General features: G+C 44.3%; 10 protein-coding genes and 2 long non-coding RNA genes across 24 annotated transcripts; 8 read left to right on the top strand and 4 right to left on the bottom strand.

The window, feature by feature from the left end:
• Nucleotides 1-20,716: 20,716 nt before the first annotated feature.
• Nucleotides 20,717-32,620, top strand: ccdc80 (coiled-coil domain containing 80). The gene is made up of 10 exons (XM_026295583.1): nt 20,717-21,404; nt 21,581-21,778; nt 22,236-22,717; nt 23,099-23,425; nt 24,222-24,378; nt 26,721-26,857; nt 27,863-28,014; nt 28,973-29,076; nt 30,998-31,081; nt 31,705-32,620. Exons 1-10 carry the CDS (start codon nt 20,717-20,719, stop codon nt 32,025-32,027), a joined length of 2,652 nt encoding a protein of 883 aa, XP_026151368.1. The 3' UTR covers nt 32,028-32,620.
• Nucleotides 32,621-33,222: 602 nt separating this feature from the next.
• On the bottom strand, nt 33,223-37,929 carry slc35a5 (solute carrier family 35 member A5). The gene is made up of 10 exons (XM_026295584.1): nt 37,819-37,929; nt 37,390-37,540; nt 37,204-37,302; nt 36,974-37,107; nt 36,808-36,875; nt 36,407-36,595; nt 35,651-35,851; nt 35,446-35,573; nt 34,430-34,698; nt 33,223-33,858 (listed from the first exon to the last, which is right to left on the bottom strand). Exons 2-10 carry the CDS (start codon nt 37,514-37,516, stop codon nt 33,790-33,792), a joined length of 1,284 nt encoding a protein of 427 aa, XP_026151369.1. The 5' UTR covers nt 37,517-37,540; nt 37,819-37,929; the 3' UTR covers nt 33,223-33,789.
• Nucleotides 37,930-38,718: 789 nt separating this feature from the next.
• On the top strand, nt 38,719-52,807 carry f5 (coagulation factor V). 2 transcript variants are annotated; one of them, XM_026296111.1, is made up of 26 exons: nt 38,719-38,981; nt 39,401-39,483; nt 40,442-40,564; nt 41,088-41,300; nt 41,393-41,554; nt 42,420-42,641; nt 42,725-42,890; nt 43,081-43,261; nt 43,893-43,989; nt 44,085-44,290; nt 44,634-44,781; nt 44,902-45,114; nt 45,288-46,280; nt 46,353-47,304; nt 47,833-48,001; nt 48,386-48,622; nt 49,280-49,496; nt 49,629-49,808; nt 49,934-50,050; nt 50,139-50,210; nt 50,330-50,415; nt 50,497-50,652; nt 50,747-50,891; nt 51,594-51,745; nt 51,826-52,008; nt 52,121-52,267. In XM_026296111.1, the coding sequence occupies exons 1-26, from the start codon at nt 38,821-38,823 to the stop codon at nt 52,265-52,267; spliced, it is 5,781 nt and encodes a 1,926-aa protein (XP_026151896.1). In that variant the 5' UTR covers nt 38,719-38,820. The 2 variants fall into 2 exon arrangements, with proteins under 2 accessions (XP_026151896.1, XP_026151895.1); XM_026296110.2 differs by having other exon boundaries at nt 38,720-38,981; nt 45,288-47,304; nt 52,121-52,807.
• A 1,863-nt stretch (nt 52,808-54,670) lies between these two features.
• rgcc (regulator of cell cycle) lies at nt 54,671-58,694 on the top strand. The gene is made up of 5 exons (XM_026296419.1): nt 54,671-54,770; nt 54,937-55,110; nt 56,795-56,902; nt 57,063-57,125; nt 57,952-58,694. The coding sequence occupies exons 1-5, from the start codon at nt 54,743-54,745 to the stop codon at nt 57,957-57,959; spliced, it is 381 nt and encodes a 126-aa protein (XP_026152204.1). The 5' UTR covers nt 54,671-54,742; the 3' UTR covers nt 57,960-58,694.
• A 16,507-nt stretch (nt 58,695-75,201) lies between these two features.
• Nucleotides 75,202-129,155, bottom strand: vwa8 (von Willebrand factor A domain containing 8). The gene is made up of 45 exons (XM_026294874.2): nt 128,910-129,155; nt 127,386-127,463; nt 127,151-127,281; nt 126,565-126,675; nt 119,829-119,996; nt 119,264-119,428; nt 119,006-119,055; nt 118,803-118,911; nt 118,601-118,705; nt 118,393-118,515; nt 117,653-117,787; nt 117,487-117,564; nt 114,399-114,559; nt 114,171-114,284; nt 111,964-112,159; nt 111,758-111,835; nt 111,552-111,667; nt 111,350-111,450; nt 109,747-109,853; nt 108,280-108,351; nt 107,575-107,651; nt 105,739-105,814; nt 104,919-105,054; nt 104,304-104,423; nt 103,824-104,029; nt 99,892-100,043; nt 97,233-97,341; nt 96,775-96,913; nt 96,016-96,203; nt 92,902-93,021; nt 92,691-92,755; nt 92,484-92,609; nt 92,314-92,405; nt 92,036-92,187; nt 91,485-91,689; nt 91,301-91,382; nt 90,573-90,777; nt 85,615-85,723; nt 85,286-85,442; nt 82,637-82,745; nt 80,249-80,374; nt 79,603-79,761; nt 78,395-78,493; nt 77,748-77,986; nt 75,202-76,822 (listed from the first exon to the last, which is right to left on the bottom strand). Exons 1-45 carry the CDS (start codon nt 129,037-129,039, stop codon nt 76,714-76,716), a joined length of 5,685 nt encoding a protein of 1,894 aa, XP_026150659.1. The 5' UTR covers nt 129,040-129,155; the 3' UTR covers nt 75,202-76,713.
• Nucleotides 86,546-91,631, top strand: LOC113123092 (uncharacterized). The gene is made up of 5 exons (XR_003294936.2): nt 86,546-86,631; nt 87,155-87,247; nt 89,573-89,687; nt 90,624-90,840; nt 91,496-91,631. It is a non-coding gene; the product is annotated as an uncharacterized LOC113123092 (long non-coding RNA).
• Nucleotides 96,093-127,097, top strand: LOC113123091 (uncharacterized). Of its 2 annotated transcripts, XR_003294934.1 has the most exons (6): nt 96,093-96,225; nt 96,428-96,483; nt 96,573-96,677; nt 111,598-111,719; nt 123,600-123,831; nt 126,616-127,097. It is a non-coding gene; the product is annotated as an uncharacterized LOC113123091 (long non-coding RNA). The 2 variants fall into 2 exon arrangements; XR_003294935.1 differs by lacking the exons at nt 96,093-96,225; nt 96,428-96,483; nt 96,573-96,677; nt 111,598-111,719 and adding exons at nt 114,465-114,578; nt 114,748-115,015; nt 115,161-115,648.
• Nucleotides 129,156-130,717: 1,562 nt separating the features above from the next.
• Nucleotides 130,718-174,340, top strand: dgkh (diacylglycerol kinase, eta). Of its 5 annotated transcripts, XM_026295207.1 has the most exons (30): nt 130,718-130,884; nt 131,846-132,010; nt 140,339-140,449; nt 145,274-145,354; nt 150,063-150,167; nt 151,453-151,585; nt 154,629-154,735; nt 155,058-155,183; nt 155,609-155,711; nt 157,537-157,699; nt 157,843-157,951; nt 158,255-158,476; nt 158,755-158,846; nt 158,920-159,019; nt 159,166-159,478; nt 159,604-159,735; nt 161,518-161,652; nt 161,880-161,997; nt 162,166-162,276; nt 162,415-162,511; nt 163,270-163,377; nt 164,556-164,669; nt 165,168-165,302; nt 165,449-165,609; nt 165,727-165,832; nt 166,128-166,220; nt 166,392-166,511; nt 167,233-167,338; nt 168,361-168,491; nt 170,784-174,340. In XM_026295207.1, exons 1-30 carry the CDS (start codon nt 130,837-130,839, stop codon nt 170,868-170,870), a joined length of 3,732 nt encoding a protein of 1,243 aa, XP_026150992.1. In that variant the 5' UTR covers nt 130,718-130,836; the 3' UTR covers nt 170,871-174,340. The 5 variants fall into 5 exon arrangements, with proteins under 5 accessions (XP_026150992.1, XP_026150990.1, XP_026150989.1 ...); XM_026295205.1 differs by lacking the exon at nt 130,718-130,884 and having other exon boundaries at nt 131,396-132,010; nt 166,395-166,511; XM_026295204.1 differs by lacking the exon at nt 130,718-130,884 and having other exon boundaries at nt 131,399-132,010.
• Nucleotides 174,341-177,393: 3,053 nt separating this feature from the next.
• On the top strand, nt 177,394-196,810 carry akap11 (A kinase (PRKA) anchor protein 11). 3 transcript variants are annotated; one of them, XM_026295202.1, is made up of 12 exons: nt 177,394-177,522; nt 180,686-180,790; nt 181,309-181,419; nt 181,510-181,563; nt 181,748-181,879; nt 182,741-183,005; nt 183,315-187,716; nt 187,917-188,057; nt 190,529-190,615; nt 192,299-192,345; nt 192,891-193,090; nt 193,544-196,810. In XM_026295202.1, exons 2-12 carry the CDS (start codon nt 180,728-180,730, stop codon nt 193,715-193,717), a joined length of 5,676 nt encoding a protein of 1,891 aa, XP_026150987.1. In that variant the 5' UTR covers nt 177,394-177,522; nt 180,686-180,727; the 3' UTR covers nt 193,718-196,810. The 3 variants fall into 3 exon arrangements, with proteins under 3 accessions (XP_026150987.1, XP_026150988.1, XP_026150986.1); XM_026295203.1 differs by having other exon boundaries at nt 177,408-177,815; nt 190,532-190,615; XM_026295201.1 differs by having other exon boundaries at nt 177,408-177,815.
• Nucleotides 196,811-208,186: 11,376 nt separating this feature from the next.
• On the top strand, nt 208,187-216,678 carry tnfsf11 (TNF superfamily member 11). The gene is made up of 4 exons (XM_026295209.1): nt 208,187-208,638; nt 210,533-210,568; nt 213,192-213,318; nt 214,876-216,678. The coding sequence occupies exons 1-4, from the start codon at nt 208,438-208,440 to the stop codon at nt 215,313-215,315; spliced, it is 804 nt and encodes a 267-aa protein (XP_026150994.1). The 5' UTR covers nt 208,187-208,437; the 3' UTR covers nt 215,316-216,678.
• Nucleotides 216,679-242,680: 26,002 nt separating this feature from the next.
• epsti1 (epithelial stromal interaction 1) lies at nt 242,681-257,955 on the bottom strand. 4 transcript variants are annotated; one of them, XM_026296116.2, is made up of 11 exons: nt 257,687-257,955; nt 256,321-256,379; nt 256,152-256,235; nt 255,944-256,017; nt 255,744-255,827; nt 253,884-253,957; nt 252,783-252,870; nt 248,555-248,619; nt 247,993-248,192; nt 246,584-246,654; nt 246,316-246,455 (listed from the first exon to the last, which is right to left on the bottom strand). In XM_026296116.2, the coding sequence occupies exons 1-10, from the start codon at nt 257,848-257,850 to the stop codon at nt 246,632-246,634; spliced, it is 915 nt and encodes a 304-aa protein (XP_026151901.1). In that variant the 5' UTR covers nt 257,851-257,955; the 3' UTR covers nt 246,316-246,455; nt 246,584-246,631. The 4 variants fall into 4 exon arrangements, with proteins under 4 accessions (XP_026151900.1, XP_026151899.1, XP_026151902.1 ...); XM_026296115.2 differs by lacking the exons at nt 246,316-246,455; nt 246,584-246,654 and adding an exon at nt 242,681-243,098; XM_026296114.2 differs by lacking the exon at nt 246,584-246,654 and having other exon boundaries at nt 244,601-246,455; nt 257,687-257,953.
• A 1,252-nt stretch (nt 257,956-259,207) lies between these two features.
• Nucleotides 259,208-266,328, bottom strand: idh1 (isocitrate dehydrogenase (NADP(+)) 1). Of its 2 annotated transcripts, XM_026296113.2 has the most exons (9): nt 266,159-266,328; nt 265,240-265,370; nt 262,886-263,177; nt 262,074-262,176; nt 261,620-261,797; nt 261,369-261,520; nt 261,145-261,285; nt 260,903-261,065; nt 259,208-260,139 (listed from the first exon to the last, which is right to left on the bottom strand). In XM_026296113.2, the coding sequence occupies exons 2-9, from the start codon at nt 265,359-265,361 to the stop codon at nt 260,046-260,048; spliced, it is 1,245 nt and encodes a 414-aa protein (XP_026151898.1). In that variant the 5' UTR covers nt 265,362-265,370; nt 266,159-266,328; the 3' UTR covers nt 259,208-260,045. The 2 variants fall into 2 exon arrangements, with proteins under 2 accessions (XP_026151898.1, XP_033180883.1); XM_033324992.1 differs by lacking the exon at nt 266,159-266,328 and having other exon boundaries at nt 265,240-265,423.
• Between the last annotated feature and the right edge of the window lie 2,682 nt (nt 266,329-269,010).

Raw genomic sequence — 269,010 nt, 5'->3', positions numbered from 1 at the left:
AACAAGGCTGCAATCATGTTTCTCTGAAAAGGCTGTCTGCCCTTTGGCCCCAGATATCTCTTATAGTCAGGAAAGGGAAGGAAATAAGAGGGAACAAATGAGAAAAAGCATACTGACAACCTTTTCCTCACTTCTTTTTCTGCACCTCACCTTTTCTTTCTCATGTGGAATCACTAGCTTTCTGTGCTGCTTCTCCTTTTCAGGTCATGTCAACGTTTGTTGGCGTATCCATCCATTATCCGTCGAGCCATCCCTCCATCTCGCATATTTGAACAGGAATTAGCAGGTAATGCCAAAGCATTGTTTCCCACGCCGAACATTGATGGGTTAACACTCCGCGTAGGAGTAGTTTCGATCCGTCAGGTAGGTCAGGTTTCTCTTAACATGACCGCATACCTGTGTGAAACTCTGTGTGTGTGTGTGTGTGTGTGTGTGTGTGTGTGTGTGTGTGTGTGTGCGTGTGTGTGTGTGTGTGTGTGTGTGTGTGTGTGTGCGTGTGTGTTCTTGCTCGTATTTAGACACGTAAAAAAGAAGTAAGGAATCCTATCATTCTTCATATGACCAGCCCAGACAGCAAACACAGCCGCACAGCCAATCAGACGTCTGCATTAGCTGCAACAGATTCAGCCCATGCTGGAGGCTGCAGGGCTTCAGTGACCCTCAGGGAAACAAACACGTGGCCAAAAGACTCACACGTGTGCTTTGGTGAAGATCAGACCAGGCAAACGTTTTGATTAAGCAGGGGAATTAATTTTTGAACTTGTTGGCTTCAAGTGCCTCTCAGGGCCTGCATTAACAGAGAGCAGACGCTGCTGCAAGACCTGCAGAAAGTTATCACAAACAAAGCTTTAGAAAAGCAACAGACATCGACCTTATTGTAAATTACAGCATATACTCCACATGGTCAAAACTATAGGGACAGTCCTGATCACAGAATGAGCTGTGTTTGGAGACTGCTTATTTCCAATGAAATGAAATCTTAATGCTACAACAAACATTGGTGTTTAAGATAGCAGCACGCTTCCAGCTTTGTGCCAACAGGATGGAGAAGACTCTTTTCTTTTTCAACACGACCTCTGTGCTGTGCATAAAACAAGATCCAAGAACTGGGATGCACAAAACCACAGGCTGAACACCAGCAGGATCACACTGAAGAGTAGAGCAAATCTAAACGACACGTGAAAGTCAGTCACCAAGTGTGGAGGCTGTTACAGCACCATATTAAATGCATTAAATGTGTGTGTGTGTGTGCAATATTTCTACGTCCACATACGTACGTTTGTGTGTGCAGTGGCCTCGAGTAGTTAAAAGCATCCCAATTAGGTCAGATTGAGCTGCACACAAAGAAGCTAAGCAGCGGAACAGGCAGCACGACCGGTGTAGATACATGTGGGAGAAAGAGACAAACTTTGACAGGTGCTCACACACAATGAGCCATATTTTGTTTTTGCTTCTGGTACTCGGGAGAAAATGTAACAGACTGCAAGCTCTGAAAGGAACCATGTGGTATGAAGCATCCCTGCTCTGTCGCCATGCTTTGTGCAAGGACAGTTGGAGTACCTGCAATCAGCAGACACACTCAGCCTCTGTTCAGCTCTCTCTTTGTCTCCCACTCTCTCACACACACACACACACACTGAAAAACATGTTAGCTAGAAAGTGGTGTCCTGGTATCTTTAAAAGCAGCTTCAAACATCACATTTCTAAAGGCAACTTTCCTTTTTCCCTGCAGCTTAAATTTTTACCGGATTTATCTTTTTAAACATTTGCCAGTTTATTGAGAAGATCAATAATCCACCATGCAGATCAAACGGAGCATCACTGCATTCCTCAAATTCCTGAATGCTCAATTGTTTTAGAAGCAGATCAAATCAAGAGGTCACCTTAGAGGTGTTGCAACTCAATAATGGATTGAATTAGTTATTAACATGGACAATTTTAGCAGTGCACGTACACGTATAAACACACACACACACACACACACCTTGTTTAATCCCTTTCATGGCGGGTGGCTGTGCAGACGGATGCTGTTTAAACAGAGCGGGCCCTTGATGTGGGGTCTCCAGGGGCCAGGGTTTGTGTGTGTGTGTCTTTCACCCTGGATGTGTATGTGTGCCTCTTCGAGTTTTCTGGCCATGGGAACAATGGTCCTTTAGAATGTGAGGTTACTGGTGCACTGACCCCTGGCAAATAAGAGCCATGTTCTGGCATTCCAGGCCTGATTGGCACTTTGAGCCTGCAGAGAGCTCAAAGGAGACACAGGAAATGTGACCAGTGTAATTGGTTATATATTAGCGGAGCATTCTCCCCCGTTTAAATGATGGAACATTCCTCAGTGACACTTAGGTGGATGGGGCTGGGATTCCACCAGCTACAGGGAGAGAGGGGGAAAGGACAAACTAGGGGGTAGACAGAGGGGGGAGAAGGAAAGAAAGGTAAGATGAGGCAGTAAAGCTGGCAGGAGGAAGACGGAAAGATTTAAAGATTTGTTCCTAGAAGTGAGGCTTTTCATGGAGGAGAGTGACCATGGAGAAAACACTGAGCTGGGGTCATGTCTCGTGCACCTTGTTGTGTGGCGGATATCTGGGCTGTCACTCTCCCTCTGAAGCGTGGCGAGTGGGCCGGGCTCCATGTGTGGGGAGAGGGGGCAGAGAAGGCCAAATCAGTAGCTTGACCTTTGACCTGGGGTGCTTGGTCACAGTTCATGAAGGCTTCATTTTACACTCCCACGTCTGTATGATCCATTTGTGAAAGCATTCGTGTCCTGCGTGCTGTTGTGCTTTGACTCTGAGTATCCAGCTCCACAGAAAACCCATTTGTGCATCACAGGTATCTGTCAAAATAAAAGCACCGGTATCAGCCTGTGAAAGTATCTTGAAAGCGCGTGCACAGATCTGTTGCCCCCTGTCAGAGGAATGAGTTATTATCCCCTGAGGCTCGGTCAGGGGAAGCTCCAGAGGCTGCAGACCCACAGCACCACCCTGCATTCCTTCTTTATACAATGACCTTAAGGATGGGATGGGTACCGTGGGTGCTATGTGTTCACTAAGGCGATGTTATCTGGGCCCTACCCATTCAAAACTAAATGCTTGTTGGGGTAGTTTAGATAACATTTGTCTGGCAGTAACCCCCACAGCTCATAGGCATACTGCATGCACCCACACACACATCAACACACACTCCTTGGTATGTGGCTTTAGGGTAAATGCAAAACACACATATCTTCTTGTAAACTAACTAGTGGTTGTCAGTTTCAGTCTGTCAGGCCATTAAATCCTATGGGAACCATGAGAATCTTGTCAAAATGGACCACCCACTCCCATCAACACAGAGAGAATCTTTGGTTTGCTGTAGTTCACATGAAGCCAGTGATAGCCTCACAACACTGAGTGAAAAAGGAGACGTGGGGATGATTCAGATTCACCTTTATACAGTTTTGAAAATCAGAAAAGCCTGTAAAATTAGCTGAGATCCATTTATTAACAGATCCTTTATTTCAGTTTTTGTGGCATTTCCAGAACTTAGTTTTAAGCTTTTAGTTGACTTTAATTGGTTTTTGAGCCGTATTCTACTATAAAACTAAATTTTAGTAATTTACATGATTTAGTGGCCCTTAGTAGAGACAGACTTTTATGAAATGATAATTCTGCTGAAAGTCTTTATTGTGAATTATGGCCACTGACACCCGCCCTACAGAGTTTCAGCTGGATTTCATCACCAGCTTTAGGTCAAATCCCCTCCCTGAACCGATGATCTGAGGAGCTATGTTGTCAGGGGTTATATGCCCCTAGCAGGGTCTCCCAAGGCAAACAGGTCCTAGGTGATGGACCAGACTAAGAGCGGTTCAACACCCCCTTATGAAGAAGGAAACAACAAGGACGAAGCCGGTGCCCCACCCTGAACAGTACCCCTGGACTGGCAGACCAGGGTGGTGATCTCAAACTATAGGGGGATCACACTTCTCGGCCTACTGGGGAAGGACTATGCCAGGGTGCTGGAGAGGAGGATCCGGCCGATGGTAGAACCTCGGATCCAGGAGGAACAATATGGTTTCCGTCCTGGTCGTGGAACACTGGACCAGCTCTATACCCTCTCCAGGGTGCTTGAGGGTTCATGGGAGTTTGCCTAACCAGTTCACATGTGCTTTGTGGACTTGGAGAAGGCATTCGACCACGTCCCTGGCGACATTCTGTGGGAGGTGCTCTGGGAGTATGGGGTCCGGGGCTCTTTGTTACAGGCTATCTGGTCTCTGTACAATTGGAGCAGGAGCTTGGTTTGCATTGCCGGCAGTAAGTCAGACTTGTTCCCAGTGCATGTTAGATCCAGCAGGGCTGCCCTTTGTCACCGGTTGTGTTTACTATTTTTATGGACAGAATTTCTAGGCGCAGTCAGGGGCCGGAGGCAGTCCAGTTCGGGGACCACAGGATCTCATCTCTGCTTTTTGCAGATGATGTTGTTGATGTCTCCATCGAGCCAGGACCTTCAGCAGAAGAAGATGAATGGATGGATGGATAGTTGAAATAGATGTTTAAACCAGTGTAGGGTGGAAAGTTTTTGCCACAAAGACCATTAACATGCAGCTATTAAGATGTGAAACAGCATCTCAAATTCAATCCTCCATCCTCCATTTCAGTTTATGGTCCTACTGTGCACAGTATGCATGCACCTCTATCTAACCGCCTGCACAAACAGGCTTATTTTAACTGTTCCACCACATATTTCCTCTATACGATAAACACTGTCCTCATTCAAACCAGGACTCCTACCCCAACCATTTTCTATATCTCTTCAACAGTGTGTACACATGCACACACTTTCCCCATCCTCTTATGTGTAAATGCCAGGAGGGCGAGTTGATTCATATCCTGCCATGAGAACCGACCAGCGTTCCTTTGCATTCCATGCTGAGGTGAGCACCAGGGCTGGAGGAAGCGACAGGCATGTCTGTGGATGTCAGTGACTCACCGTCAGACCACACTGGATCATCTGTCTTCATTCAAAGGGGCCGCCACTGCTGGCACAACTAGAAGTTTGGACTGGGTAGATCATTTTCATAGTTTTTTTATCCTCCTGTAAAGCCCTCAGGAGGCTATGGTGGAAATTTAAAAAACAGCGACTGGTGAGATTTGTTGAGAGTATTGATCTGGCTAAAGGAAGCTGCCCTCTGGCTTTAGGAAGAGCTTGTTGGTGAGTGAGTTAAAGCTTTAGGCTGTGTGATCAATCAGGCTGATCTGATGGGCCAAGACAAGATGTCTCCTGAGCGAGCGACCTGAGGATAACACACATGCAGAACAGAGACAAGGCACCCGCAAAAAGCAATGAATAAAAACACACTCGGGCACGCAGACACAGGGATTACACAGGCATTTAACAAGCTCTTTGTGCAGGTCAAAGTTGACTGCAGGCCCCTCAGGAAAAAGGAGGGGTGGAGGGCGACTGGAGAGGCAACAGAGAAAAGCTGGGGAATGCAGGGGTACAGGGAGGACAGAGACACTGAGAGAAACAAATAAATCAGAGATGATGGATGAATCTTACCCTACCTTTCCTAACACTGTTTGGTTACTTCACTGTCACTCACACCTCCCCTTAATCTTGAAAATACCCAAAGGACTGCTGCGTGCCTACAGTTTATTTTTAAAGATGAAACAGAACATTTCTAGTGATTTCAAGGGGCCGAAATTCTGTTTGCTCGTCCGACAGGGATCAGGTAAAAATGCAGCAGTGGGATCTATCACGTTTCATCCTGTCAAAGCAGCTTTAAAGAGGTGGAGACGAGATCCATTTAATGCTCCTGAAATGTGTAATAGATTGAAGAGCGGTGCAGAGGTTGGGACCACCCATGCACCCTAACCCCACAAAGGGTTAGCAGAGATGATTTTCGGATGACGCCAGAAAGATTAAATTGACAGGGACGATGCAAATCTGCTCTGAAATAAATTGTGATGCATTTGCTTGAATTTGTGCTTTTCATTTCTTTTGATCAGTTTTCAGGTTTTCTCTGATCAAATGAAATAAACTGAAAAGGAAATTATCATGTAGCTGGTCTGACATAACTTTAATTTTACAACATGAATAGCTGAGAACTACCATCAGAGTACCTCTACGTGGTATTTTTCCAGTGACATCCATTTTCCTCCTGCTGATTTATTAGTACCTGACAAAGGCTGAAGTGCTCGCTCAAGGACATGGAAAATTATAAACTATAGTCCACTGAACTGCTGAACAACTGAATAACAGATCTTTGAACCATGACTAATTTATTTCTGCCACTGTACAGATTCTCCTGGAGCTGTACTCAAAACCTGCCTGCTCTTTGGAGCAGACATGCACCGACAAAGAACAGGTAATTTGTGGATTCTGAAAGAATGATCTGCGCTTGTTTTAAAATGCTTTGCTGGCCTCGTCACAACCGCAAAGCAGCCTCAGTGAAATACACCATCAATTTAGTGAATGATTACTTATTAGAGTGAAGTGTAGCTTCCAGAAATGTCCCTCACAAGATGCACTCTATATGATTATTACCCAGGTTTAGATTGAAAGAGGACTTTCTTCTTTGCAGCTACTTCACAGGTCACCCTAGGTCAGGGAGAAATTATTGGACTAATAGCTCCCTCTTGTGTCTGCATGTTATTGAAGGCAATCCTAACACCGGAGTCTCAGTATCACCAAGAGGCGGCAGGCTACTCCCAGGACCAAATGAAGGGGCTCAAGGAGTTTTTGTGGCCAAGGACAAACTGAAACTTCAACCAGAATGACTGCAGGCAAAGCCCAGCAGGAGCTACATGTGATTGCTAATGGTGGCCCAAAGATGGTGGTGTTGCATATTTTACTTACAATAATGCTTCTGCCTTTAAACTCTAAATCTAGACTGAGCAGATTAAAAGCACAGTTTAAATACTGATATGCAGTGTTGAGTCTACTTCTGTTTCTGGATCAGTTGTGTATAGTGTTAATTATGCAAACATTTGCAGCACCCCTGTGTGTTTATCTTACCTTACGCAGTATGTGTGCATATTTGTTCACATTTATACCACAGGAGCTACTTTTCTCTCTCTGTGGCTCTTTACAGCTTTATTTTGAACACATTCTGACCTCTGCGTCTCAGCGGTGCATTCCTGTGGTGATTGTTTCTGTGAAAAAAAAACAATCTTCAAAAACCTGGTGCTCCGTGTCTGTGCTTGTGCTGAAACTTTGACATTTCAGCAGAAGTTCAGGTGTGTGGGTGTTATGCTTGCTTAACTATTTCAAGAAAACAAACAGCTGAGCAGATATTCTGCTAGGAAAACGTGAAAGGCTTTAATTATGCTCTATCTTATTATGCAGTATGAAGCAGGTTAAAGGGTTAGTAAATACAACTATGTGCTAGTTTACCAAGAGCTGAATGAGAAAAGCAAGTGCCAGTTTCATTTCTCTGGTGTAATGTGAATTTGGACACAGGCCCAAATACATTAATACCTTTGTATAATACAATTACAATACAATTTCAGTAAAATGGAAATAGATTTTACATTTTAACTTCATAATAATGGTAGATTAATTTTTCAGTATATTTGTTTTCAGATGTTTTTTAAAATAAAATATTTTTTATAATTTGAGCTGCTGTTATTAAAGATGGAAATTATCAATAAAATCTGATGAAAACAGTTGAAAAACGAGTGGCTGGCAGATTGATTTTCATTTTGATGAAAATAATTAACTGAATAAGTGAAACATGAAACAAAATTTATTATTGTTACAATTTATGTTAATAAGTTTATTATTATTATTATTGTTGTTGTTGTTGTGCCTAAGATCTAAGATTTTCGTTTCTAGTTTTATTTTTTTAACTCGAAATCTTTGCTGAATACGTCACTAAGCTGTAACAGCCAATCAAAAGTGTGGAATATCAGAGTGGGCGGGGTTGACCTTTGACATGTGCTGTGACAGTTAGCGTTAGCAGCCGCTCGGAAATGTTCCGGTTTTGTGGTGAAACTACAAAAAGTGTCAGATTCAGGGTTATAAAGTAAATATGTCAAAGCAAATATCTACAGCCAGACGTTTGAAGAAAACACGTTTAGAGGAGGAGGAGCTTCACAAAACAACTAACGCTAACCATGATGCTAGCTAGCTAGCCACATGAGGACTCTTGGTTAAAGTCGGTTTCGAGTCGGAACATCTGGACTCCAGTGTCACTGGATCGTTGCTGCAAAGTTATACTGAGTCGACATTAAACTACAAAATTCACTGGTTTATGCTGAAATTGATTTAACTACGAGCCTCAGACCAGGTAAGCTGAAATGCTAACTTGGTGTTCTGGTGCTTGTTAGCATTGTTGTTGGCACTGAGAGTTAATGAAAGATTTGCCTGGTTAACTTAACTAGTTAACTGGTTAATTTGTTAATGTCCCTGGTTAAATTATTAATGTTTCTGCTTAAAGTAACTGGTTAGATCATTAATGCACCTGGTGAAATTAACTGGTTAAAGGAGCCTACTGATTTATGCTTTGCTATAACCTAAATAAACCTGACAACAGGCACATTCCAGCCAGGCCTCAGCAGGTGAGGCCAGTGCTTTACCAGTGTTGTGCCATGAAGTCCAGGTGAAGTCCAGGTGAAGTCCAGGTGTGCTGTTTGCAATGCCCTCTCTTCCCCTTTGCACTTTCATTAAGCTTTAATGTTGTGACCTGTCTGGCTTGAATGCGTGTGTTGCTGAGGTTCCAATATTTTATTTTGCACCACTAAAAGAACATAACTGTTTAAAGCATGACAACACATTTAAGGCTATTCTATATGAATAAGACTACAGGTGTGCCTTAAGGTTTTACCTTGTCCTTTGCTGTGCCCTAGGAATTGTAGGCTATTGACCTGAAGTGTCTTAGCAACAAGGAGCTGCTCTGACTCTGTTAACATTTGAACTTCCGGTCTTCACCTACAACGCGAATGTGTTGTGTTGTGCTCTTGGACATCTGACCAGTTTTATAATGTACACTGTAAAGGAAGAGGATGAGGATTTCTTCTACAACAGTCTGACCAACATCAACCAGTGTTTAGTCAGATCAGATACTGATCTCACAGCATCACAATCAACAGTTATTCTTCTGTTTCAGTTGTCATGGTAACTGGTTATATAATGTGTTGTTCATATCATGTTTTGTGTGAGTAGCAAAATGTATGTTGTACATTTCCTCACCCAAACACAGTTAAAACGGAGACTCAGTCCACAGGTTTGGTGATTGTCTGTGGCAAATTCAAACAATATTAACTTGAGTTTTTAGCAATAACTTGTTTCATGCATCATCGTACTGATAGGTATGCATTACTGCTATGTTTTAGCCAAGTTAAACTAAGGTAGCTGTGAGCTGGTTAATACTGAAGCAACATTTTGGTCTGATGAATCACCTTTTAGCTCAGACAAGCATGGAAGAAAAACACACCAGCAATGTTAGTGGTTCTCTGATAAGGATTTACTGAGCACAGTAACTGCTTCAATGCCGTCACACCCCCTGCTGACTTAGATAAGACAAGCAGGACGCATGTACACTTCAAATGTTAATCATTCCTTTTTAAAAGTCTTCGTTGCTTGTTTTTAAGCACCTGACTGTGGAGTGATTCTGTCTGTTGGCGTCGCACATCTCTCTTTGCAGTAAGGATAACTTTCCACTCATTCCCCTGTCACTGCAGCAGTTTGTTTCTTTTCACCAAGCCTGAATGTGGTGTACTCACCACAACCTGGTTCAGCTTATTGGTCTGCGCCGTAGACCTCTATTGTTGTCCAAAAACTATTAAACACAGCAGGGAGCCACACCGCTGACCGGCTCACATCGTTCTTCCTCACAAAAAAACAGCTCCAGAGGCCGAGAACTGCCGTCACTTTTTACAGTGTCTAAAAAAGAAAGTCGACTAATCTCTGCTCTGTCTGTTGATGTTCTTATGTGCAAGCTAGCAGAGTAGTGTAAACAGAGCAGTAAACTCAGCAATGTCTCATTTATCAAAGAAAATTGCATTGGCTCTTGGAAACTACTTGGCCTATCATACTGTAGATGCAGCATCAGGTCTGTGACTCCTGATCCTGTGCAAGCTGCTGGGGATCCAGGAAAACAAATGGTACCTGTCATGAGTGTGCAGTAGCACTTCATAGCTCAAGGATTCTGTAATACTTAACTTCATTCCCCCACCAAGTCTGTCTGTCTGTGAATCCGGTATCTAAGGTGACGTCAGTGGAAACACTGGGAGGGAGGTGGCTGTCGACCGATTCGGCTCTGTCTCAGCTGGGGGTCGAGGGTCTGTCTCATGGGACTGCGCTGAGACTCCTCGGGTTCCAGGATGTCGGCTTTGACAATATCTGTACAGTGTGTTGTTAGTTTGCAAGTGTTTAATCATAGAGCTGAATAAAACTTGACATTATGGTGATACTAAGTGTGAGTTGTGGCAACCCATCCAACAAGCAGTTGTTGTCCTAATGTCACTATTCTTAAACACGAGAAATTGATGAGGCAGGACGTACTTTCAGACCAGTTTTGAGATGATCTTCATGTCTCGTCCTTCAGTGTCAGCAGGCGATCATGGCCATCTGTGACATTTAGGAGCAGAAAGCAGCAGATTCAGCCAGGGCCTTTCTCTGCCTACCCTCAATCTGTCACTTCACAACACACAGTCCCGTTACTGAACGGCCCCCATGGCTCTCATTTGCCAAAACAGCTGTGGAGCTGGAGCTTCACCAAGAGTCGAGTCAGATGCAGATGTCCCTGGAAACAGACCCGGTGCTGAGTGGACAACTGCACTTTTTTGACACTTTATTGGAGCTGATTTAAAAGCTGTTTGATTTTTGAGCCTCGATTGTGGCGGAACACATTTTCTAAATAAGTCATCCAGACATTGATTAGGTTAATTTGTCTAAATGTACCCTGATTTTCATGATTTTGTAGTCCACCATCCACATGTGGTGAATTTTGGCCATTACTGAAAACCCAAAGAAATATGAGCTCACAGACATTCACTGTCCAAAGTTACAGTCGGTCTGTCATATGACAAAGAGCTGCAGCAACAAATATGATTTTCATCCAGAATCACAGATTGTGTTGCCTGGTCTTTGGGTTGTGATTCCTAGTTTTTCTTCTGTGCTTCTCACTTTTTCATGCATTTCTCAATTTTTTTTATCAGAATCAGAATCAGAATCAGAATGAGCTTTATTGCCAAGTGAGTGTGCACACACACACACACACAAGGAATTTGTTTTGGTACAGGGGGGGGGGTACTCCAGTGCAAACAGACATAAATACAAATGCTACAAAGGGTCAAACAGTAAACATAAATGCTACAGAAATGCTACAAAAAACTAAAAGACTAAGAGAAAAATGCACAGATAACCTGAGAAACAGGATGAAAGGGGAACTAATTGCTGTGCAAAGAGCAAGAAGGTGCAAGTGTCATAGTGCAGGTGGTGGAAGGGAATGGTGGAGAGCTACGAGTTTAAGAGTTGGATGGCCTGAGGGAAGAAGCTTCCTTTGTGCCGGGCTGTCTTGATGTTTGGAGCTCTGAAGCGCCGGCCAGACGGTAAGAGCTGGAAGAGGTGGTGACTCGGGTGGGTGGCATCCAGAGTGATTTTCCGAGCTCTTTTTCTCACTCTGGAGGTGAACAGGACTTGGAGGGTGGGTAGGGTAACACCGATGATCTTCTCAGCGGTCCGGACTGTCCTCTGAAGTCTTCGGATGTCTGATTTAGAGGCAGAACTAAACCAGACAGTGATGGAGGAGCACAGGACCGACTCGATGACCGCTGAGTAGAACTGGGTCAGCAGCGTCTGTGGAAGGTTGAACTTCTTCAGCTGGCGCAGGAAGTACAACCTCTGCTGGGCCTTCTTCGTGATGGAGTCGATGTGGAAGTTCCACTTCAGGTCCTGAGAGATGGTGGTGCCCAGGAACCTGAATGACTCCACTAGTGCCACAGTGCTGTTCATAATGGTGAGAGGGGGGTGGGTGGGGGCATTTCTCCTGAAGTCCACAACCATCTCCACTGTTTTGAGCGTGTTTAGCTCCAAGTTGTTGTGACACTTGCACTCTGCTTTTTCTTTGTGCTTTTTTTATGTAATACACTAATTGCGTAAGAGCTCTCTGGTCACTTTCCAGGATTTCTGGCAGGAGAGGACTAATAGTTGATCCAACCAATAGTATAGCAACAGAACCACACCACACTGAACCCGCCTGAACCCTAGGACAGTTGTACACTTATTTTAACCACTAAGCTCAGGCAGCTATAACTTCTGGTTACAACCTGGGACTAAGAATAAGTTTCTGCTATTGAATAACTTTAAAATCAGTGGGAGGTGGATTTCAGGGACTTTGTCTCAAAGAGAAAAAGGAGTAAATGATGATGTGTAACATTATAACAGTGTAAATGATGATGAACACAAAGACATGTACTCTACCTCTATTCATTCGTTAGTGTACCTTATACAGCAAACTCCCCTTTATGGTCTGGAAACACTTGTTCAGGCTTTAAGAGAGAGTGTTAATCTGATAATTTGCTGTTGTGGTTAAAGCAAAAAGATTGAAATTTACTCATTGCTGCTTGAGGGGAGAAAAACATGGTCACCTTGAGGTTCTAGCACGTTCCTGCCTGTGTCCTAAATATTACAAAGCTTTTTAACATGACCACCTTCTCTGTGGCTTGAATATCTAGAGTTGACTGCTCACTTATTTTGTCCATGTGCATGTGTGTTCAGACGTTTTTACGAGTGCGTCTGCAGGTCTGTGTGCGTTAGCGCGGCATTAGCCAGTTTCTGTGTGTCTGTGAGTCTGCTCTTCACCCTGGTATTAGGGGTCTATTCAGCCTACTCCACACAGCAGAGATGTTTTGGTGTCCAGTCAGAGCCGTTAGCTGCAGGGGCAGTTGGCACTGGGAGACGCTGGCTGGGGTGAGTGGAGACGCTGCAGGACACCAGCCTTGCTTAGTCAGACAGCAAACATTCTCATCGCTAATCCTCCCCAGTGTAAACCCGACCACCACATTTGTGCAGGCCTCAGGATACCGCACCAGACATGATGTTAAAACCTCCTTGTATTTCCTCAGATAAGTTCATGTGCTCTAATATCTAACTGCACATTTAACAGCTGAAAACAGACCTGGAGTGGATTTAGATTGTTTTTCAGCAGTGGAAAAGTCACAAAGTAATGTTTCATGCTCAGACCAGATGTGTTGGCTCACTGTGAGTGGGAGCCTGCACCTTACAAATGGTACACCCCTAGCATGAATAGGCTCGTTAGGTGGACTGTGTAAATGGGGGCGAGTCTTTAGACCCACTACATAAATAAATATCATGTACATAACACTTTTACCCAGTGAACAGTGCACCTGTCCCAGAGAATTTACCTTGTTGTGTTTGCATGCTCAGATCTATATGCTGTGTATATAGACAGGACACAAATGAGGTAATTACTCTGCAGGATAAGGCTGGTACAGGTACAGTGGTCTGTAGGCCTGGATCCTTAGCTGAAGGGGCACTTTGAGTTATTTGTACCAGTAGCTGTTCATAAAGGGAATGTTATTCTAAAGCCTGACCGTGGAATGCACTGTTCAAACACTACAGACCTGCCCACACGGTCTACTAAGTCCCCTTCACATGCAGAGTGAAATCATCAGAGTGGCACCAGACAGTCATATCCTTCCTCCTCCGTGTTTGCTCTCATGTTACCTCCCTGGTCAGTACAGTAGATGACCAAACCACAGACGTGTGGGAAGGTGTGGCCATACAGACTCATGCACTGTAACAGACAGGTTTATTAGCACAGTCTGCTGCACCCTCCAATCCCTGAAAGTCTCCACATGACGGAGGCTTGTGGCGTCACAGCAGCCGTCTTAGCAGCACTCAGGACTTTTGAATTTTAGTTTATTTTGATCGAACATTTACACTCTCATGGAGACATTTTGGAAAATTACAGAGCTTCCTGCTTTAACTTAGACCTGCCATTCAGCTTATCAATGCAGATGTCAGAGTATTTCCGTTGTATGCTTTCTGTATTTCTGTTTCTACCTCATTACAATTCAGGGGGAAGTGCTGTGTACGTCTACCTGGACAAGACAGATCATTGTCCTGCATATGCTGCCCTGCATTGCACAGATTTAAACTTAAAAACATACAATGAGCTTGTAGCTCCTTAGAAAACATGACAGTAAGTTACTCTTTGTTTATGGATCCAGGGAAAATGTAAGTTATTGAGAACATACGGTCACAATTTTCTGCCAGAGCTGGAACAGTTTATTGCAGGTGAGAGATTTCATGTCTGTGCTACTCTCACTGGTTTTTAAGGAAACAGATGCAGATGCAGAGAAGGGATGTCTTCTTATGTTGTCATGAATACTCCATATATAAGATATATTGCAGATATAGTATTATTAATAATATTTGAATAAAATAAGTGATTCAAACCTGTTTATATGATGAGCTGTGCAGCCATGCACTAATGTGAATCAGGTATTTTAGGGTCGTAAGTGACAGCGTTCTGTGAGGCCTGAAAACTTTGGAAATCTAACAGAGACAAACAAGATTAGACAGCATGGTAATTTATCTAAACAATGAGGAAATATTAAATCAGGTTTAAGGAGAGGGACATTTCCGTCTAAACAATGCAAAGACCCCTACAAGCTTTGAGGCCTAACACATTTACAGGCTTATTAAAGATACTTATCAAGCATGATCAAGCTTAAAATCCAAGAAAAGCATCCGCTGTCCAGCCTGGATGTGATTGTCGTCTCTGGCTCTCTCTACCCTGCAGTGCAGCTAGATTTCATTATCACCCTCATCTGTGCTCCATTATATATCTGTTTCCTTCCTCAAGGCATGGGATTTCTATTTTGATGTGCGTTTGGATTGCGAGTGAATGTGTGTATGCATGTATGTGTGGCTTGTATTCAAGGTTAATAGTCCCTGCGCTCTCCCAACATGGACGTCTGCAAGTCATTATCCAATCTGTGCTGCAGTGTAGCTAAAACCAAGTGAGTCCAGAAAGTCTCCAGAGCCCTTCACTCTTTACTTGTGTTGCAGATTTAATTTTCAAATTGAAAAAATTAAAACCTTGAATCGAAACCCAGTAAGCTATAAAGATGAGGTGGAAATACGTTTGACAGCCTGACCTGACTGGGCGCAGTTTACAATGACACACACCTGTGTATATCATTTCTTCTCACAACCAGGGGATAAAACCATTTCTAAAGTGTTCCCATGAGTGCGGTGGCCTCGGTCAGTGAAGAATACAAGAAGTCTGGAACCATCAGGACTCTTTCTACAGTTAGTGGACACAGTTTTCTTTGTGCACTCCCAGGGTCTCTGCACTTTTAGCAACAACAGTTCCCATGGAAGTGGTTTGTGCCTTCAGTGCATTGCACCTACACCCAAGGAAAACCAGCAGCATTTAGTTTCCCATCTTCTTTCAAAACTAACTGCAGGAATGTGCTTTGTCCTGTTGAATTTTGGGATGTGGATTATTGCAATTGGTTCTGCTGAAGTGACCACAGCTCCACCCACATCACACACTGCTTAACTAAATTACAGTAGATCTCCATCTGCTGTGAGTTTGTCTTTCTCTCTGCTTTCTCAGAGTTTTTCAGAGGATATGTTCTGCTGTACTGGACTTAATGACCACTTTTAGGTAGTTGGGTTTTACTTGGATATTTCACGACATTGGGATGCACCAGGCACAATGCATCCTTTAAGGAACCAGTCATATGGTATTACTCACTTATTTTCATTTTGACCACATAAAGGACTGAGTTGCGTTAAATTGCCATCTGTGGAGCCGTGAACTATTCCTTTAACTGGGGGATCTTTAATCACCTGTTGCCTCTGTGCTGTCATTGATTTACATCTTCACCAAGCCACTGCCTTCCCTGCAGCAGTTATATTATATATGTACACACTACATATACATCTCCTTTTCATGTCTGGAGTCAAGTGTTAAAACCTCTTCTTAAATTGTTAACCTATGTTGTAAGCGGAAATTAGATGAACAGAAATGGAAAAAGTAGGACTCTTAAGGCCCATGTGTTAGGGTCATTATCAGGGAAGGCATGGTCTGTGCAGCACCATGTGGGGACTGACTCACAGTCTGTCCTCTGTGATGTGTCATGCTGTGAAAGGCTCATATTGACATGATGAATGGCCTCTGCCTCACGGTGCTGCAGCCAGGGGAAATCCAGTCACAGCCAGGAGGTTATCGGTCCAAGCCTGGTTTACACAGTCCTCCAAATAAAGGCCCGTCAGTGCGTTAACACACTTAGAGCAAACTGTACTGAACAATCTATTCACATGTGTCAATGAGCAGGCTGTCTGCCATGGTGGCTGACTGAACTAAAGGCTTTAGTGTTGAAGATCGTGTCCATGAGAATGAGTCTGATTCATTGTTCTCTGAATCATTCTCTGGGAGAACAGTGGCCCATCAATAAAACGCTCAGATTCTCTATCACTTCTTCCTAAAGTCATTTTAAGATAAGATCAACTTTACTCATCCCCTGAGGGAATTTCAGGAATTTCTTTTGCACGTTGGACAACATTGGTTTTTTAAAACCAAATAATGACTTTATCCTTTTTAAAAATGGCATCAGAGGCAAAGTCGGGCATGTGAAGGTTTGTGTGTTTGCTGTTCGTTCCCAGAAAATGATGATTATTTAACAAGCTAAAATCATATATGCAAACTGGTGGTGCTGCTTCAGCTCATTTCTTTTTTTAGAATAATTGCAAAATATCAGTAATAAATCAGCCCTGAGCTGTGCTGTTACATTTTGACCTTCGAGATATTTCTCCTGGCTTCATCTACAGTACATCATGCTTTTATAAAGGGGAATATAATGAAGTGGTCCTTTACCCTCTGCTGGGTTTTCATTTTTCACTGTTTGTTCAAGGTGTGCACTGCAGGAGTGGATGGAGTCTCTGGTCTCAGCAAAAACACTGGTGGTTGGACTTAAGGTCCCACACCCAGCAGCCAACAGCACACACACACACATAGGTCCACGTGCATGTACGCACTCACGCCTCCACAGCTGCTCTGTGCTTTCACATGTGAAGTAAAAAGAAAAACAGCAGCACACAGTAAAACAGGCGACACAGCCCTGGAGAGACCGATGCAGAGAACGTGGAAAATAAAGGGGGTGTTACGAAGCGACAACAGATCAGGAATATGAGTTAGAATGAAAAACCTGCTCTGCTCTGCTGAGCTGCAGTGAATTATGACATACGAGAATCATTAGGTTATTTCAGTCGTCTCTAAGCGCTGCCCTTATATGTACAGGTCGTCACTTTCAAGTGCTTCCAGGCTGAAAACTTTGTGGGTGGATGTGGTTAGGGAGGCTGCTGCTGAGGCATGCTGGGAGACCTGGGGAAGACAGCAATTAAAGGCTGTTTCTTTTGCTCTGCAATTAGCATTTGATGATTTTCTCATGTAGAGTATTTTTGATCTGCCACGTGTTCTTTCTACACACCTGACAGGAGAATCTCATCTGTGTCTGAATATCTGTTACTCTGTAACACCAAGTATTTGTGACTGTGTTGTTGATGCTGCTGTCTCATCTGCCAGGTCTCACCTGTAAATGAAGAGTGGAACCTCACCTGGGTGGATTATGAGGAAGAGGATGCACATGGGTTCGTCTGTGTGCACCTACAATATGGGTCACGTACACGTGTTTCCCTCTCAATGACCTGCCAGGGGCTGTAAAACAATGAGAGTTCACAGGTCAAGGTGCAAGGTCAGAGGTCATTGTGTTTATGAACGCAGCCATCCAATGCTCATGCTGTGTCAGCAAAACTTCACTAGAGTCAGGATGTCGGTGCGCGGCGGGACGCGTCTCACATTTCCACCAGGCCGGGCTCCGGTTGAGGATCAGCTGATGTGCAGGTTTTTCTGGGCTGAGACCTCAAACAGGCGGAAACCAATCGTTCTATCAGTATGTCAGGTTGATGACAAGTAGATATTCTGGGATGAAAGATTTAGCCACTTCCACTGTACCCTGGCTTTCTTAAAATGAAGGATCTAACAGGCTGCTACTGTTTTATGGGTCATATGAGGATTTTCTGGACCTTTTTGAGCTTTAAATCTCAGGAAGAACTCAAGATGTCAGTGAACTTTGAGACATTTTACACTCACCCAGAAAGCTTTGAACGAAACATGTGAGACACAGATGCTACCAACTTTGTGTGGGGTGTCAGGATCTGTGAAGAGTGGGATTTTAACAGGACAAGGATGGTGCAGGAAAACTGTAAACTAAAACTTAGTTTCCTCACGTTTTCCTGAAGACTCAGCCCTGGGCTGTGACTATTGTTCAGCGCTCTGTACCAGCAGCACACAGCTGAAAGAGGCCTGGAGTTAAATAAATAAACGGTAATTTAACAAGGAAATAACACAACATATGTGCTGATGAATGTCAGGAACTGTAAACTTAACTAAGAGACATTAAATCGTTTTTGCACTTTGTTTCTTTTCCAAGATCTTTATGAAGCTGTTTTTTGTTTTGTTTTTTTTTCTATTCTCAGTTGCTTTGAATTTTTACCAGCTGTTTCCACCGTCTCCTCTGTGTTGTGGCTCCAGCATCCACCAAACGTTCTGTTTTCCACTCTGCCCAGTTTGACCAGCACCACAGCTACCAAACTGTGGGACCCGTCGAGTCGAAGAAGTCATGTTGTCAACTTCAGAAGATTCAGCTCTTACCATTTGTCAGATCAGCTGGTTGATGGACGTCGAGGTCAGTGGCTCAGTGGCTCAGTGGCTGTTGCACGTCACGTGAACCGTGTGTGTTTCACTGCATCTTAAGCCTCTGGCCTGTGAATGTGCTGTCCTCCTGCACCCTGTGTGTTTACTGGTTTGTGTGAATGTCAGACAGGCCTCTAATAAAGAACCATCCGGGTGGAAGTAAAATACACGTTTCAGCTGGCAGCCCTGGGAATGATTTGCACTGCGGCTCGGCCCGAGTCAACGGCCCGTGTCATAGACAGAGGACTGCAGTGATTTTGCAAACTAAGTGTAATTACAGAGTAAATGGTCGAGATTTCTTTGGAGTTTGTACATTCAGAACAGGATGCGTGCGGCAGGCGGTAATGCTGACAGCACCACAAGGTTCCAGCGAGAGACTGGGTCCATGTGGCATCAGGAGGAGCAGGCGATGCCGTCATCATCCACAAACATTTCCTTTTCGCCGGAGAGTCATAAATATCCAGCTGACTTTGTTTGGGTCAAGTGATTAGTTGTTTTGGTGAAATATGTTTGGTTTGAAGTGGAGACGTCTTAATTATTTTAGCATTGTTTTTTGGCATCGCTCTGCCTGAGGCAGGTCAGGAATGTCAATGACTCCCAGCTGCTCCTGATCCAGGGCTGTGTATCACCACTGACACTAATTTAACTGCACTGTGGGAGAAAACCAAGAGAAAACAGGAAAAGACAAATGTAGTGTTGCATCACATAATATATTTAGTCCAGGCCAGGATAAGTGGAATTTATTCCGTCGTGAGCAGCTGTACATTTTGCTGAGGCTGCAGCAGATCCTGCAGTGTTTGGCCTTTGCAGTGAGAGTGGATGTGGTTCAGACCCAGTAGTTTACTTTACTCAGGCCGTCATTACAAGTCAAACTGGGAACTTTGTTAGAGGAAATGGAAAGAGTCAGATCTGAGCTAAAAAAGTAAAGACAGTCGTTGCAATTATGTTATTTTGGCAACAAACATATAAAGTTTTGCTGTTTCTCAGAGTTAATCCTTCGCCTGCACAGTCTGCTTCTCTTTCTGCACCACTGACACAGCCCTCTGGAGGTAGGAAAATCTGGCCCCCTTGGAGAATCTCATGGGTGGATGTGGTCTGGGGGCGTTCCTCTGCTGGAACTTGACACTGAGTCTGATTATGGTCATTTCTCTTCCCGGTGATCTGTCCAGCAGGGAGGCAAAGTGTTTTAGCTTTCATACGTGTTAGTGAGGTTTTCAACATGCTCTACTACAGGGCGACCTAAACGCAGCGCAGTGCGGGGATACAGGGTGTGCTCCAGAGGCATTTCTGGTGAAAAGAGGGGTTATAGGCTGAACTGGCAACCGGCCGTCCCGGGGTAGGTCCTGACAGTACCTCGCCAAGAGTCCGGAGGCTGCGGTTCGTCTGGGCATTTCTGTGAAAGCCTCCAAAGCCCAGTTTTGCCAAGAAGAGCTTGAGAAAAAGCGCGTCCGCGTTTTCCTGTGTGCAAGTTTTTAGAGAGCTCCTTCCTGTGCCCACAAAACCTCCTCAGTCCGCTGGAAACAAACAACGCCCGAGGATTAATCGGACAAATGAGAAGTTACCAGAGTGAAAACGTTTCAGCTTGAGCGTGTTTCCCAAAACTTTTCACGGAATGACTTGATGGATTCTGTCCCGGCTCGCAGGAACTACTTGGATGTTTTGGATGTTTGTGGAACAGAGATGATCTATGCTCCGGATCTGGGATTATACTTGACTACGGAAGCTCTGCTGAGATGAAGGTGTGGATGTGAGTGTTTACGCACTGCAGACTCTTCTCTTCTTCGACGTGTCTGTCAGATAAAGAGATAAAGTGGGTTTTCTCAGCAGGAGGAATGTTCTAAGAGAAGGACTGGGAGTTTATTATGTGCTGACCCTACACGTCTGGAATTAACTGGTTAACAGCTTCAAATGCGCTAAGGACGCGCCAGGATCACGGGTCCGCCGCTGGATCTTTATTCTACCCTCAGTGAGAGCTCAGTACATTTGACCTACTATCTCGTCAGAATGAGGGCGTTTGTCCTCAGTGTCGGTCTGATATGTCTGCTGACCTGGACAGGCGACGCTGACAAACAGACTCATCTAAAGCGGGCACCGCTGCGCCGACGCGCAGAACTGAGAAGTGCCCACCTGAGCGCGGCGGACAAGGGGCGCGTCGACGGACATAGGACCCCCAGGGTCAGTTCACGAAACTGGGCGCGCTACCTCAGGAAAGCGGAAGATGTACAGGCTGATGAGGGTGTTCCAGTTTCCGCCAGGACGCGGACCGTGCAGGGCAACAGAGCAGTCCAGGGTCTGGTATCAAGGAGAGGGGTGGCCGGACAGATCGGCTTGCCCGGTCAGCCGGACACGCAACAAAATGAAGGCGCTCCAGGAGCGAGAGCCAGAGTCACCCGGATGCCCAGCAGTGCCGGGTCGCCGAATCTGTTGGGCAGCTTTGCAGGGAAGAACCGCGTCCTGGTGATCTCGGCGCCTCATGATTCAGACGGATACTACCGGCTGATGATGTCCCTCCTGAAACCAGATGTGTACTGCGAGCTCGCCGAGCGACACGTCCACCAGATTGTCATGTTTCATCAGGAGGGAGAGATGGGGGGCAAGGTGAGGAGGATCACCACGGAGGGGAAGGTGATGGAGGAGCCGCTGGACACCGCGCTCATCCCCAGACTCATGAGCTTCCTCAAACTGGAGAAAGGTAAGGCAGGGCTTTGGTGCTGCAGGGTGGGATGGCACTTTCTGGCACTTAGAGCAGGTTTGAGTTGGTTTTATTTCAGCCTACACTAAGTTAGACAACATCATGTGTGAATGTTTTGGACACACACCTCACACTTGGCTCATCTGGGTAAAATCATGACATGTGGTGACCTGCAGGTAAGTTTGGGATGGTGCTGCTGAAGAAGACCCTGCAGGTTCAGGAGAGGTACCCCTACCCTGTGAGGCTGGAGGCCATGTACGAGGTGATCGACCAGTCGCCCATGAGGAAGCTGGAGAAGCTTCGGCAGAAAGGCTTTGTTCAGAAGTGTAAAGGAGCAGGTGTGGAGGGCCAAGTGGAGCAGGGCACGCTCACAGGTGAGCTGTGGATTTTATATATCGCTGCTTTCGATTTAAAGTATCAGTTGACACAAAAATATATTTTGTGTAGCATCGAAACATGCAGATAGTTTGGGTTTTATTTAACCAGGTTGAGACTTCCTGTACTGCAGATATTTTATATGTGACTGGGAACATTTTAACTGTGTGTCTGATTCTTGGATAAAAGATGCAAAACTAATTTCAGTGCAGTAGCTGACGGTTTGCAGCGTGAACATGTTTACAAAGCAAATATCCTGAAGGATGAGCAGATGAAACCAGAATGATTGGTATGTCTGGTTGCCTAGCAAAGTGGGAAAATGTGCTTTTTGTGATTTGGGTGAACTGACACATTAACGTCACATTTTGAGGCTTTTCAAACAGCAGGAAAATGTTTGTTTGGTTTTTTTACACAAAATATGATTTAATGGAAACTTTGTGTTTGTTTGTGGACCAGTCGACACACCTGCAGAAAGAAAACCAATGAAGAAGATCCCAAGAAAACTCACAACAACCACAGCTGCTACAACCACCACAACTACACGTCCGACCACAACTACACCCACCACCACCACCACCACCACAACTACACGACCGACCACAACCACCACCACAACTACAACCACCACTACCACCAGAGCAACAACAACCACAACCAAAGCTACCACCACCACCACCACAAGGAGACCCACCACTACCACCACCCAGAGACCAACCAGAGCCCAGACCACAGCCGTGTGGTTCCCGGTCCCCAGAACCACCGCTGATCCTTTCTACGGCAGCCGCAAAGAGAGGGAGCGGTACCCGGCTAAAACCACCCCAGCCGGAGATAACCGCACAGACAAGGTCAGCAGAGACCCACACAGCCGCAAGCTGGTGCCTGCCACACACAAACCCTCCAAGACCAAACCCACCAAGAAGAAGATCGGAGGAGAGAAGGTGACTTGGTGACAGATTTTCTAAACACTTGTGTTGCATTGCCGTCTTTTTATTATTTATTATTTTAATACAAAGAAATGTATTTTTTGTTGTTTTTATCTATTGCACATGGGAATTAAACTCCAGTGGAGTTGAGAGTGGAGACTATTTTGGCATGGGTAACTTACATTGAACTAACTCTGATCATAACTACTGGGGCCTCACTTTTTTATCTTTCCCAGAAAAGATTTATGAGACTCCAGGTTGTGAAACTCAAAACGTAGCAGAACTGAGCAGACCTGGGTAAAGGATAAAGCATTGTCATGTTGTTTTTATCTGTAATAGAAAGGGAAATGTTGTAAAATGTTAATGACAATTACTCCTGTTGTTTGTTGTTTGCAGGTGTTGACTAACGAGTACGAAGACAAGTATGTGCTCAGCAGGCCGACAGTGAGTGATCCTGAGGAGACAGAAACCTTCACCAACGCCAGTCCCACAAAGAAGGTCAAGGGCAAGCATGACAAGAAGAAGAAGAAGAACGACAAGGCTGGGAGGAGAGGAGGAAAAGCAGGGAAGGAGGGGAAGATCGGAGGAAAGAAAAATGGAAAGAAGCTGCCGAAGTACCCTGAGAAAGAAGACTACCCAAAGCCCACTAAGAAGCCAACAGCCCCTCCGAAAGGATCCCTGGCCTCATTCCTGGACTACTTTGAGAACAGGAGGCGGCTGCTGGTGAGAGCATGACATAACACTCAGCTCATAAAAGGCTCGCTTACTCTCTTCGCTGGCAAACCTCCTCTTTGTCCTCAGCCAGGCGAAATATACAGTAGCATTATTAAACTACACAGGCAGAACACTCACATTTGACGTTTGAGGTTGTACTGCTTATATCCTTCCTTGCACAGAAGTAGAAGAGGAGTTTGACACAACACTTATGTCTGTGAGTTCAGTATGGGTCTATACACAGCAGCCAGTTGGCCTGGCTTAGCATAAAAACTGTAAACAGGGGGAAATGTGCAGTGTGTAAAGCTTATTAATCAACACTTGCAGTAAGTGACCTGTACAGTCAGGTTTAACATTATTAACCTAACTGTGTTTTCACAGCAAGAGACACTAAGCTGAGAGGTCAACTAGCTACTTACGGCAGTGAAATGTCATAAACACTAAGACAAAGCTAGTTTGTCTTCAGCTCTAGTTTGGAGTAACATGTTCCCCGTGTTTATTTCCTCTAGGATCAGAGTGTGATATTAATAATAATAATATTAGAGTGACAGTGCAGTGGCATATTGCAGGAATAGGTATACACTATGTGGAGCAGCTATCCAGTGGCCCCCTGACAGGCTGCACAGCTGTGTGCTAACAGACCGTGTGTCTGTGTTTTGCAGCCAGCTTAGATTCTTATCGCAGCAGCGCTGAGAGCAGGATGGGAAAATATGCCCCATCCTCCACCACCTGCAGCTTAATGCAAACACCAGCTCTGCAGCACACTGTGCATGTGTGTTTTTCACTCTCACCTCTCTGCCCTCAGCTCATTACGTCCCCCAGCGAGGAGAACAGTATGTATGTTCAGCAGAGGGACGAGTACCTGGAGTCTGTGTGTGAAATGGCCATCAGGAAAGTCTCCATTATCACCATCTTCGGCTCCCTGACCAACTCCACTATGAAAATTGACCACTACCAGCTGGGTGAGTATTGTTTGGAGTCAGATCCTCCAGAGCAACATGCCCAACCCATGTTCCTCGAAGACCGCTGTCACCATCTCAGATGCAGGTGGAAGCTGGGGAAGACAAAATGAATTGGTGTCTTCCGGTTTCTGATTGGCTGACCACACCTGATCCATGTAATCAGCAGTGGGTAGGGCAGGGATAGTGGCCCTGAGGACTGGAGTTAGACAGCCCCGGTCTAGATGCTGGGGAGACGTGAGGTAGAGCAGTTTTAACTTGTGTCATCGTGATAAGAGAAGGCTCAAGATGCGTTTGTGTGTAACAGACTGCCACTTCCCTCAGACCTCAGTGTTAATCCTTCCAACTCTTCCATCTGGTTGGGCAAATGCCGGGCTGTCTGTGGGCCTGGCAGTTGCTGAGTCAGATGCCGTCTTTGAATAATTGTTTATGAAAGTCCAAAGTCTCAGGGGGTGTTTTCACATTTTAATTTTGCAATGAAGAGGAGGCTTTTGTGAAAACTTAATTTTATTCTGCTCTACTCCATCTGCCTACATATTGTAAACTAGAGACTGAAAAAGCATCAGCTTGTCTTGCAGCAGCTGACCACTCATAAAATGGCCACTCTGTGAGTGTTAGGATAGAGACACTGCACAGGTCTCCATGTCCCTCAACATTAATGCATTTTTGTCCTGTGTTTAATGTCCAGTGATCCTATTGGAGCTTTTATTGCTACACGTACTTGGCAAATAAGTTGAAGTATTTGCAGATACTTTTATTAATATCCAGGTAGAAGTCAGGAGCTGCTACATTTGACAGATGTGAAATTGGCTGCGTTTAACTTCTAGTTTTTCTTTTTTCCCCCCACATTCCTGTCCAGTGTGCTGCTGTCCTGTATGGAAATAAACACTGATCTTCTTTCAATCTGAAATACCTGTTTAACTTCAGTAAATCAATAGAAGCAGTTGGAACTGACCACATAAATACGTTAGATGTTATTGCACTCTACATTTTCACTATATGCTGCCACTATTGTTATATCATGGAAAATTACATTGTATGAAAGTTCACAATAGGCCACGTCTGCTGTTTGTCCTGGTTTTACCCTCCTTGCGTGATGTCAAAGTAGTGATCTCTGCTCCAACATGCAGAATATACACTGACCCTGCCAAAGCCACAGTGTTGTGTCCTTCTCTGTGCAGGTGACACAGAAAAAGTGCTGGCGTTTGATTCCCGCCCTGTGTGTCTTTATTGTGCATGTGATCCTGTGATGTTTCCTCTCTCAGTAGCTGCACTTTGATATTATTTTATATTGAAGTGTCTGGTATTTCCCTGTAAGATGTGAGATGAACTCAGCAGCTGTTAAAGTACAGGGTCTGTGTCATATGTACCAGGGGAGGAGGGGAAACATACCTTCCTTGTGCATCATCCTAGCCAAGGGGGGTGTGTAAACTGGAGACAGTTAATTCGTCACACCCACACATATATGGTCCGTGAACTATTGCAGCTTTTGAAAATCCTCCTTTTGTTAAACTGCTTCCAGCTGCTTTTATGAGATGTGCCGTGTCACTCGTGCTTGGCAGCCCCTCCTACTTCAGAGGCTTCGGTTGCTGTGTGTTAACGTCGGGCCCGCTTTGTAAAACTTTGAGTCGGTCACGTGACAATGAGGTTTTATCCAGAAGGGATGCTGGAAAAAGTGCAGATGTGACATCACCCACCCCCACCCATGGCAGGACTCGGTGACACTTTTGTTCCACTTACCGGCCAGAGGGTCAGTGTTGGTTTCACAGCTGCCCCTCCCTCAGTTATACGTGACTTCGTGGTGTTTGAGTTGGTCGGTCCACAGCACCTCTTCTGTGTGGAACATATTTAAGTGTTTGTTGTGTGTCTCTGTGTCTCCTGTCTCCACCGTGGACTGGGGTTTTCCTGATTTCATTGCCCATGCACATTACACAGCACAGAGTGGGTGAAACAGCCACCAGAAACACTGTTCTGTGTGTGTGTGTGTGTGTGTGTGTGTGTGTGTGGTGCACATATGCATGGAGGGAGTGGTGATTAAAGGATTTTGCTTTGGCCTGTATAAACTGCAGCTACAGTAAATTTCTAAGGCATCTGAGTCTGCCAGGTCTGAGTGAATAAAGGCTTTTCTTTGTGGAGTTTGTCCCTGCTTCACTCAGTGCAGAGTCTACTTCACTGTCTTGTCAAACACGTGACTTGTTTCAGGCTGGAATGAAAAGCTCACTTTGCTCCTCATGTTTGAGAGCTGAATACTCAAGAGTACCAGATCAAAAAAGAAATAAGTAGTAGTAGTACACAAAGTACTTTATTATTTGCAGTACCTGACCCGTGAATCTTCCTTTCTCCAGAGAACGACAAACCTATGAAGGGTCTTCGACAGGAGGACCTGGTAAACCAGGATCTGATCACAGAGCTGAGGAAGGATTTCAGCATGATATACGATGACTTCTACATGGTCCTGACAGACACCGACATGAGAGTTAAGGTAGGGACTCCCTTTCTGTCCCTGAAATCCTCAGACACAGGCTGGATCCTCTGAACAGTTTCCCAGAGCTTGTGAAAGTGGACAGGCTCTGGGAAATTGTGTTGATGTTTCTTGTCATATATAGTGAACATGAATAAAATCCCCCAATGAATCATATTTGAACTCCTCATATTTGAAATCTCATAATTAAAAATAATTATGCCACAGTAGAAAAAAGCACAAAAATAGGTATGTTCCCATCTTTATGAGCATGTCTGAGCCAAAGAGGCTGTGGCCTATTTTTAATCAAACGCACCCTCCAAGTTAAAATACTTGCTCTGTTCCATGTTGTGCTGCCTAATCCTGCTAAATTCGCAGCTTTCTGCTCTGTTCATGGGTGGGTCATTTGGTCTTAACCCTGTGTTTACAAACCCACCGCCCATCTGCTCAGCACTTTCAGCGCCTCCTCCGTTTTGAAGGTGGACCGGCCTGTCCTCATACCGCGGGCAGCCTGCCTTGACTAAAACACTGTTTTAATTCACATAACATGACATTTTCACAGCACCTGTGCTTGTGTGTGTTAGTGTGTGTGTGTGCCAGTGTAAATCGACAGGCTGTTTTTGGGCAGATTCATCAAAGAGGCCAGTGTTCACGTCTCTGCTGACAGAGGCAGGAACGGCTGGGAAAGTGTGAGAGGGTGTGAGACAGCGAGGCGAGAGGTGTGAAAGAGGAGGCTGTGGGAGCATGTGGGCGTGTTAGATATTCATCCTTCGCTTTTCCTAAATTAAATAGGACACTGTGTTACGTTTAAACAATGTGCCGTGTCCTCTTTCCCAGACGAAGAAAGCTTGGGATGTGATAAAGATCAGACCACATCTACAAACACGTTCAGCACTTTCATTCATCATCGTTTTAACCCTGGAACTCATGTCCTCTGAGATTTTCTCCTTCTCTGGTTTCAGACCAGCATTTGGGAGGTGATGATTGCATCTTGTTTTGTTTTTTTTGTTTTTTTTTTTTTGTCAGCAATCCTATGAGGTTCCCATCGCCATGAAGGCCGTTTTTGATTACATCGACACCTTCTCCTCCCGCATCCAAGAGATGGAACAGCAGAAGAGAGATGGGGTCACCTGTAAGAAAGAGGACAAGCCCAGATCACTGGAGAACTTCCTGTCTAGGTAAGGTTGAAAATATGTGGGCACATTAAAACATGACAGCCCTGGGTATGAATATGTTGCTCTGCCACTGCTTAAAACATAATTTTACCATTAAATGTTTGTTTTGGTAGCATTAGCCACCTAGCATGGTCATGATTGGACCTTTGTATTTTAAAAACTTGATTTGAATTTGGGAGGAATTGGAGCTTTCTGTAACATTAGTGTTCTTCTGGACTGACACATTTACTCATTAGTCAGCTAACGCTAGCTTTGCATTGGGGGCTGTCTTTTGTACAGTTTATCCCAACCAGGCATCTGTAGTTTGCATCGTAGCTGGATGGGATGGGAGGGGCAAAGAACGGGAAGGAGGGGCCTATGGTTAGAGTTTGTTTAGAGGCTCATTAGACCCTCTAGGGACTAGAAAGACATTCAGTACTGTAGTTTTTAATATGCAAAAACAACAGTGTGCATAAATCTTTTTTCATCACTATTTGCTTTAATAAAACTGTTCGACTGAAAAGTATCTCGTTGACTTGCAGACTCTGCCTGAATCCAGTGTTCAGAGCTGTTGTTTGCTCCCAACAGGCTGTTTCTGCTTCCATCAAACGTCTGTTGCTTTGCTCAATAATCAGCTGAACAACAATTTATAGCTTTGGCATTTTGCAGCTGCCTGTTTGTGTGTGTTCCATGGATAATAAAACGAACAGAGACTCCTACCGTTCCTCATGGCTGAATCACATATTTTCCTGAGATGTCCAAACTAGACAGGCTGTCTTTTGTTACCATGGAGACCTGAATTCCTGCTCCACATCTCAGGTCTGAGATCTGACAGGTTTTTGACCATAATTCAGGGTTGTCACCCTCTGCCAGTAATAGTATGTGAATATGTTAGTGTACAAACCCCTTGTCTTAGTGCAGAGCTTTCACTGCTGCACCAAAGTGCCACTTAAACCCAGGCTAAAATTTACGATGATTGTAGGTTCCGCTGGAGACGTCGCCTGTTCATCATCTCCGCCCCCAGCGATGAGGAGTGGGCCTATCAACAGCAGCTCTACACCCTGAACAGCCAGGCCTGCAACCTGGGTGAGTCACCTGCTGTCAGTCAGCAGTGCAGAAACTTTACAACTTACCTGAGACTGGGGAATTACGTCATTTTGGGTCAAGTTACCAAAATAACGTAAAATACGTATTTTTTTTTAAAGGTGCATTAACTAGACTGATAAATCCAGTGAAGATCAAATAGGACGTGGCGACTCGGCTTCTAAATTGAAATTATTGCTTTAATTTAAATGATTAATATGGCAAATTAGTTTCTAAACAGTTGTACACTCAGTGTTTGAGCTCTGGGTTTGGTCTCCACCACCTCCTGAGGGAAGTCTCTGGCTCTTTAGCTGCTAAATGCTCCACTATGTTCTGGCCCAGCTGGTCTCTGACTGTGTCTCTCTGGTGTTTGCTGCTGAGGAGGAGCTGCAGCAAAAAAAACTCTACTTCCTGGGAATAACCTACCTGAAAAAGCAAATATAAATCTATAACCTGCTGAAAATGTCTTAAATTATTATTTCAGTATACCTGTTTCACCTGTAGATGCATATTTTGAGTGACTGAGTCCAGTCCACCATCTGATTTTTTTTTTTTTTTCTTTTCTTTTCTGTGCGTGATATTTTATGGTGACCCTAACTTTACCCAGTGTGCTGTCACTTCCTGCCAAAATATACTTTAACCAGACGGCCTGTGAACCTGTACGCCATGTGAAGAAGTTGATTACATGGAATGTTTTTGTTTACTGCAACCCTCCAGATATTATTAGCATCTGTGTGTGCACAGAGGGATTCCAGATGACAGAACTGGCAAAGGTATGTTCTGTTCATTCTGGACCTCAAAAGCTCTTTTCCTCCCCTAACAACAGTCCTCTCAGGCTGCCTGTTAGTCAACTTTTCCACAGTTACTCGAATTTTCTACTATTTATCTCGAAAAGAGACTTTTATCTAAACTTTGCAAATCTCAACAGCCTGACATGTCTGACAGGTTTACGTCTGATACGTGTAAACTTTAATTGGCTCACGTTGAACTTCACCTCCCAGTAAAACTAAATAAATGCTGTCATCAAGGGTTTCTCGTCCACTTAAGCCTCAGGTTCCAGTCTTGTTTATAGAAATGAAGATTTCTGACATTTGTCCGTGGCTCTTTCCCTGTCAGCCCATATTCAGCTGCTCAATCCTCTGAATAAGAGTTAGTGAGCTAAATGCTAACAGCAGCATTTGATAGCAGCAATTAGTAGATAATGACTGTGCTTTGTTGCACCTGTAATCATGGGAGTACACCTGTGCATCACTGTGGTAAGGTGAGAGGCTAAACCACTTTCTTCATGCATCTGCAGATTTGTGACACCTGCCTTTAATATACTATGCTTTAGATTGTGCCTCACATTTTTTCAGGTGCATTAAACTAGAAAGAGACAGGTATAGGTATATTCCCAACCTGGCAACCCATGAAGTTAATGGCTTTGCTGGATCTCTAACTATGATCTGAGTGTGTCTGTGCACACATGTGGCAGAGAGGACGGGGAGCTTGCTTTGCTTATCAGCAGACCCAGACCTGGGTCGGTGAGGACGTTTCCCCCTGATGTGTTGGTGTTGGCTGGGTTGGCAGCCAGGGCTGCTCCCTCCCTCCCTGCCTGCCCAGACAAAGGCCCGTCCTGCTGACTGTGCTGAAGGCCTGAGAGGTTCGATCCTAGTATTCAACTCTTGGCTCACACCAAGTGAAGCCAGCATTCTCCTGTGTTTGATGTGGGCTTTCTTGCTTCAGAGGAAACAGCTTTTTGGCAGGACTTCCCAGACCACCACAGTCTCCTCCTTTTACCTAGAAACCAGTGCTCAGGACAGTTCCAGTAACAAAGAACCACAGTGAAACCAGCTTGTTGGTCAGCAACTAACAGACCTTTACTGCTATCTGTCAAACATGTGTGTGTCTGTCTCATGTGGTTGCTGTTCCCATAATAACACAGGTCTGAGGCACATCGCCATCCTCAAGTTGGTCGGTGCTGAGCTGTCGGACATGGGCGGAGTCTTGGATCTCTATCCAATCAATGGTAAGACCTCTCTGATATGAAATAATGAATAGGACTGTGGTTCAAGCTGCTAAGAGCATGCCCACAGACTGACACACCAAGTCAAAACCTTTACCCCAGATCTGGTATGCAACACCAGAATCCCAGTCATTCCAGAAATCCCCTGGACCTCCAGCGTTTCTGTATCCTCATCCTGTTCTTCTCATCAGTTACCACCATATGGTAAAGACAAAATCTGTGCTCCATTTACTAGTCCTCCATGTTCCCAGAGGAACCTCAAAGGTCTGTTATTAATAGGGACAGTCTCCATTCGGGCGCACAGCCGCATAACCATGTGTGCTGCCGCTGTGATTAGAGACCAACATCATTTCTTTAATTTCATATGACCTGCAAAGATGTTGCTCAAGAGAACTCTTTATCAAACAAGGCGTTAGCTCGTCTGGGGGAAAAAGAAATGAGAGACAGACCTTGTGCAAGACTGTAGAAGCTGGAGCCAGTGGGTGAGGTTTGCACTTTTGGCTTCTGAGCTCAGCATGTGGATGGGCAGTAAATGCCAAACTAGTCTGCAAAGGAAAACATGGCTGTAAAAGTACAACTTGTGCCTTAAATATTTCAACTTTCCCCTGACCGTCTGCTCCATCCAGGGAGTGCTACCGTGGAGCGTGAGGGGCTGTCGGCCACCCTGGTGAAGGACATGAGGAACTACTTCCAGATCAGCCCGGAGTACTTCTCCATGCTGCTGGTCGGGAAGGACGGCAACGTCAAATCCTGGTACCCGTCACCCATGTGGTCCATGGCGACCATCTACGACCTGGTCGACTCCATGCAGCTCCGCAGACAGGAGATGGCCATCCAGCAGTCACTGGGCATGCGCTGCCCCGAGGACGAGTACGGTGGCTACGGCTACCATCAACACGGATACGAACACGGTTACCAGGACGGTTATCACCAGGGTTACGGTTACTAACTGGTGTGTGCTAGCCAAGGATGCGCAACCTAAACGCCCCCCGTGCAGCTGGTGGAGCTGCTTTTGAACCATAACCTTTTTAATCATTCTGTCCCACCAGGTAGTTACATAGATGGAGTGAGGACGGTGAATGTTTCGTAGCACTTAGTGGAGGCCTGTCCAGTATATAGCATCGTTTGCTGCAAGTGACGGGGTAATTCAGAGGCTTTGACCAGAGCTGGTTAGTCAGTACATGTGTAGCTGAGCCTGGAGGTTCAGGGACCTGTTGAATACGTTACCCTTTGTTTTTACATTTCTGATTTCAAACAACTCATTTTGCACGTTATAACACAATTTGTCGCTTTCACCCGAGTCCCAGATCACATTTACACATTCATGTTATCAGCACAGACCTTTATTTTGTAGATAACGGGCTAAAATAAGACATGTATGTATTTATTAGACATCTGTTGCATTTGAGGTGCAGTTATCGAGTATTTTATAAAAACAAAACAGTCAAATTACTTCTCTTTTGTAAAGTTTCTGATGCTCAATCTTAATATTTATACTCTATTGTCCTATATGACTAATAAACGTTTGTGTACTACCAGTAATAGCCTGCACACAGTGGATCAGTACCCACAGAAAAAGCCTGTGCAAACATCATTTGTGCTACATCTCCTCCTAGTGGCCTAATGATGATATTCCTTTTTTAATGAAGTCAGTCTTTTTATGTATTTAAAAATGTCTCCTAATTCAGGGTAGGGATAAATATTAGAAAATATAAGGATGATATAACCTTGCTAAATGCTAAACCATGCTAAATTCAGATTAAATGTGTACAGTTATGCACAGGACAGCTACAGTTCTTCAGCTGATTCAGGGTATTAATGTTTTAATGTGTCCCTCAACATGAAGCTGGTGAGGAGGTGGTGTCACCCTGTCACCTCACAGGAGAAGGTTTGAAACATGGTTGACCCACGCTGGAGTTTTAAGGGTTTTCTCCTTCCACAAGCCAAACATGCAGGTTGACTCTAAAATGACCTGATCACCAGTTGGATTCTCTCTCTCTCTCTTTTCTTTTCCTTCCAGTTTTCATCCACAGTCACTCTTCTTTCTCCACTTCTCTGTATTGTTTTACCATTTGTCCCATCCACTTCTCGTCCACGGGTACATCAGCTTATCATCTTTTCAGTTCCATTACCTTCACTACAACTTAGAATTAAAACTGATTACCTGCACTTTATTTTAAGAATAAATTTCTTACAATTTTATGGCACAAATAAACATCTTAAGAAGTATATTTTATAGTATCTCACAGTTAAAATACATCAGCGTCACACGTTAGAGAACCAGGTGTGCTTTCAGACTCAGTTAATGCTGATGTTCAGACATAAAGGAAATACAAAGCCTTGTACACTGTAATGAAGTAATCACTGAGTCGCTGCACATTGTTTAGCCTCAGAGATGACTGCAGAGTTGAATAAACATTTTTTGCACAGTACAACATTTAGAAGCTGCTTATTAAACCCATCCATCACCTTCTGACAGACTGTGTTATTCTCCAGCACACACACCTTCCTGGTGTTTCTCTCATCACATAAAGGACAGTAGTCACACACATTTAAAAACATATACAACCGTGGTCCAGAGTTCATCACACAGCCAGTTAACAGTCATTCACTGTCAGTCTGCTGAGCGTGAGCAGTTCCTTTCTGCACTGTGTCCACGTCTTTCATGCAGCTGAGTGTCAGCAGAGATGAATGCTGTCTGTCCTGTGGTGCTACAGAGACTCCTCCTCAGATTCACTGTCTGTGTTGGCCTTCGTCAGCAGCTGCAGCTCCTCGCCGTCCTACGACAGAAAACACACACATACTCAGAACGGAGGAAAACGTGCTGGAATCTAGAGGACGGACCTGCAGACGCCCAGGTATTTCTCACATTACCATCTCAGTATCGTCACCAAACAGCAGCCTCTAAAGATGTTTTCAGAAAGTGGAGGGGAGGAAAACACAGAGGAAATACTTTGCATTTTAAAGCCACAGCTGCTTTTTGTTAGAGTTCGACCAATGAAACAAGAAAAACTGGTAAAGTGGTGTTTCACATACAGCAGAGGTTTTCCTCAGTGTTAGATGGGGCACTTGACATGGAAATAATCCAGAGTCCTGCTAAGATCTGCTGTTACACAGCTTCCTCTTTCACAGTCCCACAGACTACACTGACCTACTGAGGTTTTCTGAGTCGGCCCCAACGTGAGTCTGTTTTCAGAGCAGCTGCACTGCAGAACTCAAATTAGAGAGGACCAAGAGGCAGGGTTCCTACAGGGGACCTGGTATGTGAGTGGGAGCAGAGGAGGGGGCTTCACATGGGGGTTAGGTGAGTGACTGTGTGTGTTGGTTTGACAAGTGTGTTTTGCTCCCTACCCCTCTGGATCTCTCAAACACCTCGCCATTGATGACCCTCAGTTTTTCCTGCTGCAGGCTGTACTCCGGGTCCCGCAGCCGGCTGGCGTTGTAGATAAAGATGGCCAGCAGGACCATGGGAGCCTGGAGGAAGAAGTCTAGCGAAGGGTGGAATTCGAAGAGGAAGAGGGAGAGGGCGGTAACCAGAACAGTGGTGATCTGGCCTGTCAGCACATGGAACATGTTGTCTCTGAACTTCAAGATAAAGGCCACAGATAAACCCAGGGCAGCTGAGGGGAGGACACAGGAGAATGAGGAGACCCATCGAAGCAGATTATTTTAACATAAAAATATATTTTCCTTATAAATAAGAAACACAGTGTTTCCACTCTTTCTCCTACAAACGCTTGATGTTCGTTTATTGTAATGAACACAACCATTATCCTAACCTTAAAGGAATATTTCACCATTTAGGGATTGTAGTATTGATATAGTCCCATCAGTTCAATTAATATGAAGCTACAGCTGCTTAGCTTAGTTTAACATAAAGACTGGAAGCAGGAGGGAACAGCCAGCCTGGCTCTGACATAGGGTTAAGAAACGCCCACAAGATCCTCAGCTGATGGAACAGATTGTATTTAGTTTGTTGATGCTGTAGGCAAGAGGAGATTTCTAGCAGAACACAGCCTCCTATAGGACATATACTTTATACTGCAGTATTTGTATGAATTAGATAAGACACAATCCTGCAGCACTGGTAGAAGGATTTTGTTACCTTTGGACCAGACAAGATATTCCCCTCACTACCAGTCTTTATGCTAAGCTAACTGCCTCCTGGCTGTAGAGAACATGAGAACTTCGCTCTTCTCGTCTGCCTCTCAGCAAGAAAACAAACACCTTTCCCAACCTTTTGTACTATTCCTTAACCACAGAGGCAGAACAGAAGAACAGAAATCTCAGGCACCTTGGAAGAAAACGATAAATCACCTACTTAGTCATTTAGGTGTGAGGATTTGTTGTTGTCCACCGCTACTCACCAGTGACCACCACCAGACCCAGGGAGTAAACGTTGTGTCCGTGGAGGAGGCCACAGTGCACAATCAGGCCTCGCGCCTCACTGCCCAGCCCAAGGGTCAGGCCGTTAAACACCACACCAAAGGCGTACCTGCAACAGCACGTAGCCAGGTTAGAGCCAGACCTTTGTCTGCTGCCTCTTTGCTTCATGCACAAGTTGCTACTCACAGTTTACTGTTCTGGATGAAGATGCTCTCAGTGAGCTGCTCTCCTTCTTTCAGGATCTTCTCATTGTAGATGTTGGCCAAGGCGGAGATGAAGCACTGCAGGAGGAGCAGGATGTGACCCACACCCAGAGACCGGAGCCTCTCCACAATCCGGTCCCTCCAGGCCTGCCCAGGCAGGGAGGCCGTCCACGACTCGCTGCCACTGCAGAGACATCAAGAACACAACGAACTTGAGTGACACTGGATGAAGACCACCAACAGTATGAACGTGTACAGATCAGCTGCAGCACCGTGCCACCGGTCACTTACTGGCTTGTGTTTTGTATGAACAACTAATGGAAAGTTTATTAGAGTTCCCAGAGCCCATGGTGACAGACTCACTGCTGGCTCTGTCCAAACCTCAGTGATACACTATCATAAACCGAATAAAACATCTTTCACTCGCTGGAACTGATGCATTCATGGCACTTTGCCTGAAAAATGAACAATCAGTTTTCAGAACTGCTGCTGGTTTATTTCTATAATCCTGAAACTGACCTGTAATAAATGCACCTGTCTCAAAACAGCATGAGCCAGAAACATTCCTGCAAAAGAGATTTTTAACCTCAGTGAGGTTCCACCTGCTAAAATAAAGGAACAATGAATAAATAAAATGAGTAGCCTGTGTAAAGCAGAAGTCAAATAGACGACTGATAAGCTGATGATAGGAAACACCCACCGTGATCAATATACTGTGGTAAATAAATGCTCCGTTTACCTGCTGTTCCTCATCTGCTCCAGCAGCTGTGTGTACAGCAGGCAGGAGTTGGAGGGGCTGGACAGGGGGTTGGAGTGGAGACCTGGCACAGCCATGGAGCTTTGGCTGCCTCCCGATCCCGTCGTCAAGGAAACGATGGACAGGAAAAGGATAATCAACGCCGCCCACTGCACCCAGGACAGGTGCCTCCTGAAGGAACAGGAGGTTTTAGTTATGCAGAATTACACAGGAATGAGCACAGATCAAAAACTACATCATTTCTCAAATGTCTCATCTACACAAAGAGCAAGACAGAACAGCTGTACACACATCCACTTTCATCTGCAGCCAAACACAAGAAAACATGCACACTGTCCCTACGAAGAACAGAACACTGCAGAGTTGTTGTCTGAGCTGCTTACTTCAGAACTATTCTGAAGAGCACAGCTGTGGTCAGGATGACGAAGTTGGAGAACAGCACTGCCATGGCCTGGGGACCAGAGGACAGATATGAGAACACAGCAGAACACAGAACGTCAGACACCAAGGTTGTTTCCACACGTGTGGCATGTTTCCGTCTTAACTAACAGGCTGCAGGTAGGTCATCACATAGAAGATGATGAGGTTGTCGAGGAAGTAGAGGAACGCGGGGACGGCCCACTTCAGGGAGCTGAGGAAGGAGGAGCTGGAGGAACAGCCCAGCTCTCTGCATGATCGTCCCTCTGAGCAAAGACACACACAGAGCCCATAATAAACAAACCTCACCCGCAGAGACACACATCTAAACACAGACACACAGCTGCCTCCTCCAGCTTTACCTCGCACTACCACTCTGACTGACATCAGCAAACAGAAGAGCAGCTTGAGCGCCTCGGCCAGCAGGTTGACAGTTGCAGGGAGGAAGTCATACTTGTTCTCTGCAGGAAGAGAAGATGATGGTTTGAAACTGGGAGCTGACTCCAATCATGTCTGAGCAAAACAGGAACAAGCACAATCTGTGTCACCGGCATTGGCGGAGAACTTGAGCAACAGGATGCGACTGGTCCCCAGGGTGACAAAGCCCAGGCCGAGGGCCAGAGTGTAGGCCGAGGAGCGGGAGCACAGCCTGGGGCAGGAGGTGCAGCTCAGCATGGCTGGGGCTGGAGGTGGTCAACCCTGGGGGGGACACATGGAAAACACACACACTAATGTCAGCCCTGAAGAGACCATCATAGTCTCAAACTGGCGGGGTCTACAGCTGGATCAGGGATCAGGTGACTGACAGCACCTGAGGGAACAGGTGAACAGAGGAGGGACCTTATTTCTGAGTGTCCCCACTTCACTGTTCATCCGAAATAAACAACAACACGAGTATTTATTGAGACATTAAGCCGTGACCTCCTGAACTCACCGCAGACACACCCGGAAAACGACTTTATTTTAAAACCACCTACTTGTTTTGCTCCTGTTTTCCGACACATCGCTGAAGCGCCGTATTTACTCGTCGCGCTTCCTGGTCCAACGGCGCGTGCGCAGAAGACGCGGGCGGCGCGCTGACGTCATCACACACGCATTGTACGTACGTGTGGTCTCCGCGCCGAAGAAGAAGAAGCATTAAAACCACCAAATAAAACACTGATAATAAATAAAAATATAAACTATATGATTAATAATAATGTAAATAAATAATATTAAAATAAATAAATAAAACAACATAAAATACTCCAAAATAAAAACGTGTTAGGGCCTGTTTCAGTAACGTCCAGGAGAAAATTCCAGAAACAAACAAGAAGAGAATGAAAACAAAACCCCAAAAAACAATTAAAAAAAAACTTTTTAATCTTCATTTCTAAATTTGACTTTTCCTTATTGAATTCAAATTGTTATGTGTATTAGCTTTAATGTGGTCTGTAAAACACTGGACTAGTACAAACAGTGGTTTATTAATAAGATGATGTGAAGTATCTAAAAGTGGTTTCACATCAGGAAACATGTCAAAGCTGTTTATGCTTATACTTCACCCACACAGCCTGACTCCCCCGTGGAGTAGCCGCACTGTGGTGTCCACACTCGAGGTATGACTGAATTTTAGTTCTGAGATTTCAAAATATTTAAATCACAGTTTAAAAAACAGAGCTGTTCAGTATTTACATTAAAATGTTTCCACTTATCCAATTATCTACACTGAGAGATGATGGGAACACACACACCCCTTAGGGCTGACTCACAGCAAGACACATGAGGTTTTCATTACAAAAGAGAAAACACACAGCGACAGAGTTCATTGCCCTGGGACATAATGTTTAAACACGTCGTGTGTGTGTGTGTTTGTGTGCGTGTGTGTGTGTGTGTGTGTGTGTCAGTGACAGATAAAGTACAGCTCAGCCCTCTCTGGCAGATCACAGCTTCTTGACTTGCAGAACAGACCAGTCTCACCTGGAGGACTGATCTCAGATATGAGGCTCTGTTCCTGGGCTGCAGCTCGGTGTCTCCTGCCCGTCCTGCTTCTCCCGACCGTCCTTCAGGTCAGGGCAGACCAGCCTCGACCCCAGGAGAGACACTACTACATCGCTGCTGTCGAGATAGACTGGAAATACTCTGACGATGCCTTAGACAGGTAGGACACTGGTTGGAGGATCTGTGAGATTAGACAAGAATGAGACCCATTATTATGAGGTTGCTGGTTAAATTTTATTTATTAGTTCTTCAATATGTGGAGGTGTTATTATTTTATATTCTTATCTCATTCTTATTTGTTTGAGTTCTCTCTCTCTTATCTTAGTGTTTGCTTTGTTACCGACTGTTTTTCAGTCCAGTCTGTCCTTTAATTTCTTATGTAGTCTCTTACTCATCTATGATAATGTTACTATCACACACACACACACACACACATTCTACACATTATAGTTGCAACATGTGGATGGAAACATGTGCCTTCACATCTTAAAGTCCACTTCTTGTTGATTTGCTTTGTATTTGAACATTGGTTTTCATTCCCTGCTGATTCCTGCTGTGTGTCTGTCCACCACCCTTTAGGTTCGGTGCCACCTATAAGAAAGTGGTCTTTCGGGAGTATGACAAAGACTTCAGACAGGCTAAGACTCATCCCTCCTGGTTAGGTAAATGTTGTGTTGGGTTTAGATGAATACACAGTCTGTCTGGCTCTAGTTACTAAGAAACTGTTTTCCTGTCTCCAAATTCATTGTCCCCGATGGAGAAAGATTTAGTCATTTTCCACACAGGAATTGTTTTGTAAGTCTGTTCTTTCACAGCAGGGTTCCTAGAAGGAGCTGACTAATTTGGTTTTATTAGATGAAACGAGTCTCATCTCATTTATTTCAGTTTGGGGGGGGGGGGTTGGATGGTTGACATAAAGAAACAAATAGTGGTCCTCTGAATAACAACAAGAGTATGGTCTGAGGATGGCCTTCAAATTGAACACCGATTAAACACCTCCATCATCATCATCACAGCACCAGATGATGATGGTGTTCATCCCTGCAGGAGAAAGACTGAGGAGCAGCTGTGTGTCCTGATTTCTGCTCTGGAGACTCATGTTGACCCCAAACGTTAGTAAGACAGAAAGAAAATGGTCATCTGAGGTGGAACCTTTATTTAATGAGCTACACTGGTTTAAATCAGCAACCGATGAAGACCTCACAGGATCTTCATCAGAAAACTGCATCTCATTAAATCTGATGGCTGAAGTTTCCTTTAATGTGTCACTGATCTGTAGATTTACAGTTAGTGAAGCACACAAGCATCTGTCATTTTGAGGAACAAGTTGAAAAGTTCATAACTGCATTATTTCTTGGTTAATTATTCACAAACTCAAATAAATCATCAGCTACTAGACCGAACATTTTCTTTCTGGTGAATATATGTTTTATTCCTGAGACATAGTCGTGATAGTTCCTCTCTAGAGAAGTTTTAGGAAACTAAGAAACAAGGAATAAATCACAACATGACAGGATGTGCATTCCCTTCATGTGCCATGAAATATGTGCACCACTGGTTTATATATGCTGGAAAAAACACAGGAATGTAGTGGATCCCTATGAGTCTGTGTCTCTGCAGGTCTGCTGGGACCCACACTGAGGGCCGAGGAGGGGGAGACTATTGTCGTCACATTCAGAAACCTGGCGAGTGGAGCGTACAGCATCCACGCACACGGGGTCGCTTACGGGAAACAGTCGGAGGGTGAGTGCCTGTAAACGCAGCTGCAGATGGACCTGACAGCTGTGGAGAAACCTGAAGACTAACAATCTGTAGTGCAGAGTTGGGGTCGATGAGAGTGCTCATGATGTTACTCATTCTAATAATTACACAAGATTGGCCAACAAAACAAACAACTTTGTTTATCTTCACTAAAATATTAACCAGGACCGGGAGATTATCAGAGCAGATGGTACTGAAGTCCACCAGGAGCCTTAGGAAACCACTGTCTGCGTCCAAACGTATAGAAAGGAATAGAAGACATTAGTGTGGATTTAAGTGTCTAAGTGCAGCTTAATTACTTAGCTTCCACATAAATAATGCAAAAGTCAGAGTGCAGAGGAAATTCAAAATGAAAGAACAGCATACAGGAAACTCTTTAAGTCTTAATTATACTGAGGAATTTCATTTCACAAATCTAATTAATGAAGTCAATAATCTCAGACAGTGGCTGTGGAGTTTCATTCAGTTTTTCCTCTGATTCAAACAGACTTTCTTTTATCTGCAGGAGCCAACTACTTTGACAACACATCTCAGAAAGAGAAAGAGGATGATGTAGTGCAGCCCAACTCTGAGCACATTTATTACTGGGAGGTAACATCAGAGGTCTCCCCCCAGCCCGACGACCCCTCCTGTCTCACCTACACCTACATATCCCACCAAAATGTTGTGGAGGACTACAACTCAGGCCTCATCGGCGCTTTGCTCATCTGCAAACCCGGTAGGCGTTAAAACGTAGGACGACAGGATCAGGTACTGCAGATCTGTGGTTCACTGGCTGGTGGTTGTGATTTTGTGTCCGTGTCTTTGCAGGAAGTCTGGATGAGTCTGGGAAGCAGACTGATGTCCACCAGGAGTATGTGTTCCTCTTTGGGGTTTTTGATGAGAAAGAGAGCAAGTACAAACCAACTGGCCCCGCCTCAGACGACCACGTTAAATACACCATCAATGGATACACAAAGGGATCACTGCCAGGTGAGTGTGTGACAGGCAGCTGACGTTTTCACTTTCATTCATTCTTTCACTGCAAGTTTTCTTTTAGTTTCTATTCGTTACGAGGCACGCCACAGATTTCATAGAGGAGCTCTTCAAGGCACTGTACTAGAGTCTAAGACATTTAAAAAGCATTAAATCACAGCAAAAGAAAGTGTCCATCAGGACCCTCCAGGTTTTGTTTGGTTAATAGTCAAACCTCAGTTCCAACTCAGCGCACAAAGTTTATTAAACTGCAAGGAACCATAACATTGATGACTTAAAAAGTTATTCAATGATGATGACGTTAAGAAAGAATGAATATTTTCCTTATCAGTTACCTCTTGATTGTTTTTGGATTCATCTTTTAATAACAAGTCAGAAAACAATGAGACTCTGACCAACAGTCCACATCTATTCAGTTCTTCACTCTCTTTAAAGCGAAGCAGGTTTTTTGTACTTCAGAAGCTGGAACTGCTGCGTTTTGGTTTGGAAACAATTAATTTTTACGTTGATTAACTAATTGGATATTTGTTTCAGTGCTCGATAAGTGTGAACTACTGATAATCTTTGCCTCCAGCTTGTGCAGTATTTTGGATGGATGGATGGGTGACCTAGCCCACTGGGCATGTCTCTTGTTGTAAAGTCAATTAAATTAGTGCAGGTGTGTGATCGGGGCACACCTGACTGTGTAGCCTACTTCATCATCTATTAAAGGATTAAACTCTGCTCTTATTCATATTTTATTAATAAAACTTTCTGACTTTTACTTTGAAACACAGCAGCTTTACCAGTCTTGCATTATTTGTTTGCTACTCACACACAGTGAGATAAAACACAGAGCATGACCAAGAGTTCTTCTTCCCAGACGTCAGCGTGTGTGCCTACACCTCCGTGAGCCTGCACCTGCTGGGGATGAGCTCCGAGCCGGAGGTCTTCTCGGTGCATATGAACGGCCATGTGCTGCAGCAGACCGGCCATAAAGTGTCGTCGGTGGGTCTGATCAGCGGCTCCTCCGTCACCGCCAGCACGATGTCTCTGCACACGGGCCGCTGGCTGCTCTCCTCACACACCATCAAGCACATGGAGGGTGAGTGTGTCCTGCACTGATGAGAAGCTCCATCCTCACATCACGGCAGGGTGCCACTAACCTAAAATGTTCTGCCGCTGCAGCTGGCATGCATGGCTTCGTCAATGTGATGAAGTGCGATGGCTTTGAGGCACCCCGCCGACGGATGACCATTGCACAACAAAGACAAAGCAGGGAGTGGAAGTACTACATAGCTGCAGAGGAGATCGTCTGGGACTATGCTCCTAACATGCACGAGCATGTTGATGAGTGAGCAGCACTTTATACATGTTTTAAACATCTACATGCAAACTCGTCAGACACCCCTACAAGGGTCGGAACATTTTAATTAAACATTGGTCTCAGGATTTATCACTCCAGTGTTCAATCACACTGCTTTGTTTACAGGAGTTAGACCAACGTCTGGAAATGATATTTAACATCTCCCCTTTTTGTGTAGGGACTTCAAGTTCCAGTACCTGAGACAGTCATCAACACGCATCGGTCGAAGGTACAAGAAGGCCGTGTACACTCTGTACAACAACGAGTCATTTAGTGAGAGGCTGGAGAGCAAACAGAGGAAAGATGAGCTGGGAATCCTGGGCCCAGTGATCAGAGCTCAAATCAGAGACGTTATCAAGGTGAGGTCTAGAAAGCATTACGTAGCATCTAAAGAGCAGAATTAGTGCAAGTATTAAAGTACTTCGTATAACACAAGAACTGATAAGTAGGCAGTGTTACAGGATACTGAATGATTAAACAGGTGGCTGATGAAGAGATCTTCAGATCTCCTTCATGATTTTCAACCAAAAGAAAAACAATATTAGTGTCTCTTTGGGAGAATTATCTGACAATAAAAACAACAGCCTCCACAGAGACAGCAGCATGGCCCGTAGGTAGCCTGAGAGACAAAGTCCGGGGCAGAAACATACCTAAATCCCTCGCTCCTGCCTGTAAAGCTGAATAATACTACGATAATAACTGGCTCCAGTGTGCAGCATCAAACTGAAGTGGTCAGACTGATTATCCCTCTGCATGTTGAAAGTCGTTCAAAATGTTTGTGTTGATGTTGATGTCCGTCTCCTAAAACTGAAGAACCAGGTATAAAAGTCTCCAGCTCCTACACTGTTCATCTGCTGAAGATCTAAAGTCAGCACAGTATTTCTTATCACTGACTACACTGTGAAGATATGTGTCCAGACTGGAATAGTTTGATCATTTAATGCTGTCTATGGACTGTCTGTCCTCTCACATCCTCCTGTCCCGTTACAGATTGTTTTTAAGAACTTGGCCTCCAGGCCCTACAGTATCTACCCACATGGTCTGACAATAGAGAAGTCAGAAGAAGGCGTCAACTACCCAGAAGGAGGTACAGAGTCTGTCTTCACTGTGAAGCTGTTTGATTAGACGCTTGGTAAAACAATTACAGTAAAGTAACTGGCGTATTTCTGAACGGGCTGCCAGGAAACCAGACTCGTGGCGTTCAGCCGGGCGAGACCTACACCTACGTGTGGAGAGTGGTCGAAGAGGACGAGCCTTTAGAAGGAGACTCCCGCTGTCTGACACGGATGTACCACAGTGCAGTGGACACGCCACGAGACATCGCCTCAGGACTGATAGGACCGATGCTCATTTGCAAGAGTCAGTCCCTCAATGTCAGGAACGTGCAGGTACAAACAGGCGTTAGCTCAGTGCTCCAGCAGCCCACACTGAAATACCTCAGTACATTTGTACAGACACTCATGGTCACAGAGGATCAGTCCTACTGACACTGACGATCCCCTGATTTTACTGTTAAAATCTGTGGTTTGGAGCCACAGTCAGATAGATGGAGGGTTATTTACAGAGTTAATCAGCTCTCAGACAGACTGTGGGACAGAAACACTGAAAATGTGTGGAAGAGGAGGCTTTTACTTTACACTTTTATTATTACTGCTATTATTTATTAATGTACCTATCAGTCAGAATGTAATAGGCTTTAAAATCAGTAGAGGTTTTGGTTTGTGTCTACAGCTGAAAGCAGACAAGGAGCAACATGCCATGTTTGCTGTGTTTGATGAAAACAAGAGCTGGTACCTGGATTCCAACATTCGTCAGTACTGTGATCGATCCAGAGTCAACAAGGCAGACCCAGAGTTTTATAAGTCCAATGTCATGCACAGTAGGTTTTGCCATAATTGGACTGAAGCTAATAGAAGCTGATCCTAAATGTTTGTATATCAAACTGCATTTCCTTCAGCTGCCTGTCTGATGACTGATGTTCATGTACACACCTTTACAGCGATAAACGGTTATGCCTTTGAGAGCGGCCCACTGTTGGGCTTCTGCAATGGGGAAATTGCAACCTGGCATGTGTCAAGCATCGGAGCACAGGACTACGTCCAGACAGCTACGTTTTATGGTCATACATTCGAGCTGAACAGGCGGACAGAGGACTTTCTCAGCCTCTACCCAATGACAGGAGAAACCATCACCATGAGCATGGACAACATCGGTCAGTCAGGGGTCACAGTGTCTTTCTCATGTCAGATTGTGTTGTGTGTGTCCAGTCATTCAAACTGTACAAATACTTTAAACCTGAGACTGTACAAAGTGAAACTACTATATATGAGACGGAGTAATTTCATTTCAAAGGCCTTTTTCATTGATGTTTGTATCTCAAACCAGGTGTCTGGCTCCTGTCAACTCTAAATTCCCATGAGACAACCAAAGGAATGCGTGTTAAGTTTCAAGACGTCGAGTGCTATCGCGACTTCCAGTATGAGTACAATGACTATGACGATCCAACACCAAAGAAAGAATTTACTGAGTGGAAGCCTCTACCCTTGGACCATATCAAGAAGGAAGAGGAGATCCTGAAACATGTGCTGGAAAAGGTAGCGGAGACAGACGAATACACAGATCTGTTTGCAGATGAATTAGGTCTCAGGTCACTGAAGAACCAGTCTGTGGCCTCTGATATGGAGAAGCTGGACCTCTCCTTCCTCGACTATGATGTTGTCGATGTGCTGCAGGGAGATGTGAATGTCACAGGGTTAAAGAGTAAAATTGAGACGTCTTCTCCAAACCCAAATACACCGAACGGGACGTCATTGTCAAGCAGCACAGACACTGATGACGTAAACCACACTGTGGTGAATCTGCTGAACCAGAGCTCCAGTGGGAACACAACACACATGCAGAACAGCAGTGCTCCATCGGGTTTTGACAGTTCTCCTGTGCATACACCAGAGAACCTAACAGTTTTTTCTGTATTGCTGCAGATTGACAATATAACCACCAATAACAGCACAGGTGAGATTGTCTCACCTCTAGATGATATTTCAGCGTCTGACACTAAGAACACAACAGTTCCCAATGCCACGGGATTATCAGTGCTCGGGAGTGTATTTATAGAGATGATCAATCGTATTAGAGCAACATTACTGGAAACTGCTGATCTTATAATAACAACACTTGGAAATTTGAGTTCCACTGTGGAGGCTGCAAGAGTGAATGTAACGCTGACTGGTGATAACCAAACCTCTGTGGGCTCAGAAGAGAAATTTAACAGAGGGGATGTGTTTTCTTACTCTGTGCCTCTTTCTGATCCCAGCAGCGACAGCCTGCACAGTCCACCAGAGGGCAATGTGTCTGCCACCACCCTGTCACACAGGGAAGGTGAGAATAACACAGCAATTAAGCACGTTAACATGTCAGCAGATGCAACAAACCATTCGTTTTCTATCCTAGAGGCTGATGTTGGAGAGGGTAACATCAGCAGCACAGACAGACTCATCCTCGAGTTGGAGTTGGGTAAACTGTTCAACAAAAGCGACGCCAATGACTCTCTAGTGGACGGAGCAGAGCTGGAAAATGGACCTCAAATTGATTCCTCTTCCAGCAGAGACAATGTGACACATATTTTGCTTCTTCACGAGCTGAACCGCACGTCGGCCATGGAGACTTTCTCCAATGAGACTGAGTTTTTAGGTAACCTGTCCCTCTCCAGCGAGGCAGTAAGAACCAATGGTTCTGAGGAGCACAGTGAAGAGGTGTTTATCTACCTGAAAGAAAATAATACACAGGTTATTAAAACCACCTCTGTCAAAACACAGGGCCACAACTGGACCTATGAGGGAGTTCACGAAATGGTACCCATGGAGACTCCTGACCACATGATAAAATATTTTGAGAAGGAGACCCCTCAAATAACACCAACTCCAAAAAAGATAAAGAAGGTGACCCTCCGACAGCGGCCCCACAAGGGTCAAGGCATGAAAACCAAGAAGAGGAAGGAATACAAGCCTCAAGCGAGGAGTGGTTTACCGTTTTCACCTCGTGGATTCAATCCAGGTATGACCCCACGTGGGTCCCGACCCCTTTCTCCAGAACCTTTCTCAAATGAGGAGCAGCTAATTAACATGCCAGTGGTCATTGGTGTGCCTCGGCCCGATTTCAGCGACTACGAGCTGTACGTTCCTGGGGACGAACCGACTCGCCTAGGGCTGGATGAGCATGATGTGAAAGCAGATGAATATGAGTATGTGACCTACAAAGACCCCTATAGTGGACATGAGAACATCAAGCATCTCAACCTGGATGAAACCACCAAGTACTACCTGAAGTTTTCAGGGCCAAATGTGAAGACTTACTTCATTGCTGCAGAGGAGGTTGAGTGGGACTATGGCGGCTATGGGCAGAGGTAAGGAGTTACAGTAGGAAATATTGTCTGACAGCAGAAACTAACAGCAGTTAAGTTAAAGAAAAAACTATGTGGTTAGTTGGTTAGGGTTAACCCTGCAGACCCAGCCAAATGTTCCTGTGACAGTCAGCTCTCAGATGATGCCAGGTGGTTGGTGAGAGTCTGTCGTGCTGGTCTTGCACTGTGTCCTGCACCATTTGCACTAGTCTGACCGTTGGCAGCTCTTCCTCCTCGATCCTCGATCCTCTTCGGATGTTTGGGGACACCCTTCACCGTTGTGGACTGAGAACCGAGGAGCAAAAAAAAAAAAAGAAACTGAGATTCAACTGTTCATTGCCTTTGACTTGGTGTGTCCCTGAAATGTCTGCTTGATACGTAAAAGGTACTTCAGAAAACATCAGTATGTGACCTGGAAATGACAGTGTGCTGCTAATACTCATGACATTAGAAAAGGTTGGACTGTTTGGATACACTGATAAACTGCACACATCCATGTACCTGCAACACTAAGTCTATTTATCGCCACAGGAGACAAGACAAGTCGGAACACAACAGTCGAGAGACTACGTTCACCAAGGTGGTTTTCCGCGGCTACTTGGATAGTAGCTTCACCACACCTGATGTCCGTGGGGAGATAGATGAGCATTTAGGCATCCTGGGGCCTGTCATTAAGGCGGAGGTTGAACAAAGCATCATGGTAAGGCCGCTGGCGTCAGCTGCAAATCGATGATATGGATTTATTTTCTGTCACTGTCAACATTTTTGTGTTTTGTAAAATGTTTTATGGAAGAATTGTTTCTGGCCAGGTATTAAAAGTGTAACGTGAAGATGTGAAGTGACATCTAGTGGTCAGTTTGCAAAATGTCAAAGTGGAATAATTAAATGATGTGTGTTTTATTTGTAGTTATGTCACAGGGTAGCTGATTCCCTGTTTCCAGTCTTTGTGCCAGTTAACCTAACTTCAGTTTGACTCTACAGACATGAGAGCATCAGTCTCCTCTCAGCAAGAAAATCAGTATTTGGAAAATGTCTAACCTTTAAAGCCGTTCCAGCTCAGTGAATGGGTCTTTCTGTCTTGCAGGTGGTGTTCAGGAACAATGCCAACCGTCCCTACTCCTTGCATCCAAATGGAGTTTCCTACACCAAACAGACAGAAGGTCTGTCATATGAAGATGGCTCCACATACTGGTATAAATATGACAATGAGGTTCAACCCAACACCACCTTCACATATCTGTGGAAAGTCAGTCCTATGGTTGGGCCATCGCCTGAGGAGTCCAACTGTCGGACCTGGGCCTACTATTCAGGTGTAAATCCTGTGAGTACAGTCAACTCAGTTAACTAAAGAAATCACTAATCACACATACAAGTTAAAGCCACTGTAAGTAGAGTTTGAATTTCTGACTCTGGTGCCCCCAAACGGCAGCAACAATCAAGACGAATAGGCTCAGGGTAAAAGACACAGTACACTAATCTTCACCAGGATTGGTGGTTCCTTATTCTGCAAACACAACTTTAAAGATTAGGAACACAATTAATTCCTCACTCCACAGTGACTATTTATTGTGTGAACGTGCCTCCTTGACCATTGAGCTGCTGTGTTGTAGGACACAATATCAACAAGAACCCAGAGTTACATTTTTACAACGTGCTGAAAAAAGAAGACTAAAGTGGAAACTGTGGGATCCTGACCTTACGTTCAGTCAGTTTAAGCTGCTGTAGTTCTGTAAGTTGAACTACAGCATGTTGACAGTATGCAGCTCGTCATGAATCAGGAAACTGTGCAGTAACATGTTTACAAGGCCCTGGCTCGGACTGTGCTGCTGATTGTTTCCTCCCAGTGGGGACTGGGATCAAACTGAGATTAAGATTAAACTGGACACATTCAAATACATGTAAGAAAAATGAAACTAATAAGATCAGATATAACTATTTATATGATAATATTAACCCGAGTGTTTGCTCTGTCTCTTAGGAAAGAGACATCCACTCTGGCCTGATTGGGCCCTTGCTGGTGTGCCGACAGGGCACCCTGGACAGGGACCTAACGGACATGAGGGACTTCATGCTGCTCTTCATGACCTTTGATGAGTCGCAGAGCTGGTACTATGAGAAGAACCGTGAGATGACACAGAGGAAAAACCGAAGGAGACTTATGGATCCCAACTTCAAGGAGCACCTCAAGTTCCACAGTAATGTGTTGTGTGGTTTCAATTAGTCTGGTTGAGATGATCAAATGCTTGGTCTGACAGCAACTAGTTATATTATGTGCTAATTTAAACACACGTGTGTAAAAACGTGACCAAAAGTGTTGATTTCTCCAGCCATCAACGGCATCATATACAACCTCAAGGGCCTGAGGATGTACACCAACCAGCTCGTGTGTTGGCACCTCATCAGCATGGGTTCTCCCAAAGACTTCCAGAGCGTCCACTTCCACGGGCAGACATTCCTGCAGAAGAAGACCACCAGCTACAGACAGGCTGTGTACCCGCTGCTGCCTGGTTAGCGCCGTTAGCTGCATTCATTCATTTGCTTTGTGCTCTCAGATCCTGAATACATGATAGTAATGCAGAGAACAGCTACTTGGAATATTTGATGGGGTCCCTGCTCCAAACTGTCTCCGCAGGAGGCTTTGCCACTCTGGAGATGTATCCATCCAAGCCGGGCCTGTGGCAGCTGGAGACAGAAGTTGGTTTTAACCAGCAGAAGGGCATGCAGACCCTCTTCCTGGTTCTGGATAATGGTACGATTAAAAACACTGCAGCCTTCAGAGTGTGATTATCTAATCATACTGACATGTGGTCGTGTTGTGCTTGTATGTCTCCTGTAAGACTGCTACCGTCCTCTGGGACTAGAATCAGGCAGCGTGAAAGACGACCAGATAACAGCAGTCAACGTCAGAGGTAGGTATGGCCCCTGTTTGTGTTTTGGTCCCACCACATTCTCGACGACTCGTGAGGTAAAGCTCTGTAATCCAATACTGGAAGTAACTAGAGGAGTGACAGTGTTTCCATGTTCGAAGGATACTGGGTGCCTCATCTTGCCAGACTGAACAATCAGGGTAAATACAACGCATGGAGCACAGAACAGAACAACAGCTGGATTCAGGTTTGTGTCGTAGGCCTAATAAATTTGGGGATGTGCACTTGATTTCTATGTGAATGAGCTGTTACCTGTGGGCTCATGCAGGTGGACTTCCAGAGACCGGTTGTGATCAGCCAGGTGGCCACGCAGGGCGCCAAGCAGCTGTTTCACTCCCACTACGTGACCAAGTACTCCATCTCTTACAGCACCGACCGCCGGAAGTGGATCTTCTACAAGGGCGACAGCAGGGACCTCAGGAAGGTGGAGAACGTTTGCTGACCTGCTTCATCAACACACTTAGAGAGACACGATCTCCTCTTCACTCCTCTTCACTCATCTTTGTCTGTTTTACCAGGTATTCACTGGGAACCAGGACGCCTACGGGACAAAGAGAAACACCTTCTATCCTCCCGTGGTTGGACGGTTCATCAGGCTTCACCCTGTCGACTGGTACAGCAAAGCCACGGTCCGCATGGAGTTCTACGGCTGTGAGCTCGACGGTAAGACGTGACTGCAAACCAGAACTTTATAACCTTACATGGTGATTTAGCTCACACTCATTTCTGCCTAAATGAAAAATGAAATTAGAGCAAACAGCTTTTAGTTATTCCACAGAACAAATCAGTTCATGACAGATACAGAGACACTGCTAAAGGTTCCTACAATAGTTTAGTTTAGATCAGTCAGTGTTTGAGCTACAACTTGTAGGTTAATAAATTAATTACAGTAGAATTATTCATAGTAGGAAACTACAAACTATAACTATATGTGTAAACAAAGGCACTTTCAGCATTTCTTTAGTGGGTTTGTGGGATTTATGGAATAATTTGGGAATAATTATGTGTAAAAAGACATAAAAGACAAAAGAGGAACAACATTTTTTTCAGTTTGTTGTCTGGCCCCAAAACTTTAAACCCATTTTTTTTTCTCAGCATCACAGCATCTCTGTTTACTTCACTGTGTAGAGCAGATATATTTGCTTTAGATGTTCAGTACCAGGCATGTCCACTAGGAGCTGAAGACCTGATCAAATTTTATTTTGTCAAATCTCAGTGTTTGACACACCCAATGATAAATTTGTTTCAGTCTGGCTGTAAGTGATATTGTGACTTTTTCATTTTCTAATGAATGAATATTTAATAACACATGGAGTATGTACTTCAGTACTGCAGTAGAGTGAATGTGATACTTTCTTGGCTCAGGCTGCTCGGTGCCTCTGGGGGTGGAGAGCGGACTGATAGAGGACCATCGCATCACGGCCAGCTCCATGGCCTCCAGCTGGTACGGCGGACCCTGGAAACCCAGCCTCGCACGCCTCAACAGGCCGGGCACCATCAACGCATGGCAGGCTAAGGTGCTAATGCTAATAGTAGGGTGTAGACTGTGCTCACAGCAACTACAGGTCAAACCTACTCTCTGCTCTCTCCTCCACAGTATAATGACATGAACCAGTGGCTTCAAGTAGAGCTGCCCCACATTAAGAAGATCACAGGTATCATAACGCAGGGAGCCAAGGCTCTGGGGAAAGAGATGTACGTCATGTCCTACATTCTGCAGTACAGCGACAATGGGGTTCACTGGAACCAGTACACAGATGATGAGAACCTCCCATTCAAGGTGAGCTGCAGCCAAATCCACACAGACATTAGAGCAACACAAACAGAGGTTTTCTTTGACAGCACTGGGGAAGGGATTCTAAAGTCTCTCGCTCTGTCTTACCAAAAACCAGATTTTTTCTGGAAATAAAAATAACAGCGACCATGTGAAGAACTACATTTACCCTCCCATCTTCTCCCGCTTCATCCGAATCATCCCCAAAACCTGGACGATCTCCATCACCCTGAGGATAGAACTGCTGGGCTGCGAGTTTGAGTGAGACACAGACACGAACAGGTCCATGCTCGTGCTCATCTACCTGCATATGAACACACATCCACTGTCTCTGCACATCCACCCCCACACACACACTCTACTACATTAATCAAAGAGAATCAGCCGCTGTGTGCAGGCGTGAATCTACATAAATGACTCCGACAGCTGCGAAATCTCACTTTCTTCTAACATCATGATGTTGCGATCAAGTAAGAGGCAAAAATGTGTAATGTGGCCTTTCACAACTTCATGCAGTGCAGAGTCTTATTCAAATAGTTTGATCTAGTTTTATATTGTATTTTAATGATCCATCTAGAAACAGGCACTGCAATTATCATAGGCTGTACATGTTATATACCTGTCCCATTACAAATAAACACTCAAATAAATAAATATTCACTATAAATGTGTTTTTATCCTTATGTATTTTTATTTTATGTGCTTTTACAACCAGATGTAATAGTTTGTCTGAAATGAATAGAAATCAATGTAAATAAAGAGAAATAATGTAATTTATTGTTCAATAAATATAATTACTGGTCAGTTTCCAGCTCAGTGATGTGTGAGTATGTCAACTATAAGCATGTGAACACAGAAATATTCTCATGGGGTCCGGAGGGTGTCATTTTCAGCACCTCTGCTGAGGCCAGGCCCCATGTGAAGTAGCACCTATGGGTCCAGAGTCAACAAACACGTGCAGCTGCAAACACACGGTGTGTTTGTCCATCTGGTCCTGTTAAACCGGGCACTGAAGGTGTGAAAGTCTCCACATGGCTGTCCTGCATGCTGCCGCTCTCTGAAGACAAACTCAGACAGTTTTATTGGACATCTAGGTGTCTGGAGCTCGGGAACACTGATGTGAACCATCTGCTTGTCTCTGTGGAAGCACCTTACGTAACTCTGTCAGATTCTCCTGTTGCAGATGTTAGAGCTGGTTAGATGTTTCGTGTCTTGCTCCACTCTCTTACAGCAGAAAAACAGGTGACGTCAGTGATTATCACCTGTCACAGCTACAGGTAAGGTCTGCTACACATGTGCAAATTCCATAACACAGTATAGAAATACTCTGCATTCAAAGTGTTACCTGAGTAAAAGTACTATCAACAAGTATTATCAGCAAAATGATCCAAAGTACTCATGCTAAAAGATTGATTGTTGACAATATTGCCTCCCATTGTTGGTGAGGAAGAACCATGTGAGCCAGGTCAGAGCTGTGGCTCCCTGCTGTGAAGTCTACTTCACAGACCGATAAGCTGAACCAGGTTCTGGGTCCACACACGTTAGATTACGCTCCTGAAAACAGATAAGTGACCTTGAGTTAAAACTGCAGAGACATGAGCTGCAGCTGTGACACTGGACCAGCAGGTGTCACTTTAAGTCCACCTGTGCTGAACACTGGGCCCAGACAGAAGCCTGCGGGTCTGATAAGGGTTTTTGTTTGACAGACGTCTGCTGATAACATCACTGGAGCTCATGTGCAACAAATACAGGTGACTTTCAAGGTCCTGTCTGAGTGGGGAGTGCTCTGTATGTTAAATATGACGAACTAATCCTGCGCTTTTTAAAAACATCCTCTTTCCTCTTTTTATTTGCATCTGGACGCAAAACATGCTGATATTTGTGTTTTCTCTAGGGATTGTTGGGACCTTAGTTGGATTGTTGGGACCTTAGTTGGATTGTTGGGACCTTAGTTGGATTGTTGGGACCTTAGTTGGATTGTTGGGACCTTAGTTGGATTCTCGGGATTTTTGTTGGATTGTCGGGACCTTTGTTGGATTGTCGGGACCTTTGTGTATCACCGGAGAACACAGGTGATGTATAGTACACACAGTGAGGTACATCTTTATTTGACGGATATATGTAATGTGGAACTATATCCTCCACACTGACATGTAAGCAGAGTTTAATGGCTGCAGCTGCACATTGGACAGCTATTAATTAACTATTCATTGAACTGTTTTTATATTTTATAAACTGATCACATGTTTGATCTTCAATCAATTAGTTTGGAACTAGTGGAAATTAGTAAATGAACTAATGACAGACTGAAGCAGATGTAGAGTAAGAGTTATAGTCCTGCTCAAAGGGCTTTAAAATGACACTTGAGTTCAGTATTTGAGTCCAGAGACGTTTGGCCTAATTGAGTCTGATCCAGCAGGTGATAAAATAAGAAAAAGCTCCGGGTCCGGATCATTAATATCAGTGTAACACGGCAAGTTGTTTACAAACAGACTTTTATGAGGGAGACGTCATGGAGGGAAACTTCAGCCAGGAGCTTTATTGGTCACTACACACACACACACACACACACACACACACACACACACACACACACACACACCTCCCACCCCCGGTCACCGCCCCCACCACGCAGTCCAGTTAAAAAGCAGCGGCCCCGGAGCTGCGGGCTCAGTCCGGGACCTGCAGCAGTGAGGGCGCAGACATAAGACAGTTCTCAGATCATCTCACAGCTGGAACCATGAAGTCTCCAAAGCTTAAGGCTCAAGGTGACTGTTAGTTTAGTTTCTCCCACCCTGTGTCTGTTTGTTAGTTAGTATCTGTGAATATGCTCCTGTCACTGAAGCTTCTTCATTCCGATCATATTGCAGTATTTAAATATGTTCTCATAATGTTTTAGTCACATGTTTGTCTGTTTTCTGCTCCTTCCTGCAGCCAAGTTCGTCAACGAGGAGGATCTGAACGACGTGCTGTGCGAGTTCGACGCCGTCATCGAGGACTTCACGTCGCCGGTGGAGAAGCGTCACTTCAGGTACGACGAACACCTGAAGACCATGAAGAGGAGGAGCAGCGCCAGTGTGAGCGACAGCGGCATCAGCGACTCCGAGAGTGAGTCTGCGTATGTTTGTGGCTCTTTATGCAGCGAGCAGCACTTTCTGATGTGTGTCATGGAGCAGATATAGAACATATAGATCAGCTGTAGACAGCTGAGACATCAGGCTCTAGATATTTTATTCTATAATACTCTGGTGATTATTTAATAAGCTGCTCCCCTGCAGGGGTCACCGGGTCAGTGTTGCTCCTCTCAGCCGCACTTCAAAACCTTTTTGTGCATTGTCTTATCATGTGCGATCAAGGTGGGGGGTAGCTGGACCACTGGGGAACTGTTTCACATGCATGTGTTCTCAGACACACAAATACACAGAGATAAGGAGAAAAGGAGCAGTCATGGAGCAGAGATGCTGGGGTCAGATTAAGCTCCTGCTGCATATTTTGCCCCCGCGTTGTGGTGTGTCTCTAAAGTCATTACTATATTACACTACCTGACAGTTTTTGAAAAGTCTGCCTCTCCAGCTGCAGAGCTGGCCTCAGGCTGGATAACCTCATCTGCTGACACACTGGGAAAAATATGCTTCAGGTCCCCATGAGCAAACACATGTGAGCGGGCTGGGACTTCAGAGAGAAGATGTGGAAGGCTGTCTGTGGAACCGTTTAAGTGTGGAACGAGGACCTGAAGTCAGCTGCAGACTAGACCCTCCTCCAGTCACGCACAGACTCCAGGAAGCGAATCTTGTGCTTTTATATGCTCAGGATAAAAATAGGATGTTTTATGCACATTTTTCCTGTGAGGAAGTGATTTGGTTCCAGTGGTTTTGTGAGGGTATCATCAGTGTCCACAGTGTTTACCAGTCCAGCTAGAACTTATGTAATTACCACATTACACTGGGGACTTTGCAATAACCAACATCAGTGATGAACACAAGAGGAAGGTGCTTCAACCAGCATCTCTGGTGCTAATGAGCTTGTTGGGATCAGATTCCTGCATGAGCTCTGTCTTCTCCATGGCAGTCCAGCGAAGAGGGACCTGTCCCACGTGGGGACGACCTATTGTGCTGTAGCCTGATGGATGGATAGACTGTTGAAGGCACTGATAAATCTGTGCGGTCTTCCATATGTACCCTACAGAGTGAGGGGGAGAGATGCAGCGACAGGGAGGGAGGAAGGAGGTGGAATAGGGAGAGTTTGACAGCACAAGGGCACAAATGAAAAATGAGAAATAAAATGGTTTTATAAGGCTGTAGCTCTGTGTGTGTGTGTGTGTGTGTGTGTGTGTGTGTGCCTTGGTGCTTCCCATTGTCTGTGGCGTCTCCAGTCTCAAGCTGTGTGTTGAGTGCTAAGTGGTGGGAGTAGCACAGGTCAGAGAGGGGGGAGTCAGTAAGTGCTTCATGTCTCAGGCGTTGTTAAGGTCTTGCAGAGGCTTCAAGTGCCAGATAATCTTCTTTTCGTCACACACACCTCATACCGACACAGATAATAAAGTAATAAAGCCCGACAGACAAACTGTGTGGGAAACGTGTGCTGTGACGATACCCGTAGACTTTATTTGTGTCTGTGTGTGCAAATACAAGTGTGTGTGTGTGTGACAGTGTGTCAGTAGAGGAGAATGTGTGTTTACACACTGAAGGTGCTCCACTGACACACATCAGAAATGGACTGCCCTAATCTAACCTGCACTGCTGTGGCTTCTCTGTGTGTGTGTGTGTGTGTGTGTGTGTGTGTGTGTGTGTGACAGGTGCCGAGCCACTCAACAGAAACAGCTTGAGCTTCAGCGATGAGAGGCTGAACTCTCCCACTGTGTTCTCCCCTGCCACCACCTCACCCCCTCTTACGTCACCAAAACGTGAGCTACGCTACTCATGCATCAACACACACACACACACACACACTATTCCTCGGCCACAGACAGATTCAGAAGCCATCCGTCTGTTTGCTGCGATTAAAGATGTTTATAATAGAACTATCCTCGCTCTGATGTCTGAATCTCTCTGTGTCTCCTGCAGCCAAACTCGGCGACACAAAAGAACTGGAGGATTTCATCGCCGACCTGGACAGGACATTAGAGAGTGAGTGCTGATGCAACCTAGCTGTCAGGCTGATGAATTAGCCCGAGTGCTGGCGCCACCCGCTCCTCGGGATTAACAGGAGTGTTTGTTCCCGTGTCAGCTATGCTAACAACCACTCATAAAGTGACATAAGGAGTCACTCCCCCTAGGTTTCTGTGAAGGAGCTGGGGCAGGAGGCTCACCCTATAAATGGGAGGGCTCACCCTGGAGAGAAAAGCAGTGTCTCCCTTTTCACCTCACCATTCAGCTTTGCTGCTGCTCACAACACACTGTTTTCTATTTCACCTCATCCTTCTCTCCTCTGGTCCCTCCTTCATGTATAATAGAACAGCCATGTGTATGTACGTGCATGAAGGTGTAACCTGAGAGGACAGCAGCTCACAGAATGTCACACGTGGTGATATGTGCTGGTCCTCTTCTTTACTACGGGGCTTGTGAGTGTTGAAACTTGCATCAGAGCAGGAGGAATGTGTGCTGGTGCAAATCTGGGCTGAAATTCCAACTTTAAAAGTCAGGAATGAAATCAGACAGAAGCGGGAGTTGAAATGTTTTTCATTATTTCCAAGTTTTTCCTTCCGTCGCTTCACTCTCCTCTGTCTTTTGGCCACTGAATGTCCGTCTTTCACAGGCGTCCTGTGAATCTGAACATTCAGTCAGTCAGCCAGTCAGGCAGTCAGCCAGACCGCCTGTTAGCCCCGCAGAATGGGGCGTTCATTAGGGCCACCGGTGTTACCAGGGCCCAGCCTGTAAAACTCTGAGAATAGAGCTGGTGACCGAGGAGCCAGGGGGTCCTGTTCTAATCAGGTCTGTCTCTGTCTGTTCTTAGGCATGTGACACAGAGGCGCTCAGTCGTCTTGGAGCGTTGCCCTGAGGGAGTGGATGTCTGGACCCGCCTTGAGCAACTAACATGCACCCACCACCCACACACATGGAAAACCACCCAACAGGATACAGCTGGATGGCACAGCAGCTGCCAGAGTGGCTCCACTGTGGCATCAGGTCCAGCCAGCACTCTCCTAAAGTTATCCTCCGCTTACTCCAGGCCACCTGGCCTCTGGCTGTAAGGACCGGAGGAAGACTCAAAATGATCTCTGTAGGGAAGCCGAGGACCAGAATACTCAGCAGCCATGAGATAATGGACTCCAGGAAAAGTTGTGAAAGACGTGAAAATATATGACAGAGAGTCAGTGGAAGATTGACTGTCAGTATCACCAACCACCCCACCACACAGAGCAGGTCCCACTCCCTCATCCAAAACTTGAGCTGGAAGAGTAGTTAAAAATGGCTTTTTGTAATGGAAATATATTTGTAATTTTATCAAGCTTCCTATTGTAAATTTATCAGTCTTTTTTGTGGAATATATTTTTGTATCATGTGTAAATAATTGCTTCAAATTCTATTAACATGACAGTCAGATTAAGATTTGACACTCGTTGACTGGACTAAAGTTAGTGCTTAAATGTGAAATTTAATCCTTTTGGGAAGAAACTGGAACGTACGTGTATGTGTATTTAATACAGCTAATGCCTGCCAGAGATAATATTAAAGTATGAAATATTGTTCTTTTAATGACTCCAGTGTTCTCGCCTCAGACCTGAGTTTAATGTGCACTTCTGTTTAAATGCTCAGTGGTTCTGTCGCTTTCTTTACAGCGTACCCATGAAATGTCTTTCTACTGTTTCCATAACACAACATGTTCAATCATGACGTACTTCAGTAAAATCAAATCACACAAGTAGGTAGTGTTTTCTTCCAGAGGCCGTGGGTGTAGAGCTGCTGACCGGCTGAGCTCGAGCATTGACACAGGGGGGATCTTTGAACTGACAGCTGCCTCCTCACCACCTCAGCGTCTTATTAACCCTCCAACACCCCCATCTCCCCGTAAACACAGACAGGCAGAGGTCCACATGACACTCACTTTTTTAGACTTTGCGTAATTGTTTTCATGAAGTGTGAATGGAGTTATAATCAACTCATCAAAACAGGAGGAAGAGGTGGGACATTCACTTCCTCCCAAGAATGTGAGAGACACATGCAGACACACTGGAATAGATGTTACAAGTCTGTGCTCATTAATCACCCACTCAAGAAACCAGGGCCTTATGTAACTTCTGTAGCAACAGGGTCTATTTCCAGAGGTGGAGGGAGACAGAAGGGTGCGACCCTTCCTGGCCTGGCAGCAGGTGCGGCTGAAGTAATCACATGTCAGAGGCACCCATCCGTCTGCTGCCCATCAGGGGTTAAAGGTCACTGACTATGTGCAGATACACTTCCATATTGGTCCTGTAGTGGCAGGTGCATACAATAAAATGTTTGTTTCATATACTTAAATATGTACTAAATATGTACCAAATATGTACCAAATATGTACTAAATATGTACCAAATATGTACTAAATATGTACACCAGCGATATAGTGTAACAGATTCATACAGTTTGGTAACTTCTAATTACTCAGAATTCTAATTATTATTGATGATTATTGTGTTGATCACTTTAATGTTGGAGCTGGTAAAGGTGGAGCTGACGTTAACTACCTTATGTACTTCTTATTTGAAGTACTTTATATACTGCTGGGTAGCTGACGTTAACTACCTTATGTACTTCTTATTTGAAGTACTTTATATACTGCTGGGTAGCTGACGTTAACTACCTTATGTACTTCTGATTTGAAGTACTTTATATACCGCTGGGTAGCTGACGTTAACTACCTTATGTACTTCTGATTTGAAGTACTTTATATACCGCTGGGTAGCTGACGTTAACTACCTTATGTACTTCTGATTTGAAGTACTTTACATACCGCCGGGTAGCTGACGTTAACTACCTTATGTACTTCTGATTTGAAGTACTTTACATACCGCCGGGTAGCTGACGTTAACTACCTTATGTACTTCTGATTTGAAGTACTTTACATACCGCCGGGTAGCTGACGTTAACTACCTTATGTACTTCTGATTTGAAGTACTTTACATACCGCCGGGTAGCTGACGTTAACTACCTTATGTACTTCTGATTTGAAGTACTTTACATACCGCCGGGTAGCTGACGTTAACTACCTTATGTACTTCTGATTTGAAGTACTTTACATACCGCCGGGTAGCTGACGTTAACTACCTTATGTACTTCTGATTTGAAGTACTTTACATACCGCCGGGTAGCTGACGTTAACTACCTTATGTACTTCTGATTTGAAGTACTTTACATACCGCCGGGTAGCTGACGTTAACTACCTTATGTACTTCTGATTTGAAGTACTTTACATACCGCCGGGTAGCTGACGTTAACTACCTTATATACTTCTGATTTGAAGTACTTTACATACCGCCGGGTAGCTGACGTTAACTACCTTATATACTTCTGATTTGAAGTACTTTACATACCGCCGGGTAGCTGACGTTAACTACCTTATATACTTCTAATTTGAAGTACTTTACATACCGCCGGGTAGCTGACGTTAACTACCTTATATACTTCTAATTTGAAGTACTTTACATACCGCCGGGTAGCTGACGTTAACTACCTTATATACTTCTAATTTGAAGTACTTTACATACCGCCGGGTAGCTGACGTTAACTACCTTATATACTTCTAATTTGAAGTACTTTACATACCGCCGGGTAGCTGACGTTAACTACCTTATATACTTCTAATTTGAAGTACTTTACATACCGCCGGGTAGCTGACGTTAACTACCTTATATACTTCTAATTTGAAGTACTTTCCATACTGCTGGGTATCTTGGGAATCAGACTGTATTTTGTTGGATCCATCTGATTCTGAAAAGGAACTAAAGTTATCAGATAAATGTAGAGCAGGAAAAAGTCCAAAGTTTGACTCTGACATGTAGTGAAGTCCAAGGATGAAGTAGCACAAAGTGGAAATACTCAAGTAAAGTACAAATATATCAAAACTGCATTTAGACACAGTACTTGAAAATATGTTCTTAGTTACTTTTTACCACTGAAGCTTTTCATAACCTTAGTGTTACTTCCCCTATGACTAGTGAAATGATTTTCATGTTTAAAACAAATAAATTGCCCCTTTAAACTGTGTTGACTAATACGGCTCAGTGTCCACACTTGGAGGAAGACACTATGCCCCTCCTTTCCTTCCACCACTTTCTGATTGCGTCTGTGCTGCAGCCTTTGATTTATTACATCCAAGTCTCATGTTTTGACATGTTTAAGTGAGACCTAATGCAGCTAACTGAGAACCCCTCACAGCTGTGAGCTGGTGTTCCCAGTCCGTGGACCCGCCCAGTCTACTATCACTGTGTGCCAGGGCACTAATCTGATGGCAGGAAGCTGGCATGGAGATCTGTCTCTGTGCTGTTTCTTCAGTACTGTTGGGACAGTGGTGCTATGGGCCCTGTCCCAATGTGAATACAGCTACGCTGCTCTGCACCATGCTGTGGTGTTTGGAGGGTTACTGCCCCCGGGCTGCGAAGCTGGTATTGATCTGAAGATCATGTTGACACAACACATGATTCCCTGAGGACGAGGTGGCCGCCCTTTCTTCTAAAACAACCGCCCCTCTGGCAGCAGCAGGCATCCTTTTGGCACCACAGTCATTCCTGTAGAAGTGTTGGCATTGGCAGAGGGCAGCCTTTATACCCACAGAGCCTGGAGTGTGGGAAAGTATGAGATTCAGGCAAGGAGAACACAGTAAAGTGGAGGGATGGATAGAGGAATAAAATGGCATCAGGGGCACTGAGGAGCAGAAAGCTACAGCGTCACCATAGACTATAAACTGAAAGACAAACACCAAATATTACAACCATGTGTCAGATGGACTCCTGCAGGATGTCCCCCAAGACTGCTGAAGTGGCCGTTCTATGAATAGGCTGGGCACAGACACAGATGTGTTTCCACATCACAAAGACACAAATACACCGAGCCAAATACCAGGTTCAGCTTTCCACTGGGTCTTCACATCACTGGTGTCCAGATGTCCCTGCTGGCAGTGCAAGGAGGGGCGCTTACAAACAAGTACCATGGTATTATGGTGGTATTTTGGTATAAGTAATGTACGTTATATTGTCCATGGTAAAAATGGTACTAGAAATTGTAAAATGATTATTGTTATTGTACTGTTTGTGCCACAATGTACACCTTGGTACTGACCAGGTGGTAAACAATTCATTCACGTCTGAAAGGCCCTGATCCTCTTTAGTTGGTCTAGTTTCAGACAAAAACGCCACTAAAGCGGGTCAGTTCCAGATGTTGTCGTTAATCAGACTGCGCATGCTCAGAAGCGATCTCCCGGAATGAAGGATGACGAGAACAAGAGTCATAAATGGCGCCGACTGGAAACCATCAGGCTTCATCCAAGGAAACGTATGTTATTGAGACATTTTGTGAAATGTGGTGTGTTGAACTGTGGTTGAAGTGATACTGCTGTGAGTGGACATGAATCACGGGTCATTTGTGATGTTAGCTACGGATGTAGCTAACTGGCTAACTAGCGAACGCGGTAGCTTAGTTAGCCAGTTAGCTAGCAGTACAACATTAGAGAAGTAATCTGCTGTTATAGATCTCAGTGTGTTTATTCGACATTGTTTGACTGCGGTTAATAATCATGTCTTGTTCTAAGAGTTTTAGTAGATTAAAGTCTAACTAAAGTCGGTCTTATATAATGTCAACCCTGTGGTTCCACACATGAGGCTGTTCAAGGCCAAGGGTAACGCGGATGCTAACTAGCTAGCTAACTAGTGACCTTGATGAAACTGGTTAAGTTTAAGGTTTGTGTTTGTTTTTGCATGGGCCTGTTAGTTTTAGTTACTAAAAATATGATTTGTGTTTAAACCCGTCTTCTAAAACTATTCAGAATCAATGTTAAACATTTTTAGCTTTTGGATTAGGGCTGGATACTGTTATTGATTTAATGAATCGATTTGGTTCTAATTCAGTATTGACTCATCTAATGATATTTCCATTTCATTCTCATGCATACAGCTTAAACACATACATTTAGATGTATTAAAAACATTTTATAGTGTAAAATGACAAATTACTGCTAGAAAACATATTTTAAAGGCAAAGCTCATTATGTTTTTTGTTTTAAGCATCTCAAACCTGCCATGTTTTGGTTCTCCCTCACAGGCGGACTAATTGGACTATTTTCTTTGATTAGCCTAGTATTTCTGCAGTCCTGTCCGCATCATGAAGTTGTCAGGTGGCCAAGCAGTCAAGTACAACCATCATGTGCCAAATGAGAGAAGGTTCCCCAAATACCTGTAGCGATGGCTCCCATCATATAGGAAAATGTTTGTTTTTCTGTGTGTGGTATATGCTTTTATAGTTTTTGTTTTGTTGTTAAGGATGTTGAGAACAACCACTTGAGCACAGAGCAGACATCCCTTGGTCTTTGCCATTGGAGCTGAACCCAGTCATGACATGGAGGACGTTCTGGATGCTGGACTCATCATCCAAGGTGTGTAAGTGTTTCACTAGCTTGGTAATGTTTCAGTGCACTGTCTGTGTTGCTTTGCCTCATGTACTCATTGGCCTTGAGCTACTCACCCAACCCACCAACGAGGTGCATATTTATGAGGTTCTGTGAAATCCTGTTTTCTGGTTAATAAGTAATTTTTCATTTAACAGTGTTAAAGTTCATTTACATGGTAAAGGGGAACATAAGTGTCCTTGCTAACTTCCATCCCTGTTATGATGGCAGTACTAAATCTTATGTGGTTTTACCGAGGTACTTTTTTGTACGGAGGGGAGCAATAATGAGTGTTCTCATGTTCTCATGTTGGTCTGTACATATATATATGTCCATTTGATGGTCATTTCATTTGTCCATATGAGTGAAAAAGAGCCTTAATCTCTAATTTAAAAATATAGTGTATATCTGCAGTACATTGGTTAGAGCTTTGTCAGTGCTGTGAAGTTGTTGAAAGCCTTGAAACAGAGTTAAAAAAGATTAGTAGAGACAGTGCTCTCTGTCAGCTCCTAAATGTTAAAGGATTGGCAGCTTATTCATGTTTGCAGAAAAGAGTGCAACTCTTACAGAATGTATATATTCTTCATACACAGACTTATCCTCCGGCAATGACGAGCTTTAAGCATTAAGACAGACTCACTCAGATGAGCACTGACAGGAGGATTGCCTGTACTGGAGATAATTATTATTGCTCCTGACCTTCTGCACATCCACTATGACCTCGACCATCACTATCTGACTGACTTATCTGTGACCTGACTGACTGTATTTGTAACCTCTACAAGCTGATGCTGGACTGCAGCAGCTCTATTATCTTGAGTCAGTAAACTATCTCTTACAATGTCAAAAGTCAAACACTATTGTAATGTTAGGTTACACCTGCACTGTTTAATGTGTATAGTATAAACCGAAAGATTAAGATTTCAAAATGGGACAAAGCACATCACAGGGTGTTATGACAACAGAATATGTCCCGTCTGTTCTCTCATTTGCAGTTTAGACCATGTTTTTCACATCTGGGCAGTTTTGGCCCATACCCATTCAGACTAATATAAGGACAGACAACCCCAGTGTCATATCTCACTGACTGAAAATACCAGTTACAGATGCTAACATATTTGACCAATTGCTGAAGAAAAGCATGGGCTAGCTGTGAATTATTGCATCATAAATTGTTTGGTGTTTTGTGTCCATGTGGCTACATCTGAGATGTGAAAATGTTGACGTTGGCTCAGGGGAGGTGGTGATATCATTGGGCTTTTGGCCTGCAGATTCCCCAGCCAGCGTTTAGACACAGCTGCCTCCTTTGGCTACTCTAAGCTCAGCAGGCACTTCCTCTGAACTTAGAGGATGGGTTTATACAAAACGAAATTAGGACGCCAGTTAGATTTTCTTGTGAATTTAATCTGACCTTAAAAGAAATTCCTGCTGGGGACATGAAGTATACTCACTATATTGCATTATTTAAAGTAGACTAATGTTTGATCATAGATAAAGACATGAGCGTAACTACTTTCTGGTTTACACAAGGAGCGTTCAGAGCAGGGACAATCCCAGTATGACCTTTGGTAGATGAATACCAGACCATTCTTATGAATCATACTTGACATCGACGTGGCTGAGTGTTCAGGTCGCAGACGTGCTCTGAGTCAGAGCGCCGGGCCCATCAGCATGAAGTAAGTGTACTCCTGTATTTCTGAATTGATGAGTCACTGGAGTGTTGCACAGATGATGGATGTGGTCATCCTGCAAAGAAATCTACCACTGCACTCAACTGGTCGCATAACTGAGCAAGCCCTGAAGTCTGTTACCTTTTAAGAGACAGAAAAGTTATGGAGAAGAAACGATGCATCCACCAATCCTTTAAAAACCTTTTGTGTTGGTGTGTGTAGAGCAGTGTTCAGCACCAGGGCAGCTCCCAGATGGCCTTGTATTGTCATAGCCCTCCTTCCTGTTGTCAGCTGGAGCTGTCTGGCTCCCATCTGTTCTCTCCCTTTTCCTTTTATTAATCATTCTGTCTTTGTGCATCTTTAATAACTGGCTCCATACTATATTTAATAAATCTATCTATATTCAGAGACCTTTGCTGTTTGGATATGTTGGTCTGAAGATAAGTTTGATGAGCAAAATAAAAAAATATATAGTACAGTGCCTATTTCTCACATTCAGGTGTGTAGTTTACTATATGTGATCAATCAATTATGAGAAATTATGCATAGAATACATTTGGTGGCCTGTGGACAAAATACATTAAATAGGAATCTAGGGCCCAGTGTGGATCCTAATGAAGGATTTAGTAAATCCTGTGACAGCTAAATATTTTAACAGGCCATTGTTAATAATTAAGTTCTAATAAATGCTGACTTATCTGTTCCCTCCTCCTGCTTCCACTTCTCCTCCCATCCTCCTGTTTTATCACTTTATCCTCAGTCTTTTATCCTCCACCCCTCCTCGACCTGTCAAGCTCTTCACCTCCGCCCTCCTGTATCTCTGCATTTATCCTTTTCATAATTACTGTAACCTCGTTCCAGTCTTTTTCAGTCTTCCTGTCTAAACCCCTGGCTTTCACCCTCAACACAAGCTCTGAGATTTCTAAAGAGGGTGGGATTACTTTTTCAACTTCACTGGTTGGTGTGTCCACCCCCTCCCTCTGTGCTTTCTGCCCCATGGCCAGGTTAGAAAGGTGGGTCAGGCTTTAGTTTTGAGCCAGCGACTGCAGTCTGTCATTAAGGCTGAATTTACATGTGACCCAACTTTCCATGGGAACTGGACCCTGAGGGGAAAAACCTCACCTTAGCTCACATGACTGACAGTGGCTTACAGTCCTTTTCAGCTCTGCTGTTTAACACACAGCAGGAATAGTCTGGGATCATGTACAGATATAGATAAAACCTCCACTGCCTCCTCAGCTGTTATATATGCAGAAAATAGCTCAGCGGGATGTTTAAGTAACTCTTTGAGGTTTCAATGAGTATTTAGTGGGAGAAAAGTACAGAAATGAACCAAAGCTGTCCAGTTCCCCAGAGAGAGTGTCAAACCTGTGTTCAGGAAAGGTTTTTCAAGAGGAGCCATATTTCAGCTCCTCTGAGAAAGCTGCAAGACATTCTCTGGACACAGTTTAGAGTTTTAAATTACTTTTACTAGACTTTGGTCCCTGACAGCTCTGACACTGAGTTGTCCTCAGTCTGAGTCCATCAGAAGTGTTGTTGTACATCTCTCCTCTCATTTCCAGACATAAAAATATTCAGGCTGGTAATTGGTAAATTACTAAATCAGACAAAGTGATCGCAGAAAGCAAATACAAAGGTTTGATATGATCAGAGCAGACTTGACCTTTCTCCACCCTGGTGTGCATTGAAATCAGCATACATTTATTTGGCAAACCAGGACAAAGCTGAATGAGTTGGTTTATCCTGTTAGTGAACACTTTCCACTCTACATCTGATTCAAGTGTCAGTATAAAAATGCTCAAACACGTCACTGTTTTTGAGTGACAGCTGTAATGTCACCTGAAAGTTTCTTTAAAGCATTGTCAACACACTGTGCTACCTAAACAGTTACTGCTTCAACTGCCACCTCAGGGCGAAGCCTCCGATTTACTCCTGCTCTGTTTCATCTTCAGCAGAGCCTGGAGGGCATCAGTGAAATCACCCCAATAATTACTGCCCCAAACACTGTCCTCTTAAAAAGGACATGAGTGTCCTTTGTCAACAGTCCTCTGTTTTAGGCTTCTGCTGTGGTTAAGTGTCTTTCACATAAAGTAAGGAACATTTGTAATGCCAAAATCCATGATATTTCCTTTTAATACACCTTTCATCAGTTGAATCTTGTCAGTGGATTGTTAATAAGTGACTGTCAAATTAAAATATTTAATCACGCCTCCTGTAAAAGATGAGATTTTTATCTTTTATCCTGTCCTCCCTCGCAGTGCAAACAAACACACAGCGAAAGTTCTTGGCTTAACAAGACACTACATGCTTTCTGTCTCTCCTCAGCTCTTTGTAATACACAGTAAATTATTTAGAGACTGACTGATCCTATTTATTCTGGAGACTTTCCACAAAAACAGCCATTAATCAGTACATTACCAAAATCTATGTTAATTCAGATGAACATTACTAGTGTTGAGTGTTATTGTCGATCACATGTTCTCACTTTATTTACAGTGTTTATTAGACAAACATCTGATGAACAAAGCTTTTTATTTAAAGCCAGATGGTTTGATGTGTAAGACTTTCTGCAGTACAAGAGTTGGAGAGCCCTAAATGTCTTCTCTTACAACAAATATAATAATCTGCTAAAAGTGGTTGCTTACTTTAGAGCTACAGATGCTTATTGCCCTACCTACACTGTCCTCTACCTGCTCAACAGCAGACAGACACAGTCAGAGACCAGCTGGGTCAGAACATAGTGGAGCATTTAGCAGCTAAAGAGCCAGAGGTTTCCCTGAGGAGGTGGTGGAGACCAAACCCAGAGCTCAAACTGATGGAACACTGGGCTGAGATTTATCTGGTGGACACAGTTTGACTGCGAATAAGTTCAACAATTGCTCTTAGTCTGCTGGACAACTGTTTACCAACAACAACTTTAAGCTGCTCTTAATAAGTCTTTGTTGTGTTCACAAGCACTTCTGTTGCTTCCAGGTGGCCAAAAATCAGATAGTACACTTTTAACTTGTTGTTTGAAGCTTGAGGCCATTTCTCTTTTGTTTTAAAATTACTAGCCTTCATTATCATTCTGTCATTTCATACTTGGCAAAATCTCATTGCACCAGACTTGTAGTGCAGAACCTCACTACAGATTCAGCATCATACCAAACCTTTGCAGTTGTAAATGTTTGCATGAATGCTGCAGATCAGAGCCCCAACACAGTGTCCTGAGCTAAGTAACATCTATGAATAAAAAAAACTGACCATGTCAGCTGGCACATAAGGAAACTCTGCTCATTCAGAGAGGCATTTCCTGTCTGTAGAGGTAGTTAGGTCCATCCAGACACAGAACAATAACCAAATCAAACCATGGCTGCACTAATTAGACCCGTTAGTGCTCTTTTTCTGTTCTTTCACTCTTGCACGTTGCCTGCATTTCTTCCAGACTGTGTTTGTAATTGCCCAGTCCATTAGGCAGCAAAATAATATTAGTGACTATTATTAGCTGAGAGGAAGTCATCAGTAGCAGTAATGCTAAGTAATGACATGAAGGGAGGGAAGCAGGGGGGCAACAGGCCAGTAGAGAATAATAGCTCTGCTTGTTATTCCAGAACAGGTTGGACTGTACTGAACCTCCTGGCCTGAGTAGTGTAAAGGTCAGTAAAGATGTATAAACACAATCCTCCTCCTACTGTGACTGTGTTGTCCTCTAGATTTATAATAGAAGGAATGCGGACAAGTATATTAATATATGTATATGTTAGCATTTATAACTGGTGACAAATTGGACTTTGTCACTCAACTAAACTCCAGAAATCCTTCTACCTGCCTGTTTCACTGCCTCATTCATCATCAATATGGTCATTACTGTTTTTCTGCTCAGGGCTGCTGTTGGGGATGAGCTCTGGTTTAGACGCTGTATGCAGGACATTGCAGTTCTGAGGTCAGTGGCTACAGCCCCACCCTTGTTTTGTGCTTGTGGGGAGACAAAGAAAAGAGGCAGATGAAGCATAAACACAATGAAGAACGGACTGTAGATGGATGGAGGCAGACTGTCGCTGGTAGCATTGTTTCCTTTCTTCATCATTCATCCAGACTGTAATGCAGAGGAGGACATGGATTTCCATGGGTCTGAACTAGAGGAATTGTCACATACTCTCTGACGTGCACTGGAATGCAGCTGCAGGAGAAAAAAAAAAAAGAGAAGGAGAAGCGTGGGCGGTTTAAGGTCTTGCCAGACCAGCTTGGTTTGACGTGGTGGCGTGAGAGAAAGAAGCAGGAAGGAAAGAATGAGACAGTGGAAGAGGGAGAGCGAGGCGAGGAAAACCGAAGCGAGAAATCTGCAAAACAAATCAGAGCAGCGTCTGCTGAACACACCCGGACTGCAAGTCACCATGCAGGGATCCGAGCAACTCGCAAACAACAGTGACAACAGAGAAGGTTTTCTTCCATGACAACAGGTCTCTGGCCAGATGTGCACACGCCAGCATGAGTGCAAAGTCAGCAAGCCAGTAGCATATTCTCATGTGACTGTGAGCTGGCGTCTTGGCTTTGAGACTTTCTCTACACATGTTCTCTCTGGCCTGGAATCAGCCTGCAGTGTTTGGTTTCTATCAAAGTTTGTGATCATTTGTAATCATTAATCTTAAAAGGAAATCTGTTGTTTGCCTTTGAACATAAGACAAGCCCCTACATTAGCTATGTTCAAAGTACAACTTAAAACCTATTTGTATACTCAAGCCTTTCGACCGGCGTGATGGAATGATCATGGACTGTTTTTATTGTTTTTATTTTTTTTAAAAACTTTTAACTTACTCTTAAAATTCTTATTCATGTATGTGTGTGTAAGTGTGTATATATGTATGTGTATATATATATATATATATATATATGTAAATTCTTTGTTTTGGTGTACGGCACTTTGTGTCAGCTCTTGCTGTTCTTAAAGCGCCTTATAAATAAAAAGTATTATTATAAGTATTAAATCTGCTTTCTAAACAGTTCCTGTGCAGATGATTTTTTTTTTTTAAATACTGCTTAATGTGTAAGACTGCACATCGGCACAGTCCACAAATGTGTGCTGATAACTTGATAACTTATCTTACTGAAATTACTTATTTATGCGTAATGAAAACATTGATTTGTCACCAGTATTTACACTCCTTTTTCTCAACAGCATGTTCACAGAAGTGAAGTCACATGCTGCAATTTTTAGTTCGAGCTCCAGTGCTGTTTGTGTTGTAGCTGGTCGTGTTGCGTTCTGCAAGATCTACTGTCCTTTATTTTCCTATGTTTTTTTATTTAAATTTCTTAATCTGGATCAAGGGCCTATGTGCAGAGATGCAAAAATCCAGTGGACTGTATTGGTCATTCAGAAAGGGAAAGGGGAAGACCTATACTGTAGATATACAAAGTGTAATCTTCACACCACAGACAGTTTATAGCTGCTTCTAACTCAGAACATGTCTGATAAGAAGCTGCAGGTGGAGCTGCTGTTGGCAGGACTTGGTCTTTGGTTGAGGATAAAGAAAGGAAGCAGAGGAGGAAAATAAAGAGAAACTGCAAAGCTGAACAGCAGAGCGGCTCTACCACTGATGCAACTTGTTGAATCAGCAGAAAAGCTGCCAACTAGAGGTCGACTGATGTTCACTAATGGCCCAACATTAGCCGAAAGCACAGTAGAGATTAGAAAGCCCCTCCATATAACATGTGATTTATGACTTTTGGGTTATATGAAGACACTGACTTTACTTCAGCAGGAAATAGAAGCAAGGGAAAAAGACATTGGGCCGTGTGGAGAATTGATAGGAGATGCGTTGCTTCTCCCACAGCTCTGGGATGTGCTTTCTGTGCTGCTGCTTAAGTGCATTTTAAGTGTCAGGAATAACTGACCAGCCACAATGAAGTGATTTTTTTTTTTTTATATAACAAGCCCTTTGTGGATATTGAATTGTATCATTTAAACTTGTGTTTTTGTCAAGAATGCTCTGCCAATTAGAAAAAAATGACCTAATGATGTTTAAACAAAAACTGTAACTAACAACTCAGCAGTCACAGACGCATAACAAAAACATTGTTTACCAGTAGTCAAGGACAACAGCATCACTGTATCTGCTCTGAGAGCTGACCACAGCATCGCTGTGCCAAAACCACATCCTCTGCATGACGTGGACTCATCACATCAGGACTGAAATCTGAAATGTTAGTAATGGAGTGTTAACTGTGTGTGATATCTGAGGTATGTGACGTTCACTTGCGTTCAAAATAAGTAGGCCCTGACAGCGCCGTAGGTGTCTTTGCCTCTTTACCTGGAGAGTCTGGAGACTGTGCTGCCGTTCCATCATTTGAAGCCAATCGTCTTTTTCTTTTCTTCCATAGTCTCATTATCCTGACTCCCTTTGTTCATTGGCTTTTCCTCACCATTGGAACAGTCAAACCCAGTCCTACTGCCTACTGGCTCTACTGTCCAAATACTGGCTAATTCAGTGGCTGCAGAAACACACTTTTCCTTCTGCTGCTACAGAAAAGATGGATGGAAGCCATTACTGCATGCCTGACGTTTACATTCTGGTTTTGCCACTCGGACCACTTCAACACTTGCTTTGGACCATTTAAGCTTCAGCATTAGAACTAAGCTGCTGACACATCAATGACAACTGAAGAAAATGGGGTGAGGCCCAAGTTTGGATCACTAGTGTTTGTCTGCAGCAGATATAATGGAGTTTAATTAGGAATCTGTAGCCGTTTTCACACATGAACAATGTCTGGAGGCAGGAATGGGACATGGGTCATGACCAATGTGTTCTTGCCCACTGGAAATACTTTGTTTTTGCAAGCGGTGGTGCCTAGATAGAGTATGCAGGAGGAGGAACATGACATTACCAAATCTCTGACTCCCTAAATTTCTCTGGTTTCTGTGTCAGCCCTTAACAACTTAAGTGCCTGAATCTCGTCTGTTCCCCAGTTGCACATTTTCATTGGCAGCTGCTTGTGAATGACCCTTATTCTTCACCCCCACATTTAGGTTCTTCCAGTTTGGGGGTGGTTTGCATGATACAGATGTCATCAACATGCCCATGCTCTGTGTGAAGTCATGTCTGATTGAATAATGCCCAGATCAACAGATTTAGCCACTTAGAGCTGCACCGGGTGATGTTTACAGATGTTTACAGAAGTGACAAGCTTGTTGGAAGTGTTGAGAGACCTGACAAGACCGAGTGGAAACGTTTTCTGTCCTTGTGTTTGGGTTTTCATTAGCTTGGTGTTATGTGCATGCACACACACTCGTGTCCAACTATCTGGATCTGAATTAGCCACCTGAATTATCATAAAAAATGTTCCACTTTGGCCAGGCCAGTCTTTCCTGAGTTATTCAACAACCAGACACATGGTTTCAGTCAAGAAAGTGACTTTTCTAGGGAAGCTATATGTGTTGATCTTTGGAGCCTTTAAGAATGACACAGGTTTTCCAGGCATGTCCCAACGCACGGCAGAGATTTTTAAAACTCTGATCTCTTATTGGAATACCTCTGGGTTTCTCTAAAATGGAGTTGATTGTGATTCCATGCATAGACACAATATAACACTGATATATTGATAAACTGTTGTTCAACCTGTTGGTTCTACTCAATCATTTAACAAGAGACACGTTGCATCTTTTCAGGCTGGGATCAGCTCGTGGCTGCAAGAAGACGTCTCTTCTTGGGTTTGTGGCTGCAGCCCCGAGCCTCACACAGACTTCTTTATTTATAGCAAACAAGGTTACACAATAGTTACACAGAAGACCTTTAACATATACTTCGTTCGCCTTAGAAACAAGGAAACTGGCTTTTGTCCCTATAGATTCATGAAGTTCAAACAGGGGACACTTGGTGTCACAAGTTCCTTGCCCCCAGAGCGGGTCTGTTTCACTTCCTAAACGCATACATTCTTACAACATATGCACAACTGACATGTGTTGAGCGGTCAACATTCAAAGCAGTCAAAAGTTCAATGTCTCAACAAGATCACATGTACATTTACTTATAGCAGTGAATAAATTCTATGATAAACAATTTAGACTTTTGATCCTAACACAAACTATGCTGTCTGTGGGGTTGGCTTCCTTTGGCCCTAATACTTTTCATGTTTGGGCTTGTGCAAAACTGCATCATCAGTTGTAGGTGAACTTGGATAATGTGCTGAAATACGGTCTTGTAATCCTTCTCGGTGCAGCAGTTTGTTTTTCATCGCTACCATAACTGCCTGACTGTGCCCATACATCTGCACATCATGTCTGTGTGTCAGGGCGCCCCACCGCTCTCTCTCTCTCTGAGTCTGTCAGCAACACGACTCATAAGACGCCTCTCAGGGTTTAATGTGCAGCTCAGTCAGGATGAGGGCAGGTGTGTGTGTGTGTCCAAGGCTTGGTTGTCGGTGAGGTTTCTTTCAGCCCAGTAAGATCGCTGACTTTGTCTCTTTTTCACCATATGTTTACAGGCTGATATTAATCAGCCACACCCACATGAAGGCGCTGACCACATTGTGATTACTGAGCATGATTGACTCTGGCCTGTTTTTACTGCCTAATGAATCTGCCATAGAGCGTTAGAACCGCTGCCAGCTGTCTATAGCACCACAGGCGGCCGAAGCCCTTGTGTTTGTGTGTATGTATTGTGTAGTGTGTAGTATTGGTGTGATGCTTTTCATGTCTGTGTTGGATCTTGGTGTACAATATTAGGCTGACACTATTACATTCTTCTTTAACGTCTATGTTTGTTACTTATGAATAGAAACCATACATGTGGCGCTAACGTTAACATGTATTTGATGCTGTGAACACACAGCTAAGTGTCTGACAGGCTGCAGTCAACTGAACACACACACACACACACACCCGTTTCTCTCCCATTGTCACTGCCATCAGCAGTCAGTCCCAGTGATTGGTCAGTTTCTCCCTGTGGGGTCCCATCAAATGCAGATCAATCATGCCCCCAGTCAGCACCCAGCATGGCCACACTTACGTACTGTATGTGTGATGATTATCTGCTCTGTGAAATCCTGGGTGCTGACTGAAGTGTCACATCAGCCAAAACATGCCCAGGAATAACTTTGCATTATGAGTCACCAGCAGGACTTTCTGCTGATTTTTTTCCACAGCTGCAGAAAACATGAGTGACTCATGCAGCATCTGAGCATTTTAGTAACGGGGTGGATGGGGGGGACTAAGCAAGCACACACCTAACACTGACTAATGTATGTAACACCCTGCTGGTCTAGACTTCTTTTCTGTGTTGTAATTACACAGACTGAAGTCATTCTCAGTCAGTCTGTCACTGCACATCCATGGTGATGAACAGTGTGTCAATAGAGTGCTGTAGTGTAGGAAGCAGCACATGACTCTTATATATGTTTATAATATTACAACATTGTACTCTGTAAGGATAAACATTTTCATATCATTTTCATCAGTTCATGTACAGACTCATCAATAGTTCGTGATGACTTTCCTGATATTTTTGATGTTCTGAAGTCCATCAATGGGATACACCTTTCCTGGATTAAAACCCCCATCGTTTAGTTTTTTCCAGGTCAGTTTGGAATAAACAGCTGAAGCAGCAGGCTGAACACACAATGCATCTATCACATGAGGAAAAATAAAGAGGCACTGAAGTAACTGACACTGGTTTATGGTGTGTAGTAGACTTACCTTACAGTGGGGGGGGTGGGAGCAGAGGATGAGTTTCATAGTTGTTGAGTAGTTTTGGTCAGTGAGAAGATGAAGCGTGGGCTGTGACGCTCAATGCACACATGGAAACAGTGATAGGGAACCTGAGTCATTGGATTTGCAGGATTAAGCGCTTAAGGTTCATCACACCTATAGACTCATCACACAGTGCACACAAGCAGTACGTTCTTACACCATGCTCCTCTTCTCTTTAATCCATTTACGATTAGACTCATTGGAACTTCAGTTACAAGATGAATCCTCACCAGCACAACGTGTTAATATGATTTAATTGTTGAACATTACATTTTACAGGTTATTTTACATCAATGAATAATGTACAGTCTTTTCATTTTCCTAAATGCCTACACACACATAAACACCATTTCTACAAATTAAATTTATAAAATCACTTTTGCTCCTTTCAGCTGATTACCACAGAGAGGAAGCTTAAAGTAGGTTAATAAACCCAGAGCCATCCCTCTATCACAGACTGATAATTAGAAAGGCCGTTATTGATCCATCCAGTGGAGTCAGGCTAATGTCACACAGCAGAAATGCATAGATTGTAACGATCTCCTGACAGTTCTGTGTTTTCTAGCTAGTGTAGTGGAAAGATTTCTTAAAAATTAGCTGGACATCTTCCTGTAGAGGGTCCAGAACAGGCCTACACAGTGTGGTACTAACTGTGAGGGAATTGGAGACTGTTAGTTGCTATAGTTGGTAATTGTTTGAATCTTTATGAATAAAATTGATTAATGTAAATGAAATGAAATGATGTTTTAAGCATGTGATAATAGCAGCACATAGTTCATTATAGATCTGTAACGGTTCATTGAATTAATGCATGTTGCCTGAATTGCAGACTTACCTGTGGTTTCAGGTGCACTGGACCTTCCTTAGATTTGTGTTTTTAAACTAAATTTCAAATAAAACTCTCATTGTTACAACAGACTCTAGCAGTTACACACATATTTCTATCTAAGAATGAAATGCTTTAGTTTTTCTTAAAAACATATAACACTGTAGCAGCTAACAGTCTCCATTTTCACACTAACCTGCAAAGGCCTTTTTTAGAAACTCCTTTTTTAGTTTCCAGTAAATTATCTGGCGCACACATGCAGGTCTGTGTACACTTAATCTCTGAGCATGCACAATTAAGCCATAGAGTCTTAGTAATCCATGGTGCAGTGGTGTATGTGTTTGTTTGGGAAGGAGGAGTGGGAGGTCCGGCAATGAAAAGTGATCTCAGATTCCTTCAGGCTGGGGCGTCAGGAAGGAAAGGGCTTGTGCATGTTGACATAGATGCTGTCAGGGAACACACATGACAGGGGCTGTGCAGCAGTGGCTGCATTTAAAGCCTCTATAGTCCAGTTGGAAATCCCCCTGCACAGTCCCAGCATACCAGAGGAGCCGAGTTACTGCTGCTCGGCACATCCAAGCGCCGGTCAGGTGGCAGGGTAGTGTCACCCTTCACGTGGGTGTTTTTCTGTGTGACTGATGATAAATGAGCAGCATGTCCAAAATAAGTGAAGGTGGTCATGACCCTCCCACCACCCAAAACAGGACAAACATGTAAGGCGATGTGTCAGCCCACTGTGGGACAAAAACAGCAGGTTAGACTTTATGTTTGGGCCCCACACAGGGTCTGAGATGATCCTGAAGGACACAGCATTAAGGCTTCTCGAAGAACGCATCGTGATAAGTCACTGTGACAAGTTTCACAGCCTGCAGAACAAATTTGGAGCTTTTAAGAAAATGAGCAAGCCTGTGCTTGCGGCAGTCTCAGGCACTGGACAGCATCGTGGACGTGAAGATCTGCTGCAGTATTTGGGGGATCTGCTTCGTGTCCATAGCAACGAAGGATCTTCCTGCTGGAAGGGTCCTCTGGAGCCTGAAACAAGGACAGAAAAATGGTTAAATAGAGGGACAGAACTTAGCAACAGATTCCCAAAATAAAGACACACAAAAGTACTTGTGTGCTGTGTGAACTGAGGGAGGGTGTGTGAATAAAAGGGCAGTCACTGACGTTTGAGTCCTTTGTACAAACCTCTGATGGCTCTCTTTCCTTTTTGTTCTCCTATTCCTTCTTTTGTTAAGGATTTCCTCGTTTTTAATTAGCAGTACAGACAGTTAACGGGTACAAAGTGTTACAAGCCTTATTTCATTGACTTCCTATGTTACGCTTCCATGACATAAATATATTCTCATTCTTCTGTTTCCACATTTGGACTGGGACCTTTGCATTCAGAGACATTTTTACCCTAGAGTTAAACAGGAATTCCTTTCAGCTGCTTTCAGGGGTCAGGCATCTTTGCACTCTTAGCTTCTTTACTGTTCCTGTTCTCAGTTTCCTGCCACTGTACCTCAGGCCAGCAGCCTCTGTGTGGCCCTGCAGCAGAGCAGCGTTAGAGAGGAGTGGATTGAAGAGTGTGCTTACTCCTGTTCTGTCCTGCCTGCGAAACTCCGGAGTTGAACTGAAACAAGAACGAGCAGGACGAGCAGCAGGCAGGAGCATGAGTAGGCCTCAGCTGGACTAAACGGTCGCCGTTCTACTTAGCGTTGAAGTCTACTAGTTCTTCCTTTGAATGAGCCGCTACAGTCGAGGTGAACACATCTTGTGTCTTGTGCAGGACGTTCAGATACCAGTGATTCTGGGGTCTTTGCGTGGACATTTCTTTGTCCCTTCATCCAGTGTTCATCCTCTCTCTCTCCTCTGTTTTTCCCCTTTCATCCTTACGTTTTCTCCTCCCCTTCACCTGTTCTGCTTATTTTCCCTCCCCTAGCTAACCCCGGCCAAGATACCCCCACCTTCTCACCTTTCGGCCTGATCGCCTAGGGAACCAATGAAGATGGCGAAGGCATTAACCTGGGGGTCAGAGGTCAGGACTTGGGCGAAGCGTTCGGGCCGGATGCCGTAGCGCTCCAGGTTAGCGTCGCTCAGCACCACCACGAAGTGCTCGTCGGCCTCTTCCTTTGCCAGCTCCTTGACGCTGGCCCCGGTGCCCTCTAGAGTGTAGTCACCGCTCATGCAGAACTGAGCATGGGCGTACATGGTCTGCAGGGAGAGGGAGGAGATGGGGAGCGGGATAGAACAGTCAGTTGGAGATTGGAGTTTGTTATGCTAGCAGCAGCTCATGAACCCTGCAGCAGAGGTGAGTCAGCTATGGTCAATTTTTCAAATTGCTGACATAGGGACCTTTATCAGCCTCCACACAAAGAACCACAAAAGTTTATTTTTTTTTTTTTAAGTGATCAAGATCTGTAAATGGACTCTGATGTGTAAAACTGAATTTTCCTTTGACCACCACCTCATAACGTTTAGAATTCCCACCGAGTATGTAGTTTTCACTGTGTCCCACGTGGGTAGCTAGAGGTCGGGCGTTACTCAAATACTGCATCAACACAAACTGTTTTCAGTCTACTCAGTGGGCATGAAAGGATTGATTCCAGTATGAACCTGTACCTTGAGAACCTTGAGTCTCTGTTTGTTGTTCTTGGGGACCTGGTCTGCTCTGACCAGCTCAATATCGTAGCCGTCCCCCGAGTGGCCCACTATGTCGTACTGTGTGGGGAAAAGAGAACATTTCATGGGTAAAAGACCAAAATGTTTGATGTGTAGTAAGAACAGCATTATTTTAACTTCTGTGTAACCTTCTGTTGTAACATCATCACAAAAGACTTAGTATCTGTTCGAAGTGCAAAGACTCCGGCGAGACGGTGCAGAAGCAGATCATAACGTTTACAGTTCCCACTACAGTATGTGGACCGCATTCCTCCCACACAGCATCCATCACAGCTTGCATAAGTCCAGGGCAGCCTGGCACTGTGGGCCTCGCCCAGCTATTTCAGGACCACGGTATTACATGTACGGGTGATTTCTAATGAGTGCAGTTAAAACTGGAGTTCAAAGGTCTGAAACTGATTTTTAGGATGATTCCAGATTAGGATCTTTTCAGCACATTTTTGTACAATTACAGCAGATTTTAATCTCTACATTTTGTTCAAAATCTAAAAATAATTAAAATGGTCTTAAGTCCACAAGACTTGTATGTTTCTTTTGTAGATATGACAGGAAAAAATACGACATGACATTATAAAAGGACACATTCTTAAGGCTGATGTTGTTTCTCTTCACCAGAAACATATATGTGAGTGTGTGTGTAAGTCTTTGCACATAAAGCAGCTGCACCGATGTGAAGAGGAACACTGATATGTGTTTGTGAGAGTGTTTTGTATTTAGCTTCTGCAGCTGCAGCAAATGAGGGTTAATGAATGTCACAGAGCAGTGATAGTCTGTGCCGAAAGCCCAGCAACCTTCAGCTCAGCACCTTGTCAGACCTGAGATTTGATAGGTCACTACAAAGTTTTATTAGTGGCATTGCCAGGCTTGTCTGGTAAAAAAAAAATACCAACCTTTGCATTTTCTGCACCTTAGCATGAGCCATTTAAGTCAACATGGGGAGGTGGTCTCCTTTCATGGAGGCATTGCACCTTTAAATATTAAGATATGTCTTTGTCTTCATTCCCCTCTAGACAAACATGGTTCACACCATGTAATGCATATATTGCTGCTGTGTATCACCACGTACAATATATATAATAACATTAGTGATGGTGTTGTGGTGTTACAGTAAAAGTTGTGTCCTCAGTAACATGATGCGACAGTCTCACCTTGATCTTATGCTCGTAGTTCTCCAGCGCCTCCATGACCATGCACACGGCCTCCATGGAGCGCTCCAGCCTGCCGTCCACGCCATTAAAGCGGTACATGCTGCCTGACACGTCTGCTAACACACGCAAGCGCTTGGGCTTCTGCTGAGGGCTTCCCAGCTGTTACCACACAGGGTGATAAACACACAGAGTTCAACAAAAACCAACAATGGCTGATGATTAAATTAAAGAAAATAATGACTTCAGGCAGTGTGTCTGTTGAATTTGGATTTGCTTACTCAACACAACCTTCATAAGTTTTGGATTTCAGAAGCGGGTGCAATTATTTCAATTTAGACCTTTGGGCGAGACCAAAAATATGGAGCTATACAAGGTAAAAAAACCAAAAAAAAACAGTGTATATATTATGGTTAGTGTGTGTTTGTATGACTAGTGTGGGAACTATCTCTGAGCTGTGTGCGCACAGACTTAAATGACAGCAGCAGACCTGACTAGAAACTGTGAGAGCTCGAGCAGAGAGACAGGGTGTAATAATCTCACACACCACTGGAATGTTGTGTCTCACACATGAAGGTCAAAATTATGTGTGTTTGGAGGTGTGGTTTGGGGAAAAACGGGTTAAGTATCGGTAGCAACACATACACACCTCTGGGTCGAGCTCTCCTCTGCGTTTATATATGGCCTTCTCTCCAGTCAGTCCATCAATGATTTTGGCATCATCCAGTTCTCCCAGAGCCTGGTTCTTCAGCCACTGTCGCTCCTTCCCTTTAGCCTGAAACCCACACACACACACACAGTTTATGTAACCCCAGTGGGTCTGAATACATGTCATGTACCAATCAACCAAATAAATAAACACATTTCAAAATATGTCTGGGCCAGATGATTTCATTTTGGTGGGGCTCTCAGAGGCGTCAGATTAAGAAACATGGCTAAAAAATCCAGACAGTTGGAATTCAAGCTCCCAAATTATAGACTACAAGATTGATTTAGTATGAGCAGGCTGAGAAACACATGGCAATAAGAACTAATTACACTTGCATGTATTTGTCTCCCACTCCTCACACCAATTAGCACCTTTCTGCCCACAAACACGTGAAACAAACAGTCTGTCTTTTCAACTACCGGCCCCAAACTAGTGGAGCAGAGCAAACAGAGCAGAAGTCGGTCGACTCTTCAGAGACTGTAGAAAGTGACAGTGACCCGTTTGATTTACACCTCTGTGGACTATTGTTAGCCATGCTAGCTCCTGTAGGCTGTGTGGACAACCCCATCCACAGCAATTCCTGTCCCCTCCTGCTTTTAGCCACATCACAGGAGTAAATCTCAGCAGGCAGATTCTGGTCTGACTGCATCTTCGGTTTGGTGGAAAAGTCTCTGCTCTGAACGAGCCGGTGTTGTAAAGACGACTACAAACAGCTGAGCGCTCTGCTTCTTCGGATGTTATGGTTTCTATTCACATGGAACGAAGGGGGTGGAAGGAAGAACAAGAGGACTTTCTCTTCAGTTTTCTCCCCCTGAGGAAGGAGAGCTTCTTTATAGAAAAGATGTCTAACAAAAGGAGGAACACGATCTGCTCTCCACCCACACTGGCTCACACTTGGCCTTAAAAAAAACTCTGCAGTGACGATCTTTGGAGATTTCTCTTTTCAAATAATACAAAGAAACAAGAGAGGTCAGATATTGAGAAGTTTGTTAGTGAACACAATGTAGAGTGCTGAAAAGGTGCTTAATGTTTAACTTGGACTGAAAACGTTAGACTATGTTAGTTAAAATTCACTTCACTGGGAGAAGAACCAGGCCAGCCAGTGTGTGGTGTTGCAGCTGTGAAGTAAAATAGTAGTATAATGTACTGTAGTTTGGCTACTGTAGTTGTGGTTTCCTGCTTTTTAAACATCAAGGTTGTGAGGACCAAGGTTTCTGTGGAACCTCCTTTTTGTTGGAAGGATCTTAGACAGTTTTTTAACGTCTCTACATCCACAGGATGTTTCTGCATGACTGCGACATCCTGAGGACTCCAACAGGCTGGACAACAACTAGAGCTTTCCGAAATCCTGGCAAAGGTGTGAATGATTTTCCTTTAATAAACAACTTTATTACATTTGAAAAAATTCCTACAGGACAAAAAGTGGGAGTTAAAATGCGTCACTGTGGATTTCTGTCCAGTTACGACTGATTTCCTACTCTGAAATGCTGATAAATACAGGCCCAGGTGTTTATATTGGCAAGCCAGTCCATTGTTGAGGGGGGGTTCCCCAAGGACACTGAAGCTGATGGAAACAACACTCAGCTAATTGAAAGCTTGCCAGCTGTGGGCTGATGTGTGCTAGTGGTCTTAAATCACTCTTCAGGTATGATAAAAATAACATGACTTCACAGCGTCGTGCCTGCAGGCGCAGGAATAACCTCTGTCATCTTTACAGTGAGAAACACGCTCAGGGCTACAGGACAAACATAAACGGTAACCAGTGCTCGTGCTTGGAGCCGGATGGAAAACAAACAACCACCCACCGCCAACATACAGAAATAATGCTTCACACCTGGACGGGAGAATAAAAGAGCAAGGACCAGAGTTGCTGCTCTGTAATCACTGCTGCATGATCTTCCTCTCATCACACACACGTGAACACACACACACACACACACACACACGCACCAAACCCCGCCTGAATGCATGAACGCACGTTTCCCCTAAGACCCTCAGACAAAGGGAGGAAAGTCTAAACCAAAATAATGAAATGGAGACAATATGATATCCTGGATTTTTAACTACCCCCTCCCTACACTCTGGCTTTTCATCCACTCAGCCAATCAGGGTGCTCCTTGGGGACACTGCCCCCTACTTCCTGTCCCAGCGTCATGTATGGAGTCGTATGGGGTCAACCGATTGTCATCTACCAAGTTTGTGACCTCATGACCTTTGGCAGTGATGGTTTGAAATTTTCTGCCCCGAGCCTTTCAGTGGTTGCTCTGCAGTGTTAAAGGGGAACCAGGAGCCATGTATGAAATGAAGATCCAAGTGGCGTGAACTGACCTGCAAACTGTCCAGGATGATGCGCAGAGACTGAACTTGTCTCCTGACACTGTTGGAGAAGCGCTCGTACGTGGCGGCGTCGTATTCGCTCATATCGATCTCCTTCAACCTGTGATGGAAGGACGGAGAAAAACACAGAGGGAGAGGAAGGACTGGAAGTGTAGCAGCAGTCGTGTTTAGGCAAAGGGCCTTTTCATTGAAGCATACAGTGTGTTAGATTTCTACATGCAGACCTTTGTTTTCATACCTGAACAAATCAGGCAACAGAGAGTTTAAGCATCAGCCCATCAGAGTGTGTCATCAGATTAATTTGCAGTTGCATGTCCTCTTGTATCTGCTTCTCTACTATAATAAACACTAGGAAGGACCTGCTCATAGAAACGCTGCACTACAGCGACACCAAAGCTCTATAGCCCTCTTCAGGATCCATTTACTCTCACTTATAGTGGAAGTGATGCGTTTTCAAAGTTTCCCATGATGCTGAAGTAGTTTGATTAAATCCTGAGACGGTGTCTTAAATCTGTTGTAACCTGATTTCCATAAAGAACACATCACCTCATTCTACCGTGAGGCTCAGAAATGAAGTATTAAACTAGACAAAGAAACCGCTTCATGAGCTCGGGACACCTGTGGATAAACTGACACAGGGGTCGGTGTTGTGTGTCTGCGTGTGTGTTCCCTAAAACGCACCTGCGAACATAATAAGACAGGTGTCTGTGCCTCCCCAAGCCGAGCTTATCTGTAAAATCCCACTGTGCTGGTACTTTAGCGTCAGACACAGAATCCTCCTCGGGTGTGGTAAGGGTCCGACCTCCACCACACTTGGGCCTACTGAAGTGTGTGTGTGTGTGTGTGTTAGTTACAGAGGTGGGGGAACTGTCTGTCAGGTGTTTGAAGCTTTTGGTAACAAACAGACCATGACCAGCTTAGAGATACAGAGCAGTGACTTCAAAAACGAACAGTCGAGAGGCTCTGGTTTTATGTGTCAAAGGGTGTGTGTGTGTGTGTGTGTGTGTGTGTGTGTGTGTGTGTGTGAGTGAGAGTGACACGGGTTGCATGAGAGCACAGTCAGACAGATAAATTGTCTAGACTGTGCGGGCATCAGCCATGCAATCAAAAAGCCCAAATACACGCTCACATCTGTCTATCAGCATGTCAGCAGCTGGCGTGTGAAGTTAAACTGTCACGACAACTAAAACGTCAATTGAAAATCTTAAGTGAAAGGACAAGAAGAACAAAGTTACATGTTTAAAGACAAGGAAAGAAAGCGTTTCTAGTCGTCATAACCAAAAAGTCTGATTGTTGTGTGTACATGAATCATTTCCAGACGCACGTATTTGCACTAGAACTGGGTGATAAGTTGTAGTGATAATCAGTGGAAGCATAATATAACTACAATATAACAAAACTACAGAGCAGGTTTTATTATTCACATTGAAAGTGACTGGATGAGCTTGTTAAAGTGGCCTGATCAGTTTGAACTGATCACTAAAGGTAGAAACTGTGCAGCCACGTTTGACTAGTAGCTCATAAGATTGTAGTCACTGGCTCCGCCCTGTATTTGACACATTACACACATAATGTGTCGTATGTGTTTGTAATGACACACACTGCAATCACATCATGGCAGCACACAGCCAAGCAGCTTCCTCTACACATTCCTGTGTGTGCGTGAGACTGTGGTCAGCACACACTCTGGCCAGTGGCCGGAGCCATTTCCTTTAAATTCCTGAACCTGTGTGTGTGTGTGTGTGTGTGTGTGTGTGTGTGTCCACATATAAAAACACAAAAAGCAGCCTTCCATCCACCAGACCTGCCTCTCCCAGTCCTCAGACTTTGAGAACGAAACATGTTTTTATTTTTAACTTTTAATTTTTCACAGTTGGCAGGTAAATACCCAGAGAAGTCGGAGTCAATGCGAACACGCTCACATGCATGTTTCATGCTCAGGACATACCGAAGCCTGTTTATGCTTGTGTGTGTATGTCAGCTACTCAGGGGCTTATTGAAGAATCGTAGTTTGATTGAAGCTTAACCTGAAGCCAAGTAAACAGGGACTGTATGTAGGTATGTCAGCGGAGTACAGTGGAAGCAGCGTATCGACGTGTTGCTACAAGATTGTCTCCGGGCTTTGTGGGACAGGCCGAAGATGGGGAGGGAGGGAAGGAAGACGTTTAAAGAAGTCAGGGTAGTGAGATGGGCAAAGACAGAGGAAACAGGAGACATAGAGGAGAGTCACGGAGGTTGTCCCCGTGGTGAGAAAGCAGCCAGTGTGTGAGGCAGGCGAGGGGGATGGGGGGAGGAAGCATTGAAGAGAACAAGTCCGTTTGAAGCTAAAGCGAACAAACAGGGCCTTCAGGGCTGAGCTGGTGAAAGGGGTGCCCTCTCAACCCTCCACACTGAGGAGAACATGTGTATGCGTAGGCACACACGTACTGGATCTAGTGTTCATCCAGCCGGGGCAGTGCAGTCCATGGTTGTTTGCCCAGGATGGAGCTCCTGATCCTGCAGACACCTCTTCCACACCACACACACTAGTTTTCCACCTGTGCAGCTGACTCAGTTTGGAAAAGGGGTATTAGTAAAGGCTTGACCATGTTCTCCTACACTGTGCAGGTTCCTGTCTGTGCGTTATTTAATGTGACCTACCTTTCTTTGAAGGCCTTTTCTGCCATTTCACGAGCTGCTCTGTGGACCTCCTCTGGAACAGCATCTTTCTCTGCCTGCGAGACCTGGTACACCTTGTGCCCTGCATCCAGGCGGTAGGGGCCCCCTTTGCCCCCCAGCCCTGCTGTATCTCTGCCACCTGCACAGACACATCAGGTAAACTCTCACTGATCTGAAACATCGTCTCCAACATCCTCTTATTGTGCCATGACTCAGAGTAGTGAGAATGTTACACGTCGTCGCAGATTTCCCTCAGTATTGTTGGGAAGATGGAATCTGTGTTGCTAACCCAGTAAGACACACTTGGTTACCTGTGCCTCCTGCCCACTGGTTTCCTCCAATGTGAGGAGCATTGCTGGGGTCGACCTTGCCATGTTTGGGGGCTGTGACATCCTGTCCACTGTCCCGCTGGATGGTGATCTGAAAGGAGATGCTACATGGATCAGTTTTAAACTTTCAGCACAAAGTGCAGACTGGGACACATTTGTGCAGGTGCTCTGAGCTAACCATAACCCCCCGTGCACTACAAATATTCAGTAAAGATCGTCTGTGCGTTTTAGAGCCTGTAGAGCTGTCAGAAAAAAGATAATATATTGCCTTTTTCCACTAATAGAGACATATGAGGTTGTGCTTTTTCTTTTCCAGGCTCATACACTTCCTCTTGAGCCCTCTTTGTGTTGAGCTGCTGAAATGTTCACACAGTCGAAGCACCAATAGAAAGGACTTTCTGTCTCTCAGGGCTGAGGCTTCAGCAGGATCCGCAGAATGGCCTCTGTGTTTCTCTGCAGGAGAAGGGAAGCGGCCGAGACACCGAGAGGTTAAGCTTTGGAGTTTCAGGTCCGTCTCAGTGGCACAATCGGAGCCAAAATCAATGTGCTGGCTCTCACACCGAGGCCGGGCGGCTGGCCAGAGTCTGGCACGCATGAAGGAGCGAGGAGAGAACGGGCTAGTTCAGAAGGAGACCAAGTGTATCCCCTGTAGTTCAGCTGAATTCTTACACACTTCAGGAATCTCAATGGCATCTGTGGGGGATGAGGTTTAGTTGCCAACTGTGTGTGTGTGTGTGTGTGTGTGTGTGTGTGTGTGTGTGTGGTTTTTGGTTTGTCATGGTCTGAGCAGTTAAACAGAGACTTATCTAAAAGCAGCAGCCATCCTGCTGAGAAGGTCCCACTGTCCACACCTCAAACTGACGGAGTGGAGCTCCGAGCGAAGCTGCTGGATCAGGCAGAGGCTCCCTCTTATAAGAGGGTCAGCCGGACGTAAACCAGGTCGCATTATAAGATAATACTCCCTGTGGGAAGCAGCTCAGGTACAGGAGCAGACCTGCTGTAAGTGTGTCACGATTCAACTTACTGTTCAGGGAAATTTGAATTCAACTTAAAACTTAAAATCTGAAGTTCTAAACATGTATCCAGGGATCAGAGGTGATGACTGGTGACGACCACTGGCAGAGCAAATATGAGAATTTGAGGATAAATAATAAACATGGTTATGAGGTCACATTCCCTTGTTAGTTCAGAGCACAAATACTGTCAAACAGTTAAATATCCCACTATGTTCATGTTTTGGTCAGTGTTGTCTTTGATCTGAAGGATCCCAGTACGTGGAGATCCTGGTGTGTAGGGTCAGAGGTTGGAGCCAGCTCACCCCTGCTCTCCGATTACACACCGTGTCAGACTCCATGGAGCAGACCCAGCACCTGAACACAAGCTGTGTGCACACATGCCGGTCCTGCAGTAGAAAAGGAGAGTGTGTGCGCCTGATGCATGTGTGGCTGAGGAAGACATATCAGCCTCACTGTGTTTTTATGAATGTGACTCTGATCAGCATGCACCCACGTTTCCCTTTTAGTCACAGCTTCGACATCTGCCGGGATCTGATGCTCGTTGCTGTCAGTGTCTGTGTCCATCAGGAGAGGAAGTCCAGCGATCAGGTCTCCAGTTTGTAAGTAATCCAGCCTCGTCATCACTAAAACTCTCTGCGGCTGACAACATGAGTTGCTTGTGTGTCCTTGTGCTGGTAATGGATTCTCCTGGCTCAGTCATGACCAGTAAAGAGGTGACTAATGCTCTGCTTTTGGATTTAGAAAGAAGATGAGTGACACTTTACAACGTGTGTCCATTTTGGGCTCCGAGTGGCATTTAGAGCTGCCACCCATGATTCAGGCTCCAGCTCTGGTTGTGAAAGAGGCACAAGTCCTGTGGGCTACAAGAACTGCATGGCCTTGTGTGTGATGGTATGGTGCCCCAGCAGGGACCATGACAAACAAAGACTATCACTTCTAGTGAATTTGCCTTTCAGATAAAACCACGTAGCATCTGTGATTCCTCTTTGTTTCCATTATTAAGGCTCAATTACAGATTTTGTGGTTTGCATCGTCTGTATTTTGAGGAGCTTTGTTTTTTTTTTGTTTTTGTGATTTTCTTTTTCATATTTTTGGATATTTTGACAGCGTGACTATACAGTCACAAGTTTTGAGGTTTCCACAAGTTATTAACTTGGGTCTGATGCTTAAACCATCTGGACCCACTAGCTGTTTTCACACAAACATTGTTTTCCACAACATGTTGCATTGTAGATAATCTGATTTGCCTTGATGTCCTATTCCTGGCTGTGTTGGTGTGATTGATAGTGGTCCCAGGCTCTGGAGTTCCCAGCTCTGGCCCACAGCTGGAATTTAGACTTTTCTGCTCCCAACAAATGCCAGGTTTATGGTGTGTAGTGCACCCGTCTTTAGAATCTAATGGGTGATGCCCACAATGTGTTTTTCCACACTGAGAGAAAACATCACGTAAACCCAGAACATAATTGTTGCTGTGCTGCTGCTGCCACTGGTGTCAGTGGTGAGCGGTGAACTAAAGCTGGACCCTCAGGCCTGAGGCAGAGAATCAGAAAGAGAGGAAGCGTGGCACAATGGAGGAAACTTCATTTTTCTCTGTATGAAAGTCTCTCCCCTGCCTCCATCTCTCCATGAATTTTTCCCCCTGCTCTTTCTCTTCTTTACCAGGTCTCCAGTGTCTCCGTCTCTCCAGCTCTCATCCACAGTCCACGCCTTGTCTACGATTAATAGCCTCATAAATTTCTGATTATCCTTTAAGATGCCAAAAGACACACAGTGAATTGAGGATTTATGGCATCTGTGTGTGTCAGTGTGCATGAGCCCACTGCTCGGTGCTTTTTCGGAGTAAATACTTGCCCCAGTTTGAACTTGCATGCCCGTACATGAAAGTTTGAACTGAACTGAAGTGTGTCTACAGTATATGAACGAGTGAAATAGTTTCTGAGCTCAGGTATATAAGAGCTAAAAATGATGGTATAAAGTTGACGTGCTAAACACACCTACCATACAGTTCAACCCTGAACGTCTCATTTGTTCCAAAATGTTACTGCTGTTAACGCCTGCTCTTTGCAGACTGTGGCACACGTCTGCAGGGTGATACTGCAGATTTCAGAAATGCATGTGAATGTGTGAGCATGAGTGGAGCTGATAAGCTTCAGTAGGGCAAGGACAGGCAGGGAAGAGGGTGGCAGGTGGCCAGCCAGAGCAGAGGAGTGGAAAAACATCCAGGCATTGACATACGGGTATAAAAACAACCATGTTGAACAGTTGTGTGTCAGGTTAATTGACTGGGTATGTAAGCATGAACTGCTGAGAGTGATAAAACGATGCGTGGTTAAACAGAAGACATGCAGATAGATGGTGAGTGATGTCCCCCGTGTGTGCACCGATTCTGTCAACAGTGCTGTAATGGAATAGTGTCACACTGACAGGGGGCTTGTGAGCACTGAAGAGCAGCCTGCACACACACCCACTCAGCCCATTGTGCGCTTGTCCAAAATTACATGTGTGCATGGGGTTTAGTGACAGCAATGGGCTGTCATGACCTTGTTGTGTTGGTAAACACACAATGGAGCCTGTTAACCAGGTGAGCATTGACACTTCAGTTAAAAGCCTTAGTGTTACACCCGTGAAGTGTCATAACAACAAAGTATTTGTGTTGTAATGGGTCATATGTGTCAGTCTCAAACTGCTGGTTCATATTCCTGAATCCAGGCTTTTCAAAGAGTGACGTCAGGTGCAGTCCGCTAAGACCTGCACGCACACCGACGAGGAAGTGACAGAAATGTAGTAAATTTATTCCATGTGCAAAAAGGGAATTAAAGTGAAGGTTTAGTGGAAAAACCTCAGACCAACTTCAGATTCCAGCAACATGAATATGTGTTCACATGAACTCGCATTTACCCCGATTGTGTTTTTTAGGTGTGCAGTGCCCATACATCACCATATATCAGCCTGAGGTCAGTTAGTAGTGAGGCGAGGTGTGTGAACGGTCCGATAAAGAGGCAGATCTCTGGGCGGATATACAGAGAGCCTTTTATGCAGGTATGTTTAAATACAGCACACCTACACTTGTTTGCAGAGCTAACACAGCACAGGGACAGTCTGTCTCAGTCTGACCTGCAGTGGACTCAAGGTGCCCCTCAAAGCAGACCTGACCACTGAGGAATCTAGGCCAGAAAGAGGTCCTGTGTGAGCACTGCAGGTGTGCAGGTGTATGGCTGTTTGTGTTCTCAGTTGAAGGCAGTCTGCTTCACTCTTCAACAGACTATCTCTGAATTCATATCCCTGAAGACACTAACACACTTCCCACAGAAGCAATTATTGAAAATAGTGATATTAGTGCATTGTCCTTCCTAAAAAACTAATCTGTGTTTCAGTCTGTACTGTCTCCTGATTTAAGATTTCACTGCTGTGCATTCATTCAATTTTATGATCAGTCTGACTTTCTCATGTCAGTCAGTGCTCAGTCGCCTCAGTCTCACTGCCTTGTGCACAGACCACAGATCCACAGATAACGTGCTCTGAAGCTGGATGGCTACACTATCTAAAGAATCCATGTCTCTGTGTGCATGTGGGCGCCTTAACAATGCCGTCTCAGTATGCTGGTCCGAATGTTCTGACCCATGCTGAGGGTTAAATGTGTTGCATCATCAGCACAATGGCTGACCATTCATGAACACCCACCCCAGGTCCAGTGGGAACTGGAAACATTCCTGTTAAAATCAGGAAGGTTGGGGCAGTTCATATATTCTGCCAGCAGAGTAACTTAAGGATGAAATTCTGGTCATTGAGGTTATTTCTAAAGTAGTGCTGCCCCTCAGTGGTGCTCACAGAAACTGCAGGCTTCAATACCCAGACCTCTCCTTCTGAACCCACATGCAGTGGCAGACAGGTGGCTCAGCAGTATTTTCAATGTAGTGGTTTTACCTGTACAGGTCTGCCGTCCTCTGCCCCAATCATATTCCTCCATTCCATCAGGGATCGCTGCAGGTTGTCCAATCCTGTCTCCCAGAGCCGGACATATCCGCCCATATCCACTGTGACCACGCCTCCAGAGCCTAACGCCGCTATTAGCACATCAGACTCGGACACCTTAGACAACCAGCTGGTGTAAGGAGACACTGTCCTCGACCTGCCAATCAGAAATACACAGGACACATGAGAGACAGGACAAATAAGACAGGACATCAAGAAGGTAATCAACACACATATCACAACATTCAACGTCTGGATTACGTTATTACATGTAAATGGGCTAATGTGGCTTCATCAGTCATAACAATATGTTGAGGTCGCCTTTGTTTTAGATTGGAAGGAAAAACCTTGTATGCAAAATCGAGTGAGCCAAAAATCAAACAAAGAAACTAATACACACTGGCAGATAGATGAAAATAATTTTTTCTTGCACACTAATTATAAATTTGTGCACAAATTATTGTATGTCTAATAAGGCTAAATACATTTTAGTGTTTGGGGATAATAAGAATTTAATCACAACAATAATAAATTAATAATTAAAATCTTAAATATAAGGCATTTCCTAGTGCAGTTCTGGCTCTGACCACTAGCTGGTGCTACAACATGAAAAATTCAGTTCCTTTTATAAAAGCACTGGAGAGTGAGAGCAAATAGGAAACAGGTGTGTTGAGGTTTACCTGGGGACAGGAATATATTTGACTTTCTTGGAGTTCAAATCGGTCACCTCCAGGTACGCCGCTGTCATCGGAGGCGTTACATCTGAACAGGAAAACACAAAGTCTGTACACACTGAAACATCCTCTGTATGGATTCATTTACTCATGTCCTCTCTGTGCTCATATGTATGACCTGAACTCTGACCTTTGGGGTAGACCTCCTTCAGAGGCACCTTGCTGGGCGGAAGGGCTCGGACCACCTGATTGGCTACGAGCAGACCGACGCAGTTGTCCTGTTTGGCCGGGCTGGACCGGAGCCCCCCTCTGAGGAACATGTGAGCCCCGCTGTCGCTGCTCTTCAGCACTGAAAGGTCCACAGGCCGTTTGAAGCTGTACACCTCATTAGGAGACTGGGAAGGACATGGAGAGGAAAAATAACCAGTTAAGAGGTGTAAAGGTACACACACTCGTACCAGACTTTCAGGTTCTGTAAATACTGAACATCATCCTTATGATCTTCTGTTTGAGACGCTGCTTGGTGAAAAACAAGAAGACAAGAGCAGTGTGCCGACACATAAAAATATACAGGAAGAGGTTAGAAACACCACAACAAAACACTGGGGATCATTATAATCGTATTGCATGTTGTTGACGAGCCACAGGGTGAAACACCAAACCCTGAACTCGTTGACCTCTGAGTCTACACTAAACACTTGAAATAGAAGTTTGCGTTAAATATCTTTGACAGAATCTCACCATGAGGTCTGGGAAGCCCACAACAATCCGTGCAAAGGAGCCGGTGTCGGCCAGTATGCGGTTTGGTGAAACAATCTTCTGGTCCAGAGCCGCGCTGAGGTTCTCGTTGGGAAGCTGCTCACTCGACAGCATCTGTGGCACAGACATCTCAGCTGGGAGTGAAGGGGAGCAGAGGACGGTGGAGCAGTTAGGAAATAAAACCGTTAATATATCAGACTCATGCAGTCTGGAGTGTTGGGAGTGACTTCTGTATGTTCTTGTCCTTATTTTATTATTACCTGAGCCGCCTGTGTCCTCGCTGATGCTGTGGAGCTGACACACTGCAGGGTCTTCAGCCGCCGTGTGCATGGGCTTGGTCAGCAGGAACTTCCTGTTGAGTGAAACGTAGTCCGTCACAACATCGTTCAGCTCAGAGAGACCTCGACAGAGATGTGAGTTCCATCCTTACTTGTTGGTGTTGCTCTCCAGCAGCAGCCAGCGGTCCTCTGCCACCAGGAACACAGACTTCAGGTTGATGAGAAGAGAGATGGAGTGAACCCGGCCCTCCAGGACGTCCAGCACCTCCAGCTGGTTGCTGCACACACACACGTACAGAGCAGCGATCGATACAACTGCATCACTGTGCTGGTTAACAGATCAGATCACAGCAGCTTACCCGTCCTGCTTATAGAAGAGAAGCCAGTTTTTGTGGGCGAAGTCACGGCACATCTTGTGTCCTCCCTGCAAACAAGACGACGTGGAACAATTTGTTTGAGACTGTTCTTCACTCCTAACGATGTGTTCTGCTGCAGCCCTTTGAAAAAGCTCTGAGCATTCAAGAGCCACAAGCCAACTCATTTGTCTCATGAGACACTCTAACCTCTGACCTGTTGTTCCTTACTGTTCCACCAGTTGGAGGCTCTGGTGGAGGGCTGATCACCGTCCGGAGACAGCATGAGCCTCCGCACGGCTCCCGTTTCCATGTCTAAATGGAGCACTGTGTTGCTCTGGCAGAGAGACAGACAGAAAACTGGACTCAGAACAAGATGTCATAACGTCTGTCTGGATTTAGTGTGAATTATTGAGACGAAACAAAAACAATTCAAATCGTAAAAACACATGGTAGTTTTGGACCGGACCTTTATTTTGTAGATAAACTGTTCACAGGCAGTTCTTACAACTTATAGTTGATTTTAGTTAGTACAGGACAGTAATATTACTGCAGTAAAAGTACAAAAGTACCATCATCCAAATGTACTTGAAGTATCCAAAGTAAAAGTACTCATTGTGCAGAACGGCCCATTTCACATGAAGATATCTGATATTATTGGATTCTAATTATTGATGATTATTGTATTGATCACTTTAATGTAGGAGCTGACCTATATAACCACCTTATATACTTCTAATTTGAAGTACTTTATATACCGCTGGGTATCTGACATTAACTACCTTATATACTTCTAATTTGAAGTACTTTATATACTGCTGGGTAGCTGACGTTAACTAACTTATATACTTCTAATTTGAAGTACTTTATATACCGCTGGGTAGCTGACGTTAACTACCTTATATACTTCTAATTTGAAGTACTTTATATACTGCTGGGTAGCTGACGTTAACTAACTTATATACTTCTAATTTGAAGTACTTTATATACTGCTGGGTAGCTGACGTTAACTACCTTATATACTTCTAATTTGAAGTACTTTATATACTGCTGGGTAGCTGACGTTAACTAACTTATATACTTCTAATTTGAAGTACTTTATATACTGCTGGGTAGCTGACGTTAACTACCTTATGTACTTCTAATTTGAAGTACTTTATATACTGCTGGGTAGCTGACGTTAACTACCTTATATACTTCTAATTTGAAGTACTTTATATACTGCTGGGTAGCTGACGTTAACTAACTTATATACTTCTAATTTGAAGTACTTTATATACTGCTGGGTAGCTGACGTTAACTTACTTATATACTTCTAATTTGAAGTACTTTATATACTGCTGGGTAGCTGACGTTAACTAACTTATATACTTCTAATTTGAAGTACTTTATATACCGCTGGGTAGCTGACGTTAACTACCTTATATACTTCTAATTTGAAGTACTTTATATACTGCTGGGTAGCTGACGTTAACTACCTTATATACTTCTAATTTGAAGTACTTTATATACTGCTGGGTAGCTGGCATTGTGTTTTCTTATTTTATACTACAGTGACAGTTATGTCATGTCTTTTTGTATATCCTTAGTTTGCATTTGTTTAACTATAAATCTCTCCAGCTGCAGTGGATCCCTGTATGCTGCACACTGAAGCCTTGCCTACAGCCAGCAGAGGGCACTCTTCTCCAGCTGGAGCCCCCTGCATTAGTGTTCATGTCCTGTTAAGTCCAACTGCACTGCAAGTTAATTTAATTCAATTTAGATCGACTCAGTCTGTATTGTATAGATGAGCAGTAGAATATTTATGTGTGTGTGTGTTGTGTGTGTTGTGTGTGAACTGTGCAAAGGGCTTTTGTTTGTGACGCACGAGGCTTCATCTTCAATTGAGTTTTATGAGAAGGAGCCACAGGGGAGTGACTAATGGTTTCCTTATGGCCGCCCATTCCTGACATACACTCCACTGTGCTGAGGACTGGTCCAGCCCTTCCGAGGAGGCAAACTGCAATTCCTGATTCTACCTTTGCACACGATTCTGTGTGTCCTGTATGTGGATGCTTCTTCTGATTGGCTGGTTGTCTTCCACCTGTGTGTGTGTGTGTGTGTGTGTGTGTCAGTCTTCAGTACATGAAATTCTATTTTAGTGATTATTTTTGCATCTCCTTCAGTTATTATGTTTGGGTGTGCTTTCACAAGTGTGTGTGTATGCATGTTTACGTAAATTGTGTGTGTGTGTGTGTGTGTGTGTGTGTGTCTTGGATTTCCCTGGAAGGCTAATGACCTGTGAATGAACTTCATGTTGTCTGGACCTCTTCATCTTTAGACAGACGTAACATGATCCACAGTGGTATTTTTAGAAGTCCTCCTCTTTCCTAATATGCACCAGCTGCACAAGTGTTTTGGATGGAGAAACAGCTAGCATGCATTGTTTTTGACTTACACTCCGCTGTCGTAGCTCAGGGTTTGGACAGTTTCGACAGCAAAACAACCACTAACCACCAACCATTTTTAGACACTAGCAGGCCTGTGTACAGCTATTTAAAGTCTGAAGGATCTGTGGTTGTCACAGTGGACGCACCAGTGTGTCCCGTTTACAGGAGGTAAATAATGGCACTATTACTCCTCTGTGGCAGTCGCTGTGTGGGTGTACAGGTGTGTTTTATTACGTAGCGTGAATGTTTACATGTTATTTGAGCTGCGTGTCTTCGTTCATATCCTGTGAATGTGGACACACATGCCTATACATGGGGATGTAAGAATACACATCTAAGCGGACTGCAGAGGGTAGTTACAGCTTGTGTTGGTGATGTAAAGAAAGAGGAGAGGAGGACGGCGGCATGCCAATGTAAATAATGCAGGTTTCAGCTTTGCAGCTGAGCTTCATCAGGCTGTAAATGAAACACTGTGTTTTTAAAGATGTTTGGCTGTAAAATCTCAGTTTTGGGATAAAACTAGTTAGTCGTCCTCTCCTGGTTTGAAAATCTAACTTCTGCTGCACAGCTGAGCCTCCATCTAGGTTTGGGTCAGAGTTTGGTCTTCATGGCACTTTACATAATCTGTACTGAGATGTCCTAACCCTCTGACAGGTAGATAATAAATGGGCAGTGTCCTCACTCCCGCAAGACAACACATCATATGTTTTGGTGATGAATATCTGATGGAAGCGATAAACTCCACAGAATATCTGCAGTATGAACAACATAATAATCATTGGCGAAGCTGTGAGAGATACATTTGTCCATGGAGATTAAAAAAGACACTAACCCTAATGTAATTTAACCAGTGTGTTTGTTTAGTCGCACAAGCTTGTCTTTGTGTGTGTGCGTGCGCCAACCTGCTCCTCGTGCAGCACCACCTGTCCATCCAGAGGACTTCCCAGGGGAGCGATGGTAACGAATGGCTGCCAGACGCCACTGATGGTCCTGGGGAAGACGTCGTACAGCTCCATGCTGCGGATGGTTTCTCCGCCCTCCTTCATGGAGTACAGGGACACTGGGTTACACGTGGCCACGTACAGCACGTCTGCAAGACAAACAGAGCGAAGGTAGGATTGCACTTGGTTCAATCTGTAAGGCCGTACTAAAACTATAAAACTAGAATGACAGCTGTCAGTAATGAAACGTGGTGATCATTAATGAATGTCCAGAATCTCAATTTCCTGCTCCAGTGTCCATTATATAAAGTAGTGGCTGAGTGAACAAGGGAGTGGTGTTAGATCTGAGTCTTTTTACTCTCTGACTCTGCAGGTGCTTACTAGATGATGAACTGTGTTGTACAAGAGGAACAATATAGCATTTGACAGGTGACGGTATATTTATGAATCTGATATTTTATTGGTTCACTAATTCGTTTATATATTTACATTTGGCATCTTTCTTTTTTCCTTTCCAGATCCACACGTGTTTCCAATAAGCTGTGTTCAACATTTATGAGAAGAGAGTTCAGCTGACTGCACAGCTGTGCCCGTCCACACACGCTGAGGCCAGAGGACTTAATGTGAGTCAAATGTTCCTCCCCTGTGTGTTTTACCTGTGGATCAGTCCTTTGGTATATGTCATTCAGTGTGCCTGCCTATGTGTGTCTGTGTGTGTACCATCTTTGGTGGTGACGTCACAGATAATGTTGACTTCGTTCATGGGAAGCTGCCAGTGGGCTTTCTCCTCGCTGAAGCTCAGGGCCCTGCTTTCCTGGCGGTTGCAGGGGTAACCCTGGACGCGCAGAAACACCGGGCCCTGGAAACACAAGACGCAGCGTTACAGCAGCACACACACTCCCACAGTACGAACGCAGCGCTGGTTTTTTTTTTTTTTTTAGGTTTATGGTTGAAATTCTGGACTCCTATCACAAGGCACAGAACATCCACAGAGAAACTGATCCTGCAGAATCAAGTGATGCTTCTGTATGGTCATAGTTTTCAACAGTACAGCTTCCAGCGTCTGATCCTAAACAGGACCGTGTCATAACGAAGCCATGCGTTTATTAGGTTGCCCAAAATCTTCTTATACTTTGTATCTGCTGTGAAAACACTGTGTGTTTTCCTCATGTCTTTACCTTGATGTCTATTGGGTGTGTCTCGGTGGGACACAGCAGTTTGCGGCGAGCGTTTCCACCTTGGTTTATTGTCCAGTATCCCGTCATCTTAACCTCTGGCAGCGGCAACCTAAAGATCAAATGGCAACGGCCTGGTTAGAAAAGGAAAACTGTGAGTTCCTGAGATATAAAAATATCAGAGAACCGCATCTTTTGCTGCTTTCTCTGGATTTTATTGTCATCATTTTGCATGTATAACTCTTCTTATGAGGAAGGCAACATGGGCACGCAAAAATGATTTCAGATGGAAGCTCTACTCTGTTGTGAGTAGGACTTCATGAAAACAAAGGCTTTAATTTCAACCCACATTCCCTGGAGATGGTAAAGTCCAATACATGTGGCACAAATATTTGTGTGTGTGTGTGTGTGTGTGTGTGTGTGTGTGTGTGTGTGTGTCTTTGCTCAGCTCGTGCTTTCTGGCCTGATTTGAACTGGTCTTCCCATGAATTATAGCTGGGTTGAGGCCACAGTGTTATTGGCTGCAGGTGAGGCGAGAGATGCAACGCCACCACAAAACAGAGAAATTCCAGGGTTAGATCAGGGACAGCCCTCTAACCAGAACATATTTCTATGAATGGAAACACAATCGCACACATAAGAGAGACTTTCTTGTTTCCCGTGTCAAAAACTGGAAATTAAGAGACAAAATATTTGCTTTTATGTATACAAGATGTTGTGGGCACAACTACTGGTCCAATATAAACTGTTCCAGAAGGGCTTTAAATCACTAAGGAATGGATCCCAGATACAAAAGAGCCACTGAGCTTTCGTGATGCAAGTCCAGACACAGTGGAACTGATCGTTTATCCGATAAATTAGGAAAATACTTGTTTCTGCCCTGCTCCATTCTCAAGATTTCCTTGAGAGCTTTATAAAACGGAGTTGATTATTCAAAATAAAACCACAGGAGACAGAGGAAACAAATATCTTCCTTTATTTAAATTACAAAGCCGTACATGGAGACATAAGTGCATGGAATCTTTTCTGTGCTTTAAAAGAAAGGTGAGGTAATGTGCTTCTTAATAATGCTAAAACTATTTGTAGAGCACCTTCCTTTTTTTAAAAACTATTTGACAGACAGCCTTTAGTTTCCCACTTAAGGAAGCAGTGAAGGGAAGGCACTGCCTCTAGTCATGGAGCTAAAAACAAGATCAGCCGATTTCAAGCATTTCAGGAAGTTATTTCCAATAACTGCAAATGTGGTCTATCAGGTGCAACTCTTCTAATCTCACCACAACCACATTCTGATGATGAGCTGCTGGAAAGGCTCATTCAAGTTCAGTCAGTCACAGAGATAATATGAAGAACCATCACAGTGGGCTGATAAATGATGTAAACAAAGTGATTTATGTTTGATTTTTTAAATACTGATAAGAATTTCTGTTTTATATGTTATGAAAAAATCAACAAAACATCTGTTCTGCTTTGTGATGACGTTAGTTTGTCATGTAGTAACTTAGATTTGAGGATTAATATTTGAACTTGTTAACCTGATCTTAAACCTCAACCCTCTGATAAATGTCCAGTTGTAAAATATCCTGACAAAAACAAAAAAAAGTGAAGGGGGTTCAAAGGATTTTACTGGTGCTTTTGTTTCTGGAAGTGTATGACCTGTCATGTCTGGATCTACAGTTCCTACACCACTCAGCCAAAAAATACATCTCATAAATAAGAAGCGGTTTTGCTTTAAATAGCCTTCGACTGGATAATTACTGCAGTATTAATCACTGATGCAGTGAGTACCTCCTTTCTTCAACAACCATGATGGAAGACGTATCCTATGGTTGTGCAAAAGACGTTACAGTACTTGGCCCGGATCAGGCAAACAAGACCACTAAGGAGAGTGTCATCAAAACCTGGTGGACAGCGGTGGAGCTTTTAACTTGTTCGGACAAATATCAAGATGTTTCACCGAAGAAAACTGACAGTGTTTAATTTCTCTGAGGTCTGGGACTGTAGGAGCTGTATGGCCATAAGAAAACCACCTGTTACTGAGGCTCATCGGATTAAAGGCTTCAGATTGTTAGTGAGCATAACGACTGGGCTTTGGAGCAGTGCACAAAAGGTCATGTGGTCTGATGAGTCCAGGTGGACCCTGCTCCAGAGCAACGGGTTGGTCTCAGTAAGAAGGGAAGCACGTGAAGCAATGAGCCCATGATTCCTAGTGCCCGGTGTAGAACCCTAGAGAGCCAGAGTTAGGATCTGGGTTTGCTTTAGTTCAGCAGGTCCAGGCTCAGGAGTCAGTGACTACCTGGATGTACTGAATAACGAGGTCAGGTCCAGTGCTGAGATCAGGCAGAGTATAAAGCCACTAGCAGCAACAAGTAAGGCAGAACTGAATCTGACCTGAATCAGAACATTTAATGCACTTTGGTCCATCCAGTTCTCAGACCAGATGTGCTGATGAGGGGTAATACCAGGCAGACTGTCGGGTAATGCCAGCACCCTCTTTAGTGTTATCTGTCTCCCTGCTCCGAGCCCTGACTGGCCTCTGTAACTTAATGACCATGGCACTGTCAGGTGTCTGTGTGTGTGTCTGTGTGTGTGTCTGTGTGTGTGTGTGTGTCTGTGTCTGTGTGTGTGCGTGCGCCATCCTAGCGTCATGCTCCCGATGCCTTACTCCTTAGCCAGGGTGACGGAGCTGGGCTTGGCTCCGATGGGAATCCCGTGCTTGTGCAGCGCTTCGATCAGAACCTCCCGCGTGTCTTTGTTGTACGAGTCGAAGTCGAAGACGTTGCGCACCACGTTGGCCAAACCCTCGCCGGGGAATTTCTGTTGGGAGGTGAAGTGTAGGAGCAGGAGAGAGCGGGAGGGACAGGAGGGAAGAGGTGGAGAAAGTAACAGAAAGGAAAAGGAGAATACAGAGAAATGGATTGAGAGGGAGGAGGGCAGAGAAGATGAAGTGAAGAGGGTCAGAGAGGGAGAGAAAGTTGATATGATTTAGATTTTCTCAACAAGGGTCAAAGCCGGGACAGACTCTGGAATGAGACATCTCATCTGTGACCATAACATTGACAGATGGGTGCAAAACAAAAGTCTCTTGCTGAGGCTGCTGCAGCATTTGTTATTGCGTTTGTGCTATAATTATAGCGATAGTTATATTAGCTCAATAAATTTTCTGTGTTGTACAGTAACTGTGGTGATATGCTGGTAAACAGGCGATAAAGGAAGAAAAACAGAGACAGAGGAACAGTGAAGAACTTGGTTACCAAGACACCAAGATGAAATGTTGGAGGAGAGAGTGAATGTGTCTCCTAACAGCCTCAGAAAATACAGCAGCTACTGGGGATTGAATTCCCAAATCCTCTAGTTCATGTTTTTTTGTGATTGCAGACTGAATATTTGGTAACTGTAACTTTCCCTTCAGGTTTGATTTAGTACATTAAGCAGTGATAAAGGATCGTGGGGCATTATTAGGACCATAATTGCACCTTCACATCTACACATTACAGTGATTCTGCACTACAAGCAGACATTCAACGGTGCACAATTGGTTTTAACCTCAACACAGTCTGAATATAAGCAGCACTGGTCTGTATTGATCTGGGCTCCCAGTTACCACAAAGGTGCAATAATGACCCCATGTGAACTGGTCTCTAGAGTCTCCACTGGCTGGAGTTAGATCATGCCGTCTCTCTCCCACTCCTGCTCTCAATAGAGGTGATTGACGACAGAACTGGACAGCCAAACGGAAATCAAACATAAGGGCCTGCACTGAATTATTGATCAGTAGTAGTGCAAGCTAATCGAATCCTAGTTTCCGTCATATCCAGGCCCTGTTCTTCTGGAGTCTGTCAGCACAGTTTCTTCCTCACTGGGATAGAAACTCTACATTTCTAAAACATAGAACCACTGAGGAGACAGGAGAACACCAGTCATTAATACTGTAAACGTGTGTACACCAGTGGTGGAACATGACATTTACTCAAATACAATACTTCTGTATATATCTGACATAGTTGTACTTCATTTTATACTTCTACTCCACCACATTCCAGAGTAAATCATGTATTGTTTACTGCACTACATGTGTCTGACAGCTGGAGTTCCTGTTCCCCTTCCTGTCCAGTGAAAACTTCAAACATATGAGACCCTGTAGAACATGATGCACTGCTGTGGATGACTGGTTTATAAAGGACTTCAGACTGGTCCAGCAGTAAAGTTCAATATGTGCAATACTGTGCAAAAGCTTTAGGGAGTAAAAATACACAGGGGTTGCTTTTAGTACAAATTATAGTATAGTAGTAGTTTTTTAACCCTCTGGGGTCTGAGGGGGTTTTTGGGGCCTGGACAAATTTTGACATGTCCTGACATTTGTGCTTTTTTCAGTGTTTTTTAAACATATTAATGTCTAAAGTCTGATAACACTGTAATCAGCACAAAATTGGCTACAATAATATGTGAGCAGCAAGTTTATACATTATTGTGTTTTTGAGAAAAAAGTGTTTATGCATGGCTAGTGAAAAACTACAATTTTTTACTCACTGAAATAAGACCATAAAACACATACAGGACATTGGTTCACAAGACTTTGGAGACCAGCATGTTGTAGGCTAAAGTGTTTACTTCAGAGTGCTGTGAATGTCAACTTGTTCACACATTCACAGTAAACAATACACTGATTTAAATTTTCTAAGACACTTTTTGTCCAGAAAGGCCATATGCAAGAGGGTGTGTCTGAGGATGAATAGTCATGTGATTTACCTGAGAACACAAAAGACGCACTGAACGACCAGACAAAGACGCATAATGAGCCTTTCAGTCAATGTAGATGGGACGGATTAGTGCAGCACAATACAACACAATGAGGAGCCAAACGATCCTCATTTGAGTTAAAATCAGTGTTTTTACTCTGAGGACAAGCTAAACTATTTGTCTCTGTGTGGAATGTAAGGAGCGCCGCTTCACGTGCGTAACGCGCCATCATCCAAACGCGCAGAAAAAGTGAGTAAATTCTATGATGAAGTTTGATATTTTGTGTCATTTCTGGGGGGCGTGCACATATTTACCTGGTTCACCTGAGATTATTTACATGTGAACAGTGGACAGTGTACAAGGCGGGACCACATTACCTGTAATGAGGTGAGACGGGAAAAAACGGACTTCTCCTTACGTTCATACGGATTAAATCAAAAGTGATGATTTGTTTTCAACTTGAATTGTTTCACTCAAAAGAAAACATTTCAAGCTTTCTAGCCATATAATTCTTATTTTTATGAGCCAAGTATTCGCTGAGATTCTGGTTGTTTTATTTACGCGTCTGTGAAGAGAAATGGCAGAGACAGAAAAGTCCGAGAGCGCACCCTGTCGGCTTTCTTTATTTAAAAAAAGCACAACGTTTTGTTGTTATTATGATGGTATACCACTAAAACTAGACCCTTTACAGATTTGAATGATATGCTTCTTTTATCTGTACGATCAGAATTGACGGAGTAATTTAAGTTTGTTTCGGCCTTATCAGAAAAAGATGCGTCAAAACGCGCCGGCGCGTGCGTCGACCCCAGAGGGTTAAATTGTATTTATCAGTGAACTTCAAAGTGCAGCAAAGGGAAACAAACCTAATCAGCTTTTTGTAGGACAAACCAGCAGCAGGTCTCCCTGGTTTGACCTGACAGAGTTTCTCCTGGTACTTTGCAGAACCTTGGAGAAGCTGCTGCAGTTCTTCTGTAGATACAGACTGTCCCAGTGTTTCTGTCTCTTCATGTGATGCCACACCGACTCCACACTGACCCCCACAGAGCCCCAGATCAGGGCTCTGTGGGGGTCAGACCATCTGCTGCAGGACTCCTGGTTCTTCCTCCCTCTGAAAATAGTTCTTCATGAACTCTAGTGGGTTCTTCATGGGCTTATTGTTCTGCACAATGAACCTGATGGTGAATCTAAAACATCTAAAGTGCCTAAAACTTCTGCACAGTATTGTACAGTATTTTCACAGTGTAATACTGCTACTGAGTACTTCTTTTACTCTTCTGAGTACTTCTTCTGGTGCTTACTGCTGCAGACCACTGGAAACAGCGGCCTGTTGATGAGGATGATGGGAGTGTGGTTGAGGAAGGGAAAGGATTCATATGAGCTTCTTACTAATAAAACGACGGCCGGTGCGATGAAACCAAAAAGCTGAGACGACCATGAGTACGACAGTCCTTAAACACTTCTCTGTTCTTAACTGTGCCTGGACTCTGGAGCTGGGGTTTGATACTGAACTCTGTAATTACAATAAACGTCACCGTTTCCCAGTGATTCCATACAGATTCAGCCCAAGCGAGAACGAGAATCACATCCAGCATGAAATGTGTTGCTTTGATGAGGGACGTGGAAACGAAGCGTGGCCATAATTGCTCTCAGCTATCTGCTAAGCTATCTGCTAAGCTATCTGCTAAGCTGGAGACATGTTTGTGGTTTGGAGCACTGAGCAGATCAACAGTGTAATGAGTTCAGGGAGGGAGGCAGTGAAAAGTCATTTGACAGCACAGATAACATGACTCATGAAGAGCTGGACATTTAAAGGAGATGTAATGTACTGCCTGTGCTGTCTTCAGTGAGTCTTCTTACCTGGAGGTGTTTGACAATGTTGACCACCTCCCGGGTGGAGTAGGGGTAGGTGATGGTGCCCTGGTCGGCCATGGACCTCAGCTCTCCGAAGGCGGCCACCAGTTTTTGCAGGATGGCATCGGGGACGTCGGGGCCGTATTGTTTTAGCATGGCCAGCTCCGCCTGGGGCTTTGGATTGTCCACAGCATGGCAGCTGAAAATATCACCTGTTCACAGGACAGCTAGTCATCCCTCTTGTAGAAAGAAAGACCTGCACTCATACCACTCTGCTTTTTTCTATGTGAACTAGTGTGACACAATGCTGCTTTTACAGTGTGAGCACGTTACCTGGGCAAACGGGTATTATGGATATAAAACACCTGAAACCAGCTCTAGCTATTACGTAATCCAGCTGCAGAGACTCAGCAGCTGCATTTTCACACCTGCTGATGTGCAGTTTGGTCTTTGGTCTTGTGATCACTGTGGTGTGTGTCTACGTACCTAGAGCTCCAAAAAAGTCATTGCCCAGAAAAGGAAAGCCAGGCCGGTTAGCCAGGACAATCATCCTGAAGTCTGGGTGCATGACTATGGTGTTGGGCCTCCCCTTGGCTTCACCTGGATCTTTGGAGAAGAGTCAGTGTGTTAGTGGATGTCACAACAAACGGAAACACCAAAACAATCACTCACTCCAGTCTCTGCATGAACCTTCTTTTCATTTCTTCAGCTTTTTATTTGATGTGCGTCTCACACATAGTGTTATTGTCCTGATAGCAGAGTCAAGCTTGTGTATATGAAGTCTCAGGTTGTGTTTACATTCCTGTGTGAGGAAGAGCCTCAGGAATAGAGCAGCTGTCAGCGATTATGTGGGACTACATGGAAAAACTACGTTTACAGTTCAGCATGATCCACAACCTACTGGTCCCTGTCCATAAAGGCTTTTATCCTAAGCCTCCTTAGTGCTCCGCATCTGATGTTTCACTCGTGTTTGTCTTCTAAGACATCCGACCCTCAGCTCGTCTATTTACCGGTGATACATCTGCCTTCACACTGTATCTGCGACATGTCAAGGTGTTCGGCCCTGCACGTGTACATGTGTGTGTGTGTGTGTGTGTGTACCTGAGATGATTCTGCGTCCGTCGGCCAGAATCATCTCTCCGCTCTCCACCAGGGTTTTCAGGATGCAGGTGACGTTTGTGGGAGCTTTGTCAGCCTCGTCGATCACTAATATGTGACCCAGTTTCACTGCCTTCACCTGCACATCATTATAAAGTTAGAACCAACGGTCAATACCACAAGGACTGTGCCAGGAAAATGCTGCCCCTTTCACACACTTGTTGGGTGCATAACTCAACACACTGGGTTTTAAGTTTCAGTTTGATTAGTGTTCGTTATTCATGTGTGAACACTCCAGAAATATGTGATCTGACATCCACAGTAGATCCTTTCTCTCTGCAGGTAGTTGCAGTTTTGTGATGTCAAGCAAAAAGCTGATGGTGTAACTCAGACACATCATCATATTTCATTCACGTGGTTCTGTGCAAACCAGAACCTGTGACATTGTAAAATATCACAACAATGAAGAATTTTTAAAACCATGAATTTACAAAATTACTGGAAACTAAAATCCAGATTCTAGGACCAGTATAGCCATTCATTTGTATCGTGCCCTGTGATCCTATAGGATTACACCTGTTGCCAGTATGAATCAAAATGTGTTGTTAGTTATTAGTGAGACATGAAGCTTAGGGTGTGTTTGTTTCTAGATGATGTCGGCTCCAGAGTAAAACCTGATTTCTGCAGTGTTTCAGGGATCACATGTAGACGCCTCAGCCTTTTCACGTCACAGTATCTGAGACTTGAAATATGTGGTTGTTGTTGAGCTATTGTGTTTGCATTTGTGTGTGTGTGTGCGTGTGTGTGTGTGTTATTAGCTGACCAGAGGAGAATCCTCGTATATGATGATGCCATCTCGCACTGAGGGCTGCAGGGTCAGGGTCTGGACGGTCGTATCTCTGGGGGAGCAGAAAACAGAGTCATGCACAGACATCAACAATACACGGACGATGCTACATATCCACTGACTTCACAAAAAAAAACATTATATGAAGGGTCTCTTCCTACTAAAAAGTGAAATTGTTTTTGTTTCCTCCTCTCCTACTAGTTCCAGATGTAACCTGGTTGTATCTGGTGGTGGGCCTGCTCCCATTAGATCAGACATTTCACGTTTGATCACCAAAGATGCAGGCCAGTTAAAAAAAGAAGAGTGTCAGTAACTCTGCAGGTCAACAGGCCTTGATTCTCTAGTGATGTCCAGAATTATCATTCGTTCTTTTTCCGGACATGTCCCTCCTGAGCCCAGCTCCCTGCAGCACCCCCTGTTGCTCCTCGATATCTCATTGTGACCCAGAAGCCGTCCCAGTTTCCTTTCTGAGACACATCTCTGCAGGCTTTCAGTCACTGGCTCCCAGAAGCCACATGCTCAGCTCTTCCTGCCTCTGCCCTGCTCTAATATTAGCTGCTGCTGCAGTAGCTAACCAGGACACATCAGCTCCACTTCGACTTTCACAGGACTTTGACAAACTACACAGACACATTTAGTTCTCCAGGTTTATACAAGCACTGATTTTACCGGCGTTTTGTTTGCTGCACATCTCACAGGAGCCATTATCTTCTTAATAGTGTCATTAACCAAAGCTACACTCACCAATGAGGCTGATTTGAGTGTGGATGAGCCAATCTGACCTGATTTTCCTTTTACTGTGTGTTGGTTTGTGTTTCTTTCTGATTTTAACCTGAGTCAGGACATGAACACCTTATTTTCTACCGTGTCCTTGTCCTTGTCCCTGCACCTGGAAAACTACAGGACCAATCAGACATTTGGACAAACCTTCCTGTAACACGTGGACACAAAAAGTGTTTAAGCTAAACTTTTGCTCAGCTTTGCAGTTCTCATCAGTCACCTAGAACCAGAGTCTTCCCACATACACTGAGCACCTGTTGGCTGCTCGTCCTTCAGTCTGTGTCCACTTCCCCCAGACCACCTCAGCTGGGTTTGGGTCAGGTCACCATAAAAGCACCCCCACATGATCACCTCCCCCTCCATGCTACCATCTGTTCACCTTCTCTGGTTTACAAAGACAGTGGTTGGAACACAGGTCTCTAATTTGGACTCATTAGACCACAGTATAGATGCCTCCTGGTCTAAAGTCCATTCCTTCTTATTGGCCTCCCTCAGTCGTGGTTTCTCTGCAGCTGTTCGACCATGAAGGCCTGATTCATGGTCGAACAGCTGCCTGAGCTCTGGCAGGCACAGATGTGGGCTGTAATCTAAGGTGCTGTTAACTGGTGGTTTCTGAAGCCAGTGAATCTGTCAGAGCCAGTTTCATCAGAGTGTTTGAGTGTTTTCTTCAAACTCTCCAGGTTTCCTGGATTAACTGACCTTTGTGACTTGAACTACTGAGGAATTATCACTTCTCTTTACTTAATGAGCAGTTCTTGCCATAATATCGATTACTACAGTACTGCAAGTCACCTGAATTTTAGCAGGAACATAAGCTGCAGTGTTGGTGTTTAGCAAAAGAACATACTATTGTTCTAGGCAGACACTGAAATATTATATAAGAAGAGAATAAAGATCTCAGGTACTTTACTTTGAGGCTCTAGGTGCAGAGGGAAAACCTTTCAGGTACATTTAAAACCTTTCAGTAGTTTCTATGTTTATGTGACCATGTTTGGCTAAAACACTTTGAAATAACATGCTGAACCCCCTCACCTGTGGAGCTGCAGGTATTCTCTCGGCCTGTTCAGAAGGTGCAGAAACCGGTCCACTATTTTATTTTTACCCACCCCCTGTGGAGGGACAGAAAAGCAGGACACTCAGCAACAGTTCACTCAAATCGGTCTTTATGCACCAGCTGTTTCAGTAACAGGCTGTAAAGAGATAAAGGGCGGTTGATGGTCTGGGTAGTTATGCAGGACTCCCACAGAGCCCGCCTCTCCTTTTCAGGCATGCAGTAAACTGCTCTGACAGATCCCCTTCGCCCGTGCACGGTCATGCACTCAGATTTGCGTCTGAACAGCTTTAATTCATCTTCTCCCACTCACTCACGTTCCCTTAAACATTAATGCAAACACACACACACACACACACACACACACACACACACACACACACACAGTACACATGAATGTTCACAGCCTCCCCCTCCTCCTGCCTTTCAGCCTGCCCACTGCAGGTGGACTGGGCCCACTGAGCGTCCCTGGGGAAGTGGGACACGCTTCCTTATGCCCACAGTGATGAGATGCAGGGAGCGTGTTTCATAACTCTGCCTTCCCTGGTGAAACCTGACATGTGGCCTACTTCACTCCACATTAAGCCAGTGATCATAACTGGACCTCTGTGGATGAGGGCCCTTGAGACTCAGTGGTTGGTTGCATCAGAATTGAAAGTAGGTAATTACAGTGAGATGTCACTCACCTGGTTCCCCACCAAAAGGAGGTGCTCTCCTAACAGAAAGTCTTTCAACATGTCCTCCATCACCATCATGTGCTGCAGAGACATTTATACAAACAATCAGCTAATAGCTCACATGTTATAATGAACCATTTCACTAAGAAAACTCTATAGTGGTCCATGCTGGATGATAAAATTCTGCTTAAAACCACATGGGATTGAAGGGTTTTCTTTTCCTGCACCTCTGCACCCAAAGCTTTTCACAACTGTGCTGCTACTCTCATGACAGAAAACAGGTCATGGAAAAAGTAGGGCATCCTCTTCTTCCTATCTCACCACGTCCCTGTTCTTATTTCAGTCTCCAGTACAAGTAGGCAGAAGAAAAGGGGCTGAACCAGGACACAGAGAGAAAGATAAATCTGGGTCACATTACGTCATGTCAGCACGTGTCCTGGCCAATAGGATGCAGATCAGACACGAGACACTGATTTCAAAATGAGCAAAAACATATAAATGTCATCATCCCTCTGTGTTTTCAGGCCCACATACATGCTGGGACCATGGGTTCCACTAATTACATCCACTTTTCCCTCACTTCTGTCTTTTTCGTGTCTTAGTCCTGCCCACGTAAGATCCAAGGAGAAACTCTGGGCGAATCCCAATCCCCTTATTTTGTCGCTCCAGTCCTCCATGATGAAGGACGTCCCAGAGCTGTTATTTCTGCTCTGAGGAGCGAGGAGCAAGGCGGCTGGTTGGAGGAGCTATAACTGACATGAGACATCCTTTCCTCCAATCCTTAATGTGCAGCGTCTAATCACAAACCGACTTCCAATACAGGGATGTGTCAGTTCGTGTATCCTCAGTTTTAGCTCCTCTGGCAGCGTCCTCGCTCCTCAGAGCAGAAGTTAGAGCTATGGGACGTCCATCATGGCAAAAAAAAAAAAGGAAATTGAGAATCAGCCCATCACTGTGTAAACTGGGTGGGACTGTAACTAAACCTGTTTGTAGGTTTAAGGTACAGACTCTAGAACATTACCACTGTTCATCAAGTGTAGAATTATAGTCACATATTTTTCTTATACACTCAAATCCGACAATAAGAGCAATCAGAGGTCAGTTCTGTTCTGGGGCAGGACTGAGATTAGCATCTCTGAGCCCAGCAGGAACAACGGTATCTGGTAATACCAGAACTAAAAGCAAAATCCTCCCTAATAAAATAACACACTGCACTGAGGACAGAGTGATGTCAATAACAAGAGAGAGGGAGGATCAGAGCTGTCTTTTCATCAAACACTGCTCTGAATATTGTGTGGTGGTAAATACACAGAGAGGGAGAAATAATAAAAACATTCATCTTTAGTGTTTCTAATCTGCCTTTTTGCCCTCATGCTCTAGGAATGACTTTCCGGACCTCTTGGTGAAAGGCATTCTGGGATTAGATTGACGTATATCTCACAGCGTATCCTTGTCTGTGAATCTGGGTGTGGTTACCTGGGGATTATCGTAGAAGAGCACATCAGGAACCTTCATTTTCTCGTTGGGCTTGTAAACCTGAGTGGACACGTTGCCAATAGTCAACACACCGTCCTTTACTGCACCTGCAGGAAAGTAGTGGAGGCAGTCAGACTGTGTCGGTACTGGAGTAAAACCCACATTTGACCTGCAGTCAGGACTGAGCCATCAGACCCAAGCTTACATCTTTAACGTCTGCCTGACGTTAAGTCTAGTTTGCTCCTCCTGCTTCATTGTCTTAAGGATAAAAACCTCTGATAAATGTTATTAATAAAATACTTTTAGTCTCTTATTTGCATTATTTGGATATTTGATAAAATGTTTTTTTAACTTTTTCAGGCAAACAAAGAATAATGAATGAATTAATATATAATGAGTTCATTATTCTTGGAGTTTCACAGATATAAAAATGGTATAAACTGATGTCACAGTAGAATATTATGAAAACTGTTCTGATTGGCTTTTCCTTCTCTGTACTGACCAATCACCAGAGAGCAGCTTCTAAAATAGACTCTGTACTTGGCTGTAAGTAGGAGGAAGTTACTTAACATAATAAAACAATCTGAGGAAATATGAAGTGTATTATTAGAAAGCTGCCACACTGGTTTAAATGAACTCCCAGGGCACAGGCTCTGATGAGGAAACCCACACAATAAAAGACTAACACACACACTTTTTAAATCAATGGTGAGAAAAAATATCCATTTTACGTGGAACACTAATGAGTGCAGAGGAGAGAAGCAGGCAACAGAAATGATGATTCTTCTTTCAGCTGAATCTGTTTGTTTGTCTTTGTTTCTTTCCAGTGGCAGAACATCAATACTGGACCTCAGGGTACTGACCCTGTGACCTCAGAGCTGACGAACCAGGAAACAACAGTGACCTTCACTGAAATAACCAGGATTTTTAAAATCAGATATCAAAGTGCCAAGAGTGGTTAGCACTGTGTCCTCCCAGCAGAAGGTTCTGGGTCTGAACCTAGGTGGACCCGGGGCCTTTCTGTGTGGAGTCTGCATGTTGTCCCTGTGTCTGTGTGGGTTTTCTCCTCCCACAGTCCAAACACATGCAGGTCAGGATTAGGGTCTGAACCCAGGTGGACCCGGGGCCTTTCTGTGTGGAGTCTGCATGTTGTCCCTGTGTCTGTGTGGGTTTTCTCCTCCCACAGTCCAAACACATGCAGGTCAGGATTAGGGTCTGAACCCAGGTGGACCTGGGGCCTTTCTGTGTGGAGTCTGCATGTTGTCCCTGTGTCTGTGTGGGTTTTCTCCTCCCACAGTCCAAACACATGCAGGTCAGGATTAGGGTCTGAACCCAGGTGGACCCGGGGCCTTTCTGTGTGGAGTCTGCATGTTGTCCCTGTGTCTGTGTGGGTTTTCTCCTCCCACAGTCCAAACACATGCAGGTCAGGATTAGGGTCTGAACCCAGGTGGACCCGGGGCCTTTCTGTGTGGAGTCTGCATGTTGTCCCTGTGTCTGTGTGGGTTTTCTCCTCCCACAGTCCAAACACATGCAGGTCTGGTTGGTTGGTGTCTCTAAATTGCCCGTAGGTGTGAATGTGAGTGTGTAGCAAATTGAAACTTACAGCTGTAATCACGCGTGTGCTCAGCAGGACCTGGTGCGTCCTGTATGGAGCAGTCCGCGAGGCTTTTTTCAAGCGAGGCACGGGCCAGACTGGGCAGGAACCTACAGCACACATGCACACATTTACTCGCTGATCCACAAAGTTATAGTTTTACAAACATCACCTTGTTTGTTTGTGTGTGTGTGTGTGTGTGTGTGTTCACCTGGACAGACACGCCTTATTGACGGCGTGCATGATGCTCTCCTCAGGGTACTGGGAGAGACGGCGGCAGATTCTCAGCAGCTGCCTGGTGGAGAGAGAAGAGGCCAGAGACTGTGCCTGGAGACAAAAACAGGAAATACATCACTTAGATCACACACACATGTATGAGGTAAGAGCGGCCACACACACACATACACACACACTCACTGTGGGGTCGTTGGTCTTGCGGAGCATGTGTGCGAGGTGCAGTAGATGCTCTGCTGCTTCTGCTGGAACACTGGGCGTCTAAAAAGTGAGAGGAACTGATGAAGACGATGGTATTTCAATAAGGACAGAAGGGACGTCCTCATAAATAAGGACAGTGAAGTAGAGAAATCGGCAGCGAAGGTGCTGTCCATCTGTGTGTGTCTTACCAGCCCCTGTATGAGGCCCATCTCCTCTGCTTTGGCCAGGGGGGACCCACTGTGGTAGAGGAACATAGTGAGCAGCTCTGGGCCCAACCACTGCTGACCTCTGCTGCTGCTGCTGCTGTTTGTCGTACTGGCACCGACAACAGGCGGCTCGGCCAGGGCCAGCACCCTGAACGACGGGTGGATGGGGAAGATTGATCTGACAACACACACATCGGATAACAGTTAGAAACTTAAAGATACACACAGTTGAACATCTGTGTATCGGTGCTCTGTGTGTGTGTGTGTGTGTGTCCCACCCAATCTGTGTCAGGGACAGCAACATGACTTTTGACAGCTGGCTGTGTAATGCTCTGATTCAAGACGACAGCAGAGTCCATTTCTATCACCCCACAGAGACGGGCAGGCTGAAGCAGGATATATTTACTCTGATGTGGGCGGAAACAGGCACTAACCATCATCATCATCATCATCACTGGATGGGTGTGTGGCAACACATTTCATATGGCAGGATACTGAAGGTTGTTATTATTGGGCTTCAGCATGTGAGGTTTATTCAACCATCCATTCAAATGTGTCAGAAACTAAAAGGTTTGGGTTTTGGAGAAGTTTTTGATAGTTTATTTGTTAGTGGTTGAGGAAATGCAGTGTGTTGATCTGACTTCTTAACTCGACTGGGGAAAAAGCTTCATTTGTTTATATGCAGCTTTGGATTCTATCTTTGCTGGGGGAACCACAATCAGCTGTCAGGGAAACACGACGTGATCTGTATCACCAAACTGCACAGGACGGGACAGAATGATTTATATTAAATAGACTGAGTTTGTTTATGCATATTATTAGAATTTAGTCATAAAACACTGAGAGTGACGGCTGTAAAAACTCACTAACTAAAGCTTAACTGGACTCGAAGGTGTGTGTGTGTGTGTGTGTGTGTGTTAGTTATGACTGAACCCTCTGCTGATCTCAGAACACTTTGGATCTCAGAGTCATCTCAGACCGTTCAGATCTTCATCAGCCCACAGCCAAAAGTGTCTGTAAATGGAGATGATTTCATTCTATGGCTACTCTCCATTGAAGTGGGCGTCCAGCTTAGACGACTCCAAAGGCTCCATGTAGAAACGAGACGCTCAGCATCAGAGATAAAGGCTTAAAGGAATCATGGGAGCTGGTTAACGTCTCTGTTCCTATCACACGCTCACAGTGCGATGAGTCCGTGACCAGACACCACAGTGGAGGCTGCTGATCTCCAAAAAACACATCACTGCGCCTGGAGTCTGGCACAGTGTTTGTCAGCGGACTGATGAAACATCCAGCTCTACATGTGGTGGGAAAAGGCTCAAGATACCAACATGGAAACACAACCTGCTGGTTCGTCTGGTGCTGAGGGAACTTTAAAATGATCAACTGGATATGAAGCCTGTAGTGTAACGTACAGTAAAACCCTGGTCCACACACACACACACACACTGTTAGTCTGAGCCACAGGAGGGGAGGATGAGGAAGTGGGTTTATTTCAGCCCAGACAGCCCACCACAAACATCCTTCCTGTTAGCTTAGGTGGTTTTTAAGACATACGCGCGCGCACACACACACACACACACACACAGTGAGACACATGCACTTCATGGGTCAAACAAAAGGAACAGTGAAGGTCAGGACTGTGCTGTGGTTTGGAGTCTGAGTCTTCACACTCATGAGCCTGGAACTAAAGCTGGGTCATACTGTATTTTCGACACTGAGCGTTCTTCTAACTCGGGGCTGTTTTCAGTCTGAACACCTGGTGTGAACCGAGACGGGCAGTAAGATTCAGCACAAACATATGAAGCTTTGCTGAAAGTCTCCTCTCTCACGTTCTGCCTGTTCCTCACTGGGTGAACATGTTTTTATCGTCTCTGTCGGTTCTGCTCGTCCTCACGGTCAATTCTCCCTCCACCGTCGGTCCTGACGTCACCATGTCTGACCAGTCATTTTCTGTCTGCTCCTTGAAACAGTCGGTCACTGGCTGCTGTTCTTTAAATATCATCAATGTCTTTCAGACCTACTCCTCCCTATCACCTCCATGATGTCCAGGGACACGCTCCAAGGTTCCCATCAACCACCAGTATTCTCCACTCCGTCTGACTTCATGTGGGTCTGGGCCTTCACCAGAGTCTCTCTCTACATATAACCTCTGCAGTCCTGTGTGTGCTGACCTATGTGGACTGTACCTCTCTTGCAGCTGCTGGTCACTGAGCTGCAGCTCTTCCTTTAGGGTCTGGTATCTGTCCCACCTCAGCAGCTTGGTCCCATCGTACAGATCCAGCTCCCTGTCATGGAGCAGCCTGACACATGGAACACAGGGAGGACTAAGTGTCATTTACAGCCACATCTTTGTTTCTGAAACACAACACAGCACAGAGCATAACGTAGAAAATGGTGGATACAAACGAAAGTACCTCGACAACACAGCCAGGGTTCCCAGGTTGACCCTGTGTATGCCGTCGAGCAGCAGCAGTTTGCCCTCGATGGCAGCAGTGACCAGAGGAGACGGCCTCCACGCCGTGTCTCCGTTAGGGAGGGTGTACCTCTGCTGGAGAAGGTCCCTGGCTGTCATGTCCTAGAGGTGAGAAGAGCAGGTTAGTGACTCTGTGTTTACTGTCACACAGTGAAACTGGATTTCCAGTTGTTCTCCTTTAACTTCATCCTCACACGATCCGGCCCTGCTGCTCCATTTGGTATCTGAGCTTTATAAATAACTCTTAATTGGCTGTTTGTGGGTGAAGGCTGTCATATTCACTGTCACAGCAGCGTGGCGTGGCAGAGAAGCAGTGATTACTGAACCGCTCCACAACAAGAAGACATCTTGCATCCAGTGATGAAACTGTGTCTTCCATTTATCAACGTGGAATCACTTAAGAGGAAAATGGTCTCGTTATACCAACGGCAGGCGTGACCCTCAGCTCTGTGTCTCTGGTGCCATCAGGACTGTTTCAGACCTGCACAGTTACACTCACCACCTCACAGAGTAAGAAATTAGAAAGCGCTCAAGACACGACATGATGCTGCTGGTAAGGTAAGTAGGTTCCACATCCTGGATTTTCTACAAAATGATAATAAAGAGTTAACCCTGAGATCATCATGGCTGCACCTCTAAAGGATTAAGACTGTTATCACATGTTCTGACATGTTTTAAGGATATTTTCTGAATTGTTTTGCAGGTTTTGTGTCTCCACCACGTCCCCCCTGCAGCATATTGTTACATACATTTATATTTCCTGGTTGCTTCCGTTTACCTCCCTGGTGTGGAGGAGAGTTAGTAAGTAAATATTTATTGCAATAATATATCTACAGGTTTTGCATCAAAACATTTCACATAATATTTCAGTATGTAGTGTTACTGAACTAGTGCAGTGGCCATTCTACTGCGTAATGACTACTTTTATATCCTATAGGTAAGGCCAATATACTTCAAATACGTTTTGTAGATAATATTTGTTAGTATTTCTAAAGTGTAGTATAGCTAGTTGTACTTAAGCAGAAAGAGAACCACAGGTTTACCACAGTAAATGGTGTGGAAGGTGTGTTTATGTGTCCCCTCAGGAGGCGACTAATCAAACCAATCAGCTGTAACGAGAGCAGCAGTATACCTGGGCGCTCATTCACACTTTCCTCGCTCTGTGCAAAGCTGCTTCCAATAACACACAAGGTAAATTCAATCAGTGGACCTGTGTGTGACTGTCAGCCTCCTTAAGTATCTGTTTAATACTGTATATGTTGTATTTTTGTTTTAATATTTTACACCTTCTAGTCCATTTGTACACGCAGAAGAGGGTTTTTTTCCCTCATACATCAAGGGCTTTTTTCAAATTGTTGTGACGAATGCACCCAACACATCATATATTTATAGTCCACTTTTACATTTCACTTTGTTGTCCAAAAATGGGATTTTCAGAGCTGACAAAATGAATTGCCTGGCAAAGGATTCTGCAATTCCCGCAGTGCAAGTCACCCCTGACCTCGGCCGGCCAAAAATAGCTGCAGCGTGTGATGCATTAATATATAAGAGCTCAGCACAGCCACTTCCTGCACGATCATCACCAGGCATTCCTCACACACACACACACACACACACACACGCACGCACACACACACACACACACAGGAGGAGGTTTTACAAAGGTTTACATTCATACACACATATGTTGTAGCTCTCTATCTGCTCTCTATCTCCCTGTGCATGTCAGTGTCCTGAGGCCCCAGTAACAGAATCCAGATGTGAGTCTCTATATGTGTGAGCTGTGGGGATGATGAATCTAATGACTTACTAACTAATTATGTTCTACGTGTCAAAAACAAATTTATTCATTAGGGTGGAACTGTTTTTACAGACTCGGGGTAATTAACCAAGTGATCAGCTGCTGTGGGGTGAAGAGTTGTCTGAACATCTTTATGATTAAAAAGCAACAAGTGGAGAAAATGCTGGTGAGAGTGAAGAAGATTTTCTCCTGGTTTCTGCTGTCGAAGGTCTCCTTTCCTAAAAATAGCCCTCCCCCACTGAGTGCAGCGTCTTTGCTGTTGCTCCCTCCCTGACTATTGGTTGAAACCTTCTCTGTGACTGAGTCTCTGCCAGCGACGAACACATTGATCACAGAGTGACAACACTCGTTTAACAAAACACATGCAGAAAATGGTGTGTGAAAATAAATACTGAGGAAAAAAATCCTAAAATCATGATGTGTCTAAGAAATTAAGACTAAAATAAATAAAAGTTATCAAAGCAGAAGGACAGAAAGGTACAAGAAACCTGTCGACTTTACTGTCCATAATAGGTCCATTTCCACTAAGAGCCCTTTTTTATAGCCTGTAGACTGTGATCGACCAATCACAGCTTTTAAAACCATCTGGGACTTCTTGCTGGAGTTTTTAAGCTACATTGGGAGCTCTCTGAGTGAATTTTAGTCAATACAGGCCCCGGGTCCTTGTTGCCCTGTGATTTCCCACAGATCTGTCCTGTGCTCTCTCATACCTGTCGTCACTTCCCTCATCAACTCCCTCAGATGGATGTCTGTCCCTGTTCTTTATTGGCCTCACTAATCTACCCCCCCTGTGTCCCTATTCATCCTCCAGTTTGGCCCTTTCCTGCCCCTGGACTCGGTTATTGCCTGGACCTCCTGGATTTATTGTTTTTGGCTCAGACAGTTTGCATGTCTCAGACCCCGATTGAACTCTTGCTCTGCCTCTGGTTCCCCCTGCTCAGTCTTGTCTACCTGGCCTGAAAAGTATGCCTGAGTGTTTTCCCTGTCAGTAATAAATTGTTGAAGCGTTCCCTGCCTGCCTACTAGTCCGCACATGGGGCCTCCCTCTACATTTGCCAAGTGACACAGATGGTCAGGGATGATTCTCGTTAATTATTTCACAGTTGTCACATGAAAAAGGAATGCTCTGTCTGGCACTTAACACACTAATGCATCACATCACATGTTCTGTGCGTAACAAATGCAGAAAGCTCCAGACCATCTAAATCAAAGACCAGTTCTTATTTACCTGGTAGAGCATGACCGGCTCTATGCTGTAACCCAGCATCTCTGCAAACTCTCTGGCGATCACCGACTTTCCACAACCCTAGAAAATACAGGATCATTTTTAATAGACCTGCAGTTTGCATTTGCCACATGTGCACACAGTTTACTGCACATTATGTGTTCGTTACCTTGGCTCCTATCAGACAGATGTCCTTCACCATGTGTGACTGCATCATCTCAGCCGTCAGCTGGGAGTGGCTTGGGCTGCAGATGAAGTTGGGGTTAGTGTTGGGTGGACGTGGCTCCTTGTTTCCTGCTGGGACCTGAAGTTTAATAGAGACAAAGATATGTTTGAGAAAAAGCAACCACCGGCTTCATCCTTCTGTAAAAGCTGTGGAAAATATCCATTTTAAATAAACAACAGTGATTCACAGACTTATCAGCTTAACACAAAGAAAACACAACTTCATGAGAGCGACTGGGTTTGTTTGGCTGGATGATCAATAGCACTGTTGTTAAAAGGCTGGAACATCTGATCCAAACCCCACAGTGACTCACTCACAAACACTTATTCATCCAAGACGAATAATAACTGAGGCTGTGTGTGTGTGTGTGTGTGTGTGTGTGTGTGTGTGTGTGTGTGTGTGTGGCCTGCCATGGGACAGTGAAATGTAGACACAGTTTTGTCAGAAACATGTTTTTAGCTCATAAGTTGACGAGGACCTGGAGGTGAGTGTCTCGTCTGACATCAGGTGTGTAAACAAAATACAGGAATCGTTTGTTTCTTCACGTCTGTCATCGTTTTCTGTTTTTATGTTTCACAAAACCAAAAGCAGCATTTCAGATATGTCTGAGCGAGTCGCTGTTTAGTTTCTGTTCTGTTCATTATGGTTTCACTCCGTATGGAGCCAGTTCAATGGACTTGTACCTGAAAGGTGACGTCCTTGTCCACAACACGTAATGTGACGTCTGCACGGCCCTCTGCAGACTTAGACACGTGCAACACAGCGCTGGGTGCTGGATGGCGGCGACCGTCCAAAAGTTCAAATCTCTGTGAAAAAATGGAAGCATCTCTAATGAACATGCACATTAGATTAAAGCACAGACGTTATGACGGGTGTTCAGGTGTCGCTTACACTGAGCACTCCCTCCACAGCGGCGTGCCCATCCTTTCCCATGATACTGTTGTAGGGGTACAGTCTCTGGATTAGCTGCTGCGAGGACAGCATGGGGAACGTATTCTGCGACAGCACACAAGTGGGACAAGCATTAGACCAACAGAGGTCTTTGATTTTTCTTTTTAAACTCTCTAAGGGACAGCGATGCCTGGACTCTCACCAACACGTGGAGGGCAGCAAGCAGGTTGTCCACAGGGAAGTCCGGAAGGCCCAGGTTGGATGATTCCTGGGAGCACAGCGTCGTGGCCAGTGACAGCAGCTGGGACACCCTGATGTACAGGAAACATGAAGAACTACAGTACTACACCAACTACACAAAATACTCACACAGAAGTCTGGGTTTGAGCTAGTGTCTTAATTTACCTTTCTGCAGCAACGTTCGGCCCTGCTGTGTACAACAGCTCCAGCTGGTCCTGGAGAGAGAACACGTCAACATGAGAACTGAGATGAATGTGTTAGTCTGTGCCCTTCGATTCCTAATTTAGAGGCACAGACACAAGATGATGGGCACAGCTCAAAGGTTTATTGAAAACTCTGTGCAGAAACACAGAGCAGCCTGAACTGTCTTCATAAGATGCGGCTCCAGTGTTTGGTGTTATATAATGTGCCAACTGAACTGACCTTGAATGGCAGGTAATAGATGTCTCTGGCCTGGAAGCGAGAGCGGAGAGGAGGATCCAACGGGTTGCCCTTGTACTTGGGAACAGGAAGACCAAGAGCAATGACCCGAAAGTCCTCGCTGACACGCACAATCTTCCAGCTGTCCAGCTCCTCTTTGGTGTGCTCCTGCAAATGCGTCAACAGACAACCCTTTTCTACTGTCTACAGATAATTCCTGGAATTTCAATTTTTTAAGCATAAGGCTGCAGGTTCACAGCTACGTTGCAACAAGTGCAGACTGAATGTCACACTGTATTTATGGCGAGAGCATTTTCTTCCAGCTCAACACAAGAAGCACCGTAGGAGTAGTGTGAACATTCACTGCTAAAGCGTGAAGATTGGAATATCTACGGCAGCATAAACAACCATGATCATGAAAAAGATTTTTCTTACATGCAAAAGGTGGATAATTGGAGAACAGATACAGAGGAGCTGCTGCTTTCTTCATTAAGGTTCTCGCTCTGTTTCATTTGGAGCTGACTGCAGACCCTTAAGGTGTTTGACTTATTGAGGTGAGTGTGCTGACCTGCAGCAGCTTGTCGTAACGCTCAGCTGACATGAGGAAGCGTCCGTCCTCCAGCTGCATCTCTCGGTTCTCCAGCAGGTTGTTGAGCACGGGCAGAACGTTTCTCTCAGCCTTCTCCAGGCCCTCCAGGACCAGGACTCGGCCCTGTGTTGCTGCCCTTACAGCACACTAGAGGCAAAGAGACTAATCAGTGAATTCAATCAAGACTCGAGCACTGTCTGCTAACAGGACACGACTAATTCCACCTGCTGCTCTGATGCTGTGTAAACGTTAACGTGGCTAAAAACGTTCTCACACAGACAGATCTTACTGCCCATGTTCTAATGACAGCGTGAGTTTGCCATAAAGCCATTCCTGACGATGTCCTCGGCCTACTGTCTAAAAAACATCCTCCAAACTACTTCTGGCTTCAAAATGGTCTCAGCTGTTTTTGGAGCGTTTATTTTCTGCCACCAAATGTGGGCTCAAACTTAGTTCTACATGTGTGTGTGTGTGTGTGTGCATGCACATGTGTGTGTGTACACACATTTCTGCAGAAATCAAAAAGCACATCTGACGTCAAGAGGCAGGAAACTTTAGCTGTCTGGGTGAACCGCGGAGCGAGTGGCCATGTAATTAGGTTAAGATGTAAATACGTGGCAGGTTGTGCGGGAAGCAGAGCCGTAAAGCTGTAGTGAGGACCAGATGCTCTATATTTAACTCCTGATCCATTTTCAGCACCAACGCTGTAATCAGATAATTGTTAGAAATGTAAGTGACGCAGGATGGCGAGAGAGACGGGGAAGCACAGTCGGCCTTGTGTTCGACCTGACACGAACCAGTGCAAAGAGATTCCAGCAGACAAACACTTAGAAAAGGATGTTAAAGGAAGCTGAACCAATAGTATGGAAAGGACCAGGAGTTTGTATCGTCACCAGCCAAAATACACCTGCAGCTAATGAACAAAGCAACAACTTTTGAGGGACTTTTTTAGGGCATTGTGGGATCATTTGTATGCAAACTGTTTGTCGGTTGGTGCAGTGGTGTTGCACCGTTACCTCATTAAGAAGGTTTGAACCCCGGTGGACCCGAGGTCTTTCTATGTGGAGTCTGCATGGGTTTTCTCCTGGCACAGTCTAAATTGCCCGTCGGTGTGAATGTTTTATCCTTAATACAACGTGCTCTAAATATTATTCTCAGCCAGGAACAAACAAACGTATCAGCTGCACCACGTGAACATGAAATCACTACATCATGCTGAGCATCCTGCATGTAATCCCTCCTGAGGCCAGGAGGAACAGACGTTATTAAACAGTTACAGCCTAAATGCCTTTTATCGACATTTTTGCTTTTTAGTTTTTGCTCAGGTGCCATGAATTTGTGCATGAGAGCTTTTGCCCTTAAATAGGTTGAGACCAACGTCCTGCTGAGAAAGTGCTTGCAGTGAATTTATTTGAAAACAGGACTTTTTTATTCCTGCGTTCTCTTTGAGATGCTCTCTGATTTGCAGTGACTTCGAGTTAAGAACCTGCTAAGTGAAGAGAGGTGACTGGAGACGTCTAAAATAAAACAAAGCGACAATGTGATTATATCCATGTGACTCCATCCTTTTGGCGGGCTGGGTGGGTCAGGGTGATGTGAGGACATAAAGGGGGGGGAAATGAAGAGCGAGAACTAAAGTCTGAATATGGGGCTTCAAATCAGCACAGGGCCCGGAGGAATACTTGGATGTTCTAGTTAGAACACACCTCCTACGACACCAACTATTTGCAAAGAGAAAAGCTTGCTTATTTTTGCACCCACACATATTCAAGCCTTCTCACAAAAAAAAAAGTGTCAGATGCCTTTAACATGTAAAAATGTACAAACCAAATACATCTCCTGCAAGTTATAACCGATACACTGACTCAGAAACCAGCACACGGACACGCACCCTGCCCACAGAACTACCCGAGATGTGAGGAAGACCAGAAATAAGTCATCTCTTCTCACCTATTTGTGCCATCGAGGCTGCGCTATCTAATCATAAGCTGTTTCCATGGAAACAATGGACTCCTGCTTTCATTTTGATGAGAAAGTGGGAGGCGAACGAGCCTCGGGGAGTCTGAAGGGTTGGCTCCGTCTCCTTGTTGCAGGAAACAGAAAGAGTATTTTTGGGTACTGGGTCATCAGAAAGGACGAGCAGGGAGAACGTCAAAGACAAGAGGATTTGTTAGAAATGTTTATTTCAGAGTGCAGGACTGAGGCTAATGTGGATGTCCGTGTTCCTCCACTTCTATTTTCCTAATGTGCTCACACTCAAGGTGATGCATCTTCACTGCTCTACCTCACTTTGGGTGCAGCTGTGAAAGGGGCTGGATCTGTGCTAAAAAAAAACAAAAAAACAACAAAAAACCCAAAAATCAATTGTTCCGTACTGGCCAATCAAATCTGATCACCAGTGCTGGACGATTCCCTCAAGAGGAAACAAGTTTCTCATCTCCGTGCTGCATGTGACAAATGAGGGATGTGTGTTATTACTGCTCCCTAGTTCAGCACATAGTGAATTATTGGATTGGTTTAGTTCAGAGTCCAAGACGCTGCACTGCTCTTTACAAAGGTGTGATCACAGGAAAACACAGCTGCAGCTCAGGATATTAAGAACTGATCCTGGACTTCAGACCCAGACCCCCCCCCAACTCTATCCTCATTCCCTCTCATGAGTCATGATTTCATATATATATATATATATATATATATATATATATGTATATCTGATTTATATACATATAAATCTGCTTCTGAGCAAAGAGGCTCAGAGCTTTGCATTCTGGGAATTCTACCAATATCAATTACCGTAAACTTCAGAAATAAGGGAAGCATTTTTTTTTTAACACTGTTGCTTCTAGATGTTCTATCACGTCCTGCATTTTTGTTTAGCTCGTGCACTGAAGTTTTAAATACAGTTGGTCTTGAACATTTCATGTGGGAAACATACTAATTATTGGCATGTAGTATGTAATTACATGTGCACATGGAACACACTTGGCAGTAAAATAAAAAATGTCTCTCACATTGTAAAACGCTGCTACTGTATTTTCTTTCAAGCACCATGCTGCTAAATATGCAAGATGTAATCAAGGTGCACATGTATCTAATTATACAGCACCTGGAAAATATCACCCCCCAGACACAAACACATATACTGTATATGATCTAGTGTTTCAGGTTACAGAGGTCATTAATCGATTACTCTGTAACATCATTCTTGGTAACCATAATTCTTGGTTTTGGGCATGTAATTTTTATCCTCACTGGACCCTGTAAAGGAAATGTCACCATGACAAAACCATCGAATCAGAAAACTCCGATACAGCCGAAGCAAAGTGCTGCATCAGCTGCAGGGCGAGGGCTGCGACGCTTTCTGTTTAATTAGAAAACAACTGAAGATCTATGCATGTCCACGTTTCTAACTGCTCAGCCACAGCACCACAAGGGCCGACACTCTACAGTTACTGAACCTGTTTACACTCAAGTCTCTTTAAACTAATTAGCTGCAAGTCTTCCTGTTCCAGAAGAGCGAAGTCTGAAGATCAATGTGCTGAGACTAAAACATGACAAATTTCACCGTTTCCATGGAGTTGATGTTCAAACTCTTATGCAACTGATTTCTTTTTTTTAACCAGAGATGAAGCCATGTGCTAATTAGCTTCTGGGTCATGACATCAGTGAGTAAATGCGAATTACTGCAGTGTATCACCGCTTGGATTTGGGTTGTTTGTCATACGTTTCTCTGTACTCTGTTCTCCTTAGAGAAACCGAACACACGAGCTGGATAATGAGGAACCGCTGGTCTCCATGGTTACGTGACTTACACAGTCAACAGAGCGTGGGGGTGCACGTTTGCATCGAGGCTGATCGATCAATAAGTGGCATGGCAGCGAGCGGAGTGGAGCAGACACGTTACTGTGACCAAGCAGCTTGTGTTCATGTACTTCAACAAGGAAAATCACATATTGTTACTAGTCCTCCTAAAGCCAAAGAGGTGAGCTCTACAATCTTGATCAATTTGTTCACCTGACGACTTCTAAGATTTAAGTGTGATGACATTTCACATGGATTCTGTTGAAGGTAAACTGAAGAACTTGTTCTGTGCAGGAATTCAGTCTATATGGCGTCAAGACAAAGCTTCATAATAACAGATGCAGGTCAGGATTAGGGTCTGAACCCAGGTGGACCCGGGGCCTTTCTGTGTGGAGTCTGCATGTTGTCCCTGTGTCTGTGTGGGTTTTCTCCTCCCACAGTCCAAACACATGCAGGTCAGGATTAGGGTCTGAACCCAGGTGGACCCGGGGCCTTTCTGTGTGGAGTCTGCATGTTGTCCCTGTGTCTGTGTGGGTTTTCTCCTCCCACAGTCCAAACACATGCAGGTCAGGATTAGGGTCTGAACCCAGGTGGACCCGGGGCCTTTCTGTGTGGAGTCTGCATGTTGTCCCTGTGTCTGTGTGGGTTTTCTCCTCCCACAGTCCAAACACATGCAGGTCAGGATTAGGGTCTGAACCCAGGTGGACCCGGGGCCTTTCTGTGTGGAGTCTGCATGTTGTCCCTGTGTCTGTGTGGGTTTTCTCCTCCCACAGTCCAAACACATGCAGGTCAGGATTAGGGTCTGAACCCAGGTGGACCCGGGGCCTTTCTGTGTGGAGTCTGCATGTTGTCCCTGTGTCTGTGTGGGTTTTCTCCTCCCTCAGTCCAAACACATGCAGGTCAGGATTAGGGTCTGAACCCAGGTGGACCCGGGGCCTTTCTGTGTGGAGTCTGCATGTTGTCCCTGTGTCTGTGTGGGTTTTCTCCTCCCACAGTCCAAACACATGCAGGTCAGGATTAGGGTCTGAACCCAGGTGGACCCGGGGCCTTTCTGTGTGGAGTCTGCATGTTGTCCCTGTGTCTGTGTGGGTTTTCTCCTCCCACAGTCCAAACACATGCAGGTCAGGATTAGGGTCTGAACCCAGGTGGACCCGGGGCCTTTCTGTGTGGAGTCTGCATGTTGTCCCTGTGTCTGTGTGGGTTTTCTCCTCCCACAGTCCAAACACATGCAGGTCAGGATTAGGGTCTGAACCCAGGTGGACCCGGGGCCTTTCTGTGTGGAGTCTGCATGTTGTCCCTGTGTCTGTGTGGGTTTTCTCCTCCCACAGTCCAAACACATGCAGGTCAGGATTAGGGTCTGAACCCAGGTGGACCCGGGGCCTTTCTGTGTGGAGTCTGCATGTTGTCCCTGTGTCTGTGTGGGTTTTCTCCTCCCACAGTCCAAACACATGCAGGTCAGGATTAGGGTCTGAACCCAGGTGGACCCGGGGCCTTTCTGTGTGGAGTCTGCATGTTGTCCCTGTGTCTGTGTGGGTTTTCTCCTCCCACAGTCCAAACACATGCAGGTCAGGATTAGGGTCTGAACCCAGGTGGACCCGGGGCCTTTCTGTGTGGAGTCTGCATGTTGTCCCTGTGTCTGTGTGGGTTTTCTCCTCCCTCAGTCCAAACACATGCAGGTCAGGATTAGGGTCTGAACCCAGGTGGACCCGGGGCCTTTCTGTGTGGAGTCTGCATGTTGTCCCTGTGTCTGTGTGGGTTTTCTCCTCCCACAGTCCAAACACATGCAGGTCAGGATTAGGGTCTGTACCCAGGTGGACCCGGGGCCTTTCTGTGTGGAGTCTGCATGTTGTCCCTGTGTCTGTGTGGGTTTTCTCCTCCCACAGTCCAAACACATGCAGGTCAGGATTAGGGTCTGAACCCAGGTGGACCCGGGGCCTTTCTGTGTGGAGTCTGCATGTTGTCCCTGTGTCTGTGTGGGTTTTCTCCTCCCACAGTCCAAACACATGCAGGTCAGGATTAGGGTCTGAACCCAGGTGGACCCGGGGCCTTTCTGTGTGGAGTCTGCATGTTGTCCCTGTGTCTGTGTGGGTTTTCTCCTCCCACAGTCCAAACACATGCAGGTCAGGATTAGGGTCTGAACCCAGGTGGACCCGGGGCCTTTCTGTGTGGAGTCTGCATGTTGTCCCTGTGTCTGTGTGGGTTTTCTCCTCCCACAGTCCAAACACATGCAGGTCAGGATTAGGGTCTGAACCCAGGTGGACCGGGGGCCTTTCAGCGTGGAGTCTGCGTGTTGTCCCTGTGTCAGTGTGGGTTTTCTCCTCCCACAGTCCAAACACATGCAGGTCAGGATTAGGGTCTGAACCCAGGTGGACCCGGGGCCTTTCTGTGTGGAGTCTGCATGTTGTCCCTGTGTCTGTGTGGGTTTTCTCCTCCCACAGTCCAAACACATGCAGGTCAGGATTAGGGTCTGAACCCAGGTGGACCTGGGGCCTTTCTGTGTGGAGTCTGCATGTTGTCCCTGTGTCTGTGTGGGTTTTCTCCTCCCACAGTCCAAACACATGCAGGTCAGGATTAGGGTCTGAACCCAGGTGGACCAGGGGCCTTTCTGTGTGGAGTCTGCATGTTGTCCCTGTGTCTGTGTGGGTTTTCTCCTCCCACAGTCCAAACACATGCAGGTCTGGTTGGTTGGTGGCTCTAAATTGCTCGTAGGTGTGAATGTGAGTGTGTAGTTGTGTTCAGATTTGGGTTTGTTGTGTTTTAGCATGGTCCCTAAAGAAGTAGCACAGATTCATTCATCCATCACACAGACACACGTTCACACTCGCACTGATAGAAGATGTAGTAAAGTCACATTTAATTTTTATCATGTCAAACTTTACTGAGTCCTGTGGCACCCAGCTAAGTGTGGACTCACCTGGTCGATGTAGAAGGCTGTCCCTGAGCGGATCTCTCTCCTCTGTTTCAGGTCGGTCTCTGTGGTGTCCCTGGACAGAGCTACGTACTCCACCTCCCGTTTGGTCAACTCCTGCTCACCAGTGAAAAGCTTGAGGTCACAGCAGCACTTCCACAACCAGCACAGACGCTGTAAGCTTATTTACTACAATCCAGAATGAGACAACTGTGCAAACTGACTGTATGAACCAAAACACCAGCTCCAGGTGTCCAGTCATGAGGAAAGTGAATTCATATGTTGACTCGAGTGAATATTATTATGGATTTTATTACTTTCTATCCAATTACAACTAAGATCATGTCTCAGCAAAAAAACAACATGAATGAAAATGACTAATAGGTGATAAAACCTGAGAGAATAAGGGTCTGAACAAAAACTTTAAAAACTACATTTGTAGGAGAAACTACATGTTTAAAAGATCTTAAGGAAACGTCCCCGATGGCTGGAATAAAACACATGCTGTGCAATAAATAAATGCAGTTTTAGCAATTTCACTCATGAACTTTATGTCTTAGATGTGGTTTGGTGTGGGTGTGTGTATACTCACAAGGTACTGCATAGCTATAGACCGCCTCAGGGGCCCTGGGGGACCAATGAGAAACACATCTTGGCCCAAAAGGTCTTTCTGCATAATCCACCGTAGGTGCTGAGCCACTGTCTGGGGCACAGTGCCTGAAACTAGCAAACCCACATAGAAATTCACTGAGTGACATTAGTTTGACCTGTTGTCTTGTTTGAAGCAGACACATATTTGCACAGGGTCATCGTAGATAATTACATACTGTGTTTCACAGGAACAAGTTCTGGATTCTGGGGTGTTTTGAGTTTGTAAGTGATCTCTCCGATCGTCACTGTGTCACCTGCAGAAAGATGAGGAACCAAAACACAATCAGGTCTTTCCAGCTGAAGGGTCCGTTTCCTTTTATTGGCTGTTACCTTTGACACAGTACTAATCATTAATATATATCCTGCTGATAACAGGTTCCAGTTTGTGCAAACACTGATTTAGATTTGAGGCTCTGACAGTCACTGAGCTAATAATCTGTTTGCCAACATCTCCTGCTCCTCTAAAAAAAAAAAAAACAAAACCCTAAGACGTTTTCTAAACCAGCTGCTATGACGAATATTCAGTTCTCCCGCTGTCATGGGTTTCTGGGACTAGAATAGAGCCGAGACATCGTTAATGTCATTAGTAACACTGAACCTTTTCCTGCTGTGACAAGTCCAAGTGTTGAAGGGAACAAAGGCTCAGTTTGTTTTCTGAGTCACATCGAGTTTTTAACCGAGCAAAGCTGGCAACCGACGTAACACACACTTTCCTATACAACACACACTCTAAGTTACACTGTTGTATATAAAGATCTATAATAACTATATTAAAATAATAATAATAATAATAATAGAGTGCTCATTGAGAAAGATGTAAAACGTTGTCTTTGTTGTGCAGCACACGACGTGTTTTATTTTCCAGCCTAGTAAAAGATTTGGTCTAAATGACTTTTGAACGTTTTGGCAGCGTCTGTCTCTCAGAAGAAAAAAGTTAAAGTACCACTTTCTGATATAAGACGTAATTATTGGCTTTATTAATGTTAGTAAGTCATAATGAAAGTAAATCCTAATCCATTAAGAAGAACAGTGTTTGGGTTGCCAGGTTGGCTCCTCCAGCAGACCAAGTCTTTGTCTTTAGTTTATTACACAAACCTCCATTTATTTTGACACTACAGCCACAAACATATTACGATATTACACAGACTTTGACCTGCTGTGTGCAAAACTGGAAATAATACCAACGTAGAGAGAACAACACAGTAAATGTGAAATACTGACGGTAGCTGTTCCTTAAACGTTCCCATTTTGTTGCTCCAATAAAGACTCAGGGTTTCACACTTGAGGTTCCTCAGTGTCATTAAAAGTCATAAATGTCAATCAGTAATAATTGGTTCTACAATAATCGATCAGGTCTGCAGCTATAGTTTGTGAATAGATTCTTGTCCAGATGTTCTGCAGCTCCTTTCCAGATGTTATTACATTAATAAAAATCTTAAATTGTCATGTTGGAAGAAGGTTTCCCACAACCTGGCAACCCAAACGTCGCTTTTATTATTATTTTATTATTGTTTACACCTGACGTGTGTCTTAGTAAACACCTACAGCCTTTGATGAACACATCGAGACGATGGTTAGGTCCTTCAGCTTAATAAACAAACACAAGGTGTTGACCTTTCACCTTAGCAGAGAGTTATTATCCGGATATAACGTGGTTGTTTCTGTCCGAGCTTTAGTTCTGTAAAAACGGAGCCTGTTACCTGAGGAGGTGCTGAGAAGTTTGACCTCATGGCTCCTTCTCATCCAGCCGTGTCTCCCCAGGACTGTACCCACAATAACCCGCATCCTCCGGGCGGCGACCGAGCCGCCGCACAGGATCTGGGACTGCATGGTCTCAGGTCAGTCCGAAATAAAGGCCATGAGCTTTGCTGCGTCCTCACCGGCCTGATGTCAACCTGCTGACCGCGAGTCGGAAGATAATAGAGGAGGGACAACGGTGCGCGACTTATTTCTTCCGTGGTCGTTAGTTGACAAGGTTTGTTTCGTTCCGTGTTGGTACAACAACGTTAATAATGTAATGGACAGGAACAGCTGCTTTCTAACAAAAACACAAAAGCTCAGAAACGCAGTTACAGTGCAGTAATAACTAGCTATATTAATAACTAGTAATATTAATAACTTCAATCCAAAGTGCCTTGAATGCAACAGTGGAGTGAAAGTGCAGCAGAGAATCAACCAAAGAAGCAGGAAAATAGTTTTCACACAGATTCAAGTCGTCAGAGCTGAAACTGCTTCATAAACATCCCAAATGTTCTGTTTAGGCCCTGTGGAATAACACTGCAGTGAAATTAGAGTCTGTATCCTGACAATAATCCAACATGGAGTCATTACAGTGGACAGACTCCTGGAACTTAATACTTTTACTCAACTACTGTACTAAAGTACAATTTGGTGATATTTGTACTTTGAGTATTTCCACTTTGTACTACTTCATCCTTGGACTTCACATGTCAGAGTCAAACCTTGGACTTTTTCCTGCTCTACATTTATCTGATAACTTTAGTTCCTTTTCAGGATCAGATGGATCCAACAAAATACAGTCTGATCATCAAACTTTATTGATCCCTGGGGGGAAATTCCCAAGATACCCAGCAGTATATAAAGTACTTCAAATTAGAAGTATATAAGGTAGTTAACGTCAGCTACCCAGCAGTATGGAAAGTACTTCAAATTAGAAGTATATAAGGTAGTTAACGTCAGCTACCCAGCAGTATGTAAAGTACTTCAAATTAGAAGTATATAAGGTAGTTAACGTCAGCTACCCAGCGGTATATAAAGTACTTCAAATTAGAAGTATATAAGGTAGTTAACGTCAGCTACCCAGCAGTATGGAAAGTACTTCAAATTAGAAGTATATAAGGTAGTTAACGTCAGCTACCCGGCGGTATATAAAGTACTTCAAATTAGAAGTACATAAGGTAGTTAACGTCAGCTACCCAGCAGTATGGAAAGTACTTCAAATTAGAAGTATATAAGGTAGTTAACGTCAGCTACCCGGCGGTATATAAAGTACTTCAAATTAGAAGTATATAAGGTAGTTAACGTCAGCTACCCAGCGGTATATAAAGTACTTCAAATTAGAAGTATATAAGGTAGTTAACGTCAGCTACCCGGCGGTATATAAAGTACTTCAAATTAGAAGTACATAAGGTAGTTAACGTTTTGGACTTTTACTGCAGTATCGCTTGGGATGCAGTGGTGTTTGTACTGTTACTGCAGTAAAGGACCTCAGTACTTCTTCCTCTACTGCTCCATGGTACAACATGAAACTGGGGGGAACAAATCGATGATGTCATTTAAACTGCACTCTTGCGTCCACCTATACGTGTACGTGCGCGCGGTTTTTCCGTGCCAAACCGTGCCGAGCCGTGCGCGTTTTAAGCGGCTTTGGCGTGCGTCACGTGGAGCGCGGACAGGCTGGGCCCTCGGAGGAGCAGGCAGGGGGAGAGCAGCGTGGCGGCGGCGGTGCGCTCGTAGTGGGTGGGGGGGGGGCGACAAGGTAAATTAAATCCCAGCTATTCAGTGCGCACATGAGCGGCGTGAGGGCGGCGAGGCAAGTTGTGAAGTCCTCCAGCTCTCCGTGATCTCGGTTCTTTTCTCCCGGAGCGGACTGAGCGGTCCGGGACTATGGAGGATGTGTACCACTACTCCCGCAGCCCCGCCTGGGAGGAACTGGTGAGTAAAACATTTAACACCTTTTATCTCTCGGTGTAGGTTCCTGCAACAAACCGACCCATTAGGCCTCTCAGTGCGGACCCTGTGGGCGGTTTTTGGCTGGTCCAGTGTCAGTTTATGGTGTTTGTAAGTGTCGTCCTGCAAACACGGACGCACCGGCCATTGGTTGATGGTGCTCACGGTGATGTCTCTAAACTAACGAGTGTTCGGACCCCTGGGGTTTTTACAGGCTGGTTGTGTTTGGGCTCAGATGACGGACTGTGGGCAGACTGTTGTGCTGAGACACGGAGCTGCTCCCATTTCCTTATGAAGCCCGACTGCTCCCTGCGTGGAGACTCATTTTACGTCTGTCAGGTCAGACGAGACCATAAAAAAAAACAAAAAAACCCAAGACCAGGAGTCAGACCGAGACCACCTGGGAACTAAATCCATGGCACATATATCCCAGATTAACGGAATAGATGGGAGCATGTCATAAAGGGAATAATGTGGATTACTAATTAAACTATGATCCAGACTGTGTCACTGGGTGTTTGAGGGACTGCAGGTGACTTTAACACGAGAAAACAGTAAATCAGAATAGTGGAGTTATTTACTTGTGTTACTTCAGTGGCACTTCTGCCGCTAGGGTCTGCCATGGCACGGGCAGGTCCTCCGGTGCGCGGAGTGGATGAGGCGGTCTCTAGCCCCAGTGTGGACTGGCCGTGCAGGCTGGAGCCATAAGCAGAGCAGGCAGGGACTGAGGGGGAGCTGTCCGCTGCAGAGCCCATCCCCGCTGACATGCGATGAGTTTATCAGCCCACACACGCTCCAGCAAACGCAGCCGCTTTTATCGCAGACGCAGCGAGAGATGACGGCCAGGAGAGACGCGTCCCAGGCGCTCAGCAGCTCCCGGCTCCAGAAGAGGAAGGGAGCGGCGAAGACCACTAACCCTGACTGCTTTTATCTCTTCCGTCCACAGGAGCCGGAGAAAGGGCCGGTGTCCGCGGCGGGGATCCATGCACATGTGGTGGGCGCTGTCGCCGGTTCCGGTGCTGCGGATGAGTCCTCAGACAGCGAGGCAGAGCAGGAAGGTCCCCAGAAACTCATCCGGAAAGTGTCCACCTCGGGACAGATCAGGAGCAAGGTAAGACACCGCTGCTTCTTCTTTGGCTGCGTTTGGATTCTCCACGGCTGATGTCGTTTTCAGGGCGACTGTCTTGGTTAATGCGGCGACGCAGAGCGCAGTGTTTTACCTGACGTACGACCTGGGGAGACGCAGATGTAGGTCCTGATGATGTAGGTCCTGATGATGTAGGTCCTGATGATGTAGGTCCTAGCTCAGTTAGGGGCTGTGACCTCACTGACAAAGAGTTAAACATGTAGATTTCACAACAAAATGCGCTACAACCTGTTGAGCCTGGATTTGAGTCGCTACACAGCCTGGGTCCATGTTTGTAAATATTATTTTCAGCCTTTAAGCATCAGATTTGATCCTAAAAACTCCTCACATGAAAGTCAAATTAATTCCGATTTAAATAACGCATGGATGTATATTTTCCTCTGCGTTCATTCATCTGTTGGACGTCACAGATCTAATATCTGTGTGATTTAATCTGAACTCAGATCAGCTTAACTCATACATTGTGCTTCATAACGATCTGCTGCTGCAGGTCTAAGTAAGAGGCTGTTTCTTTCTCTGACACTGAAGCTTTCTTGGCCAGCTTGTCTTCTACACTGTAAATAAATGATCTCCCACACACACACCAATGGATCCACTTAATTATTGACTGCATCCCTCCACTCCACCTACATTATTCAGCATCGGGTATATATTTAGAAATGTCTGGCTATACCTCTAATATTCAAATCTCCCAACCAGTGAGTGGACCTGCACGATTCTGATCAGTATTTTCACTTGATTGATTAAAGGTTTTAATCATAAAACAGGAAGTACTGACATTTTCATGTTTCTGAAGCTAATACTGTCAAATCTTTGAGACTTTACCTGCTAAGTATTAGACACTGTGGTACCACATATGTGACCAATACTGTGTTGGACCTGATCATCCACCAGTATAGAGGCTGATATCATACTCAGTACAAGTGCAAATAGATGCTGCTGCTGCTGAATCTCCCCCATCTGCTGATGTTGGCGTACCTTTCCTGAAGGACTGTTTATCGTATGTTGATTTTTCCGATGGCTTAGCACAGATACGCCCCCCTGGTCTCACAGCAAGAAGGTTCCTGGTCTGAAACCCATCAGGGGCCTTTCTGTGTGGAGTCTGCATGTTCTCCCTGTCCTTGTGTGGGTTTTCTCCAGGTACTCTGGTTTCCTCCCACAGTCCAAAAACATGTATGTCAGGTTGATTGGTGACTCTAAATTGCCCATAGGAGTGAGTGTGAGTGTGTGAGGTTGTTTGTCTCTATGTGGCCCTGTGATGGACTGGTGACCTGTCCAGGGTGGACCCCTGCCTTTCACCCAAAGAGAGCTGGGATAGGCTCCAGCAGATCCCTGAGACCCTGGTTAAGGAATAAGCGGGTATAGATGACGGATGGATGATTCTTCTGTGAGTCTTTGCTCACCTGTCACCTCTGAGTTTAGTCCAGGACTTTTGATGAGAGTCAGCTTTTCGTGAGTCTTGACGTACTGAGGAGGTGCTGAAGTCATTGGCTGAACAGAGAGACCAGATAGACCCGGTCTGTTGAGCTGGTACAGTAGAATTAGTCCTTAGTGCTGTCACATGAAGTGTTTCTACTGTAGCTGTGTGCTCAGCGTGGTGACATGGTGGGGTCAGAGGTGTCAGAGCTGTGGTCCTGTGGGTCAGTGGGTTTTTCTCAGAGACAGCGTTGTTACTGAGAGTTACTAATGGATCATGCAGGCACTGACTCACTGAGTGTTGTTCCACTGGGTTGTTTGCTCAGCGCGGGCCTGTGTGTGTGTACACTTGCCCATCACATTGTCTATGTCCGTCCCTCCCCGTCCACTGTCTCTCGGGTTCTTTTGTTGCCACAGACAACCACATCCTTTGGCCCCTATTGGCTGACACCAGGCTGCCTGTAAGTCAGCAGGTCTCAGCTCCTGTCTTCACAGAGACGCCCCCCTGGCTTTGAATTTAGGATGAATTTTGGGAGAAGTTGTGGACAATCATGTCACCAAACCAAAAGCAAACTCAGCAGCTCTCTAGGAGAACAACAGAAAGCTGTAAGAATGATTTATTTTGTATAATTCGTTCTACAGGAAGAGGTGAACGGCAGCAGGGCATCGATTCTGAAACCGAGACTGAAATTTCAATACAAACATCCACAGTATCGTTTCATGTCACATTAATTCACCATTTTCTTTAGTTGTTGTTGTTTTTTTTCTTATTCATCAACCAAAAAAAACAAAACAAAAGATCTGTCTGGAGTCAGGGCACAAAAATCAAAGTGTGAGCTGCTCAGTGGATGTGGAGAATCATTACGTCCCTAATGCAGTTTGTCCTCGGTCTCTGGAAGGGACCGAACATGATTCAGCTGAAGTCATTACGGCCATTTGTCGCTAATTTGCAGTTTATCCACCCACTTATAAACCCATCATGGCAAATCAATATATTGGCAGCCGTGAATAGCCTGATGATGTGAGGTGCTTCTCGTCATGCAGACAGTAATGGGCTTTGACTGCACGGAGGGAAGTTGACCCTCCACTGCGTGGACATCACATCCCGCTTGCTTTCTTGTATCAGTCTATGGTGTTAAATGCGTTTCAGTCGTTACACTTTAGTAAGTACAGTAACACAAAAAACTACATGGTAGAATGAGGCGTCATCTCGTTCAGATATGTGATGTTGAATAACAGTCTTTTCATAGCCTCTTCCCTCCTGTCATCTCCACTCTCAGCCCCCTCTCTGTCTTTTCTGGGTGTGCTGTTGCTGCTGAAGAGCTTATAAACTTGTGACTAATACCGGAGCTGTGATTGAAAGCAGAGCTAATGGCACGCTGGAGTCTGCTGCTGCTGCTGCTGCTGGCGACTGGGAGAGCTCAGCGAACCTGACGTAGAATAATCCAGGTCTGATGGATGCTGGTTTAGGTAGGCTTGGGACGAGGACTTGTAGCGAATATTCATCTTCCGTCCATGTTTGCCAAGCGTTGGAAGAGGCAGCACACTTACGGTTGTTGGAAGTAAGGCTGACTTTTGTCATTTGATGGTTATGTACTTTTTGATTTTGCGTATTTAATTTGCCTCGCTCTTTGCTAATGGATGACACTAGGATGGACAAACCTGTGACCGAATCCTTCTTCAAACTGTTCCATGTCCTGTTGAGAAAACACAGACACTCTTCTGAAATACTGGACTGAGGCTCTACGTAACCCGGAAATGTTTCAGGTGCTTTTACCTTTTTACCAGTTTAGGCTCTGTGGTGACGAGAACTGTTCATAGTAATGTACCAGCAATGCAGATTTGAGTTTGTTTCCCTGCAGAGCTGTAGCTGAATCTAATTGAGGTAGCTGTGTGTAAATTGCCGGCCTCAACAACATCACTTAACATCCCCTGTAAGCACTTGACACATGTATAACTACCCATGTATATGGTCCAGTTGCACAAAAGAGACGCAGACAGGGGAATTACCCCTTCCCAACTACTGGAGTGTAATTTTCTCATCACTGCGGTGAAATTTTAGCATGTGGTGGGAGTTGGAGGAGGAAGGCTGCAGAGTTGCAATTACAGCCCACAGAGAGGACAACACAGCTACAGGAGAGCGGTGGAGGTGCAGGCAACTGAGGAAGAGAAGTGTAGAGGTTGGACCCTGGTCCCTAATAGGCCTTGACTGCTCTGGATCCACAGGCACAATGACCAGTGAGTCAGTAATGGAGGCCTAGCAGAGCCAAACTGCAGGGAATGAGTCCTAAGACAGTGGACTTCTCTCAGATAAGTAGACGAGCAGCTGCTCCATCATCTTCCCAAAACAGTATGACCAGCATGCTGCATGGCCCCACACTCATGCTCCTGTGTTGTGACACCTTCATTACAAGTGTCTGCGGTATGCCTGTTACAGAGGTATTCAGATATTTTGGCTAATACGTCCAGGAAGTTAAGTTTTTATTTGTCTAACTCACAACTGAAGATAATGTTTTGTGGAGAATATAACTGCACTTGGATTATATTTCCCTTTTAATGTAATTAGACATTTTATTTCATGCTTGTTTAATAAATTCACTGTTTATACTGAATGTTTCAGCAAAATGTTCATGTGCCATATTTGTTTTCTGCCAGAATTATTGATAGTGTAGGAAATATCCACTTGTGCAGACACGTGTTTTATTATATTGGACCAGACGCCCAGGACTGCCAGATTCTATAGTGCAGATTTAATATGTTTTTAGAACCATTCTGAAAAATAATCTTCTGAAATTGTCATTTCAGCAGAGCACTGGGTCTAATATCACTGGATTGATAGGTCATTTTTTGCAGCTGTTGTGAAAAGTGATTCTGAGGCATCTTAATGTCTGATGCTTATTATCGTGAACTGATGATCTTTGTGTTTTGGATGGTTGATTGGACAAGATGAGACATTCAAAGATCAGTTAGTCGGTTTCTCCAAATGATTCAGGGCCTTTTACACTGGTGCAGTTTCATTTGACAGGTGAAGTGAATGTGTTTAGGACAAAATGAGCAGCTCTGCAGCTCTTTAGGGATCTTCAACCAGAAGGCAGAAGGCCAAGCCTTTTTATCAGATGAAATAGAAACCTCAGTGAGGAGTCGGTGCTGACAGAGGCCGTACCTTTATTACACTGATAGTCGGCCCAATGTTAAGCTCTGATGGTCACGGGTGCTCGTCTGGGTATCCTCAATGCCCGTAGGTCTGCTCTTCATTCAGCCTTCCAGGGAACTCCTGCTCTGCTCTTATCCAAAAACCACAGCTGCTGGACTCATTTGAACCTCCTGTGCCTTTGTCCATTGTATAAGCCTGTGTGTGTGTGTGTGTGTGTGTGTGTGTGTGTGTGTGTGTGTGTGTGTGTGTGTGTGTGTGTGTGTGTGTGTGTGTGTGTGCGCGTGCGTGTGTCACCATGTCAGCGGCCAGGCAGAGTGTGGGTGTATGGTACATGGTGCTCAGGTTTCTTGTTTCTCTCTGGCACAGGACTCGCTCTCTGTCTCACAGTTTAGCAGAAGAGAGGAACAGTACAAGCAGAGCGACTATTTATAGATCACTTCTGGCCTACTTGGCAACAGGAAGGAGACAAAGACAAGGAAAGGAACTATGGAGGCCAAGGAGGGACAAAAGAGAAAATAGACCATCTAACTAGAGTAAAGTCACTCCTGGTGCCCCGGCTGTTCAAGTTTGGTCTGATAGTTTCACCGAGACAAAACCACTGGCTGCCAAATGAAGATTTTATTACTATTTTTGTATGAATTGATCAGGCCAATTATTTTATCAACCATTTTATCCAAAAGACACTAGAACACTCTGAAAAGGCCCTTTATTAAACCCTAGAACACAAGGTCACACCGGCAAATGTCTTGTTTCATCTAAGCAACAGAACAAACCCCAAAAAGACAACATATGGAAATGGAATATTTGACTTTATGATTAACTGATTATCAAAAGAGCTGCAGGTTCTTTTCCCGCAATCAAACAGATGATTAATGAGCTAATTGTTCCAGCTCGTCGTTATGAATATTTATCACTTCGCTCCAGATGACGTGAAAACACAGACTTTACACAGTCGGTGTAAAACACTGGGTTTTCCTGGAGAGGGAAGTCTACGTGCAGACTGTTTGATAGTGTCAGGACTAGCTCAGCTCATAGTCTGCTGTGTAATGACTCAACTCTCCAGCTGAGAGTACGCTGCAGGTACTCACTCCACCAGTCAGGAGATGTTTATTAAGGTCCTCCCTTGTCACTGCGCTCCCTCTTCCGGTTGGATTAGTCCTCCGAACAGCCGACCACACGCACGGATGGATCACAGCTCGGGCTGAGTGGGCACAGGCCCAGGGTCCCCCAGGGGTCTGGGGCACCTGGGAAGCCTCTAATGGTTAATTTGTCTTGTTGGAAAACAAATATAAAGAGAAACCAATAGAGTAAAAGTACATGCAAAGCAACTACAAAGACAGAAACTGAGGTAAATACAAAAACGGCACAAAGAGAAGTAAATTATGACGAGACAAAATGCGACTGCAAAGAGAGGTGGAGGCCATGACCGCACGGCCTGCAGTATGTGGATGTGCTAACGCGATCCTGACTGTTGAGAGCCGTGTTTGTTAGCAGAGCTTTAACCCGTGTGTCTAAAAACCAGCTCCGTTCCAACAAAAACTGCTGAGGAGATCCCTGAATGGACTTCTTAACCTTGTGTATCCTCCCAGCGGATCTAAACGAGGAGATGACTTCATCTGCCATACCTCTGTTTCAGTTCCACTTTATACTTGCAGGCAAGCAGCTGCGGCCTTATAGGGTAGTCAGCATTGAGGTATTTCACCTTAATCCGCTGCAGGAATTTGGTCTTTGAGCCGTACCTACGGAAAGGGAAGCGGGGAATTAACGTAGGTAGAGAGCTGCTCCAGGGAATTCACAGTTTGTTGTCTTCCTGTTGTGTTTTTTCCCCTCAGTCATCGTCTTTGTCAAAGCAGTCGATGCCAGAGGACTTGGTGATTAAGACTTTGGCTGTTGCTGGGCTGATGTGGGGCAGCTTTAAAGGGGAACTACTCAGACTAGGAAAAGTCGAGGAAAATAACTGAGGTGTGAAAGGTTTAATGGAGGAAGTGTAGGATTTAGTGTTTTTGTAGCTCGGTCCGTCTGTTTTATGAAAGCATCAGTCACATAAACTACAAAAACACTCATTCACCTCTAGTGGTGTTTACCTGAGCAGCTACTTCAGGTTTCCTTTCCCTCAGCCCTGCCCCAACACAACTGATCCCACTATAATTTGGTGTTTGAACAGGTCACATCAAAAAGTAAGTCAGGACTCTGGGTAAACACTTTTTTCATGATATATCAGGCTGGATCAGCTAATCAATTACTGGATGCAGGCAGTGCGTTATGGGTAACGAGGACATTATCTCCTCTGTCGGCTTGTGGTGGAGGCAGAAATCACAGACACAGATATTTAAACCTCGATGAATAAAGCTGGAGTGCTGTGGTGCTTTAGAGAACCACTCCTTCAGTGAACCAGGAAAAATCACACTTCAGTCCCTGCAAAATGTGGGTCTTGTCATAATCTACGTGCCCTCCTGTTGTGGCTCTGTATGTGCCTGCTTCATCCACTGTGACATGCCATTGTGTGTGTGCATTGTGCAGTGTTTTCTGTGTTTCAGTTGACACAGCTGGTGGGCAGGATGTCAGCTTCAGGCCTCTGTCTCTGTTTGTAATTCTCCCCTTACAGAGCAGCCTTCCTTTGCTATAAATAGCCTCTGTGTGTGTGTGTGTGTGTGTGTCCTCGGAGTGTGTGTGCCCCACACGGCGTTTCCATCTGAGTGTGTGTTTTAGCTTTTCCATGGCCACTGTTCCATGTTGTGCTGTATTTGCCCTGTATGTCCAGTGTGTGTTTGTGTGTTAATGTGTGCAAGATGATGGTGTTTGTAAATGATGATGAGTGTGTGTGTGTGTGTGTGTGTGTGTGTGTGTGTGTGTGTGTGTGTGTGTACGGTCACACACGCGTTGTATCGGAGAGGGGAAGCCTTTATTTCCCATAATTCTTTAGGTCCGGTCTGTTTTCACTCTCCCATCTGTTCGTCTGATATTAGGAGGTGGAGAGTCTGAACTCAAAGATCAGTTAATGGACAGTGAAGTTCAGAAGAACATCCAGTCCAGTGACTGAGTGACAGTCTCCTTCTCTGACAGTCACTGTCCAGTCCAACATGGGGAGACCTCAGCTTTTACCACACCTCTAAGACCTGAATGTAAGATTTCCCTTTGCAGGACAAACTAACTGCACCTCATACTCTCTGTACCGAGCACCTCCTGCAGACTGGGGTCTCGGACACCCTGGCTTTTGTACAGAATCTAAACCCCCCCCTACTGGTGAGCTACCTGTTTCCAGGTGCAGGAACAGAGTCTCGGTCTGGTCTGTCACCTCCTCCGACAGGATTGTGCGTTGTAGCGGCTCCACAGCTGGTTAGTGCTGAGTCTTTTTTGAGTCAGAGGTGCCTGTCTGGCCCCAGGCCGAGTGTGAGTGATGTGTGTTTACAGCTCTTCAGAGAAATGAGGGGCGTGTAATGGGTTTCCTTTCTTCTCCAGTTTTTGTGGCCTATTCCTCGTCTCCCATGCGTAAAATTGGTGCTCCGATTCACACACATGCACATAAACAGCACGCAGTTTTTATCTTGACAGTTTCCTGTAGATAAACGCAAGAGGGTGTTCTGCAGCTGAGGACGAGATGCAGTGTGTGTGTGTGTGTGTGTGTGTGTGTGTGTGTGTGTGTGTGTGAGAGAAAGACTGAAGCTTTGTATAAGTTTCCCCATGAGCTGTTATTTATTTTTATTCTTATTTTCCTCCTCCAGACCAGTATAAAGGAGGGATTGCTGCTGAAACAGACCAGCTCGTTCCAGAGGTGGAAAAAACGCTACTTCAAACTAAGAGGCCGAACTCTCTACTACGCCAAAGATGCCAAGGTGGGTTTACCCAGTGTGTCCTCATGTGCTCGCAGGTCGTCACTAAATTTAGCTGCTGAACTGCTATCACAGTTGGAATAATCTCTAATCCCACATGACCTTAGTGTCTGGAAACAGAGGTGTTAGAGGCCTGGAGACAAACAGATCACCTGCAGTTTGGGGGAAATGTGTTTATTTACTTTCTTGCCATGAGTCAGGTGATCGGTGGTGGGGCGGGCTTAGGGCAGGCGTACCGAGCCAACAGCAAAGAACCAGCAGCCATGAAGGATGTTGTGTCTTTGAACGTCACCTTTGTCCAGACCAAAGAGTGTCCCTTGAACGCACCACACAGACTCCAGCTGACGGCCAACCAGCTCGTAAGTTCTGCGCCTGGTGCGAGGAAGTACCTCTCCACACCAGCAGGGGGCGGTAGTCTGTATTGGTCAATGAAAAAAGGAAAGAGGAAGACCTATACTGCAGATGTACAAACCATTTTCACACAACAGACAGTTTATAGCTGCTTCTAATCCAGAACATGTCTGAAGAAGCTGCAGGTGGAGCTGCTGGTCTTTGGTTGGGGAAGAAGAAAGGAAGAGGTGGAGGAGAAACTCCAAAATCATGGAGACTGACCCACTGAGCTGATCAGAGCGGTCCCTCTCATGGGATTCAATGGTCAAAAAGGGTCAGACAGTTATCACACTAGTACCAACAGTACAGTACTAGGCAGGTACTCAGGACAGTGTAGACAAATGATTTATTCTTCTGTGGACTTCTTATGTGCCAGATGTTATTCTGGGCTTTTACAGGTGCTGGTTGCTTCCCCTGTTCCTAGTCTTTATGCTAAGCTAAGTGGCTGCTGCTGCCTGTAGCTTGATGTTTTTCATATTTAACGTAAACTGTTTAACAGTTTTATCTTCACGTTTGTTTTACTTTTGTTTCTGTTCTTAACTTTTGAACTTTTCCTCTTGCTGTCGTTTTTTCTCCCTTGGCTTCTGACCCGGCCTCCCCGGTCTGGATCGTGTGTGTGGCTGTGTGAATGCACTAGTCTGGCAGTGCCCTGGCACGCTGGCAGGAGCGGGCGCTGCGCAGGGTGTCCAGGAGTCGTGTGTGCTGGCGGGTTCTGTCCGTGTGCTGGACGGGCGCACGACGCTCCCCCCCACCCCTGGGTGCCAGCGGATCTGAGGAAGGCCTAGTGAGAATCCGGGTCAGCACAGCACAGCCAGGGGCCAGTCCACCAGCAGAGCTTACCCAGTGCACTCGTGTCGTGTGGCCCTGCTGCACCTCAACATGTGAAAACGTTTGACTAGACGCCATTTTGGGGACAAAATTAAGCTTTTTCAATTTTTCACTTCAGCTCCTCAACTCAGGAGGCTGCCAGTCCAGAAGGATTCATTACCATACGACACGAATGCACTGTATACAGTAATTAAACCTGTCCTGAGCAGCAGAACATGTTTATAGATGATCTTCTTAAACCTGCTCATGTGGCCTTCACTGTTTCACTGTGTGTCGCTGCAGCGTGACGTCTCCTGATGGCCATGATGTTGAATTATCAGTAAATCACTTCTTCCTGTCATGGCCAGACAGTGACATTAGCCTCTATAGATAAGTGCGCATTCCTCACATGTGGCCTGGCTGGCTGTGCTGCCCTGTGCTTAAGGAGCCCGACCTCCTCATGGATCCATCTATAGGGCAACATCTCAGCACTCGGCCCTGCTCTCCTCTCCCTCCTGGTCCGACCGCACAGAGCAGCCAGAGTACAGGACTATAACCAGGTTTCTGCTCCCTGACATTTTCAACCGGCAGCAGAAACAGTAAACCACGTGTAATAACCATAGCACTTGGTCTATAGTGAAGACCAGGAGAGGAACCGGAGGAGGTAGGAAAGGAGGCTTGTTGAGGTTGCTGAGATGCAGCCGCTGAGCTAAGCTGTGGATCTATGGGCAACAGAGGATCTGGACTCTCGGCTTTGTCCACCATTCACTGTCAGCTTTCATTACAGCTTCCCTCAGGACAGCTGAGTGTGTGGTGTGTGTGGTGTGTGTGTGTGTGTGTGTTGGCTTGGTGGTGTGGTGAGTGAGCAAGTGTGTGTCATAAAAACTGTAGAAAACACACACAGAGAAAGTTTTCATGTACAACAATTTGTCTTGTGGTGCAGACTGGTTAGGAGATATACAGTCACTGCTCTACATTAGTAAAGTACAACAAAAGAATAACAGTGTCAAAAAATATCAAATTCACTCATGATGAATATCAATTAACATAATATAGTATATTATTAAATATTAAAGAAATATATATTATACGTGAAATAAAAGGCTCCAGCAGGTCCCCGTGACCCTAAATAGGAATAAACAGATGGTAAATAAAATACTGACAAATCTAAAATCTGACACTTACTAATTATCTTTATTGCAATTGCTAATACGATTATTTTTATAATTATTACTGTTCAGTTGTGTTTTTCTTTACTCTATCACTCTATCTACCTTAATTTTTTACTTATTGCTGTAACACCCGAATTTTCCCTGCCAGGGGATCGAAAAGGTCTAATCTAATCTAATCTAATCTAATCTAATCTAATCTAATCTAATCTAATCTAATCTAATCTGCACATATGTACAGTATAGAAAGCTAAACAGGCTGTAAATGTGGATAATTGATTCGTATAATTAGTGTCTGTTCTCGTACTCTACACTAACATAATGCAAATGGCGTGGGGGGCGGTCAGTGTTTGTCTTGGCCGACGCTCCTCACACACAGTCACGTGCACTTGTAGGCACATGTGGAAGTATGTAAGTGTTGGCTGGTGTCCCTGTCCAGCCTGGGGAGAGCATCATTTACTGGGCATTCCCTCTGACAGCTGCAGCAGCTCTCCCCTCCCACACACACACACACACACACACACACACAGAGTCAGAGGGCATTCCTTTGACGGCATCGGTTTTTGGCCCGCGGCTCTTCAAGAGCTCAGCTGCGTGCCTTGCACATCACAGCGCTGTTAGGGTATCATGTTCCTGTTTGTAGCCTGGCTCTCCTCTGCGTCTGTCCGCTGGCTCCAGTAGAAATTCAATAAAACATATTTGGACTCACTGTCATGTTCTCAGGTATGGAGAACCAGCAGAAACACTGGAGGGTGAGCCACGCGCTGTGTTGGGGTGAAGTGCGTTTCCTGTCATATGGAAAAAATACTTTTTTTTTTTTTTTAAAGAGGTCCAGACAAACTGGACTCATTGTTCTTGACCACAAGTCAGTTTTCCTCCACAGTTTATTAACCCCTTCACTGCTAAAGACATTGATTTGCCTTTTTTTTTTTTTTAATTCTCCCTGGTAAACAAATCAACTACCCCAATCAGTTATTACCATAAACTAACAGTTGATTTGCAGATCTTCCCAGCAGGACTTTATAAACCTCTTCAGTTTTTATTCTGCACTCTGTTCATGACGTTAAAGGAATCAGTCAGCTGAGTGTAATTTCGAGGCTGGAGGTTCATGACTGTGGACAGGCTCAGAAAAAAACAGCGAGCTTGTGATTAAACTGTGTCAGAGGCCGATGGGTCTAATGTTCTCACATGAAGGAAAGTGTTTAAGAGAAGTCAGAACTTTTAAATCGCCTCCAAAACGGGAACAAAACTGCAGAAAGGACCTTTTTTGTCACTTTTACAAACGAGTTGTGTGAATACAGCAAAATAATAGGCAGGTTTATCTGTATGTTGGTTCAAAAGGTAATGAAATATTTAAAAAGAAGACTTTTATTGACATTGTGATCCGGCCTCAGGTCAACATGACAGATGGGTAAAAACAGCTGGAGGGGAAACATTCAGGTCTGAGGGGATTAATAATAATAATAATAATAACAGTGATAAGTTTCACTACGAGGGGACTTTGTTTCTTCGTCTGAAACATAAAAGTAACCCACCAAATGTTCTGCCAAGTTTAGATTTGTTTGACTTTAACGTAATGCCCTCCATGTGAGTCTGAGAGGAAACACATCTGCTTCGCATTGTGTCATCTCAGCAAGTGACAGGACGTCGATCGGCTTCAGTTAGGGCCGTTTTTCAGCCCCGAGGACGCAGATGGATTACGAAACACAAGAGCAAGACCCCCAGCCTGAAACAGACATAAATAAACTGTTGTCTTGTCTTTCCAGTGTAGTCATTTTTCACCTCTTCGTTATTGTTTTGTGTCTTTTGTGGTCATTTTTCACTGTTGCACATATAGTCTGTGCTCAATCTGTGGTTTTGTGTCTGCAGTTATTTTGCACTTGTAGTTCTTTTGTGTCTTTTTTCACCTCTTTGTTGTTGTTTGTGTGTTTTTCTAGTCAGTTTGCACGATCTCACACTTCTGTTATAGTTTGTGGTCAATTTGTTGTTGTTTTCTGTCTCTTCACAGCGTTTCTATGTCTTTTTGTAGTCGGTTTCAGCCTCTTTGTTTTGTGACTCACTTTGTGGTTATTGCTTTATAATCATTCTGCGTCGCTTTATGCTTGTTTGGTTTTCCATCAAGGAAAAACAGAGGCTGCTGGGCTCAGGCCTGTAGGGCCTGTTCAGTAATCCATCCATGCTTCAGATGAGGTCGGAGATCCTTAAAATAGACCAAAATATAATGTGACTGCAGAACAGGACTGTGTGCTATGGTTTTAAACTTGAAGAGGTTAGCAATCAGTGTGCTTCCATGTCTGCTGTGACTCTTGCTTCCATTGTATCTGGAAAAGTTTCACCTGTTCATTTTAGGCCAATCATTGTTCTCTTCATGCCTCAACGTGCGATTAATATAAGAGAAGCTGTTGAAAGTCGTGTCCGAAGGCTCATTGTCTTCTTCGCTTTCCTTCCCTCTTCTCTGCAGTCCCTCATCTTTGACGAGGTGGACCTATCGGATGCCAGCGTTGCAGAGTCCAGCACCAAGAATGTGAACAACAGCTTCACGGTGAGTGCGCCCTGCAGCCTTAACACCCACAGACACTCAGGGGAGATCACAGGCTGAGCCACGTGTTACGACCCTGAGCGTAGAAACACACTAACGTCGGCTTTGTAAGCTCCTGCCGCAGCTTAAAGAAAAAACCAAAACACATCCTGGCAAATTTCTGCTCCATTTATGTGGAAAATCTTTGTTAATGCAGCTTTACCTCTGTCATACTCTAAACAAAGTCCCATGGACGATTAGGGTTTGACCAGGTTTTATGAAATGTCACATTTGTCCCATTAAAGCCCATTAATTGTATATTGACACCAGGTACTTTCTAATGAACAGCACTCAGCTGGAGATCCATCAAGGGGCTGCAAAAAAACAAACAAACAGGATTTGCCCTTCAAGGATAATGATTCACCTAGCACTCTGCACACCTGAAAATGTCAGTGCTGCTTATATTTAGATGATATTTGAATACGTTTCCCAGCTTTACTCCTCGTGCCTTTGTCACATCACATCTGTTAGGAGAAAGCCAGTGATGCTGCTGTGAATGGATGAGCAAGGAAACGAACACGACTATGAGAACAGACAGTGAAAGAGCCAGTAGTGCACCGTCCTTGCTATAAACCTCTCTGCTGCCCGCGGGTGGTGCTATAATAAGAAACGAGGAGGAGGAGGAATGCAGGAGAGCATGCAGCTATTTTTAGCTTCATGGATGCCTGCGATGGCTCGACATCTTCCATAGTCATAGATCAGATAACGTGTGCGACAGTCATGACAGTGTGTGTTGGTTTGTTGGTTGCAGGGGTAACAAACATGCTGTGTTATGCAGAAACATGCCCTTATTATGGTGAGAAGGAGAAGGGAGGGGAGGGGAGACATGTATGTACAACTGGAGGTGACAAAAATAGGGCATGTTAAATGAATGATCGATTTGGGGACCAGGGGGTAGATCAGGATGGCAAAGGGGAGACACAGAAAGGTAGTGCAGCAGAGGAAACCCTGGAGTGATGTCACACCATCGCTGCCTCCAGTCACAGGACGGAGCAGTGAAACGTAAAACCAGAGACGTGCTGAACGCTGGAATAGTGTGGAGACCACGGACACAGTCACGCACGTCGACAGGGGGAGACCGGGCTTCGTCCGACGGGTTGTGTGATGACAGCTGCTAGACGGAGAGACCACCGCAGAGGAGGCGTCGCAGGGCAGAGTCAGTCTGTGCGAGTGTCTGTCCGGTCGTTATCTGCCTGCGGGTCGGTCCTCTGAGGATGAGTGCCGCTGTTCGGAGCTCTGCAGATGTGTGGCTCGCCTCTTACCGTCAACTCTAAATCCTCGAAATGAGTCTCAAGGAAATTCAGACTGGCTTTGAATTGTGCCCTTGCATCAGCAGCACGTGTCTGATTGGTCGTGTAGTTGCGGCCACACAAAGCTGCTAACTGAGCGAGTGTGTGCACGTGTGTCGCAGGGAGCGAGCAGCTGTGACAGCTCCTGTGCCTTTGTGCTGCAGGTCCCAGTGGATTCAGGATCTGTGTGTGTGTGTGTGTGTGTGTGTGTGTGTGTGTGTGTGTGTTGTGTAAACAGTGACGGGTTAGTGGCTGCAGCTCCCCATTATCAGTTCATCTCTGGTGGTTGCCTCTCTACCAAAAAATTAAACAAAACAAAAAAACAAACAAATGAGGCTTAATGATTGTATGCAGGTGCCACGTCCTGTCACCACACACACACACACACACACACACACACACACACACGATATATCCACTGGTGAAGGTCAGTCATCAAGAGAGGTTTTCCACACTTGAGGGAAGCCTAGAGACATTTTTGGACACAGCCGTTCCTGTTTCCCCTGGCAACCAACCTGATGACACACACACACACTCACACACACACTCACACACACACACACAGTAAGATCGACTGCACTGTGTGTCCAAGGGGATCAGTTTGCCCATGTACGTGCACATACACACTAATGCACACTGATGTTCCTGGAAATGTGTCGTGATGAGAAAAAAGCAGCTCTGTGAAGAGAAAGGCAGGACGAGTACGAGGGATTCACTTCTGTTGTAGCTACGTACAGAAAGATTGTAAAAGGAGGATCGGTGGAAAGTTAAACACACACAGCACTGCAAATACACACACACACACATGCAAACATCCAGGGACACTTTCTCACAACACACTGCTGCTAATGTGTGAGCCGTTGCCTGCACTTAGACGAGGAGGAGAATGCTAATGTGATTAGCTTTAATAACAGCTGAGGGCAGGGAAAGGACAAAACTCACACACTGTTCATGCACAGGAGCAAAGTTTGACGTCTGTTGTGCAGTTTTTGTTGTTCAGTTCTCAGACGGATATTGATTAGAGGTCTTGGTAAAGCTGATTACCAGAATGATTGATCAGGGACCTGGTTGTTAGGTGGATGTTTGAAGCTTAAGATGCTCGAGACAGACCAGACCAGGTCCCTCGGCACCGTTTCATCTCATGTAGTGCTGCCTCTTATTTCTTTTCATAAGCCATTAATTACTGAGGCTAATAAACAGTTAGTCTTTGGGATGATGAAACACATCCAAACATTAATGATCAGTTCCATTATCAGTTAATCCTGTTATTTCCTTCAGTCATTCATCATGTTTCATTTAATGATGAAGAGTCATTTCTGTTTGGTTACTAGAAACTTGCTGCTGTTGCTGTTATGTGTCTGCTGCTCCTGAAGTGTCTCCCTAATACGATACGGGGACGTGGGTGCTTGTTGTGCACCTGTTGTTGTAACGGCCTCAGGGGCTGCAGGTCTGAACAGGCCCGTGAACACGAACAGGGAGGGATGAGGAGGACAGTGGAAAAACAAAAACCTCACTGAGTCATTCATGGAAACCAGGGTACAGTTTCTCTCACTGTTTCACTCCAGTTTTCTTTTGACTGGTGTGTTTTGTCCACAGGATGTGTGAACTGCTCAGTTATGCCTTTATCCAATTATGGCCCAAATGGGTGTAATTCAAGAAGAGAATGGACCTGCAGAGCGGCCGAACATATGGCTGCAAATTATGGGGAATAGTTGGTTGGGAAATCAATGAGCACTTTGTATGAGAATAAAGAACACAGCAAACTGTGTGCGGCACGCGGTGTTATTGACCAAAACAGACCTGACCTGGGCCGACAATGAGCGTTTTCACATTTTCGTCACAACAGTGAATGAAAATCCAACCGGTTCCACTGATCCACTGACCCCTGATTTGGTGCTAATCACTCCAGATGCTTTTGCCAGTGTCTCCTAAGGTTAGCACTGTGCATTTTACAGGCTCAGAGGAGGTGTGGATAGAAAGAGACCTAGTTTAATGTGCTGCTTTTGAATTGTCCTTGGCAACAGAGGAAAAATGCATCTGAGAGATAATAAGTGGGAAAAGCAGGTGTGAGGTGAGTGAGACAGAGAAGCGACAATAAGACGACTTTTATTTTCAGCTGGTTTTGACTGAAGCTGCTGTTTATAGACATTAGGCCTGAGAGATTACTGGGAGATTATTGATCACTGGTCTTTTTCTTGTTACTGCTTAGCCAATGTTTTAGCAGCTATTAGCTATTTAGCAGTCGATTCATCAATTAATCCCTAATAACTAACCTCTGTAGGTCATTTTTTAAGAAGCAGTGCAAACTGTTCTCTGGTTCCAGCCTGTCAGGGGTGAGAGGAAAATCTGTAGCTCTGGGATTGTTGGGAAAACAAACATTATTAAACTGAAGACGTCACTGAGAGCTTTAAAAAACACTGGTGGCTATTTTTTGATTTCACAGCGTTAATGATTAATCGGTTATATTTCTGGGGCCCTGTGAATAGTTTGATGGGAGCAGTGGGCTCACGGTGTGGGACGTTGGTGGTTCGAGTCCAGCTCTTGACATTTGTCACAGGTCTCTGTCTCCGTCTCCCCAGTTTCCTCACCTTTCTGTCTTCTAAAGAAGAAGATTCAATCCAGTCGAACGTGACTGAACTGTGTCACGTCAGACTCAGACGTCTGTGTTTTAAGTGTTTTGTATCTGTGGCTCATCAGAAGAAGACGCAGCAGCATCACTGCTCATACATGAATATTGATTAGTGTGATGTTGCCTTCTGTGTGTGTGTGTGTGTGTGTGTGTGTGTGTGTGTGTGTGACTTCTCCCACTAAGGTGGACAGGATAACATGAGGACATAATGATTTGGAGAGAGGAGAGAAAGAAGAGACGAGGGAGCATAAATAAGTGATGAGATGTTGAAAGGGTGCTGTATGTTTGTTGGGTTATCTACAGGGAGACTGTCCTTTAAACACACACACACACACACACACACACACACACACACACACACACACTGGCAGAGGACAACAGAGGGGGAGGCTGTGGGGGAGAGAAGCTCTTAGCCTGCACTGAGGCTTCGCCTGTCAGCACATATCTGCTTCAACGCAGCATGAAGAGCTGAGGAAAAGGGGAAGAGAGGGCTGAAAGGAGAAAATGCTTGAGCGAAGGAAAAGACAAACTCTAGGAGGTGTTAGAGGACGAGTGAGCTAGAGTTAATGAGAGAGAGAGAGAGAGTAAGAAAGAGGGAGGGGGCTTCTCATCCTTCCTCCTCGTTAAAGACGGAGCCGGTCGCTCGCTCCTCAGTGGCACCGCAGGCTGAGGAGGAAAACGCTGGAAACGTTTGTCTGTCTTCAGCTCACTGCGTCCGCCTCACCCGCGCACGTATCTCTCGCTGTCCCCGCAGGTGATCACTCCGTTCCGCAGGCTCATCCTCTGCGCTGAGAACAGGAAAGAGATGGAGGACTGGATCAGTTCGCTGAAGTCCGTCCAGTCCCGAGAGCATTACGAGGTAAGAACCCCTTTCCAGTTTGTGTGTGTGGGAGGGAGGGGACAAAGAGCTGAAGTAAAAGAAGACAGAGAGAGAGAGAGAGAGAGAGTGGCGCAGAAACAAGGCGTATCCTCTTCTGGAGACTTTCACAATAATTTTCCAGATTTTACCAAATATCCCTGTGAGTGGATGTTTGCTGTGGGTGTGGGGCAGGTAGGACAGCTGTGTAAAGTGTAGCAGCATGTTGTGAAGCAGGATGTACAGGACACATCCTAACAAGTTGTTATGCAGAAGCATCTCACTCGTGTTGAGGTTCAGAGCTGCAAAGCTCCAGCCAACATGCCCAGGCACACATGGAAGCACATGTGCAGTCGCAGGTGCACAACTCTACAGCAACGACACACACACAGTGCAATGAAAACACCACCCACAAAAACAGGAGCCACATGTCTGCCTCTGCAGCAGCCCAGTCCTTTAACCCTTTGTGACTGTGGTTTAGTGCCCTCTTTGGTATCTAAATCCAGAAAACAAGCCAACAGCAGGACTGTCTTAAGTGCCACCGAGACATTTGTTTTTCCAGAAGATGTAAGAGGAGCACAAATCTGGGATGTGCATTGACAGTGACGTGTTGTGGAGAGCGCAGGGAGGTGTGGGGGGGGTGAGCTCAGGAAGAAGCCAGCACTGCATTTTAATGGCTTTGATTTGGGAGGGAAATCTTATATAAGACCCCATCCCACACCCCTTCACTGCACTGCAATGCAGCAGCACCCCCAGAGCTCACACGCCACATTATACACATGTGCACATGTGCACTCCCACCAAGACGTCTTTGTCCCGGTGCAGCAGTGGCCCAGTTTGGGAGCACCTGTTACGGTCCTACTTATGAAACTGGACCAGGATTGCACCAGTTGCTGCAGACGCGACGCCCACACCAGTACAGTGCACTGCCCACATTAGCTCGTGCTGGACAGTGGGTTCTCAGTTCTCCTGACCAGGTGTTGCTTTGGTAACCTCATGGAGCAATGATGCCAGTTAGTGCAGAGTTCCTCCTGGTCTTTGTGCTGCTGTCCACTTCCCTTATGCCAGGTGGTTTCCCACTAAGCGGTGAGGGAGTTGTGATTGCTGTGGGCAGCTAATACTCTAGGAATGAATAACTGCATGTGGGAAAAGTGCAGATTTGTGTATCAGGTTTATAAATGTAAAGCATTTTCCTGTTTATTTGTATTTCTCATGTTAAACAATATATGAATGTGTATTTTGATGTGTTGCCTGTGCTGCCAACCTGTTTTAACCTCTTCTTTGCCAGACGGCACAGTTTAATGTGGAACATTTCTCAGGGATGCACAACTGGTACGCCTGCTCCCATGCACGGCCCACCTTTTGCAACGTCTGTAAAGACAGCTTGTCTGGGGTCACGTCTCACGGGCTCTCCTGCGAAGGTTAGTAACGCACATCAACACCACTCATGCTGACTGTCAGACATGTCAATGCTAGTTTGCCGATTTGGTTTTGGGCAAGTATACACAAGGAAGTTTCTTATATAACAGGCTTTAACAGAGGCCTTTTCATGCAGCTCTCACTCGTTTCTCCAGCTCGTTACTGACTCACGAAGGACTTTTGTCGTACTGTGGTGTTGCAACAGATCTGTGGCATTTGACACGTCTGCACCACAGGTGCTCTGGGAAGGTATATGACTATGTTGCATAAGGACTTGTGAGTCAGTGAAGTGAGAAAGTCTTTGTTCAAACAGGAGTCCAAGTGGAGCAGATTGCGTACAGCAGAGCCAGCATGAGTCTTTGTGTTTCTACGTCAAACTGTTAGCTTGAGAGTGGAAAGAGCGAGCGGTGAACTGCCACTTAAACGCAGCACAGACATATGGCTTTGTGTCCCACTGTGTCACATAAGCACTGACTCACACTGTTTGAATTTTATTTTTGCATTTCACATCTTCTTTTACCCGTAAGTGGGAGAACTAACTATAAACAGCTCCTGTGAATGACGCCACATCTCCTCACCTCGCCTGCGAAGGAACAGTGGAGTGGTGTCTTAGGGGGGAGAAGGCCTGACACTGTTGTTTTCTTTGCTTTCTTTTCTGTGAAGTGTCAGTGACAGGCAGCAAAACCTTAATGAGCACCATCTGCATAATGGGCACCATCCTGATTTTGCTAATGTTCTCCCTGTGAGCGAACGCACGTGTGCGCGCGTGCACGTCTGGGCCCACGGGTGCGTGCTTGGTTTGGGTTTGCATGTGTGAAGGCGGTAAGAGCCTCTCCACTCGCTGCTCATTATCCTCTACAATGACACCCTCTCATATCCAGAGCAGAGGGAGAAGAAAGCGACGTTAGAGCAGCAGCAGCAGCGTGTGTGTGATCTAAGTCACACTTTTAGCCAACAATAGGAAGATGCCATTGAGATTATAAAGCTTTCATCCAAGCATGCAGGTTTACAGTGGACACGAGGTGGTTGGTGGATCTGGCCTCATGAAGATCCTCTCTCACGTTTCCTTCGACATAGATTCATCAGCACACAGCTGCTCTGTTTACCCCTGATGTGCAGCACTCAGATTAAGAGAAACAGAAAGTCTCTATTAAACGTCGACAGCAGCCAGACAAACGTTTTCACAGCAATCAACGCGACTTAAATTTCCCTTCGATTTCCTGTGCAGGCGGTTGGTGGGGATTGATTGGTGCTACCTAGCCACAACCACACACACACACACACACACACAGCTCTCCTGCCTGTCTGTCTCTGTTTCACCCTCACACAAACACTAATGGGCGCACACACAGTGGGCTGTGAATGCTCAGGGTTTGGCCATTAACAGACAGTGGTGTCATGTCCTCTAAATTCTCTTTAATGTTCAGCTAATGCTCTCTAACAGCATTTAGCGGTGGACTAGATTGAAATATCGATTGTTGCTCCCGGATATTACTTTGACTTAGTTTGTATATCTTGTGTAGGCTGCCTAATGACAAGTGTGTGTGTGTGTGTGTGTGTGTGTGTGTGTGTGTTGTTTATGAGCAAGAGCTGGGTGGCTCTCCAGAGGACAGACATTATTTATGAATCTGCTAAGTGCCACGTTTTGGTTGATAGGTAATTACTGTATTTTATTGAAATTAGCTTTGCCACAACACAAGTGTCTCAGGAGACTGCAGCTTTTTCCTGATCTTTATTTAACCCGGCGTGTGACCTCTTTCACAAGCACAGCCTTGTGCAGACAGCCAAGACATTCAGTTCGTTTTCAAGTAATAACCTCTGGTTAAATGTGTTTTTAGACTTTCAGTCAAACTTAAAAACTGAAATGTTTCTGCTGAGATCCAGATGTTTAAAGTGACGAGAACAGAAACTGAGCTAAAGCTGTCAGAGCCATGAAACATCACCGTTCAGGCTAATGTTTAATTGATAAAGGACAGACTTACATTGGCCAAAAACACATGAGAATGAAGCTGAAAACCTGCAGCTCCTGTGTGAGCGTCCTGCTCTGCATATCCTGACTGGTGACTACAACAGCCCTGTGTTCTTTGGTTACCTAACACTGTGTGTGGTTGCAGTGTTTGGGTATTTTACTGCTCTTAGTTTAGAGATCGGTGCTCCATGAGAGTGAATATGTGAAGAATTAGGGATTTAATGTGAGAATCTGCTCGTCACAGATGAGAGTGTCTTCTCCTAAACAGGAACACAAGCACACTGCTGCCTTACATTTCTCCTGTGCTTCTCATTCAGAGCAGGCTGCACGTTAAAGTCAAAGCTTCTCATGCATAAAATAGAAACCTTAGAGATGTACATGATTATTTGTTGAGTGCTGAGTGTAGTTAGAGACGCAGCACAGCTTCCAGTCTTATGCTAAGCTAAGCTAGCTTCACATTTAACAGATTGTTACTTCTCTTTAACTTTGGGTAAGAATGTAAATGATGCGGTCTGACCTGCCCCTGTTTGCCTGCTCTGCTAATGTGTTGAGGCTGCACAGTGATAAGGCTGCTGAGCATAAAGATGGAGGCCTGTTCATCTGTGCAGGGAGCAGAGAGGCTAACACATGTACATGTAGATCACTGAGAACACCAGCAGCTGTACAGATGTGTGGACGGTAGCTTTAATGGAGCTGGACCCTGTGTGGTCCAGGGTTCTGGTCTTGGTCTGGCTGTGGCTTCCTGTTACATAGAGACCCGTGATGCAGAGCTATGTCCTCACACACACACACACACAGAACAGGCTAATGGAGGTTAATAATTACACCCGGTGACATCTCATTAGAGCTTGATTCATTAGACGACTCTACTTTCAGGGCACGTCTCTTTCTGAATCAAGCATCAGTGTCCAGTTCTTTTCAGTGTGTGAAGAAATCTCTCGTCATCCCCATCACACCATAACATGTCAGTTTATCACAGGATTAAGTTTAGTCCAAAAGTGTTCACTTGTGTTTTATGCTCATACTGAATAATAGTGAGCTCACAGGTCTGTGTGTTGAATCTTTGTGTTTCTCAGTGTGCAAATTCAAAGCCCACAAGCGCTGTGCTGTCAGAGCCACTAACAACTGCAAATGGACGACCCTGGCTTCCATAGGGAAGGATATCATTGAAGATGAGGATGGGGTAAGTTTGTATGTGTGTGAAATTATTGATTAGTTTATTTATTATGTTAATTGATCCTAAACCACAGCTGCCTTGTTTGAAATTATTTTCTCAGAGCTTTTCCTCCAACTTGGAAAATATAAAACACATTATTTGCACTGTGTTCCCTTTTTATTTTAGATATATTAACAATTAATGCAGGACGCCAGCTGCAAGTTGTCAAATCCTAATGCAGCTTTTTCACACACAGTTCATGGATTCATCAGTCTTTGAGACAGAGACAGAGACAGAGACAGGAGTGATATGGAGATTACAGCAGAAAGTGTCTGTGTTGAATGTACAGGTTGCCATGCCTCACCAGTGGTTGGAAGGCAACCTGCCGGTCAGTGCCAAGTGTGCCGTGTGCGATAAGACATGTGGCAGCGTACTGAGGCTGCAGGACTGGCGCTGCCTCTGGTGCAAAGCTATGGTAAGACACCTGCCGTATGTGCATAAACAGTAACACTGACGTGGGGCAAAACAAGATAATCATTATACAGTGCACTGACCATGTTTTATGGCGTGTGTGGAAATGACTACATGCACAAGTACAATGTGATTGTGGATGTGTAGATTTTTTCTTTTCATATTTGCAGTGCTAGTCTTCATTATGAGTTTGTTTATTACTTTTTAAAATGTTTATTATTTACGATGCACATTCCTCAAAATCACTGTAAACCTGCCACACAGCTGATGTTCCACTGCTGTCCCTCAGCCAGATATTACATGTTAAATGTTAAATGTTAAGTACATGAATAGGAACAAGTGTGTGTCGATAATGGATGGGTGTTAGGTACATATGGGCACATCAGTGTTGTTTAAAAGCTGAGGGGGATGTTTGGGTTTTTCATCCAGGTGCACACAGCCTGTATGGACCTGTACCCTCGTAAGTGTCCTCTAGGTCAGTGCAAAGTCTCCATCATTCCTCCCACGGCACTCAACAGCATCGACTCAGACGGTAGGCACCACACACACACACACACACACACACACACACACACACACACACACACACACACACACACACACACACACACACACACACACACAATCAGCCACACCACTCGCTCCGAGGGTCAGAGGTTGATGCCAGACATCATCTGCAGGCAGTCGTGATGTTTTAGAGGTGAATAGATGAGATTGGTCGCCTTCTGTCTGAACTTTGACCTCATGCTAAGTAACATGGAAAGAGGTGTCAGGAGGGAGGTGTGATCAAACCACTTAGTCGCACAGTAATTCACACGCTTGTCTTGTAAAGTGGTGGCGTGAGTGCCAGTAAACAGAAGGAAGAGATAATACCGTTATTTTCCAGTCATGTGATTGGATCAGCCTCAAATCCATATTTTTTATGAGCTTCCTGCTTCTTATGAAACTTTAGAGAGAGGGACAGAGCGCTGGGCCATGTTCCAGGAAACTCTCTGTCTCTTTTATAGCGAGGTGGTTAAAAATAACCCATCACACACCTTTCTGAGGCTTAAAATAGACCCTGAGACAAGATATGTATATATGTGGTGTGTGTGTGTGTGTGTGAGGAATGATAATTAGATGCTTCCTAATTAGCTGTGAAAGTCGTAGTTTGATGAAAGCTCAGGAGCATAGAGATTACAGGGAAAGAAGAGCTCAGCAAATGGCTGCAGAGCTTCCTGAGGCTGCCTTCACACTCTCTGTTCAACATGTCTGTGTCTTTTCTCCTGCGTGGATGACACTGCTGTTTAAACCTCTATACGTGTGTGTGTGTGTGTGTGTGAGAGAGAGCTCACATTAAACAGACAGACTCTGATCAGCATGTGTGATTGGATTACTGTTGCTTTGACGCCCTCCCTCCTGCAAAAACACACACACACACACACACACACACACACACGAGCAGCCCACTGAGGCATGGACTGGCTGGTAGATGGATAGGAGAGAGGCTGACAAAGGGAGGATGGGGAATCCAGATGAAAGGAAAGAGGATAAGACAAACGCAGGAAAAAAAGGAAGAAGGGCAAATAAAGACACCCCCCCCCCCCTCCTCCTCCCCTCCCTTCGCCAACTCTGCATCTCCTCACGTGCCGGGACCCCCTGTGCACAAATGCAGGCTGGGAAAAGGGGGAGTCTGGTTGTAATTGGCTGGGGGGCAGACTGGATCACGTGCCGGAGAGTCGTGACTCCCCTCCCCATCCTTCCCTTCTCTTCCTCGTTCCTTCGCTTCTCCTTAAACATCTCTTGCTGACAGCACCAGACAGAGAAATAAAAGTGAAGAGGGTAGACAGAGATTAGGGAGAGGGAAGAAGTGGAGGAGGATGCAGGAGCGAAAGAAAAGAGTGGAAGGCTTAATATGCAGAAATTGTCAGCACAGTGTACAGATTACGCTGTAAGCACAGAAACTGCGTGTTGCATTACCTCCAGCAGATTAGGGTATATGAGTGTGTGCACGTGCGCTGTTGAGTGTGTGTGTTCGTGCTCGACCACACAGCAAAACACGTGTTTTTGGCATGTGCTGTGTTCCCATGTATTATTGCGCTCAGTCTCACGCACTGAGACTTTGATGAGGTTGTTTAATGATGACAGAGTTATTTCACGCCAGCTCCTGCCTGCTCTACTTTGAGCTGTACCCTGGTTACAGAGCATTAAAGGGACAGTTCACCCAAATCAGGCACAAATGTGGTTCTTTGCTCACCTGCTGTGATATCCAGCCGTGCAGGTTCTTTTGGTTTTATTCACTGTAAAATATGTCATTTATTTTCATAGTGCTCAAAGCATTAAAAAGTTGTTTCCTGCCTGTTGTCATTTCTCCTCAGGTTTCTGGAAGGCCACCTGTCCCCCTTCATGTGCCAGCCCCCTCCTGGTTTTTGTTAATTCCAAAAGTGGCGACAACCAGGGAGTGAAATTCCTGCGACGCTTCAAGCAGCTCCTCAACCCGGCTCAGGTCTTCGACCTGGTCAACGGCGGGCCACACCTTGGGTGAGCAAAACCAGAGTCAAACACTGTCGCTGAATTTTACACGTGCAGGTGCCAATACATGAAGCATCCACCAGCACATGCGTGCACAGTTTACCACAGCTCTGTATGTGACAGAAGAAATAACCACCGAGTGTTTGTGTCAGTTTGCGCTTGTTTCAGAAGTTCGACAACTTCCGGATCCTGGTGTGTGGAGGCGACGGCAGCGTGGGCTGGGTCCTCTCAGAGATCGATAAGCTCAATCTACACAAACAGGTTAAAGCTCAGTGTAACGTGTGTGTTTAGGTGTCAACAAAGAACAGCCTTTAGCAGAACTTTAAATATTACTGTTAAGATGCCAATTTATTTCTCCTGACGTAGAAACAAATTTCAGTTTTCCATTGAAAATGGTCGGAATAGTAATAGACAGGAAATGATGTGTCTGCTCCTGGCCAGTTTACATAAAGACACACACACACACACACACACACACACACACACACACATACACACATCTCATTCTGAATGCTGCAGGTGTGTGTTCCCTGTTGCCAAATAAACCCTCTGCATGTGTCTCAGTGCCAGCTGGGGGTGTTGCCCTTGGGCACGGGCAACGATCTGGCACGGGTGCTGGGCTGGGGCCCGTCATGCGACGATGACGCCCAGCTGCCCCAGATCCTGGAGAAGTTAGAGAGGGCCAGCACCAAGATGCTGGACCGCTGGAGCATCATGACCTACGAGATTAAGATCCCGTCCAAACACAGCTGCCCCACCACGCCTGAGGGAGCCGACGACTGCCAGGTACTCACAGGAGCTGACAGATCTTCACACGCGTCAGTAGACAATCAAACCCAGCAGGGACATGAGGAGGAGGCTGCTGAGCACATGCTGGAAATAGCGCCTGACATTTTCAGTTTAACTTATCGTTCAGAGCTGGACCAATGAAGAGAAGTTTCTCTAAGGTCTTGCTCATAGTATAATTTTATAAAACTGCAGTATTTTAAGTGTCGGTGGGAGAGAGAGAAGACTAGATTAGACTAATGTGTTGCTTTCTTAATAACCTTTGTATTTTCTGTCAGTTTCATATTTCGGCCTATGAAGATTCAGTAGCTGCTCACCTCACAAAGATCCTCAACTCTGAGCAGCACTCTGTGGTCATCTCCTCTGCCAAGTGAGTCTCAACTGCTTTTTGAATTGTGTTAGCTCATGAAGTCAAGTCACTGATGTTTCCTCCTGTCTTTTAGGATTCTGTGTGAAACAGTGAAGGATTTCGTTGCCAAAGTGGGGAAAGCCTATGAAAAAAGCGCAGAGAACGCAGAGGAGTGCGACACTATGTCTCTCAAAGTAAGCCTCAAACACACAGCAGCTAACATCTGTCCGCTGCCTGTGCTGAAGAGTGACTCTCTGCTCTTTCATCTGTACATATAATACATTTCTGTTAATTGCTGCCTCGGTGCTCCGTCTAGCCTTTCCTCCTCTGTGCCCACCAGTGTGCTGTCCTGAATGAGAAACTGGACTCCCTCCTCCAGACGCTCAACGCAGAGTGCCAGGCTCTGCCTCCCCTTCCCCACTCCACTCCTCCCATTGTAGAGGAGGAGCAGGAGGAGGAGGAGGAGGAGGAAGAGGAGGAGGCCAGCGAGGAGAGCCTGACAGAGCTGAAGGAGAAACTGGAGGAGGAAGAGACGGAGAAAGGAGGAGGAGGAGGTTCCCCACACCAGCTGTTCAAGAGCAGGGATCAGCTGATGCTCAGGGCCAACAGCCTGAAGAAAGCTGTCCGACAGATCATAGAGCAGGCCGAGAGAGGTGCGCACTACCCACCTGCACCCAGTACACCCGACTTTCTTATTGATTGTATACAGTAGTGATATTATCAGAAAGTGAACAAAGCGTGCTGTGTTCTCTTCATCCCTTGTGTTTCCTCGGCTCAGTGGTGGATGAGCAGAACGCCCACACGGACGACACGGAGCTGCCGTCTCCTCTGGAGTTCAGGAAGGACAGTGAGGAGGAGAACAGGGACAGTGAGAAGGATGAGGACACCAAGGAGCTGGAAGCAGTGCCATGTAAGTGCATCGCTGCTTCTGCTGCTGCTTCTGCTGCTGCTTCAGCCCCGTGTCGCGTGTCATCTGCTAAATCCAAGACCTGCTTGCAAAGCTTTTACTTGTTTGGACCTGATGCATTTCCATCCTGGGCCTTATCCAGAACACTTAACCTGCTCAGCCTTTTCTGTTTGCCAGCTGGCACTGCGCTCTCTGTCACCTAAGAGAGGTTTTGTTTAATTAGTGGATGAGGCCTACTTTGAGAAAACAGCTCTGTAGAATTTGGCTGTAACTCATCGTGTGGATGTGTTAAAACACGTTCCCTCCTCCTTAGCTCCACTGAGAAACACTAACATTCGTCTAATGTGGCCAAACATGGGAAAAGACAAAGACATAAAAGCCAATATTATTCTCCTCTTAATGGTAAACAGAACAATGTTTTTGTAAGAAAAAGAAGATAACTTGCTTGGTGCAGTGAATAGATGTGATGGGAAATGACACAGTCTCTACATGTCGCCACCTTGTGGATGATTTGCTCCCTGCTCCACAGAGAACCAGACACATAGCTAATGGAAAAAAGAGTGCTGCTGACGCAAATGATGTTTCCTGTCATAAATAAAGTCAAGGATTGGTGCTAAAAGTGCCCAGAGAAATCCTGTGATGTTCCACCTCTTGCATCAGGCTGAGCTGTTTATCTCTCCATCTTCAGTCTCCACAACAGTCTGTGGCAACACAGGACGTCTTTAATAATAAATGGTGGTACCTGTCGAAACTGTGGTTGCAGGACTGCCGTGAAGTGTGTGTGCCAGGTTCTCATCTGTGCGGCTTTGTGTGTGGATGCACATGGGTGTTAATGTGTAAATGTCCAGCAAGCCTCCATATGAGTGTGTGTGCATCGGCCACAGGATGTGTTATTGTCTTAGGGGCAGAAGTGCTTCCTGTTTATCGTGGGGCTGCTTCCTTCCTTCCCCACATTTTCCAGCCGTTGGAAGACAAGGAGGTATCAGTCTGCTTCGTGTCCTCTCCTTGTTCCCTCTCAATGCCTCCTTTCTCCTTCCTGACCTGGACACACAGAGCAAGTAGAAGATTTGAATACGAGGGACTGGAACTTGTGGTTTGGTCAAATGCATCTTTCAGTAAATTTCAGTCTGCTCCAGCAGACAGAACTAATTTTTCATTAGTTCTGTCAATGTGCACAAACTTACTGTGGTCTCTCCTTCTGGGTGCACAGCATGGAAAAGCTGTCAACATACATTCCTATGGAAAAACGCATGAAGCTGAAAAGCAAAGACTCTGACACTGTGCGTACACAGGGGCTGTGTTAACTATTTAAAATAAGCACTAACTAATTTCTAAATTAAATATTTGTATAAAGAAAACTTCACAGTTAGAGGTCAAAATACTCTAACATAAAGGTATTACAAGTGTTTTCTTCCTAAAATAATTTTACATAACACATTTCACCTTTTAAAATGTACTGCTTTTATTGCATTTCAACATGCATGTAGCTAAACTAATGTACAGCACCTTTTCACCTTAAATGTTAAGTCCATCACCAACAGACGGTTATAGATGACAGACGGCTGTTCTGCAGCTCTTTGCATCTGAAGCAGCTACACTGAGGTTTGTTGTGTCTGCTGGTGGAACGAGAGGAGGCTGTCTCTTTAAAAACTGATGTCATTCTGTGCCCTCTGCTCTGTTTGCCTGAAGGAACCAAGAACATGAACCCAAAGAGTAGAGAAGATCCTCGATAGTGACACGAGTTTCTGTGTGTGTGTGTGTGTGTGTGTGTGTGTGTGTGTCCAGCTGCCAAGAGTCCCTGTTCTCCCACAGAGAGGAAGGTGAGCCGCAGCACCCAGTCCTACGGCTCCTTCACCATCACCCCCTTCACCACCAGCAAGGAGAACCTGCCCGTACTCAACACACGCATCATCTGCCCTGGTAAACACACACACACACACACACACACACACACACACACACACACACACACACACATATATATAGCAATATAGCATGCATGCAACTCATTTTTCTGCAGATGACCTTAACAAAACAAGCAAAGACAGGACAGCTCGGACTTTCCAGCTCAGCCTCATGTGACAGATGTGCGTGTGTGCGTGTCTGTGCGTGTGTGTGTGTGTGTGTGTGTGTGTGTGTGTGTGCAGGCTTGCGGGCAGGTCTCGCTGCGTCCATCGCAGGCAGCTCCATCATTAGCAAGATGCTGCTGGCAAACATCGACCCCTTTGGTGCCACGTCCTTCATCGATCCCGACCTCGACTCGCTGTAAGAGCCGTTTCTGTATCTGTCACTGTCTTTGTTTGAAAAACTGTCGGTGTCTCTCTGTCCGTTTATGTCTGAATCTGTATCCACATCTTCGTTTGTGCTGGTATTTGCACGTGAGCTGCAACTTACTGACTGTTTGTCTGTTCCCGTGGCTGTTCCTCCACCCAGAGAGGGCTACATGGAGAAGTGCGTGATGAATAACTACTTTGGCATCGGCCTGGATGCCAAGATCTCACTGGAGTTCAACAACAAGCGAGAGGAGCATCCAGAGAAATGCAGGTGAGCCTCCAGGTCCCCTCACCCCTGGGAGAAGACCTACAGCCGACAAGCACCAGTCAGAGCTGAAAGAACAGCAGATTGATTATCGGTAATCAGTTCATGTCACAGCTGCACACCCTCTGCTCCCTCCCAACACAGGAGCCGCACCAAGAACATGATGTGGTACGGTGTTTTGGGCACTAAGGAGCTTCTGCAGAGAACCTACAAGAACCTGGAGCAGAAGGTCCAGCTAGAGGTGGGAAAAACGCTGTGGCTGTATGTATACACAGATTTCATTTCTGACATCTAAGAATAAACTGGACCCCTATGGAGCCAGGTAACTGGAGGTCAGGTCAGTCCGCTGACAGTGGGGAGTTATTTGGTTGAGCATGTGACTCACCACTTCCCCACATTTGAACCTCTTGAAACGCTATTTAAGCCAAGTGTTGTGGACGTAAGGTGAAGCATGATTCTGCAACTGCCCAGGTGATTTCTCACCTCAGATTTATGCAGAAACTGGTTTAAGCTGTTCAGGGGAAACGCAGTTTCCAGGACAGCCGTCACGCTTCTTTGGTTTCAAAACCATAAAGCAGAACACGCACGGCCCAGAGGATGCTGTGTTCATGTGGCCTGGTCATTTATTTATTCTGAACAGGAAGAACAGTGAGCTGGCTCTGTGAGGCTGTTAAAATTAAAAATATATTAAATGATTTAAAGTAATAATAAGCAAAATAAGACAAATACCATCAATTCTACAGTTTCAACAAAGAAAATCACCTGGTTAGACGTTTTACCTCAGGAGCAGTGTTGTTAGAGTTAATATTTATGCTTCAGAGATTGGATTTAGTTCAGTCAGGACAGTTTATGGTTTTATGGTTCTTTACTTTAGCTGTCAAATTTACAGTTAATTAAAGATATTACAAAATGGTTATTAAAACCCCCCCAGACAGCCTGAATTCAGCTTCTGTTGCTCCCAGGCTGAGCTCAGCTTGGTTATTATTCATGTTTTCCCAGTGTGACGGCCAGTACATCCCCCTGCCCAGCCTTCAGGGGATCGCAGTGTTAAACATTCCCAGCTACGCAGGCGGGACCAACTTCTGGGGCGGCACCAAGGAGGATGACGTGAGTACATTTACAGCACCGTCAGTGTTTGTGCTGAACCCTGTGTTCCATCCCTGTGGACCTGGCCTTGGTCGGTGAGTCGGATCACCTCTTCAGGGGAAAAGGGGAGTTTTCCTCCAGAGCTGGCATCGGGACTTGGCCAGAGTCCTGGTGCCAGGCTCCACCTCCCTCCCTCTCTGTGGAAACGCAGCCTGGACGCTGGTTTAACACGACCCTGATAGCCTGGAGGTGCAGGGGGAGGGAGGGTTCCACAGATATTTGTGCTTTGTTTGTTTAAGGCTCAGAGCACACAGGCTGCTGAGGGATTAGACTGTCAGTTTGAACACACACACACACACACACACACACACCCTGCAGACCAGTGGACACACATACAGTAGGAACATTATGTAACTGTTTTGCTGGAAAGAAGGAAGCAGAAACAGGGACAGGACATTGAGTTAAACTTCATGTGCATGTACAAATACACGGTCAGCAAACACAGACGGCAACGAATACCTGTTTTGTTGTCTGATTATACACTGTGACCTACAGGACAAAGACTGTGCTTATTTAAAAGCTTTCAATTAAAATTATTGATAATATAATTATTGATATCGGCAATATTAATGACCTTAGCACCAAAACAGCTCAGAACCTCCTGCTCGGTGTGTTTTGGTTTCCATCTAGTGGCTGTGGCTCCACATGACAACACATCTGATCACGTTCTGTTTGATTTATCTCTCTGTGCTGCCTCCTCATGGCTTTGACCTTTTCATGAGCAGTTTGCTGACAGAGATCAATACCAGGCTTATTGGGAGCCTCTTCCTTCAGATACTGTGCGTGCAGCAAAACTGACAGGAGGCAAATGGCTCCTCTGAGGGAGGTTTTTACAGAAGAAATACGGGCTCACAAATGCAATGTCACAGTAACATTAAGGGATGAGCCTGAAGACCTTTTATATTTTTCTTACTGCAGATATCACAGAAAGACTAAAACCAGTTTATCCTGCTATGTCCTGTGGAGCTAAACCCTGGTAGACTTTGTTATTCCTTTGTGTCACAGACAACAGCTGAATAATTAGGATTTTTCCAACCATATAATAAAATATTTCAGTTACTAGTTGTTGGGATTATTGCACATGTTAACACGTCACATTTGCAGGTCGGGTAATAGTTTGTCGTTACTCTGCTGTGCAGATCTTCTGCGCCCCTTCGTTCGATGATAAGATCCTGGAGGTTGTGGCTGTGTTTGGGAGTATGCAGATGGCCGTGTCCAGGGTCATCAAACTGCAACACCACCGCATAGCACAGGTGAGAGCACCAACTAAAAGCTCAGTCGCTTCAGACAATATTCAGACGCCTTCTCTAAAAACCCTTAACACAGACTGAAAACATGTTTTTAGAAATATCCACCTGTGTTTATAAAGTCCCACATTTCACATTGCATGTCAGGGCTGAAACCAGGACACAAAGTCCAGAACTCTCTGTAGACTCTGTGATCAGATTGCGCTGATACATAGATCAGGACCAGGGGATAAAACCATTTCTCAGGTGCACAGTGGCCACGGTCACTGGGAAATAGAAGACGTCTGGAACCACCATGAGTCGGGTCTTGATCTGAAAGGAAACCAAGAACCCAATTGGTCCATCTAACAGAGATTAAGAAGTCCTGCAGGGACAGAGAACCTCTAGAGCAGTTTTACTGAGGGGCATAAATGGCGACTTTATCCATTTACAATGAACCACACAATAAAACACTGTCTGAAGCACGAATCCGCCCATCTAATTCACGCTTCTGTGCCTGTTCAGTGTCGAACAGTGAAGATTACCATCCTCGGTGATGAGGGGGTTCCCATTCAGGTGGACGGTGAGGCCTGGATCCAGCCGCCCGGAGTCATCAAGATCCAGCACAAAAACCGAGCTCAGATGCTCACCAGGGACCGGGTGAGTCTCAGACAGGCAGGGTGGGGAGGTGGAATGGGGCTCAGTGAAAAGCGGTAGGGGTCTGGAAAATCTGGACTAGGATAACATGCTGGACAAATCAATACAGGAACTGATGATACATACTTAGGCTCTGACTTTCCCTGCAGGCGTTTGAGAACACGCTGAAGTCATGGGAGGACAAGCTGAAGTACGATAAGCCTCCTCTGCGGCCTCACCTCTACCCACAGCAGTCTGTGGATCTGGCCACAGAGGAGGAGGCCGCCCTGGTGCAGATGTGCGCCCGGGCAGCCGAGGAGCTCATTACAAGGTAACCGCGCCGCCATGAACATCAGGTCTCACGCTGCAGTTCCACAGGTTCACACATGTAAGACACACACGGAGGTAATGATTCGTGCCCAGTGACGTTTTCTCTGTCTAACCACAGGATATGTGAGGCTGCGAAGACCAACGGGCTTTTAGAGCAGGAGCTGGCTCACGCTGTTAATGCTTCATCTCACGCCATCAACAAAACACACCCCAAGTTCCCAGAGGTCAGTGAGCAGCACTCAGCAGGTTTCACTCTAGAGTGATTCTGTTCTCCATTTCGGAGTTTTAGTTTCTCTCACCTGCAACTGTAGGTTCAGTTAAACCTGTTGCAGAGGTAGTTTCAGTGAAGCTGTGTGACCTTTTGTTTTATCCAAATGTGCTGTGTTGTGTTGTTGCATATCAAACCATTATGATTGAACCTGCTAATATATGATCTGTTCAAACAGCTTCCAGAACTATTACATCAAGTATTTGTTATATTTTGCTAACTGCTAAATGTCTGTTGTGTCCCGTTCCCAGAGCCTGAGCAGGAACACAGCCATCGAGGTGGCCAGCACCGTCAAGGCGCTGTACAACGAGACCGAGTCTCTCCTGCTGGGCCGCGTCTCTCTGGTGAGTTATTCTGGTTGAAATGCCGACATTATCGTTAAGCTGATACAGTTTACCTTGTTATATTTAACACCTGAAACACACCGTGGTCCTAAAAGACAAGTCTGGGTCGTGTTATTTAAAGTTCTCCCTCTGCTGCGTGTCGTTAACCTCAGTGTGTTTCCCCCTTCGCAGCAGCTGGACCCACCTGAGGAGGATCAGCTGTCCAGTGCCCTGCAGAATGTGGAGCTGGAACTGGGCAAACTGGGCGAGATCCCCTGGCTCTACCACATATTGCAGCCTAACGACGAGGAGGTAAGCAGCTGCAGCCAACACTGACACATGCAGGAACATGGACACTCACTGCCCTACACAGACACAGAGAACATACAGTGAGGCATGGATCAAACCTCTGATCCCTTCTAACTAGTTTGTAGAAGAAATTCAATTTCTGTGTTTGGTTAGTAGGTTTTTTTTATCTGTGCTGTTAGTATTTATATTAAAATTCGTGTAATACATTCATTTGCAGTTTAATATGTTTAATTATTTTAAGGGAACTGGAGTCAAAAAAGGGAAAAAACACACAGACTAAATAACCAAAATGTCAGTTCATCCATTTTCATTTAGAGAATATAAATAAATTTGATGATATTTCACGTAATATGACCCTCTAACTTTAACTGTCTTTCTATTTTTAAGTCAATTTTGTAGTTTCTGCAGATTTTTAAAAAATGGTTTCACAGAAATTCCACATTTCCATCCTATAATAATGTTCAAATAATGAAATGGAAGCAGAAAATTTAGACACAGCTCATAATTTTAAACAATGTAGTTGTTGTGTCTTCTCTTCCGAGGTCAGTATATACAGACCACTCAGAGAATAATCTTTTTAGAAAGCATTAATAACATTACCGACTCAGAACTAGCAGTCCCCTGCACATGAACACAGCCCTGTCTGTCTGTGGTGTCACATGGCTCCAGGTAAGAGCTCAGTAGCTAAATGAAAGGCTATAGGTTGACTGTGCTTATGTACCAGGACCACTCTCTGGGTTACGGCAAGAGGAACAGTCGCAGCAGCATGTTTCGCATAGTGCCCAAGTTCAAGAAGGAGAAGGCCGCCAAGAAGACGAGCCCTCAGTCAGGTAGGGCTGAGTTTGCTCCACCCGCCACAGGAAGCACCATTTACACCGCCTTTATTTTGAAAGGATGGTAGCATTGAATCAAAGTGCACTGAATACTCAGATAGTTTTCTATTCAAAGTACGGATGTTGCTGTGTTTCCTTTAGAAGCCACATCACATACTAAGATACTAAATCTGTGCTTGCACTAGTGGAAACCAGGATGATTAGCTGTTACCATCCTTCCTTCATTCACACACAAACTAAAGAAAGAAACTTGGTTGTGCCTTTCACCGCACCGCTCACTGCCCTCATCATTACAGTCCATGAGTCTAAAAGCATTGCTGCGCTGTAGAAACACGAAGAATGGGTGTGTGTTTGAGGTGTTATATCCCACGGTCTCACCCCGACCATCAACTTGCACCCCCTCCCCTCCATTCATGCTCTCACCCAGCTCGCAACATGGCTTCAGAAGGCACAAAGTCAGGAGAAGAACAAGGCTGCTCCAGGGGAAGCAGGGCCTGCAGGGATCCCATGTTTGAACACAACCAAATCCTTTTTGTTTCCTGTTGAACGTTAAAATAAAAAGTCAGTATCAGATTTCAGTTGGGTCTGATTTGAAGTGGGAATAATCAGAGCAGGCGTAAGAGTGTAAGCCCTTCCTGTCATTGCAGGCTGTTTCCTGCAGACTGTACAGGCTTCCACCTCCCTTACCTCCTACTATTTCTGTGTGTTCTGATCTGGTCCAGCAGACAGTATGCATGCACCCAGTCTTTCTGGAACGCCATTGACCACTGCCTTGTTCTGACCAACCTTTGGCCTCTGTCATACGCCTCCCTCCTCCGCCAGCTGCCGCCACCGCTCTCCCACCTCCCTTCCTCTCAGCCGCTCGCCCTCCCTTTTCCTCTCCCATCTTTTCCTCCAGTGATTTGTTCCCATGTGTGTGAGAGAGCGCCTGAACCGGCCAGGGCGACGGTGTGTGTGCGTGTTGGCGCTCTGAGCCTCTCTCTGCTCTGCTCTGTGTGTGTGTGTTTGTGTGTGTGTAGTGGAGAGGTGGGGCACAGAGGAGGTGGGCGTCTGGCTGGAACAGCTGAGTCTGGGGGAGTACAGGGACACCTTCATCCGGCACGACATCCGAGGCTCGGAGCTACTGCACCTGGAGAGGAGGGACCTGAAGGTATGCGCACACACCTGTTAACACACCCGAACCCCTCAGTGAAACTGTGTGCGCCCTCTCCCCCCTGACCCGACGATCGACTCTTTCTCTGTCTCCTCTGACGCTCTTTAACCTGTTAGATGTCTCCCTGTTTTGTCACCTCTCGTGCTGCGCTGCATCGCTCTGCTTGGCTTCTTCTGTCTGACCGTTGCTTGATGACGGAGACTCGCTGTAACCCACTAACACTGTGTATTTGCTGAGAGGGGAAGCCTACAGGGACGGGATGGGCTGGGAGCAGAGAGAACAAGCTGAGCTAGACGTCAGGCCAGGATCTGTGAAACATGAGTCTTTACACAGACACACAATCATGCACAGGTTGGCTGCAGCTCCATCCCGCTGCAGAAAATGATTTTGTGAAATCAGTGGGAGCTCGGCTGAAGGAAAGAAATGAAAAAAACACAGTTCTCCACAAGCTGAAACAAGATGCTTTTTCCTCCTGAAAATCCCCAGTTGTCAGGTGAGGGTTGCCAGTTGTGTCTGAGTGCAGCACAATCATCCTAAGAAGCCCATGACATTTGATTATAAGAGAAATTAGACACTGACTGAGATGTGATGTTTGATGCTGATAGTATCTTTGAGTTAAAAATATACTGCAGCATCTACATGTGGTTATTGAAGACCTTCTCTGCTCTGACTACATGATGCTAATTGTTCTGCCCTGCAGAACAGCAGAAAGGGCAGGAGATAGTTTCTTTGTGTGTTTTTTTTAATTATATCATTGTACTAGAAAAAATAATTGACCTGAGCTTTTGGAAAACGTCATTAAGTATGAGGGGGAAACAGTGTCAACAAACACAGTTTAATCTTCTACCTGCCATTTTTGAATATTTCTATAATAAATAATTTTACACCTTATTATGTTTAAATAAATGGCCTTCCAGTAGGTTAGTTTTCTGAAGGCAGCAGCAGAGAAAAGGTTTAAAGTCTCCAGGTGACTGAACAGGATATACATGTAAGTCTTACTGGGTCCCTCTGCACTCGTCAACAGGGATTCAGGCCATTTCTTGATTTCTAATTGGATTTCCAATTAACCACACACACACACACACACACACACACACACACACACACCTCCGTACTCTAGAAGACATCCCATCATTCATGTCATGATTCATTGTTTTACATTTTAGAAAAATGATGAGGCAGTTTAAACATGTCTCCGCTTTAACCAGTTACTGTATCAGTACAGTCTGGAGTTTTCTCAGTCAGCTTCTTCTGTTTGATGACAGCAATGTGTCAGTGCAGGTTTAACTGCAGGTTATTTTTTATTGTTTTATTGAAAAATACTTTCTCAATAATTGGTTTGAAATAGAGGGACAGCAGCTGTGATCGCTAACGCAGTGTGGTAGAGCAAAATATGTATTACTTATTTCTGATTTGCAGGTTGTCAGTTGTTTGAAACATAAAAATCAAACCAAATAAAAACTTGAAGAAGTCACTGATGTGTATGGTCAGAAGTGTACACACACCTGTAGCACACAAACCTCGTGTGTGTGACAACAAAAACAGTGAAAGTTCTCTGACACACCACCTGTGCCTGGTGTTTTCCTCCATGGTTCAGGGAAATGCACATGTTTCTCCACACCGGTTGTTGTTCACACATCACATGAAGTTGAAGACCTTCTTCATGATTCTTGGCAGCAACAGTAAATAGACATCATCAGGCTCAGGCTCAGCTGTGCTTTGAGTTACATGGTGACGTCAGGATGCTAATGTGCAGCCAGCGCTAACATGGTGATATTAAGGGATGAGGCCAACAACGAACGTGTGTGAATCCAGAACCTGGTTCAGCTTATCGGTCTGTGCCGTAGACCTCCATTGTTATTAAAAACCCAGCAGGGAGCCACACCGCTGACCTGGCTCACATGGTTCTTCCTCACCAACAATGGGAGGCCCGTCTTTTTCCAAAAACCAGGTCCAGACTCTGAGAACGCCTGAAATTTTGATAAGTCTCAGTTCTCCCTCATGGAGCCTCCCAGACTTATGATGGGAATGAAAAACTCCAGTAGCTGTCTGGACCTATAAATCTATAATCAAAATGCATTATGGGTGAAAGGTTAAGGTGTTAACAACAGACAACTGAGGGGAACGTGAATGTCTCTACCTATTTCCATTGTAATCTACCATTGAGGAGTGCAGGCGTTGATTCATCCACGTTAGAAAGTTCGGATCAAAAGCTGTTCGGTGATAATGTTTTGCATTAGGCCTTTCTCTTTGTGTTTTTACCGTGTTTTTCTGCCTGTTTCTCCTCAGGATTTGGGGATATCGAAAGTGGGTCATATGAAGAGAATTCTCCAGGGAACTAAAGACCTGGCCAAGGCCTCCATGGTCGACCTCTAACCTGGGAAAAATGCTACCGGAGAGGGGGGAAACAAACATTCCCCCTACATCAGTAGGAGAGTTTGGGAGCACCATAGAGAGGGAAGGAGAAGAAAGGTATTGGAGGAGAGCTTGGAGTGTGTCCTTGAGAAAGCCTTTGTGAACAACACACATTAGCATGTTTGTTTGTGCTTTGGTGCCAACGTGACAGTCCAGAAAGCTGTTGGAAGTGTGACAGGAAGTCACGGATCTTCACAAAAACAAAGCCATTCCTAAGTTAATAACCATTCACAGCACACAATCAGGTATGCAACTAACAATACAGTTGACTTGTGATAAACCAGTAGCAAAACCAGGACTTCCATGAGTGTGAGCTTCAGTTTCAGTTCAGCAGCGTGTAGAAATGTTTGCTGTTCAGAGCTGCAGATGCATTAAAGCAGCTTTCGGTTCCAGTAGCAACAGAGAGGTGAAACCCGGAACTTCAGAGTAGGTGGGAATCTGGAAAGTGTGGGATTTTTTGTTTTGCATTAATTTTTTGCATGCTGTGCTTGAATTGCATGATTAGTGTCTTGATTTCTTTGTGCGCAGAATAACACTTGAACAAATCTTACATGACTTAAGTATTACGATGCCATTTGTTACTACTGAAAGCATCCTTTTTGCTCTAAATCCGACTTTTTTTTTTTTTTTTTCTAGCTCTAATTTATTTCGTTTGCATGACGATGGTTCAAGGATTTGTGTCAGGTGCCATATTTTCATTAAGTGTAAAATGTGCTTTATTGGTAGACATCATAAGAGGTTTTTTAAGTTGTTGCTGAGGTATGAATATATGGAATTAATATCCGTAAGGTGACACGTTCTCTGTGGATGTGAAAATCAGTACCAAAGTGAATGTCTGTGAAAACATTATTCTCTGAGGACTTTGTTCAGAAAACAACTCTTTATCTAATAGACCAGTAGGTCGTAGGTCTTAATTGCATTTACGGTGGGGAAAAAAGATTATTACTATTATTATTCAGGACGAAAGTAAAACTGAAGCCAACTACACATACTATAGAATTGTTGACTTTTTTAAGGAATTCTTAAAAAGCACTTTTTACTTCTTGCTTCGTGCAAGTGCAAATCCTCATATCATTAGATAGAATTAACGATCCACCTCAACTTTTTAACCTTTGGCAGTTTGACACAGTATTTAACACTAATGAGAATAGGAGTTAGATATTGGTTTTGAATATATAATAGAGCAGTTGATCTGCAGCCTGCATAGCATTGTTCAAGTGCAGCTTTCTTCCTTCAAATTACTAGTCAGGTGTTGGTAGAACACAACTTTTACTTGTTAGTTTCTTTTAAGACTGGTGGCATTACAGGGTATATTTCAACATGTGATGCTAAGTTTGTGTATATATATATATGTATACATGTATATATACATATATATGCACTGTATATACAGTATATCAGTGTATGCAAGCAACGTTTGTAAGTGTTTGTAGTCTAATGCATTTGTAGATTGCTGACATGGCATGCATTGTCAACAGCTTACACATTTGATTGTGTACGTTACACCATAACAATTGTGTATTGTTGATTTTGTTCTAATTTCTTGTACATGATAATGCTGTTGTACTCTAATGATGGTGCAATATTTTATTCTCTCGTTTTGATACTGTCTCTGCAGCTTTCGGATAGTGGGGGTGACTTTGACAGAGTTTTTTTTCTACATGTAGTCCACCTCCTCGAGGTCTGAGGATTAGATTTTAAAAGTTAGACCCGTAGACGGACTGCTTTTTCTTACCGACTCCAAATTTCTTCCAGCAGTTCACTAGTTTTGCTCCTCTGTGCTTCCAAGGTGATTGGCTAAAGAGGGACTGTGTCAGTGAATGAAGAGAAAGGGCAGACATGACTGTTGTGTTAAGATGTCAGACGTATCATAATGCATTTGTTTGAGTGTTAAGCGGGTGTTGCCAACTTATCATGTAATTTCAGCTTTAATTTGTTGCTTGTATGTTGGTTTTAATTCCCGTCTCAGACTAATGACTTCAAGTCTACATTTGTTAAACTGAACATTTTAGTGCTAAAATTAAACAGGGTGCACAGGATCTTTACCTTTCAGCCATTCACCAAAGGGTCAGCATTAGAGCCAGAGGAAACAGCTTAGGGCTTAGGTGAAGGTTAGGTCCAGGTTAAGCTAAGGGGGAACGAATCTACAGGGAAACAGACTTCAGTTCCTCCAGAATCTATCCTCGAGTCTTGGGATCCAACTTCATCAAAGAATCCTAAATAATCATGTGAGTGAATGAGGGGGCTGGATTGTGAGGATCCATGTAGGCCCCTGCTGTTCCACCAGGTGGAGAGCTATCACATCTTACATCTCTGCAGTCCCAGAGCCACATAGTCAAACACCACGGTTCTACAGTTACAGCATTTTCTGACAATCAATTGTGTGTGCCAGTACCTTTTTAGTGAGCGTTGCACATGCTGAAATCAGGAAACCAATAACTAATTCCAGTCTGAGATATTCATCCTGCAACTCATAGCCAAAGACAGGTGTAACTATAAACCTCCAATTTATATAAACATCAGAGTCATCATCCATTTTGTTGCATACAGAACTATGCCTTTAATTTGTGATGATTATTTGACGCCACTTGGCCTTTTTTCGAGCCAGAAACTCTGGTTGTAGTTTTGATCTAAGCTGAAGCGGTTCAGTTAGCCTGTGTTAGCTGAACCGCTGCATGCTGCCTTGTTCCTGCAGTGCTCATCACTTACATGTAATTTCCCCGCTCCCGTCACCAAACTGAATTCTCCGATACTCATCGGTTTCTGAGCTGTGTCTATGTTTATTGGTATCTGTGTGTCCAAAGTGTCTGCCAGGTTCTGTAAATCTCAAATGTTTTGGCCGCATATTCCAAGCGAAACAATGCTTGACCTTTCCACACAAAGTGGAAGTTGCCACCTTTTTTTCCAGTGGTCTGTAAATAATGCTGCAAACTGCCTGGTTTTCAGGAACCAACCAAACCCATGCAAGGATCTCTAAAACACATGGTTCCTAAAGTGATGGGAGAAAAGTGAGTTTCATTTGTTTACATTATGTTTACAATGGCACAGTTTTAATTTTTAAGAATATATATATATATATATATATATAGGTAGAAACAATATTTGCATATTTATTGCCTAAGGTTAAATGATATGATGTGTATTGTGTTTTCACATTTGGAATATAATGTTACAGTCGTCACCTGTATTACTATCTGGATGATTTTGGTAAAGTAGTTGATCATTTTTATGACTACTAAGTGACTGTTTTCTGTGCCTTTTTATGGTTAGAATGCATGGTTAACTATTTATTACAATTTGGAGTCACCAAGATGTGTATTTTTGTATTCCGAATAAATAAATGGTTCCGCTTTTGTTGTACATTTTGAGGTGCCTTGAAACAGGCTACCTGTTCATATCTCTCTTCTTCAATAAAACCAGTTACATATGCAGCTTGTTTCTGCCTCATCCTGCTTTAATGTCACTTCCAGGAAAAGAATCAGTGCCATGTGATGTGAAATACCTTACGGGAATAAAATGTGGAGAAATCTTCAGCTTAAAGTTTCTCAGGTTTCTCGTGAAATAAATCGGCAAACAAACTAAATGTGGTATTCAAAAGTTTCACATCCTCTTTTCTGATAAAACTTCTTCTGCTTTAAGTTTATATTGGTGGTCAAGTGTAATTAAATGCCTTTACTCTAATACTGTAAGTAGAAATTCAAGGTACTTGTACTTAGAGTATTTTATGCTACTCTATTATAATTCCCACAGCAATACTCTACTTTTTACTGACAGCTTTAGTTATTTTACGTTAACATCTTACATACAAAGTATATGAACAGCATATATGCACTGTTACAGAATAAACCACCCAACAGGATGTGGAATTACAGGTGAAATGATTAGTCAGTGAAAAGATTAGTTGATTGACAGAAAATTAAAACTATTTTAATAACCTCTCATTTTTCATGATCCTGGCTTCTCTAAAATGATGATTTACATCTTTTCCTTGTCTTAAATAACACTACTCTAGTCTTTCTGAGTCTTGACTATCGCCAGACAAAACAAGCAATTTCAAGACGTCTGGTGCTTGGTAATTGTGATAGACATTTCCTTGTGGTTGCTGATTTTTCCACAAGTTTCCAGGCTGAGCAGGTTTAGTGTTCAAACAAACATGTTTTTCTGAAAAGCATTAGATCAGACAGACATGAAAATACAAGAACTAAAAACATCTGTGATGTTAAAGAAATGAAAACATATGGAGAACCAGTTCAACCTTTAGTTTTTACGCTTAACTCTTTCGTGGTCTTGCAGTTTAAATAGCAATACAAATATTTTGACGTTAATAACTTGTTTTAAATTAACTTGAATTAAACAATTGGGTAAATTAATTGCAAATAATGAGAGACATTAACCTCCTTAAGGCCCTGAAACAAAAAATAATTGCTTCAGATTTTGACACAGAGTAGGACCCTGTGTCATGGAGGATGGGCCTACAGAGTAGATGTGGTGTTATACTAAAGATTTGTACTTTTCTAACAAGTCTGAGATAAATCACATGTGTAGACCCAAAGTACTCATGGGGGTTCTGTGGTCTCTGGCCAGTTTTACACTTTGCCCAGTTGGTAACACAGCCTCACCTACAAGTACTGGAGTACACCAACTGAAATACTTAAGTGCAATTTTGAGGTATTTGTACTTTACTTGAGTATTTCCACTTTGTGCTGCTTCATCCTTGGACTTCACTACATGTCAGAGTCAAACCTTGGACTTTTTCCTGCTCTACATTTGTCTGATACTTTAGTTCCTTTTCAGAATCGGATGGATCCAACAAAATACAGTCTGATTCCCAAGATACCCAGCAGTATGGAAAGTACTTCAAATTAGAAGTATATAAGGTAGTTATCGTCAGCTACCCAGCAGTATATAAAGTACTTCAAATTAGAAGTATATAAGGTAGTTAACGTCAGCTACCCAGCAGTATGGAAAGTACTTCAAATTAGAAGTATATAAGGTAGTTATCGTCAGCTACCCAGCAGTATATAAAGTACTTCAAATTAGAAGTATATAAGGTAGTTAACGTCAGCTACCCAGCAGTATATAAAGTACTTCAAATTAGAAGTATATAAGGTAGTTAACGTCAGCTACCCAGCAGTATATATAGTACTTCAAATTAGAAGTATATAAGGTAGTTAACATCAGCTACCCAGCAGTATATAAAGTACTTCAAATTAGAAGTATATAAGGTAGTTAACCTCAGCTACCCGGCGGTATATAAAGTACTTCAAATTAGAAGTATATAAGGTAGTCAGCTACCCGGCGGTATATAAAGTACTTCAAATTAGAAGTATATAAGGTAGTTAACGTCAGCTACCCAGCAGTATATATAGTACTTCAAATTAGAAGTATATAAGGTAGTTAACATCAGCTACCCAGCAGTATATAAAGTACTTCAAATTAGAAGTATATAAGGTAGTTAACCTCAGCTACCCGGCGGTATATAAAGTACTTCAAATTAGAAGTATATAAGGTAGTCAGCTACCCGGCGGTATATAAAGTACTTCAAATTAGAAGTATATAAGGTAGTTAACGTCAGCTACCCAGCAGTATATAAAGTACTTCAAATTAGAAGTATATAAGGTAGTCAGCTACCCGGCGGTATATAAAGTACTTCAAATTAGAAGTATATAAGGTAGTTAACGTCAGCTACCCAGCAGTATATAGTACTTCAAATTAGAAGTATATAAGGTAGTTAACGTCAGCTACCCAGCAGTATATATAGTACTTCAAATTAGAAGTATATAAGGTAGTTAACATCAGCTACCCAGCAGTATATAAAGTACTTCAAATTAGAAGTATATAAGGTAGTTAACCTCAGCTACCCGGCGGTATATAAAGTACTTCAAATTAGAAGTATATAAGGTAGTCAGCTACCCGGCGGTATATAAAGTACTTCAAATTAGAAGTATATAAGGTAGTTAACGTCAGCTACCCAGCAGTATATAAAGTACTTCAAATTAGAAGTATATAAGGTAGTCAGCTACCCGGCGGTATATAAAGTACTTCAAATTAGAAGTATATAAGGTAGTTAACGTCAGCTACCCAGCAGTATATAGTACTTCAAATTAGAAGTATATAAGGTAGTTAACGTCAGCTACCCAGCAGTATATAAAGTACTTCAAATTAGAAGTATATAAGGTAGCACTGGATTAATTTGGATACTTCAAGTACATTTGGATGATGGTACTTTTGGACTTTTACTGCAGTATCATTTACACTGTAGCTGTAGGAGCAGTATAAAGCTGCTAAATTGAAATACCCACATGTAACAACTGTACATTATATTTGTACTCTATTGAAATGCAGTATTTTAAAGGTACTTCCCGTACTTATATTTCAGTGTTCATATGGACCATGTTTATTATTATTTGAAGTATACAGTTCGATTATTCTGTCCTCTACAGTGCCAGTGCGACTGCGACACGTATCGATTTCTCTGCGATCGGCTGCGATGCCTGAATCTCACCGGGCCGCTCGGTTCGACTCGGTGGGCTCGGTTCTCGCAGTAAAACCCTAAAATTATAGTTTGTAATACCATTATGCTGACTTCAAGGCCGAGTGGGGCTGTTGGGAGGTATTTAAATATATATTTCACTCGGTTAAAGAGGGTCCGACCACAGGAAATGGTTCCGGCTAACATTAATTACTGTTGCTAGTTCTGGTTAAACAGTCCGGTTCCGCGGTTTGTAGACTCGGTGTGTATTATCTGTGTTTTCAGCTGTACAACGTCAGTAATTCCGAGGTATCGGCAGGAAACATTTAGCGTTTCTTCGGTAACGTTTAGCCACTTTAGCGAGAGGAGGAAGGGTCGCACAGTAAACACAGCTGGTACCGTCAGCACCGCTGGAGCCGACACCGACGGGTCAGGTAAATGTCTCCGTGAAGCCCGGTGTCTGTGGGTAAATGTCTCCGTGGAGCCCCGTGTCTGCGAGGGGTGGGCACCCAGCTAGCTAACCACCTAAGGGTGACGGTTAGCTTGGTGGCTAGGTGCTAGCTAACGGCAGTGAGGTGACATCACGGACCGAGCCGGCCGCGGCCTGGTTCGGCTCCTAGCCCAGCCCAGTGTTTGACAGGCTGTCCGCGACTAATTCAGAGGCCCGGAGGTTTGTTCTGGACAGCTGCTAACAGCTAACGGTCTGTCAGTGTCGGTACAGGCTGCTCCGAACCCGGGCAGGGAGGGTCCACACCAGCAGCCGCGGGGTGTTCGGGCTCCGGTGTGGCCTGGCCCGGTCGGTACCAGCCCCGGAAGCGCCGATGTTAGCTTCCTATCCTTCCGAGCGCAGTGGCTTCGCTGCGGCCTGCGGTAACGTTAGCATGCTTGGTGCATTGTTTATAACACGCACAACGTGACTTTCAGTGTGTTGCATGGAAATCTATCAACAACGTGTTTGTTCTGATCCAAACAGCTGATGGTGCTGGGGCTGTCAGTGGTTTGGGTCATATAGAGGGGATGGTGAGTTGTTCAGCTCCTGGGCTCAGACCTGAGGCCTCCCGAACAGAGAAATTGTAGAGAACTGGGTTAGAGACGGACAATAACATTGTCACACAGTGTCAGTGTTAGCTCCGTGTAAACACATACGTACATAATGTATTTATTTATTGGGTGAATGCAGTATTTTTATTAGCTTTTCTTCTAAAAAAAATATTTAAATTAATTTCTCACATGGTAAAATTACTAATTTTTACAGCAGCACAGTGTGATCTGATTTGTTTTGGTTGGTTTTAAAAAAGGAGTGACGTAGTACTGTCAGTACTTGAGGCTGTTTATCTGTACCCAAGTGGTTTTGGTCAGTGTCTTCAGCTAACACCCGGTGTTGGGGCCCTGAATGCAACACATCATTACTTTGCTTTTTCCACACGTGTTATTTAAGCGTGCAACGGTAGAGTATAGTTTGTTACTAGATAATCTGCTGATTGTTGTTTTTTATCTAAAAATAATATCATAAAACAATGAAAAAATATCCTGGCTACTTAGAGTCATAGGTGATGCGTTCAAATGTCCAATAAACAGACCAATCCCAAACATAATCAATTTACTGTGATATATATATATATGTATTAAAAAAAAAGAAAATCTTTAAAACTAAGAAGGTGAAACTGGAGAATTGTTGGTATTTTTATTTTTAAAAAATGTCGGAGTAGTGATACAACTAAACATTTATTTTGTTCATTAATATTTTGTTTCAGAAAATGTTAGAAAATAGGGAGAAGTACTAGATATAGCACAAAGTGTTAATGGATTATTTGGTCAGTTGTCCAAATCTAAAGATATTTAAGTCCATTGTTCACTTGTCTGCTCTATTGGCACCACCTGACCAGAAACCTGTCCCCCAATCAGACCAGTGTTTGGACTCACAGTGAGCTCTCTCCTCTCTCTGTCTGTTTATCTGTCCTTCCTGCCACCCACATGCTCCCAACCAGGACTTAGACTACACAGTTTCTGCCCTTGACAGGTTGTTTTCTGTCTCCTTTCTAAGAAGATCACAAACACCATCCAGATCCTCCTGGATCTGCTTAGCTCCGTTACATTTTTTGTGCAAATGATGATAATTAGTTTTTATGATTTAGCTCGTCGGTATTTGCTTAAGCTTAACTAAAGTTGTACTTAATTGCAGTTTTGTTTGACATGACTAATACTAAATGCATGTGACCACATTAGTAGCACTGGGGGGGACGATGCAGGCCTATTGAGTTGACTTACCGTTAAGGCTGTGAACATAAAGCATCCCAAGTATTCTCCAGCTACTGAATATTGTAATCACTGTTTTAGATAGTCACAGTCATAACAGACGTCAGTGCTTCCTTTGAGAGTGAACTGGGATGCACTTCATAGCTGAGGTTAAGCAGCAGTGGCTGCCTGTGTTGTTTCACCCAGCCCACCAAGGCACCCGTGAGAAGCCAGGAGATCCTGGATCACCAGAGGAAGCCGGTGGTGTGTACTGAGCCCCTCTGGTTCTCAGGATGCAGGATGGGTTGATCAATAGGACCACCTGCCTGGGTCTAGACTCAACTAGCTGCTTTGGACCATACCTCAAAGGAAAGGCTTGGGTTTCTTGGGAAACTTTTCCTTCTTGTACACTGTAAATATTTTGCCTGCTTCGCCTGCTCTCATGCTGCTTACCAAGTGTGTTTCCCGCGTTCAGAGCACACACACACACACACACACACACACCCCAGTTCTCTTGCCTTGCTGTTTGATCTCTGATGCAGGCCTGACTATCAAAGAAGAGTAGCCTCACCAGCAGGGCCAGTCTAAGCTTGATTTTATGTTGTTTTCACAGGAGTTTGACGAACACTTGGTTGCCTGTACGATCTCTTTAAATTAGATTATAAACCACAACATCAACTGTATCACCTCGTGTGAGAAATTTTTTTTGTAATCTGCTTCAAAAGCTGGAGCTGGTTCAGTCGGCACAGGTGCAGTGATTTAGCCCTTTGCTGACCCTTTGCTGCATGTAAACTTCGACTCGGTCACATCAGGCTTCCAGATCGTGCACGTAGGTGTCCAAGACGTAGACTGACGCCTCTGTTTACTAATAGCAGTCCGGTCCTGTGGTTGAAGTTGAGACCTGTGAGAGCAAAGGAGAGCGCACACTGAACAGTTTGGTTTACTTTGACTCATTTAGACTCAGCTTTGCAAATAAAAGCAGTGACAGAAGCCTCATTTCAGCATTTGGACCTTGTTCTCTAAATCTGCCTTTTGTGTTTTCCTTTCCTCTGTCACCTTCTCTTTACAGGTGAGCGACCAGTCATCCGGCCACGTGCAGCTCTCTGTTGACATGGATGCCTGTGCTCGTATTAGAGGAGTCTCACTAAAGCCCAGGGCCTCGGTCCGGAAAGAGGTCTGTCTACCAGGACATTGTCTTATTCTGCAACAGTCTGTAGTGTACTGTAGCTTTGAAATTAGGATTTTTAAGTATTTGTACCGGATACTCTTTCTGCAGGGCTAATTGAATTCAGATTTAGGTTTCCTCTCTCAGATATGATGCATTTTACTTCCATCTGCAATGTTGTTTCTGGAATAAAAGACAAAAGCTCGTGTGTTAGTCGTCTGTCCGCATTGGGCAGTATTTAGTAAGTCTAATACATTCCTGTACATTAACTGGTTGTTTTCACTAGAAGTAGACCAGTTTGATCTTAAATGTTTGTGAATTTGAATTTCAGTCTAATCTGATTAGGGTCAGGGTCTGTGTTACTCATGTATGAAAAAGGCAGCCATGCCAATAATACGCACAAAATGCTCTTGTCTTTGCATTCCTCTGTCATGCACGTTACCATAATGGAGAAATTCGTACGCAGTGGTTTCTCATTAGGCCTGTTAGGCAACCCTATACTTAGTTTAAATAATGTGTGTGTGCAGACGGTGCGTGACAGCGGGTCACAGTGTGTGAAGAGCCTCTTGAGGAATAAAAAGGAGCTATGCAGCTTTGGCCTAGAGCTGCCAACCAGAGACACCTCAAGACTGACAGAGGTTTGTCACTCACAGTCAGCAGCGCAAACATACGCTGCTGCATTCAAGCACACGACACACTGATACTGACCGTCCACTGTGCTCTTTCAGATTCATTTTGTGTGTTTGCCTGGCCAGTGTGAAGGAGAAGATGCCGCCCTACAAGTAAGAGAAACACTGCTTATAAACTTTACCTTGTTAGCTCTGGGCCTGGTATTATATTGAAGGGGCAATGGATTATGTTTTTGAAAGTAGAGGTAGGAACAAATCTAATTTTCCATTGTGTTCTTTGTAGGTATTAGCTGTGTGACCTAAAACTAATGCACTTCTGTGTTGTCGTCTTCTCCAGGCAATGTCGTCTCTGCCGTTGGGGCTGTGTGAGCTTCTCAGGTCCCTGCACATCCACAGCCTGAAGAATGACGAGGTCCTGCTGCTCAGAGACTCGCGCAGGCTGCCGGAGCACAGGGACACCGGTCCTCAGGTGGGTGTCAGAAACATTATATCGAAGAATGTGCTCGTTGGGTAAAGCTGAAGTAAACAAAGACAGAAAATCCTGCTGCAGTTCTCTGGAGCAGCTCCCTGGGTTTCTTAGAACATCAGTCAACTTGAGAGGAGGTCTGAACTGCTTTTTAAGAAATGGTTGTTGAATTGTCAAATATGAGTCTGTGTTCTTGTTCGTATGTTGTCTCCTGGCTTTATGTGGGTTTTAAATATCGATCTTGATTTAAACCATCAGCCATCTTCCCTTCACACTGAGAGCACCATCATGGAAGTACATTTTCAGCTTTAGTAGTGTTTTGGTTCAGGACCGTCACAGGACTGGATGACTGTCAAATAAATCAAGTATGTGACTCCACTAGTCTCAGTGTCAGTTTAGGAAAAGTCTATTTACAGTTTTTAAAGTTTATTTATACTATACGCACAAAGATGGCAGATGTTTCTTTCTTTTTTTCATGTGTTTGATGCTGTTAGTAAAACAAAAAAAATGTAACTGACATGTTTGTTAGTAAAGTTCTCACAGCTATTGATGTAGATTATTTCCCATGCCCTGGCCTCGTCCGTCCCTGCATGTAAACTGGCGTCTTTCTCACACTGTCGAGGAAATGCAGGTGGCACAGACTGACAGACAGAAATGTTTTTACAGTGCACAGCTGCAGCCTTGGCCCTCCTGGTCCTGTGCACTGTGTTTGGATTTGCACAAACTCTATAGCTCTTCTGTGGTTTTGTCGTCTGTTTCACACAGACAGACTTTCCACCTGTAGACGTCCAGAGTACAGGCATAATAATACATTTTTATTTTTTTCTTCCTTTCTTCCTATGCTGTTTTCCTCTCGGCCTGCAGTGTTGGGTAAAGGCTGTGTGCGTGCTGAGGTGTAATTCCAGCACCAGTGTCTACCCTCAGGCCAGTGTGGCATCTTCAGTGGGCTTGCTGGGCTGCTACACGGCAGGTGTCCGCTATGCTTTGGAGCTCCAGGCTCTTCAGAGGGGAACCATTGAGCCCAGCCAGCCAGAGGAAGATGACACCAACCAGTCTGTTTCATCCATCGAGGATGACTTTGTCACGGCCCTGGAGCATCTGGAGGATGACGACACACGTGACAATCCATGTACGCTTAACATCTACTGCTTAGTGGCATGTAGTGGCCTCTGAAGAGGATTTTGTGATCCCAGGCAGTTTTTATAGCATCATAATTTGCATAATTTTTTTTTTTTTTTTTTTTTAAATAGTGTCAGGAATATAATTGTCTCACTTCACTGCTAGATGGCACTAATAGGTTATTTATAACCAGAGCACCAGGGAAGAACAGCATTTGTTTTCACTCAGATTTTTCATGGAGAACTTTTTATGATGTTTTATCTTTTGACCTTTACTTGTGTGATTTGTATGTAATGAGCTTTCTTCCCTCTCTCCACAGCTGCAGCTTCCTATCGCCATTTTAAAAAGCGTGATGTGGCATCGCAGACAGTCCCAGCACACAAGAGGAGAAAGGAATTGTCGGGCTCCCGTGTTATCATAAGCTCATCTTCAAAGAAGTATTCAGCCAAGCATAAGTCAGCTCCAGATGTATCTGTTACTGTGCAGGCCTCATCAGGCGTGGAGTCCCAGTGGACTTACTGCAGCCCCGGAGCTCGTCTCCCCTCACCTTTGATTCATGTCAGTGAATCAGAAGAGTCGGACTGCTCCAGCCCCAGCCCCATCATTTTCCTGGATGAGGTGGGATACCAGAAAAGCCTGCTGGCCAAGCTGGACATCCCCCAGGTGCCAGGGGGGCCCAGAGAGCGAGTTGAAGACTCGGACTCTGAAGTCAGTGAATTCTTTGACAGCTTTGACCAGTTTGATGATCTGGAGGAGCTTAGCTCAGAGAGTTGCACTCTCGCACTGCCTCTAGATGCTGTCAGTGCCCCAGCCACGCAGAAGAAGTCCAGCACGGCCAGCACCAGTGGGTCAGCATCCAAATATGTTTCCAGGGGCTGCTCAACCAAGGGTATGAATCCTCACCGCTTTGACCAGCCCACTCTCCCAGCCAATGTGAAAAAACCCACTCCTCTCAAACCAGGCTCTCCATACCCACTCCACTCTGAGGTGCCTGACTCCCCACGACCAGTGCAGACCCCCTCTGAAGAAAACGGGGGCCCACTCTTCAGTCCTGTCAGCTCCTCAGCATTCAGCCCTTTGGTGGACTCCATTGGACCTCTGGAATACTTCTGGAAGACAGATGAGGAGGGATGGGACAGCTCAGAGCTACGTAAACCCCGGGATCTGTGTTCTCTGTATAAGACGTACTCAGACTTTGCCAGCAGTCTGTCCAAAGAAATTCTTGAATCTGTGTGTGGCTACCAGTCTGCCGTTGACATCAATGACAACAAGAATCTCAGCTGCGTCTGCCACAAGGAGTTCAAGAACTCTTTGGGCTACGTGATGAAGCTGTCAGAAATACAAGAGACTGTAACTGTGGCCAAGCTGCAGAAGAAGTCCCAGTCTCTTAAGGATGGCATCCAGAGGTTTGCCACTGACCTTGTGGAAATGAGCCTGGGCAGTGCCCTGCGAGACCTCCAGAAAGGTGTATCCTCCTGTACCACTACCTTGTGTCACCTAGCTGCCAGGCTCACCTCCTCAGTGTTTCAGATGGCCTTCCATGAGATTGGCATGCGCCATGCCTATGTTCTGAAGGAACGAGCGATCAATGGATTAGCTGGCTTCCTGGTCGGAGAGGCTGTGTCTGGGGCGCTGAAGGAGTTCCTGACAGTGAAAAAGCAGATATTCCACAGCACGGTGACACGTTTCGCTGCTGATCTGGCTGAAGAGCTCGTGTTTGAAGGCATAATGGAAGTGTGTCAGTTCTCCCACCCCTCAACCCCTCTCACTCCTAGTGATTGGTCCTTTGGCAACAGGCAAGAGGAGGAAGAGGAGGAGGAGGAGGTGGTTTCCTCCTACGCTTCAGACTTGTCTGAGTCTGTTATCCAGGAGGCCTTCATAGAGCTCTCCCAAGCTGATGTTGCTTTCACTAGCCAAGCTGCTATCAGCGTGTCTCTGGACAACATCTGTTATGTCAGTGCAGAGAACACCAGCACTCGCACCTGCAGCACCTTTGCTAACCAGCAGGTTTTAAGTGCCAGCTCAGCTGCAGCGGTCACAGAACCCTCAGGAGACGACGCTTCCTGCACAGTGAAGAAAGCTCTGTTCACTGTGTCGGGCATGGCCAGCTGTATTCCTGTGCCCCAAGCAGGCCAGGCCCTCTCCCACCTCCAGGATTCAGAGGAGACCTGTCAGTGTAGGCCTAGCTCCTCAGATACCCCACAGACCAGCCCCGTATCTTCCTCTGACACCACCGCCTCTACACAAACTCACCTCTACAGTCATGAAACTCAGACTAGAGGTGATCCCCCCCATGGAACGTCCCCATTCCAAAACTTCTCCGGGAACATGGTGGATATGATAGTAACGGAGGCTTGTGAGCTAATAACCGCTTCTAAAATGAAGAAGAGTTTCGGTGACTGTGCTGATTTCTTTACGAAGACGATCAGAAGCCGAAGAGGCTCTTCTTCTAAGCAAGATAATTATGAGGCTCCAGATTCTCCTTCAAGGCTGGGAGCTGGCAGGGAGGGTTTCAGGTATGACTGTAGAGATTCTGGGTATGTTAAGAAGGGTGGCCCTGTTGAGCAAACAGCAAACCTTAGCATTCCTCACACTTCCTTTCAGACAGGCTCTCAGAGCCCGGGGAGAGTCAGCTGTGAGTTAGACCATAGCACTAAGGGTGTGGTTGAAACACATCCTGTATTGATGCATACTCTGGATGTGCCGAGCGCTGAAATGGGTGGACAAAGGAGAATTTCTGCAGGTGGGGAGGACACAGCTCTATGCTCTGGCCAGAAATCTGGTGGGACGCCCGGCACTCCTCCTTCGACACCTCAGCAGCCCAGTGAGGTGTCCAGGGAGAAGCAGATAAAACAGTTCTCCAAGAAGCTGAAAGGCAAACTGGCCAAGGAATTTTCCCCTGCCACCCCTCCACCAACCCCTCATTATCAGCCGGAGCCTGGCCCGGGGCCTAAAGACATCACCCCTGAGGCAGACAAGGCTGAGTTCATGCTCAAACTGATGCGGTCTCTCTCTGAGGAGGCAGATGGCAATGAAGATGAAGAGGAGGAAGAACCGGCAGAAGAGGGCGGTGCTGGTGGCACTAACAGATGTTCAGAGACAGGCGGAGCCCGACATGAACCTAGCCAGGCGTCCGCTCGCAGAATGTCCAACAAGGAAGCGCTCCACTATGCAGAGCGGCTGGCTTGTCACATCGTTTCCATGGCAACAGAGATGGACACCCTGGGAGTGGCAGAGGAGGCGGGAGAGTTGAGCAAAGGCAGCGAGGGAAGGAGGGACAGTGCGGCTCAGTTCTCAGAGCAGACTCTGAACAGCCTGTGGGTGTACGCCGGGGAGGTGGCGGGAGAAGTCATCAACGACGTGAAGAGAATGGTGAGCTCCGGACAGCAGTGTCCATATCACCGAGCTCTCAGGAGAAGAAGCTTGGACCGATCCAGCTCCGAATGCTTGCATCGCCACCAGTCTCTAGCCAGCACAGAGCAGAACAGAGACTGGAGGGTGGGGAGGCTGGCTGAGCAGTGGTCTAACGACCTGATGGCCTCTAATCGATCCCCCGCTTCCACTTCAAGCACCGTCTCCAGCTCCAGCTCTGGCCTGTCCTCTGAGTATCCCAGTTGTGAGAGCGTGACGGATGAATATGCCGGCTACCTCATCAGGGTAATGAAAAAGGAAGGAGGAAGTAGGGAGCTGGTCTTAGACCAGTATGCGAGTCGTTTGGCGTACCGCTCCATAAAACTAGGCTTGGCTCATGCCAGTCGCAAGATCAAGCAAAGATCCTGCAGCACCCGCCTTCAGTCGTCTAAGTCGCTGCCAGATGAATGGAAGACTTCTGGTAGTGAGGCCTCATCACCCAAGGACAGGGCAGAGTCGGTGGCTTGTCTGTCGGGCAGCGATGCTCAGTGCTGCTGCAGGGACTCTGAGGAGCAGAGTCACAGGGACTACCTGGACCTGGTCAACTTTGCCGAGTCTTTAGCTTACAACATCACCTGTGATGTCACACGCAAGCTGCATCTTTCCTCTGTGCGGCTGCCTAAGTCTCTCACTGACTCCTGTCTTTATAAGAAATCCAAACTTGAAAACATGGCAGAGTCTCTCATCAGGAACTCCTTCTCCTGCCCCCTGTTGTCCAGGGAGGAGAAGAGCAGGCATTACCACAGTACAGGAAGTCTGTATGATGGGGGCTACAGCAGCAGGGTGATGCAGGTCATTGAGCACTATGCCAGGAAAATAGTAGATGACACTCTGAAGATGAGCCTGGCCTCTATTGGACATTCATCCCGGGAGCATTGCAGGACCCACGGCCACGACAGACACTTGCACACCCAGAGACTCTCTGAGGGTCCAGCCTTGAGCCAGGTCCTGGGGGAGAGGACATGCCGGTATTGTCAGGTCCAGGTCCAGTGCCCATACTGCACCAGAGCTACCAGGCACCACCACCAGCCTTTATTCCAAAGGAGGAGAAGGGGGCTGGAAGGTCAAGCAAGGGCTGAGCGTCTCTCTGGCCTGGAGATTCCCAAGATCCACATTGACCTGGACCACAAGGCAACATTTGCAGAGGACATGGTGTCCATGGCGATGGAGACTGCAAAGCGTGAGCTGAGCAACACCAGCCTTAATGCAGACAGCGGCATCGGCCATGATGGAACCAGCTACGCTGAGAGCCTGACGGCTGAGATCATGACGTCAGCCCTGTCCAACATCTGCCAGGCTGCCAACACCAGGTACACACAGGAAGACTCACTTTCCCAGTAGCCTTTGCATGTTGTGTTTGTCTTGTTCCTCTTATGGCTATGACTGTGCACACATAGCAGCTCTTGTTTAGAAATGTTGTATTATAGCAACAGTTACCATCTCACTACATAGAATTGGAAGTGTAAAATCTTTTTCTGACTTCTGTCTGCGTCCATCTCTGTGCATGTAGCTCTCCGGGTAGGGAGGCCACTGAGTCCACTGTGTCCCAGCAGCTGAGTGTAGGAGATGAGAGTCTGGGCAGCTGGTCTAACCTGAGCTTTGAGGATGAACACCCAGACGACAACAGCAGCTTCCTCCACCTCAGTGACAGGTATACAACCATGAGCTTCCTCACTCGGAGCATATGAAGCATATTAAATATCCGGTGTCCTGTAGAGCGCACAGCTGCTGTTTCCCTTTGTGTCAATATTTTAACATATAATAAAGACAGCACTGCATATTACTAGACACTTCCCATGTTTTCCCATCTCTTAAAGGGCCCTGCTGTAATATGCTCATTGTTACACGTCTAGATTAACCATTGCAGTAACATTAATAATCCTGATTTTTGTTATTTAGTTCATTTGTGTTTGACCTACAGAAAATAAGATGGCAGGTGTTTTTGGGAGTAACTTCTGAGACTGCTGCCTGGAGCTGGGTCCAGGCCTGTGTTCCTGGTGTTTACCAGAAAGTTGTAATGCATTAGTATTTTTTTACTGTTGTCAGTGTCAGATGCATCACTGTGTTCCTTTATATCGTCTGTTCTTTAAGTTTACAAGCTCCTATAAAATATTTACAGGACAGGAAGACACAGACGGCTCTAATTGGATATTATCAGTCAAAGCACAGATAGAAACTTGCTAAGTGGCATGTGAGGATGTCAGTAGTGGTCTGGCACTGTTCAGTTCTCAGGCATGGTTTAAATATTTCATATAGAGGAGGCAGAGTTCATTTCTGTGGCGTCACGGACAAAAAATAATGAGGTTTTTAAAGTGAACCTGCTGTGCTGTTGATCTCAGAGCAGAAACTCCTTTTTTCTGTTTGTGGGCTTGTTTTAGCAGGAATCTAGGTTCAAGGTTTCCTAAGGTCTGCACAGGGCACCGTGTGTATGGCTTTGGAGTTTTCTGCCAAAATGCAATTTTCTGTGATTTGTGCAAGCAGTGCACTATATATATATATATATATATATATATATATGATATATATATATATATATATATAATATATATATATATGTATATATATATATATATATGTATTATATATATATAATATATATAATATATAGATATATATATATATATATATATATATGTATATATATAGTATATATATATGTATATATATATATATATATATCTATATATATGTATCTTAGATCTTATATATATTATCTCTCTCTATCATCTCTATCTCTATATATTCTCTATCATCTCTCTCTCTCTCTCATCTATCTCTCTCTCTCTATCTCATGTCTCCTCGTCTACTAATCTGTCTATCTCTCTCTCTGTCTCTCTCTCTCTCGCTCTCTCTCTCGTCATATCGCTCTCTCTCTCGCCTCATCGCTCTCTCTATCTCTCTCTCTCTCTCTGTACGCTCTCTCATGTCTCTAGCTCTCTCTCTCTCTATCTCTCTTCGCTGGTACTCTGTCTCTGTCTCTGTCTCTGTCTGTTCTGTCCTGTCATCTCTGTCTCCTGTATATATATATATATATATATAAGCTCTCTAACAAACATGTTAGATAGGTTTTATGCAGCTGTCTGGGCTGCCAAGTTCTTCTGAGAAGGATTCTGAAATACACCACAGGGATGAGGACCAAGTAGTAGTTGTGACAGAATTGGCCTTCTCTGCTTTGACAGACATCATCGTTTGTGGGTATGTTGGTAGAAAAAAAGCAGTATAAGTCTCCAATCTGTGGGAGTTAGGCTGTTGACATTTCTGCCAAAGGTTGCTGTCTCTATGGGAGCAGAGCTGACAACATTTGAGAGTCTGTGCCAAGAACACAGTGTGTTAGCAGCAAGTTATTTTGGCCATGAGGGCCAAGTTAATGTATCATAATATTTTCTAAAGGTGTGTCTTTGAGGACTCTCCTCATTTCAGGCACTGTTTCTCCAGGAACGAAGTCCACCATGTGTAATTCATTAGACTCTCTTCAAAAGCCGCTGCAACAATTTCCACTTGACAGGTGAACAAACAAGGAGAAAAGAAAAAAAAAACGCCTTCAAGGGCCTTTTGAAACACTGAGCATAGTGACTGACTAAATGAACAAGCTCTCAGCAATTATCATTGTCAAACCACAGAGAGAACCCTGTGGCTGAGGTAATCCAGATTAATGGGTGTATTTTTAGATATCAGAAATGTTTCTCCTTGCTGTCTCACTGTGAGCTCTGCACGCCACAGTGTGCAGGTTCCAGCCAGCAGGCTAATCATTGACTAATTGCAGAGAGAGTGTGTGTGTTTTTGTGCTTGTGCTGCCAGTTGTCTTGGTGTAACCCACAGGATTAATGGGATTAAAGGAGGACAAGAATGTAATGATCTCATACCTTAGCACGATATTTTCTTGATCAACATCACTGATGATTCAGTGGGATGGATATATGGTGGAAAACTCTGCATCATCTGGAGAATCCTCCTCTGTTTTGAATCTCACCTGGTGTTTTTAAACAATTGCCTCAAATATTTTTTCATACCTACAAAATATAAAATATGATTATTATTATTATTATGATATGAGACTGCTTATTATTTTGTGATCCTATGATTATGTCCTTTAGTGGTGCATTACTTGCCTTCTCTCTCTAGCAGCAATGGGAACAGCAGCAGCTGGAGCAGTCTGGGCATGGAGGCGGAGGCGTGTGAGGAGCGCATGTCATTCTCCCCTTCTGACAGGTTGGTCATGGCTAACCTTCCAACATGCCCATTAGACCTGGAGGTTCATCTAGAATGGGACAAAGAAATATCTTGAGTTGTTCGAAGCGTGTGACAGATCCATCAGTGGAAAATCTCTGCACAAAACTGGAACCGCAGAACTTTTTCATCATATGGAAATGGTTTAGGACATTGTACAATGGCATTTTGATTTATGCTTTGTCTCATACTGGAACCACCAACTCTTTGCCTGGACACAATAGAGACTTGACATGACGTGCTTGTTGATGTTATTGTCAGCATGCAATGAATTGTCTGGTTCTGCATTACTCGCATGTGATTTGATGCTTAATATCATTATAATCTGAGTCATCCTGACTTTTTTTTTTTTTTTTTTTGCTATTAAACCCATCTTCGTTACGATGCTGTAAACCTGACGTCCTGCCAGTTTGTCATCACTGCGCCCTTTAAAACAACATCCTCACAGACATACACTGCAGCGCTGACTAATTTAATGCATGCTGCCAGACACCGAGAAATACACCATGTTTTCTCAGGTGGGTGAATGTGTTTATGCTTCTGTCCTTGCAGCTACTTGCTTCAGCTCTGAGCAGCACAGTGCAATCACTCAACGTGTGAGTTAACATGCACTTTTAAGAAACTCCAGAGTCATTTGATGGTCGAGGTGTTCTCTGCTGAGGGGGAACTATCTTTTAAATCCAAAAATGCTGCCTTGTTTATGTTGTCCTTCTCACCGCTACTGTTCTCATCCACATATTCCATTCAGCTGTATTTGGCAGCTGACACCCAGATGTCCCACAGACATCTGAATGCACCAGCACGGCAGTCGGTGCCTGACAACTACAAGGCAAAATATTGTGTGTGTGAGAAATAACTTTTCTCACATGTTTGTGCATGTTGATGTTGATGCTGCTGCTGATCTCGGTTTTGAAAAAGGCCTAAAGCGTGAAACTGCTGTCATGGTGCTTTTGTTTCAGTGGAAACATGTTGCTGTAAAACAGAACAAATGATAGTTGACAAAGTTACCGAGTAAACAAAGCGATACTGTATTTTTATGCTGTTGTTGTTTTTCAGTGTGATGAAGTAACTTAGTGTGTCTGATAATTAATTAACAGATTTATCCATTCAGTGGATTGTTCAGAAACTGTATCTTGCCACGTTACATATAAATACTGCAATTCTAAAATAGCACATACAGTGATTCAGAAATCTAGATGAAACAGAGTCTAATTGTCTGTAGCTGTGGGCTGTGTCAATATGACTGAGATTAACAAAAAAGTGCAGAAATGGCTGTTTACCACTTGGCTTGCACACAGTAAATATTTGCATGATTGAGGGAATAGCTATTGAGAGGGATTTCAGAATGGGAACGATCAACTTTCAGTCGAGATGTGGTCTTAGCTTTTGTGTCTTAACTGACTAAAAACATCGTAGCAGAAAAGTACGTTTCCTGGAATGTAGAGAAGCATTGACTGGAAATATGCAGCGTAGTTCCCTCAGTGAGTCTGAGAGGCTCACTGAGAGGTTTGATCAGGATTGCGGTGCTTGTGACTCCCGATACCCTGCTTTGCTCATATAAATCTGTTAGCTTAAGCACGCTTGTTGTCGTGTATGTGCTTGCATGCAGCTGCGTCTCCCAGCTTTTTCCTTCTTCTGAACCTGTCCTGCTTTTTTATCCCACAGTGACAACACAGAGGACAAGGAGACTGAGGTCAAAGAGGAATCCAGTGGTAAGGATGTTTTCCTTCCTGCAGCTTTACCTTTGGGTTCGCCATAGTTTTAGGCACAGCAGAAATCAGAATCGGACACTTGAACATATCACACTGTGGGGCAGCTGAGGGAAAGTGGAAAAGACAGACCCCTATTCTAACTTGAGGTCTTGATCTTTTGGAGGAGTTAATTTATACTGGTTCTCTGTGTCTGTGCGTTGTAGCTGGGGGATTGTACCACCCCCCTATTCAGCCACACTGATGCTCATTCATCTACTCCACTCCCTCCACTATTTCTCGTTCTGTGTTAATGTGTGTGTCAAACTACTCCTCAGTGAGGCGGGTGGGGGCTCCTCATTGAGTCTGTTCTGCTGTGGGAGCCCAGCACTGGCTGTTGTACATTACCTGTGGTGTGTCCGTGTCTTTTGAGATGTGCTCAAGAAGAAGAGTCCACACTGATGCACAGTGGACCGGTGTCTGAGCAGTGTTTAGCCAGTCGGGGAAAAACAGGAAAATGTGCAGGGGGAAATAAGCGAGGATGAATTAACCGGGCGTCTGTGCTGCAGGGACTCTCTGCGTGGACGGGACTCAGGTGCAGGCTCCCAGTACTGCGCTGCTCATAGTGAACTCAGACATCAAGGAGCTCGGGAGTGGCCTTCAACACGCGACCCTCGACCCTCAGCTCAGGAGCATGCTGCAGTGGGTGGCAGCCTCCATGGCCGACATTCCCCAGATCTGGCTGAGTCCTGACAGAGAGCTGCAGCAGGTGATTTCCCACAGTGCATGAGGCACATTTTCATTAACTAGCATCTCAAACTGGTTCCCAGTGTGCCATTTACTAGTAAACACTAAGATACAAAGTCAAAGTTCATCAGTGAAAGGAGTCAGCCTTGATCATTTCAGTTCATTTTTAATGATGAATTAACGCATCTTTATTCACTCTTTGTTGCATCATGAGGTAATTTTCTTTTTTTAATTATTTGACCAGTTTCTCATGTGACTTCTAACACGTCTCTTCAGTAAAATTCCCTCACATACTTTTCCCTCCCAGTGAGGGATTTCATCTAATGCCTACGTTTCATGTCTAATGGGAAACCCTTAAACATTTACCCAGGACACTTTCTTGGCACCATGATCACAGTAATAAATCTAAATTACAGTTTGTAAGGCACGGCCTCCTCTTGATTACTGAAGTGAATGATGTTTTTGTGCCTTTCAGCTCCCAGCAGTGCTCCAGAGGCTTCGGGAGAGGAGGTGGAGGGTGGGGGAGCTGCTGCACATGCTGCTGCGCTACTGCGAAGAGAGTCAGTCCCAGGCCCGGGAGGAGGCTCTTCAGGAGGGCAGAGATCCTCAGCATGTCCCCCTGTTCCAGTGGCTCCTGGAGCACACTTAGGGCCTCTCCGCTTTTGCCTCCTGCCCTCTCCTCAGTTCCAGACAGGGCTTTGCAAACTCCTCAGCCCCTAGAGGGCGCTCTACCAATCAGCTGATCACTCTTGAATGTGGGCGGCGTGTGTTTTGCATTGCATGCCATGACCAGGATTACTTCTGTTGTACTTTATATTTCTTTCCACCTTCTGTTTTGCTGTTGCAGTTTTGCTGTGTGTGTCAGGCTGTGATGTGTTGGTTCAGTGAGCTGTCTCTCCTGCCCACCTACACTCCTGAGTTGAAGCCCTCACACCTTGCTGCCATTGTGCTTGAGCTCCAGAAAGGAGGGAGAGACCCAGCCCATCTGTCCCAGGCAGAAATGCAGTGAATTGAGAGAAAGAGAATGTGTTTTGTGTTAGGGAATCCCCAAAGCTGCTGGGCGGATGATGTCAGTACACCCACAGCTCACCTCTGTGGTGGTGTTTCCACATGTTGAGAGACCAACTGTTCACACACACACAGACACACACACACAGCACACCACACCCTTGTATTATCAGAAGGAATCCAAGATACACAAGACTCATACAAACCTGACAGTTATTCCCCTGAAGTGTTCTTTTTCCTGTGAACCCGCACTTTGCTCCAGCGAAGTGTTTCCTCCGGGAACTGAATGAGTTAAACGCTGATGTAACGATGCCTCACTCTTGACCAGTCTCCTGACACATAGAGGTCTTCACAGGTCCGCTGAGTTGGGCCAGGTCCCAATTCATCTGAGTCTGATCTAGTTGGGTCGGGTCCGCCTTTGTGGCTCCGGGTCTTGTATCTGGATATTGTTGCATCCAGTACCAGACTTGGTCTCAGGGGGTGTGAATGTTGACATCATCAGGTGTGTTTAGAAGCAGGGGAAGAAGCAGCTAATGCCTCAGTTCACAGATATTGGTTAGAAGGTTATTGATTACCCCATTAGCTCTAAAATGTGTTATTGATGATGCAGCTGGTGGAAATAGGACTTCACTTGTATGAGTTTGTTGTTGAAGGACATAAGCAAATTATTTTAGTTTCTTCACATTCACTCTTAGTACGTTATTACTGTTAACCGATCATATTAATTGACTGCACCAGTGGTTGTTGTGTTTCTGTTCTAATTATCCTGAGGTCTGAATGTGCTCTGGTTGCCCTCAGGTGGGTTTTTACGAGGGTCCATTTCAGGCCGGGTCCAGTGAAGACCTCTATCACGCATGCAGCCTGACACCAATCAAACCCACGTGTCTGGTCTAATAATTCTGTTAGTTTGCATTGACGATCAAATGGGCCATTGGTTTGGCAAAGGCGTGTGATGAAGATGCCTGTTGCTGGCTTTTATCTAATACTGTAACACTGCTTGCCTATCTACAATCCTGCTTGTCAAACTTAGTAAAATACAGTGGATAATGTTACTGGGTGGTATTATAAAAAAAAAAATAAGTGTATTTTTTGAAGGCAGAGTCTCTAATCAAACATGAAATGCTGCTCAAAGCTCCTAAACAGGGCAGGTTGCCAAACGTAGCTTCAGAGGTGACTGTGTTCCCCTGCGATCGGTAGTACATGAATAAATCTCTGGCCTGTTGTGTCAGAAGCCCACGTCCAGTTCAGGGAAGATCCAGTGACGCAGATGGTGGATCTTTGAGTAATTAAAGACACCGGTCTTGTCTGCACCTCCAAAACCACAGACTAACAGCGTGTTCATAGCTCAGCCCTGGACTCACATTCTATCACCCACGCTCCACAGTCACCTTGTGGAATGAAGGACTTCCAATACCACAACTTCCACACAGCACTACCCCGTCGTTACTCACCAGCCCCCACACACACACACACACACACACACGTGTACCTCCACATGCACGGCACTACCAGCTACTTGCTGAGATGCACTTTTTTTTTTTTTATTTTATTATTTGGCTGAGGAGAAACTGGACATTTCCAGCCTCCAAACCCAGCGTCCGCTTTGAGTTACTCCCAGCATGGACGGCCACTTACATGCACAGAGTCCACACCCTCCCCTCCCCGAAGAAGGATTATTGGGATACATTTTGATGTTTGTGTTTATTTATTGGTTTTTCTCTTTTTTTCTTTATTATTGTTGTAATGAGGGACCTTAAAATGACACGATGCTGCGAGGTCGTCAAACTGATATCAGGACTTCTTGAGTATGAAACACTGTAATATACCACAGCCTCGCATCTGCTACTATAAATGAGTGATGTTGGTGCTGTGTTCACCTGCATGGCTGATTCTTCTTCTTCTTCTACTTAATGTATTGGCCTACACGACGTGAGCTGCAGTGATCTGTGTGTGTCCACACTGCCTAACAGTATGTAATAGGCCTCTGCTTAATCTCTATGCTGCCAAATGGTCATATAATCTTTAAGGTGTTTGTCCTGTATGATTTGTTTACATGCGAAAATTAATATATCTTCAAAAAAAAAAAAAATGGTAATCCAAAGTGAGAGCCCAGTTATGCCTACTGTTTAAATAGGAGTAGAAAGGGAGACTGAGGAGTGAGAGCCTGCAGGTGCTTTGGTTTACATTAAAGGAATGTATTACAAGTCACAGCCTTGACACATAAAGAGAGCACACCCCTGTACAGATTCTCTCCCAGTGTGAATGTTGTTCAAGTAGGACTTTCCCAGGTTTTTTCCAGTGCCCCCCCCCCCAACCACTACTACTATTTTCATTTTGTAATCTACATTCCTGTGCATCCCACATGACCTGTAGTGCTTTACTGTTGTGTTTGTAACAGCTGAATGTGGACCTACAGAGACGCTAATCCATTTAGCAGATACCGTAACTGTTTTGCTGCTGTTGTTCGCAGTGTTACCTTCTGCATCTCTGCACCTTCACACAGGGAAATTTAAAAAAAAAGATGTATCTCACTTCCAGTCACTTCTGTATTTTCCTGCTTCCTTATGATCTCCTGCCAAATAACAGTGTTTATTAAATTATGTAACAGTGATTTCACTACTTGTTCTCCCCATAGTGACAGTGCTGAATAGTTTACATATTCTAAGCTTGAAGGTAAAAACTCTAAATTTGTTTATGTTGAAGCTTGGTGTGATAATAAAGCTTTTTCATGTGCCCTTATTTCTCCGATTCCTTTTAAAGACATCAGGTCCTTGTCATCTTTGTGTCGAATTGTTCGATATGTGATGGTTCGTGTCCAATAATTGTTTTAGAAGGGTTGTGGTTGATTCATTGATAAAAATCGTTAATCATTTAAGGTTTTATCAACCAGCCGGTCCTTGTTTCCAGCTTTTGGAATGTGATGATTTGCAGGTTTTCTCATTTTTAGCAAGATTATTAGGTTCAGTTGTTTGTTCCAGATTCTTCATTTAAACATAAATTAATGCATGAATAATCTAATAGTTTATGTAATTAAACCCATCAGGGGTCTTTCTGTGTGGAGTCTGCATGTTCTCCCTGTGCTTCCGTGGGTTTTGTGTTTTGGCTTATATTCATTTCTGATGTTTCCTTCGTCTGTGCTCCTTAATTTTTAGTCCATTCCCTGGATTTTCTTTCGTTCGACTTCAAATATGTGTGGTGTCCTATTTGAAACATGTTTTTCGGAAACATCAGTACTCTTGTAACATCAGCTGCAGTTCTTTTTGTCATTTGTTTCATGCACAGCTTTAAAGGGGACAGACGCTCTATAAGGGTCAGCCTGTACAACACGTTTTAGCCCATTCATGCAGCTGCTTTTACTACAATTTATACATACATAAATACTGCTAAATACTGACACTTGTACTACTTTTCACTTCATTAATGTGGTGAGATTATACATTACTGAGATTTTATGTTAAAGGTTTAATGAATATTGAGGTAACATATTAGATAATATATTCCACAGTCCAAACTCATGCAGGTCAGGATTAGGGTCTGAACCCAGGTGGACCCGGGGCCTTTCTGTGTGGAGTCTGCATGTTGTCCCTGTGTCTGTGTGGGTTTTCTCCTCCCACAGTCCAAACACATGCAGGTCAGGATTAGGGTCTGAACCCAGGTGGACCAGGGGCCTTTCTGTGTGGAGTCTGCATGTTGTCCCTGTGTCTGTGTGGGTTTTCTCCTCCCACAGTCCAAACACATGCAGGTCAGGATTAGGGTCTGAACCCAGGTGGACCCGGGGCCTTTCTGTGTGGAGTCTGCATGTTGGGGTGTCTGTAGGTTGTCTCTAAATTGCCCATAGGTGTGAATGTGATTGGCCGCTGATCTGTCCAGGGGGGGCCCCTCCTGTATTGTGACCCTGGATGGGTCTAAGCTGTGTAGATGGAAGTGTTATTTTCCTCACAGAGTGAGGGCTAAATCAGTTAATAAGAGTCACATTAGTAGTTAAACTACCTTTGAAGTTGAAGCTCATCCCTCATATTTCTGCTTATAAATCCAAGCTCATGGACATTGTTAGTTTAGGCTGGAGGGCCCAGTCATAACACCCTGCTGGGAACTACAGAAATACCATTAAAATCCTGTCACATTTCCGGGCAGGGCTGGTGTGCTGCAGGTGCCAAAGGGAACAGAAGGGATTTGTATCTATCAAAGCTGGTCTCAATAACACTACCACAGTTGTTGGTTATGCCTGGATACAGCTGCACAAAACAACCATTGTTGTTGCTGTGTGATTAAAGCTAACCACGAAGGCACAAGTGTGTAATTAGGTAATGTTTTCTGCAACGGCTGGTACCTGTCAGCGTACAGCTGACTGGGCAGTGGGTGAACAGAGGTTTCTGTCTGATGTGGAGGGAGGAGGAAAGGTGGAAATACCTAATTGCATGGTGATGCATGGTGATGCAGGAGGTGAGGAATCTGTCTGACAAGCACATCTCTGATCTTCTGAGCAGTGGGAAACCTGCTGACAGACAATATGATGCTCCCAGAGCAGAGCAGCCACACAAGGATATGGTTGGCTTCACTTGTGGGTTAACGGACCTGAGTGAAGTCATTCCCAGCAGGCTTCAAATTAGGCGACGTGTGGGGGTGTGTTTGTGGAGATTCAGATCTGTGGGGATTGTTTCCTGTCTGTGAGGAACAAGAAGAGTTCCTACTGAGAAAAATGAGTTTTATCTGCTAACAATGTGACAGTTTCACCTTAAAGTTTTAATCTCACAACCAAAAAAACCCCAGAACTGTAGAAATGTCAGGCCTGTCTAGATATTTTATTCTTTTATTTGGCAAATTGATTTTATTTTCTATACATGTCAGGGATTATTTCCATATCAGGCTTAGTACCATCAGTGTCTGTACCCTGGGATGAAGCATGGAAGTGGGGCCAGCAAAGAAAGAGAAAAATAATTTGGGAAAGTCCCATTACTAACTGATGTGGGTACAAACCAAAAGCATTTCAGCATGTACATTTGGACTGTTTGTTTCACAAAGTCAAACTTCAAGAATAAGCGGAAACAATGACAGGTGATGCCCATTAACAGAGATCAGCGTTTAGCTTATTAATTGTGATGAGTAAAAAAAAAACAAACATTACCCATAACGCAACATATTAATCACAGGTTTAACTGCTGCCTTTTATTTTAACCTTTGAAAAGAAAACTCTAAACATGCACCGTAACATTACGTCAAACATAAAATCAGGGTTGGTTATAAGTAGGAGCATCACTATTATCAGACATTTTGTCAACAAGCCTGACAATATTTTCATGATGATCATTTTGACGTGTAATACCCGTCCTTCCTGTCCTTCCCGTCCTTCCTGTCCTTCCTCTTCTTCCTGTTCTTGGAAGTGGTAGCAGGAGATATGTTAGTGGCACCATCCATGGATATTGTGAGAAAGCATTACCACGGTCAAGCGGTTAAGTGACACAGACCAAGTATTACTTAGAGTGCGTCAGTTGATAGTTTAGGTGGCCACAGCAGAGTGAGTCTCCAGGATGAAGACTGGTCCGGGATGATGCTCATGCTAAAACATGACCACAGAAACCCTAATCAAAGACTGCAACGACTTCACAGAAGTAAAGCCACAGGAATGTCCCTCAGACACAACTGCAGTTTACAAGGAAATCAGGAGATCGTGTTTTTATTAATCTGCTCTGGCACATTTGTTCTGTGTAGGAACAAACACACACACTAATCCTAAGCAATGCATAGCAGTTATTGTGCAGAAGGTGATCAGTCAGCAATACAGAGAGACAGACAGGAGCCAATAGCGCACCACCCTCGGTCTGCTGCACAGTGGCGTGGGTGGATGTGTGACATCAGATAGGCTGAGTCCCGGCCTGGTGCGTCCCCCCACGCCGTGTCGATTAGTAATTCACTGACATCTCTTCCCTCCCAACGGCAACAAACGGCTGGGTTACTGGGAGAGTCCACTGGAGAGGAGGGGGCCCTTTGAGTCAAGCCAATGGAATCCATGATATACTGTACTGGGCTTTGTGCTGGAGAGGGGAAAACCAGCTACATCATCCTTAACAGGCTTTTGTTTACCCCGGCCTGAAGAACACCTCCTTTGTTTTGGCTTTTTGCTTTATTGTTCTTCTCTTCCTGATGTTTCCACAGTTTCTTTCATCACCACGGACTAATAGGTGTGAGCGGTAATGAGCCGAGGGGCTGAGGTCGTGCTGGATGACCTACTATACTCCAGCACGCAGAGCAGTGAGGCACTTCCACACTTTCTGACATGAAAACTAATTCAGACATTAATTTTCTCCTGGAACTTGTGATCCGTTGTTTTTTTAGACTGAGGTCATGACGCTGCACAATCCAACTGTAACACTCAAAACATTCACCGAGAGGAAAATCTCATTTTAGAGCTGAGAACTGGAAAACTTCCTCAGTATCCACTTTTCCTGCAGGATTAATGAGCTATAACTTCATTTGTTCTCTCTATTGTAGCTGTTATTTAACGCTCATCTTACTATTTCCACAATACATTTGTTCCTCTCCTGAATCTTCATACTTTTAGCTATTTCAATGATTTATTGGTTATCATCCATTTAATTGATCCATATTTATGTTTCCCTAAAATATTTGCCTTTATTCATACATTCAACTATTTTTATTAATATATTTATATCAGAGCAATTTGAACTAATTTATTTTAGCAGCTGAAGAAAATGAAATCTGTTTGAATCATTTATCTCTTAGGCTTCTTCTCACTAATATTAGTGCACAGTCTTTAAATGAATATCATTTTTAGATCAGTTTTTTTCCCAGTGAAAGTGAAACTATATACACACTATACCTTTAATCTCAGATGTACATATAATACTCTGCTATAAAAACATCACCGATTGCTTCGGGTATGTAATGTAATCAGTGATGTTTTTGCTGATGCTGTGGTAACAGGATTTGTGCTGGACTTCCTTAGTCCTGTTGACTTTATGAGTGAGGCCAGGACTAATAAAAGATCCCAGGGAGTCAGCACCAGGGACTTGGAAACGCTGCTCTTTAAAAACGTGAGGAGAACATGATATTTCCCTGCTATTGTCTGCTTGTTTCTAGGAGTGACCACAGTGATGCTGTAACCATGAGTGTGTGAAAGCCAAACAGCAGGCATGGACAATAACTCATCAGCTCCCAGGACAACGCCGCGCCTGGCACGATGACACTCAACAGCGTGGGAGCGGAGGGATGTCGACGGCGATCCAGCAGAAAGGGGGATCAGAACGAGATAAGCACTGATGTCAGAGGGAACAGCTGAATCATCCTGAGGGTTATCTGCCAAGTGTGTATCTGAAACTGTCTGGTGTGGACTTTGGGTGGAGGGAACATATAGTCAGTAGGCCTGCTGATGTTTTCCAAACTGACAACTGTGTTTGGGCCCAAAAGCTGGAGCTTGACTTGGACTTGGTAACACGGTAAATAATATTAGGCATCGTCTGTGAACACAAGTAGTAATGAACCTGCCTGAGTCAGAGGGGCACCCTGCACACCAGGCTCCCACCCTGCAGGAAGAGAAAACAGATGAGGTATGCTTTCACTGAGGGGCTTAAGAGGGTTCGCTTCATCTGCCGTTGCGTCTCGGCTCGTCTTTTGTTTGCTTACACCCACTGCCGCAGGTGTGTGCGTCAGTTTGAGACCGACAGACACATGACCGAGGAAACATCTTTGTTTTGACCTCAGGGTGCTGCTTCCACTCCCACGCCCACCTCGATGCAGACAGTGTGGTCTGTGTCTGTGGGCCGGGGTCACTGTGATAGACCGCGCAGAGGAAGCAGAGGTCACGTCTGGGCCACCCCAGTAAGAGGCGCCTTCTCATGATGTCACGGTCCGTCCTGCCCTGGGGTATTGCCCTTTCATCCATCCTCATCCTCCTCTTCCAAAGCCCCGTTCGATGGCTGTAAAACTAGATTTCCTATCGAAGAGAGATGTGGTTAAGAGATGAACAAAGAACAAGAGGTCGTCCAGATTTTCGGAGAATTTTGAGACGTCTTTCGAGCAAAAGAAAATGAAGCTGAATGTCTCATGTGAACTGCAGGAGTTTGTTGGGATGAACAGCTGGTGCATCCATGTATGTCAAACTTAATGTGACGAGTCTGTTTCCACTGCACTTTGTCACATTTAGTCAGGTGTAAAGAGTAAAAATTCATATGCATATTTTTTTTTTTTTTTAATATTTCCAGGTTTTAATGCACAAATTAAAATTTCACTTACAAACTGGTCCAAACCATGTCCTGTGCCTTCAGGCTGTCAGTTCCCAACACACTGATCCCTGACACTTCATCCTAACGTTGAGGACCGGAGGACTGTGTCCCACTGACACAGCAAAGTAGCTGCCGTCAGGTATCTGACGTCAACAATCCAACCTCGGCGAAGTGCGTATCAAGCCCCGCAGGCCGCCTGACAGAAATGAACCATGGGATACCGAGCGGTCAGATTTTGTGTGCATAAAGACCGAACCCTCCAATCGGTCGTACGTATGTACGACTAACGGACTCTTGACTACTCATTGGGCAGGCGTGGTCATGTGACCACTCTCACTGCTTTGTTCCCATGTGCTGCAGAGGAAACCCAAGGCTCAGCATTAATATAATCCAGTCAGATAATCACCTAACAATAAATAATACATGCACCTCTGCTGCCAACTCTGCTGGTGTCGCTCATCATTTTACTGCGTTTCCCTCCAACACAGTCCAGAAGTGTCTGCTTTGATAGTCTGCTCAGTGTTCACCCCGACTCTCCCACACTCTGCAGGCCGCAGCTGAAACAGGATCTGCCTAATGGTCTGGAATATCCCTGTTTGGGCTGATCATCACTCCAATTTTCTTTTCAAATGTGTAGTTTTGATAAAACCGCAGGCTGGTGTGATGTGACGGCAGAGGTGGTGGAGGAGGAGGAGGAGAGTGGGGTGTAAACAGTGGAGTTGCTATGGAGGCAGCGGCGTAAGATGTTTGGTGTGTGTGTGTGTGTGTGTGTGTGTGTGTGCGTGCTTTATAGCATACTTAGATTGACCTTCTTACCACAGAGGATGTGGGAGTGAGGGGAGAGAGTCGTGCCGTGAGTCTTAAAATCAGATAAAAGAGAGCAATAATAAACAGTGGAAAACTCTGGGCTCTTTTACCTTTGGTGTCCGATGTCCTTCTCGTGTGTGTGTGTGCAACCTTAAGAGGGCATGTTATCGTTTCAAAGTACTCAGTTAATCAAATATTAATACAGCAGCTGTGCTCGGGATCCGTGCCATCAAATATTTATGCCAGGCAGCAACTCAACCATTTCCTCATATTTGGCTTCTCTAATTTATGCATCTCAAGCCTTATGGTTTCAAAACAGGCTGAATACAGTGGAATCATGCTGGTCGCTTTGAAGCTGAAATAGCCCTGGGCAGAACCAGACTGACTGGACCCTGCGACTCCACTGTGACTCCACAGTCTGTCTGTGAACCCTGAACCTTCATCCTTGACCCCGTTACTGCAGACGGGATAAATTGCTGACGTCAGAGTTCGTGGACAAGCGTGATGTTGCTGAGTTTACCACCGGGTGAGTGCGAGGACATGGTTAACTGGGAATGCTCTTGGAAACCAGAGATAATCAGTTGTTCATAACATTGCAAGAGTTGGCCACTGGCAAAGGTAAACACCCTGTCTCAAGTTATATCTTTGCATGCACTTCTATGGGCACTTCAGTGTTTATCTCTCTACTACTTTGCCTCTCTCATTCATTCTTCATACTGTTTCTTCCTTCTCCCCAGTCTTCAGCTGCAGGGCTTTTGGCTGTCTGTCATCGTCTGAAAAAGCATCAGGTTTCCTTTCTGGCAGACTGTACGTTGCAAAACACAGGGGCATGGACACTGTCCAAACACTTTTTCTCTCTCACACACACATGCACACACACACATGCACACTTGAAGATCAACTCTACATTAATAAAACAGTGATACGAGCCCAACAAACACATGTTAACCTGAGTGCTGCCAGAAACCTTACCTCTGGTCTTCTCTGCCGCAGGACCGAGCTCCTGACTCCTGGAGGAAATGGCTGAAGGCGAAGGAAACCCACAACCAAACACAGGTTCTCACGGTGCATGAAAGACCCCTGACCGAGAGAAGAGCTTCACAGCACCACATCCAGATCTGGTGCTGACACCAGGCCGCAGACGGCCGAGTGCAGGAGGTCGCAGGAGCCGCGACGTGAGTTCAAGAGGTCCCCTGGGAAAGATAAGATCTGCGTCCTGCCTGTGCTCGTTCGAAGCGTCGGGAGAAGGATCCGACTGAGCGCAGACTCCATCCAGTCTTTGTGCTGTTTCAGAAACAAAACATCAACAGAAGCAGTTTTATACAAGCGCTGTGAAAATTAGAGCAATAGTAAGGGGGCAATGTGGTCGTACTACAACATAACAGAAACGATGTGTGGTTTCATGAAGTTAGAAAGCCCATAATGATGGAGTATTAAATGATTGTAGCGCCATGAGGTTTGATGGTTTGAGGGTGGGGGGGGGGGCACATATAAAAAGCCAGCTTTCTCCCATGAACTCTGCTGGCACCTAGAAATTCACTTGGATTTCGCAAACTCACCCAACCTACTACAACCAGCCCTCCTTTCCATTGTCACTGCTTCTGCCTAAAATAACTCCTGTTCCTAAAGGAGGTTCGTTTTTCTGCTGGGTTTTCAAACACTACACTGTTGTTCTGCTGGCAGTGGGAAAACAGTGGAGGTTAGGGAGGTCACTCTCCGGGCTAACAGGAGCCACTGCCATGTTTAGATGCTGCAACAGCCACAGCGTGTGACCACTGCTCCATCTGTGGACACTCAGCCTTAATGAGGTGGTCCAGCAGAACCATGTGACAATACCTTGTGATGTTTACACACATCATCCTGTGTTTGTTGTTACTTTTGTTAGGTATGAACCTGAAGTCACACACTGTTCTCTGCGCATTAATCGGTATTTTTGCATAAATCACAGACCAAATGGTTGTTTTTTTTGCTCGTACCGAGAATTTTCACCCGACTCTGCACTTCCTCTCAGCTGTGCAGTGTTTTAGCATTTTTCAGCTCATTGTTTTGGTCTGACCACAGTTTTACTATTTTGATTCACTTCCACCGCTCTCACCAAACTTTTGCCATTTTCAGGTCGGATCAAATAACTGAACGTTACCTGCCCAGCACCAAAACAGCAGGCAGCAAAGTCAGCAAGTGGCTGGTGAACAGAGTGGAGCATTCAGCTGCTAAAGAGCCACATGTTGAGCCCAGGACTTGGATGAGACCAAAACTGAGGTAAAAACAGTGAACACCGGTCTTAGATGAAATCAATCACCATAGTCATGACACAAACCAATTCCAGTGTTGCTCTGCACAAGGTGTAAACAGAAACTTGTCAACACAACTTTCTAAGATCATTACTTGTTTATCCAGCTGGTTCTATGGCTCTCAAACCAAATCAGTTTAACGGCGCTAAGGGAATGACTTAATGTGAATCTACTGCAGTTATCTACAGTAGTTATAGCAGAGCTTATCAAAAAATGACTTCAAATGTGAGGAAACCACTACAACTTGTTCTGTTTGCACTTTTAATTACAGATTAAACAAATGAGATACGTGTATGGAGTGAGTTGCTGACTGGCAGGCTGATGCTTTTACCTTTGAATGGACCTTTGTTAGTTTCCCCCCTGTTTTCAGCCTGTATGCTAAGCAAGGCCAAGTGCCCTGCTGGCCCCTTCTTCTGCTTCATATCTAGAGCAGACCCATGAGAGTGGGGCATCCATCCGCTCATCTAATTCCTGGTAAAAGCAAAAGCCACAGATTTGCTCATTTACGGCTGAAAAACCACAACACGTCATCAAACCGCATCACATATCCAGGTCTTTGTTACAACACAGACATTTGTTATGGTGACAGTGTGGAAAGGTTTTCTTATTAGTCAACACTGAGTTTAATCTTTTATTTAATGCATCTACTTGGTGTAACCTTTTAAAACAACAGGATGATATTAGACGTAAAGACCGTGGTAAGACGCAGTTCACGCTCATGGAACATAATCAAATGAAGGTGAGAGGAAATGGCGTCAGCCTGTTAGTGATATTTGTGGCCACACGCACACACACCCACACACACACACACACACACACACACACACACACAATGTGACTCACTGTGAGGAGGTGTTTCCAGGGTTGGCATCAAGTTCTCCACTTGTTGTAATAGTGGAAATCCAGGTTTCTTGTCATGTGCTATATTAAGTGGGTTATAGAAGAAACAGGCAAATAACGAGCTACAGGTGCTGCCTCTGCTGGTAGAACATGTTCATACTGAAAATATTTGGCAATTTTCATTTCTTTCTTGCAGACGCTTGGATGATAATTTCATCATATCTGTACTCAGTTAGCTTAGCTTAGCATAGTCCAGAGGGCCCAGGCTGCAGGGACTTAGTGCACTCTGCCACGGGTGAAGTATAAAACAATGGGCCCCACTTTGTGGTTGTTTGCATCTCTTTGTGATCATTTTGTCTCTTTGTGATCGTCTTTCTTTAGTCCTTATGTGTCTCTTTGTGGTTCTTTTACTTGCAAAAAGGCCGGAGCTCTCTGTCAGTTATGCAGCTCAGGCTTTATTTCATAATAAGGGTCTTGTGGAATAAAGTCTGCATAACTGTCAAAGTGCTGCTGTCTCTTCCCCAGTATTATGCTTGTTCGCTGCCTACAATAATAAAGTCGTCTTGTGCAGTTGAGCACACCTCCCTATGGTTTGGAGCGTGTTAGCTGCACAGCAGACTTGTACTTCTTCTACTTCAGCTTTGGTATGGATTAAACAAATATGGTCTAATGTGCAAATGAGTGAGTCTGATAAATGCTGGCGGTTGGATTTTGTTGGTTCTGGACAGAACTGGTACCTTTTGAAGTTTTAATGCTAAGTTAGCCTACTTGTCCCGTGGCTGCAGTGTGCATGCACTCAATTGTCAGTTTATTAGGAACATCCAGATGAAGCTGAGTGAGTCTAAATCCTCCTTCATGAGGGTGATAACGTTCAGTTTGTGTTCAGAGGCTGCAGTTTGTGCTGCTGTTGGATTGGACTGTGCTGTTCTCTCTGAAATATCCAAATATCTCCACGTCTTATCGGGGCTGGAGCCAACAGGTATCCACTGCTATTCCATGCCATCCCGCTCTAAAACAGAACCTGAACATTTTCACCTTCATGAAGGAGCTTCTCCTGCAGAACCGCTGTATTAGACCGAGCTGATGTTCCTGATAGTGGTGCGTCTCACCTGAAATAACTAAGCAGATGTAAAAAAGAGCTATTAATATGAGAGGAGAGTCATTTCCTCTCACATCTGGTGTGCAGGATTTTCTCTAGTAACACGAAATCTTTAACTCTTGGCAAGAAAGTCAAATGTTGAACTAGCTGGAGACCTGCCAGGGACTTTTTGCCAATTGACAGTTACAAAAAAATGCGATAACTGCATAAGTAATAGCTTCCAGGTATGTAGCAAATAAAAATATTATAACCACCGACGTCTTTCCTGTGTTAGAACACACAAGCCCACAGCTGGTCCTGGGAGAGAACTATGGTTAGACCTGATATAACCAATGTCTGAAGGACTGTTGTCTCTGCTGTGCAGGATGATGCATGTGCAGAGTTTCTGATATTCCTGCACAAAAATATCACCTCAAATCAGAAAATGCTCAGGCAGGATGTTGAGACTGGTTTTAGGAGCTAAATATTTAGGTTACACAGGTGTGTGTGTGTGTGTGTGTGTGTGTGTAGCTCTCAGCGCTTTAACCTGTTTCAATGAACAATATTTGCACTGATTTTGGATTTGTCAAGTAAATGATGATAAACAATAAAACAATCATTAAACCATAAGTTCATTCATTTCTTTTGGTTAATGTCACATTTAGTGTTGTTATGTTTGACCCGGATCATATATCCGTTCCTAAAGGTGTGCGCTGATGATGACAGACGGGGTTAAACCTGATTTCTTTCCCTCCATAATTTACTGTCTTCTACATTCCTGCAGTGCCTCGATGTGGAGCGTGTGTCACCGGGGGTGTGGACGCGCAGATCACGTGTTAATCCGTTTCAGCGAAAGGGCCTCCGGAGCCATAAAGGAGCCGCTTTACCTGCCGTGCGCTCAGGTCGGTCTGGTTGTTGATCGTTGTTGGTTGTTTCCGTCGGTCGCTCTGAGCACCGGAGGGTCCCTCTGATTGGCTGCAGTGGGAAAGGAGTTCTTTCAGCCCACCCACCGCTCATTATAGGGACTCTTGCAGTCTCAGTTTGCCTCTTGCATTGAGTCTGGGACCTGGCCCCGGGGCTGAACGGCACATACAGAGCGCGCATCATGGCAGCTACCCACAGCGAGTACAGAGGCTACCTGCGGAACAGCGTCGACATCGAGGCAGGGCAGCACCGTTTCCACCCGGTGCAGAGCTCGGAGCCCACGTACCGGCCGCTCCTATTCGGGACCCTCGCTGTTATGGGATTGCTTCAGGTGGCTTCCAGCGTGGCGATCCTATTACACCTGACGGGTTATCTGCAGGAGGTAAGCTCAGTACGACCCTGTGCGGGTTTCGTTTGCTTTGGTTTTTGCAGTGCGCAGTAAGACACTTGGCTCTCAGCGTGTATCCGTGCCCGAGCTTTGGCCCCGTGCGCAAATATCTGTCGAAAAGTACCGTCGCTTCTTTACTTGGCTGCAAGCGAGGTGACACAGTGCGGCGATATTTGCGCAATTTTATAATGCCATAAACTGCAGGAGACTCCTGAAGCTCCTAGCTGTATGTGAAGGGTGGCGGTGTGTGTGTGTATATGTGTGTGTGGTTAGAGGTAAACTAGATGTGATCTACAGAAGAGACAAAGCCTCAACATCGAGCCACTGCTGCCGCTTTGTGCGCCAGGGTTTGGTGTCTCTTTGAAGGCGCTGCGCCTCGGCGGCAGCAGCCTCGGCGCTTCTTCCCTCGCTGTGCAAACGGCCCGGCTGATAGCATCTCAAGAGCCCCGGTGCAAACATTTCCACGAAGATTGGTTATTTCAGCACCGGATTTCACAGGGTTCAAAGCGTCGTGAATCCGTTGTGACTTGATAAGATCTCAGCGTCCTGCCCGGGGCTCGGAGCTGCTCTGCTGCAGTGAGTCTTGTTTGCAAAAGACAGATGTTTTCACTTGAGGCTCCCGGGCAGCAGTTTCTCATGCTTGTGTTTACATGCCATCCCAGGGTTGTAGTTGTAATTCCTACGTGTCATGAGCTGTAAACCTCGGAGCATAAGCAGAGCAGAGCTGTTTTCAAGCCTTGGACACTGAAGGTTTTGGTAAATGAGTTGGAGACCGGAGCTCCTACACAGATATTATCACAGTACGCACATCCCGACACTTTGGGTTGTTTGTTGGCAGATAATCTTTGTCATCGTGGAGGCTGCACATCTGCGACCTTGTGGAAAAACATTTGCTTTCACCCGAGGTTGATGTTTTTCTGACTTTGTGGCGGTTTGGGAGCTGGATAATCGTCGCGTTTCAACAAGCCAACAGAGCAGACCACATCTCCGCTCTGTCAGGATGCTTTCAAGTTCACCTGGGGAGCATCGGCCTCTGTCTCTTCCTCAGTCTCTGTGTTACATTTCTTTGGCTTGTGTTTGGCACAAACACTGTAGTGTAGTGGTAGGTGGTTATCCACTGACTGAGAGCCAGAGGAAAATGCCGGAGAGGGAGGGAAAGGAGTCAAAACCATAGAGAAGATAAAGAAATCCAGAGACAATGTTTAATTTCATGGCTGTAATAACAGATGTGTGCTGGACTGATCTGATTATGTGACTAAAGGGATGCGGGTCCAGATCTCTGGGAGTAATTGAAGTGTTCCTCGAATACCCAGCAGCATCAGGGGCCTCTGGTTGGTCGGAGTCATATGGAAGCACTTTTAGCATGAGTCAGTAGTTGTGTGTGTGTGTGTGTGTGTGTGTGTGTGTGTGTGTGTGTGTGTGTGTGGACTGGAGTTTGGCTCCAGATCGTCATCTGCCCTCAACACCTGCAGAACTTCCTGGAGATGGAGAGCGGAGCTGGAATCTGCACAGCACCGTGCCTGTGTAGGAATGTGCTGAGTGGAGCAGGATTAAAAACACTGCGCTGAAGTGTGTTTGTGTTGTTGTGTGTCCGTCTGCATGCGTGGAAACCTAAGATGTCTACCTCAAATTAGAGAAGCCGTCCTGCTTTGGGATCCGGGGTCCAAATCACTTTGACTTTCTGCTGCGGTGAAATGCAGAGTGACGTGGAAAATAACTTGACCTCCCACTCTCACACACATACATAAACACACAAACTGAATTGCAGCTTGTCTTGGAAAATATTCCTCCCACTCACCTGTCAGGGAAACATATCGTGCTCATTAGAGGTGACAGAACTATTTTTCACACTGACCTCTCTAACCTCAGCTCATGTTTCTTTTTCCAGGTAGATCTGTCCACAGTCCCACAGAGGCCCATCGAGGTGAGTCTGACCCTCACTTGGCCCCAGACAACACAGCACACGCCCTGATTGGACCACTCAGATAAACTGCATTTCATTTGCAGTTTCTTCCTGCTGCAACACTGTGCACATACCAGTGGTCTTTCTATAAAACATGTTCACGACCACCAGCATTAGCTGCTGCTGCCGTCATTTCAGTTCCTGCTTCCTGAAGCTCAGCATCTGTGGTGTTTGATTGATTTAGTCTTATCTGTCTTTGGCACTGGAGAGAAACTGTGAGAAAACAACGTTCGAGGTTACAGAGCCAAAAATAATGTCACCGGTAATCGGATTAAAAACGTTAAAGAAGTCTACCACTCCTGTCAGAGTCACACGGAAAGTACAGTGTGTGTTTAAAAAGTCAAAAGCTAAAGCAACAACAAAAAGACAATCATTTGCAAATTAGCACTGACAGAAGTTGCAGCTTTCCCATGGGTGTGTTTTCACGGCATTCCAGAGTTCTGTAAGACGAGCACCGGCACATGCGGCACAGAGGTCAGACCACAGCAGGAAAATCACCTTTCTGCCTCATAACGGATCAGAGAGCTGTTGATAGTTTTTTATCTGTTTGATTAGTCACATACTGGCATTGTGCACAGAAAGTAGTTTACGGCATTGGCTATTAGTGAGTCACTCTTTGGCGTCAGTGGTTGCAGAGTGTTCCTTCTATGATCAGCAGTAACACGAGGGAGTTGTAAAATAGGAATTCTTAATTGTTGAAGTCATACTTCTTCTTGTTTTTTTGTTTTTTCAAAGCCTTTTTTTGGAAGTTGCCACTCGTGTTCTGGCACAGGTTTCACTGAGCAAAAGCAAAAACCATGCAGGAGGAAAAAAAGAACCCATGAATAAAAGGACTGCTCTGCCTCACTGGTGTTTGGGTTCCCATAATGCTTTAATTTTCTTTGAAATTATGTATTTGTGTTTGCTCTGGGTGTCCCTGGTGGAGGACTTACACAAACCATCCAGCCTGTCTTGGGCTGAGGAGCTCATTGTGTTGTTCGCCCTCGGCCGTTTCCCATGGAGCGCGGGGAGACTTGCTGGGAGCTTTACGAGGTGTCAGGGTGACAGGTCCACTTGGCTCAGCCCGTGTTGTGTTAGGGTCAGCCATGAGAGGAGGCCTCGGCGGACGGCTGCAGTGTCTGCAGTTCAGCTCTGCACAGGCCGGCCTGGCCTACCCCGGGCTGCGTCTGTGGTCAGTGCGATGATGGGGGTGCGGTGAGAACAGAGGACCGTGAACCAGACGCAGCTCATGATGTGAATGTTTACAGTCTGGGGAGATCGACTGTGTGGGAAAGAGATCTGACTGACAGCATGAAACACAAGGAGACAATCTGCTCTGGTGGCCAGACTCTGAGTGAGAAGACTTTTGTTCTAGCGTAGCATCTCAGAAAACATTCATCAACATAATAGAGATGTTGAATGATGCATGTGGTGTGTAGTTAAAGGGCTGCACTGTGGTGTCGCAGTACCAACCCTGTGCTGGATGTTTCTTCATGTCGCTGCTCTTGTCTGGTGCAGAGCGTTTGTCATGGGGTCACGTTTTAATTCTGGATCACGCTGTAGATCAGGACGCTGCCAAGCCGCTGCTTTGTTTGAATCATTTCTTCTTTCTGTTTAACGAGGTATGATGTGGTCTCACCACAAATCAAGATAGATCCCACAGTGCAGGGCCGACTGGGAGCGTGTTCACAATTACTTTGTAGCTGGCAAGACGTTGTTTACCCCTGTCTCATTCCAAAGACACTGCGCTATAAACATGTTTGTGCAGCAAATTGTTTTTGGAGGACGGGCAGCGCTAATCTTAGTTCCAGAGCTGTGCAAATGTGTCCTGACTTGGGTTGTGAACAAATACTTCACAGTAATATTAGCACAGCACAGGTGCAGTGTTACTACACCATGTTAATGGTGGTGGTTGGGGGTTTATTTGGAATGAGGCGCCGTGTGTGGTTTCTAAGTCGGTGTTTTTAATAATGTCTCTTTTTCCTTGTGGTGCGACAGCTACACTGAGGTGATGATGCCAAAACACCCACCATCAATTGAATATTTAGGACTTTGGGCTTTATAATTTACTGCATGTATTTACAGAGGAGTCTACCAAATGTAATTTCACATGTCTCTGCAGTCTCTTAAGATACAGATACTGATTTTTAAACCTGTGCCAACTTTGTAAGCTGGCAGCTCTGGTTCAGCAACTGTTTACTTGGCTGGAAACCATGTTTTGCTTTAGTGTATATGCTCAGCCTGTGATGGATGGCCTCGAATAGAGTCTGGAATCAGGGTTGAGCTCAGTCCAGATGCTGCTCGTGCCAAATCTGTGAGAAGTGCAGTTTATCAGAAAAGTTGCAACAGGAGGCCTCCCTGTCACAGTCAGAAAGAGTGTTTAGCAGGCTAGACGAAGAGGACTGCTACTACACACAGACAAGCTGTTCATGTGTGCTGTCCACTTATCGTCCTAACGCAGTCCAGCCATTCAAAGAGACAGAAAGAGACAGCAGAACACAGCTGTGGTAAAACATGTCAAAACAGTGTTGTGGCTTGAAGAAAGTGTGAGTGAACTGGAGATGTGTCTTTACTGATGCTGGGCAGCTTCTCCTGCTTTCTACAGGAAGTTCAGACGGAGCCGGTGCTGAACGCCTTGAAAGACACGAGGAAGAACAGACGGTGCAAACCTCCCAAAGACAGCCTGCCATCAGCTCATCTGCCCATTAAAGCACATCAAGAGTTCTCCAAGAGTGAGTCAATGTCAATGTAATATGGCACTAGAAACGCTAATCTGTCAAACGTGTTATTACAAACACAATCCGACTTTGTAACGAAGAATCTGGTGGCACCAAATTCAGTGTTAGAAGAGCCAAAAAGTTGTTTCCAGATGTATTTACGCACATCAACATCCAGATGTAGCAGCTGTGACAAATGTAGCTTGATATGTCCATCCATCATCTAGACCCCCTTAGCCCTAACCAGGGTCCCAGGGATCTGCTGGAGCCTGTCCCAGCTCTCTTTGGGTGAAAGGCAGGGGTCCACCCTGGACAGGTCCCCAGTCCATCACAGGGCCACATAGAGACAAACAACCTCACACACTCACACTCACTCCTATGGGCAATTTAGAGTCACCAATCAACCTGACATACATGTTTTTGGACTGTGGGAGGAAACCAGAGTACCTGGAGAAAACCCACACAAGCACAGGGAGAAGATGCAGACTCCACACAGAAAGGCCCCTGATGGGTTTCAAACCAGGAACCTTCTTGCTGTGAGGTAACAGAGCTAACCACTAAACCACCGTGCTGCCCCTAGCTTGACATATCTGACTCAAAATGATAAAATGCTGTTTAAACGTTTTCTAGGTTGGGAAGATCAAGTAAAAAATATCTAACATAAACCAAAACACCAAATAATGTGCAAAACTTAAGGCCAACCCTGTGAAAACCCAGAATTTAGATCCCTACAATTGTTTTTTTAAACTATTTTCATCTGTTTTGAAAGTGTCTCATAGATTCACTATAACATGCAAACTGCTACGAGGTTAAAAATGTATAACCATTTGTGATATCATTGGCTTATTTTCATGGGTGGTCTTAATCTTTTGCACACAACTGTAATAACTACATTTCTCAAAGATGAACAATTACATTTTATTAAAATATAAAATTTTCTTTAAACTAGATATTTTAGATTGGACCGCATTAAAGCTTTGCCCTTAGTAATCAAATTACTTTTGTTTAAACCTGCATAAACAGTTTATTTTTCTGGCCACACAAAATTGGAATACCGCAGTGTCTGTGTCCACCTGATGAGTCCAGTGTTCCCTCAGTTTGAGCTCTGGGTTTGGTCTCCACCACCTCCTCATGGAAACCTCTGGCTCTTTAGCTGCTAAATGCTCCACTATGTTCTGACCCAGCTGGTCTCTGACTGGGTCTACCTGCTGTTTGCTGCTGAGCAGGTAGAGGACTGTGGCTTTTTACAGCTGCTGAAACTCTGAGGCCCAGAACAAGGGAACCAGAACAGGAAAGTTGGGTCCAGTCAGCTCTAATCAATGAAACTCACTATAAAGCCGAGGGGAGCTGCAGATTTAGCTGATTATTATCTGTAGGTTCATCACTATGACCAAATTTCTACATTGCTCTTACAAAAATAACAGTTATAGCTAATTTAGGTGAAGCTGACATGTATAAATGGTGTAAATCACTCAGATAAACTTTCTACGCTGATGTCTTTGTGTTTGATTTTGTTTATTATATACAAACATGGATTAACCAAAGTTGTTTTCTGTTCTTACTGCTCTGCAGAGGGTGAGCCGAGGGCTATCACCATTGACTGGGATGAGGTGCATGGATACCACAACAGAATGGGCTACCAAAAGGGCAAACTGCTGGTGATGGAGTCAGGTTTCTACTACGTCTACGCCAAGACCTGCTTCCGCTACTACAAGTACACACCAGAGGACAGCAGTCAGGCCGGGACTCTGCCTGTGGATGTTAGCAACTCCCAGCTCATCCAGTACGTGTACCACGAGAGCATCAAACAGAACAGCAAGGCCCAAATGCTGATGAAGACGGGCAGCACCATGCGCTTGAACAACACCAGCTATAACATGTACTGCGCCCAGCAGGGCCGAGGCCTCCGGCTGGAGGAGGGAGACACCTTGTTTGTTAACGTGTCCAATGCCTGGATGCTGGACCCCGAGGGAGAAGGGACGTATTTTGGGGCCATAAAGTTGGGTAACTGAAATAGAAACGTGGGAAGCAGACATGCTACTGAACATTTAATATACCAAGGAACCACTGTCAAAAAAAATGTTTTTTTATTGTCATTGTATTGTTTTTTTTTTACATTGCTCTTCACCAGACACCCTAGGAGTCCTTTACGAGAACAGTTCATGGAAAAGACAGTTACCTTTTAAAGACATGCCACTTAGCCCCCTCCAAAAATTGAGACATACAGTTCTGTACTCCATCCAAAACAGCACTGGACTTTTTTTTATAGTACTGCGGTTTCTGTTGGGTAATTTCAATCCAATTTCAGTTCAGATTACAATATTTATTCACAAGCATAGACATGTGTTTATGCACTAATTAAACAAACCTCAAGGGAGCAACTGTGGAAGTAAGTTTTGATGGCCAGAAGTGCAGTGAGAAAGGACTTATGTTTTTCTTATTTTTATGTGTTTATTGTGTGGAAAAATGTCCAGAACGAACACTGAAGCTGGTGGAGCATCTCCTTGTACTGATTGCACAGGCTACCCGGCCTGTCTGTGACCCACGGCAGCGAATGCACAAATGTTTTCCTGAAAGGTTTTGTAAGTGTGATCAAGGCAGGCAGTGAGGCGTCCTCGCAGCAAGCGGGACAATTGGAAACGAGCAGTTAGATGGTAATTTACGCCACAGAGTCTCTAAGGCACTATTGAAACTTAATGCCGTGAGAGAGTCACTTCACGTTGTTTTAAAGACCAAGTGTGTGCCCCCCAAAACTCATGTTTTATCCAGTTTTCTGTCTCTAATGAGTGGCCTGCTTCACTGAAGGCAATTACACGACAATGTCATTTTAAACTAAAGAGAAATGACATCTGTTTATGTTTTTGACAATCAACAAGCGAGGCAGATAGCTGGACTGTCTGACCATTAAACGACACAGAGAGACACTTGCCTTCTTTACCTTTAGGAGCCAAACTGAGTTTGGTTCATCTTTAACTTAAGTTTTGTTTTTCATTTGGCTCTTCACTGAGGTAAATGGGGAATATGCACTAAATATTTATTTATTAGCTGTAGAAGTACAGCGGCAGGTCATTGTTAAAGTGACCTTTCGGCTGTAAGAATCAGTTATATTTTATGTCTATATGACATTCATTACGCAGCACTTAGAGGAAATAATAGACACGCTTTTTGTTATTCAAACACAGGGGCTTCAGTTTAAATTCCATATTTATGTATCTTCATTTCGACAATTCTGTGTGCACTTGCCTAGCCAAAAGTAATACAGACTCATTGTTTCTTCTACAAGATTGTAGCATAGCTATAAGACCTGATAGATGTTTTTCCATTCGGTGTTCTTTTTATTTATGTTTGTGTTTGTTTTAATAAAAAAAACTACTTTTGTAACAGAGTTTCATGTGTATCAACGTTATCGGTGCAGGCTGGTGCTGTTTGCAGTGAAGAGGGTTGTGACCTGAGGAGCAGCCCACCCTCACTGACTGTTATTATTGTGATGTGCAATCTGATCATCTCCACAATCTCTGGAAAATTCAACACCACTGTGGCCAAAGAGCGAAGTCTTGCTTTCCCTCGCTGCGACCCCAGCCACCAGCTCATTACACAGATAGGTTGTATAGACAAAACACCCACTGCTGCTGCAGCGCCACTAACTCATAGCAGACATTTGGAGCAGCACAGAACGACCTGCAAAATAAACAAGAAACAGACTGCAAGGGATGGGAATAATGATGAGAATTATTATTTCTTTAAAGCGTATAGATCGGTTTGATCATTTTGGCAATGGGCCTCCCATGAAGCTGCACGGTGTGTGTGAGATGTTGGACCCGCGGCCAAACAATTCCTCTATTGTCTTTACTTGGGCGTTCACCAGCATGCAGTACAGCCAGAGAAAGGCTGAGGTTCACACGTTTGTGCTGTGAGCTGGGACCTCACACGGCTTTCAGCTCATTGTTCCGGAGTTACTAAGAGTTTGATTTAAAATCTGGGGGTTGTGGAGAAATACTTGGCCGAGGTGCATAAGGACCTGATTAGTTTTCAAGTTTTGGCATTGTTTCATCGCACAGCACTGACTGCAAAAGCCTAACATTTAATAATGAAATGGTAATACTTCTTTTGAGGAAAGGGATGTTTTTACAGAACTGTTTTACACAATTAAGAAACAATAGTCGCACAAAGTTTTGCAACAAAACAATTCGGCTGTGGTGTCCATAGGGTTCCTCTGGTTCAGATTTAAACAGCTACGGCCATAAGTGTAAACAGTGGACTTCCGTAGTGTGCCACCCTTTTAAAGTGACTTGATTTCTCAATTCTTGGCACTGGACAGAAACCATTAAAATGTGTTGTGTCAGTAAACATTATGGAAAGCTTGGCGTCTACTGGACCCCCACCCTTCACACATATGCACACACACACACACACACACACACACACACACACACACACACACACACAAAGAAGCTGCACTCACATGCTGCACTCAGTGGTTCATAAAACAGGCCCATTTGAAAGAAGTAGAGAGTATGCTGGTTAATTTTATTACTCACATATGTAAAAACACAAGTGGCTATGGCAACAGCAATTCCCAAATCCATGTCAAAGTACATATGGATCTGACTCACAGTACAGGGCATTACATGTATTGCTGATTTGTATTTTCAGTCCTGCCTGCAGGTCTTTGGATGTTCCCTTTGGATGTTCCGTGACGATGTGCTCTGGGCGAGCTCCGGTGGAACATGTATGGGGCTTTACTCACGTCTTCTTTGGTTTTATGATGCTGCAACTTCTTCAGACGTTATTTCAGAGTCGTCTCCCTGTGGCTCAGCTAAGAGGTGGAGCTGTTTTTTCAGAAAAACAAAGTCATGTGTTGGAAACAATATCAGGGTATTTTCCCCCCAGAGGCATCAGTATAGGAGCTGATGGCACTGAGCTAACGATGGGTGCTTTGCTTTATGAGACTTTGTGGTTGGGAGGAAACAGAGCCAGTTTTACTGAGCAGCTGGAGGGCTTTGTTGCTTGGCTCCTGATGGGTTCACATTAGGCACAGATTGAAATGTCCACACACTTAGACACTATCAATGTATATGTTATTGCCCCGACACAAACACCCATGCAGGCGTGACCATGTGCACTCTGCTCTGCTTTGGCATGGCCGGCTGTTTTCACAAGCTGGTCCCTTGCCCTGTGTCTTCATCTCAGTATAGCTCAGATGTTTCTGGCCTTTGATGTCTGACGTTTTTACCACTTGGCTAATGCTAACATTAGTGTTATTAAAACAATAACAGAGTGAGATTTACAGGCTCTGCTGCAGACGCATGGGCGTGAGATAGCAGGAGGGTTATTACTGTAACCAGGCCCTGTCATCTCCTGCATGAGCTGTGTGTGTGTGTGTGTGTGTGTGTGCCAAACTGTCTGAAAGTGTGTAGTTGTTCAGACATCCTGAGGTACTCCATCAGTGGACACACCCGTTAAAAAACGTAGAGCTCCTCCACAGGGTATCCAGATGGGTCAGTGTGCTCAGCCACGTACAGTGTATAAGTATATAAAGAGCCTAGTAATGAGCTTGTCCTGACCTTGTCCCTTTTGACCTGGTTTCAGCACCATGGATAGTACATGTAAAATATGACCTTCAGTCTCTTAAAAAAAAAAAAATACTGAAAGGCTGCAGAACAGATTCCATGTTGTTTGAATGTTTTACTGCCGTAATCACAAACTTTTGTTTTCATATCAGTCTTAAATGTTATATATTCGTCCAAGAAGCAAACCCTTCTCTAAGATACCCAATAAACACTTGAGGATTCTGGACGTTTCTGCTCACAATTAAGCGCTGACTATTTTCAACCATTGCAACAATACCCAGTAGTGTACTTAAATTTTAGTTGGGCTTTTGTGGACTGAAACAAGCATGTTTCCACAGCTGAGGTGCCCCTGAGCAAGGAATTTAACCTCCAGCTGCTCCAGTGGCCAACAGATCAGACTGTGGTTGTACTGGGCCTCTTCCAAGTGTTGGTGTCTGTAACGGGCTGTTGGTAAGTGTCTCCAAATAAGCCATCATTAGCAGTTAACATTTATCAAGCGTAAGCACAGAAAAGCATGTCATTATATTGCTTGGTATAAACAAACTCAGCAGTCATTTGCTCTGCTGTTGGCACGATGGACAAGCGTGCAAGCCAGCTAAGTCTCAGCATCACTGAGCCATTGGCCTCAATCTCAGCTCTGATTTCAGGAGGGTTTGGGAATATTTGAAGAAAAATGACGCTAACAAATCCATACCCTTATTAATAACTGCAACAATTCACAGAAACTACACCAGTCGCACTGTATTCTTGCAAAACTAACTCACTGGGATGCAAAATGACCAAAACTAGACAGAAATAACCACAGACTGTTTGTAGTCCGGTGTCTAGATCCCATGTAGGAACAGTCGGGGGCTTTTAACACATCTCCGTCCAAGGGCCCATTGTGTAAAGTATGATACAAATATCAGAATTAATATTGTTTATATGTTTATGTATTGTATGAATATTAAATAACTATCAGTAATGTTCAATTTATTATTCCCTGGGCTTTACATTTTCACTAATTTTTGACATGTGCTGAGCTTCTATAAAACAACTAACCCACTCTCCATCCCTGAATCCCAATTAAACCTTTACTCATTCGTCTTTTCCTGTCTTCCCTTATGGGGTCATTAAAGTAACTGAATGTTTTCCTTTCAGTTTTTACTGTATATACCACAATACCGGACTTACACCCTGCAGTGTTTATGGTTCTGATCACTGCTTAGCCCACAGATCCAATCAAATTATACCCAGAGGAAGTAAGAATGCTAATAAAGTTAAAAACAGGAAAGTCTGAGGTTGCACGTCAGCTAATAGAAACGGGCGATACAGGCTGAAACGCACAGATGCAGCATCTATGCAACCACATTTAAGTATGTGCACACACAAACACACAGATGCACACACAGAGGGAATCCCCATCTCAGGCCGTGTCATGCAGCAGCAATCCTCAGTGGGAACACTGGATAAAGTGTCTCAGGTGGATCAGGTAGTTTCCATTAAGATGTGGTTACACCTGGACAGTCATAAGTAACGCTGATTAACGCACTAAGTCCTCATGAGGACACCTGCACTTCACAGCAGATGAAAAACGGGATTCAGCTAAGATTAAGTAAATATATTTCAGAAAATTGAATGTGTCCATTCTGTTTGTCAGTCTGTCAGGGAGTCTGATCTGTAACGCAGTGATGCCAGGGGGATGACTCAGCCAAAGGGGTCGTGCCAGGACAATGTCAACATGAGACCTAAATCAGCAGAGGCTCCCAGACTTCCCAAACCACCAGCAACAACAAGCAACACGCCCAGAATCAAGACTAGCTGGAATGTCATTCATATGGTCCTGATTTTATCCCTCTCTCCCTTCCTCTCATACTTCGTCCATCCCATGTCTATGAGGTGGATTGGCTCTTTGCTTGTTTGCTTGGGAACTTGTTAAACCAGTGATTTGTTGAATGACTGGTCCTTAGTGGTTTGGCTCATCATAAGGTCAGTGTGACAAGTCATTGTTAGTTGTTGTTGGCTGCTAACTGGTTGTAGGGCAATCAATTATTTTCATACTATAATAATATCTACCCACCCGCCCATTCATCCATTGTCTACACCCAGTTATCCGTATTGAAGGTTGTGGAGGAGCTGGAGTGTCAGCTCCAATGTTGGCTCAATCCCAGCATGCAGTGGGTGTCCACCCTGGACAGTTCAGCAGCCCAGAGACAGACACACACTCACATTTACACCTATGGACAATTTAGAGTCACCAACCATCCTAACCTGCATGTGTTTGGACTGTGGGAGGAGAAAACCCACACAGACACAGGGACAACATGCAGACTCCACACAGAAAGGCCCCGGGTCCACCTGGGTTCAGACCCTAATCCTGACCTGCATGTGTTTGGACTGTGGGAGGAGAAAACCCACACAGACACAGGGACAACATGCAGACTCCACACAGAAAGGCCCCGGGTCCACCTGGGTTCAGACCCTAATCCTGACCTGCATGTGTTTGGACTGTGGGAGGAGAAAACCCACACAGACCAACAACTAAAACACTACGAATATTAAAATATGAAATTATACCAGTGTTCATTGTAGGCCCCAGCTGGCTTCTCATACTGACCAGACTTCAGACTAGACTCAACTCGTGAGAAATGACTTGTTAACTTGAAAGTCTGTAAATGTTTCTTTACGTATGAGGAAGTTTTGGTTTTTACGACACTGCGCAAACCATTAAGGCATCACGGCCTGCGCCTGCTAGCTACAGGTGTGTGTCCCCGCAAAACAACAGCGTCCAGGTACGGATGCGGATTTAACAGGAAAAGTGGTTTTGGAGAAGAATGTGAGGAAAAGGTACCGGGGCGACTCTGGCTAACTTCAGGAAGTATCCGGACAGGTGAGTGCTGCTGTTAGCTACCTGAGTTAGCATGACGTTAGCCCTAATTTCACTTATTTTGGTTCATGTTCGCCTCTTTGTCTTTATAAAGTAACGTAGCTGTTTAGTAACATGTTTAATTTTATTTCTGTCAGCACAAATGTCGGCCTCATGTCTGTTTTTCCTTTTTTTGTTAAGCTAAAAAACTGTTAGCCTCCATGCTAGGCTAACGATGCTCCTCTAATAAACAACAGTTTAGTCCTTTTACTACATGTCAGAGTCAAACCTTGGACTTTTTCCTGCTCTACATTTATCTGATACTTTAGTTCCTTTTCAGAATCAGATGGATCCAACAAAATACAGACTGATCATCAAACTTTATTGATCCCTGGGGGGAAATTCCCAAGATACCCAGCAGTATATAAAGTACTTCAAATTAGAAGTATATAAGGTAGTTAACGTCAGCTACCCGGCGGTATATAAAGTACTTCAAATTAGAAGTATATAAGGTAGTTAACGTCAGCTACCCAGCAGTATATAAAGTACTTCAAATTAGAAGTATATAAGGTAGTTAACGTCAGCTACCCAGCAGTATATAAAGTACTTCAAATTAGAAGTATATAAGGTAGTTATCGTCAGCTACCCAGCGGTATATAAAGTACTTCAAATTAGAAGTATATAAGGTAGTTAACGTCAGCTACCCAGCGGTATATAAAGTACTTCAAATTAGAAGTATATAAGGTAGTTAACATCAGCTACCCAGCGGTATATAAAGTACTTCAAATTAGAAGTATATAAGGTAGTTAACGTCAGCTACCCAGCGGTATATAAAGTACTTCAAATTAGAAGTATATAAGGTAGTTAACGTCAGCTACCCAGCGGTATATAAAGTACTTCAAATTAGAAGTACATAAGGTAGTTAACGTCAGCTACCCAACGGTATATAAAGTACTTCAAATTAGAAGTATATAAGGTAGTTAACATCAGCTACCCAGCGGTATATAAAGTACTTCAAATTAGAAGTATATAAGGTAGTTAACGTCAGCTACCCAGCGGTATATAAAGTACTTCAAATTAGAAGTACATAAGGTAGTTAACGTCAGCTACCCAGCGGTATATAAAGTACTTCAAATTAGAAGTACATAAGGTAGTTAACGTCAGCTACCCAGCGGTATATAAAGTAGTTCAAATTAGAAGTATATAAGGTAGTTAACATCAGCTACCCAGCGGTATATAAAGTACTTCAAATTAGAAGTACATAAGGTAGTTATCGTCAGCTACCCAGCAGTATGGAAAGTACTTCAAGTACATTTGGATGACGTTTACTGCAGTAACATTTAACTTGAAACAGGATTTTTACTAGTGGTATTTCTACTGATACTGCAGTAAAGTATGTGTGGACTGCTCCCACTGCTGTAGATACGTAGTAGAGGTCTGTGAGCTGCAGCGTTTGCGTTGATGGCAGCAAATGTCTCTGGCCTGTTTATAATTTTCATTTGTAATCGTGTTTATTGGGTATTGTCGCTGTGGTTCCTTTCAGTCATCGCACTGGATAAAAATCAAACGCAGACAGTTCTCTTGCAACACAGAATGACTTGAGGCTTCAGACGTGATTGGACTTGCATTTTGTGACTTGTGCAGATCTCTGCAGCAGAAAGAGACAGTTTGTGTGTCTCTGTGGTCGTCGTGTGTCATTTCGTGGTCGTCTTACATCTATTTGTGGTTGTTTTGCTTGCAGAAAGGCAGGAGTACTTTGACAGCTTGTACGGTGCAGTTTTTTTCCATAAGAACTTTATAATGGAATAAAGTCAGCACTGTGACTGTCGGAGTCTGTCAGAGTCATTTTGCATCACCGGCTGGTCGTTCTGTCCTTTCTCGTGATCATTTTACTTCTTACTATTTCTTTTGTCACTGTAGTTGTTGTGTGTGTACTGGTGGGTCACTGGGATCATTGTGTCCCTTTTTTCATCACTGTGATGACTTTTACTGAAGAAAGAGACCACTCACTTAGTGTCTTCTTCCTGTGGCTGGGGGGCACCAGGACTTCCCACTCCTGTTGTCCTGTGCTACCTGGGTCCACCCCTCTGGACTCACCTCACTTACTAATTATTAATTAATCATGTGTGTCATTTTTACAGACAACCTCATGAACCAGCTGTTTCCAGCTACTGAAAACTGAGACTTCATTACTTTTCTTGGTTGAAATGTTGTATTGTTGTGCTGTGGACTGTCGTTTGGACAAAACTAATGATAGGATGGTGTCTTCTTTTATTCTGGGAATGCACTCAGCCTTTTTTTTACTAAATATTTTTGTTTTTAACTGGACATTTAAACTGTGTCTGAGCAGTTGAAGACATACCACCTCATCACTAGCTGCCATTTCAAACTAGTAGACTAATCACTTTGTGGTAGCTATACATCAGTGACCTTCGTACCTCGAGTTTGGCTGGAAATGTCCCGTTTTCATGTAGTAAAGATGAAATCGTTTTTTAACGGCACCATTTAAGAGAGTTGCAAACCATGGCTAAAATCTAGGCCTTTATGGCTCGTACTGTGGTGTGGCCACTGAGCTCAGATCTTTGATGGTTTCTAGCATCTTTGGATTATTTATTTTGCTCTTGTTCCCTTTCCCCCCCTTTAGCTCCAGAAATAAATACACAGGAAGACTCAACTTATAAATAAAACAAAGACTGTAGGAATGATAAAACAAAGCTTCAAGCCAGAGGTGTACAATAAAGAATTTTTGTTTCTTACTTCTTCAGGTAAGGGTTGAAGCCCTGTTGTTGGTTCGGTTGTGTCACAGGCCATTAGTTGACTAATTGGTTGATGACAGGCTCATTAGCTCAGTGAGTGGCTGGCCAGTTTACCAGCTGGTCCTTTGGTTTGTTTGTGTGTGCACCTGGTTAACTAATTGTTTGATTATCCAGTTGTTTGTGGTGAAATCCTCATGTCCCCCAGCTGTTTGTGTAGATTCTAAATATTTTAATCGCGATATATCTTGAATTGTGTAACACATCATAGAGACAACAGACTGTCGTAGTGTAGATTTTAGTAGTGGATCAATGGTTGCTTGGACCCAAACAGTGAGAGGATGAACTTTTATCTCGGTCTACATCGAGGTGCAAAGCAATTGACTGCAACTGGAAGATGGTTGGGAACCTACCAACATATTTTACTTTCTATAACTCAAATGAAAAAAATTCCCCTTTATACTCAAATGGAAATCAATATCATGTTTGGCAATCTTTGAACCTTGTCAAACTAGGCCAATGCATTGCATCAGATTTTATCTCAGTGTGAGAACACACATATTCTGGTTAGGGCAGCAGTTTTCTGTCAGGCTTGCCTTCATAAAACCACACACTTTGAGCCACTGACATGCAGCTCTACCAAAATAAGACCCTCAGCTACATCCTCCTGTCTGTTTTACGTATACAATCTCATGTCATTCAGTGTGCTCCTGCTGGGTTTCCCTCACGTAGCTTTGTGAACTCGCTGCCTGTCAGCGAGCGCTAGGCCTGGCCGTTGTTTTAGTGTTATCGGGAGATGACTGCTCGTGATATAGTAGGAACGGTGAGAAGCCATTCACCCCCGAGGGCAAATTGAGGAGAGATGCTTGGCCAAAGATCTGTCGTGGCCTCTCCTTACAAATACAGTGTGATGGTGGAGGAATGTACGGTAACAGCCTGACAAAACATTTATGTTAAGTAATATGGATAAACAAACATGAGTAAAGCTAGTGCAGGTTAGGCACTTACAGCCTGTGTGCGAGTTGGCAGCTTCGGCATAGAATTTCATGTTCTAGAAAGCACAGGCATCATAACAGGTTAATCAGGTTTATGGAGAGACGCTGTGGTTGAACATGAACTTGGAACAGGATCAGGAGCAATGACCCATCAGGAAACATTAGTAGGCAAAGCCTGCATTACTGTTACACCAACTTAACAAGCCAAAAGCTCAGTGTAGTCACCACAGTATAAATGCACTGCTTGGTTTGGCACCAAGTGCAATTTAGTTCTTCTGAAATGATTAATCTGTACTAACAAAAACCCAAGACAAACCTGTCAGCAATTACCGTATTTTCTGGACCATAAGTTGCACTTTTTTTACTTCTCGGGCTTGTAGCGCAATTTATATAGTGAAGTGACTTATATATGTATATTTACAATCATTTTGTCAAATTATCACTAGTGCTAGATGGCACTCCTGGCACTCTTGACTTATTGAAGATAATATTGTCCCGCCAAAAAGATATAAACGTTTATGTTCATGCTAAACTCTAAGTCCAACTGTAACAAAAGTCTGCAGCTAAAACAAAGTTTGGAAGCCCCCCCCCACACTTCTGTTTGTTGTTATGCCTAGCCTACATTCTTCTTAGGTTAATTTAGAATATAATTGGTATCATTAGAAAGGCAACTTGTACACCGCAACAGGGCTGTTTTTGCTAAAAGTGACTAATATTCTGGTGTAACTTATAGTCCGGAAAATACGGTAAAAAAAAGCCTGTTCAGCAAATATGACTGATTACATTTTTGAAAGCTGCAGTTATGATTCTTACACTTATTGTGTAAATAAGGTGGATAAAATAGTCGATATGGATATACTGAATTGCTGCTTACAAAACACGCCATGTGATCAGCAGAGTGAGAGGGCCACCGAGTTCAGTTTGCCTCCTCAGATAGATGTGGAGTATCGATGTAAAGGGGAGCTGGCCTGCTGAGGCAGGCAGGAAGCCCACACGGTGTTCAGCATTGCTGTGTTGTTACCTCAGGACGTGTTCCTGGAAACACACTCAGGCGCTCTGTAAACTGAAACCACTGGATTAGATGCAGATGATATTCATTTACATCTGTGTTAAGTTAAAATGACCTCTGTGCTTTTTTTGATGTGGCACATCTTCATATGCAAATGACAAGTGATGACATGACTGTGCATATATTTTTAATGATCGTAAAACAATGTAGATTTTAGGAGACGGGATACCGTTAAAGAGCTGACGACATTTAAAGTGTTAAATAATTAAACTGAACTAAATAAACAGTTAATTTTGCTGGGTAACTGAAAGCAGCTACGTCTGCAGCTCTACACAACTCGTGCCTGTTGTTTCTCAGTCCCTTTGTCTCCCTCACATACATGGAAAAACAATGCAGTGCTCAGTTTCCTGCACAGACTCTGAAATCCTCCTCTGAAGGTCAACCTCTGGGCTGCTTGTAAATACAACATTGTGGGTTTGCGGCCTATTTTAAAATGCCATAAAAATAATGTTTAAAACAAATGCCAGGAGGTCTAAGTTTTTTTTTTTTTTTTTTTTGCATAAAAGAAAGCACTAAATTCTAGATTATTTCATGTTATGCATATCAATTAAGTGAAATTTTCTTTTTGAGTCATGCAGTTTAAACATTTTTGACTTGTCAACAGATGAGGATTTTAAATGTGCACTTGACTGAAAACATAAACACAAAAAAGTGGATACATGTTCTAGGCAGAAAGTTGATGATCCATGTAGAAGTCATGAAAATAGAATAAACAGCAGTGTTCTTGCATTGTAGAGCTACAGTAATTAGTTACGGTATAAGGAAAATAGAAAAGCAGTCTATTGTTCTTTCTAAAACTGACAACCTTGTTCGGCTGTTTTTGTATTTTCAAATGTTATGTATATATTGAGTTTCACTTTTAATTAAGAAGGAAGGCTTCTTGGATGAGGAATACTGTAACATATATTTTGTAAGGTAATATTGACTGGGTGCAAACCTCCCCAAATTCAATAAGAACAGAACAGAGCTGCTAATGTCTCTCTGATAGCTTTCAGATCCACTTTCCATAATTTTATTTATTTTTTTAACGTAACCCGTAACGCCACAAACTGAGGGCAGATGTGCGAAGCCCACAGAAAAGAAACAACAGCGTTGAAGGATGACTGTTGTCACTGAACGTCGCCTTCGTGTGCGCCAAAAAGCGTCACTTGAACACACCAAACAGATTCCAGCCGACAACCAACTAGCACATACTGTACATTCAGCGCCTCCATTAGAGGAAATAACGCTCCATACCAGCAGGGGGCGGTAGTCTGTATTGGTCATTCAAAAGGGAAGCGGAAGACCTATACTCCAGATATACAAACCTTAAATAAATCAGGAGGGAGGACGCAACTCGAAAATGAAGGCAACAGATGCTAACTGACAGCCCGACTATCGACTTGGTGCGTTACATGCTTAATAGTTACTTAGCTAATGTTGGGCTTCTCAGCTTTAATGATAACATTGAAGCTGGTCAGTTGTTCATGCCAAAATGAGAACTTTATATAAGAGCAAATAAACATGACTACTTACAATTTTGCTATAGTTGATAGATGTTTCTGGTTTTAAAAAGGCTTTAAAAGAAAGACACCACCCCAAACTTAATATGTCTTATATCTGTCAGGTCTTGGTGGACCTATTAAGTCTCAATTCCCCCCAAATCTGACCACACTTTCTTCCAGTTTCATGTGACTGTTCCACAGTTACTGACTTGGCCATGGGGCTGACGTCAGCTTTGCTGTCAGATATGTTTTTCTGAAGAATCCCTCAGGATTTTCCTTCACTCTATCCAAAAATTTGACTGATGTCAGAACGTCCAATTTAGAGGTCAAGCAGTTACTGTAAGTCTTAAGCTTATTTTCTTCTCAATGCAGTTAATTAGCCACCAATTGAAAGGTTTCATAGTCAATCCTAAACTGAAGAATCACTTTAACTCTTGTTTAGAAAAATCTGCGGTGTAAAGTGTCAGAAACAGCTTCGGAAAAAGTAGTACAGATTGTTTGGGGGAAACAAATTTACGTGACCCTCTTCACTTCCTGTGACACGAGGAAACATCCTGTCGCACAGCAGCTGTCATCCATTTGCTTTGCAAGCCACACTTGTTCCTGAGTGGCAGATTGTTCCAGTATGTCATAAACAATGGAATAATGCTCTGCCGTCTAGGAAAAAACTAGAGTTGACGGGATTGAGACTGTCATTTTCATTACTTTAGGTTTTCCTTTGCCTTGGATCATAGTTATCTGATTACATCCACTGTCACGCATGCCATTTTCTACATATATAACCAAGTCTGTAGTTGATTGCAGGTGATTAGGAGTTAAGTATTGTCTGAAATGATGAAGTCAACATTTGTGGCCTGTCACTGTGATCACAGCGGCATGGCCTGATTTTCTAAGTGCTCTAGAAAACCAGCTTCATCATTCCTTATGATTCTGTTTCTGTTCTCATTTGAACTCTTGTTTCTCCTCCCAAACTAAATGCCATCACTGGTTCTTACACTCTCTTCCTAGTAGGACTCTCAGCGACATAAGTGTTTGTGAAGCTGTGCAGATAAACAAATGGCAAAGTTTCCAGTGAAAGCAGTCGTGACATTTCTACAAAAGAGCGAGATGTTCAAAGAACCAAACATAAGAGCGAGTGCGCGCACACACACACACTCACACACTCACACACACACTCACACTCACACTCACACTTATGCAACAGGACACACACAGCGAACTAGTAAAACTTCCGCCCGCAGGGTTATTGACATGAGACCATGCACCTCTGCCAAACATCCGTTTACCAGAATCCAGTCAAGCGTTGGCTGGAATCAAACTTAAATGCCATACTCACTGCTGGATTAAACAGCAGCATGATGGAGATGTATCACCTGAAAAAGAAGATCTTATTTATTCTTTGTTAATCCTTTGATTGGAAACAAACATGTCATGTAGAGCCATTTCCCTGCAGTGATCCGTCAGTTTGTCTGCTGTAAACCACGGCAGCGGTAGCAGATTAGAGAGAGGAATCCAGGAATCAACAACTGTCTGTCTGTGTGGTGTGGTGGGGTTAATGTCAGTCTGGGACAGGATCACACACATATGCACTTCGATATCCACAGGATTGCATGCATGCATAGACACATTTAAACACTCAGGCACTTACACACACAAACAGCTGTTTAGAATTACATAGCCAGGGTGATGAACTCACTGACAGCGCTGCGACTCATGCAGCATTCAAAGACAGATGAGGACGTGGGAAAACACACAATATTCATAGATTTATTGTAATCTCTCTTTGATGTCTGGGTGTGGATGGTTGACTGCTGCCGCACTAATAAGACTATAATCTAACAAACAGGTATCTGGTTCCCCAAATGTGCCCTAACTGTATTCTTCAAGTTGCAGACTCAACAAAATCAGGGCAGTTTAGAGGAAAAATTAAGTCTCAGCAGGGAACATGGTTTGAGCCATCAATCTGTCTAGCTTACTGTAATATCTTCAGCTAGAGCTCTAAAATGATCTTAAGCTCATCATTGCTTTGATGCTCTTGTCCCTCACCTTTACTTTAGATTACATCACTCTCTTATTTTTATGGATTAGATGAAAAAAATCCTGAGCCATGATTCAGAAAGACACATCAACCCCATGGCCAAGCCAGTTACTGTGCAGTGGTCAAGTGAAACTGGAAGAGAGTGTGTCTGGATTTTGAGGACTTGAATAGATGTACCAAAGATCTTTCAAAGCAAGACACATTTACAGTGCTTAAAAAGGTCAGACTGGTTATTGACCAGTTTTAGGTGTTTGAGCTGGGAAGAAACTCAACTATATAGTGAATCTAAACACTGCTCTGTTATTTCAGGACTTTAGGATGAAGAATTTCAGGTCTGTTCTAGTATTTAGTCAAAAGCAACTAGGCTGGGTTCTTCTTTGTGGCGGCACAAACACTTTTGAAGTCAACCTGTAACGAACCATTAACTTTTTTCACCAAAGGATGCCGCTAATGTGAATAGATCCCAGAATGCAGGTTTGATGAAGTGTTTTATTAGACCAGTTTTTGTAGCACTTCCTAATTTCTGCCATGTGGATTTCAATTGTGTTTAAAGCCTTGTTTGTTTTTCCAGAATATATGGAACGGACTGAGTGTGTTTACATTCTTTTGTTTTACTTTGTGGTACAGAAGGATGGTGGATTACCCAAATCGCACGTAGCATTGGAGTTACATACCATATCTGTGGAGGTGCACGTCTACCATAGCATGGCCTCAGTATACTTATAGAGTGTACAAAAACTGCATTAGCATTGTAGCTAAAGCGGCAAAGTTTTATTGTGCCCCTAGGATTGTCAGAGGTGTTTGGTGTTAAGTCCAAACTTAAGGTAGTCTGGATGCTGTCAAGCTTATAGATAAATATAATGAAATCATTTCTTTTGTCAGAAAGTCCATGTAGTGAGCAATAATGAATATTATGATAATAATAACGTAGTGCATCATGATAAAGCACTACAGGGTTTAATTGCTTAAATAATGATGTGGTGGTGTGACAGTACAGATTATTTTTGTAATCATGAATTATAGTCAAATAAAAGCCAAGTTTTAATAGCAGGGTAGTCAAACAGTGGTGGGTGTGGAGACTTGGTCACTTCTTTGAATAAGAAAAGATATGTGAAGCATCAAAGACTGGACCAAAGACCAAGCTGGGATATAGAAAACGCTGTCATCTGCATAGAAACAGACATTTAAGTACTTATTAGAAAGAAAAATGTAATTTCTGTATAGTTTACACCAAGAATTGATATTCAAAGCAGTGAAGTCATCATCTTTTATCCGTCTTTGTTGTTGGGCTGTTTCCCAACAGACATAGATGATTGGAGGAGTATAATGAGTTAGTAAACATGGGGAGAGTGGATTTTATCAGACTTTGGCAGAGGCTTGGGCAGATAAATAGGATGTGGTTAAGGGCCTTATGGAGGTAGATTATGTCTTAGTCATTCTGCAGTTTTATTCTATTTTCCATGATAAAGTTGGAAATAATCTCATAAATGGAGGAAGACCAACTTTTTTTTAATCCTATCATACACTTTGGTAGGACTCAGCTGCATGACTGGACACGTTGAGTGTGGTCCAAGGATGTTTACTTTAGATTACTGGAAAACAGGGTTCAGGCAAAAAGGAGCACACTAGATAACGTGGCACAGGCTGCTGAGACAACAGATATAATATACAAGCACAATCAGAGAACAAGCTACAGGTGAGCAAAGGCTGGGGTGTGGTCAGGGATGTATCCCACTGGGAATCTGGAGCTTCTCTGGTGACATGAAAGTCCCAGATCCGAAACAAAAGAGCAGATGTATAAATAGAGCAACAGAGAAACAGGAGGCCTGAGTAGCTTGTGACAATTACCGCAGGCTTGGCCCAAGTCACTGGGTCTCGATACTGTGAAAAACTTTGCTTCACGTGTCCGTGCTCAGGTTGATGTGCTTATTTCATACAAACAAAAGAAATTTCAATTTGACAACATACAGTGGATCAGTGTTGAAGTGGTCCTCCAGCAGCAGGCTATATTTAAATCCCACACTCCAGCACTTGGCCTTGGTTTGAATCTGATTCAGTAAGTGTTTGTTCCACAGCCAGTCAGAAGTAGGCAGTAGCTTTACTGTAAACACAATTATGCTAACTGTGGCAAGATTCAGTGACCACATTAAAGGAGATAGACTCTCACGTAAAACACTCGCTTAGCCACTCTCACACACTATACTTACTCACTCACTTACTTGCTCATAAACCAAAACATGGCATGTGTCCACACCTGCAATCTCACGATATGGACCCACCGGCTGTGCGCATGGACACACACCTACACATCGTAAACAACTTCCTTTGTGGTCATTATGATTAGAAAGCACCCTGAAAGCATACAACATGGGGTCCGGCCCCCTCACTGCAAACACACAGACACACAAACTGGAACCACAACAGATGGAGGAGGATTTTACAGACCAAACACTTCCCAGGAGGCCACAATGATGGTGTCCAGCTCTATCTGCAGGAGCACTAACTCACGAGCACATGCAGAAACACACAGGGCTCAACAATTAAAAAATATTTTGATAGCTATCTGCTGCATGCAAGGTGATTCACACATGCACTCGGTTGCTGTCTTTGTCTCTCCAACACACACAATGCCCAGTGTGTCACCTCAGGCAAGCATCTGTTTGGTCAATAGTGTCATTTACAGAATAACACATCATTCTTTCCACTGTGGGAGTGGGCTGGGCTCTCTTTGGTTTCAGAGTCACTGTATTCCCTCCAGCCAACACACATCCACAGAACCATATTCAACTTTACACACACCCTTGCACCACACAACTGTTATTCCTCTTAAATGTGAATTTAAGGGAATCCTCAGCTGGCGGGTTCTAGCGACATTAACACTCATACATCGCTTCACCGACCGCAGTCGGGAGAACTGACAGATTTATCTCTATCTCGATTAGTTTAAACAACGTGCAGGTTAATGCTGCCAGAAGGGGAAAAGTTCAGATGTCCTGGCTTCAAGCCTCCTTGTCTCGGTCGGTGATGCTGACCAGACATCATTGCAGATTGGCTGAATTATTGAGCATCGTTTGCAAGCATGACATTTCCAACAGAGCAGGGTGCATTGGTTTTTATTATTCACCACAAAGTCAAGTGAAAAGCTTCGTTCAATCAAAAAAACCCACTCGTAAGAGAGCACCACTTGAGCTGGAATGCAATTGCAGATGTCACAGCTCTCCAAGGTGACTTCACCTGGCACCAAAACAAATCTGGTATGCAACGTGGACTCTATAGGCCTATGGTCTAAGCCTAGAAAATCTAAATTATCCATAGATTTGTTGCGTGAACTTGTATTGAGATAGAGCCAGTGTAGTGTACTTGTGCTATAACACACAGAAGCCGCATTGCTCGTCAGGACTGTGAAAAAGTTTGCATGAACTTTATCTGCAGTGCAGGGATAAAATCTGTGTCAGAGATAACTGAAACACATTGTTTGAAAGTGAAACCTGACATCTGCAGCTTTTGTTTATAAAGGTCATGAGGCTGAAACCACCCACGGAAAACCAAGTAGTGTCCTTGCATTTCCTCTCCTGCTTCCTGTGTCAGATGCAGCCCCAAGAAGTGTTTTTGACACTGAATGGAAACGAGAGAAAAAGCAGCCATGCATTTTAAGAAACCTCAGGTTACTGTGAATTTGTATGACCTAAAAATGTCATGGAAATCCACAATACTCGATAGATCATTTAGCAAGAACTAACGCTTTGATTTGTTGCCAAACAACACATTTAAAAGAATGTACCTTTGAGAATCGCTGTGCTATTTTGGTGTATAACCTCTGCCATGCAGTGAAGTAACATCAATCTTTTTCTTATGCACATTATTAACTCAAGGTAAAGTGATGTCAGATTATTTGCAGAAAACAATAGCAGAATTGCAGATGTGGTTTTGGTGTCCGCTGCCACCATGACGCGAAAGCAGTAATTGCACAGGGAGAAATGCATTTTAAACGAGGCCAGTGTCGTACTGAAAGTTGCCTCAGCAGACCGACACGACCACAAAACATTTTAAAACTAGAAAGACAGAGTCTTGCATAGCTGTCACCACCGCTATTGCATTTTCTGAACCTTCTGCTCCTTTGAACTTGTTGACTTATCAAACAATAGCACCAATTCATTTTCTGTTTCTGTTAAGATTTACAATAGGAGAAATAATAACTGGTGCTTGGTCCAAGCAGGAGACTGCAGGCAGAGTTGGGGCTAGGAGTGAAGTTAGGTGTTAACGTCTCCAGCCTCAGACAGATTTAGTGGATCTTGGAGAGTCATGCTTCTGGTCCTTTACAGAAGAAGGCCAGGAAACACTCGCTCATACAGGCATCATTTGCCTGCTTGTGTGTGTGTGTTTATGTTGGAGGGTTTGGCAGTGTGCTGGTGGTATAGATCTCACAGTGGGTATCACTTTTTTTTTCACTTTCTGTTGATGATTGATTTTATATATTTTTATACACACAGAATAAAAAACAATACAGAGGGGCGGTAAAAACATCCAGAAACAGAACATTTGCTGTACACTGTTGTAATGGGTCCATTAAAGGTCCTCTGAGTCCAGGTTTCCTCCCCCACAGTGTGTTCCAGATGCTTGATGGGTGGGTCCCATGGGTGTATTTGTTTACCTTTGCACCATCTGTTTCATTTTTTATGTTGTGTGAGTTTTTCCTCATGCATTTCTTTCCTTTAAATCAGCTCTGTGCCTGATTGATGTTTTCCTCCAGATGACTGTGCCTGGTAGATATCAAGTTTGTGGATTTTTGGATGAATATTCCTGCTGCATTAATAATGTATATGTTGAACTTTACTGCTCTAGTTGTTTAAGACTGGACTGGACTTGAAGTATTTTATAAACTGTGGATAACTCATCTGCAGCAGTGCATCATATTCTTCAACATCTCACATGTTTGTTTTTTCCTGCACAGTTTTTACTGTCCAGGAAGGGGATGAAAAACTATCAATGGAAATGTAACTCCAGGTGTCAGACACATGTAGTGCAGTGAAAAGTACAATATTTGCTCTGGAGTGTAATGGAGAAGTATAAAGATGGAAACAAATACTTGAGTAGAAGTACCTCAAATTTGTACCCTAATATCCATAGTTATGTATATATACAGTGGCATGAGAAAGCATTCAGACCCCTTCCCTTATTGCACACTTTGTGTTGTCGGGAACATATAATTTTGGCACCTATTTATTTATTTATTTATTTATTTGTTGCCTGAAGACTGTTTTCAGTGTCTGTTTTATTCTGCACACTCAAAATTAACTGAGACCAGGACTACTTTAACCCAGACATTCACTAATATTAGCAAATTAAAAGATGCAACAATTAAATGTGATTAAACGTATCCCAAATATTTTGAGACTATAGTGTGGTGCAAAGTCGGTCTCCTCTGATTCATCTGGCTTCAAGTAAGTAAATAAGTTTGTTTTCTGTGTACTGGAGCACCTTTCAAGAGCAGATGTCACAAAGTGCTTCACAGTAAAAGACAAAAAGTAATTAAAAGACGGCACAACAGACAAGAAATGCAAACATAAACAGGTTAGGAAATTATAAAAGTAAATAAAATACTAACTAATCATTGATTCGGTCGCTGAGTCATTTCAAGCAAATAATGAGCAGTAAGAAGAAATGACAGACGCTGCGTAAACAATGTGCAGGAGAACATGCCCAGGGCAGCAACCTGTTCATACACAGTTTAATTTGATTGGATGAACAGCTGCTAATGAAGAAGGAACTTGTGTGTGTAAACATATTAATGGAAATAACTCTCCACACCAGCAGGTGGCGGTAATCTGTATTGGTCGTACGGAAAGGGAAAGTGGAAGATGTCTGAGAAAAAGCTGCAGGTGGAGCTGCTGTTGGCAGCCCTTGGTCTTTGGGTTGGGGAAGAAGAAAGGAAGAGGTGGAGGAGAAGCTGCATTAAATGAAATCATTGATACTGCACTGACCCACTAAGCTGAACAGCAGGATACGGTGAAGATACTTAGATGGCCGACGCTCGTCGACGGTGTTACGGGCCTTAGAAAGACACTAACCACAGTGTAAACACAACAAGGAGACAGAGGAGAAGACACAGGGGGAACACAAAGCTCATCAACATTCTTCAGAGAAAGTATTTGGATAATATATCCAATCTACAATGGTAAGATGTGACCACAAGAAAATATACATCACAATTACACTGTAACATCCGTGATTTATTGCGGGAGATGGGTCCAGTGAAATGAGGCTCATTGTGCAGAGCACTTGGACAGACATAGTCTTAGGAGACCTGTTTTGGTAGGAAGACCATAATTGCTTTGAATTGGCTTGTGCAAATGTAGCCTGCTACAGTATGCTGAGAAAGCATTATAGTGTGTGTGTTCCTGCATTCGGGTGTCTCTGTACGTGCATGCTCCTGTGCCCGTGTGTGTGTGCGCGCTTTATTCTGCAATCCTCTGACTTGATGAAGTGGGCCCGCTGAGCCAGAGCACTCCTGAGGGTTCAGAGTCATCACGAGGATCCTAGTGAGACAGCGAGTGGCCACAGTATTGGTCAGGACTTGGTCAGGTTTGGGTCAGGGCAGGGTCCGAAGGGAACGGCTATATTAAGTCACTGAGTTTGTTTCAGGGAATGTTTTTAGGGAAAGGAGCTGACCCGTGTTTTTGGGTTCACTGTACTGTAAGCTGTTTGTGTTATTCTTTCTGCTGCTCCTGATTCAAGACTTTTCTGGACTGCTGCGTCTTGCAAATCACTTTAATTTCAACGTGAGCAGTTTGGATATTTGGAAATATTATCAGGCTTCTGTACAACAGTATTTGTTCAGTTCTAAATCTTTCTGAATCGTTTCGGTTTCACCACAGAAACTGGGCAAATTGTTTTTCCACAGAGATTTTTTTTTTTTTTTTGTATTCCATTAATCCTTCATTATGTGGAGCTTGATATGGGATGTTTCTGCTTGGCCCCTCCACTGTTACACAGGGAGAACTCAGCTTAATGTCAACATTAGGGATGCAAGGAAGGTTATTTGCCATTTGCCTCTGTTTTAATTAATCTTTTAACTAACATTTTCTAGAATTATTTGGGTTGCATTACATAATTTGGGGGTAGCAAATGGTGAGTACTGTTGTCTCTATAAATACACAATGTGTCAGTGCAACAACCAGATGTATGCTTGATGTGCACATTTGCAGCCCCGTGGGATTTTCCCAAAGTTCTTTCCCAGACTCAGGGACATATCGTGTACATTACCAGCAGCAGTGCAGTAGATAAAATGCCCATCCATTCATGAGGAGGACCTCCAGTGTTGTCCTACCCTCCCATTACACACCATCAATCTGTCACCGTCACAGTCTTGTTACTGTAAGGTCTCTTCCACTTGAAACAAGCCTCTAATTATGCTCCCAGTCAACTCCCACTGGACCACATACCGTACACTGCGCTAACCAGCCACGCTGCACTGTAGGTCTGCATCCACAGGCTGTTTGAAAACGTCATCATCTCGCTTTCTGTCTGTGAGCCGCCTGTCCCTGCCCTTTCAGTTCCCAGACCTCCACTCAGAACAGCATATAGAGCCAGCCACTGCACAGATTAACACCTTTTATAACGAGCTGATGAAAATAGAAAGAGGCCAACGTCCCCACTGACATTTCTGTGTTTGGGCCTGGGGTCGGGTGGCGAAGGATATGAACCTAAATCTTTTTTAAACAGAACACCTAGCTCTCTCTCTCTCTCTCTCTCTTTCTTACCGTGCTTGTCTGTGCAAAGACCAGTGGGAATCGACACTGAAGTGATTAGTGGTTTCTGTCATTTTCATCCCACAGCATGTGTTTGTTTGTGCTTGAATATAAGCAGTAAAATAGAAACGGGGCACCGGGCAAACCATCTGTGGGTGGAGGAAACTTAGAACCGATCTGATGATGACATTGTCGTCAGTCTTGCTGTTGACAGTCGCTAAGCTGGAAAGCTGTTATTTTGGCTTTTTGCATGAGGGATAAATTACCAGAACACGTGTCACTCCAATTTCAGCAGAGCTTTTAGACCTGTGTGAAGCTCTGTCACAGCATGTCGGTGTGTGTGTGTGTGTGTGTGTGTGTGTGTGTTTGCTCTGAAGCCTGCAGCCTTTCACCTCAGCTTCACCCCAATATATTTAATTCTTTAGCAGCTGACTTCGTAACCTGCCATAATGCTGAAGATTAGGCTGGAGTCTGCCATTAAATACACAGTGAGTCACGTTCATTAGACCTCAGTAGATCGGTCTGAGGTCAGGGCACTTACAATTAAAAAGCACCAGCTGACAGACCGATGTTATTCTTGATCCATGCACGGCCGTCATCTTCTGTTTGTGGGCGCGTTGGTAACGCTGACTGATGTTTCCATGGCCCTGACTACCTTACATTTACAAGAGAGGCTCCTGTTTTATTTCCCTTGGTTACATGTTAATGCCTATGGATTTGTAGTGGCAAGCTCTGTACAACTTTGAGAGCTGCATCTACAAGCTGAGGGATTCAGCTAAAAGAGCCGAGAGTGTATTATTTTACTGAGTTAGGATGTCACAGAGTTATGAATTAGCCCATAAATCATCATTATGTGGTAATATCTGCGCACTGACCCTGACTGTGTAATAGATGATAGATGATATAGTCGGTGTAAGACTACACTCAAAATGTGGACCACACAGGAACCTAGTGAGGATGAGGAGCCAAAAACTCTGTCAGGATCCACTGATGGCTCCAAACACCACCTCCTTGTCTATGTTGTGTTAACTGATAGTTTTTGTCTTATCAGTCTTGTTTTTGAATTGCTGTCATGGTTACATTGCTTCTGCTGATGATTTATGATTTTCTGATTTTTGAAAGGTAGAAAGTGTGTCAGTACATGCCAGCAGATGAGTGTGAGCAGTGTGTGTGTGTGTGTGTGTGTGTGTGTGTGTGTGTGTGTGTGTGGGAACGACACAGGACTGTGCTGCCTTCGCTGCCCTCCCTGTGAAGCCCATTTTTCCCTCAGGAAGCAAAGTGACTCAGTTGTGGTTTGACATTTTTGAGTCCATATGGTGTGTGTGAGAGAGACGAAGTAAGATACGCACATTGTTTGCTTCCATGTGAGTGTGTGAGATATTACATGATTGAGTCCCAGGCCTGCTTCCTCAGGTCTGTCTGAGGTTTACCGTTGTCCCAGTCCTCTCAGTAGGAAATGTTTTATGGCAGTTGGTATAGACATCACATCACTACGCCCCAAATGTAAAGTCTAAGAGGAGCATGCAGGGCGCTATAAAAACCTGCTCTCAGACAGCGCAGTGCATGACTCGACTCCTGGATGCAGAAATATCCTCATGTTGTGCAGATTTTAGGCCAAAGTCAGCCAGCTCCAACCTGAGAGCGTCATGCATGGGAAATAATTTAAAGAGTCATTATTCTTGAAGCACAAAAAACATATTTTCCCGTTAACTGTGCAGATAGTTTTGGTTTTATGTGCTGAAGGTTTGAAATATCTTTCTGCGAGATTTCTGTCACCACCCTCCGCACAATAGAGGTGACTGGAATTCTGCTTGTGGTGTTCGAAGTGTTGAAAAATTACAATTGAAAAACTTAAGGAGGAACATCTATTTGTAGAAAGAATGCCTCGGTCGCTCTGGATAATCCACAGACCTCACTGTGAACGGTTTTCATTGGAAACACTTTCTCCTGAAGAAATAGTCCCATGCCGGCTGCCCAGTGAGGTCTGTGGATCAGCCAGTGTGACAGGACACTGTTTTCTGGGAAGACATATTACCACTGATATTTCTGTTTTTAAAATTTGTCAGCAGCAATAATGAAATAGATTTTATCTCTGTGTATTCTGGGTTTGTCAGAAATTAAAACTAAGTTACCAGAATCTCTGTGGTGTCAAGAGGTGGAGTGTCAGGCTCTGGTCCACACCAGATTAGTGTGTTCAGACCTGCACAACTGAACTGCACTGTGGGGATAAACAAACCAGACTCTGACTGAACCGGACTAAACAAGGCAGATATGAAAACATCCTGGTGACATTAAAATATATACCTGCTCAATATAAGCATGTTAGCATTGCATGTTGCAGTTTTGTTCATGTTCGTTTGGTTTAAACTTAACGTTAAAACATTTAAGAAACGATTTTGATCTTTGTGTCTGGGTGTAAAAGACACTAATCTCTCTTTGATTGGCCCACACATTCAGGAAGGCAGATAAGAAACCCTTGTTTAGTGTAATCGCTGCAGGGATCAAACCACCTTCAGTCTTATCTTCATTAAAGCTTTGCCGCAAAACACCCATCTACCTTTTTTGGCTTCCATGCTGCATTTATCTGGCAGAAGAAGAAAGTGAAGATATGACTTAAAACTTCTGCATTGTTAGTCACACATGAGCTCACGCTGTAACTTGATACAGGATGGATTTAAAATAAAAAGTCTCCAGAGCTGTAAAAACAAAGGGAGGTGATTTCCGACATATCAAGATGCTTTATGCTGTTCAAACTGATATTCAATATTCTCCAGAGCTTCAGGGCCGTGTTTGCCTGTTGGATGCATCTGAAGTTGATGTATCTTATTGTTTTTCACCCAGAAGTTTTGAGGTCTGGTTTTGTGTGTGTGTGTGTGTGTGTGTGTGTAAAACACTCTACAGTATGAGATGACCTCATTCTGACTGCGAACCACCCTCTGGGAATCCCCCGACTCACAACTGTTGGTAGGCCCCTTCATCCATGCATGTGAGTGTTGGTCTGTGTAGCTCTTCCATGTGCTGATGTAATGGTCGTCCTCATGGGGACAACCCATCCTCAGAAAGGACTGCTGGGTGGTCCTGTGACTGAAACAGTGTCAACTGCCTGACAAAAAAGGTGCAGAATGCTATGGAAGTATGAGTCTAATGCATCAAACCTGAAATTACGCCACTGGGCCCAGCCCGTATCGACTGTTAATATTTCCTGTTTGACCTGTTTGAGGTCAGTGAGAAGGCATGAAATGGCCACAAAGAGAAGAAAAGCTACCATTAAGAGACACAGTAATATTTAAAAGGCCCAAAGAGACACAAAATGCCCGCAAAGGTGCACACAAAATAAATGTAGAGACACATAATGATTGCAAAGGGACAAACACAGACACACAGTAACTCTGTAAGTCACCAGCAAACCGACAAAATGACCACAGGAGACACAAAACATCTGCAGAAAGACAAAAAACACACAAATGTTCATGAACAACCAATCAACAAGTGGTTTTGTGCCTCTCAGTGTGGGGGTGGGGGCCTTTTGCCTATCTGTCCGCAGGAGCCCGTTTTCTGTCCATTCTTCATACTAATCCCTTAAACAGGCTAAAATGTTGATCTTAGATTCAGTGGGAAAATCTGAGCTGTGATGGTTTTTGCAGCTGTGAGGCCTGGCAGCAGAATGAATGCAAACCTCTGAGTTTATTCAAATAAATTCCACTTTTATTTGATCTCACTGGAGTCCATCTGCCCATCACAGATACTTGGTCAGATACCCACCTAGGAGTTATCAGGAAGGAAAGGGAAAACCTGCCTGGAGGGTGTCCGTATGAGAGTGAAAAGGCAGCTCTTCCTGTTCCCTGTGACTCATCTCTGTTCAACAATAACAGAATATGAGCGCTGGTGACCAGAGAGGAAGGAATCAGAATCTATCACGCCGCTGGGAGCCAAGTGGGTGTTTTGTGTGTCCACCCCCACATGTGTCAGTGCAATGCATGTGTCAAACATGTTGGTTTTGTGCAGCTTGGATTTTGTGCAGGCAAAAACCTCTCGTCTTTGAATCCCTGGCAAACAATCTGTCACCTCCTGCACCTGCCCCCTTCTTCCTCTCCTTTGCTGTTGGACCAAACATCTTCCTCTCAAGAGTGTGTGTTCAAAACCAATTGTTCCACATGTACGAACCACAAACACAAACTCATACCTAGAGGCCAAAGTAGGTCACTCATCAGGCTGTTCCAAAATGACTCATGAATGGTTGAGGTATCCTAAAACTACACGTTTAAAGTTACACAAAGATTACAGTCAGGCTGTAGGAAACTCTGACTGATAGAAGAAGATGCTGATTAGACACAAGAGAGTTATTTATTTAAAATTTGGGGCGACAGGGTTGGAGCCAGTCAAGCTACAGACACCGACATATCAGCATCTTGTAAATATGGCAAACTTCTTTTCGAACAGGTGGCTATGTACACATCCAGCAGTTACAGGCTTGTGCTTGTGGTCACCTGATGAATTTAAGTTAAATATTCATTCAGGTCGTCAAGCTCTTCATGTTTGCTGTGGAAGTGTGTGCTGTGTGACAGTGACATGTTTGATAAAACACTATGGTTTAACTCTGGACTGCTGTTGTTAGCCAAACTGAACTTTCCCCATGCTCCCTATCACCTGATTCTGCCCTGCACACCCGCTCCTTATTCCCTCACTGTCACCCGAGTGTACACTTAAAGGTTTTTCACCTATTGGACGTGTCTTTGACTGGACTGTGGTGCACATGCAATACTGTGATACTCTGGTTCAAGTTTTAATTGCAGTGTAGTGGTGTGGTGTGGGAATTGTCACTCAGACTGTTGAGTGGCCTTGTCATGGCTGCTTTTCTAGTGAACGTGCTTTTCTAAGCAGTGGAGGTTACAGAAAGTTTATTATGATGGCAAACAAAGAGGCTCCAGCCCTGTCTACTGACAACACATTTTCATCTGTTGAGTGGTTTGTTAAGTACTGCAACATGGACAAAAACATACCGCATCATGATTGTTATGTATAGCCTCACTTTACCATGCTCACTTGCACAACAGCTTGTAATTTCTTGTATCTTGTTTGGACTATGATATTCGGATGAGAGCATTGTTTGACTCATAATGTCAGTCGTGATAATAAACATGAAGTTTGAGTCTTACTTGGGACTTTCTGACCTTTTGCACAGTTTTGGTTTTCTCTGAAGATTTATTAATTTTCTGCAGATTCCTCCTTCAGTCTGATCTCTTTCTGGTTGCCTGGATTAGTCAGTGGTGAAAACAGTCCGGCGGGGAAGTACCTAAGTGGAGAACGTTGAGCAAGAACATGAAAATGCAGGGTTGAATCGCAGCAGGACAAACACATGGTGCACACACACAAGGTGAATGAATGAATGTGCTCACACAGGGGTGGCATGTACATTTAGGATATGATGACGACAAAGGAGGGGTGAGTTCATGTAAACAAAAAAAATTAATCACACTCATTCTGTTTACTCATCTCGAGTAGAAATATGTCACTGTTAAAGATAAATATATGATCTTGTACTGAAAAAAAGAATTTTTCCGTTAATTATTTAATTATGATTGAAGAAGCAAACATAAAACCATACATCTGATTTTAAAATGATAGTGAATAATGTAAATTTACACTCTAGACTGACTCATAGTAAGTAAAGCTTCTGTAACTAATATTTCTATATTAACTATTGATCCAATAACTGTGTTAGATGTCAAGGGTCTTTGGCTAATGCAGTGGTTCCCAACCTTTTCATTCAGGATATAAAGTCCATCTCATCCATCCATGTTTAGAGACACAACCCACTGTACTTTCTCTGAGCAGCTGTATTCCTGGGCCAGATCTGCTTAATCATCTGTTTAGCTCTTTATTTTACTTCCTGCCACATTTTGAGCTGCAGCTGTTGCTTTACCTGGTCCTTTCAGACCTCTCAGTGCTGGCAGTGTATTATTGACATAGATTACTTTATTATTCATCCATTGCTGTGGTACAGTGTGTCCTGGCTATAGACTGACCCCAGTGGGGCCTGCCTTTTCATACCTGTAATAACACCAGGACAGACATTTCTACACAGCAATGATTCCAACTAGAAAGCAGAGAAAATGACTTTAGAAGGACATTTTATTGGACATAACTTAAACCATGGTTAATATATATATATATATATGTGTGTGTTTTTTTGTTTTTTGTTTTTTTTTTGGCTGGGAGCTGTAGTTTTGTCTGTAATCAGTGTTTTGCCTAGAGGTCACAGTGATACAGAAGCTGGAGAAACTGGGCCCAGACATGACCTCATGACTTCAGCTGTGTTGTAAGTAAATATAGGAAACATTTGCTAGATGCAAACTGGTTTTAGCAAGTTGAACAATAGAACAGCTGAGTGAAATTTTCTCCCTAATTAACTTTCTGGTGTGGTGCGGTGCTTCCCATGATATATAAGTCACACACTTTGTTGACCATCCTCCCTAATCCCTAAAGACGTCACGCTACCTTCTGCTTCAACACTGGACTTGGCTGAATAAATGACTCATTTAGACACAAAGAAGCAACTGCCCAGTTTTCTTCTCATAAACACCACATAAGTATCACGACCTGCACACAAGTCTGCACACAAGTCTGCAGCACGTGCACACAGACAAGTTCAGGTGTTTTTCAGGAAGCATGTGGACTGAGTAATACCACTCCCACATCTGTGAATGGACGAGCTGGGAGGGGGGCTTAGCCTAGTTTAGTGTGAAGACTGGAAAGACAGGGAAACCTCTAACAAGTGACTGCCAATACATCTGATAATCACTAATGAAATCCATTAATTATTCGTTTCATTAAAAGGGACAGTGCACATTAATTAAACAGCAAAGCTCATTTTCCTCTGTAGTCCTTGGACAGATGTTATGAAGTCTAAAAACATAATGTCACAAAGTTTTAAGATTTTTTTTATTAGCATGCAGACGAATAATAAAATATGACAAAGATAACAGGGTATTATATGTCTGTTATAATAATTTCATTTGAATTTTCCTGGTAAGAAACAAACTGACATTGATATTATTTAACCTGGACCCTGGAGTGTCTCGGTCGCTGCATAGCAGGTCAGCTGGACATGGAAATTGTGAAATTCAAGATGAAAAATGAAGTTTTTCATAAGAGATTTTCCTAAACAGTTTTCCCTCTAATCCGTACCATACTTTGTTCTTTCTAGGAAATCTCTTAGAAATATAGACTATAAAATGATGTTTTCAAATATGCCAACACCTTACCAAGACATGTCCTTTCTTAGTTACAGTAGATGGCCGTGACAAAGAGTTTCTTATTAATCTGCAGAGGGAAGGAATTTGCTGAATGACATCAGCACTAAAACGTCTCCGCATGACTTCATGCTGAAGTACAAGAAGGGGATTTTTCTTTAGTCCCCCATGTTAGAAGCCACCGACCTTTCTTCTTTCTTGGTTTGATCAGGTGACAGCCGTGCCCACTGCCCACCTGGAAACCCCACCCAGGTGGATGTAACACACTGATGAAAGGGGAAAGTTTGATGTGGCTTGAACAGTGAGAGTTAACAAGGTTTTTTTATTGTGGTCCTCTAAAGCTATTATGACTCTGAAGCTGATTATGAAAAACCCTCCTATATAAAATCCTGTTTGGATTTGCATTGTTTGTTGTTCTGAGGAATCCTGCTATAGATACGTGACACAGCTTTGATTATAAGATAAACAAAAGGCATCGTGTGTTTGGGCAGAGCTTTCTTCCATCTGCACACGCTGGTTTAATTAAATATGATCTAAAGATTATGAGTCATGACGATGACCTTTGACTAAACTGGTCAAAACGAACATCAATTTAACTCCATGTCAGGGCAAAATCCCGGCGTGACTCACCAGTGCATGCAGACAAATACAAGACACTCAGTGATTAACAGGATAATCAAAAACAGATCACCAGAAGCACGTGCTGGTCTGTAGGTAAACATCAATGCAGTTACAGTTATCCACCACCGACCTAGGGAATTTTTTAGGCATATTCTTGTGAAGCTGCTCTAGACAATTGTCTTCTCAGCCACTTGAGGGTCTAATGACTCAAACTTAAACCCCCAAACACCCTAGACCCCTCCTTCCTGCTCTTTGCCCCTGCCATCCCGCCCTGTTCCTTAAGCTACGACGGGAACTACCGATGCCTGGTTGGGACAAAGCTAGCATTATCTAACGAGGCTTTATGGCAGCTTTGCAACGGCACGATGTGAAGTGATGTGGTTGTTGTCAGTTTAGAAAGTTCTGATCTACAGCTTCAACGTGTAGCTAATATTGTTTGTGGAGGATTTTCTGAGGAATGTCTGTTTGGATGTGGCGAAAGAAGCTGATTCAGTTTCTAGGTCAAATAATGATGGTGGATGTTGAACCACACCCATAGAATGTATATAAAGACGGACAATACATCACTACTTCCTTTGATAACACAGAATAGAGAAGAGTCTGAATCCGACTTAATGCATCATAATTTCAATGCAGTGTGCAGTTGAGTAGTTCGTAGGCCTGCTCGTAATCGCGGCCGCACTGGTTGAGGATGTCCTCTAGGAAGACTTTGCTGAACTCTGGAAAGCTGTTCATCAGTTTAATCAAAGCCCAGTCATAGTCTCCAGGCTCCAGGTCTGGAAAACACACAGGAGGGAAGTAAATCTCACAGAAGCCGATGATTTCTCATGCTCATCTTAACATCATGTTTTTTTTATTATTGTCTTTGAGTGGATATAATTTGATTTGTCGAAAGTTTACACACTTGATTAGTCACCAGATGCTGTGAGGCAATCCCTGCAATGCTCTTTCCTCAGCTGTTCGATTGAAAATGCACTAAAGGCAGAAAACGAAAAGTGGGATTCTTGAGTCTGTAGTCATTCCTGTATAACTCTCCTCTCTGGCCATTTTGGCATCTCTTCCCTGAAACATCCCATGCTGTCAAGGAACGGACAGAACGGAAAGACCTGATCAGCACGCTGGTAAAATATAGACCGGGGCTGACGAAGGCAGCCGAAGATGGATAAAGGATATTGTGGGATTCCAACATGCAGAATTGTGCCCACAAGACAAACGCCAGGACCGAAGGTTTGAAATGTTCTCGGGTATTTTAACTTTAACCTCAAACTGGTGAAATCGCTGTGGCTGGTGTTCGGATGGGCAGTTAGTCAGGAATGAAAAGCTATGGAGATGTAGGGCAGGAGCCAGAGGATGGCTCATAAACTGGAAATAACTGGGCTGGAAAAAAAAAAACAACTGGAATGCAGCTTTTCATCTCCCGTTACCGGTTCTGATAGGCCAATGCCAATCTGTACTCCCAATGACTGCACACATTTACCTGTCCAGACTTCACCACTCAATCGAAGTGACTGACAAATCACAGGATTTTAAATTCACACCAACAAAGAAAGTGACCGAGACACAAACAATCAATCAATCAATTAATCAGATACTCTGAAGAAATTTGCACGCTCTAAGTAATTGAATTAATTAGTTGAGGAAATAACTAAGCGATGGTTTGAAAGCGATTTTAACTTGAGTGCACATGTGCAGTTGCAGGAAATATTCAGTAAACAATGAAGATCCTGTGTTTGTTTTCTTTCTGGTGTTGTTAATGGCAGGTATGCGAAGGTGCATGGCAGCCAGTCAATCTGTCAGTCAATGGCAACTATGAAAGAGCGTGAGTGGTCGTGCTGACGTGTCGGGCTGCAGGCCAAGGCTCAGTCTGGCCCTGGTTCAGTGGTGCTGCAGAATTTTCCCCAGTGATTGACAGAAGCCTAAAACACACAGTGAGTGTTTGTCTCTTTTATGAACTCGCTCTTAGAATCTGTTTTGATATCTTGCTTAACACGTAGTAAGTAAAGGAAAGAGGGGGAAGCACTTTGTTGCTCACACTTACTGTAGAGACACATACATTTCCAACAAATTACAGCAGGATTTAAATGCCAGGAACTACAGTATCACTGTACCGCGCATAAATTGCTGCTTAGATTTTTTTGAAAGCATGTAAAGCCTTTGATTTAATGCAGACTAAACAGTCACAGTCCTGTCAGAAAGGATGAGGTGGGCAACTCTTTTCACACTGTGATTTAAGTTTGGTTAACCAGATTGTTTTAAAAAAAAAAAAGGCATGAGAAAAGGCACACAGAGGAATATTCACACATCCATTCTCACCGACTTCCTGTGTCCAGTTGGAGCTGCTTTGCTCTGGATCTGGTTTCAGGTGAGTGAGGATGGGTTGTTGTCCAGTTGTGGATGGGTGTCTAATGTCTTCAGAGGCCACACCGGGAAACGCCGCCTCCCAAACACTTTCCTGTTTTACGTCTTCATTCCTGCCTCGACCCTCGAGTTTATCCAGAAAGGCTGAGTTCACCCTGTCAAAATAAGATGAATCTAATATCCTGCTTTACAACTTTAAGTGGCGGCAGAGTGGGATGTGTTTGACGGCGTTTTGAACCTCCACACCCACTAAAATATGGTTAACTGCTCAGAGCCTCTTCACATTCACAGACCTGGCCCCACTGGTTTGATTCCAAAAGAATGAATAGAACAACAGATTAATCTTGTTGAGTTCATTTTTCTCTGCGTAGTTTCTTACATTTGTTTATTTCCACCGAGCAGAGTCCTCAGCCAACACCTCTGATTCATTTACTCACCGATGTGGTCAGTTATTTTCTTTTTACATAGTAGAGTCTTAGACAGAAGCTGATTAAATTGTAAAGATGAATGTTCATACCTCTTGTGCTCCAGCTGTACGTCTCTCACACTTTTCCCTCCCTGTGTTGTCTCCATGGCCTCACTCTGGCAGATACAGAGGATCAGTCACACCAGCGTTAGTGCACACAAATTATAAAGATAGCTGACAGTGCAATGTAACCTGGGAACTGAGAACGAGCCTAAATACCATCTTATCAGTATTACCTGATAAGTTTTTTAAATTTTTTTTTAAATGTTCTGAAAAGCTGATCTGCTGGACATTACAGTGTTTCTCCAGGATCAGTTGGACAATATGCTGCATGGATACAAGCTGAAACGCATTCAGGCTGCCTACGTGCCTACACAGATTAACATAGATAACAATAGACGGATTTTCACGAATGGTGATATGGCAGCGTGCAGAATGGGACTGCTACCAGAACCTGTTCAGACCAAGGAGAGCTGTTACGTGGAATATGATATTTGGACAAACATCTATGTAACTTAAAGGCTGGAGTATTCCTCTTAAACCCAAAGCAAAATAAAACTTGATTGAACTGAACTGATGCAGCGTTGTTACTTCCATTAACAGCAGGCACCAGCTTCTTGCAGGATTTATGTATGTATGTCACAGCTTTTCTCTAAAGTTAATTCAGAAAAACAACGTTATCTCCTAAAAACTGAACTTTTTTTTTCCCAGAGAAACAGAACGTTATCTTGTAAAAACAGAACATATCTTTTCCTCTCAGAAAAACAGAACTTTATCTTATAAAAACAGATTTTTTCCCCTCCTCAAGTGAATGCAGTATGCTTCTGTACTTATTGGGCTGTAGTAAATACTCCTGATGAAGAAGCCTATAGAGCTGCAGGTTTCACTGGAGTCTTTACCTGTTCAGTCTTCATCTGTTGATCATCACAGATTTCTCTTTGACAAATTTGAGTTCCACTATATTGATATATTGGCAGTAATGTGATTAACTTATGATTAACAATGACTCTTTTATTACATTTATGTTCCTTTAAAACTTCACATGTGCACATTTGCAGGAAAATAAATAAATAGATAGATAAATAGACATTGTGGTTTAGAGTACTGCATTGAAGTGCCACATCTCAGTTCTAATTTCAGTCAGGTTATGACAAGAACTGCATGAGATACAGCCCTGCACGTGACAGTGATGAAGCGAGACTGATGAGCACATGAATGCTGTGGAAAATCATTTGCATGATGAAGAAAACTATGTTTATGTTTATGTGCATAGCAAGAATGTTCTCCAGGCTGTAGGCGAATGTTTCCTCGCCAGTAATCAAGAGAAAAATGTCACGATCAGAAGCTCCGAGGCCTCAGCTCAAACCTCAGAAACAGGAAGGACAGCTCGTGACCCACAGCATAAAGCTCATCTGTCAAACCTGCTGCTGGTTCTGCTGGGGCTTTGACGTGTATGGCAGCTGGCATTTATTGATGGTTTCACTGCAGGAAAAATGCAGGTGCATCAAGACTCACTGAAACAACATTTCATCAGTCAGCAGGACAAAAACATGCAGCCAAATAATCAAAGAGATTCGGAGTGAAGAGGAGGGACATCGTCGACTGGCTGGGCCAATGACGAATTCTGCAAGACTTCCCAAATAATAAATTTGATGTCAACAGGCGAAAAGCAGCTTTCGAAGACACACACCTCCAGCCTGCAGGCTCTGTTTTCATAAAGGCGGTTATTTAGGATGGCATGAGAGGAAGAAGAAACACACAGCCCACCTGTGCTGCTCTGGGCTCCCATCAAAGCTCAGCAGAAAATCTCCCACTCACACACATCACAAATGTATACACAGCACACACACCCACAAACAGAGGATGTGAAGGAGAGATCAATCTGTCTTATGGAGCCACAGCAGAAAGAACAACAGATCCCAGAGTCCTGCTCAGAACCACATCAAGAAGTTTGACTTTTGCTCCTCCGAAGCCACAAGCTTTCATCTCCTAATCTGTGACGTCTATCTGAGAACTGTAGCCTGAGAGAGGAGGAGGAGGAGGAGAGAGGGGTATGAGAAAAGGAAGGGAGGAGGAGGAAGAGAGAAGAGGAGGAGGAGAGGAAATGATAGGAGATGAGAAGGGGAGTGGAAGGTAAAGAAGAAGAGGGTAGGAGGAAAGGAAAGGAGATAAGAGAGGAAAGAAGGAGAGAGAAAAGGGAAGGAGAGACTGGCATGGGAAGAAAGGAAAGGACACAAATAACGCATGAGAGGATGACGAGTTTAGACGAGAGGAAAGAGAAGAAAGTCAGAAAACGAGAAAGAGTGAGTAGAGGTGAAAACGAGACCAAACCAAAGGAGAGGAGAGGACTGCTGCCAAAGTGTTGTCTGTAACCCTGGTATCATCTGTTCATCCTGTCTGTTTTACACCGACTTCTTACTGTAACTGCCTGCTCTCTGTTTCTTCCAGCACCATAATTTGACCCAGGGTCTGTCTCTTTTTCACCACCAGCTTGTCTGGTGAAAGATTTACAACATCAGGTCTGTGTGAGAAAAGAGAGAGAGGGAGAAAACCCCCCGACCGAAAACATGTCCTCTGTCGGCAGGAAGCTGTGTGCGCAGTTTAACCGGCGCTGTCAGTCACCATGTGCAGCACCAGGCTCTGAGAGGATCAGAGCGAGGGCTGCGGCATGTCCTCAGGCTGTTTCCTTCTCCGACTGGCTGGGTGGAGAAGCACACACATTGTTAGCACTGTCTTTCACTTTGACAGAAGCTGTCAGCACCCGCTCATAAATCACTTCTCAAGCATGGATAGCTGTGACCTTTTCAAGACACGTTGATTGTAAGATTTCTAGCAGCAATCACTCAAAAAGGAATAGTAATTAAAAGGAAAGCAATTCATGGTGAGAGCGGGTGGATGCCGCTGACCAATCAGGGGCTGGCTGCTGAGGAGCCTGGGTTTCCTCCAGGTACTTTCACCAAGGCAGGTTATTCCACTCTGCTCTGTTTCTCGCAGGATCATCACAGTCGTGTCATGTTGTGTCTCTGCTCAGTGTGAACTCTGGGAAGTCCCTTGAACTCTGCTAGCCTTCCACTCCTTCCCTCCCAACAAAACCAAGGAAGAGAGGCTGGGAAAAGACAAAAGGAAGCAGTGAAAACAAAAGAGAGCCAAGGGAGCAGACAGCTGGTCAGACAACATGAAGAGGCAGGGGAGAGGACAGAGAGAGGAAAAGGCAGTGGTCGATTCCTGTGTTTACACTTCCTTTTACTCAAGCTTGAGCTTCCTGCGCTGCTGTGTGGCCCGGCTCTGACCAGGGGATAATTGCAGGGGGATCGGACTCCTCATCCCACCCTGCTGCTTAATACCAGCACAGCCCTGGACAATGAATGCTCCGCACCCTGGAGTATTTACTCAGAAAACAGCTTACAAAGGCAGATCTATCAGTGTGAGTTACAGCAGAGCTTCAGTCTCTGACCCCACAGCCACAGAGACTCAACACTGAACCCTGGGACCCCTGGAAGAGCATGTGCATTCAGAGACATCCATGTCCAAACACACACTGATGAGTGTGAGTGTGTACAGGCGTGATTGGTTTTGATGTATCCAGAAACAAGAGGGTCTCAATCAGGCTCTGTGGCACAAACCTGCACAGCCCTGCAGGGCGAGGGCAGCCTGGGAACGAAATCTGAACATTTGCAGCCCCTTTTTGCAAACATTTACTGAAATCATGCTGGTTCTGACCATTACGGTCTGGATCTCACCTCCTCATGTGGAGTGAGAATCAGGTCAGAGATTAGGCATCGTTCTCAGTCCCCTGGGGTTGGTCAGAAGTGCCAGAGATGGAGCAACACCTGCCCTGCAGGCCTGATCCCAGACCAGGGCTCTGATGCTGCCCCAGTCAACCTGTTCACTCTTGTCTACCTTCTCATCAGTGCCATCAAACATCACACACTCCTCCTGTTGGTCATGATCAAATCTCAGCTTCATGCCTATAGATGGACTTGTTACACCAGAATTTCTATTCTTACTAGAAACTGAATTACAATCAGAAACACTAAGAATGTTTCCTGGGCCACAATAAAACCTGATGAGCAATTAGATGAATTAAACGTTTTTTCTGGACCAGGTTTAACAGGACAAGATAATCTATAATCTGATTAACTCGTAATGAGACACAGACGTCCAGGTGGATTTGCAGCCTCACTGATCCAATTTGTTTGTTCTGAACTCTGAATTATTAAAAAAAAACAACAACAACATGACACACACACACACACACAGTATGTGGCTGCTGGCTCACCCTGGATGAAGTGTGTGCAGCACTGCTGGATGCCTGTGGGCCTGGGACTCTGCTGCTCTCGAACCTCTGCAGAAATCTGTCAGTCATCCTGCAACAAACACACACATCACATTGCGTGTTCACACATTTACTGACACGGTCCACAGGGTTGAGAAGCTGACAGCGCCAAATGGTCGACCGACTTTGTTTGTCCCTCTCTGACTTTCTCTTTCCTTCCACAAGCGTCAGATCCCCTGAGCCCCTGTTTCTAAATGTCTCCATTGTTTCTCCCAGTTCACACTCTGGTCTGCTGTCTCTTGTTTTGTTTATCTTGTCAGGAAGCCAGAGATGCTACTCGACAAGCAATTTGCCTCAGAGCCGAGTGTGGATAATATTCCTGTAACGTCATGACTGTCAGGGTAATTCATTTAAAGTGGCCTGATGCACTGCTGGAGAATATGGTCTGATATATGGCACGAAACTTTGTGCATAATCAGTCTGTGAATCCAATATCGTATCCAGTTAAAGGGGCATTCCACTATTTTTTTTTTAAAGCATGTCAGTGTTAGAGTGTGAGAACAGAACAGAGGAGCTTTGACAAATCCAGGACAAGTGGAGTTAAGAAAGACGTGGTTTGGCACTTGGTCTGTTTGTCAGTCGACCACAAACCAATGATGTTCCAGTGTGTTTTGTGCTAATAAACATTATACCTACTAAACATCAGCTCTTTAACACTGTGCCCATGTAACCAGACTGACTTCAGCACTGAGATTCACAGAGCTGTCACCAACTCATGATGTCTTCCCAGGTAAAAACAGGCACTGCATCTACTTACAAATGTGAAAAGATAAATAGGAGCAATCAGAGGTGAGCCCCACGTTGGCTGTCTTTATACTTTCCCTGATGTTTACAGCTGATATGCTCTGTTTTCCCTTTTTCTGCCAAGCTCACTAAACTTCCTCTGATAATTACAGGTCAACAGAGGATCAGATGTCGAGCGCTCCCTTTGTAAAGGTCTGTGGACTGATGCTACGGCTAAGATCTACAGCACGGCGCACAAAAACAACACAATACCACACAGTGACAGTGATAAGACCTGAGTGAACCTGATCCAGGGCTGACCTGAGGTGATCCTGCCTGAGCTGCTCTCTCCTCCTCTGCTCCTCCTGGTGTTTCTTCTCCTTCAGACGCTCAGCCTGCAACGCATCAGTCAGCACTCACACAGCAGACAGACACATGGTATGCAAAGCTCCTCCAGCAGGCATGTGTGATATGTATCTGAATGATTAGTGGCTGTAATAATGTTGCACTGAGCAGTTAAAACACATTTACTATTCAGCAGGATGTATGGGCTGCAGTAACTGAGGTAGAATATTCTGAATCAATTCCAGATGGTGACGGATATAACATGCAGATTTCTTCCAAAGATACTTGTGTTTGACAAGAAAACATGACATATGATAACACGATGGTATGGTATCTACAATCGCCATTAGAGAGGAATGAAGAGATGTGGTATTTTACAATGTTTATGTAAAACACTGACTGTTCATAAGAATTAACGTTATACTGCACTCACTGTGGTGTGTCAGCGTCCTCTTAAAAACCCTCCTCTCTTTTATTTTTAGATGTATGTGATATTTTGTAGGATGACACATTTATTACTCACTGAACTATGGAAATCCCTCTCAGTTCCCCGTCATGTCACTGTGTTTACCGGCTATCTGAGCAACAGCTTTGTATGAGAGATGCATTTTATTTTGACGTGATGTTGTCGTCCTGCACCTCTGCTGTGCAGCTTGACCATGTGCACTTTTATAGGACAGAGACAGTGGCTGAGTCATGCAGCAAACTCTATTTGTGATTTGAAGATTTAATAAATCTCCACTTGGTATTAACGCAGCGCCTGCATCCTAACCTCTCCCAGACCAAAGTGGGCCAGGATGTTTTGTTGTTTTTGCCCGTCTCTGATTAGATCATGTCTATAGACCAAGACCAGGCTGCCTCACATGCATCTGTCAGCTCACTGGATTACCAGTACATTCCTATGGCTTCATAGAGGTCATGGTGCAACAGCCAACGGTCTGTGGAATAAAGCTTTGGTCTTCAGCATTAATCACCCTTGCACACAACTGTAGCAGTCCATTAACCACTATTAGACCAAGACCAGGGGCCAGCTCCAGTGGAGAACATGTCTGAGAGCAGGGTGAGGCGCTGTCTCTGGCGGCTGCACACACACACACGAGACCATTAATCAGGTGGTTGTCGGGCGTTAATGCTGGGTGTGTGAGGGAGGACGCCGCTGAGAGCCCAGGGACCAGCGTCTCTGCTGACATCTAGTGGTCAAAATAATGTTTCTCACTGAGATAACAAAAACCAGTGGCATTTAATGGTAGTGGTTGTGGTTCTGACCTCTGCCAAAGGAGTTTTATCTGACCTTCAGAAACACAGTTTTTCATTATGGTCAGTCACAGAGCTGTACTTGCAGCCTGTTTAGTTTTATTGCATGTGTCACTGTTTGTATCTTGCAGATGCATTTTATTCTACCCATCATTTTATGCATTTTCAGCAGGTAGGAACACAAAGATCCGTCACAGAACAAGCGTCTTTACGCTGCCTTATACTGAGCTCATGGACCATAATGCACTTCAACCACATGTTGTGTTCTGTGCAAGTGCAAGTGCCGCGTTTTTTTTTTTTTTTTTAAACTACAGCTGCTTTTCTTTCCACCTACACTCTCGACCAGTGGCTGAGCGCAGTACATTCCTGACGGGACAGACAGGAAATCACTGTGCTGACTGAATTAAACAGATGAGAGGAAGTGAAGGACAGAAAAGGGGCCAAACCAGCCAACTGTCACTTCATTGTGAAACTAATTCCCAAAGGGTGTTTTCTATTATGAAAATGTGTTTTTCTTAGATTGTAATGCTGTTGTCAAAGATAAGTCTTCCTCTATATATGTTGTTTAAATGTCCGTCTGACCTTCTCCCTCTGTTTGGCTTTCATCTCCTGCAGCTTCTTCTCCACCTCCTCTCTCTTCTTCTTGTCCAGCTCTTGTTGCTTCAGCTTGAAACAACAAGGCGAATAAATCGATAAATGATCTCATGATAATAATAATAATAATATTGAGCATGTGATTTGAATGAACACGATGATGCTGTGCTAAATGCGAGAGCACATACCCTCTTCTGCAGTTTAGCGCATCGCAGATCTTCAAATTGCTTCTCTCTAGCTGCAGCCATTGTTACGCCACCACCTTGATAAATCAAACATCAGATCACACCGTGTCAGTGAGTCAGCAGAATTAACGTGTTACAGGAGCAGCTGTTGTAGTTTGCACTGGGTGCACTTGTTGCTGAGAGGCGTTGGGATATGCTGTGTGTTGTTTACCAAGCTTCTCTGGAGTCTCGTGCACAGCAGAGACTCTGTGTGTCTCTTTCCATCTCTGAAGGTCCTCTTCTTCTTTTTGAGCCACTAAAATAACAACAAATACATTCATTACTTGAGGAATATAAAATAAATCAAAATAATAGGGAGAATAGCAGCAGTGTCAGCCTACTCATTTTCATCTGGCTTCGTCGAGATTCAATTGGTGGGATCATAGTGAATCCATTTGAGCTGAGACAAGGACACAGACACAAAGAGTTTGTTAGTACTCAGTGGGATTGTGACTGTGAAGTCGAATGTGTCTGCAGCACTGAGCATGAAAAGAGTCATTTCTTGGTATAATCCAGGTTCCACTGATTAATTAGGTGTTCAGGCAAAGTTTCAGTTTGTTAAGACTCGTAAACAGTTCACAGCTTGTTCCTACACTTCATTTATGTTACATCACACTGAGTTAGGATCTTATCAAGAACCTTAAACAAACCTCTGGGTCTTTGGCTGCACAACGTGCTTGTGTCAGTTGAAGAGATTAAACAAATGTGTCTTTTTGTTGTAACAGAATAATGTACTGTAAAAGTATAATTTGCCCAGCGGCACCAACTCTGGGTCTCATTTTGGCACAGATGCAGAAAGGTTTTAGACAAAGCTGCTGTGAGGGGCAGGCCTGGAGGAGGAGGAGGAGGAGGAGGAGCCTGGTGTGATGAGGAGGATTAGGTTCAGGTGGGAGTCTTTCACTTTGGCCTCATATCTGATAATTGTTTGCCTGTGTCCATTGTACCTGAGTTTTAGTGTTCTCTATGTTAGTACTATCTTCATGATGACTAAACTATCTCTAAGATTTAACAGTTATACAGCTGGTCTTTACTCTGTGCAGTGGTGTTTACTCCCTGTGAGCCAAACTGTGCAGTAGTAATGCTGTATTTTCTGTTTAGATAAAGAGAAATCCAGCCTGACAACCCCCCTGAGGTAAGGATACTTTACACTGAACCAAAACTGGTTTAGATTCTGCTGTTACTGATTTTCATCTGACTACATACCCACAGTGTTAATGACATCACCTGGAAATCAATATAAACTAATGCTTATTTAAATGTTTTCTCTTCTACTGCACTAGTTTATTTCACAAGAATTAGGATTCAGCATAAAAAACTCATCAGTTTATAAAATATGATACATTCCTACAAAATAATTTTTAGCAGTCCATTTTTGTAAAATGCTTCATCTTGCCAAGACAAACCCGTTTTGTTTTTTTTACACAGTGTAATAAAAAGTGAATTAGCCTGTTGTTTGTAGCTGCAGGAGACAGAAAGTTGGGATTTACAAGAAACAGTGAAGGCATCGTTTCATATCCCATGAAATGAAAGTGAAAGTAAACAGCAATAATTCACCTTGCTCATAGAAAAATCTGCCTCAAAAACAAAACATAACACAAACAACATGACAGTAGATCTGCACACAATAAACACTTGTTTGGATTATCATTAAAAAGCAACGCTGCCTTTTTGTGTCAGACATTTCAGACAAAATGAAGATTTACTTACTACAGCGGCTGTCTGTTGGGTGGCTGTGGATTTCCACTATCAGGTACATTTCTGTCTGGATTCTCAGGCGTTTGGTCATTTCCATACACACTTGGCATGCTGTGTTTTATCTGGGAGGGTTTACTGGAGTCCAGGTGGTGTCCTGGGGTCTGATGTGGATCCATTATCCAGGCAGTGACAGGCTCAGAGAAGAACTACGTCCGGTTGTTTTGATCCTATTCTTAGTGCGGTTTTCTCTTACACGGGTAATGCACGAGTCATCTCCACTGCCCCAGAATCACTTCACCATAAACAGCACAGGGCAATAGCGCCACCTGCTGCAAGCCACACAATACACACACACGTGCGCGCGCACACACACACAGACGATGCTGTTGTTTTAAGGTCAAATTGTAATTTTGTGTGCATAGAGGTGAGTGTTATTTAGTGATTAGTCATATTAATGAGTGAGTAAAGAAATGTTTCTCACCTGATCATAGTTTTTCTTTATTCTTTCTGTATTTCAGATACCTGTGTGACACACCTGTTTTCCAACAGACAGTTCCTGCTGTCCAGTTGATGATCCCTGACAAAGGATTCTTTAAGTAATTAACTGGTAAGGAGATAAAACTAAACTCATAAATAGAAAGTGTTACCAGTTTGTGTTCATGACAGATTCATCCATGAAAATAATCAGATGAAATGATGTTTAATTTATATTAATTTATTAGTTTTTCATTGTCACTTTGGAAAATGTGGGCATGATAAAATATATGTAATCAGTAATATGTTTCATAATTTTTAATAGCCTAAGTATTTTAAAGATTTCATCTGTTTCTATTTCATCTGCACAAACTCTGTGCAAACTCAAATTAGGTGTTTTCTTTCCCCTGGTACTGAGCTGACAGCTTGTTATGAATAAAGGTGTTCAGCCTCCTAGTGAGTGTCCCAGCTGTAACTGAACCACACGTGTGTATTTTAAAAACAAGCTTAAATTATAAACACTCTGCTAAATACTTGTAGATATATTAAATGAATACATACTGTACAGAAGAACGTAATATTGTGGATTAGATGAGAAAATAGTCACAGTTATGTTGTTTCTGTTGGATAATGCTGCGTGTGGATGTTCCCCTCATGTCTTTTGAGTATGTTTGTTATTCACAGGTTGTAGCAGGTGAAAAAGAGCTGCATCATTTTATTTCATCACATGTTTGCACCAAAGTTAATGAGTATGGGTTAGTAAAACCCTTAAATTGAGCTGGCTCTATTTTATTTGACTTGCTTGGTCTCTCATATAGCCCCAGTCTTTAGTTCAGTTTCTACTGAATGTCATTATTTTCGTATCTGCCTCTCTTCGTTTTTGGATCTTTGGGGCTCGGCTGCTGTTGGGATTAAGTTACTGCTGTTTAGTTTAATGGAAAACTAGATTTTCTTGTGGCCTGTGCCCTGCGTGTACTGTTCACATACATAGTATGTAGTGAATGTACTTTATCAGATAAGGTGTGATAATCACATTAGACACTCACAAAAAGCACCACCCATAGTTCAATAGTCATTTATTTTGAGTTATGGGGAAACAAACAAATATAGGTCATGATTATAAACCAGCAGCTGCACTGTTGACATATGGATGTTAATACACACGCACACACACACACACAAGGGAAGGACAAATAAATACACCTCTTTAACAAATGTGAATAGTAAAGTCGATAAGTACAAACTTTCAAAAATATTGTAGTTTTAATGCATTTGTTTACAGCCAGTCCATGTTTGATGTATTTCATGATGCATATCACTGCACCATGTTTTGGTTCCTTTAGTGAAATACAGACTGACTAGTGCTAGTGCTCTGCCTCGTAACTGGCACTAAAACATGGTGTCGCCTGAGGTATTGTTATAACATTACAAGACGTGGGACATGACCAGAACCGAGTGGACCACTGACATTGATACAAAACGAATAAGGCAGTGAGGTTCTAGAGGCTCCGCAGGCTGATTCTGTCCCCTGTCCAGTACAGATCAAACTGACAACACACCACACTCACTTCAGGGGATCTAGTGCAATTATGGTGCACAAGGTCACTGACCCAGTGTCATTCCTGGGGACTTTCATGTCACACCACATGGGGCTTTTTGTGATGCATCAGAAGCCTCCAGCTCACTTCCTTCTGGACATGGTACCCTGCTTTATCCGACCTCTGGTTCCTTTAGGGAATCACTTAGTTTCAGTCTGTTGGAGGGCTGCAGCCCTGGACCCACGCTCCCCCTGTGACCTCCAATAACTGTGTTAATGTCTGTGTGCGCACGAGCATGTGTTTGAACGTGTGTGTGTGTGTGTGTGTCTGTGTTTAACTGCAGGGGCTGTGGGTGGAGATCACAGTTTGGGCTGGTTGGACAGCTTAATCTTCAGGTTCTCTGCGAGTTTGTCCAGGAACTCAAAGGTGTTCAAGTAGTCGGCGCGCGTCACACTGCAAACAGAGGGACAGCAGGGAGGAGTGAGTACGTTTAACTTTACTCTGGGAGGTGCTGAGCGTCACTGCAGGGTTTCTACTCCAGGAGAAGCTGGTACAGACGTTAGACGTGTGGACAAAAGGGCAAAATGCAGAGGAAATGATTTACTTTAACACGAATTTAAAAAAAACAAACTCATGTACATGATGAGGCCACGAACACTGCACTGAACAAAGCCGTTGCACATTATAGTGACAAAGGTGAGACGGTAATGTGGAGATGTTTCTAATGGAGCCAGGCTCAGACTCACTGCTCAGGTTTAGACACTGTGCGTTCACATTAGAGCTGCACACTTGCACAATAATTCATTTGAGTTGAACATGACCATTTAAATAGTTTAAACATCAACCAGTGTCACGTTGTTTATGTGGACGAGCACAGAGCCAAACTGCAGCCACAGTGAGGAGCCGACTCGAAGCAGCATAGACTTTCTGTTCCCTTTTAGAAAAATAGAATTTCCTAAAATTTTTTGACATGTGCATTGGAAACTCCTGCGTCCTCTGAAAACTGAAAGTAGTCAACTTGTGCTCACTGTGCTTCTGTTTATGGTTGAACAAGTTGACAAGTTCAGTATTTTCTACCTTTTTATTAACACATTAGCAAACTCAGCTGTGTTTTAATTCAGAGCAACTTCTGCTTCCTGATCATCAAGTTCGATCACAGCCAATAAAACATGACGACTTCAACATAACTGAATGGCTCAGGTACTCTGGGACTCACCTTGGCAGCCCTTTGATGCAGATAGCCAGGTCCTTGGTCATGAAACCCGCCTCGATGGTCTCGATACAAACGGCCTCCAGCGCCTCAGAGAAAACTCGCAGCTCTGTGTTGTTGTCCAGCTTGGCCCGGTGGAGCAGGCCCCTCGTCCATGCGAAGATGGAGGCTGCAGCAAACAGGACATGCTTTGGTCAGTTTCGTTTGGCTGGTTGCTGAATGCTCAGGTGTATACAATACTTTCAGACCTATGGGATTGGTGGAGGTCTCCTTTCCCTGCTGGTGTTGTCTGTAGTGGCGGGTCACGGTGCCGTGCGCAGCCTCGGACTCCACGGTGCGTCCGTCGGGACAGACCAGCACACTGGTCATCATGCCCAGGGAGCCGTAGCCTGAGACAGACACATGAAACCACAGTGACATCAAGAAACCAGATTCTATTATCACAGTAGTGTTTTCACGTTGGGCGTCTGACCTTGCGCCACAGAGTCAGACTGTACGTCTCCATCGTAGTTCTTGCAGGCCCAGATGAAGCCTCCTTCAGATTTCATGGCCTGAGCCACCATGTCATCGATCAGACGGTGCTCGTACCAGATGCCTTTGGCCTCAAACTTAGCACGGTATTCCCTGGGATACACAAGAGGATGGACAGTACCTTTAATGTGTGTTTGTACTTCTAAATGACAGACGGACAGAAGCTGTCTAACTGTGCATGTTTGTCCTCACTTCTCGTAGATCTCCTGGAAGATGTCTTTGAAGCGACCGTCGTACTTCTTCAGGATGGTGTTCTTGGTGCTGAGGTAGAGAGGAAAGCCCTTGGACAGAGCCATCTGGAAGGAGCTGTGGGCGAAGTCCCTGATGGACTTATCTGTGTTATACATCCCCAAGGCTACACCACCTGTGCCTGGACAGACACAGATATACACCTCAGGTACAGCACATCACACACACATGCACTATTCTAGTTTCAAATGTAGTATTTTTGGCTGCAGTTTGGTTGTTAGTAGTCAGTCTTTTAAAATCTGTCAGTTCAGTGTCCGTCTGGTATTTTTAAGCCGTATCTTACTCTTAGCCATATCTTTGCATACCTGAGGCATCTTTGTGATGATACAAGCAGCAGCGTGACCCACTTTCCTACCTGGCTGGGATTAGAAGAGAGTCAGTCCCACTGTGTTCTTACCCTTAAACTCATGGACGACAAATTTCACTGGCTCTCCGTTAGTGGGCGTGTAGGTCATCTCCACTTTCCCAGGCCCGGGCACCACAAAGTCTGTGGCTTTGTACTGTGGGGCCACAGTGAGAAAGACAAAGGGTTAATAAGTGGCTGTTTCAAACTCGCTAATCATCACAAGCAGTTTTTAAGGTGTTTGATCCAAGTGTACACATGGACACCTCAGCAGGAGGGGACTGTATTATCTCAGCAGAGGACTGAGTAAGCAAACCTCAGCTGAGGGATGTTATGTAACCAGCAGCGATGACACCTCACCTGAGCGTCTTTCCTAAGAGAGAACTGTTGACTTTGGCAAAGTGCCACGTGTCAGCATGCATCAACCTGTGAGCCCTTGCTGCAACTTGTCCAGAGGTTGCAATGCATTGTGGTCCAAAAGACAGCAGGGGACACATGATGATTAACTGATTCTCTCCTGACAGCCCTGCCACGTCACCGCCTCACAAACATGAGCTGACAGTGAGATTATAGTCCTCAGCGCTTCAGGAATTGCAACTGCTCCGTCAGATAATATGAGAGTTGGTAGAAACTTCATCTGCACATATACTGTAGAAAAGGACTTCTACATTTTCTCTTAAATGTTGACATGCCGTTTTAGTTTCCTTTAAATAGTTTTTTAGCTGTAAACATTTACATCTAAACATAATGCACAGTATCAAAAACACAAAACTGCTACGTTTCCCAGTCTGGTTCAGTTTGAGCTGAGGAAACACCTGACCACTGTCACCCCAACCACAGAAACAAGTTAAGAACACTGAGTGTACCTGGTCTCCGTGGGCGTGCCTGCCGATGATGATGGGTTTGATCCAGCCGGACACCAGGCGGGGGATGTTGTTACAGATGATGGCCTCCCTGAACACTGTCCCGCCCAGGATGTTTCGGATGGTGCCGTTAGGCGAGCGCCACATCTGCTTAAGCTTAAACTCCTCCACTCGCTTCTCGTCCGGTGTGATGGTGGCACACTTGATGCCCACGTTGTAACGACGCACCGCCTCCGCCGCCTCAACCGTCACCTGGTCGTCTGTTGCATCCCGGTTCTCCATACCGAGGTCATAGCTGGGCAGGAAGAGATGGGATAATGGAAGAGATTAATAAGACAGAATGTCTGCAGGTACGTTGATCCCTGCACTATTTTTTTTTATTTTCTTATATTAAAATAAGTATCAGGTAGTTTGTGAATAATCAAATTTATGAAAGTAAAAATAAAATTCAGAAAAGCCAAAGTGACTGTCAGGATTAAAATGATGCCCAGTTGGTTGATCCTGGGTATTGTTGGAATACAATTTCACATGAATATGAAACATTGAGTCGTGCCAGAAGATAAAACCCCTTTCCTCATAATAATAAGAATGAACAGAGATGTAAGGAAGAAGAACTCAGACACTGAGACCACTCACTATCCCAACAACAGAGGCAGGGACGCCATAAAGAAGCACTCTGCTTCAAGAAGAGAGTGATTATGGACTCTTCAGTATGCAGCACTGCTCAGCAGCCCTGGAGCACAAACTAATGAAGCACTAAAACTGATCGTATGCTGCTGTTTTTGTTGCGTAGGTGGTCAGAGCTAAAGTACAATGGCTGTGATGTGACACATAATCACTGTGTTAAAGGCCATGAATGACATTAATAAGCAGTGACAGTGAGAGCTTCCAGCTCAAATTGCTGCCGGGGCTTTAATTTGCTTCATATCTCAGCTCATTATATTTCCGACGTAGGGCCATTGCCATCTACCTCCTACTCATCTTCTCGCTGCAGTGAAGAGGAGATCAGCAGAGAAAAGACAAACCAGGAGTCGACTGTGCGGTGATCATTGGCTTTCAGCGCAAATAAATGGAGCTTGTTGGAAATAAACTGGTTAGAGGAGGAGGGGCGTGCATGTCATGTGAGAATCAGACTGAGCTCAATGTGCTTGTCGCTCCCTTTAACTATCACCCTGTGGGCTTCCTTGTGCAATCGCAAGCTTTGTTCGAAAGCAGCCACGACCTTTTACCCACTTTCTTCCTGGCAAAACCCAAGCAGCAACAATAGGACAGCACTAAACTGACACACTGAGAGGAGGCGCTTTTATCACACTCGATCTCAACAAGAATGTAGTGCTCTAGTTTCTCGTGTGTTCGATCCATTTGCTTTGACGGGGCCACTGAACCTGCACTGTACACTTCTTCACAGTTCTGCTCTTTCATGTGAGCAGCTGCTCTCAGGCCTCCCCCTCACTCTGTTTAACAGATGTTCTAGAAAAATGTCCTGGAAGCATCTGAATGCAAAGTCGAGGGTTAGAGTTTTGTTGAGTGGCCTGATCCTCCACTTTGACAGATTCTTTCAGCAGACAGGTTATTGCACCACACGTCACATGTTCTTCCAACAGAAACCTTTACCTCTTAGAAAAAGTCTGTCTTAAGGATGGGACCCGATCGTCACTGTACAACTGCAAGGCTCACGCAAGAGATAAGAGGAATGAGGTCACATGAAGGAACACGTGCTCCTGAGCTGCTAACTCACAAATATCCACCAAGAGATGATTTGAGTGATGATTTATAATATCTTATCAGTCATCTGTCTCAGATGAGCTGTCGTATAATTACAGGGGACATCATGTGGCACAATGCTACAAACACACAGCTGCAACCACCAGGCAACTCTTTGGATAATTGATGAATCATATGATCAATCATTGATTTTTCAAGCAAAAATGTATGAAAAGTCTATGAAGTCGTCACTTTATACTAAACTTTTTCATCTTTATCACTAAATAAATCAATGATATAACAATGAGAAGACAGTTTCAGCAGAATCCTAATATTCAACAACTACACATCGTTAGTCGGGGACAGGACTCAAGATGGGCTTGTATTTATAACTAACTCAGGCACTTTTCCATGAGGTGCTTAACATAAACAAGTCAAACTAGAAATCCCAGCACTACAGGAGCTGTAACTTGATTTTCTTTGGTTTTTCAGGCCCAGCGGGCTTCACCTCCCGGGTCCACACGCCACCACAGTTACACTTATTCACTTCACGTGAAAACGAGTGTGTAAATCACAGCATGCATAATCTGACATGTCAATACTGCAGGTGTACCAGTGACAGTCTCCTGCACTTTGCCCTGAGGCGTCTTCACCTGTGCAGGTCGAGCTCCAGGTATGGGAAGATGAGTTTCTCCTTGATGAGCTCCCAGATGACGCGAGTCATTTCATCTCCCTGCATCTCCACCACAGAACCAGCCTTGATCTTCTGAGACATCTTCAGAGCCTGGGGACAGGGGACGCGCACAAAAAAGTAAAAATCAAAGAAGAGAGACAGACAAGGTACGAGAAGAGAAGATGTCAGAGATGTGTTTGACATACATCAGTATCAGTGTGATGTTTCTTTTACTCCTTGTTTGGTCTATGAAACAGAAGAACATTGAAAAATCTTGTGTGTGGAACTTGTGATGCAGGTTTCCTCCCATTTTTGTGCGTTATGAAGTAAAATAAGTGACACGGATTAATCAGAATCCATTTTGATAATGATTATTTTTCAGATTGTCTGGTTTCTTCTTCTCAAATGTGTCTGCAGCTTTTCTTTTTCATAAACAAATCAAATAGTCGAGACAATAACTGGCCTATAAATAATAAAAACAGTTGGTAGCGATCCTGACGCTATATGAGCCCACACTAAAACCTCAATGAATGAATTCATTGAGAACATGAACCAGGAGGAGCCACACCAGTAATCCTGCACAGCTCGTGTTTGCATTAATACTCAGCTTTGACGCTGGGGTTAAACTTTCACAACCTGCAGGTTTGCGTCTTTTTGTTTTGGAGAAAGTGCAAAGGTTGCGTAAGTGCGCAGATGATCCCATGATGGGGAGGAGACTTGAGACGGTCGGTCCGAGCCTGGCAGATATTTCTACACTTTGTGTAAATGTCTCAGTAAATGACAGAATCAGTGTGAACAGCTGTTTCTAGGTTAAATGATAACGTTATGTGTTTCTGGCCCTGATGTGCGGACGTGACTCCGCTCCGCCGTAAACGCAGCTTCATGCAACGAACTCCTACCTTCTTTAGTTTAAACGTCCACGACCCAAGCAGCAGTAAGAGGAGGAGGAGAACAGATGTGTTTCACCGGACTACCTGACCCAGGACCACCGGACTGAGACTGATCTGAAAAACGTTCGGGCGTCGGGAGAAGCTGCAGGGACCCGGCTTCCTCCTCCCAAGCTCACCGACAAGCCGTTGGCCAATCAGTGGAGAGCTAGAGCCCTAACAGCCAATCGGATTAGCCCACACAGCAATGGGGCGTAGTTGTATGGGCGGGGCGTGTAAACCTGGTTCGCTGATTGGTCGGTTGATTCTGTTTTTCTGTCATGAATGGCGGCATTGGAAAAACATTCAAACTCGGTTTATGTCCATTTCCAGACACACGATATATTTTGGTTATTCTTTTTAAAACCATCCTCTGCTTATGGATGGATTATAAATATATATTCATCAAAGACCCTACACCGAGGCGGCAGGGTGGGGAGGTGGTTCTGCTACAGCCTCAGGAGGTTCGAATCCCACTTGAACCATTTGCATGTGTGTTATGGGTCAACAAGTCTTATAACTGGAAATAAAAATATCCTGGATGGAACATTTAAATATTTAAAAAGCTTATACACAAATATCATCCCTGTACCACATTATCTTATAATCATTATTTATTATCACATCTTTTATTATATTATCTTATCAACACATTATCTTCAAGTTGATATGTCCTCAAATTTTAGTAGATGGTTCCATTTTAATAATATACTTTTCAAATTACTTTTGAAATTTCAAAAAATATATATATTCTAAAGGGAAAGCAAAATAAAATAAGTTATATTCATATTATATATGTGATGTGTATTCCTTTGTGTAGTTTTTCATTTTTCTTAAGGTTTAATACTTATGATGTGATTATGACTGATTGTTTATGACTGTTTTGTGTATTTGTTTTTCCTTTTTATGGCTTTTATTCTCTTATTTTATATTAATATTGATATCATGTGTCCAGCAGGTTGGAAATGTTGCTAATTGGTGTATTCACTGTGCTATTTTATGTCTCATAAATAAAAGAATAAAATCTGAATAGCATGGCACTTCCATAAAACCAAGGTATTCATTCATTTTTGGTTTAATTTACAATTATTATTGTTAATCTTCAGTTACTTGTTGTTTCAGGTTCAGTAAAAACTGAAGAAATAAGGAAAACTAATTAAAAATACTGAAAAATAAAAATATATGGATATCGTGTTTTTAAAAAAAGATAAACAATACAGACTAAATAAATACATAAACATCCAGGGGAGATTTGTAGATAAATCAGATTGGAGAAAAACAAAATCATTACAGACGGATTCAAACTTTTTTGTTTGGACAACACTGAAAAGGTTTGATATCAAAATTAAGAAAAACGGAAGTAAAAGCATCAGCTCGGGACGACAGCGCCCCCTGGAAACGCTGTGTGCGGTGAACAGGTGTCCGGTGTGGTCACAAACGGTACTGCGCCGCTGTGGAGGAAGGCAGGTGAGGCTGGTTTCCGTTATTATAGTGACGTCAGTGCTCATGGTCGCCGCGCCACGTGTTCAGGTGAGCCAGGACCCGGCAGGTGTTGAGGTCCTGGGTCTGATATGAAAGTCCGGTGTGAAAACATGACGCAGGAAAACGGACTTTTGGGACATTTGTTTATAAAACAGCTGCTCAACATGCCTGAAAGTACAGGAGAACTATGGAGGACCTGCAGTGGCCCTGATGGAGTCCAGACTGTTGAGACCTTTCCACCATGCACCTGTAACAGGTGAGTCAAACACCGGTTCCCCTCTGCTGCTGTTCATTCTTTGTCCTGTGAGATGTTCTTGTCTGTGAGTCCACATGGGAACAAAGAGGTCGTGGTCGGTACAGAGGATCAGTGTTTGTTGTGCAGTGTGAGGCAACGTAGTACGTTTGAACACTCGTCTGTCTCTACCTGCTGCAGGACTGAGTTCTTCACCCTGCAGACAAAGATTTCACAGTTTTTGGATCCAGGACTCATTTGTGTGTTTCATTATATCTGGCGTCTGATCTGAATGAACTTAGAGACATGGCAGGAAGGTTCAAAAGGTGGACAGGTGCTGTCACTGTGCATGTGCCCGTGACCTCCAGCTCCACATTAGTGTAGTGCACATGATAGACCAGCGTCACTAAATGGCCTCAGGCCTCTCAGACATGGTAACCCCAGCCTTCCTGCCTGTCAGCTGAGACTATACTTAACTATATCAACACAATATCAGCTAATAGGCCTTAGACCTGGTTAACACATGTTGTACATTAATACATGCATGTAAATACATTTCACTGCCTGGATGCAGTTTTTACATTAGAGGGTTTTGTTCAGCAGTTTTAACTTTATGCAAAACTGATTTTCAAACAACAAACGAAACGTCCCCAGCTCTGCTGTTTTCCTGGGATCCACTGAAACAAGCCCACAAAGTACGGAGCAGAGTCCAGATTGCCCTGATACTGAATCCTCCTGTTGTCTTTGGGTCAGTCAGAACAGGATGGGTCAAACTGGGAGAGTGACTTGTGTCCTGCGTCGTGCACAGGTTCGAGTCCTTATTTACAGTTTCCATGTGGATTCTGCAGTTAACCGTGTCAGGAATGATGAAACTGGCCTCCGGTAGCATCAGTACCATTTGTGCATCATCTGTATTAGTGGTGTGAAGCTGCGCTGTGTGAGCAGCAGGTGGCAGAATGGGACTGAGGACTAAGCTGCGACTGCACGGACCCATGTGGCCCTGAGGAGAAACGGGCAGGAGCAGTCGATCCCCAGCGGTTTCTAACATTTTATGGACCTTTAATAAAATCTTCAAATCAGTGAAAACATCTGTATGAGCTTCATTCAGTCA

The sequence above is a fragment of the Mastacembelus armatus genome, chromosome 21, assembly GCF_900324485.2.
Source record: "Mastacembelus armatus chromosome 21, fMasArm1.2, whole genome shotgun sequence".
NCBI lineage: Eukaryota > Metazoa > Chordata > Actinopteri > Synbranchiformes > Mastacembelidae > Mastacembelus > Mastacembelus armatus.
Note: the sequence above shows the minus strand (reverse complement) of the source record. Positions and strands in the feature narration are given on the sequence as shown.

Coding starts and splice junctions, on each gene's coding strand:
- rgcc (XM_026296419.1), top strand. CDS start 54,743: ATGAAGTCTCCAAAGCTTAAGGCTCAAG. Junction 54,771..54,936: donor TCCAAAGCTTAAGGCTCAAG/GTGACTGTTAGT, acceptor TCCTTCCTGCAG/CCAAGTTCGTCAACGAGGAG. Junction 56,903..57,062: donor CCCTCTTACGTCACCAAAAC/GTGAGCTACGCT, acceptor TGTCTCCTGCAG/CCAAACTCGGCGACACAAAA.
- f5 (XM_026296110.2), top strand. CDS start 38,821: ATGAGGCTCTGTTCCTGGGCTGCAGCTCGGTGTCTCCTGCCCGTCCTG. Junction 44,782..44,901: donor TAAGTCCAATGTCATGCACA/GTAGGTTTTGCC, acceptor ACACCTTTACAG/CGATAAACGGTTATGCCTTT. Junction 47,305..47,832: donor TATGGCGGCTATGGGCAGAG/GTAAGGAGTTAC, acceptor TTATCGCCACAG/GAGACAAGACAAGTCGGAAC.
- akap11 (XM_026295202.1), top strand. CDS start 180,728: ATGGATGCCTGTGCTCGTATTAGAGGAGTCTCACTAAAGCCCAGGGCC. Junction 181,420..181,509: donor ACACCTCAAGACTGACAGAG/GTTTGTCACTCA, acceptor GTGCTCTTTCAG/ATTCATTTTGTGTGTTTGCC. Junction 192,346..192,890: donor GGTCAAAGAGGAATCCAGTG/GTAAGGATGTTT, acceptor TCTGTGCTGCAG/GGACTCTCTGCGTGGACGGG.
- vwa8 (XM_026294874.2), bottom strand. CDS start 129,039: ATGCAGTCCCAGATCCTGTGCGGCGGCTCGGTCGCCGCCCGGAGGATG. Junction 111,451..111,551: donor AATAAGGCGTGTCTGTCCAG/GTGAACACACAC, acceptor TGTGTGCTGTAG/GTTCCTGCCCAGTCTGGCCC. Junction 91,383..91,484: donor GAAGGAGGTCTACCCCAAAG/GTCAGAGTTCAG, acceptor TTTCCTGTTCAG/ATGTAACGCCTCCGATGACA.
- tnfsf11 (XM_026295209.1), top strand. CDS start 208,438: ATGGCAGCTACCCACAGCGAGTACAGAGGCTACCTGCGGAACAGCGTC. Junction 208,639..210,532: donor TGACGGGTTATCTGCAGGAG/GTAAGCTCAGTA, acceptor TTCTTTTTCCAG/GTAGATCTGTCCACAGTCCC. Junction 213,319..214,875: donor ACATCAAGAGTTCTCCAAGA/GTGAGTCAATGT, acceptor ACTGCTCTGCAG/AGGGTGAGCCGAGGGCTATC.
- dgkh (XM_026295204.1), top strand. CDS start 131,555: ATGAGGCGGTCTCTAGCCCCAGTGTGGACTGGCCGTGCAGGCTGGAGC. Junction 150,168..151,452: donor AGTCCCGAGAGCATTACGAG/GTAAGAACCCCT, acceptor CTTCTTTGCCAG/ACGGCACAGTTTAATGTGGA. Junction 165,303..165,448: donor AGATGCTCACCAGGGACCGG/GTGAGTCTCAGA, acceptor CTTTCCCTGCAG/GCGTTTGAGAACACGCTGAA.
- ccdc80 (XM_026295583.1), top strand. CDS start 20,717: ATGAGGGCGTTTGTCCTCAGTGTCGGTCTGATATGTCTGCTGACCTGG. Junction 23,426..24,221: donor AGAACAGGAGGCGGCTGCTG/GTGAGAGCATGA, acceptor CTCTGCCCTCAG/CTCATTACGTCCCCCAGCGA. Junction 24,379..26,720: donor AATTGACCACTACCAGCTGG/GTGAGTATTGTT, acceptor TCCTTTCTCCAG/AGAACGACAAACCTATGAAG.
- idh1 (XM_026296113.2), bottom strand. CDS start 265,361: ATGTCTCAGAAGATCAAGGCTGGTTCTGTGGTGGAGATGCAGGGAGAT. Junction 261,521..261,619: donor TTCCAGGAGATCTACGAGAA/GTGAGGACAAAC, acceptor TGTGTATCCCAG/GGAATACCGTGCTAAGTTTG. Junction 261,066..261,144: donor GACCTCCACCAATCCCATAG/GTCTGAAAGTAT, acceptor TGTTTGCTGCAG/CCTCCATCTTCGCATGGACG.
- slc35a5 (XM_026295584.1), bottom strand. CDS start 37,516: ATGCTGAGCTGCACCTCCTGCCCCAGGCTGTGCTCCCGCTCCTCGGCC. Junction 35,852..36,406: donor GAGCAGATGAGGAACAGCAG/GTAAACGGAGCA, acceptor ATGTCTCTGCAG/TGGCAGCGAGTCGTGGACGG. Junction 33,859..34,429: donor TGTTTGAGAGATCCAGAGGG/GTAGGGAGCAAA, acceptor TTTCTGTCGTAG/GACGGCGAGGAGCTGCAGCT.
- epsti1 (XM_026296114.2), bottom strand. CDS start 257,850: ATGGATCCACATCAGACCCCAGGACACCACCTGGACTCCAGTAAACCC. Junction 248,620..252,782: donor CTGCACACACTTCATCCAGG/GTGAGCCAGCAG, acceptor TGTATCTGCCAG/AGTGAGGCCATGGAGACAAC. Junction 246,456..247,992: donor CAACTGGACACAGGAAGTCG/GTGAGAATGGAT, acceptor TGTGTTTTCCAG/ACCTGGAGCCTGGAGACTAT.